This window comes from Pelmatolapia mariae, linkage group LG15, assembly GCF_036321145.2.
Source record: "Pelmatolapia mariae isolate MD_Pm_ZW linkage group LG15, Pm_UMD_F_2, whole genome shotgun sequence".
NCBI classification, from domain to species: domain Eukaryota; kingdom Metazoa; phylum Chordata; class Actinopteri; order Cichliformes; family Cichlidae; genus Pelmatolapia; species Pelmatolapia mariae.
This window is the reverse complement of record NC_086240.1, coordinates 3178223-3462970: the sequence shown is the minus strand read 5'-3', so window position 1 is coordinate 3462970 and position 284748 is coordinate 3178223. Positions and strand designations below refer to the sequence as shown.

The window sequence follows — 284748 nt, the reverse complement described above, 5'->3', positions numbered from 1 at the left end:
TGGCTTAGTTTTGATCGACACGTTCCAATAACTTTAATTAATATTATTTAATATCATGTAAATGATTTCTGCAATTACTGTACCAGTATCAAAGAGGAACCCTGGCACTAAACACAATAGAATAGAATATAATTAGAATTGAATTCAACTTTATTGTCATTGTACACGTCACAGGTACAAGGCAACGAAATGCAGTTTGCATTCATCCAGGAAGTGCTTTAGCAATAATAAAGATATATTGCAGAATATAGATCTATTATAGATATGATACAATGTACACAGTATGAAGGTATGTTATGAATATACTATAAGTATGTACAAGCTATGAACAGGTTATATGTATGGTTATAAATACAAAAAGCTCCAGCAGATTATAGATATAGAATTGTGAGTATTAATAAACAGTTCTAAAACTATAACTATTGTATTGTACAGTATGAATACAGCATTTACAGTAGTGCAGTTGAGATCAGTGAGATATATGGATAAATTATACAGTAGTTATATAAAGTGCCAGTATATAAAGTTTTTAAAGAAAAAAAAAAAAAAGTTATATAAAGTGCCAGTGGTTGTAAGTGGTGGTTCAGTCCATGTTATTATTGTGTGTATGAGGGTACAGTCGGCCATTTGTTTGTTTTTGTCCATTGTGTGTTTGTTCAGTTATGGGTGGTTGTGAGTGTGTGTATGTTCAGTCCATTGGGTGAGTTCAGGAGTCTGACAGCTGTAGGGAAGAAGCTGTTCCGGTACTTAGTGGTCTTATTCCGAAGGCTCCTATAGCGCCTCCCAGAGGGCAGGAGGGTGCATTGTTTGATTCAAGCTTAACTCCAGCATGTGTGCCACAGAAAGCCCACAATGTAAATCTGTGCACTTCACCACATTTTTTTTTAAAGCTGTCCAGTGGGCCAGACTGGAGTCTTTGCAGGGCTGATTCTGGACCCCAGGCCTTATGTTTGACACCCCTGATGTAAACCTTTTGTAAATGAACTGTTCTTATTGACAGAACATCAAACACATTTCAGTAGAAACAGTAGTCTCAAATATAGATATGCAGTTATAGGAGTGCTACTGTATGACTGCTCTTTCTAATGAAGGTTGAAAACGCTAAAAAGAATAAAATAAAATAAAAAAAATGAGTAATGAGGTGGGTCTGTCACTCCCAACTGTCCTTCATTTAAAGGCACTTGTTAAACACCATTTTCTGATGAGTGTGTTTAATCTTGGGAAGCAGCGTGTTTTAACACAAACTACCATCTTTCCCTCAACCTAAACTAGTAGGTTTTGGTAACCTTTTCAAATAGTTCTCAATGGCTAAACCTAACCAGCAAGTGAAAGGGAAAATACCTACCACACTCAAAAAAGGCTCAGGAGTCAAAGGTGCAAACGTGACACGAACCACGGCCTGGTGTTGGTTACACACCAAAGCCAAGAGACACCTTGTACTTTTGTCTCATTGGACGTCCTGGGATGAGAATGTGTTGCCACCTGTTTAAAATTCTGTGTTTACACCTTTTCACAGCACAAGTCTAGAAACACTGGTTGGTGTTTATACCTGTAACTGTAATTGGTTCAAATGACCATGTTTAAGCAAAGCTGAAACAAAATAATTGTACCTTTTCAAAGCAACCATGCTTATAAAGATTTCCAGTAGAATGAAGCTCAAACGTGATGGCGGTCATAAAAAAACAACATAAATAAATGTAAAGCTGTCAGGTACCTCCACCGGAGTTCAGTTGAGTTAATGGCACCTCTTTTGTCTCTGCAATGAGATAACTTTTCCGCCAAATTAAAACAAACCCTATAGCCAAGTTTCCAGCAGGGCAACAAAGTGGTAACTGAAGTCAATGTCAAGCTCTGAAATGTGTAAGGAGAAAAAGTTAAGCTCAGAGCAAGGCGCTGAACCCACTGGGATTCTCTCAATTCAAAAGCAACCTGAAGGATGTAATTGAGGCCTACGGACACCATAAGCACAACATGGAAGAGCACCTGTTCCTGGATGGCACCCTGCCATTGCTCGCTGTCTGCCTGCTGTGGAGGCTAGCTACCCACTGATAAGGAATTAGAAAGTCATTAAGGAACACAAATAGCAGGATGGCACAGTCGCAACCAACTCCAGACTAAATTTGTGTCTTCATTTGCAGACTTATGAGCGTGGGGGGAAAAAAGACTTTTTTCTCAATTCATTATTGATCATATTTACATTTGAACTTCAGATTGTCTCATCAGCTTTGGGCTTTTTATTAAATCTCACTTTCAGATCATTACCAAATTGCTAAAAAAAAAGATTTAAAAAAAGGAAAAAAGTTCCAATTAAATTCAATATTTGTTTTCCTTGTTTTTTTGAAAGGTCACCGTGAAACATGAAACACAGAACTGAAAAATGCTACACTGTTTCTTTTTGGTCATCCATCTGCAAGATTTTTAGTACAAAAAAAATCTTCTTTGAAAGCTATTCCAGCATCCTACTCCAGGGTCTTTTATGAAACCCACCAGGGCGTGAGCACTCTGCAGAGTAGTTTGGTTTTGTAGAAATTTAATGACAAACCAAAATATTGGATAAACTGAAAATTTGAACAGGTGTTACCATGTCTGGACATTTTCACCTGGAGGTTGGGCTGGGGTTATAAAAAAACCTCTGATGCCGCTTTTATGATTTGCCTGGAGATAGATGGGCTGTGCGTGACAGAAAAGTGGTAAAAGTTAGCTCTTGTCAGTTATAGCCTCTGGACCAGCTGTTAAAATGCGACACAGTTACACAAAACTATTTAAATATCCAACAGCTACTATAAAGTTTTCCTCTGACCCTGCATTTCTTGAGTCTTTGAACTTTAGCTGATTTCCATCTGTTAACACAAACGCAGTCTCATGTCACTTTGTCAAAATACATCCAATATAGAATCTATTGTTCTTTCTATGTTTATGGACACAAAGCTTCCCCATTTTTGGATTGTGCATATGTGTGTGAGCACATACACACAAATATTCCCTGAGAGCATTAGGTGAGAAAATCATGATATTGAAAATTCTTATCCAATTCTACAAAACAGTAGTATTGTAAGCTCCTTGCTGTTTCACAGCGCAACAAAAACAGCATGAGCTGGCTCATGTTAACATACACTTAAGAGACTTTATGTTCAAATCCCACAGATAGCTGATGGTATTTGTTTATTTATTTGACTTTTAGCTTTAAATTTCAGTGTTTTCATTCACTGTTTACCAGCTTTATTACCCTGGACTGATAAATGTCATGGGGGCAAACAAGTTAATTGCTGCCCATTTACATGATCAAACAGACTGCCTTACTAGTTCAGGTTTTTCCCACGCCGTGTCCTCTGGGGCCGAGAATGAAGTCAATTCAGAAGGGACAGAAACTGCCCTTTCTGGATCAACCACATGAGTGTTTAGCACAAAAAGCTGGTCCTCATGGGGAGCATCTGTCCAGAAAAACATCGAACAAACCAACAAAAACAGTTAACTAACTCATTTCTAATAACTGACACGTTTGGATTTTGTTAAAGCCTCGAGCTAAGGGTGTGGTCTAATTTTGTGCTTTATTAGCATTAGCTGATGACTCATCATTTTATGTGCTTACCTATGTATGGTCACTTCTGTCTCTAAAAAGCCCAACATGGTGGTGGGAAAATAATAATAATAATAATAATAATAATAATAAAATAAAGAAACCAAGTTGCCAAGTTGAGAGCGTCTTTTTATACAGGCTATGGTTTTCTTGTGCTTCTTTAACTTTCGATTTAATGACACTTCAAAGACTTTGACTGTAGTCTTTTTTAAACTGTTGTCTCTATATATTCAAGCAGAATTACCATTCGATATAATATTAATAAAATATTGTATGTCTACTGTTTCATTTAAAATTTTAAACTCAATTTAAAGGTGAATGCTTTAATGCCAGAAATTAAATGCAGTTATAAAGGTTTCATTGCATGAGGCATGAGAGAGCCTCATACAAATCATTTAACATATTTTGGAGCTCCAGCACACAGCTGTTTAGTTCTCATGAACCTTTTTAAAAAAAAAAGAAAATAAATACTGCAGTTTGCGTGGTTAAAGTTTTTATAAAAAACTCTGTATCCTGACTGGCTATTAGCAAAAAGGTGCTGGAAACATGAACACAAAAGAATACTAATCCTGCTCTAGGTGTGCTGGATGTGGAAACCCTGGAGGCAAAACTTCTGAGGGGCCAATTTTTTGCTTTTACAACTTGACATTTTATTTGTAAGTAACCAAAATAACATTTAAAAAATGAAAGACTTTTGAAATATTCAATGAATGAAGCATAGTTTCTTGAAAAAAAAAAGAACTTTGAGAGTCTCTGTGTGTAAAATTGAGTTGTACATCGGACAAGTCAGAGAGAATTTATGTCTGACCTTTGCATGGAGACAGCTGCATGTGCAGACTTGACTGCAACCATCAGTTAAGTCTGCATGTGTAGCTTTAAAGCTGGGGCTTTAAGCTTCACTGTTTTGGCTACGCGGTAGCTCGAATTGACCACACGTCCAGTAACTTCAGCAGACTGTGTCTGATGACTACGAGATGAATGTCTGTTTCACTGAGGTCCTCAAATGCGTCAAGTGCACTAAAGCCCATTTCAGGCCGCACTGCTTGAGAGGTCAAGGCATATGGGAATCTGACAGATATCATGAACATGGCAATAACTCCTATCTTTTGCACTTAAATTCTGGAGCCATAATGCATTGTACTTTGAGAGTTACCCCAAGGCTCACTAGCCGTGTGAGTCATTGACACACCAGTGACTCTGACTGCACAGTCAATTACCCATCTACCTTTCATGGGACAGGAGTGGAAGACAGGGAATGAGTTCATCCATGCATTCAACCTACACCAGCCATGCCTATACCAGAGGTGAAACCCATATGCAGACTGAAGAGACAAGAGGATATTGGGTTAGTTTTTTTTTCTAAGTGGAGAATAAAGGTTAATAACAGTCCTTTCCTGTGTCATATTTGACATGACCAGTCATCGCAGTAATTACAATCATTACACTCCAAAGGATGTCTAGTTATCCCTCTTAAACACAGGCCGCACAAAGGAAATCAATTATTCAATCAGAGCACTCCCATTCATCCCTGCCTGAGTTCACTTAATTTTGGGCCTGGGTGAATCTGCCGCAAATAAACCCCACGACCAGAGAAGAAAAGACGAACAGGCCCCTAATTTGTACCCTTTCAGACGGTCAATCACTTTTCAAAGGAATGCAAGCTTATTCTGACAATCAGGCCGACGTGAATGGGAATGGGTTTCATCTGCTACTTTACATAAGTTATCTGGTGATAAAGAGGGCAGAAGAAGAGAGGGAGGGGTGAGCTTTCTGTCTACAAGTGCAGCCTGTGGCCCCCTCCGCTTTTGCTCTCAGCCCCCTCTCTCCTTTCTCTCATCCCCCTTTCACCTCATCTCTCACCCATCCTCCGCTCCTCATCTTGCCCGTGCCCACTAGGATTGGCAGCATGTAATTTAAGAGCATGGGCACAAAGACCAAATGCCAAGCCCATAATGGAAGCTGGATGTGTTCTGATTTAAATGGGCTTCTCTGCACAGGGCCCAGGGCCTGTAATTAAGATCACTGGGACAAAGGCGAGGAGACAGTTTCACAATGCAGTCGGGACCTGGTTGAAGACGAGGGAGTGAAAATATCAGCTCCTTGCACCAAAAATGGAAAAGAAGTTTTTTTTTTTTGGTTTTTTTTTAATGGACACTTGAGTAGTTAGAAGAGAAGAAGGAAGTTAAAGTTAAAGTTATAGGCGCTGTCTATTTGTTAGTACTTTGTTGCGATGATCTGATAAAGGTACTCGTGCCGGTGGTGTCCATTCATTAAAATGACAACTTGGACGCGCACTCGGCTAACTTTCAAGGATCCGCCACAGTACATGCATCTCTTTGATTGCTTATGGAGCATGTCACGTTGCAAAGAGCAGCTTAACTTCATAGAGAATTCCTATTACCAAGCACTGGCTCCATCAGCATTCCTGTAGGGGTATTTGATCAATCTGAATGATGAAAAGACTACGAGAGGCCTTCATATCCGGATAGAGGGTTGGAAGTCTCGTCCTCCATAGCCATACACCCTCCATCACTCTCTCCTGAGCGTTTTTTGTTCCCGAGGACACACTCTAGCTCCTGGTGCTCTGGGTGGTTGTGTGTTCAGACCTTTTTCCGTTTAATTAGATTTGTTAAAACAATTTTTGGAGTGCTTTATTCGGTAAAAGCTCTCAGGGGTTAATATCCGCAGAACACTTCTGTTCAGCTTCTTTTCACCAATGGAGCATAAATTATTTAAATTATTCAGAATTGTGCGACCTTTTATCTCACCCCCTTTGAAGGCAGCAAATTAAAAATGCAAATGGGCTAACTAATTAATATGCAAATGCATTCATTCCCAGTTAACAATTAGCAATTAAACCTGCAGTGTCTAGAAAGAGCACTGACAAAATTAGCAACTTATTTTTTCATTTGAAAAATAGTCAGTTTGAAAAAAAATTGATTGACGAAATGACTTTTACTGACAACCACCTGCCTCGATATAAACAAAATTAATAGGATGTCATGTTGGAGACACAGAAATCTGAGTAGAGTCATGTCACAAACAACCAAAATGTGTGTCATTTTTTTTCATAGTTTGGTTCCAAGTCTTGTATATTTCATAACTCGTTCAGCATTAATTGAAACATTAGAGTCTGAAAGGGATTCTGTGCATGTGTGAGGAGTTTCTTTAAGGGCACTGAGACCCATCACATTGCATAACACAAATTACTGCAGGTCCTACTTTTTAATAGCTTTAGTCCAGAGCAAAGAGAGACCAACAGGAAACCATAAAACACCAAAAGCTGTCAAACAGTTTCCCATTTCCTTCAGCATGCTCATACGCTATCTTACACTTCACACTATCTTCTGTGTTACACTTTATGATAGCTAATGTTACAAACTCGACATCAATCATGCATGCCAAGCCCCGACCGTCTCTCCAGTGTCTGAATTTAACCACATCCAGATCCTTTGATGTGATAGCAGGAAGGTGCGGGGGCCGGGAGGCGTGAACTGCACCTCCTGTAAAGGTTATCTGTGATACACAGACCCGGGGGCACCTGCCTCATGCAGAGTATGCGCACATTTCGGCGGCGAACATACAAAGTGATGTATGTGTGCAGATCACTGTCAGCTGTGGAGCTCTGACAATAGAGGTCAGTCAGCCAGTCAATCAGGAACAGAGAAAAATGATTTGTCCTTTTCTCTCTCTCTCTCTCTCTCTCTCTCTCTCTCCACGAGACCTTCTTAAGCTTATATCCTAATAATTACTGTCAGTGTTCAACTTGATCTCTTGTCAGCCGGCAACTTCTGCCAGAGGGCTCAGCAGCACGATCATCACCTTTCGACAAACGCTCAGCGATTGCCGAGCCTTTAAACGCGATTCTTGTGTTTCATTAACTTGCATTAAGTGCCCACGTCCCCTGATACTTGAACGCTATATTGCCAAAGAAGGTTCATATTTTATTTATTGCGGTTTAATATTGTTTTTGAATATTTGCGCTGCCTTTTGGCCTGCCTTGCAGTCACATTATGTTCCTTAATTTCTCTTTGGAATTGACTTTCTGTTGCTCGGAGTGACGTGTGATTAAAAACATTTTCTCGCATAAAAATGTAAAACGAACATGAAGTTAGTCTCCACGCTGCAGCTGTTTGCTACAATATCTTTAGATTACGCCCACGTCTTTATTTAAAGCACTTTTTAATTGGGCTGTTTTTTTTGTTTATGTTGCACAAACTAGACTCAGCCACTTAAGAGCAACTCACCTTGCTGACCATTTATGCCGATGACAACCTCTAATTCGCTTGCTGGTTTTCATATACATGCTGGTAATATACTAGCAACTGCGTAATTACTGCACTCGACACAAGACACTCCACATGCATCTCTTTATCCACTCATTCGTGGAATAAATAGAACTAAAACACAAGAAATGCAGCAAAGAGCCTCTTTCAAGCAAATAGGCTGGGGGTGGGGTAGATAATTAATTCTGAGATTAATGTACTGTAGCAGTGGTGTGTTATTAAAACGCTATTTTTAAATTACAGCTCAGAAAGCACCCCCTTGGGATTAAGAGTGTTAGCCACTGATCTCTGCTTAAGTTATGGATGGAAAAGGAGGGGTGGTCTATTTTACATGCCCAGGTCTCATCTTATGGCTCATGCTGTGGGCTGACACGGAAAATCTTTTTGGTGTTTGTTCGCCTCAGTGACTCACTGAAAAGCCTCTAGTCCCTTTATCAATGGAGTCAGAACTTGTGCTTTTCAATAAGTCTAAGTGTTTGATAGGCGAAGGCCACTGCTGGCTTACAAGTGGCATTTGATTAATGGATCTCGCTTTGCCCATTGTAAAACACTTGTTTGCCGAGCAGGGGAATGTTGGGAGGTTGCTGTAAGATAGAGGACAGATCTTGTAGTAATATGGCGCTTAATAGACACCCAACTCAGTACAGGACCTATACAGATCAAAGGCCAACAGCAGCCAAACATAGACTTTTAAAACATTTTTTTCCTTACAGTTCATTATAAAAGCACTCCTTATGCTGATGTTATTGAGATCTATGGCAACGTCACTCTAAAGAGGTTTAATTAGCCAAAGAGGAAGCTAATTTAAAAATTATATGTTGTAACTGTGGTTTAGATAAGCTTAACTAGTTTATTTTGGAACTGTGCTCTCATGAAATATATATCAAATTGAAATGGAAATCATATGTCAATATTATCAGGAAGGTTTGCGAAGAGTTTCTTTACTGCAGTTTATTTTTCCCCTTATCTTGCTTGGGAGTAAGGGGCTTAACTAAAACTGCTAAATTACACATTTATATCACTGATGTGTTGTGGCTAAAATACCTTTAAACACGAGTAATATTTGCAGTATTCATCTAGTTCTGTTTAGATCATCACAATGGAGGAAAGCAAATGATTATAATTACTATGCTCACCATTTAGGTGCTCACATTGCTGTTGTCTGGTGCTGAGCCGGTAGCATTCAGTTTCTTTATCGGTTTTTAAAAAAGTCCTTGTATTTACTTTATAGTTCAAACCATCAGGGCAATTTAAAAAAGAATGATGGCGAGGCTCCACAAAGTGTACAGCATTTTCACAAAGCGCATACTCATGTAATCCACTGATAATATGAAAATGTTAACGTTGCTTTAAAACCTCTGCATTTTTCTGTGTCCTTGTCTCTGTTTGTTACAGTAATACTGTTTGTAATTTGCTTCTAATGTGCCAGTCACGGCTCTTGTTTTGTGCGCTAGTGCTGTGTTCCTCATTTTTGTTGTTGTCTTTTTTAATAGACACAAGTCCTGAAGATTATACAGCTGTCCTTTTGTACCTCTACACTTTTTTATTAGATTTATTCTTGTGTATTTTCTTGTTTTGGGGGTGTAATGCGTTCCAAAGTAACATGTTACTGTAATCACAATGCATTTTTCAGTAACACAGTAAGATGTTAACGCATTAAATAACAATTTGTAACACATTGCTGTGATACAAATTGTTACAATGTTACTGTTACAACGATTTCAGTTTGTGTGCAGGGAAGAGGACAATGGTGCCGCAGTGTACTACTTAATAAAAGTGGTGATATGGATATTACTGTTTTTAACAGCACGGTGGTAAATTGGAAACTGTATCCAGGTCAGAAAAAACTGCTTGGATCCAAAAACTTGGATGTTACCACAAGACAGGTTGTTGTTTTTTTTTTAAATTTGTGATATACTCTGATAATTTGGGTTACCCTGTATTAAAAGCCAATATTGTAAAGTTTCAGTATGAAAATCAGACTCAAGCTTGTGATTTTTGGTGACTAATAATTCCAACCACACAGTAACATATTCATTACTAACACAGCATTGCTCATTTTTGGTGTATTCTTCCTGCTTTGCAGTGACATTTGTTTCTGCTGATTGTGCACTCACTGAGTGACCCTCAGCATGTGCATTAATTAAAGAAGACGTTAACCCTTACTCAGCTGCGTTTACGAGCCTAACAGTACATCTATACCTAGTGCTGAAATGCAACTAAAAATCCATCTTCCTCTTTCCCAAAGGCACAACTTGCTTGTTTTAAAATTGATATATGCTGTGTTTCCAAATTGCAAGTGTTGAAATTAGTTAACCTTTACAAGAAGTTCCCATTCGTCATAATACAGGAAAACACCTTACAGGAGAAACCCAGTTCAACAAAATAAATGGCAGCTCACCATTGAAAACGGCTTTAGACTGACAATTAAAATAACAGCAACAGGTAGAAAGATGCATGGCAGGTTGACCTGAGTCCTTTACTATGAATTGGGCTTTGAGAAGTCTTACTGGCGTACTTTGCCATGTTAACTTGTGCTTATGCAGATCTAAGCTGCTCTTGAGCAGGTTATGTTAGCGATTAGAGATCGGCAGATATGAAATCACTTCCTACTGACCAGTCGGTTCTTTGGAAAATTGCATCTACATTCCTGGAAGATCCCTGGGACCTCTAAAGGATGGTAAGATAGTAAAAGGGGAGAGCGTGAGAGTCCTTTAAATTGTTTGCCTTTTCATGATGATAATCTGTAGTAATTATAGACTCTTTGATACAAGTTTATTCTTTGATTATTCCTTGAAACTTTTACAGTTTTATTGTTGTATAAGTATTGATACTGTGATGGCCAAACCCAGGGCCACACTCTAAAGTCGGTAACTCTTGTATTTTCATTCCTTTGTTTGAACACAATAACACACTTTAGCTTCCAATAAGTTTATTGATTGGTTTGGATACATTTGCTCTATTTGTAAGCGCGCACAGTTAGTTTACTTATGTATTCATACCACTTCATTACTTTGATTTTTGACTAGCCTTTGTCTTTATTTCTTACCTGCCATCATCCCTGGGAGTTGCTGGACAAAAGATGGTAGCCAGGGTTGGAAACCAGTAAATGCAAAGAGGGATAATTGGACCGCACCACCACTTCCTGCTGAAGGGGAGAATGTGTGTTTTCTTTCATTTAAAAACAAAGCAGTTGTACTTAATTAAATATTTGAATTTAGGGTTTAGTAGTTTTGATTTTCTTCTTTGGTGTTTAGTTTATTAACAAACTAGACTGTACTGCATTGTTTGTTTATGATTGTGTTTTGTTTAGTTACCGCTTGTGTGTCATTTCATGTTTAGGTCAGATATGTTTGTTTGGGCAGTCAGTTGGTTTGTTAAGTTTGCAGCTTTTGCCTGAGTTGAGTTTTGTTTCTTTGACCTCTTTTATGAGCTCAACATTTATTACTTTTGTAAATATGATTTTTGGGGGTTAAATAAATGAAAACCATATTTTTCTAATAATTCCTGGGACTCCTCCCGTTTTTCAACTCGGTCCATCACAGATACATTATCCTAAACCATTTATATTTTTCTCTCAGATCTTTAAACACCACCAGGGCTGCAGCTGAAAGAGTGAAAGCTGAAACTGTATAGTGCACATCTAAATATTAAGTTAATGGAATAACAGTAACACTCTCTTGTTTCCCTGTTACGACAGAGCTGTAATATTCTGTAACTATGTAAACTCACACAGTCGGCATTTTTGCTGGTTTTGCTTCCTGACTTCAAATAGGCTAAACTTTATTAATATAAAAGATCTTGTCCAGTGTGCATACACATTTTAATTCTATACGACTGTACATTTCCTAAAACAAACTCTCACACTGCAGATTTGTCTGGAGAAGCTGTGTTATTTTTATCTTTTAATATGTGCTTAATTGGTCACATTTTAGTAAAACTATATCTTTATCTTCCCTTTTAAAACCAGTCACTCCGCTGGCAGTAAACTCCTTGTTCGTGATTGGCCACTTGCTGCTGACACCATCCTTTTCATGTTAATGTGATTTTAGCTAGACAGTGAAACTCTGGATTAATGTATTGAGGCGATATCTACCTTCTTGTCACTGTTTAGCCTGATTGCCAGTATTAGGGTAAGTGAAGGCAGATAACGGAAATATATCCTGGGTATGTTGACCTTCATACAGAATCTGGAGCTATTGTTGTCTTGGCTCTTAGTGTAGAATGTTTTCCTCAGCCTGGAGCGAATCATCTGAAAGCCACGAAATGCCCCACTAGGGACACAAATAGCCTGGTCAGGTACCTCTACATCTCAGTTAGCAAACACACTCATTTATACCTACGACACGTCATGCAGGTATTTTTAATAACTGGAAAGAAACTGACTAGACAAACACACTTACAAAATCAAGGCAGTCTTAGCAACCAAGGTGGCAAACTAAAAACAGTTAGCCTAACTAGAGTAAGTCTCCAAAAGCTACCTGGTAGTTTTTTCTTTTTCTTTTTTTTGACCGTTATTTGTGTTGAAAGTGAATGCAGTCCACTTTCAACACATGTGAAGTCCGGTTTTGCTTTTTGTAAAATACCTATTTCCTCAAACTAGCTAGCTTGCTAACTATTGACAAAATACAACCTCACTAAGCTGAATATAGTAAATGTATCTTGTGTGTAAGTGTGTAAGTAATAGGTGACTCCTTTCAGTAGGAATACCTCTCTCCTGAGTTACAAAGTGCTTAAATTCACACAAATATGTAAAAACAACAACAACAACAACATCAACCCACAAGCAAACAGAAAAGACAGTGGTGTGGCCATCTCCATGAGATGACCGCTACATGATAGAGTTAATATTAGTGTCTGCATGTGTATGTCCCTGTGTTTGCGTCTGTGTGTGTGCATGTGTAATGTTCTGTTTTTAACATTGGCAGTGAGTGCTTTGCACCTGTGGCTGCTGGCAGACCATCCGGTGTGTTGCAGCTCCGGAGGGACCTTGAAGCCCGTCGCAGTGGGAGAGAGGAGTCTGTCCTGCTAACCGTAATTAGCACAGGCCTGTTGATTCACTGATAATGAGAGGGAGTTCATTAGCGCCACGCTAATTGCTACCTACTTCACCACTGCCGCCACCACCGCAGCCATGCCAGCCCCCCAAACCCCTTGCACTCAAAAAAGTTTGCCCGTCTATCACATTAGTAATGAGAAAAAAAAGGAAAAGACGTAAAAATCTGTAACTTTTTCAGGACATTGAAGTGGAAGCAGATGGAATACGGCCTTTGAATTAGTTTTGACTTATTTTTGTACATATGTGATGAAGTAGAGCAAAACCTAGTTAGAGGTTTTTTGCTTGTGAAATTTCACTGCGATAAGCATTCGCAGTGTTCTCTGGAGGCACAGATGCACGTAGATAGGGCGGTTCTGTCCAAGGACACGATGGCGGTTCAGAAGCTAATTGCCAGAGCAAGCAAACAAGAAAAAGCTCAGGTTGCTGACTCAGCTTAAAGACGACCTCAGCTGTACCTGCATTATATAACAACTGTGTCACAGGCATACTTTAGTCCAGTCAGGCAACGAGTTTTACTTACAAACTGCAATTACCAGGGACAACTGCACATTTTCAAAGAATTATGTTCACTCTGAATAAATACATCAGAAAATCCAAAGCAATGACCGTAACCACAATAGAAGATGAATGTATCCTTACAACCAACACTAATGTAATTCAGGTAAATAAATCAAGCGGAGCGTCTTTGATAATGTTAGCTAAGATTTAAAATGAATCCCTTTGATAGTGGATATATTATATCTCGTGATCATAAAGAAGATTTAAGTCAAACATACATGTGGTACTTTTAAAGCCTGCAAATGAAAAATTAACACAAAGAAAACAAACACACATAATCAGAACTTGCCACCTATAGCTATTGTCCTTTGGTCCATTTTTGCAGGTGTGTGCTAATAGCTCCTCGTTCCCTAAATGATGTCACTAAAATATGTTAGCCTAGTACAGTATAACAGAAAGCTTATTTGCAATGTATAAATCTCTAAATTTGCCTTTAACCACATTAATTTGAATATCTGTAAGTGCCAAAATATATGTAGTACCGTCGTATGATTCCTGTCAACCGTAACACTTGAGCTGTTCACAGTAACTGTTGCTGTTAAGACAATTGTTTTGTTCTGTGATCTTTCATTTGCCTGCCATTTGCATCTGATATTGCCGTAAGCCGTCTATGCATGGCCCCAGCTGAGCTACAAAACATCTGTTTCGTCCCGTAAAGCAGCCTAGTGTATGTAATCAAGCAGTTTTCTGACAAAAGCTGTTGGCACACATTGTAAAACACCAGTCTTAAGGCTGATAAGGTTGTCTGTTTTCCAGATCTGGAGTCACGCTCTGTGATTTTTCAGTCTTATCAGTGGAACCAAACCGAGTCATGAAAAAACACAGGTTAAATTCATTTCATGATCTCATGAACGTACCAGTACTGAACTTATCATTTAATTGTTTTTGGTCTTTTTAGACTCACAGCTTTTGGGTATACAAAGTGAAGTGAGGGGCATTAACCTCATTCTGTGATCTTAGTCAGCGCTTTCCTGAAAACTTTCTGGATTTCTGCTAGTTTAAGTTTACACTCACAAAGTCTTCATTTTTTAAATTATGGTCATTAAAATCATGAAGGCACTTTTCTAGAGTTGTTAGTGAACCAATGCAGTGTCCTCGGTTTCGCAGTCAGATCCACGCTTTGTTTGGCATGTTCAAAACACGAGGGTGCCGATGGCAAAATTAAGGCTTTTCAGCAGGACTTCACCTACCACATAATGATGGATAGGTCCATCTTTTACATGTTGGAAGTTAACATGCTAATGTAGCATTAAAGGGAGCAGCAGGCCTTATCTATCCCAATTGCAAGGGCTTCATGTGACTGCGCTCTGAATATCCAATCATATTCAAAATGGGTTTTTGTAATTGTAAACTTGGGTGTTTTTGTAAAGATGGATACTCTTCCCTCAAAACTTCTCTCCTAATTGTGACGCTTTAATCTCTGAAGCCGTCTGCAGCGTGCGGTCCCCTGAGAACACTTTGCATTCGACCGCGGGTAATGTCAGAATAGATGGATGCAGCTATGGATGGAGGATGGAGGGATGACTAACCAGTCCGAAAGTGCCATGGCAATATCCGTCAGTGTTGTGTATTTCTACATAACAAGTGTCCATCCACGAGGCAATCTCACCTCGAGAGAGTGATCTGTCTCTCCTCTCCTCTCTCTAAGAGGCTGAGGCTTTATCAGTGAGGCCATGATGAATTCTCAGCAGACACCCACTCCGTATGGGCCCTGAGTGAGCATGCATTTAAATGAACCCTCTTTTCCTCTGCCTCGTACTACACAAGAATTTCTAAACTCTATCTTGTCAAGCACTACATCAAACACAATAACAACAACCGTCCTAGCCCACCTTCATCCCCTCCCCTCCATTTTCGACTTCCTTCTTTAAGTCATTTTCTTCTCTGACATTTTTCTTTCTTGGTCCACATCACCAAAGATTCCTTTCATCTGCTTTTCATGATGGACTCATTTACATTTTTTTAAAGCGCTTTTACGTCATATCCGAGTTTGTTGCTTCTCTCAATCAAACCACAAAGAGTCGGAAGCCATCACTCTTAACCACCTCGTTTCTTGTCTTCTTTTTTTCCCCCTCCCCAGGTTTTGAACCGTAAGGTGAGAGAGGTAGCGTACTGGTGATCAGAGCATCAAAGCTGCCAGTCAGCCCCAAGGCTGGCGCATCATTCTCGAGGTGAATTACAGCACTATGAGAGCCCTTTTGTCCACGGCCACTGCTGTTACAGGCACAGCACGTCAATCGGCAGCCTAATTACTATGAAGACGCCCCGCTCTCACCTGGTGCTGCGTTTCAAACACTCAGATTAAAGCAGCGTCGGTTAAGTTTTGGCAGGACTTTCCTTGAAACAGGAATTTCAGTGGATTACAGTGGAATAGAGACATTAGCAAGATTTTAGTTTGGATTATCAGTGTTTGGTAAGTTATGTGAGATATATCATTATTAAAGGTAATTACAGCATTTTAATAATTCCTTAGTTGCACAAATAACTTGTACTTATTGTGCTTCTTAGCTTAGCGCTGTCAAAGGTGTCTTTAAAAAACCAACATAGCAGGTCAAATAAAACCAGATTATTCCTGAATGTCAGCCCGTTACTTGTTAACATAAGAAAGCTCGCTAAGAATAATGGGTTTGGCGTTTGTGTTGGTAGGTTCAAGGTCGAGTGTTACGATAACTAACGGCAACAAGCTTGGTTAGCAAGCTGCATCCACAAACTACGCAGGTCAAATGCAATAAGATATTTTTAAGCATACTATATTATTTATCTGATGATTCCATTAAAATTTTAATAATAATTACATAATAATAATAATATTATTTTAATTCATTCTTCATTTTACATATTTATTTTGTTCAGAGTGCAACATCTAAGAAATTCTGGTACATTTATCAGTATATAGCTTTTGACCCATTGCCAAAGCAAAATGTTTGCTGGTAATACTAAACAAGACTTGACTGACATTGAAACTAATAAAAACTAAACTAAAGATAAAAAAGTTCAAACACTAAAAATAAACTTGAAATGAGCAAGCTGACTCTGATAACTAACTGAAACTAAACTGAAATAACTGTGGAGCGGACGTCAGGAGGGCTGCCTGTTCTCTGTGACCGCGCAGACTTGTCCGTGGAGAATTTATTGCATCTACAATGCGACTACAAAGACGTTAAACATAAATGACCTTTTGGCCAAGTTGTCTCCATTTCCACAACAGACCAAAACCGTTTTTATACCAGGATGTAAAAAAGCTTTTTAATGGTGTTTAGCTGGCATTTTGATATGGAAGTCTACGGGGATTTGCTCTCTTTAGGGACTAGCCTGTGGCCAAGTGGTCATTCCAGGAAGTGCACCTTTCTCACTTCCTTTTTGTCAGCCCCAGAGGCTGGCGCTTGGTTCAAGTGCCCTACTACCAAGCTAATCCACCACACCAGTCTTTCCACCAAACCACAATGATCATCCCACTTCACACTTCGCACTTTGCTTCCACACTGCAGGCCTACTTGTTGTTCCTAGAGTATTTAAAAGTAGAATGGGAGGGAGAGCCTTCAGTTTTCAGGCCCCTCTTCTGTGGAACCAGCTTCCAGTTTGGATTCGGGAGACAGACACTATCTCTACTTTCAAGATTAGGCTTCAAACTTTCCTTTTTGCTAAAGCATATAGTTAGGGCTGGATCAGGTGACCCTGAATCCTCCCTTAGTTATGCTGCAATAGGTGTAGGCTGCTGGGGGACTCCCATGATGCACTGGGTGTTTCTTCTTCACTCACTATGTGTTAATAGACCTCTCTGCTGAATAATACTTGTTATTAATCTCTGTCTCTCTTCCACAGCATGTCTTTATCCTGTCTTCCTTCTCTCACCCCAACTCGTCACAGCAGATGGCCCCGCCCCTCCCTGAGCCTGGTTCTGTCGGAGGTTTCTTCCTGTTAAAAGGGAGTTTTTCCTTCCCACTGTCGCCAAAGTGCTTGCTCATAGGGGGTCATATGATTGTTGGGTTTTTCTCTGTATGTATTATTGTAGGGTCTACCTTACAATATAAAGCACCTTGAGGCGACTGCTGTTGTGATTTGGCGCTATATAAATAAATTGAATTGAATCCCCAGGTAATGAGTATTCCTTACAAGGAAGCGTTACTTGGGATTTATCTATTTGGTTACTTGTCAGTAAAAAAAAAAGGTATTCTCATTTTTTTAGCTGTTTTGCAGCTGTCTGACTTTGCAGTTTTGTAAAACATTATAAGTAAATTGTATTGTTACTTTAGCTAAACAAGATTTAAGATATCAAGGTTTTTCCGAAAAGATGGGAGGGATTAGTTCAATTTGATTTTATTTATATGGCACCAAATCAAATTAAACTTTACTTTATATTGTAAGGTAAAGTCTCTACAATAATACAGAGAAAACCCCAACAAATCAATTGAACCCCCGTTGAGCGAGCGCTTGGTGACAGTGGGAGGGAAAAACTCCCTTTTAGCAGGAAGAACCAGGCTCAGGGAAAGGGCAGTCATCTGCCACAACAAGTTATGGGTAAGGGGAGGGAGACAGGACAAAAGACTCACTGCTGAAGAGAGCCAGAGATTAATAATAACTAAGAGTGGTGTATAAACACGTACAGTGTGAAAAGAAGTGAGAGAAGAAAGATAACAGAATACCCATTAAATATAGGGAATAATTGAGCATGGCTATTACTACTTACTCCTTCCTGCCCACTGATTCAGCATATAAAACTGCTTGTTGGTAGCTCCTACACCGAGCCACGAAAACACAGTAACTTCACACCGCGTTTGGATTTTCCTCAATTAAACCACTGAAGTCATTGTTTCTGACAAAAAAAAAAAAAATGAGGAAAGTTCCAGAAAACGTGCAGTAATTATTCATAATCCCAACAATTTGAGTGCAGCTACCTCATTTGGCTCAGTAATTTTGGCTTTTCTGAAAATTTCTTGCATACATTTGCACATTAATGTGGCCTGTTGTATGTGGAGAGGGCTGCGTTTTCCTGTGTGATGTCTCCCACAGTGGTGCGGCCCAGTCGGGAGGCAGGGCCAGCTGAGACACAAAGATTGGTTTTGTTCTCCTTTCGCTGTGGAGCACTTTAACACATTCAGCGTTATTGCCTCTTGTCAGTGGTGTTGTGATGGTAAACAAACACCTTTGCGGGGCGTGTGTATGCAGGTGTGTGTGTGTTCTCTTCCACGAGACTCTCTGCGTTGTGCCAAAATCCCCCCCAAAAAACGAATGCATAAAACCCCCCTAGCTTTTTGTCATTGCTTCTCTCACTCATTAATTGTTACTTTGCACACACCATTTAATCAAGGCGCCTCGCGCATCTTTGAAATGCAGAGAAAACAGCACGCCAAATCCCTAAACGCCGCACACCTATCTGTATCACTCATGCATTTTATTTACCATAAGCTCCATATATTTCTTAATCTCCTTGACTTTGTCACTCCAATCCTCCTCTTGCCACTCAGTCCACATCTTTCATGTTTTCCGCACTATTTCTTTTTTTTTTTTTTGTGCTGGTGGCGAGATATGGCCACCGGTGTCTGTGGCCGGCTCTGTGTTGTGCTGTGACTGTCTCCCTGAGATTTGCATAAATAAGCTCCTAGTCCCAGCATGCCCACGCTGTTGCCCAGGTGCAAGGACATTTGCATATAGAGCTGTGATAGGGCTCCCCTGGGTCCCCTCGGCAACTGCTGAGCGGGTAGGGGGCCGGCAGCACCACAAATGAGTTCTGAATTGGAACCTCACCGCTGCCCTCCATTTTATGTGTGTGGAGGCACGGAGCACAGCAGAGAATGACCGGAGAGAGGGAGGGAGAGAAAAGGAAGAGATAAAAAAAGGGAGTGAGAAAAAGATAGACGCAGGGAGATGGGCAGCATATGGCAGACGGCAACAACTGCAGCAACACAGGCTGCTGGGTAGAAGCGAATAACCTGTATTTGATCTGTAACTTGGTTTCTTGCTGAATTTTCACACCAGGGTGAATGAATCAGTTGTTTATGCACATCATATAATGAATCCCATAATGACTATCAACAGCTCTCCTGATATATTACCCCATATTATGTCAGACGCCAAGGAAAGCTACATCAGCTGCGATACTTCTCGACTTTCTCTGATTCCCATCATGCTTTCCCATTACCACGGAGTCTCAGTGGCCTTTTGAATCAGCAGAATAGGGTTTGGGAAGCAGGGAGCGGAGCCCAGACCTGATTAGTCACATGCCACTCCTCTGACAGCGCTCTCTCCATCTGAGCACCATCGAGCCGTCTCTCCTTGAAGAGAGGAGTTCTGATGGGACGACAGCCAAAGGAGTCCTACGGGATCTGCAAGGAGATCCTGCAAAGAACATATGCAAAAAATTATAGAAAAGCACAAATATTATACAAAAAAATCAAAGTATTTCATCCTATAGCTCAGTAGTAAGCACCACAAATCTTTCTTTCTTTCTTGTCATTGGGCTGTTTGAGAACAGACACATTGAACTCTGGTTAGATGTGTCTGTTCTCAATGTATAGCAGCTGTTCTGTATACTTTGTAATGAATAGGATACAGTCACAATGGGAATGACCAGGCAGAAGCAGAAAAACAACCTCTTGCAAATTACGTTCACGCTCTAAAAAGGCTATTGCACCTGGTCATCACTTATGAGATGAAAGAAATATCAGTGCAAAAATCAGCACATAGTACAACGTCTACCGTGGCGAAGACATTCTGACCCCAATTACCAGAGGACGTCTGTCTAAACAAGCGAGTGAGAACTCAAGGCCAAACAATGAGGTGGTCTTCTTGTCATAGATGCTCAGGGGTCAGTGCAAACTCTCATTAACAGTTTCTTTATTCTGAGCTGTGAATGTTTTACATTTAAAACACTGGTGCAAAGAAATGAAGGTGACCCGTCCAACCTAATTGTAGCTGGGGTCGCGTACGCAGTGAAATGTTATATCATAAAGAGACGACACACAATAAATCACCCTCACCGGGAAGAAAAAGAAGCAAGCTATGTTTGCTTGAGCCAAAAAAAAAGTTTGCATTTATTTCAGTCCAGCAGCGTGCATAACTAACCTTGGTGCTTTAATTATATAATTAACACCTCTGTGACATCACGAACAAAAGCTGAAGGTTATAGGCATCGTAAATGCAGATTTTATTAGACTGTCCAAAGTTCAGATGTTGAGGAGGCAAGGATGCAATCATAGAGTCTAGAAAGCAACACTACAGAGATTTTACTAAATTATTTAAAATATAACTGAAGTATTCTTGCATGTAACAAGTGCAAGACCACCTGATTCTGTCTTTACAGTAAACTGTACAGTTAGAACTGCAGCACTCTAATGTGGTCCAATGTGAGTTTTTGCAATCGATTCCACAGCAGCAGTAAATTTACACAGCAAATTAAGTGAAACCAACGATAATAATGCAGACATTTGTGTAACGTCATGGCTGACCATGCATGGTTAGCGTGTCTGGTCAGGGGGAGGCTTAAAGACATGCTAATGGCTCTGTGAATCTGGTTTTTTCTAGCCCACTGAAAAGCTTCTCTCAGACACTGAATATGCACAACTGAAGGAAAAAAATGCAGTCGAATTTGAAAACGTAAATAAAAATGCCGCAAAGTTGAATAATCTGTTACATCAGGGCTGTGTGTATTTGTTTAATCATGTTTGATTGAGAGTGGCGGGCAGCATGAGTGCATAAATAAACAACCCTGCATCTCGGGGTAAAATGTTGATGAAAATGACGGTAAAGTGTGATTGGTGCGTGAAACCGATATCTTTGGACTGGAGACAAAAATGACAACGCTGTTTAAACTGTATAACAATGTGGTCATGTAAGACCCCGTTGCTACTTTGATTTTTGAAAGCTTCTCAAAAGTACACACGTACACGCAAATGCATTTGAGCATTTTAATGTATTTCCTGCCTTTCATTGCCTTTTTATAACCACTGCTAGTGATTGAGGCCCCTGTGACAAAGGGAATTTTTCTAATCGCTACCATACGCTATTTAGAAAAGTTAGATGTAGCCTCTGGGTCGGAAAAGTGAATGCAGAAGAGTCTTAAAACGCCTTTCTCGCTAAAGGCCAGCAGTGGGCGACTGCTCTGGTTTCAGAGACAAGTCTGATTGCATAGAACACTATGGGAAAGCCTAAAACATCAGTTTGTTGAATACAACTCGATGTTCATTTTGTAAACAATGGTCCCAGTTAGAGTCGCAAAGGATGATAAAGACGCAGTGTTCTCTTAGTTTCCCAATTAGACTCGTCCAGCTCAGAGTCAGAACATTAAAATGTTCCAAATTGCTCATCAAGGCTTCAAGATAGGATTTCTGAAAGCAGTAGGTGATGTCACAGTGACTACATGCCTCTTTTATATACAGTTTATTATGGCCTAGTACTTATAGAGCACTTTCCTGCTCTAATTGAGCACTTGAAGCTCGACAAGCCCCATTCACCCAGTCGCATTCATACACAATCTGTGTCTAAATGCCTTATTTATCTTATCATTCATGCACATGCACACGCTCGCACAATGCATCGAGGGCAACTCGAGGTTCAGCATCTTGTCCAAGGATGCTCTGACATGTAAACTGGGGGATCAAACCACTGACCTTCTGATTAGTAGATGACCCCCTAACACAGAGGTGTTGATCTCAAATCCCCTACCAGCCAAACCTCTGCAGTACACTTTAACTCAAATTAAGATCACAGAAAAAAACAGTATCGAATGATTTTTTTTTTCTCCACAGCAATCAAATGAATTCATAGACCTTCATTGTTTAGCCACATAAAACACCTTTGTTTGATAGCTGTTTGTATTCAGTATGCACATTTTCTGGGATTAGCTAGAAGGGTTTTACATAAAACGGTCAACTGTGTATGATTAATCAATTTACTGTGCATGATTGATACAGTATGTTTTGTTTTGTTGTTGTTTTCCACTGTGCCAACAGGCTGAAAATCGCTGGTCTAAGGGACACCAGAAGCGCCGCGATTGATGTGTCTGTGTGGCTGGCATGACCTCCACTCCAAATCTATTCAGGGCCTTTTGTTTGCTTCTTTGTCTTGCTCCAGGCTCTAATGGCGATCAAAAGGGACGTGGCGGCCTTTCTCAGTCCTCAGCACTAATGACATTGGCACAGATGCACAGAGACAGCGTTCATCCTATCCGCTGGCCTCCCAACACGGTCTCGTCGCCATATACACCGTGCCTTTGCGGAGTCTCTTCGGAGAGCTCCCATTTAGCCATTCTCTGTGATTTCCCTCTCAGGAAACAACCAAATCATTTTCTCGTAGACACGCTCATTAGCTGACAGCCCGTTCTCTGCCAGTTTCAACATTTGAATATTCCCGTGTGGACCTCGGCAAACATCGGAGGTCTCATCGTTTCCAACCAAAGCCAGAGCCGACTTGCCAGCAATGCACTCCAAGGAAAAAGATCTAGATGCCAAAGCAATAAGATGAGGTAGAAAGAAATAATGGCTCAAATGTTATGATACTCAATTACAAGACGCGAATATGTCAGAATGTAATTAGACATTCGGTTGGTAAACTGATGAAATCACCGGATGCTAGGCTGCCGTGACGGTTCACCTAAACCTGAGGATATTAGGATGTTTAACAACATTCAGGGAAAAGCGGATAGAAACACCGACCCTCACTCGCATGCCGTCAGTATCACCGAGTTTAGTGGCTGATTTTTATTTCCCTAATATGTTCTGCAGTAAATCTGCATTGTCTGCGGCTATTGAAATACAGAGAAAGAGAGATCAATATAATAGGTTTGGCACCTGGCCAAAATCATCCCTGACAATGTGCGAGGCAGGCATTTGAAATCATCGGTGCATATCCACGTGTTTGGGGGATAAAAATAATTCCTCGCCTCTTTGCCAGGGAGCGAGAGGCACAATGCCCAGGTCTGAAGGGAAGGGTGCCACATGGGTCTGCAAATTGGCTCAGGCGATCAGACACGGGCATCTCATTTTGTAGAGGAGAAGAAGAAGAAGGAGGGGTTGCGTGGGGCGGGGGGGGGAGGAAGAAGGAGGAGGAGGAGAGGGAGATGAAGATGGGAGGCGTGTGTGTGTGAGGGTGGGTGAGTAGCTGGGGGGGGGTAAACAATTCCAATGATTTCCCCAACCTGGCACAGTCCAGGATGTGGATGGCTGCACAGGAGAGGAACTGCAACGGGTTTATTTGGCTCTCTGTTTGTTTCTTTATTGGGAGAAGAGAGCGAGAGAGAGGGAGAGAGTAAAAAGAACGAGGCGGGAGGAGGAGGAGGAGGAGGGTGTCTGTTTCTTGTCAGAGCAGTTAGATGAGGGAGGATGTTCAGAACAAATTATTTCATTCAGATGAACTAAAAAATCATTCTTTCACATTTGCAAACATTTGCTGTCGGAGTTGCCAGTCCCGAGCATAAACCGCATTTATGAACACACAAACCTGAACGTCGGGGAAGTCATTTGCTTTGTGGAGGCTGGCTGATAACATTAACCTCCGGTGTGTGATGTCAATTTTAATGTCAACCGTTTTAACTTGAGGCAATTACCGGCGTAGTTATGAAACAAATTCCAGATTTTAAACACCCGATAGGGTTGAACCGACTGCGCGTAAACACGCAGGCGCACGAGTTAAAAAGGCATCCATGATTTTTTTTTTCCTTTTTCTTTCTACGTGTGTTGGCTTTCGCGTGCACGCGCGCACGCACACCCACACCCACGTGCTTCCCATGCAGGTACCTTTGGCACCCTACAGACTAGACTGCTCCCGAAGAAGTCTCAGCGGGAGTGCTAGATTAAAAATGACAATCACTCGGGGTGCACGGCAAACACCACAGGAAACGCAGGTGCCTTTGTTAAGAGACACCCAGCGCTCTAAAGGGCCTAATTATCTGCTGTTATTTTGGCAGTTATCAGGCAGAGAATAACTCCCCTGCTCAGACTCAGACTCACACAGCGAAAAATTACTCACTCGCTCACTGTGAGGTATTATATTTCACCACTGACATGGTATGAATATTATATACTGTGTAGGAATTTCACTAGAATTTTCACAATCGAGTGGGGTTGTTTCCTGTTTTGAAGGAAAAGAAAATGATTAGTATCACCCCTGATGATTAAAAAAAAAGAAACATTTAAATGTATCGACTTTGAATTGCATGCAGCGTACTTTCCAAAACAACTGCCAGGTGTAAGAGATGAAAATTTGGCACAAAAATTTGTCTGAAAACACACACACACCAATAATAGTGACTTCAGCAATTTCCTCATGGATCATAAAAATGAAATGCAGAAACAAGAGGAAGATATTAAAAACCGCTCCCCCTCTGCTCTCAAGGGCTAGGTGGCACTGTTGGGCATGCTTTCAGACGCATGCATACATATCCTGCCCTCAGCTCATGAACAGATAATTGGACAGTTTTATGGAGGATATGAACTCTGAAGGGGAACTTAAGCCATCTAATCATTGGCATTCAGCGTATGCTATTCATATGCATAAATACAAATAAAACACATTCGCCGCGTGCACAAAGAGAAGCCTTGCTGAAAAGGAAGTCGCACTACAAAACAGCCATATTTCTCTGAAATTGAGCCAAAGATTATAGGAAGTAAATGACTTCAGGTAGAAGAACCTCTAAATATCTTTTTCCTCCTTTGGAAAGGATGTCTGAGTTGGAGATTAATCGATACAATGTGTGATCCACGAAGACGTAAAATCTCAATCTATTTTCTTAAAAAAAAATTCTGCACTCGAACAAAAGAAGCGAAACAATGCTTTGCTCGGATTGCAGTGTGTGAGTGTGTGCAAGTTTTTACGCGTGCCCGCGCGCGTGTATGTGTGTGCGTTTTCCACCAGCAGCGCACAATTCATATGAGAGGCACATTTTGCAAAGCATTCACACCTCAAGTGTTTGCGTCCATAAATCAAAGCATTTTGGGATCTCAAATATATTTAAATTCGGCTTCATATATTTCAAGTGCTGCTGCTGGGTACTACTTGAATCCAGAACAAGGTGCATCAATTGCAGTCCCACCATAAATGAAGCATTTCTATAGTAGTGCTCTAGATGCGTTAAACCAATTTGTCTTGTGTGTGTGTGTGTGTTTTTTTATATCTGCTGTTTACATGTTTACATCATCACTTAAGCTTCTTTCACCTTTCAGCTAAGACTTCCTGCCTGTTTCCCCCACATGCTCTAGCCCGCTAATGTAACCGGCTCCATATAATATGCAGATAATGGTGCATCAGCGTGTCTTCTCCGTGTCGCCCTCGCTGCGTTACAGTGGATCACACGACACGGCCTTGCCCTGCAGGAATACAAGCCCCTTGTAATTGAAATGAATCAGAGAGGGAGGAACACGTCTACAGAGAGCCCAAACTTCTTGCTCTCTCGTCAGCGTATTCAGTGGGGATCCAGCTTTTCAGCCGGCACCGTCAGTCTCGGCAGCTCTGTCGTGGGGGCTGAGGCTCGTCACTGTGGCTGATCGGAAGTGGCACGGTCGAGGAGAGGAGGCTCTCAGCGTGGGGTGCAGGAATTGGGGACAGTCCCCTACGGTCTCCTGCTCCCCTCTCCCCCTCTTTCTCTCTCCCTCTCTCGTGTGCAAATGCATATCCATCTCTTATGATCTTTGGGTCTTCTTCTTTTCCCTCGCTGTGATCTCCCTCTTCCTGTTTCCCTCCCACACTTCTCTCTCCCTCTATCTTTCCTTGTATCTTTGTTTCTCTTACTCTCTCCTTCCCCACGGCCCGTCCTCCTTCATCTTAATCCCTCTTCCTCCTTGAGTTTTCAACTTTCTGTTTTTTGGGGGTTTTTTTGTTCTGTGTTTTTTTTGAAAGTTCAGTTTCACAGTCATAAGGAGAGGAAAAAGTAGCCCCAGTGTGGGTATTGCAGCACCTGTTAAACTCGCTGCTGTTTGTAGAAAGAGTAATTCACATCTTTTATCCCTTATGCTTGTTTTGGACACATGCACAAAACTCTTTATCCTATTCTTCTTCTTTCTTTTTTTTTACTTTTCTTTCTCTGCTCGCTGAAGTTTTAATATTTCACTCTGACATTTTCTTTTTCCATTCCACATGAGATGCGCTCTTAAGTCATTTGCTTGAGGTTTACTGCAAAAGCCCAAAAAAAAAACATGCACATACGGTAGTTGGTGCACCCATGGCACACGCACTTGCACACACACTTGCTCCCCGCTTCTTCCACACACCCGCCTCTTGCCTCTTTACACTTCACCCATCTGTGTGGGGGCAATTATGTGCCCCCCTCTCATCCCAGTGAAGCCACACACACTCAGCAAAACCACATTCATCCCTCAGTGCACCTGCATCCCTCATGTTTCTAACAGTCCCACAATGCCCTCCGTCTACCGGCCTACAACGCCCCGTGTTCCTGTGAGAGCGCATCGCTGCCATCTTTCTCTTCTATCTCTTCCATCCGCTCCCCACTTTGGTGACACGCACATTATTTATTTTATGACTGAGAACTCAATTTAAATCCCCCTTTCTCCATCAGTCACATGCCACACAATTGCTTTCCCCTTATCTACTGGAGTGTCCTTTTTACAGCACATCAGGGCACCATAACACACCAATAAATTCTACTGTTTCTGTATTGTTACCTACTGAAACCTGCGGTTTAAACTCATCTTGGAAGGGGGAACGGGTGGGGGGGGTGTAGTGGCTATGAAAAAATATTACAGTTTGCTCCTCTGTATGTCACTGACATAGCTGTAAACAAGTAGCTCCTCCTCAACTTTCATTCTTTTCTTTGCAAGTTTTGTAAGGCTTCCCGCCGGAGCGAATAAACAAGCTGATTATTATTTTTTTTCTTGTTATCCTGGGGCTTACTCGCTAACTTTGCCAAGCGCAGAGGACAAACGCGTACACGAGTCTGGGTGACATTGCTGACCATGTCCAGCGGCCCAATTACCTCTCTCCAAATACGGCGTACAAAAGCGGGGCCGGTGTATCTGTACACATGGTGTCTGTTACTCCCCAATTATTCCTGCATAAGCAGATTGTGTGGAACATCAAACTGGGGATGTGATGGCTCGTGTGCGGGCTGCCTCCAGCAGAGTGCTCTTTCTTTCCTATCATTTGATCTCGTATTGTAATCCCAGGTGCTTTGAATAATTTATAGGATACAGCTTCTCGTTAAACAATAATTTATATGTGTCTATGAGAATTGATTCCACAGGAATGCACATCTAAATAATGAGAGAAACTGCTGCATTTCATCTATTAGAAGAAGCAGAGAGATAATAATAGCAAAACAAAGGCAATTCAACAACAACAGCAGCACCAGCAGGAATAATAATAATAATGCTAATAATAATAGTAATAATAACAATAAGAGTTAAGTACGGGGATTTTATCCGCTGTCACCGGAAACTAAACAAGTTCAGCTAACATCCTCTAATGAGGACGCTGTATTATCGTTAAACTCGTGCAGCTGGGTATAAAACTGAAGATTGTCAAACATCCCTCATGAGATTCGTTATGACGTTAGTGTCCACTTTGGACTTTGCAGCTCACTTGTGTCACTTCATCCCTCCTCCACTTTTCAAGCCAGCACCGCATTATCCTATTCACATCCACTTATGAATTCGCAGGAGAGGACCACACTCATGCATGATAAATTTATTGTTAATGCAAAAGGCTTGTACCGCCCAGTGCCGGAGCCCTAGGAGAAATGATGCAACTGATTCTCCTTCTCAGGCGGAACAATCAAAATGTTCATCAGAGTAGAAGACGTGAAAGGATGGGGATGTGCCGGCTGGATGAACCCATACACTCTACAGTTTTTTTTGGAGTGTAAAACACCTCATGAAAACCCTTAGACCTGAAGTAACTGCTTATTTTATTTATTTATTTATTCTTAAAAAAAAAAAAAAGTAGAACAGTGTTGGACTCATTTACACACACACAGAAAAACAAAGGAAAGATAAGTTTCACATTACAAGCCGTCACCTGACACGTCTGTACTCACACTTTCTCAGAAACTGACTGACTGAAATCTGTCAACAAAAAAAAGAAAAACACTTCCTGTTCAGTTTACATTACGGCTTAAACTACGATGTGGCATGCATAACAATGAGTCAGAAAATGTGGTGTTGGCTAAGGTGCAACGCTGCGAAGAAAGTTTTATCGGGACCTTTGTAAAAAAGAGGAAGTTTGCCTGCTTTTTACAGGAAGTGCCGGAGACCAATTATCCAGAAGTGTGACGCTGTCAGAAGTCTCCAGGTTTTGTCAAGTCTTCTGACACCCTGCCAGTGTTGTTCTCTGGGAAATGGAACTGTTGAGGGTTTTTTTTTCTTCCCCCCCACCCAAAAAAAAAACGGGATGGAAAAAAAAATCACTGCATCCGTGAGTACCCTAAGGGTCTGGATTTAACTTCTCCTGGTCGATACATTTTTAATTATCTTTTTTTTCTCTGAATATGCGATAAGCATTCTGTGTTTGTTTGGAGCCCCTCCCCCCATCGCCCCTCGCTTCCCCCCCCCCCCCCCCCCCCCCCAAATTTTTCTTTTTTTTAATAATTTTTTTTCTTTACAGTGGCTTGAATTGAAATATCTGACATTAAAACGCGTAAACGTCCCTCATTAGTGACAAGATTCGAGATGTCATCGCTATCACATGGAAATCAGAAAAATAAGATGATAAAACGTAGATTAGCATTTTAGAACTGCCTGCATCTAGTGCATCATTCTGCTTCAAAGAAGAAAAAGATAAATGATGATGCCATTAAAAGTGAACTAATTAAGGAATGCTTCTTTTAAAAACTCATTAACTGCACCCTCATTTACATAATGATGCATATTAATTAAGTTTTAATGAATCTGAGCTTCCATCAAGTCTCTTCTCCTTGGCAGTGGAGCCATCTCTACAAATGAATAAACACTTCTCTTAAGTATATTTCTCCCTGCAAATGGGAAATGGGTTTTAAACAATAGCAACAAACAAACAAAAGCCTACAATCTCTGCTCAATAGAAATGCAACATAATTCAAGGTCAAACTTCAACGGGGAAAGATCGACGCAAATTCCTACTGGTTAAAGCGAAAAAATTGCTCACTGACTGCAGTTCCCTCCCCGTGTAACACATTTATTGAGAGGAGCATCTCCGCAGTCGTTTCTTGTGGTTTCTTTTTTTTCTTCTTTCTTTTTGAGGAAATTAATAATTTCGCACTGTGTCTTTATATATAGAGAGAGTACAGTGACAGGCTATGGGTTGCTTCTAATGAGATGCATTTTAAATTAGAGCGCACCTCTCACATTGCCAGCTGGTGCTTGCTCAGGTGCTTCTGTGTGTTGTGAATGACGGAATGCGCGCGCACACACACACACACACACACACACACATCCTCATCATCACCATCATCATCCTTTGGCCCCCCACCGTAAACCCTCCCAAGAAAAAGAGATTTCCTCCCAGTGCTTGCTGTCTGCGGTGTTTGAATGACTTTTGTTAATCCAGGCTTTTTGCCGCACTTTTAATTATTTCATTCCTCTTAGTGAAATAAAAATCATTACAGTAGCGATAGACAAGTTTCCTTAACTAAATGGAAGGGCTGCGGCTTTTTCTGAGAGCAGCAAGGAGAGAAATGGAAAATAGGATTTTAAGATGAGCTAAGTTTTGGGTTGGTTTCTGTGTGCTTCCCCCCCCTTCTCTTTTTTTCCACTCGGTATGTGTTCTAACTGTGCCGATAGAGTCGCAGCTCTCTGAGATAAAAACCTACCCAAGCTAAGCATAAAGGGGAGTCCTCGTTCTGTAAGTCTCAGTCATTTTTGTTTTTGTATGTTATTGTTTGAGAAAATGAGTAAATTCTATCAGATGTTTGGCAGGGACAACAACCGCTGTAAAACACAGAAGTGGGATGTCTGTCTTCCAGATGAACACTGTCTCATTGTTGTGTTTGTTTGCGTGCCCTTGCGTCTCCCCAGCTGGTGTGTGCGGCAGGCGGCAAGCAGGTAAGCAGGAAGGAGGGCTGCCTGTGCCAGCAGCCAGGCGAGCGAACGACGCAGGCACACTCCGAGGCAGACGAGCTCGGCGGGGTTAAAGGTCATAACGATCAGATGATTGGAACTACAGAGGGAAAGGGTGTAGCCATGTAGGGAAAATGGGGGAAGCAGATGCCCGTTAATTAGGGGAAATGTGACGGACAAGATTTGATCAGCGAGGGGTACGGCTGCCTCCTGCAGCACGGCAGCTGTTGCGAGGGGGGATGCTGGTGGGGCTGGTGTGCGTGTGTGTCTGTGTGTGCGTGCGTTCCCGTCCCCACAGGGCACCGCCACACTTCACAGACATGCCAGGAACCGTCCGCAGGCCAACGCAGTGCCCTACGGAGAGAGACTATTTACAGCACAATACAATTCAACTCATTAAACTCTCAGATGAAGTTGCATTAGTCAGTGTTGACTCTTAGCAGGAAACTTCATTTGTTTCGATAAAAATTCGACATCCACTGCTTTGTTTTTTAGTTTGGAGTGGAAATATTTTCGAGGCACTTAGCTCGCACGTCATTACAAGCGTGATTTAAATCTAATTTAAATTGGTATTTCCTCCTATATGGATCACAATGGGATCGGGATTTAGACAGCATCTTATGACTCTGTAGTTACGAACTGAAAATATTGGCTTTTATTTTGCTCCCAAAACCTTCTCGCACCCAATTCTAAGATATTTTCTTCCTCCTGAAATTACACATGCGTCTGTGTGGGCATCATATATCAAACATTTTTCATGTCAGAGCACTGCACACTAGTGAGGAGTATATTATTCAGTATACCACGCAGACCTTTTTTTTTTGAATTTGGAGTTTGTCATACTTGTACCTTGGAAAAACTTTCTAAAAATATTACCCATATCTTTCTTTCAAATTTCTACCTTGAGTTCTGAGTCAGACTTTGATAACAACTGACCTAGACATTTGCCGGCAGCCCTCCTCTGACGGCCTCTTTGTCATTCTATTTCTGAAAACACGACGATCCCACGCTATCTGTCACTTTTGTCCTTTTAGTTGTGAAAACAGTAGAGTTTCACTTAGCTGAGTAACTTCTCCACCAATGACTTTCTGCCTATGTGTCTCCCCTGTCTTTCCGTCTGTCTGCATCCTTGTCAGCGTGCTTCTCCTACTTGCCTGTTTCTCTCAGAGTGTTTCTATCTACGGTTGTGTCAGGTGTCCTTGTTCTAATGCTCTCTTTTATACATGTAATTAACATGCTGCGAGACAGACCGACGCGAAACTTGACAACGCTGACAGACATTACTAATGCACACACTCAACTAGATTATGATTCGTGGAAATGTTCGGTGTAGATGAAGCATAAAGAAGTTTAAAAATAGTCCAGCCAAACAGAGGTGATGCTAGTCTCGGCATGTCGGAAACAAGATTATTTTTTTTATAAACATCAAATTTCTCAAGCTGAAGACGGCAATATTCATGCAAAATAAAAAAATAAGAAAGATACACAACTTTTCCACAGTGCTTCCAAAATGTTTAATTGTCTGGTCATTGTGCTCTCATAAATGCATTGTATTTTATTTTTCTTAATGCATATTTCATATTACACCAGTCAAATTAAAGTCTGCATCAGTTAGAGAAGTCATTGTAGAGGTGGGTGTTTTTTTATTTTTATGTTTATGGAGGACCAAAAATGCCAAAATTACAAATAAATAAATAAATGTGTTAAAGAAAATTAAAAATGTCAACAAATACACAAAAATATACCAAAAAATACAGACTTGCAAAAGTGGCTTAAAATATTTCTGTTCTTTATTGAAGAAGTTTTTTTTTTTTTAAATGAATATCATACCCAGTATTTCCTCTTTGATGTTTAATTTTGCGTTTTATTTATTTTTATTTCCTAAGTTGTTTAGAAATTTAATGGAGGCAGCCCTTTCTGCTGCGAACCTGACGTCGATCAACCAATAGGTCCCTCGAGGTTCTTTGAATGACAGCCTCCCTTATTTGCATAATGAAGCGGAAATGCCTAGAAATTCAAAAATGGAAATTCAAAAGTCTGAAAATTTGGGGAAATAAATGAAAAAAACAAATGGAGACGTAAAAACAAGCTAATAAAAGAATAATAGATGGAGACGTCAGTGCTAAAAACTGAACGGCTTTATTTAATGCTTTGCTGAGTCATTTCTTTCTTTTTTTTTATCTCATTGCATTTCAGTGTATTTACCCTTCAGTGACAGCAAATGTAACATGTTCAACTTTTTAAAGTCAAAAAATGTGTCATGTACCAAAAAGTAAGTTGTCAAAAAAAAGGGTGATTACTATATGCAAAAAAAAGTTTTTAAAACACCTCATTTGCTTCAATACTTTTTTATTTTTTGATACATTTTAGATCTTATATGTTAAATTTATCATTTAATTGTTACCAGCAGGAGAGTACGGTATGCATAGGAAACATTGTTGCTGAGAATAATCCCTCCCTCCCTCCCTCCTTCCCTCTACACCCACATCACCACCACCACCTATTAAAACTTATCTTTCTTTAATCAATTGTTAAATGTCATAGACAATCATCATTTAACACTGTCTTCCTGTGTGATTCTTTTTAATCTGGCTGTAAATAGGGCAGCCCTGTCTATCACTTCAGTTTTCCGCCGTACACAAGAGACTTAAGGTGTTTCAACAATAGCTCATGAAGAAAAAAAAACAGGCAAAGGAAAAAAAACAAAAAAAACAAAGAAGCACTTTTTTTCCTCCCTCCTCATCTCAAATCCCCGCAGAGAACACCAAAGGTATGAAAAGTGAAGAAAGGAGGAAATAAATCCAGGCGATGATGAATAATTTGAATGTAGAAATGAAGCTGTTTCAGGAGTGAGTGAGATACCGCACAAGGAGCAGCCATGGGGAGCGTACAATTAGGTCACCCAAAATAAAACGCTATCCTCCAGAAAGTCTTTCTTGGAGTTGTCAAATTCAATATATTTCACTGCCAACAGAATTCTTGATTTGGCTGTGAAGTGAGAGGGCGAAAGAAAGGAAATGGAGGCCTATTTGAGAGAGACAGCTCAGGACCGCATACATTTCATAATTTATGTAAAAAACGGGGGCTTTTCATTTAGAGTCAGGCTGTCCTCTTAGGAGGGACAACAACAAGAGCCTTATTGTCAAGCATGTGCCGAGAAGCGTGACGTGCCTTTGCAAGGATACCTGGTGCTCCTCTGATTTTTTTATGAAAGCACGCTGACATTGTTTGCTCTCAGAGGCTTTATATTAGATTTAATGACACTCACAGAAGAGCTCGAGCCATTGAGCACACATGTGTCCGCCTCGTGTACCGGAGCATGGCAACAAAACTTTGGGGTGGCGGAAAGTTTACGAAGCATCAATACAGTGACAAAAGTCAACAAACAACCCCAGCCAGCCAGCATCTCTCTCCCTCGCTCTCTCTCTCTCTCCGTCTACCCCCACGACACCCAACAGGAAGGTGAGGCTTCTCCGGAGAGCACGATACGGCACGTCTCCAGGTGACAGATATGTCACACCACCTAAAACCCTGTGGCACAATTATACCTCTGTCGCTCTGAAGACAGAAGGGGAGAGGGGGGGCGGGGGAAGCGTGGTGGAGAACGGGGGTAGCAGGGGGGGAAAGGAGATGGTGGGTACAGAGCAAGAGTGAGTGAGTGAGAGGAGAAGTGGAGGGTGTGCGGGCTCGGTGGTGCTGGTGGATGCTTTACTCCCGGCTTATTCAAAGAGACAGCCCAAGGGATGCCTCTCGTTCTTCTAACAAAGCACTTCTTTTTTTCCTTTTTTTTTTTTCCTTGAGTATTGCTGGGTGTGCTCCAGTCGAATCCTCTGGGCCCCCAGTCTTCCCCCTCAGCCATTTGAGGATGCCTCAGAAAGTTTTTCTCGCAGATATCGGGCCTGTTTCAGTGCTGATGTTTCAAATGAATATTGCAATGCTGCTGCGGCCATGCAGAGGGGTTACTTGGGGAGTAAGGATAGATGCCGGTTTAATGTCAAACTCGCAGCTGAGGGATTGTCACTCTACTCGTTGTGTCGTGCTGCACAGCGGTGACAGCCTGCTTCAGCCGCTTTAAAGTCATTTCATAAAATTGTCTTGATCCTTGATGAGTTTTTTCTTTGGCTCAAACTTAGTTAAAAAAAAAAAGAAGGCGCTTTTTTTTCTCCTTCTTAATGCAAATAAAACCTCGCATTTCCAATCGCACACAGACACATACACAGTTTATATTAGCTCCTTCTGACATGTGATGACTTGGGAGTACCTAATATGGGCCCACGGCTTTAACAATGCATGAGTGAGGGAAAGAGAGAGGGGACGTGCCTGCACTCCAACTAGGTCAAACTGTCTAAGGAACAAAACAGAACAGACCTCAAGTTTGCGGAAATCATTACAGGAAAACAAACTTGTCACTCGCTTGACACCCTTGACTGTTTTGCTTTCCGAAGCAGAGAGAACGATAATAATAATAAAAAAAATGAAAAAAAAATCTCCATTGCAAATTAGCCTCTATGGTTGTGAAGTTTTTTCCCCCGTTTGAAATGCATATCAAAAAGCCAGCCAAAGCCACAACTTACCTTGTCGTTGACATCGGGGGACAGGAGAAGAAAAGGCGCTTTTCTCTGCGAGAGCTGGTTTCGGTTGTATACACAAGCCCCACAAAGGAAGATAAACCAGAGGCATACATTCATAAAATATACATTTGCTTCTTTGTCTTTCGTTAAGATCTTCAACAAATAGTGCTGATGCAAGAAGGACAAAAAGAGAGAAGGTTACGGGGTGTTTGAAAAATAGAATTGCAGCAGGATGACTTAACCCCCGCCTGTTCCTTTATGAATTACTGCTAATCACAGCAACAGGCTCATTTATACTTAAAGAAGCTTTGAGGGGCACTTTCGGCGCCATTTGCCACACTCTGTCGTGGGTTTCCAGAGCAGATGACTTTGGTCTGCAACCCCTGCTAACTCACTTAGGATGCTCCACCGACACAGTGACAGACACCTGTGTCAATGTGCGACACTTAGTTTGTCATTATCTTATAATACGTGTTGATATCGCCCATTTCCTCGTAGTTTATTAACACCTGTCACCTGAATTTCTCCGTCAGTTTGCAGTCGGTTTCCAAACCTGCGCTCCTCACCTTGTCTGTGCATGCATGCGTGGCCATGTTGCCACTGCGTGTGCGTGTGTGAGTTTGTATGTGTGTGTATGATTGCCAGTACAGGAGAGAGCGGCAGGAATGACAGCGCCCCTCCCCAAGGTCACGTCCAAGGAGAGTCGAGCCAATTACTATGCAGATCAGAGCTGATGGCGTTTAAGGGGATTGCTCCGATGCAATCACATTAGCTGGCCAGAGAGGAATCTCCAGGCTGACCCCAATCACAAGGGCTACAGCGCCGGGGTCAGCCGGGATGGAGGACTGCCGCCCATGTTTTCTTTTCACAAAACACTTTTTCCTTATCTCGAGCAGGCACGTGATTATCAAGCCAAACAAGCCTCCTCCTTCTCCACCACAGTCGGCTTCCTACAGGCGTGCACTTGCATATATATAAATATATATATGTATATATATATATATATATATATATATTATTTATTTATTTTTTTAAGAATGCATATGGATTGCAACACGTACGGCACATACTTTAGTGGTGTGAGGCCATTTTGGCTGAAAATAATGCATCTGCGTGGACCAAACACAGCCCAACAATGTGCAGAGTTGACCACAGTTATCCACGGACACATATTCACACTTTTCTTGCCATCTTTTTCTCCCTGCTCCTCTCTTTCTCTCCCACTCGTCTTTCAGGCGAACGCCTGTCTGTGATCCGCCGCGGTCTTGGAGGGCAGATTGCAATTTACTCTCTCCCTGTGGGTGAGGTGTGTGTGTTCAGGTTGTAAATATGCCTCCTGTCTCTCTCTCTCTTTTTTTTCTCTCCTCCGTCAGTAGTTTCCCTGTTGCCCGTATGGCCAGTAATGAGACTGAGTCTGATCAGGTCGCCTCTGTGTTCCTGGAAAGATCTCACTTGAGCCACTGGCCCGTAATGGAATCTGCATCTAATGCATACATAAATCACACCTCTTTCAGGACATTTTCATATGCATAATGTCTTTCAGCCCCCCTTCCCCTCCTTCCCATTCCTCTTTCTCTCTCCCTCCCTCTCTTTTTTCCATCCAGTGAGCTTTGTATGGAGGGATGGGGAGAGAGGTGGCAATGGAGAGAAAAGGCAAGACAGAAAAAAGAGAAAGGTGATGAGTCCCTCTTTATTGTGCCTTTTTTTTTTAAAGAAAGAAAGAGAGAGATCCATCTGTAATTCTGTCCTGTCTATTGTGCTGACAAGACGGGGCTGAGTGGTGAGATGATGCTAAGATTGGGGAGGATCTTCTTTAGGTGGCTGCTCGACATCTGTTCTCACTGTCTGTATCCTGTGTGAATGTATGTGTGTGAAAGAGTAGCACAGAGAAAGAAAGAAAGAAACTAAAAGGAAAAAGAGAATAAATAATAATAGCTAAAAAAAAAAAAAAAAGCATGGTGAATTTGTCAATTCTGCACATCGGGGGTTGGACTCTGGGTTGATTTAAGAAGGACAGTTACTGTGGCCTTTCTCTTTCTGTCTTTCTCTTTCTACCTCTCTCTCTCTCGCCCCCCACACCCCACCCTCGGAGGCTTTGTTATGTTAATGCAGACGGATGTGGCGGATTCACAGTGATTTTTCATCTGCCGGTGACGAGAGATAAAAGGCGAGTGACGAGTTGTCGCGATCGTCCTCACTGTTCGCCTCTCAGTCACTAACAAGCTTCTGCATTGTACCTCCGCCATTTTCCACGTGCTCCATTTGCATCTGCAAGCCTCCACTTCATCCTCCCTCCTAAAAGTTTATGCCTCCTCGTTAGGGCCACGTAGGTGTGAGATTAAAATGTTGGGCACACTTTCATTTTCGTAAGCGTACTGACTGCGCGCAAGTGTGTTGCATTTGTATGTGTGCGTCTACATGTCTAGGGCACGTGTGTATCTTCGCATGCTGTAAAGGAGATATTACCATACAGCATCTATGCTAGTCAATGTTATTTATTTATTTGAGTGCCTCCTTAGTATGTGGCACTTTTCTTCCCCCCCGTAGGTGCTCTGCATCTCTTTAGATGATACAAGCTGCCATATCAGCACAGGCTAACCCATTCTTAATCACATTTGCATTTTTATTTTGAGATATTCCTCAAACGTTTGCATTATTGAGGATTTATGATGAGCTCTTCGCCTGATCCTCCATCAACTTCACTCATAAAGAAGGTTCTCCATAACTCATAGGCAAGTGGAATATGCTGCCCCCCCCCCTGAAGTAATTAGATAGCAGAATTCTGATATGGAAAGTTTGAATAAATCACTTTGTTTATGAGTGCTGAGGCCCTGAGAACAGGGGAGTCAAAAAGGGAGGCCTGTTCACACCAAAGAGGAGGAGAAATTCCCGGTGTGCAGTTTAGCCGCAGTGCTGCGGAAGTGCACCATTTGATTTTGAACCGTAGACATGAAACTATAATTGTGGTGTAACACTACTCATGTCATTGTTTCTATCTCTTTTGATAACATTGTGCCAGGGAGCGCTGCAATGATCCTGCAAGGTGGGGGGGCGGGCATGACATGAGCTATCAGAAGTCTGAACCACCAAGCGAATGTGAGCAAACCCGAGATGTCTCTCAGAAAGAGTGTGTGTGTTTGTGTGCACAACTTACGTCAAGTACAGTAGGTTCGGGTTGAACCAGGAAGTTTGTGTGCAAAACCTGCATGTTGGGAGGTTCTTAAGCGGCTGCTATGACATGCCAGGCAAGAATAATGTGAGAGATGAGGATAGCTGAAGGTGTTAGCGAGCTAGTTTTAGTGTCTTTGCCAGCTGGGCGTCGCGCCTGTGTCATCTGTAGGATAACATTTAGAGGTGTGACATTCGCAAATTCCTGTTTACAGGAACCACGTATTCACATGCACTTTTCTCCCCGCGCTGGTTCATACCTTTCTTTCATCCGATTGTCAGACATGCAACTTGAAACCTGCCTCTGTCGTCAGCCGTGGCCAGTCAGAGCCAGTAAGGTATTGAAAGGGGCGCTGAATGCCAAATGACTGGAAACTAACCGAAACAGAAATTGTACACCTACGGAAAGGTTTTAACGATAGTTTAACTCAAGAGCTAAAGGAGTGGGCTGGATGACAAGAGAGTGGGTGTTCAAGAAATTCAGAGAAACCTCTCGCTGATGACTGAATGAGAGACCCGAGTTTTCCCATCACGAGCAGCATTAGCATAATAGCGTGCAGCGGATAATAGTAAACAGGTAGTACATGCTAGCAAATTAGCCATCTAGCAAGGTAGTCCAAGTAGCAGTAACCTTCTTTCAGGAAATACAAGCACATGTGCTTTTACTTGCCAGCTTCTTTCTGCTTCTGAAGGAACCAGAAAAAAAGGGAGTCTTTTAAAATAACAATATCGTGTTGCGTTATGGGAGAGGTTTTTTCCTACCACTAATCCATATCAAACTACAAAGCGGATCAATGACAACAAGTCTATCGGCAAACAATTGTGCGAGAAACTCTTCTGCACACTTAATCTGTTTCCACGTGTGAAGTCCGGAAAACCACGGTGGGATCGGGTCGTGGCATTTGCTGGCATAGAGCAGTTGCTCTCTCTCTCACACGCCACACTTAATGGGAGATAGTTGGCGTCGGCTGCGTTGTAACGCCTGGAAATAATCCACCTGCGCTGAGCATGCAGGACACATGACGGCCAATCACTCGCTGCAAATTACCCGTGCTACTCTTACATCGGCGCAATCAGAAACCGCACAGATTTTGTGCCGTGGCGTGCCGGCGGGTTAAAGATCATTTAACGTCCGATCCAGCCGCGAGGATAATTGCGTCCTCACATGCACCTCCGCCGGATAATGTCTAGAAAATGTCAGGATGGCCACGAACATGTGAAAGCGGTTTTGAGTTGTTTTTGTGCAGGCAGGAGTGTTGCGTTTATGATTTTGACATCTGCTAAAGTTCATACTTTGGTACAATAACCTTAAACAGGTGCATACCAGTGTCTCCTTCTTTGTCTGTCTTTTTCCCTGCAAGAAATTTAAATGATGTTCTCTCCAATTCCAAATGAGTGTTTTTGGCAAATCTATGGGAAATGAATCAAGTCGAGTTTTATTAAAAAGGATTTGAATATTCAGATGAACGCTTGACTGATCTTTTGTTTAAGCCCTCTTCCTGTCGCCAGTTATTAGCTCAAGAGGGCGAAAAGTTTCCCATATTTTGGCGAATTTCACATTGGATTTACACTGGAGGGGATTTTATTAAACCATTATTTACATTGACTCATTTCCATTTTAGTTCCCTACAGAAAGTTCAAGCTTGACATTTTTGAACAAACTGTGTTTTTTCTTATTAGTTTTTATTATAGATTTGCAATGATGCTTCGGTAAAAATAGGATTTCCAGTGACTGTTTACCGAGATGTAATTGGCTATCTGGAGTAGAGAGGTATTTGGTGTTGGGCTGAACTTTGGGATGAGACAGAAATTACTGCCTCAATGCCTCTGCCTAATTGTAGGTAGTTATTCTACAAATAGAAATCTCTGCCTCGTGATAATTACTGCCACACACTCTTCAAGTGATGCAATATGAATGTGTGAAGCCATTGTATGTGGGGATCAAAATAATGACATGTCGACCCATGAGAGGAAAGGATTAAAAATGAGATGGATTGTTTTTTTGCATGAAAAGCAGTTCAGTGATGTTGAACAAGTGGAATTCGGTGCAGTGATTCAAAAAAAGGACAACTTGCCCTCTGTGTGAGGCGCGTTAAACAAACCAAGTAATAGTGGCAGACTTCCCATTAATTAAGCTTGAAGGATTCAGTTTCAATCCTCCATTTGTTGATGGGGAATTGCATACTTCACAGCCTCTGCCCCTTTGATGGTAGTTTTGGGACCAACAAATTGATTGATGGATAGCTATTTGCATGTATCTTAAAATGCATCTTTTTTTCGCCCCATTTTCATTGAAAATAATGGAATGGAAGTAAGTGCGTGTAGGTGGGGCTGGCAGTGTGCAGGGTAGGGTGGTGTGGGTGGTGTTGGTGGTGGTGGTGGGGGGGCCTTGTTAAGCAGAATTCATTTTCCACCAGATCATAATGCAATCATAGTGGGTCCGCTTTATTGTGCCAGTCAGCACATGTACACACACAGACACACACGCAGAAAATGTTTCTTACTCCGTTTAGGATTTGATTTTATTATTCCATCTCACTGTGTCCTATTCAAGCATGCACAACAGCCCGACATTCCTATTTATTTATTCTCAGACTTTTATAATCAACCATATCAAGCATGTGCAACGCGGTTACACACTTCCTTCGCGTCGCATGCGACTCACATTCGTTTAAAGTAAAGTATCACTTTTGTTGCCCTGCACAAAAGCGGAGCTCGATTACACGTTGGCCTGGTGTAAGAAAATTGAAACCCTCTGTAATCCCACCTTAAAGGAAATTACTCTGATTTCCATGTTCATGGCAATTCCATTATTGATGAGGCAAAGTGAATTGGCAGAGGTGGTGTCCAAAGACCTACATTAAGTGCAATATTCAAATTGTACCCCCTCTCTCAGTATGAGCTGTGACCTTCGGGTGCCATGAAAGCCCAGCCTTATAACCGAGGCAGTTAGTTTGCCTAAGGCATATGAGATATAAGCATATGTATATTGATATATTGAGGTAGTTCGTCCCTCGGCAATGCAACGATGCAGCATATATATTTATATCTCGGTGTCCGGTGGACGCAGTGCCTGTGTCCGCTGATGAGAATGGGTATCTAGCTCCACAGCATGTGGGTGAATTTACTCGAGGTAGCGTATGCAGGGGTTTCAATCTCCCCTGCAAACCATTTGAATATAGGCCGCTGATTTATTACCTTATTTGGTCTGTCTTCTGTATGCAAATGCATTAGTGGGGGGTGGCTGGCAGTAGGGTTGAGGGTGGAGGCGGCAGTGGTTCTGTCGTTGGTGGTGAGGGGGGGGGCACACTTTGGTTGTATGCATAATGAGATTCCCAGGGTCATCCCTCTGGTGTGTCAGGGACCCGTTCTGAAGCAAGCCTCCAGGGGATGTAGAAGAAGATGGGTGGGGGTGGAGGGCGTCGGTGCGGGGTAGGAGAGCTAAGGGGAAGGTTGCAGGGGAATGGGCCCCACTAGGCATAGTCCTCAGGTGCCCCCCACACCACCACCACCGCCGCCGCCAACTCCAACCTTCGCGGCCCCTCCTAAACTCCTGGCAGTTCATCAGCCTATCTGCTGCCAGCTCCAGCTACCCCTGCCACCCAGCCTAGCTTGCACTAAGTGTCTTCTGTGACTCTTGGCTCAGTGGAAGTGCATTAGCCCTCATGACAATATATCCCCCTCCCCCGCCAATTATGGATCTGATCTGTGTGTTTAATAATTGCCCTCTTCAGACGCATTCAATTGTGTCCAAATGGGAGTGGAATTGATTTTTTTTTTTTTTTTTTTTGGTAGGATATTAGCCGATTACTTTGAGTGCTCCCCTAATTTGAATCGATTTGAATAATGGTTATTCATGTGATCTTTGCCTTTGCTACTGTGCCACGCAACGACACGCCCTCAAGGTGCAGCGCCGCCACTGTGATAAGTGCACTGTACGCCCAAGTGCTGGCATGCGCACACACAGTTTGATATTACACGTTGTTTCATAACTCGAGAAATGTAAAACGATTAATACGTTACAAGTTAGGGGATACGAGGGAAATTGCAGGGGCGCGGATTAATGTGTAATCTGAAGAGTCATCTCCTCAGCCGATCACAATCGGGCTTAAATTGAATCAGAATCAGAACGGGGCCTTTGAGTGTGGCAGTTTAAACTCTAAATAAATATATGGTTTTCATTTGCTTGCTTGCACGCGCAATCGCATAAACCTGCTACATCGGAATGAAAATTTATGAAAGAGATGCTCGGCCTTGACTCACTTTTGTCGAGCATATATGCAAAAAACGCAGACCTGGCTGCTCTCATCCGTAACCGCGTAAATGCTACCCCGGCCATCCCATGTGTCTCTCAAAGAGACCTGGGGGACACAGACAGTGATTTACCCTCCCCTCCCCAATAGATAGACAATAGGTCTGTCTGACACTTAAAATATTAAAGAGTGGAATATGCACCGCTACGTTGATCTTCACTATCAATATTTAACATCCTCTTATGCATGTATGCTGAGTTGTCCAATTTCATTAAGGCCATTTGTCATCTTGGAGGGCACTGGTCTTGGGCCCTGAGGAGTACAGGGACAAACTGAGGGGGGGATTGTGTCACCAGCACCCATATCAGGGAGTGGGGGGGCTAATCTGCCGTCCTTACGGTATACACACAACAAACACACAAGTAAAATCTCCAGCAACACTGTTTCAAGTGAGTGCTGAGCAGCTGAAACATCACCTGCAGTGCTGAATATGGACTGCACAAGTAAAAAAATATAAATATATTTGGGCCGTAGATTAACATGTCTGTGCAGCTGCTCTCGATGGAAGTGCACGAGCACGTGTTGTATTTCTCTAATTTGTCAGCTCTCTGAACAACTCAACACGGGGCTTTCATTTATGCTCTGAATGTCATTATGTGCGTACATGTTGCTTTTTTTTGTCATTATAGAGAAAATGCATGAGTTCCTAAGAGAAAGGTGCAAGGAAGTATATAACCACAAATTGTGCATTCATCAGTTTGCTTCTGTTCTGTGGGCGTCGTTCTGAGCACGTTGACTAAGACAACGTGGTATACACGGAGCTCTATTTGCTACCCGTACATTTGGCTCGTGTTTATCACATTTCCTCTAACAATACATCTCGATTCCTAAAGGCACAGAATCTCAAATGTGACATTTTAACAACCCTTATTCCTTTCACGCTGCACCATTTCCTTTTTGCACTTTAGTGTCATTTTCATTCCAAACCTGAATTACCAATTTGTCTTTGTGGCACGGGCAATTTACATGCATCCGTTTCAGTTTTTTTTTTATATGCAAAATGCACTAAAGTGTAGCATTTTTCCCATCACAAGGATATTTTCCCGGGTCTAATTTCATGGTTTTGATGGTGAGTGAGTCTGTCTCGGAGGAACTGTACCTCTTGTTCTCATAGCTCCTGGGTGACGTCTTGATGACAAGTGTCTTTAATATGCATGGAGAATGGCAGGTCCCACATTTTGTCCCACAGTTTTGCATGTTGAGGGGAAATTGCCCAGCGTTGGGGCTGTGGTTACTGTAGAAGACGAATGTCAGTAACCATTCAGAAAGAGACCCTGGCTTTTTATGATTATTGCCTCTGTGTACCACCATTAAAAACGGAGTGGAGGGAATTGTCCGTGCAGCGTTTTTGGCTCTCTGTGCGGTGGCTAGGTTCCAGCAGAAAGGGTTGCGCAGACATTTCCCTCTTACGAAGGAGGTACAGTGATCCCGTGCCAAACCCAGAGGCCTCGTGTCCTACAATGGCACAGCCAGGCTTAAATGGAATCTGAGGGCTCGTTTGCTCGCTTGCGGGAACACGTAACCGTGTTTGTCAGGTTTGTGCAGGCGACAAAGGCCCGAAACTCTGCAAAACGTACAGATTTTCAGCAGAACATCAACATCCGAGCGTATGAAAGAAATGTCTACCAGTATTAGTTGCATGTATCTTGCAGCTGAGATCACGAGTGCCGGTGTAGGTGCAGGTGTTTTGGCTCTGTGGAAAGAGGTGCACTGCAGTTTCAAACCACAGTGGGCTGAATCCAGCACACAGCCTTTTCACCGTCTGCGCTAAACTGGCAGTGCCAAACAGAATGACGATCAAATGTAATCAAAGTAAATGTAAACATGTTTGTACAGCGTGCATGTTTCTGTTATATCTGACAGACTTGTGAAGCTTCTTTTTTTTTAATTGACTATTAAAGGTTTGTCTACAAATGCCAGTCTTTGATGCTGAAATTCAATATTCGTCATGTGTTGCTGGCATATTTGATTTCATGTAGCTGACATGGATTCCAATTTGGCTCCTCTTTTTTTTTCTTGGCAAATTGGAGACGTTGTCCTTCTACATTATTAACTTTAGTTAATAAGTTACTCCACCATTAGTATAACCTCTGTTACTGCTGGGACTCTTTAACTACTGTCAGACCTCTTGATTACTACAAATACCCGAGAGGTAACACTTCAAATAAGAGGTTTTTTTTCTGGTAAATAGAGCGTTTTGCTAGCGTTTCAATTCTTGTCATTATTTCATCATTGTGGTTTGTTCCAACTGACTGTATAAGTGCTAAAACAGAAAAAGAAAGAAAACCACAACCTTTTCTGTCGATGCTAAACGGCACATCCACCACATGAGAAGTCATCTTTATCTCATTTGACCTTTAAGTCGCCAAAAATAATTGTGGAAAACATGTATTTGCACCATAATATGGAATCTTAGAGATATGAAGGCTTTTTTGTAAATAATTAAAAAAGAGCATGCTCGCGATTAGTGCGGCTGCACAAAAACAGGTGTAAACATGCTCGGAGCGATCTCGCTGTGGCTGCATAACGGCTTTCTTTTTAAACAAAGACTAAGTTTGATCTGTCACGGGCAACTTTTAAAAATGACAATCAAAGGAGAGGAAAGAGATTGTTTTTAACAATTTCTGACGCTGAAAAATTGAACTTAATTATTCAACGTACAACAGATGCCCTACTTGCATCGTGTGTTGCCTTTCTGTTTGCGCGAGTTTGGCGAATACGTTGTAAAAACACACTTTCTCATAAAAATCATTTAGTCTCGTATTTAGTGCCAAAACCCTGATCAGTTCTGACAAAGCGAACACGGTCTTGTAATAATTTCTCAAGTTTTCCCTGCACGGGGTTCGCTCTCTTCTTTGAAACACTGCAGAATAAGACGCATCACTCAGGCATTATATAGAACATGACAGGTGATACCCAATTATTGAAAACTTGAAAACTGTAAAGGCATCTCGGGCCACTCAGATATGTTTTATTTAAGAACGAATGCTAAATAAAGTCACTTGTTTGGATTGTTTTGTGTTCGCTGTTTGATTGCCTCCACCTAATGAGTTGAAGCTCGTCTGTTTTTCTCTTTTCCTCAGTTTTTTTTTGATTCCACCATCTCTCATCTCTCACCTAAATGACATTCTTCGCAGCCATTCCAAACACACATGCACAAATGAGCACAGTGACACGTCGCACACACCTTGCACACTAACCATTTTTTTTTCCCCTCATGCACACAAACACACACACGTCACGGTATATTCATGACTTCAAAAGACCTTTCACCCATATACATTAATTTCTTGCAACCTTAGCCGTAACTGCTCACCTACCGCTAACCTCTATCATAACCTCTTTTTTTTGTCCTCCACTGGAAAGAGACATTCCCATAATGTGACTGTGTAAACTGACTCGAGTCCCCACAACATGAGTGATACCCAGACTACACACAACCACGCGCACGCACACCTCTGGTGGCCATATCCGCCACACTTCTTACTGGCGCTAATCAATCTTACAATACATTCATCATCAGCACCCCACCGCAGGCTCCGTCCTGCTGAGTGAAATCTCATTTAGGCCTCTTTGGATGTTTCACTGCGGAAATACGCAATTACATCACGGACATGGAGGGACCAGGCTTGGCGGGGAGCAGCCACTGACAATTAGACACCAAACAGACCAGGTATGAACTGTGTCGCTGCACACCAATGAAGAAGAGCACAGTATTTAAAAACTCTATCTAGCTATCGAGCTGAAGCTCATTTTGACTACTGTAGATTGTGGATAGTTTAACATTTAAACCATCCCCTTTTTTAGTTACATTTACCTGTACCTGATACCCATTTTTCCTTCAGATCTGCCCTAAATCTTCATGGCATTAGAATCAACAAGGTGCTTAAAACATGCCTCAGAGATTTTGGTCCATCTCCAGCTCCACCTCTAAATATAGAGGCCATTTGAGTGCAGTGAACTCATTGTCATGTTCAAAAAAACTGATTTGACTGATACACTGATGATCTGTGGTCATCAAAGGATGAACATGGTAGGCTGTGGAGTTTAAATAATGCTCATTTAGTACTAATGAGCCTAAACTGTACCAAGAAAATACCCCCAGACTATTACCAGCACCCTGAACTGTTGATTAAAATTAGGATGGATCCATGCGTTCACTTTATTTACACCAAATTCTGATCCTAGCATCCAAATGTCACAGCAGAAATTGAGACTGATCAGCCTGCTTTGTGTTGCATATTCAGAGATGCTCTTCTGCACACTGTGTATGTAATGAGTGGTTCTTTGAGTTCCTGTCACCTTCCTATCAGCTTGCAGCAGTCAGGCCATTCACCTTTGACCTCTGGCACCAACAAGGCATTTTCAACTGCCGCTCACTGGGTTTTCTCCTCTTTTTCTGAATATTCTCTGCAAAAACTAGCAGATCAGCCGTTTTGAAATACTCAGACCAGCCTGTCTGGCTCCAGCTACTGTGCCACATTCAAAGCCACTTAAATCACCTTTCTTCAGCAACTTGTCTTGACCATGTCTACATGCCTAAACGCACTGAGTTTCTGCCACATAATCAGCTGATTGGATATTTGGATTAATAAATTGTTGATGAGGTGAGTGTATGATGGTATTAATGATTAATTTGTGTGTAAAATTGCAAAGAAATAATAGCTACAAATATCCATTGTTTGCCTCTGATATATGTTGTCAAGCATGAAATAGCGTACAGCCAAAGCACCTCAACATGATATGCAAACGGACTGCGTGAGTAATTGTACTTAGTTACATTCTACACCAGGTTATTCATTAAAAATGGCTTAAGTTGACATGAGAATTAGCCCGCAAAGCAGCTAAAACTGGAGTCCATTTTCATTTCTGTAAGATTTACACCACAAATGAGACTTAGTTATGGATTCATGGAGCAGCAATGAGATTTTAGAGTATTGGTTTGGCAAATCCTTAAATTAGCCCTGTTTTGTTTTGCACGGTGAGTTTACAGAAAAGGAAAAGGACACGTGGAACCGTTATAAGCACTGACTACAGGTCTGCGGCAACTCTCAGCTATTTTAAATCAGTAGTTGTTTTCTTTGTTTTAGAATGAAATCAAATGATTAGTTTACTCTTTTCCTTTTTTAAAAAATTCCTGCTTAAATGCTTTTACTCTGTCCGTTGCTGCTCATTTTACTTTAACACTTCGACTTTCTTGCCCATATAGGAGCTGCCAATTACAAGCAACACAACAGCCACTGGTGTAAGCTTACATAAAAAATCAAAAATCCACTCTTTCATTAAAATAAGTCTGAAATACAGCTTACCTGTACATATCACATTAGTGTCACTAACCAACCTTACATGGCTTGTTTGTTCCACCAGATTTCCCTTTGCTGCTTTGAGACTGTGATGTGTTGAATGCATCGGTGGCAGCAGAGGGAATTAAAGGTAACTTACTGTAACGTGTACTCTTTGAGTGTACTCTCTTGTAAGCACTCTATTGCTCTGATCTCCCTTGGACACGTGATATTGTGCATCAGTTTTTTAAAAATGCGTTTTAAAGAGGGAACGATCTTAGACGAATAAAGCGTTAAAGGTGGCGCTCGAGATGACAGTCGGCACAGCTGGGAGGCAGTGAAATGAAACACAAAGGCTCATCCATTAATTATCACTCTTTCACTCACTAATTTCAAGAAAATATAATTGGTATCTTCACAATGGTTGTGACACAACTGGACTGTGACTGGAATGTGACAGTGAATAACAAAATCAGAAAACTGCTCTCCTTCAGATATGTTTGTGTGTGTGTGTGTGTGTGTGTGTGTCTGTTCACACAGCCAGCTCTAACTTATGATTGTGAATGAACATGCATGAGTACAGTGCAGGTGTGTGCACGTGTACGTGCCCGTCTGCGTGCAGGGTTCACAGGCCCAGGCTTTGACATTCACGCTACACCACCTACGCACTGGGGTCCCATCTCGAGGTCATTTACATATCTTTGAAAGACAGATTGAAAAGAAAGAGAAAGGAGAGGGGCGAAGGGGAGGGTGGGAAGAAGGGAGATAGATGGAGAGGAAGAGAGAGCGATGGAGAGAGTGTGAAAAGGGAGGAAAAAGAGAGGAAGACCAAGCCCGAAGATTACAATTCCCCCCATCTAGAAAATGAGGGGAAAAAGGCAGGGTGTGTATGGGGCCTACTGGGAGGATCCTTATTCATATTTGTGTGTGAATTGTTTATCACGGTGACAGAAGCGTGCCAGGGCTGAGATAAAGGCAGCGCTCCATCACGGGGCTGTGACAGCGGGAGGACACGCCGCGCACTCACCGCAGCAGCCCCAGAAATATTATTAATAGATGCTGACTTGATTTGCCACGATTGCAGCGTCTTGGCACCGCTTGATTGTGGCCTGTGAAGTTCCGTCCAAAGGGGAAGCTATTTTTCATGAAGTGACAGAAGTCTTCGCGATTTCTATCCCCTCCCCATCTCTCCCTCCTTCCTTTCCCTACCCCCTCTTTTCCTCCTCTCCTGCCTTCTTCCCTTCAGTTGAGCAGTTGCATCTCTTTCCAAGGAGCTGATATGCAAGGCTGCTTATTATGAGAGCAGTGTCAGATTTAGAGAGAAAAAGCCAGGCAGGGACCGGGAGAAATAGTGGCTCCTTTGATGGGATGGCCTGTGAGATGGCCTGTAGATGATATCCGGTGTGAGCGCGAGCGTGCCGCGCACGCGTGCGTGCGAGCGTGCCACGCGAGTCTTCAGTAGTTTCGAGCAATATCACAGCTTTTAGGAATATTGGAAAATTTGTTATCACATGTGCACATACATAAATTCATAAGTTCACACAAAGCTGGTAAACACAGGTTTCCTTTAAATACACACACACACACACACACACGTGCGAACGTCAACGGCGGCGATGATGCACGCATTAGCCGCCCCTTGCTCGCAGCACGGCTTGGATGAAGAGCAGAGCAATTTACAGTACGGAGCGGGAGGCTCGAAATCCTTTCCATACTGACAACATGTGAACCCCCCCACTCCCCGAACACGTCCACCCTCGTTCGACACAATATCTCGCTCACATTGCGGGAGGCTTGCTTTCACTTTTTTTCCCCCTCTCCATTTAAACTGCTCTCTGGGTGTGTGCTCGTGCAGCCATGAGAGGGCATTGCAGTCCCAGATGTGTGAAGAAAGTGTGAACAAACTTGGTTTTTGCCTGTCAAAGTTCAGCTCATGCACACGTTGCCTTTGACAAATGGGTTTGCGACTCTGATTTGAATTTCAATCCCGGGCCACCAACAACTTTCACAGGCGTCCTCCCCCTCCTAAAGTGCCAAGTGGCACGAAAAGATCAGTGACGATATTTGACAATGAAATAGAGACAGAAACCTTTGTATTGAACAGTGTCATCTCAAAACCGCAGACGAGCCTCAAGTGAGGGGAGTTGAAAGAGTACAGTGAGATCACGACATCTGTAGACCGCTGTCATAACGGTAGGGCCGCCTCACCCCTCCTGACCTTGTTTGCTTAGAGACTTATCAAAACGACCATGAGATCAGAACACGGCGGAGTTTCTCAGGTCTGTCTTTGTCGCCGCACATACACACACACACCTGCGCCTGGCAACCGCAGGCTCTGTCCTCATTGGCGTGGAGACGGGAAGGAGCCTGCGGTCACACACACACATACACACTTGTACACACACAAATATACATTGCAGCGGAGTGCTGCGCTGGTGGGGCCCTAACCTCATACAGGATGTGCGCTTGTCTCCGTACAGCCCTTATCTCTGCGCGCTGCACTGCTACTGCAGCCCAGAGGCCACAGTGTGGGTGTGACACCTGCCAGGGAGAGAGAGGGAGGAAGAGGGGGGGTGGGGGGTGCAGAAAGAGAGAGAGGGAGCAGGAGAGCTGACAGAAGAAACCGAGACAACAAGATAACTTTTCAGAGGATAGGCTCGTAATTTGACTATCAAGTGTCTTTTAGCCTTTCTTACACTGTAATGAATGAAGCTGGGAAAAACAAAAAACCGGGTTGGCACCCACATTTGAACCGTGATTTATCCAAGAAACAATTCCCCCTCGCTACATTCCACACATGCGCGTGCACATTTCTTTGAAAACTGCGGGAAATCTCTTCAGTCTCCTGACAAATAGTCAATGTTCGGTATCGTCTGACAAATTAATTCCAATAATATTCAAATGCAGCGGCGGCGGCGTTGGCAGCAGCGGGTCATCTTTATTCAGCATTATACTTTCTGCGCCCAACATTGTTTATTCAATCTGCACCCATGCCGACCAGCCGCCGTCTACTTTGGAGTGTTCTGTTTTTCAAGCAATCTGTTTCTGATATTGCTCTATTTTCCTCAGACGGAGTGATATTTTCACACTGGCCTCGTAATATTACACCACCCTTAATGGAATCACGGCGCTGCCACCCCTCCCCAACCAAGTCCCCCTCGATTTGAAAAAAAAAAAAAAAACTCATTCAATTAAATCAAAACCTGGAATACTGTAGCTTTTAATTGAAAGGGAATTATCCTCTATATGATTTCAGAAACGATCTCTGGGGAGGTAGCGCTTGCTTTTCAGCAACTCACCAATTAGACACTTGTCTCTTAAATGGAAACTACCTCCAAAGGAAATGCCCTGCATTAGGGCTTAATGATTTGGGCACTTACCAATTACGGTAGCAATGAATTTCTTTTCTCGTTAAAACAAGACATCATTTTATGGATTCATAAAAAGCTGCGCTTGTGCATACTGCTGAGGAGCATTTCAGGGTGAGGGGAAGCAGCGCACAGTCGCATCGTGTTCCTTAGAATACCATTTATTTAGTTACGTAATCGTTCCAGCGAGAGGAATATATTAAGAAAACGAAGGAGCAGATTTTAACAGGTTAAATGATCTGAAAGAAGAAAATGTGTCCAACATTTAAACTGTTCTCGGATCGTCAGTTTGACCACCAAGTTTTTTCTCTGCAAGCCTTTGAATACTGTGATCAAAACAACAGTCCAGTGCAGCCATGACACTGACAAAAGAGGGCAGCAGGCTGCTACTGAATGACCACTGAGGAAAAAACAAAAAAAAGGAAAAAGAAGGGAAAAATGAGAGAGAGAGATTTGGCCAGAGAGAATCTGGGTCTGGTTTTGCTCACTGAAGAGGGTCTGCCTGGCTGCTCGCCTGCCTCCCTGGCTGTCTGTCTGTGTGAGTGACTGTGAGATTGGTTTATTTTAGTTCATCATCTCGCTCATCAATCTTTTACATGGGACTGGGTCAGCAAAGATGACAAAAGTGAATCGCTTATGTGGTCTAAAGTTTCTGGCAGCGACTCGGTGTGAGTAAACACAAAAGACTTGCTCTTCCCTTTCTTCTTCACCCCCCCTCACACACACACATCCACCCACCAGCACCACCATCCACCCCTCCTCCCCTGTCACCCGCTCCCAGTTTCTGTCTCTTGCTCTCATTCCCCATCACACGCCCTCCGCTCACCCCGTTTCCAGAGATATATGAAGGCAATGTGTGGATCTGGTTGGCTTTGTGAACTAGGTGCCAGACCACATCTGAGACGCTGTGCTGAGGGAGCAGATTGCATGGTGACGTCTTTCTCCTCTCTCTCTCTCTCTGTTCCTTCTCTTCTTGCACTTCTTCTTTTTCTCCTCAGAAGGTGTTGCGAGTGGCCACTGATTGATAGGTTTCTCAGTTTTTCCATGCATCTAACTGAACTAAAGAAAAAACAAAAAAACTGTGCCGCTCTTCCAAAAGTCCAGTCCGGAGTAATTCTCAATCATGTAATCAGCTGAGTGACTACTGTACTGCAGCCTGCGTGGGTGGGGCAGGACATGTGACGATGGCCCACCGACAGTTCTAATCAGGAGCGAGATGCAGAAAAGATGCGAGAAAAAAAGGGGTGAGAGAAAGCAAATGTAAAGATGAGCATGGAAAAAGTGGAGTCTCCACTTGACCTTTTGAATTCAAACACATGTCAGATGTTGTAAAGACTTCTCAAAAACACAGGGGCAGAGGGAATGCTGGGACATATTGGCGAGCAGCGTCATTAGGGAAGCCTGAGCCTGACAAATCTAAGTGGGCCACATGAAATTACTCACAGCCTCCATAAGTTTATCATGGAAAACTGAAATAGGATGGGAAAGGTAAGATTAACTTTCCTTGACCTTTTTCTGCCGAGCGACTGTTTAATGACACATCAGGCTGTCGTGTAAATTTTATGAAGGCGAGATTTTACATTTGTTCGTCATAATAAGCTGCACGCCCATATAAAGTTTTTTTTAAAATTACGGCTACTGATTGCTGTATTTCTTAAGCTGATTAACTTAAAAGACAAAAGCTTTCCAAATTTAAATATTTTGATTGCATGCTATATGTACTATTTAATTAAGCCTTAAATTAAAGGGCTGATTAAGTCAACTCAGATATTTTCAGTTAATGTGACTTTGTTTTCACAATTTCTCCTTTAATTATTTTATTTGCGTAAAAGCACTGTAGCTCCATTACTTTAGGCAGCTATGAGTAATGTATACCTTCTTAAATTAAATGTGGCAATTACTTATATCTAAACGCAATCATAAATCATTAGTGCTGCCTTACATAAAACTTCTGTTGACTGATTACCCGCTTCTGATCAGCATCAGTAAGAGATCTTGAAGTTAAATTCCAAAATCTTCCCTTTTTTTATTTGTTACAATGAACAAAGTAGCACTCTGCACACTGTGTGCTACTAGATCTACAGTCAATATCCCAGTTATGTACCTCACTCTGTTACAGCTTTGATATTCTAACACGAAGGCACATAAAGACAACCTCGGCTACTGAACCGTGATCATAATGGAACAACTCAGTTTGACCGAGCAGGCAGACTATTTAATGTCCATAACTTGCAAACTACAAACTTCCACTCTGGACACTGCAGTATTAATGGATTAGTGCAAGCTATAATACGAAGACAAAATAGAAAAGAATAAGAAGCGAACGAAGAATCTGTTTCATCAACTCAAAAAAGGGAGAAAATGTCACAGAAACTCAACAGATTGAAGCAGAATCATTGAAAAAAACATTTACAGTGCGCAACAACAACAATTACTTCGAGCACATGTGTTTTCTGTCGATTTCTCTGTACATGAAAAAGACATTTCCGGCTTGTTGGTGTTGGAGAGCACTGTCTAACTGTCAGTCCAAAATCTCCCATATCTGTCCAATTTGGATGAGGTGAGGCAGCTGCAAAGGCCACAGCTTATGAAGTACTTCTTGGTAATACTCATCAACCCATCCTGTGCTCCCCCCCCCCCCCCCCCCCCCCCCTCTTCATTCAGGTAGGCAGGTGCACCGAAACCATGCTACCCACAACATGTAAGAAGCACCAGATTATCCCTAACATAGGACAAAGCACATGGGCTGGACAGGCAAACACCACTGACAAGGGGTCTTTTGGCTCAACTTACTTTGCTGTTTCATTTTTTAATAAAGTATATTTATGCTATCATCTGTGTGCACAGTTGGACTTGGAGTCACACATGCTGTGTGTTGCACCCTCAGAGAGACATGACTCCATTCTCCTTATCATCAGCAACCGATGCTCTCACGTCTCACACAGTGTTTTTCTTTTTTCCTTCTGCGCTTACTGATGACATCACAAGTCTGAACTCTAACCTCCTGGAACTAGTGAACTAAAATGACACTGAAAATGTGTCCAAAAACGAAATACAATTATATCAGTATACTCTTTAGAGATTCAGAAAATGTCAGTTTTATAACCACTCGTAGATCGCAACATGTGCACTGTAAAATAAGCTAAATGTAGATTTAGGACAGTACTGCAAGAGATACACTAGGCTACCTTTACACAGGCTTCAAATGCAACAAACTCCTCTTAACTGCACTGTTATTGCAGTAACTTTAAAAATATTATTTCTCTTGTCTTTTGTGTACTTTTGCAGCAGTTTCCTAGTTGCTGGTGTTTTTTAAAGTTGCAGTGCAAATGTGACCTCTCAGGGCCACCCTATAAATCAGTCAGATAGACAATTAGTTCGTGTCCATTAAATGTCACAGGTTAACACAATTTCTCTAAAGCCCAAGGTGACGGATACAAACGAGTTGAGCACAGTACAAAGCTTAAAGATGTTCAGTTTTCCACAAAAGACAAAAAATAAAAAAAATAAACCTTGCACAACTGAATATAAGCGCAGCATTAAGTGACCTTACACCGTTTTGTTGCAGGTTAGGAGTTAAAAACATCTTTACTTTTCAGCTTTATGTATTAGACACTTATTTAAATGAATCCTTAGTCATCTGTAATCTTTTAAAAGTCCCGGCTGTGCAAAATATGTGAATAGTTCAACATAACAAGATACACTCTGACTGTATTTTATAGATGCAGATGGAAAGCAGCTAGTAGCTAATCTGGCACAAACCAAAGAGATCAATGCTGTTTTTTTACATGATGCATAAAAAATACATATAACAAAAGTTAAACTGACATATAAAGTCATGAAACGTTCCTTAACAGTCGGCTTGCATTACATCCCATCCTGTGTCGGCCAGACTTTGTCTAAGTTACATTAAAAACTAGAAACACCAGATAAATGTCTTTAAGGCTTAAAGGTTAAGAACAAACAACAAACAAAACTTGCGGTCAGCAGCTGGAAAGAAAAACTCTGCCTTAGCCAAACTGTGAAAGCACAACTCTGCAGGAACATGTGACTCACCATACAAACTGCTTAGCCACAAACGTGATCAGCGCCTTTCCAATACGGCCCTTTGCCGCCCTTTCTCTCACTAACCCGCACACATATAGCGCGCAGCGAACGCGGGGCAGGGTCGGCCAGCGCACATGAGAGGGACGCTTTGAAAAATAAGCCCTCATTTGGACAGAGTGGATTCAGATGGTTTGGCTGCAGCTCAAAGGCGAGCAGCTCTCTGGGTCAGCTTATTATTTCAATGGATGCAAGGCGCTGATGTTCTCAAGTGTGGTGCACTTCAATCAAGCAGCCTGGCAGCTCAGCACATGGGTCAAGGCTACAGTCTCATCTTTCGGGTCTGAACCGACTGAAAGGCTGTCCTGTAGCGGTTTGGACCGGGCACTGCTATCCCCTACCCCCCTGCGCCCCAAGTCTTCTGTATGAGACAAACTGGGCACCCCCCCACTCTCCAAAAAAAAAAAAAGTGCAGTAAATTGAATTCAGCTGCAGTAAGGGAATCCCAGACCTGAGCAGGAAAAAAAAGGAAAAAAGGAAGAAAGAAAAATTACTGAAAGATGCCAAGTTTTGCAGGAGTGAGGAAGAGAAAAGACAGATGTTTAATTTCCTTCAGTGTGTGAGCGGTGGGGCTAAGAGGTGTGGATAAATGTGTGTGTGGGTGTGTGTGTGTTGGGGGGGGGTGTTTGTGTTTGCACAGAAAAATATTTTTTGACTCTTATTCTTCTCAAACAGCACAGAGCGTAATTAACATAAGCAGAGACTCTGAGCAAAAACAAACAATTAAACCCGTGAGTCACACAAAAATATGGAAGTAATCTTTGTTGTTTCGTCTTTATCTTACTTTCTGGCCGCTCTCAAGTGATTCCTTGCTCTGTGCGTTTACTTGTGTAAACACACTTTTGTTTGTTCGGCCGAGGACCGATTATTACCATAAAGGATTGCCTTTCCATTTTTAAAGTTGTGGTAGTGGATTTCATAAACACCGGCTGCAATTAAATCACACTACAATTGACCGCACAGAACAAGAGACACCTAGCACACACACACACGTGGAGAAATGTGCCTGTGCAGCCACACGCACACACAAACAAAAAACTAAAACTAATAAACACTTAACACAACAGAGTGAAACACAATCACAGCTGAATGAGAGCCATCATGTGCGCTTGACCGAGCCTGCGCCTCTCTGACTGGTCAAAGGCAGCCTTGCGAGAAGGTTAACCGGACTATATTTGTTGTTATTCCACTGTGGGCATCTGTTCCATTGCTTACATTAGCAGTTATCGACTGCACCAATATTTGTCATGGCCCCGGAGTTGTGTAATTCAGACTTACCAAAGCGTACCATCCACCACCATGGTCTGTTTCCCCCTCTAGCCATGCCCTGATAGGGTAATGTGGGGTGTAATGATGGCCAATTAGAAGGGATCACGAAGCAGGACGTGCAAACAGAACCCAACAGACCAGATCTGAAGGTGCGGCGCCCTGCTGTGGCTGCAGGCAACCTAGCTATCGCCTCGCTTTCCCTGGTGCTGATCCGTTATCGCCATTCCTCCTAATGAATAAGGACTTCATCTAAGGCAAACTGATCTGAAGTCTGCGTCCCTGAGAAACATCACGGGGATTACGGTACGACTGCGCTGGGCAGTGTAAAATAGCCGGACCACCCAGCTTCCAGCCCCACCAAAAGCCCATTGTGCAGCCACACAGGCAGCACCTTGATTCATAACAGAGCTGATGGTCTATGTCTGAATGAGTGCAGTATGTGGCGAGAGAAGATAACCTCCAGCACTTTGTATCAGTAATTGGCCCTGATGAATTGAACAGCCTTAGAGATTTGCTTGGTGCAAATTGAATAACGGTTGTTTTCCTGCTGTAGATGTATTAGATAATGATACTGCACAATGACCTGCACACAGTGTGTTTGTGCGCAGGTCATTGTGTGTCTTTCTGCTCCTCATGTTACAATTCAAAAAACTTGGCCCTATTGTTTGGGTGACTTTGGCTTTTCTTCCTCATTGTCTGAGGTCCTGCAGACTGAAGCTAATTGCTGTTTCCTCTAAATGTGTGTTTTCTGCTGACCTTGTACGTTTGTGATCAAACTGTAGTCACACAAATACAAACAAACTTCACTAATTCTGGGGGGGGGTATTTTCACTAGTGTGTCATATAGTGCCTAGTGTATCATAGTTGATTCATGGGTTTATGACTCTTCTACATCATCAAGTATGATTTCCCTCCCTAAAAACCTCAGTGAATCCTGAAATCTAATCCTAAAAAGACTTAGCAATTATTATGCGTATTAAAACTCATATAAGCAGATGAATATTTAAATATTTGAAAAAAATGTCAACCCTCTATTTTCAAAAAACTTCTGGAGGTTATTTCACACTTTTAGATTTAAATGGTTCGGGGGGTTTTTAATAATTCTATAACAGAGAATGAAAATGTGATATAAACCTCCACAATATTGTGCCCATGTGGTGATAGTTGTGTAGAGCTGTTAATGCCTGATTAAACAGCTTCATTTTCTTTTTAGAAAGACTATAAAGATTGTAGTGTATATATCTGTATATTAGGGATGGAAGGAAAAAACATCAATCCAGTTTAGTATCCCGATGTTTCATGTGTATATCCAATGTCAATATTTTAAATTAAATAGTAAATAATAAATAAAATAGTTTGATAATGCATTCTGGTCCTGAGATGGTTACCGAGAAAACCTGTATTAAAATGGCCAAACTGGAAAACTACCCACACTTAGCTAACACACTTAGCTTAGCAAAGCTACCTACTTAACTCATGGTGAGTAAATGGTTGCCCAAACATTTACATGATATTAAAAACTTTTCTGCTGAGGAATTTTGCATGGACATCGTCAGACATACAGCAGTTATTATCATCTATGTGTTTCTCCGATGTTAAGTTCTCTGTTTGTGTTTCTGTCATGTGCTACGTTTGACGTAGGAGAGCGTTACGTGACTTAATGGTCACAAAGATTTTTAGACATTTCAATAGGAAATACAATTTCCTAAAACACTGCAAATTCTAAAAAAACACAAATACATGCACACAAAAAGTAGTGTGTCACCATGGAAACCAACAAAAGGCAAAGTTATAAAGGACTTGATCATTCCTGTATTTTAACATTGAATCAGGATATTTTTCTAAGCTTACCCGAGTATTTTTTTTAAGTAAACCTAACCAAGCAACATATTTGTAATTAATGATATGTTCTAAAAATGTGTATGACTCAAACTTAGCTCTCTGGTGTGGAAGTCTTGCTGTTCTCACAGTCCTCCACAGTTCCTAAATGCAGACTTTCTTCTTGCCTTTTAAAGAGTACATATGAGAGCAAACTATCCGATTATCAGGCAGAGCCAGACTTTATCCTCGTGATTTACCTGCACATTAATTGTGGCCATTTGATTATATCAAACGTTTAGGAGTTAAAATTTGGAATATGATAAAATGAAAGTGTGGCCCCTTGCAGTTAGTCCGATAAAATCTAATAAAGCTAAGTGAATGTGGCAATTAGCTGCACAGATCAGATGCAGGAAAAGCATTTCAATATGAGTCAAGTACACAACTTCAAATACAACATTAGTTCTGGTGCATCTGATGGTGTTACCAAGTAATAAAGCCCACTGGCAAGCATAGTACTGTTGACAGGTATTGCTGACAGTTTTAATCTCACCTGTTGTTCACCTGAGCTTTGCCTCATCTCTGGGTCTCTTTGACTGATTAACAGGTAAGTCAATCAAAGCGTCCCCTCCCCAAACTCTACTACTGATCTGCAATACTGCAAATTTTAGTATCGAGCCAAAACCAAGTCACTATAGGGCAGTACTGCTAACAGTTTTAACCTGCAGAGGAAGCTACAGGGGAGCAGTGTGTCATGAGCGATGAGAAGAATCAGAATTGCAAATTTTTTTGAAGACCTGGAACGTAAGCAGGCCTGCATCTAAGGCTACATCACATTTTTTCTTTTTAAATCCCGTCCACACGTGCAGTTTTGAAAAAACATCTCAGTCCACATGTGAATGCCAAATCCTAACAGTGCAGAAATGTTGGCCAATCCCAAAATCTAGAAGGCTGGGAGGGAAAGGGTAAACAGGGTTTTGTGCCCTAAGTACTTCTGAAAAGTTTTTGTGTTTTTCTGGGAGGGCAGCTAATTTTGTGTTACTTTTCAAGTGCCTTCATCATTTCAAATGTTAATAACTAACGACAGTATTCTGGCTGGTGTAGACTCACAACTTAAGGAATGGACAAAACGCATACAGCATACGTAAGGTTAATGTTAAAAAATTTAATTGACAGTAACTGTGTGTGTACATGTGAGCGTGTAAAAACTGCACATAGTAAGATTAACTGTAACAGTATTTTGTCTATACCCGCTAATGTTGAAATTAATCTCATGTAAACAATAACGTGGCGCACAGAGTGACGTCAAAAAAGACGCACACCTTTGACGTTGCGTCCACAGGTAAATGCTAAAAGTTTTCAAAACATCTCCACCCTGGAAGGAGTTTTTAAAAATCTCAGTTTTCAGTGATCCAAAACGCTGTTTACGTGTGGACGAAAGGACCAAACGCATTGAAAATTCTGCGTTTTTAAAAATACCCGTGTACGTGTGGACGTAGCCTAAAGCACTTTGGGTCAACTTCTGTTGTTTAAATCTGCTGCAGGCTATAAATAAAAGGTTTCATCGTTTTTCACAGTGCATGTTTAAGGTATATTTTTAATTTCCCCCCAAAATTTATTTAACATAATTTGCTACATACTGAATCTTAGGGATAAAAACAAAGTATCATGCTAGTATAGACCCGATGCCGATACCAGAGTTGGTATCGATACTATATTTTGGATAGAACTAAATCACTTCCTGTAGAGGTGTTGTGATGGGGAAAGCATTCTCTTGCTGTATTTTAACATGTGATTCTGTACTGGGTTGCCTTGTTTTAACCAGCCTCAAGGGGAAATAAGAGGAACTCCAGCTTTATTCTTCAACATTAGCCTCGTTTTTCTAAGTTGGAGGTTGGAAGTAATGTTTTTTCTCCAGTAATAAACTTCTGAAGCATAATTTAAAAGCCATGTTTTTACAACAAATTCTCATACAGTTATGGAACGTCACAAAGAATCAAGATGATAAAACGATGTCAAATATAATTTTGAGTGTCGAACGAAGGTCAAGGTCTTTCAAGATGAAAACTGTGGCCCAAAAGCTGAAATATTACTTACTCTAATGATCTCCTGATGACACTCCAGTCTGTGTATGCAAACATGACCAAGTCTCTCCCAAAACTGCAAACCACACATACCAGAATGCTAATTTGTGATGTTTATGACAGAGATGATCTGGAGCTGCGACAACTGCAGTGAATACACGACTGGCAAAAATATATTTATTTAAATCTCTCATAAATTCTTTTTGAAATCTGTATTGTGTTAACAGTTCTCCAGAAGAAAATACCCACAACACAAGAAAATCGCCCTGAGAACCCAGCCTCGACACTTCATCTATGCAGGATACACAAGCAGCATCGCGAGTGCCTTTTTTGAAGCCACGGGATTAATTCATTCATGTGCACAATTCATATCGTGAACTGATGACAACGCCAATAAAACCATATGAATTAAGTTTCTGTGCAGATTTCCACTGTTAATGCTTCAAGTCTGAAACCCATTTGCTGTAGCAGGAGATGGAGGAGATACAGAAATGCTTCAGATGTTTTACAGCCAGTTTTACCAGCAGTAAAATTGCCTCACTTCATATACAGTAGTACTGCTCAGTGTCTGCTGGGTAACATGTGGGCATCTTGATACAGTATGGAAAACATATAAAGCGCAGCCATGAACTCTGTGTGGGGTGTGACCCATTACATGAAATAACATTTGGATAACATGTGAATTTACCTCTAAATGAGTGAGTCATGCTGGACATGGATTTACTGCGAAGCCTCCAGAACAAGTAGGTCCTAATGTTTAATCTATATTTTACTTTTGTTTTTATTCACTATTAAATATTATTGCTTTGTTTCTGGGCTGCCTTGTGTGTTTCATTTATGCTGTTTGTGTTTAACATCTTGGACTTGTGTTAGCTGTCTGAACTCAATTTAAAATGTTATACATGGTTTTTGTTTTATGCCAGAGATCCATACATAGGCCAAATGATGACCTCAAAACACTAAGCCAATGGCTGTTTTAATGGTAGATTTATAATGCTTAACCTCTTATTGCTTCCCTGTGCAACCTTACAGTAACTACAGTGATTTCAGTGGAAAAAAGGGGAGAGATACCGAATATACTGAGCAAAGGATGTTAAAGATGTAGCTGCCAGGGAGGAAAACGGGGAGGCCACGGAGAAGATTCATGGATGTAGGGCAGGAGGTGGTGCTGAGAACTAGACAATAGTAATATCCAGATGAGCAGAGTGAGAAGTCCACAGAACAGACAAAGACAAACAATTTATTCATCCTCATATTCATGTAGTCTATTATTTTTATACAGTCGTGTGAAGAGAGTGTGAGAAACAGTCGCAGTATATGGAAAAACGACAACTTGGTAAACAAAAAGGTGTCCTCTATCTCATCTCTTTGTGAAGCACAGCACTGCTCCCAGCGCTCCTGATTCACTCCCAGGAAGTCCAGACCAACCGCAGTTGCATTTGATTCCCTGGTAAAGAGCATACAAAGTCAAATCAGTTGGGCTGGTGGTTCTTGATCAATGCAGTAAAAGTGTAAAGTCCTGGAACTTGTGATCACAAAAGTGCAAGGCTAGAGCGGTGGAAATGTCCTGTAGGCTCAACTGCCAAAGAGCGCTGAGAGTTTGCGTCTTTTGTCCTTTGCACTCTCCTGCAACATGTTTCTTCATCACATTCAGTTTTTTAAGAAAATCTTTATTTCATATTAAAGGGTGATACGGGACATATAAAAATGTGTGGATAACGATTAGTAAACTTTATAAATTGCTGGACAGAATAGAAAACTGAGCACAGACAGCCTGTGAATGGATCTTCTTTAGCTAAAGCAGCTGTTTAGCTAAAGAGCCTAGCTAAACTGCTGCTGTTTAGCTAACTTCTCTATGTGCCACTTTGATACTTGCATGTCATATTACTTTGATTTACTTTAACACGAAACAGTTTTGTCAATCTGTATGCTTAGTTCATAGATCGATCTATGTGCTTATAGACATGCAAACTTAATTAGCTAACTAGCTGTATGGCAGCTAAACCATGCTTACAAAGGAGACAGGTGATGCCTTGCAATGAGAGGTCTGTTTTTATCTTTGTCTGTTTGAAAGGAACGAGGAACTGCTTTAAAAAAAGACTTTCGATTACTTCAAATCAGTTGAGTCCAGCATTATTTTCACGTGCTAGTAACTGCTGATTAGCAGCTAAGCACGATTTAGCAGTTGGCGAGTTACACTGTACTACAACAGCACCTAAATCCTTAACAAGTAATTGGTGAGAAAGAGAAAAATAAATGCTTAACTGCATGGTTAAACATGTTCTTGACGCAGTTCTCTCTGAACGATGAGCTCCAGCTTCGTCGGGAGCTGCAGGTCTTGCAGTTTCCACACAGTGTGCGCAGTCTCTCCCTTTCCTCATAGTTTGTTTTATTGGAGCTTCATCACTAGATGCACATGCACACATAAATTATGCTCAGCTATACACACACACATGCAAACAGGCGCATACCGCTCGTACACATGCACACTTCTCTCTGGCTTTGAGATGCCTCCAGTGGGTCACAAAGCGAAACAGGCGATTGACACCCTCTGGTTTCAACTTCTGTGACCCTTCCAGCTGCCTGTGAAGTAGGCACAGAACAGCAGAGCGAGGCCCTTGGAAATATCTGCGGTCAGCTGCATGGGGAGGAGGGAGCGAAGGAAAGAAACTTGCTTTTAATAAACAAGATAATGGGTGCCATACGCCCCTTCTCACACCACCGCTGCTCACAGTCGCTCCCTCGCTCCCATTACTTTGTTTCTGTCTCCGCGCCTCGCCCGCTCTATCTGACTTTCGCTATAAAAATTACATTCATTGTTTAAGGATGGAATGAAAAGACGGAGTAAGTGTGAGAAAAAAGGAAAGCAGAGTTGAGAGGGGAGGTGGGAAAGGGATGGGGTGGGGGGGCTGCTGATCTTCAAACCAACAATTAACTGGCGTCAGGATGTTTATGGGCAGAGTTAGTTTAAGCGACTGGTCCTCAAGTCAGTTCAGCTGTGGCCTTAAACACTCATTCCCTTTAATACTGAAATTACGTAGAAAGAAAGAACGAAAGACAAAAAAAAAAAAAACAAGCATGTTCATTTTCAAGTCTCGGAGGAAGAAAATCTGTTCATACCAAAATCAAAGGACGACTTTCTGTCTGTAAATTGAATTGTTTAACTCTTTCAGCAACAACTTCATTCCTGCAACTCGGGAGCCCAAGCGCTGGCCCCAAAGCGCATTTTCTCGATGTGCGTGTGCCAGAATAGGAGCCGATGGCTTACAGCACCGTCCTATCTGCCTCACCCTGATTTCAATAAGTTTGACAGCAGTCTGAGTGCTTTTCCAAGAATCACAGAGAGGTGTGGATGGGCTGACATGAAAACTCCACAATGAGATTTTAAACTGGAAAAAAAAAAAAAACACTCACCCACAGCAGTTAGCACTTACACAACCAGGGTAAGCTGCGGTGCTGTGTGTGTGTTTGGGGCCCACATCTGGGAGAACCCCGTTTCCCTTAGACAAACACTTGTTTGAATTAAATGCAACCAATCAGACTCTTAATATTTTCCTGATTTACGTGTCAGAAGTGGGAAGAAAGGCATTTAAAATGTGTCTTTTAGATAGCTTTTCTAAAGCACAATCTTGGAATATTAAATAGTGAGATAGTTTTTCAAGAGAAGCAAACAGGATTCATCTAATCTCTCCTTTTTTCACCTATATGTATTTGTCTTTCCTTTCCTGATTAAGTTCGATTACAGTTTTGAGAACAGTCATTCAGACAGATTCATGTCTTCATGTAACCTTGCGGTCTCGGTTGTCAACAAATTGCCCTGCGTCTGCTTGACAAATCAGCTTAAACGTAACTGTTAACAACTTCACTAACAACTACTCTTAAGTGAACCGCAGGACGAGCCGATGAAGTGTCTTTAAGGAGCTGCAGTCCTGGGAAAGTGCACAGCCAGAGTGCAGCCTCATGTCATCGAAGTCGCACACAAAGACAGTAAGTGGCTCAACGATTTTCATGTTCATTGAGCGAGTCCTACCCGGCAACTTGAGCCGTAATAATGCCCAGACTTTCCAAGTTATGAGACATCTGAATACTTTTTTTCTTTAAGGCATTGTAATACATATTCATGTCTGGTGAGTGGAAAACACAGAGGATCAGTATTTTGGATCCTTTCAGTGTCAGAGCCCGTGATTCTGTATGAACACGTAATTTACATCCTAGGCAACAAAGTGGTTTTCACCACAGTCATAGCTGTAAAACCGCTGCTAACTGGTTGATGTGGATCCCAGCGTCTTGTGAAATGTAACGTCCCACAAGACTCCATCCTGGCCATCGCCCCGTTGTACTGGGACTCCTTTTTTTTATTAGCATGTCCTTTCTTTTTTTTCTCACTTTCTCAGCTACCACCCCCCCCCCCCCCCACCCCCACCCCTTCTTCATTTTCATTGTCTTTCTCTCCCACTTTTTGCTCTCCGCTTGTGCTGTTAAGCCCTCTGAGACCGCCGCTGTGGTGTTGCGCCAAGTATTTTTGGCTCGACACTGCTTACATGCAAAATGCAAATTATGGTGAAATCCGTTGCTCCACGATCTAATTTACTGCTAAAACTGCATTTTATAGTGATATCTTTTCTGTCACCCCTGCTTGTTTCAGATAGGTTTTCACTGACACATTAGTTATAGTGCCTCATATTTCTGGCAAAGAGAGCATCTGTTTTATTCAATTATATCACTTGACTTGAAATTGACATTTGGTAATGGATCCAGTGCTGTTATTAAAATGTACTCACCCTACCACATCTGCATCGCAGCGTCTTCATGTGACTTTTCTCCTCAGTTACATATAATCTTAGGATGAGCACATGTCTTTACAGGTAATATCACCTTCCACTTCAACACAGATGTATTGTTTTCAGCCAGTATAGGGGCAGGGGATTCCCCCCTCTATTTATGCTGTATTAGTGCAGCCCCTTGGCCAGACACTTGGCCGGCCCTCTCCTGTCTGGCACGGCGTAAAGCGGGGCTTGCCAGAACACGCCGGTGAGCCAGGCTGTAGCTGCTGCCGCTCGCAGGAATGTGTCAGTCATCCTTGCCAGTCCATTGCTGCTGATAATTCAAAATGACAATATAATGAAAGCGGTGGGGTAGAAAGAGTGTGGCACTGCGATGTGTCGCTCTCACCCACTGCTATCAGCTGAGTGGGCTTGGGGGAGGAGGTGGAGGGGGGGGTGGATGGTGCCAAGTAAAACACACATAAAAGAAGGTTAGTGAATGGGGAGAACTGTGAGTAGCCATGCCAAATTGTTTGTGGATATCAGTGCTTTTGGACCTACAGCATATTTGGCCTCGCTTTGCACAGCGCGTCATAAATTCCAGGCAGAGGAGAAGCCGGCGGTGCTTTTTTGGCCCGTTATTACTTGATGTTTTGTCTCCGTTTTTCCAAGATGAGCGTCCAGGAAATGGCATCAGAGACATACATCAGAAAAAAACCCAAAAAACAATAAAACAAAGGCCTTAGCTACTTCCAGAAAAGTTTCAACTTTTTCCTAATTAATAGATTTTCATCCCATGAAATATTAATCAAGATGGATGGTTTAACATGGGGGAGGGTGCAGGGAGGGATTTGCATACTCGAGGTTCTTTCGGCTCGCCCATAATTTCATCTCTCAGATTCCACCTTGTGGCTTCTGTCAACCGGAGAATACCTCTGATGAAGGTGTCCTAGTCTGTCTCGTTCTGGCTCCGTTGCCAGACAGATGTTGGCATTTGAGTCGAGAACCTTAAGGGACTGGCGTAGTCCTCTGGGGTGAAGGGGAGAACAAATTATATTGACAAACATGCATGAGATTCATCCTCTGTCACACAACCTTTTCAGCAGAGGAAAGTTTGAGTGAGTCAGACAGGATATGAATATTCTGTTTTATGTATTAATGACGCGCGCTCGTGATGCTTTCGATTGACTGACAGATTAGTTATAAAAGCTGATCACTTTCACTTTTTGTCTTTAAACGAGACATTTAGCAAAGCACCATCACTTCACTTAACCAGGTGAGAGGAGAACAGTTGCGGCCCTTAAGCCCAGCATCGCCTTTCAGCATCCCGGCGAGGACGGCGAGTCTAATCGGTGGATAAGTGTGCTGATACTCCTTGCTTTCCCTGATGCCTCCCGAGGGACGTCCTGGCTTGGCCGTCAGCTCAGGATTAATTAGAACCTCCTGTGTCCCTGCAGACGTATTATAGAGCTCAGTGCCGGTCAAACACCAGTTAGCGGTTAGCGGTTAGTGCAGGAGAGGCTAATACCTTGTGCTTGAACACATCGTGGTATAATTAATAACTACCTCTCTGCTCCCTCAAGCATCAGCAGTTATTATTTACTACATGTGGCCTAAAGGCATTTTTATTCCTGATGCAAGGGAGCACAAGCTTTTTCTCCTTTTTTTCTGACTTTAGTAATACTCTGCAATGTAGTGCAATTTTTTAAGACATCTAGCTGCCAGCTAATTATTGGAAAAGGACACTTTGAAGAATCAGTCATGGATGCACAATGCAGTGAGATAATTCCTGCCATTTTATAAAGGTTTGTTTGCATTTTTAAAAAACCATTTCATATAAATGTAATGAATAACCAACGATCAGATCCTTTGAGGAGTCCCAAAATAGAAAGGACGTGTTTTAAAGACAAAAGCAAAAATTTCATAGTTGCAGATCAGCAGATTTCCTTTGTATTTTAACAAACCAACTGAGATTACTGTATATTTATATATAGCTTTCCCCCTGTTTTGCTATGCACACTGATTTTGTCTTCATCTCTACCCTCACACTATTAGCAATTTTACTTGTGTTCCTTTTTCAAGCTGTTCCCGTCGTCACACGCACCCCGACTCAGATGGTCCACCTTGCTCTTGAATAAACATCGGCTAAGGAAGATCAGGGTGGCCTCGATTGCCTGTGGTTTGGCGAAATGTCACCACAGAAAGGAGCTGAGGTAGATGTGGGCTTGATCTGCTTGATCACTCAGTCATACTGCGTCCATTGAAGGTTAGAAGTGAGGCAGATTTGGGCAGAATATGCGCTCATAGCTTATAGACATGCAAACAAACACACACACACAGAGTCTTAGTGGATCACAGCATATCCCTTCTATCCGACTAGCAGGTAAAGGAAAGACGCACAGTCCCATATTTCTCAGGTTAGAGGACTTGACCGTTGCCTTTGAAGGACTCGGTAAGAACGCATAAGGGTATGGAGAGGGGATATAAAGAATCCCTGCAATATTAATGTCCAAAATGTCACAGAAAGGCCACTGTATCATTCAAAGTGTGACAGGCCTGGCTTAGGCTTGCAGAGTGACATCTAGAGCCAGTGAGATACTTGCCTGGTATAATGAATGAACTCAGAGTTCCCGCCTCAGATCCCTCTGGACTTGGGTTTGTCTCCGAGTAAAGCATGGCCTGGACTGTCAAGAGACTTTCTGTCTAGACGTTAAGGGGAAAACAAACTGCACTCCGCGAGGTCCAGTTCAAACAACAAGGCTATCATCTTGATACTCACTCAAGCCTGAAGTGATTATTTTCCTGATTACTCCCGGCTGAGGAATACATGTTTAGTTACCTCAAATAAAACAACAATTTGCCTTCTGTTTTGTGATCACCTCCCTTTATAAATTAAGCCGCGCTCAAATTCAAACAGCCAAACGATGAGCACGAGCGTCAATATTGCAACATCTCTTTTGAGAGGGTGTAAGCTCCTTATATCAAACTGGTTTGTTTGTCCCCCAGTCACAAATCATTTAGTATTTTGCGCTACTTTTTTTCGCTCAGTGGGTTATATGAAAATGAGCGACGAGCCTCCGTTTCTCCTGTGTGCGGATTATGAGCCTGTGTTTGGGAGGGCCTGACTCTAATGGGCTAGTAATTACAGTTTGTTTATGAGTTTATCGATGCATGCCACCACCATGCCTGCATGGGTTATGGGCAATGCAAGATAAGGATCACACATTTATTTTCACCCTCCCCTCGAAAGCGCGCGTTAACTCATATTGTGCACTCCCACTGTGATCATATTACAAGGCCCAATACTTTTGATCTGCGCTGGTATAGGTCCGGGGCATGAATCTTACTTGACTTTGCAACCTTGGGATAAACAAGTCGTACCGTTTCTCACTTTGATGTGGAGCCAGAAGCTGTGAAAAACACAGAAATAGCTCATTATAGAAAAAAAAAATGATTGTCCAATTTACACCTCCACCGTGTCTCTGCAGCATTGCTATTAACAAGGTCAGCAGCTAACCGTACGGTGAATTTCTAACGTCGAACTGTAGTTCCTTCACCTGTGTTTACATCTCTGGACCGAATCTCGAAGCAGGGCCGGATGGTGGGTCATGCTCCTGTGGTGTCTTAAGGGAGGCGGGGGGGGGGGGGTCTGAGGGTACTTTCCATGGTGTGTTGTCAGCAAGGCAACAGCAGCAGGCGGTTTGAGATCCTGCCTACTTTCCCGGGCTCCCGACGACCTGCATGGCATATGCTCTGGGAACCCTTGACGCAGACCCACTCGCCTCCATTTGTGTTTGTGCGGTCAAATTTAATCAAGATGGCATCTGTTGGTGTTTAATGTGAGTAATTGTCCTATACAGTATGCTGGCGAGCATGTGCGTGTAAGTGTGTGTGTGTTCAGACAGCCAACCTTAGCATACACTCAGGGAAAGCATTTAGGCAAATGTGCTTTCTATATGCTCGTATACTATCTCACATTTACTATTGACGCATAATTTTGCTCCGTATGCCGTCAACACCCCGGACTGCTTTTTTTTCTCGCTCTCTACAGCAGTGTCTTCTTGTTATGAGTGCATTCCCTCTATGATGGTGTGTTGGTCTGTGTCAAATCATGTGCCAGAGTAATAACTGTCTTGTATGAATGTACCTGCAACTGGCTGGCTGTGGAAATGAATTTCCTCCTCGACAACAAATAGAGCTCTAATCTAATCTACCCTGCATCTTTCCAGAGTGTGTGAAGATACACGGACATGCAGTATATGTGTGTGGTCGGTCGTAAGTGTATCTCTGCAAGTGTGAGAGCAAAGACGGAGCGCAAGTGTGTGCATGACTTCAGTGTGTGTGTTTGTGTACAGTATGTGTGTTTGCATTAAGGTTCGCCTAAGAGCCCATTGTTGACTTCAAAAGGATTCCTCTGAGGTTTTAATTATGCTACTGCTTAACTTGGCACCAGAAAAAGAGAGTGATCCTGGCTGAAGCCTATAAATCTCTCGGTGCAGACATATCCACGCCCTCCAAAGCCATCGACTCCCCTGGACCTCCCAGACACATTAAGAAGGAGCGCTAAGGTTGGCCCCAACCACAGTCACCTCACTCGCAAACACTAGCACGTACACACATGGACACAAGCAAAGTGCTGAGCACACATGGGCAAACAGCCGCCTGAGCTGATGCCGCCAGACTTGCCCTCACATGTGTATGCGTACACGCACATTTATGTTTGCATCTTTACAGGTATGCAAAGTTTAAATACTGTTCCTCTAAAAGACTATTTTAGAGCTTTGTCCCGTAGGGTTAAAGGAGAATGCTGGCACACAGCAACCTCATGCCGGTGCTATCGTTCCCCGGATAAAATGCATGCAAGAAAAGGAAAAATGTTCCCCTTTTGTTATATGAACACGCTTTCCGAATCAGACACTAGTCCGATACTTGGCAGAACACAAATCAAGGCTTCCGGGATGCATTAAGGGATGGATTTAAATCCATCTGCTTTCAAATGCATTCTAGCCAGATGTTGAAAAGTAGTTAGTGCAACTGTTTCTCCCAGATGCATACATAAGCCGTACTCCCCTCCTCCCCACCCTGAGTGCCCTTGTCATGTGTTATTAGCTACACAGCTAAACTTTTTGCACATGTTATTTTGACATAGTTGCTATTTGGGGATTGTTACCAAACAGCTTCAGGTGTAGCATCATCCTTTGGACTGTGCAGACCCCGACCCCAATTTGTCTCATGTAAAGACAAGATGCAGTCAGACTTGGAAGAGAGACAGAAGGGCAAACCAAAGGGTTTTGAGTGAGGGTTCAGTTACACTGGGCTTTAAAATGCGAAAATAAAAAGGCCCAAAACCTGGTGCCCTTATCGAGGCCTGAGGGCAGGCACGTAAACTCTTCAAAACAGTTCCTCACAGAAATGTTGCTGCAGTTATACAAAAGACAAAACTCAAGCATCTACTAGCAATGTGAAGAAAAATTGTTTATTTGTATCAGCTTTTTTTTTTTCTCTTCACTGTGAAATGACTTTCTTGATGTCTTCCAGAGTGGCTGACATATAGTTAATGTAGTGTATCCCCCCTCCTCTGCCTTACCCATATGCCTCTAAAATCTGAAGTGGAATACCCAGATTTATCTCAAAGGCAAATGATGGTTGTTGGTAGCAGACAATCTTCAAATGACTGTATCTTTTATCTGTGTACCCTTTTCCAGGGTAAAACAGAAGGAGTGAGGGACTTGAAAAGTGATACCTCTGCGTACCTGCTTGAAAGAGGTGTTTTTTTTTTCCTCAGCGAGGGATTAAGAGCAGAATGTTTTTTTCTTTCTTTTTTCTTGTTATTCTTCACCATTGCGCTCCACCCTCCTCATTAAAGACCATGCATATTCTCCCAGGAGAGTCCTCCAACATTACAACTCTTCTCCACAGGTACAGCTCTCTGGGGTCCTTCACTTTTTCTCATCCTTTTTCTCTCTCCTCCCCTTTCCTCTTCTCCGCTCTCCCTCCACCTCGTCTCCTCGTCTGTTTCCCAGTCCGTCGCCCTTCTTTTCATGTACTTCCCACTCCCTGCGCCCTTAGATCCTCTCTACCTCCTTCCCTCGTCCTTTACCTCGCTACCTTTACTTCGGCGGCGCGCGGCGCACTCCTTCCCTCGTTCGCTCCTATCTCCCTCACCTTCCATCTGCATATGCGAGTGCTTATTTTGAAGTCGTGGCCCACAACAGATATTCAATATTAATGAGGACCCTCATGAATTTTTGAGCTCTAATTAGATGGCTCAGAGTTCGTTAACTGAGAGGGTTTTGGTGCTCAGTAGTGGTGATGGAAGGCTTGGGGGGGTGTGAGCTGTGAGAGCGAGGGACTGTCCCACCCTCATCTTCCACCTCTACGCTCCTTTCCCCCACATAATGTCTTGCGGTGGGGACGGCAGCGGGGCGAGGAGGGGGGGTAATCAGCGGGCCTGGATCGCCAAGCTCATTATAAGACAGCTGGCCATTAGTTTGCGGGCCCTGTGCATTGTATCATCTCGGCAAGCCGCCTCCTGCTGGGACATTATTTAGCTATTCTATTTCATCGTCGCTTCAAATGATGCAATGGCCTTTTCAGGAACAGGCAGGCAGAGACAGGGCTGAGCCGAGAAGGTGACACCTCCGCCCTTCAGTGGCAGGAGAGGCATTGCTTTTCACGAGCGAGAACGACTCGGGCCGTTCATCCGTGGCTTGCCCTATCTTTACTGCACCCTATTGACCGCCTGCGGGCTAGAATTGCACCTTTAAAAGTTTGTCTTCTTGGTACCTATCCCCATTTGAAGAAGGATTTTTCAAACGGCTTGCTAGCTGACACCTCTGTGTCATCTTGCACAATGTCAAAGTCGCGTGCCTTGCCCTTGCGACACACCCGCCAACACCCAAATTCCCTCTACTCCCATACCGATTCTCCCACTCCATCTCAAGAAGCATTCCCTCTGTCCTTTGGTTTCTGATTCCCAAAGGTGTGTCATGATCAGCAGATATTACAGGCGTCTTTGCCTCGCCACCTTCCCTCCCCATCCAGTACCCTCCCACCCACCCCTGCCTTGCTTGTGCATATGCAGAGGAAGGAAGCATCTCCGCTGTGGCAGCAGCAAAACACCACACTACAAAAGAGATGCGCACCTCTGACAGTAACCATCAAGAAGGGCGTTGACAGAATAAGGGCGGGAGATGATGATCTGAGAGGCAGAGATGTGCAGAAGGATGCAAGAAGGAAAGAGAAAGGGCTTTCTTTCCTCTGTCTCTCTTTTTTCATATCTTTTTTTTTTTTTTTCCCAGGATTCATCAAGCCCCACTTGACACATGTCTGACTGGGGTGGCGTTAATCTCCCCAGAGGGTAGGGTCCCCCTTTCTCCTCTTCATGCCACTCCTTCACGGAGCCCTTTCCTTTTCCTGTCAATTTACATTTCAAAACAGGCGATGAGCCGATCAAAGACGGTCACTAACGATGAGGCCTTTCATCAGCGGCTGGCATGGTATGCAGAGATAGTATACAGTGAGGTTTCATTGATCATAAGCAGGTGGGTGTGCTGTTTGGCACCGATTTGTGTGCTGTGGGGCTCCTGTCATTGTTTTATCCCAAGTTTGTCTCTAGGGGCAAGACGTCGCTAGCGGGGGATGTGCCAGTGGGTCTCACCGGAGAATGTCTTTGTCATCTAGAAGCCTTACATGCCGGTGAATTAATAACAAGCACCTGAATCCAAATGAATCTAAAAACTGTCTGTCAGAGAAGTTTCAGTAGATCTTGGCCATTTTAACTACTCGCTTACTGAAGTTAAATCTGAAGTCAATTCAGTTCAAGTCAGACGTAAAATGGCAGGACGGGAGAAAGGAAGCAGAAATGTCACTTGTGATACCGAGGTAAGAAAGGAGCACAGCACGGGCCGAACGCCAAGTCGGTGTTCTACAAAAAGTCATTTTTGTAGAATCAGATTTCTGCTAGTATTGTTTGTTTTTTCGGACAGATGCAGAAAAGCATAGTTGAAAATACCACTAATGCTTAGACACAGACACACTGAACACTGTGATTCAGCTCATCAGTTATTCAGCTTTGCAGGAGAAGATAAAGAAAAATACTCTATATGGTGAGTCCGCTTATATTTGTTGCTAAGTGGGGAGTTGGGGAACTTTCCTCTGGTTTGTGGTAAGCACCAGGCTTAAACAAAATTACAACTTTTGAGTGACTCAAAGAGCTGAATACTGCAATGAATACTGAGTCAGACCCTTAATCTTAGGATCAGACCCCCCCCGGGGTGGGAGATTATATTAGCAGAGACATTCATCTCCAATAATTTAGTAATGTAGATAGTAGATTAGCTCTATTCCCCATTGTCTGCCAACACCTGGGGCATAGCTCATATTCAATACCTCCTTGTTCTCTTACTGTATATTGTTGTAGGTGGCCTGGACTCCCTGCTATGCTCATTTGACTCCAAATTGCCAAGTTCTCCGGGGAGATAATTCAATAGCAGCTGACCAAAAGACCCCCACCCACCGCCCCTACCCCCACCCTTTGCACAAGTCTGCACTCTTTCTCTCAATTACTATAAAAGATCACACATTAAGGTGTAAAAAGAGCCGGATTAAGCACATTAATGCCTAATCACATGTCATTTTATTATACTCACTCGGTATGTAACCCATGCCCTTTTTCCTGTAATTACAGCCAAGTGGCAGAAGGAAGGCACGCTGTAATTGTCTTTGAGGGAGGAATGGCAGTGGCAAAGATAGATTTCAGATGGCATATTTGCACTGAGGAATTTGAGTTTTTTTCCTCTCCCCCTTTGCTTTCTTCCCCCCAAAAAAGGACCCTGTCGTTTTCAGAGCTTGCTGCTCCCGGGGTAGTATGCTTTTTATTATTTTTCCAATTAGAGTCAATTGACCTGACAGAATGGAGGGCAATTAGTGATATTTCCCCCTCCTCGCAGGCCTGCGGGGTAATTTGCTGGAGGTTCTCGGCGCTGCTTTATGTGAATATACGCCCCGCCCCGCAAACCCTTTTCGGAGCATAATGGCTTATGATTTTTCAGAATATATCTCCTCTTACTTTTTTTTTCTTTCTCCCAGGAAAGTACAATTACAAACTGTTGAAGGGCATCATCTTTTAAACTGCCTATAATCTCTCTCTCTCCCTATCTATCATATAAAAAGAGGGGCTTCGCTATCAGTGCATTGCCTCAGTATTTATGAACAGAATAGAGATCATGTTCAGGGATTGTTGTCAGAGTAGTAGCGGTAGCTGTGTTGGTTTCATAACACATCCATCCAAAGAGGCATAATTGCAAGAAGAGAATTTTTTTTCGGGGTATGCAGAATTAACTTGTGCGTTGAAAGCCAGACTTATGGAGGATGGAGAGGAGGCGCTGCAGAGGGAGCCTGTTGGCTTAAATCTCCACTTGCTATTGATAAACTTGATGAATGTAATTTGTGCCTGCAACCCCGTGTTTTTTGTCCCCCCTTTGTACCTGCAATGCCAGAACTCTCTGTTCCCGTGTGCAGAGGAGCACAATGGACGGGTCCACGCTGGCTCCCATCTGAATACCTGTATCTGCCTCTGCCTCTGCTGACGAGCCTGACACACAAAGAGGAAATAATCTTCTGAACTAAGCTTGTCTGGCGTATCCACTGCTGAGTCTATAAGTGCGGAGAAAATCTCCTCAAACTGATGCACTGAAATAAATACGCTTAATTTACCGACGCGGAAGCGGCATTGCAGACCGTAGAGGCCGTCAAATAAAAAGAGCCGTCGATTGGAGTTGTATGGAGACGGAGATGCAAGACAGTGTGGGTTAGTGGAGCATGATATGTATATAAGCAACATGCAAATTTACTGAGAGGGGGAGAGGATGCAACAAAAACACGTTTGATACATTGGGTAAAATTTATTCCATGCATGCGAATGTGCCGCCCCAACCCGAGCACATCATTTGCTCGACATTCAGTACATCTGTTGTGTTAAGTGACTGTAATTTAGGTGACATTGGCACAAAGCCTCTTAATGTAGCCCCGGTGGACCCCCTGTAAGAGGGGCACGCGGGACCAAACAGAGGCATCTCGCAGCTGGAGCCGCGTCAAGGATCATTTCCCTCTTCACATGATTAATTACATTTTGATCACTTGAATCTAAATCTGATTAATTTCGGTCACATGTCAGGGAGGCATCAGTGGTCTATAATGTATACTGTGTTAATCTCTGCCAGGCTCTCCTTGAGAGTCATTTTATGAGACTACAACATGTGAAACTAATGTTGTGCATGTGTGAAGAGCCGAAATGATCACTTTGTGTCATTCATGTGTGAATCTTCTGAATTATCGTGTGTGAATCAGTGGATCTGGCAACGGGGAAGTGAAATGTGCTCTCTTTAATGGGCCACCCATACAAAAAGGGGTGGTAGAGACTCTCCATACTTTTTCATCTGCATAGGAGCACTGCAGCCTGTGTGCACAACATTAACCTTTTCTTGGAAATCACTTGATGGGATATATATGAGGAGCTGCAACCTTCAAAAACCCATCGTGGCTGTTTTTTACTGTGATCAACGGGAGAAATACCTCAAGCAAAAGAAGGGGCTTTAAATCATACACACACACACACATGCACCCATTCCCTTAGGACCATAGGCAGGATTCCTGTCTTAAGTGCTTGTTGTGGAACTCCTGAGCTGTCAAAGCCTCACCATTAATCCCTCTCATGGGTCAGGGCACAGTGTCAGAATTCAGCTAACTGTATGGTTTCCACTGTTTACTGGCCTCAGTTGTACCTTGGCTTAAAAAAACCCACAGGACAGATTTATTTATTAAGTTGTATTTTTAGTGTAGGTAGAGTCAACACTTTTGTTATATTAAATCATTAGAATTTCATTAGGTTTGACCAACATGCCTGGTTCAGTTTATCCAGTGATCACAAAGCAGTGACAGCAATATGTTTGCTCTAGCATAAATGCGAGGAAGTAAATATTGTTGGATTGTGTATAAAGTTACAGTATGAACTGTTTTCTAGCTGATAGACTGTATATAAAAAATGGAAGTATCTTCCATACCTGAAAGGTGACATCAATGCAGGACTTTTTTTTTCAATACAGAGTTACTCCTGAAAACATCCATTGTGTACAGCTTTATGGGAAGTTAACCTTCAGCTGCCCCGATCACTGAAAGCTGATCATTTTTATGATCTTCAAATCAAATATTTCAGTCAGATTAGCTCAAAACTTCATCACGGCTATACCCAAAAATGTTCAGATAAAAGCTTCGAGATAGGAGGATCTCACTTACCAATGGGTGATGTCACAGACACTGTGTCCATCTTTTATATACAGTCTGTGAACCTGTGTTTGACAGACATCAGAAAAGGGGTAGAACAGCCTCACAGGGGCCCTGATGCATGGCCTCAGAAGTATGGCAGGAATGACTCGTGAGTGACAGGAGTAGAGTGCAAAGAAAACATAGAGAGGCCAGAGGTTACTTTACAGTACACGAGTACCCTCAGGCCTAGGGCTTGTTTGTATCTCTTTCCCTATTTCCGTGTGTGTGTGTGTGTGCTGTAGATTTTTGTGGTTGCAACTCATCAGTGAGCTACAGGATCACAATTTCTGCCAAAACCAGTAATTAGATAAGAATGATAAACACACTAAAGCTAACAGGGAAATTTGGGGGAGCTGAATGTCCAGTAATTTACGTTGTTTTAATAAAATATCAACAGTGTGTGTGTGTGTTTACACCTTGGCCCCCCTCCCCACCGTGGGCCTATTTTAACTGTCAGATGACAGCTTAGTCAAATTGGTGTAATGTTTCAGTTCTGAGATGTCACGAGACGTCGTGTCCCGACTATCTTGTCAATGTCAAACACTGTTTGGTATAATCGAAATCACCTTGACTGCGCTTTGTGGGCAAACAGAGGAGGAACTGTAATTGTAGATATGCTGTATGAAAGAGGGGCACAACAACTTTCAGGGAGGCTTTGTGAAGAGTGCGAGCTCTGGAACTGTGATCCTCAAGGGCGAATCAGCAGAAAACAAAAGCACACAACAGTCGTGGCCTACATTCATGTTGCAGCGCTTTCAATGCCAACAGAGCTTATTTTCATACGCCATTAATTGCTTGAATAGATTGCCTGTTGAATTCTTAATGTGCTATAAATTCCATGTTTGTTTTCCCCAAGTTGACAGCACACAGGCACATTGTGTCAGGCCTTGCCCTGTAATCAGCACTGGCCTTGGAAGAACCTCAACTAAAGAAAACCCTTCCATGTTCTCCTCTCTGCAACTTTACGCGCTCCTTGCCTATTGTGACAACATTTGTCTCCTCTCGTTTTCATTGCAGTGGAATCTGGCCATTACATTTTGCGCCGTACATCGGTGGCATTGTGCCAGAGGGATTTCTTCTTTCTATCTATTGAAGAAGTAAGTGTGAAAGCTGGAGAGGGTCACCGAGAAGTGCGCAGCGTCGCCAAACCGATTATCCAGCAGCACAGTGAGGAGTTGGACAGGACTGAAGGGACATCTCTGGGTTTTGTCTCCTCAAAGTGCAGAATCAGTCACTCCGAGGCTTTTACCTGTAGGAGTCAAACCCTGCTTCCAATCCATTTTAATGCATAACCAGCAGGGCTTTCCTTTCCAGCTTAATTCGTACGCAGAGACTTTGCATGTTTTAAGCTCTATGCAAATATTATTGGATTTTCCAAGGATTTGGGCGGATTTCCTGCCATGGATTTTCCTTTACAAATGTCTTTAGAAAATAAAGTGAACCTATTTTATTTAAATTCGGTTTAAAGAGGCAAACAAATATTTAGATGCTAAAAATATTGAGTAGGGATCTTCTGAAGTAGGTACCCAACTTTATATGAATTTTTTTGCCCATACTGGCATTTACTTTCCTGCCTAATCTTTTTTCTTTTTTTTTATGGGAAATGAACTTTCGCTTGAGTCAAATCCAAAGTCTATCAACTGGATCATCATCACCGTATAACCCGTGTGGCTCTGTGATGCTCAGTGTGTCTGCTTGCAATAAAAGTAGATCATAGCCAAACAAACAGACGAATTAAAGTTTGAACCCTTGATTCTCACTGTTATGATGATATGATTTGGCTACATGTTTTCCCTGGTCTGATTATCTGGGGTATTAAAATGATATGAATTTCTTTGGCTGTCATAGTCAACAAGTATTAGCCAAATAAACACCTAAGGCTTCAGTGATGCAAACCTAGACTGGTCAGCAACATCTTGGCAACTACTGGTCGCTAGGGAAAAATGTGTATTCCCCAACCAGTTGGCAGGGTTGCTGGGTGAAACTGGGTGAAAAGAGCAAAGGAGATGCTGTACCACAAACTTGCTTACTCACAAACAGATTGGGGCACTCGCCTGTAGTTTGCCTGAAAGATGCCGATTTGTCTGCAAGTCTCCAAGTGGGCTTCTTCTGTGCGAGCCCGTTCTCACTCCCGAGGCGTAACATCCCGACGTTTTGTCACGTCCTGCGGCGTTCCTGAGGAACGCGAAAGGTGACCTTCCACGTTGTTATGGTACGCGGCGGTTTCCAGCCCTGTACTGCAGCCCTAAACTTAACCTTATCACTAAGCCTAACCATAACCTTATGCCTAACCTTAACCATAACCTTATGCCTAACCATAACCTTATTCCTAACCTTAACCATAACCGTATCCCTACGCCTAAACCTAACCTTATCCCTAAACCTAACCATAACCTTATGCCTAAACCTAACCATAACCGTATACCTAAGCCTAAACCTAACCTTATCACTAAACCTAACCATAACCTTATTCCTAACCTTAACCAGCAGTTTAATGAGGTGAAATAGTGTTTTCTAAAGCGATTTTAAGGGAAAAAGCGAAGATGTGTAGATTGAGTCCAAACGGTTCTCATGTGTCCGCAGTTTTCCGATGTCGTGACGTAGGAACGCCTTGGGTGCCCGAAAACGTAATATGTTGACGATTTGTCACCTAGCGTAAAATGTTACGATTTGGGAGTGAGAACGGGTTGTCTGTGCAAGTTACGGGTGACCACGGCAACCTGCTAATGACCAGAACAATCGCATCACATGGTGGTTTTCGGTGGAGCATCATCTACCTCTTCGCAAACAGTTTCTCACCAACAACCACTCACCAACCAGCCCTAGAACACACACACACTTTTCCATAGCAACCAGAGCTCGCCAAATGGTCACTTTCTGGTCATGTGACTGAAGCCTGAGGGAGATGTTTGATCTCCAGCATGTTACTACACTAGCAGTCTGCAGGTGTTACACAAGTTTTGCCTACAGGTTTCAAGGGGTTAGTCTCAAAAATATCTGGAACGGTCAGTCATGTAGTTTAACTCCTGCCAGAGAAGACAAAGATGTTCATATACAAAGAACTTAATGAGTCTTTAAAATAACAAAATAATGGCAGTGTTCATCTCACCTGTGGTTTTTGGTCTTTGGTGGGTTATTTCTTCCTTTTTTTTCTTTTAGTTTTTTTTACTCTCCATGATGAACTCCAATCAAGAGACTTGTTTAAATAAAAGAAGTGTTCCACATGTAGGCAGCCTAGCATTGCAGTCATGCTACACGTTGGTTGCATTTTGGAGGACAGCAAGCGTGTCTCCAAAGCTTTTCTTCAGTTAACATCCTACGTAACATCCTGCATTAGGCCACAATCTCAACTGCAATCTTTTAAACAAAACAAATGGCAGGAGATGGGGGGGGGGGGGTCCAACCCTCTAGTAGACTTCAAGAGACTTGGAGAATGAGTACCAAGAACCACTGAAGATTAACGGCACGCAACACTTTATGATGATTTCTCCCTGTATCTGTGTAATGTTCCACAGCATTGTTTTTCCCCCAGCCTTGAAAGGCAGCACTGACAACATCACATCCTTGAGCAAACCAAGAGGCTGTCCAGAATAATGGGCTGCTGTTGCAGTCATGTCATCTGAGAGGGTGTTGTATTCAGGAGCCACAGCAAGGAATATGATGGGGGTTTGTTTGGACATGACCGCGGCGGGTACACCATCCCCTGCGGCCGTGGAAAATGACACTGCGAAGGAAGAAAGCACACAAAAACAGGTAAAGATTGCCCCCGAGAAAAGCTCTAAGTGCTGCCCTCCTGAGCAAAAAGGCTAGCTCCTCTGAAAGATGTAGACTGTGTACACAATTTTCCCAGTCGCAAATATTAACCCAACAAACAGGGACAAAGGCGAGTATATCCCCCCACACCCCTCACCCGCTGTGCCTCCTTTGCCTCCTTCAAAAACACAAAGTTTCAACAACTACTCTTGTTTTTCCAGCGTCCAGCATTGTAGCTCTCGAGCGTTTTAGCAATCAGCTCCTGCATTTTTCCGTGAGAGTGTAGCTGGTGGCAAACAGAGCTGCATACTGAAAGTGCATCTAAATCTAAATCGAAACAGAGCCGGGGTAAGTAGTGACTCTTATAGTGATAAGTTAAAGCAGGAAATTTGCCCATCCCTGTTTTGACAAAGGCTAATCAGACAGTGCTATGAGTGGAATTTGAGATGCACGTGTTTTTGATTAGCGCTCACTTGTGTACCGTTCCTGCATTGCAGCGTTAACAGTGGCAGACATTTTGCCAGTAATGTTTTTTTGTTTTTGTTTGTGTTTTTCTCCCTCCTTAAAACAATAAACAGCAATTCGTTCATTTACAGCATTACAGTTAGCTGTTCTCTCAGTATACGGGGACCAGTTTTAACGACTTTCTCTCACACCCCGCTCACTTTCTTATGTCTCTACCCTTCATTTCTCTCATAGTTTAGTCTGTTGGTGGCTTTTTGGGCTGAGAGGGGGGTAGGCCCTGGCCACAAGCTGAAGGCTTGATTACAGTCCTGGCAAGAGAACAGAAAGCCGAGGGGCAGAAGGGATGGAACAGGATGGATGAGGAGAGATGGGGAAGGGGAGGGAGGAGGGGGGAGTATGGTGGGACCTCAGGCTTTGACTAAAAGCAGCTGTGGAGTGAGCTGGAGTGAAGGCCCTGTTTACTCTTAAGGGCTCACGAAGACTGACCTCAGCAGAGCTACACGTGGTAGTGCTAAGAAGCCCACGTTAGCAAACTTGGCATAGAGCTCCACTCTTAAACACTTTAGCATTACCTACGGTTAATTGGGTCTTATTTATGTGGCCTTGAATGCTGGTTCTCTGATAACTTGTACTCACCAAAGTAATTACTGAGATGAATGAACGTAACACTGCAACGTTGAATTGCATTTTTGCTATATACATTGATTTTTTTCCTTCCAAATGAGACCACATTTAAAAAAAACACCCTTTTTAAATGGTTTATACCCTGTAATAAATTGCTTTATTAATAATTTATTTCTTTTCTTTTTTTTTTTAGATCAGTCTATAAGGGGAAAAAAACTAATTTACTATTGCTTTTCCTTTTTTACAATTTGGCTCTCATGAATGAACACTTCAAAAGTTTTTATGAATTCTGTGCAGCTATTTACAACCTTTCTCACTGTGCATTTTATTTATTAAGCTCAAAGCCTAAACATGTTTCAGTAAAACTCCTAACTGATATATAAAGGTTTGTAAAGAATTCGTTAAGATTTGCAAAGCCAAGGATTAATTGATATCCCATGTTTATTTCCCTGCTGAGCTTCCCAATACTGAAAACAATATCGGCAATAATGATGGCCAAACATCAAAATCAAATCCAGTTCCTGAGAAACCAGCAGGAGCTTAATCGTGAGCGATGTAACATAAACCTTTATACTTAAGGCCCTAGTGGGATAAAAGAGATCTTACAATCGAAACCAAGTAGTAACATAGTAAACCTCACGAGCAAATGAGTCCGGTCAGTAATTCAAGTGACTTGATGCTGTCTTTTCATGAAGCTTTTATCTATTCAAGACAAAAAAAAGGACGGAGAGAGAGAGAGAGTAATGGCGATGAGCTGGAAGTGATAGTGCTGCCAGAATAATAATATATTCAATATAATGGCAGTGAGAGAGCTCCCTAATGGCAATATTCAGGAGCTGAGTATTGTAAAGAACCGCGACAAGGCTAAACTTGTGCGGTGGATTTACATGAGGAAATAGCCAGCGACTCCCACTCTTTTCCTCAATATCCGGGAGTGGGGGGTGGCGGGAGGGGCGCGTTTCTGCACATAAAAGATTTGCAATAGTCCATGCGGTGTCCTAGTATAGTTTTTTTTTTTCACACTCCCACAAACCTTCTGTCAAATGCAACACTATCATGGGAGAGAGAAAGCACCAAAGAGGATCTAGATTTATGAAGACAGTGGATCTGAAAATGGGGTGCGGCGAAATTATACTCTCACATATGTAAAACTTTAATGCTGCAAGAATTCAGATTTTACTTAAGTGCACTGTCATCTTGGCCAAACGGCCACAGGAAAGGAGCACAGTTTGTTAGTATCTTCTCTTGAGCTTTAATAGGGGGAGGAAATCAGCTTATGTATACAGCTTATGTAATTTGGGGGATATTCCGCCCAAGCGGGGTCTCGGTCCAGCATTTTTCCCCCAATCTTGGGGGAAGCAATCTTGCATGCATTTGGGCTAAAGTGAGAAGGTCATCCTCGGAGGCTAAGGTTAGGCGCAGTGTGTGGATTTCCCGTTGAAGCAGCGCTGGGATCAAATGCCTTTTGTTTTCGGAAAGGGGCTTTAATGTGAAGATAACATGTTGTTGTTTGGAGATGTTGAAAATGCAATCTTAAGTATCCCTCTTGAATGTGAATCATCTCATTACCAGGCATTCTCACACTGAGATAATGCGAAGCATAATGTGTTTTATATCATCATGGTATGAAGCAGGGCCAGCAGTGCACTGTGTAAAAAAAAATCCCCTTCAGTGGCATTATTTTGGTCATCAGAAGCATAAATTTGGATGTGAGAAACATCAAAGCCTCCATATAAATGCCTTTCTCTTCATGTTGTCATCCTATCTTTGAATCACTCCCCCTCCCCCCTAGGGCCATGGTTATTTACATTTTCAAATCTGCATTTTTCATATAGATCTGTCTGCCTCTGATTTTAATATCAGTGATGTTTCCCACGACACCTTTTGTTTTATTATGCATTATGAATTTCTTCCCCTCTCACTCCTCCCTCTCTTTCTCCCTCTCTCTCTCTCTCTCTCTCGCCTCCATCTTTTTCTAATCCCTATCCCCCACACTAGGCTTATGAGTCCCAGTGTTTTATCATGGGGAGAGAGATTTATCATTTCAATCTCATTTCAATAAATAAAATAATCTCTCTTCTCCTGTACGTGACAGCAGCTAATAGTATTTTGTTATCGTGGAGTGAAACTTTGCAGACTTAGTGCACTTGCTGAAATGCTTTGCATTGGCATTCTGCAGCAGCGTACAGTCGCCTGCAGTAGTGAGGAACGCTTATCGTGTTGTAAACCGTGCACCGGTACATTTAAAGAAATGTGACTCCGGCCCACCTGATTAAAGTGAAGCGTGATGTCAAAACATTTCACGCGCCGATTTAATGGATGTAATAATGTAATGTGCCTCGGTTGCAGCACGCACTGATTGGCTGCTACATTGTCATTGAGAGGTTAAAGACAACATCGTGTTAGATGCTTAGTAATTAAAGATAGTGCACCTATCGGGTTTGGTTTGTACCTATTTCAGTTGCAATATAAGGAGCCTCTTGTACCAATTCCGTCCTCTTAAAAGCTACTGGGCTGCACTCATGTATGCTTTTATCTTTCAGCCAGGATATGTTCTTAAAGCACGGTCTGTCAGATCCGCCTGCACTGTGGTGTGCACAAGAACAAGAGCAGCCATCAAGACGACAGTTTTATTTTAATTGCTATCTCCCTTTCCTCCCGGTCCTTCATTTTCCCTTACCCCTGGAGCAAATCAACAGAAAAAATGTAAAAGGACTGACAGGAAAACAATTGCGTTTCAAATTGAACTCCCTGCAGAGTGTGTTCACTTCCTTAACCTGACATCCCTCCCTTCCCCACACATGGCAGAGGAGAAGGCAAGGCGAGCGGCAGCCACACTAAAGCCAGAGAGAGGGGGGAGACCGTCCTTTTGAATATGTGTTTTCTGTTTATCATTAGCTGACTGGGTGCTTCATCATTCGGCGAAAATCCCTATCTGCTGAACATAAGGCCGAGAGACAGCGGGGAATCAATCTTTTGTGCTTGGGCAGATAAACACAGGACGCAATCAGGGGGAGACGGAGCGACGGAGCAGGCCGCGGGACTCACGCCGCCGGTGATGGATGGCGGAAGTGAAAGTGTCAGGATGGCATTATGCAAATGGGGGAGGCATCCGAGCATCGCCCCGGTGATTATGGGAGATGGGAGAGCAGCCTGTGGTCCCCCTGGCACCAAGGCAGCCATTTTGGGGGCTTGTTGTCTCCTACTGGAGCTGGGGGGGTGGGGGGGGGTGGGGGGAGGAGGAGGAGTAGAGCGATGGATAGAGTGGTCGACGGGGTGGGGGAGAGAAAGGAGGAGATGAAGGAGGAGGAAAAAGGGAGGGAAGAACGTGTCATGGTATCATTCCCTCACATGCGCCACCGCCTCACCCCCACCCCCTTTACTCCAAAAAGGGGAGGAATAAGTCTATAAGCAGAGTGAGAGGCATCTGTGTCATTTACTGAAACAAATGATCAGCCTTCACTTTCCGTGGGGTTTGAATGAGGAGGGTGAGGCTGCCGAATGATAGAGATAGAACACTGATGGAACAATCATGAATAATGAACTTGAACTGGACAGAAATAAAAGCTGGTCTGCGTGATTGCGACATCCGGCGTGTTTTTCAACAAGTCGAAACGACTGCATGCAGAGTGGCTCTCAGAGGCCTACGTGACCCCTGGGTACAGTGCTATCTGTTCTGACTGTGCTGCCGTATAGACTATGACACACACACACACACCAATCTCAATGACAGGCAAGCAGGACACACACTCTCACGGTAATGACCAAGGATGCTACTTGTATTCAAATGAGGGTTGAAGTGAGAGCAAGGCAGATACTTCAGGGAGCAGCCGGGCCCAGAGGGGAGATCCAGCCGCAGTCCCTGCTGTACCATTACAGTAAGATTGGATGAAGATGGAAACATGGAAAATATGATGGTGTGTGTGCGAGCGGATGGGGATGGCGCAAGGAGACGCCCCCCCCCCCCCCCCCTCCAATGATCTATGCGCATAAGCCTGTGCAGGTTTTGTATATCCAAGAGGTAGTAAGATAGTGCGGGTTTGAGAGGTGGCAGGAGGGTGAGGTGAAATTAGTACCCTTAGTCACACAAGACTATTTTTCTCTTGTTTACACAAGAAGAGAGGGAGAACATATTTGTTTGTGAAATGAAAGAACAGGTGAGAGTTGTGGGCGTCACAATTGACTCTGTTATGTTTCACTAACGCTGCTACTACTACTGCTGCCGCCCGTCTCGATCTTTGCAATCCTAAATTGTTGTCCTGTTTCTCCTTTTGAGGCTATTTTTAGTCCCTGACCTAGCGAGACAAAGCGGGCTGAAGTGCCCGTCCTCCACCTCTAACTTTACCACTCGCCACAACGCACAGACAATACCCCTCCGTTCCGCCTGATTGGATCCATTTGCATTGGACACCTCCTCTGCATATTGATTGATGGGTTTAATCAGCGAATCAGGGGGAGCGCTCAGACATCAATCTCTGTCAGGCCCCTACCTTTTTTCCGAGCCTGTGATTCCCTGCTAGGACTCATCAAGGAAAGCAAGTTTAGACAGAAAGAAAGGGTGGGGGCCGGAGAGGGGAACAGAGGCAGAAGATAGGAGGGGGGGGGGGGGGGGGGGGGGGGGGGAAGAAAGGCATGCGGGGAGTGGAAGGACAAAGTATTTGCAATAACTTCAGGTGGATTTCTCTGACTGGGCCCTATAAAGTAGATCAGGTGTAGCATAAAGGAAGGTTGGCCAACTGTGACTCCATGTAGGAAATCTATAAATGAAATAGAAGCCAGACCAAAGACATTTATGCAGGTAATACATGTACAGTAATGCAGAAAATGTGTCCATCAAGCATAAAAAGGGGTTTCAGCAGTGCTCATGTGTGCTTTACATATGTGCATTTACAGTTATCAATCATATCATTTGACACATTTTTTAATGTATTTTTTCTTTACTTTTCCTTTTGTGTCACGTTAACTTACACGCACGGACATAACAGAGGATGACAACAAAGGGAAAATGAGTGGCATCAACCGACTCACGTCGTGTCTTCCTGTTGAATTTTTTTTGCAGGTCCTACAACACATGTAGCTGTCAAAGCCCCGGGATCGATAGGAAGGGTTGGAAAACAGCCTCTTCGCCCCCCACCGCCCCCGCTGTTTGTGTGCAAGTGCATGCGAGTGTGTGTTTCCCTGCGCGCACAACTGTATATATAGAAAGTGTTAATTGAGTTGTGATTGCCATTGTGTGCCTCATCAGGGGATGAACAAGACCACCCTCCACCCTTCTCGTGTCAACGTGAGAGTGTACCTGTGACACGTCGAGCTGACAGATACTTCGTTTCCTTCTCACTTGATAATTGCTGCAATGCAAACTCAATTAAAAGTAAGCAGCTCGATGTGGAAGGCGATGGGTTTGATTAAAATGTGAATAAAAATACAGATCTGTGATCCTCGCAAATGTAATGTCGGAGAAGGGTTTGGGGTTTTTTAGTTTTCCTGGATGTTTCACTTCTTTGTGGCAGAGATTTATCATCGAGTCAGTAACCAATAGATGAATGAAACATGAAAACACTCCTTCTTCGCCATGAGCAAACACTCACTATTTTGGAGGTTATTAGGGACCAGATAACTGTCATGAAACGGCCTCAAACACCACTAGTGAAAACAGCAAATGAGCTCTCTTCCTCTGTAGTTCAACATTTGTGTTTGTTTTTTTTATATATCTTCTATTAAACTCAATTACTTCCTGCGTGAACCTGGCCTTGACGAAAAGGGCCCCATAATTCAGTTCGAGAGTACAAAAAAAAAAGCAAAACATTGCAACACGCTCATTTTTTGGAGGAAGAAACTTTTAATACCCACAGCTCTTAATGACGGCACTGCAATTAGAGTGGCTGCATTTTTGCTCTAGCCGCGAGTCAAAGGAAAACAAATAAAGCAGCTCGATTTAGAAACCTTATTAGACTTTGAGTCCCTGAGCAATTAAAGTATTACAGCTGAAGTGCTTCTGTGAACCCACCGATGGAAAGCATTTATAGGTGGTCTCTACTTTACTGGTGGTCTGTTACTGGGCATTTCTTTTTTGTTTGTTTTTTTCTTTTTCTTATTAGTGGCACTCAGAGCTGCAGACGCTCCACTGTTTATGCGCAAGCCGGAAAAGTTACTGGACAATGAACGCTCTTTATGTACCTCAGCGTTCGTCAAGGACAAATTCTACACGTGCAAACTTCAGCCTGCAATCTGCTCACTCGCTTTACTGTGGCAAAATGCCGTGACACGTGACGCGGAGTCAAACAAAATCCAGTGATTTAAGAATTAACAAGAAAAACGATTAAAATTAAACCCAACTCGTCTTTTTATCATCTATTCTTTAATCTTCTTGCTGCAGCATTTGCCCCATGCAGTGTCTAAATTGGCTTGGCTGTGATGATGCCCTTTGCAATGCAATCTCTCCAATTTGATGCCTTATCAAATTACTAACCCAGAGGAAATTAATGGTATCATCTGTGTCAAGGCATTGATGTAGTTTCACTTAGCCTGAAACACTATGGTCCTAATTGAATGATTAGATTCCTTTAGATTTTCTATCCATCTTTATACTAATTACAATTGAAGAGGAGAACCGAGTGCCTTACATATCAATTTAAGGAAATAAAACCAGGTAAAAATTAAACAAAAACTTGTATCAATCACACCAAACTCAATAACAGGTTATGATAATTGGCGATAATTGGAGGAGAAGTGTTCCGAAGACAGGCCGAATTTCATTTTCTTAGATATGTGTTATTTTAATGGGTTGTGATACATTTTGGAAGAAGAAGCACAGCAATAAAAGACTAAAACCTGATGTGCCACTAGGGGGGGTGGTGATGCTTTTTGGGCCAGGCTAGAACGCAGGGTTGGTATGCATTGGAAAGTGAAGCACAAAAATCTTGTCTTTCAGTGACTCACACACACACACACACACTCACACACACACACATACACACACCTACATGTAGAATGTGGCTGTGTTTTAAAGCAGATAATGAAAAGAAAGCGAGAGAAAAAAAAAGAATGTGAGAATGTGATCACACGACTACTTGTGTTACTGCTACAGCTCCGTCTCCACTAACTTTGGCGTGTAGCAGTTTCACCCTCTGCCTGCTAATACCATAATCCCCCTGGAATGACCTCCTCCTCTCGGACCGCTTCTGACACCTCCTGCTTGGCCACCTCTGCCCCCAGTTCCTCCCCTCTGATCACTCAGCGAGAGCCCCAGCCATAATTGACTAATGACCCCATATCAATATTTGGCTGTGGTCACAGGCTTTCAGTACTGTTGTAATTTAAAGTGGATTAGTGTTCGCCTCAGCACGTTTCTTTTGGCAGCCAGCCAGTGGGACGAGCTTTTGATAACAGGTTCCTTCTTGCGTGAGTGTGTTTCCAGTGTAAGTGTGTGCATGTGGGTGTGTGTGTGTGTCTACTTTGTACTTGTGTTTCTGTGAACTGCGCAAGCTGTCCATCGTCCCATGCACCTTAGATGCCAAAGCGGCAGAAAACAAAACAAAACAAAGAAAAAGCCTGCAGCATTTCCTGGTCAGAAGCTGGGAAAACACGCATGTGGCCGCAGGTTGACTGACTTACCGCCTGAGCCTGTTCCTGTGTAATGCTGTGGTCCCAGTCCAAGTATTTTTGCTGGTTATGGTGAATTGCACCTAAAGGTGGTTATTAATTACTACATATAGCTGATCAATATAACACCAAGACAGCTGTTCTAGCTGTGGATCAGGGGTTCCTAATCTTTTATCATTTGTGATGATAGCCACAGATTTCAAAGGGTCGTGACCCCACGGGATGGGCCCAAGTGCACACAAAAGGAAGTCAGCTCTCTATCTTGACTTGATTTACATTCGTAAACATTACTTATAGATTTCTCCCCCCCCCCCACCGTTTTATTTCTATGTCTGCACTGCTGTGGCTGATCAGACACAAACAGATCCAGACTTGTCAGGATACACCGTCTGCCTCTCTGCTGCGCTAAACAAACCATCGAGCTTCGCTACAGCAACGCTGAGACACCGAGACAGAAAGAAGAAAAAAAACAGAAGAAAAGAGACTCTGACCGTGTCTTACCTTGTCCCTGCGCTGCTCTCTGTATGCAGAGCGCGCAGGCAGTGTTTATCTGGCTCGCTTGGTGGAATGTTTGTGTAAGTGAACGCTAGGCTGATCGAGTTCAAATCACGGCGGGATAATTAAAACATGTTGATCCCTTCAGTCATGGGAAAGGGGCAGATTTATTAATGATACACTTACCGCAGCCGTGGACCGCGTGTGCGGCTGAGAAATGGTAATATTACTTGAAATCATTGGTTATCATTGTCATTTACCTGCAGGCCCGTACCAGTGTGAGTGGTCTTTCATGTAAATGAATTTGTCGAGAGAATGAGAGAAATGAGAGACGGAGGGAGGAGTGAGAGATAGAATTAATAGCTTCGGGTCATGGGGATAATGATTTCTTCATGGACCTAGTCAGAGTCAAATGGCCCGGGCACCTCGTTCGGGTTTTTCTTTTTCTTTTTTTTTTTACAGAGGAATGAATGTAAGGGTGAACATTACACCGAACAGGGGCATTTACTGAGTATGTAAATGCATTTGCTTTTATGACGAGGTCCACATGCCAGTAACACTTCCAAATGACCCACTTTGTATTCACGCGACGCAAATTTGCCACCGCGTCGTTAGATCTCGTTGATTGAGTGCTGCTCCCGTATGTTGAACAAGAGAACATATAATTTGCTCATGATATCAAAATATTATGACAGTTAAAGGTTTAAAAATCCCCCCCCCACTTTTTTTTCCCTTTCTTTACAAATATAAATCAGACTGCTTGGTCAAGTTCTTCTCATTCAAAATCGTCCAATCCCAATTGATTTTCACGGATTCACTGTGAATCCCGTGTGCATAAAGGTGCACGTGGGATTTTCCCAGTGGGGGGGATGGATGTGTCAAAAGTTGCTGGTCAATCTTTTTGCACAGCTATTGTGAAGGGGGCATGTCTGACAGAGTCGAGCAGCATGGACACATGTGAGCATAAAGGGCATACCTCACACCCCCACCACGCCATGCTGAAAGAAGCCAGTGAGGGCGTTAGCAGGAGGAGAGAGAGGAGGGGACAGAAAAATAAAATAAAAGGGCCCAGGCCAGGGCCTAATGGTGGGAACAGTGCGGAGGTGAAGCCTTCTTTTTGTTCGTCCCGGATAAAGGAGGCTTTTGAGAGGCAGCGTGCGTTTTTGTTCCGCGGAGGGCCATCGAAGCTGCAGGCCATGCTTGTCCTGGGCTGTGTTGTTTGAGGAGGGGGGGCAGGAGTGTGGACACAGGCAAGAGGCAGAGTTACTTGCTCCAGGGAGAGAAATATGCTACTGCGAGGGTGCTGGAAAGAGGACAGCATATCATCTGTCTATGAAGAAGAAGCAGGGGGAAAAAAATGGGAGAGTGAGAGAGTGAGACGGGGCAATAGAAAGAAACAGATGGAGGGGGGCAGAAAGTGAGACGGCGAAAGAGAGAAAGAGAGAGGAGAGGTGTGAAGGTGCTTTATGGGGTACTTAATGGCTCATGTATCCAAGCTGCCGTCATTTCAGGACATCCATTATGGTGTGTGCACCTGTATACATGTGATTTTCACTCAAAATACTCCAGGAAAAAAACACGCAAGTTCTCAGCTAATAACCGTCTCTGTCGGCCTGTGACAATGACCTGCTGTTCAACTCGATGGCGAGACAGCTTTAGGCAGTCAGCAGTGAACTCTCAGTGCTCCCTGACCCGTCTGACCTATCCAACAGTTCAACTTCCACAGAGCAGCATTGATTGATCTGCCTTCAGGGCCTTTAAATTGCTGCGTGTCTCTTCTGCAGACAGGGAACAAAAAATCGGTGATTCCTTCACTGAAACCTGATCTTGTTATAAAGTCTTAAGAAGAGAATGATGCATTCACACCAACCGAGCCCCTTTATCTGCTGACAAAGTGTTACACCTCCAGCCTTAAAAAGAGTCTCGCCACTTTGCATGTTCAACTGGAAACATGCGTTTTCTCGTTTATTTTACATCTGAAGTTCTTTTTTGTTTTTTACTGTAAACATCAACTCTGATATGCTCAAAAGTGTCACTGCAACTATCAAAAGAAAATTATGTAACTCCAACTATTGTGCTGTTTGTTATGTTTACTGAAGTGAATGCAAGCATGATTATATAACTGATTTAAAAGTTTACATTTTGGAGATTTATTGTATGATTTGATGTATGACTGGATAAACTGTTTAAAGGATAAAACTGACAATATGTTTGCTGTTAAATGTTTCACATTGCAGTGGTTTCATTATAGGACACTCCATACCAGGAGTCAACAGGAATCCAGTTACATATTTTTTTATCCTATTTTTAAATTGTTTTGTTTTGGGTTTTTTGGAAGGAGGATTTCTTTATTTTTTGTTTTGATGTTAAGTCACTTTTTTCTTAATTGATCCGCGGGGATCATTTGAAAGGTCTTTTAACCTTTTGACTGACTGTAAAGCTTCTCCTAAACATTCATTAGGTGTGATGGAGAGCACAATGCAACTGATGCTATCAGATGACATTTCATAAGCACAGGAGGACAGGCTCCTTCATGAGTTGCGCGGACCTAGGATTAAGTGACAGGGTGACTGTTGAACTCGCTGCTGTTTTTGCTGTAGGTTGACTATGTTTGCTACACAGTGTAAAAATGCAATTTACAGTCACGTGAAAGAGAAAACTCTATACAATCCCAGAGTACAGCCCATGATTTAGTAACTCGTAGAACCATCTTTAGCAACAATCAGTGGAAGTAATCATTTTCTATATGAGTTTATCAGTTTCTCACATCAAGCAACCTTGCTCCGATTTATTTAGGTTTGTGGGCATTAACTTATGTGCAGGTTTTAAGGTGCTGCCACAGCATTTCTGTCAGGTTGAGGTCTTTTACTGGGTCATTGCAACACCTCGATTCTTTGCTTTTTCAGCCATTCTGTTGCAGTTTTGCTGCTTTAGCTTTCAGACAGATGGCCTCATATTAGACTAATTTAAGATTTGTTTTGCACAGGACTGAGTCCTCTGAAAACTTTCTTTTTTTTAACTAGATTGTACCTGTAATGTTTGTTTAAAAAAACTTAAATCTGCTTTCCAGCAGTATAAAAAGCACTTTTTGTGAAGCGAGAAATGTCATTCAGTGTGACACAGCTTGTATATGTTTAACTTTTATTTCAAGTATAGTGATACAAAACAGAATTACACAATTATAGAGTAATTACTCACTACAGTGCAGGTAAGAACCAAAAACGTCTGCAAAACACAATCTGTGGACGATCACAATGTATCTCAATGAATGTGACGTTAGAATGCTTAAAGGATACCTTCTGGGTGAAAGGTGAGTTTACCCGAGTAAGAACTGGCAACGGCAATTAGACCACAATGAGGTTTTTTCTTTCACATTTTAAATGGCAGTATATCACAGTCTGATTTATTGTTACATGGCCAATTAGCACCTCAGTCAGCCATTTACCTCAGGGTCAGAGGTCATGTTCCTTTAGTCTGGGAGAGAATGAGAGCTCGACACAGGCAGCCAGGCAAAAGAAGAGAGCAAAGAATATTGACTTTTTCTGGGCTCATGTTATTGTGGGAAATTTAAAACTGGAAGAAACTTCCATTACTATATTACATTAAATATATGCAAATGTGTAACAGAGAGTGGTGGTCGGAAATGTAGCCTCAAAATTATATTGTGATATTTCAAGAAAATTGCAATAATGATAGTTTTGATAAGATTTTACAAAAGAAAATGCTTGCAGGCAACAGCACTTGTAAGTGTACGTAAATGAAGGCATCTTCAATGTGCTGCTGTCATCAGTGACACACTTCCTGATTTTGAAAAGTGAATGTACTGAATCAAGGTGCCAGCAGAAGCTTTGTAGAGCAATAGTAGTGAAACAGCATTATATTCAGTAACACGGCGTAAGTCAAATGTAGGCACAAAAGTACCGTAGGTAGTGCTTTTAAGTAAAAATTAACTGTGCTCATCAATTTTAAGTAAGATTACAGCCGCTAAACAGTAAATAAAGCTACATAACCTTGTGACTTATCAAGAATCTATATAATACTGTCACATAATAAAACAAAAAAAGATGTTTTCTACCTGCTGCTTTTCCACCATATAACTGCATCAGTGATTTCTGTCCTCTGCTGCTAACAAGTGCAGCTAGCGATACATGTTTCGAGGTGTTTGAGGTTACATCCACACGTACACGGGTATTTTTGAAAACGCACATTTTTCTATGCGTTTGGTCCTTTTGTCCACACGTAAATGGCGTTTTGAGTCACTGAAAATGGAGATTTTTAAAAAGTCCTGCCAGACTCCATTTTTGCGTTTAGGTGTGGACGAGGAAAACGGAGATTTACTCACGCAACGTCTTATTCTTCTTCTAAATTTTATTAGCAGACTCATGCAACGTCAAAGGTGTGCCCCATTTTTGACATCACGCTGTGCGCCACATTATTGTTTACATGAGATGAATTTCTACAATGGCGGATAGAGACAAAATACTGTTGCTGTTAATCTTACTATCTGCAGTTTTTACACGCTTACAGATACACACGCAGTTTGAAATGATGAAGCACTTGAAAAGTAACACAAAATTAGCCGCCTCCCAGAAAAACAAAAACTTTTCAGTTTTTGTGAGGGCACAAAACTCTGTTTACTCCTTCCCTCCCAGGCTTCTAGACTTCTGATTGGCCAACATTTCGTTTTTAGCGTTTACATGTGGACGGAGATATTTTTTCAAAAACTGCACGTGTGGACGGGATTTTTTTTATAAACGAAAACGGAAAACCTCCGTTTTCAAAAATGGACGTGTGGACGTAGCCTGACACATTTCGGAACTTGCATGTCAGAAAACACATTTCAGAAAAATCAAGAAAAACAGCATTTGTTTTGGTTCTTAGCGAGGTAAATCCATTCATGTATCCACTAGCGTTACACCTTAATACTTGCTGTTACTACTGTTAATTCTGGGTTGCTGGGACTGCTCCAACTTTCTGAGTGGGAAATTTGAGTTGAGATTCCAGATTCCAGTTCCAGATTGAAATTTTGTCTTTCTAGGAAGCTATTAATGTAGCTCCATTTTTAGGCACTACGTCATCATGGGAAGCTGGCACACAGCTCTTGACCTCAGACATGACTGGGCTTGTCTACGTACGTAAACGCCATAGCAAAGATATCGCGACACTTTTATATCATGCAAAAAATTAAACCGCTATTACTGCAGATGACATGATATGACACAGCCCTAAAAGAAAGGTGAAATCACACCCGTGCAATAACGACAAAGCAACATCTAGATATCTTTGTAGATTAAACAAACTTCCTCGTGTCACTTCTTATCTTGCACTGGATCCTGTATTCATACATATACTTTGTAAATCTTCAAAAAGGCATTAGATTGCACACAGTCGTTTGTAAAAGGCAAATTATCTCTAATAATAGCCTTTATTTGAGCACTAATTGCCATAATCCATAAATCATCCTCAGAGATTACATCACCTAAGGACTGTCAAGTAGCACAGATGCACGATAGACCTCCAGAATGAGCTAATCGTCTCTGAAAGAGTATATAAAATGAATGAATGGATTCTCTTTAAAAGAAGCTTTGTTTGGATAAGCTAGGACATGCAGTGAGTGAGTAAAGCTTTGAGGTGATAGAAAGCTTGCGTGTGTGGCTCTCCTGTCCATTGCTTTGCTCATTTGGCATTCTCCAGCAAATAGACAGTAAAAACAATACAATCCAGAAAACATGGCGCAATGGTCCTGATTTCAAACCATCAGCACTCACTCTCGTACCTACCAGGACCCTCCATTAGCCTGCCCATGTGTTTACATTCCAGGGGTCTGTTCACAAATGATTTGAATGTATTTTTCTGACTATGGTTATTTATCACATGCAAAATGGGCTGGGACACTGTGATGTATGCTATCAGCAGTGACAATGATAACCAGGACAATAATTACACAAAGCTCAGGCCATCAATCACAGTCACTTATCACTTAAATAATCAGGCGTTAAACAGAAGGAGGCGTGGAGAGGAGAGGAAGGATCCTGAAGCAAATCCAGCTTGTACACATGGTATCATTGGTTTCATTGGTGTCAGTGGTGTCACTTGATGCAGTGCTTATTAGGCTACAGGGGTATTAGGTAGCCTTAAACAGAACAGCTTCCACATCTGATATATTGTTGATATCACTACTAAGTCGATGTGTGGAGCTCTAAATCACTTACGCCTTAACTTTTATGCCTTAGAGATTTTTATCCCTTTTCCATCTTGAATAAGAAATTTGCTCAGAAAGAGTAACATGTTATCTGCTAATAAAGATCATGTGGTCTGACTGAAAAAAGCTCTAAAATGCCTCAAATAGTTTCAAATCTTGTTATTCTAACACCTGAAATTAACATGAACCCAAACCTTTTGTTGATTAAACTTTGACTTTTCAAAAGACTAAAACATTTAAATTCATTTTAGCTCACGCCCACTCCCCCAATTTAATCTCTAAAGCATGACAACCTTAATAAAAACACAAAGCACATTATGAACAGCCCAGAATAGTTGCAACAAGATATATCAGGGGTTTTTTCAAATGCTGCTATTATAACTTAAAGAACACACACACAATAGCTGATGTTCATTGTCATTTTAGGATTGCAGAAGAAGAAGAAGAAGAATGACACCCTCTGTTATAAGTACAAAATCTGTGATCATGTTTTATTTGCTTTTGTTTAATTTATGTACTTTGGAGACTAAATTTTCAGCAGGTTAAAAAAATGTATCTTTGTTTGGCTTCACTCAGAGTCCTGCATAGTCTCAACATGTCTGGGCTGCGCTGATGGTGAACTTGAACCCTAAAAGCCACGAAAGAATCTGGAGAGGGAACGGCGCACAGAGAGGGAGTGTCCAAAGCAGCCAGAGGTCACAGGTTATGTAAAGACTAGGAAAGCCCTCTGGGTCGAGTTGATGCACTCAAGGGTAATGATGTTGACACCCTCAGGGGGCTTGTAGCCTTTCAAACATGAACCTACCATGTACTGAGCTGTCGGGAGGAAAAGTGCAAATGCGCACTGGCTAGAAGACTCGATGGAGGAAATGTGGTTAAAAACAAGACAAAAAGAGGACCGAAGAGCAAACATCTGCTGCATGCCAGCACCAAATGAAAAGCACTTTACACCAGCGTTTCATTCCCTTGTTTATTGGAGTAGAATTATGAATATGTTTCCTTTGAACATGATGAATCATTAAAGTAATGGTGTACTGAGGTTTTGTTCTTCTTCTTTTTCTTTTTTTTGCTTCGATGTTTCTTCTTCTTAATACAAATTTCTATCTGTGTCTGTGCCTCTCCTGAGAGCTGCCATTGCTCTACTTACCAGGAAATACTTTCTAGATATGCTAATTTATAGTCATGAGAGAGAACAAGTGTGTGTGTGTGTGTGTGTGTGTGTGTGTGTGTGTGTGTGTGTGTACTGAGAAATGCATAGTTGAGTATTGCAAAATAACAGCAAAGTAGGAGCATTTAAGTAAGTCAGAGTCTCTGAGAACGTTTGCATGTACTGTTTAGACATTTAGGGTGTGTCTATATTTGTCATGTACTCAAATGCATACTGTATATAGCCGCCAACAGTTTGTCAGGACAACAATGCCAGAGGACAGCTTGTGTGTACATCTCCCTTGCTGTCGGCCAAAACAGCAGTATTTGAGGTCCTGCGTGAGAACTGGTTGACTGTTTCTTTGTGGTTCTTTGAAGCAAACAAAGGCACCAGGGCCTTAACATTATCTGCATTCTGCATATCTGCCTATGTCAACCACACTAGACAGACCCACTCCTGCCACTGCAGTAGGCCACATGTGAAAACCTGTATAAATGCATGTAACAGTGCTGTGAAAAAGTGAGATGGAGAAACTGGAATGGTTGTACCTTCCTGCTTCAGTTGCTGTAACTCTTATAGATATTGGCAGTAACCATTTATTTATTACAGACAACAATGTATGCAGTGCTGAGTTTAACTGCCCAGAATTATCATCACTTCATATCAACTGTAGAGCTGGTTGCAAACTAATATCTTTACCTATTCAGTTTGACAGTAGACATATTTGCAAAATACACAGACAGATGGCCGCCACATGTTTTAAAGTGGTACGCTCCCCTGGGAACAAAGGGATAGTGTAAATGAACCCAACTTCCTCTTCCAAAAAGTTTCATCTACATATTTCAGATTGGGGTTCAACCTAATTCTAAAAAAAGAAAGAGTTAAAGAATAAAAATAGGATGAACTCGTGGGTCATGTGACCTGCCTTTGCCAGCTGTTTCTAGTGGCCCAGGCTTAATGACAAAAGAGTCTGTGGCACCGTTGTCAGAAAGTCAATACTGTGATTAACACTGTCCTTCGGTTGAGCCCCAGTCCACCACTTTAGCAGCCAATAGCCTTGACAGTCATTACCTAACTAGTAAATCACCACAAACAGGATGCAAGTAAATAGGAGAGTCAGTGACTGAATAACTCCACTAAACGGCAAGAGGAAACATGTTGCTGAGTATTTTTACACAAACTCATTGTAAGTGGAAAGTGAGCATATGTTACAGAAAATGAGCTTGTAAAACGTTTTCGTATTTCTTCTCTCCGGCCCCCCTCCAATAGCTCTGGAAGTGAGTGTCATTCAAGATGTGGCCTTTCCACACTCATAAAGAACACATAAAACACACATTGTGCTCTCGTTAAGTACTTACAGAGGTGAGATTTATGTGCTGGGGTCTGGATTTCCAAATAGAGACCGATGCTGTCTCTAAAGTGTTTGTGATTTATACAGCGAATGTATTGGCACTGGCAGAATACCAATGCGATTGCTTAACACCGGAGTTTGAATAGAAAGAGGTGAGCGCAGTTAAAATTTTTGCGAGTGCATGCTAAAGGAGGGTCCCTGGTTAACGCCAACACATTTCTTTATAATCTGTAGTACGGAGCACCCCGGGGTCCTTTTCCTCCCCCCGTATCATTTCGAGAGGTGATCCTGCTCCTCCTGTAGGTAGGCTTTGCTTGTGTAACCAAATTCTCTGTAGCTGCAGAAAAAAGACGGTGATATACTTCAGAATTCCTGCTACGATAGTACAGGAGGTGCTCCTGCTTTAGTCAAGGAAAGAATGAAGTCCCTCTTTACCTGGAAGTGTCACCAACTTCACTAATGTGTCTTTAATGTAGCCAGTTTCACCCTTGGACAAGGATATCAAAACACTTAAATCGACCTGCTCACTGGAGGCAGAAGTGAGCCTTGTAAAATGAATTATTGATGCCATGCGAGGCTCCTCGCTGACTGAGAACAATGTAACATTGCGCTGGTGAATTCATCTGAGCTCTTTAAAATCAAGGTCTCTCTGTTCACTTTCATGTTCTGACGAGGGCTCAGCCTCCAAGCCACAAGACATTCCTTGATTGCCGGTGATGTCCAAGTCTTTCTCGGAGGCACCTCAGTCCTGTCGGGACAGAGAACGTTATTGTTGGGATACCTGCATAGTTGCATGATTGGTGTCAAATAAACACGGTGCTGAGCTACAGTGCTAGAGGTCTCTTTACCTGTAATTATGGCATGGCTAGCTTTCTTCTGTGGGCCAGCTGCCAGCTTGCTTTGGCTTTTATGGGGCTTCTGGTCCTTTCTTGTGGTTGTCATGCTGCAATTAAAACTGTCTCCAATCGCTGGGTGGCAAAAGGCGCTGAGACAGACTCTTGTCTCTCTCACACACAGACACACATATGCCTGTGTGCTTGCATATGCACACACACACACACACACAAACACACCGTGGAGCCTCTGGCTGGAGGCAATGGGAAAGTGTATGATATAGGAAAAACATAGTTAATTACATTTGACAGGTATCTATTAAAGTGCATTCTTAGACCTTAGAGGCCTTCACACATCTAATGGAAATACACACTCAACTTCTGCCCATGAATAATAGGGCTTCTCAGCCAAAAGCTTTGGCTTTTTTCCCCCTTATCTCACCAACATCAAGCATCTGTCAGCGAATATACAAATCACCACTAATCAAATCCACAGAAGTATAAACCAAGGTCTTACACTGGTATTCGGATTCTTTTTAATTAGTTATTCAGGGATTCTTTTCACTTTTAAGTGAACAGGCACTTGAATCCCTCCTCCGAAGCAGCGCGAGCTCGCCTGTTTATTACAGACAATAGCGGTGTGATTGTAATGATGGCACCCGATTTTGCCATTAAAGAGGGGACGTATGCATCACAGAGGTATTTGATTGTAACCTGCGATGTTCAAATCCATGGGTATACCTATGTGTACAATAAGGCAGGACAAGGTTGAGATGGCTGTCTGTCTGTTTGGTCTGTGCATTGCCTCGTTCTCTGTTATGGTCTGTCAGTCTGTCTGGTTTGTGGGTTCAGCGTGTCTGGATCCCCGTTCTTTGCCGGCCTTTCATCTAATCTGCCTGAAGACTTTGTCAGATCAGCTGTCTTGGAAAATCCAATTTAGGTTCTTGACAAAATATATATATATATTTGAGGCAACAAGAATAGGAGACTGACTCAGTTTAAAATAACACGTGTTCTCAAGGAGGAAATTACACGCATTTTACAAGATTTTTTATCAATTCCTCACAATGATCAAAGACGGATTAATTAGTGGAAGGGTTACATTTTATATATGTTGAATTTGTAGAGCGCATTAGTAGTCATTTCATGATAATCTCAGTAAAATGCATCATAAGCGTTTCTAGCTCAGTAGTTTTTTAACATATATGCAAATTTATTTTGAAATCTCCTTTTTGTACAACAAACTACAAGAACACCCAGGAGCAGCTGTGGCTCAGGTGGTAGAGTGGATTTTCCACTAATTGCAGGTTTGCATGAATAAATCCAAGGACTTACTGGAGGTCCGTTACAGATAGGTTGCTAGGCAGTCTCTGAACTCAGCCAAGGATCAGTTTGGCCTGTCACCTCAGCATCATATTAGATATTATACCTCTTTGATATTAGACCGTTTTTGCATTTACTAACTTGAAAAGTTAGTAAGCAATTCAGACTAAAAGCAGACCAGTTCCTTCACTTTCTCTGCAGCAGACATAAAGGATAATATTAAATATTGACCCTGTGCATGGTTTATTTGACACCTTAAGTCCCACCCATCAGCTCAGTGGAGTGGATTGATCCAACCTTGCAGCTTCTTCTTCCATTTCTTCTTTATCAGTTAAAATATGATAAGCTTTGGTGGTCCAATTTCCAAAAAGAAAACTTCAGTTTATGCAACAAATCGAGCGTAGTATTTGATCAAGCAGTTCACATCAACTAATAACTTAGCTGTTAGGCTTCTCCACATCCAGTTTGCTATCTCATATGCTTTAGCCTGCCCACAGTTGCTGCACAAGCCACTTTGCAACCCACCTCGACATCATGCTGTTTCTGATTTGATGTCACCTCTGTTGTCACTGATCCCTGGACTGTTCTGTGATATGGGTCTTGCTGCTGCCTCTTAAACTTTCCATATATGTGCATGGAGCGCTTCGCTGCCAAATATGAATTACTGCAGATAGAGATATCAGCCTTCTTTTGACTATAGCAGGCCTGAGTTAAATATGTTTCCTTATGGCAAGTAAAGATTGTGATTACAGGCAATGAAATGAAATGAAACAAACTGTGGTTTCCTACTTAAACCTCAGAAATGCAACGAGCGCTCCAGCCTTCACATTTTTATCCCATCCAAATTTTATCATAGAGGCAATGTTGACACCTTAACCAGTAGTGGCATTTTATCCTTGGCTACAGCAAACACTGAAAAGAATAGAGGAAAAAAAGGAGCAGGGAGATGTTTGATGTAGCCAGGCAGGATGTCATGAAAGCTTGTGGTGAGGTAAAGGCCATTCAAATTTGGAAGTTCTGAAAACTGTGGAAGTCAGTGTCATTTTGAATTTTTGCCCTTCCAAGAATTTCCAATGCACAAAATTTGGCTCTGTGCAAGTTTTGGCTTGCTGTGTTTGGCGTGTTTTGGACAAACTATTGTCTGGTATCAAAAAAGTAATGATCCTACATGAAATGTCAGATATTAATGTCAAAACTAGGTAGCCATCATGTTCATACCCCTTGGTCCCTTGATGGGCTTAACGGGAAATATTTGGTGTAGCACTCGGTGTTATCAGACAAACTGGTGAATGCTTTTGGGTTCAGGCATTTATTGTGAAACCTGGGAAACATCCATGTAATGAATGTTTGCTGGCACAATCCATTCCTCTGACTTTTTTTTTCCTGGCCAGGGAGTTCTTTGTGTGGTCTGCAGCGTTAGTTAGCCCAGTCACCGACTGAACTACTGACTTGTTGATTCATGTGTTTGTTAATTAGCTTTCGATGCCTCTGACAGTTAACCACAAAGTTAACGAGTGAGTGTGCAAGAATTTTCTCCGTGCATTGATTGGCATCTTTGCTACTCACTCTATTCTGCGTTCCCCCACCCCCCCAAAAAAATCACCTCTCCCATTTCCCCCTCCTCCCACACCCCTATGTTTCCCTGTGTCCTATCTTCTGCCTTTAAAAGGGCTCAAGGATCCCACACAAAGCCAGGAAAAGATGATGATGATAGTTTTGTTGCCTGCCCCCCCATCTCTGTCCACATTCCTCTGAAATGAAAGGCGGCAACAATTATCTTCACGTCTGATGCCTCAAGTCTTTTGACATCTACCTGGTAGAGCAGGTCTGGCTCACTGCAGCTATGGGAGCAGGTTTGTCGTTTGCCCCAATTACTGTCCACGTTAAACTGGCTGAAACCTGGGAGTTGCCCATCTCTTCAACAAAGTTGTATGTGTAAAGCCGGCAATTTTCTTTGGCACCGAATGCTGTTCTGCATGTACAGGCCAACCTTTTCTGAAACAACTGACAGCACGAGTGCTTTATGTGCTACTTATGGACAGCTAGTCAGGATTCACTCTAAATATTACCACAGGTCAGGAGAAAGGCAGCGTGTGGGTATTTAAATAGACCATACATCAAAGCGTAGCAATTTGAAAGTGACATGTCTGGAAAGTGCTAATAGCCTCCCTGAGCTGATTCCATCCAACCTCCTGCCAATGTCAGAATCCAGCTGAATTTGCTTTCCAAGATGTTCTTCTGAGGTGAAAGCCAGCAGTCAGTTGTAGCTCCACTGGTAGCCGTTTCCGATGCTTTGGTAGCGTAGCATCAAAGTCACGGGGCACACATATATTCCGCAGGATTAGAGCAGCGTAAAAGGACAGCCCCAGCCCATTCACTGTTGGCACGGCCGCCACAGCCTCGGCACAAGTGAGTTTTTAATGCATTCCATTTAACTTTAATTACTCCAATCTCTGCGAGGGCACACAGGAAGAAAAGGCCCGGGCGTTTGTGCCGAGCAGATTACCCCACTGCCCTGCCAAGTCCGCGGCGCGCTGCATCCTAAGATAGAATTCAAATTCAAATGTGGGCTAAAGAAAGTGCAGCTGTCACCCCTCTGGCCTGCGAAGCCCCAACCGGATCAAAGATGAGCTGTCCTCCTCCCCTGCCCGTGTAAAAATGAGCTGTCCTGGCCGTGCCAGTGTCTCGTCCCCCTGGGGCACCTAATCCTCCTCTCCTGACTCCACACTGACAGTCTGAATAAAGGCATTAAACCCCGCAAAATAATTACCAATTAAAACGGATGGAGAAGTCATCAGGTAGTGACTGGGGGGGAGAGCAGGCAGAGGCGGCAGAGAGGGATGGAAGCTGTGGCGGGTTTCTTTCCTCCCTGCCAAGAACAACCTGTATTTTCTCCTTTATGGGTTATGGTTTTGCAGTTCTGGATGAGTGAGTGACCTTACACAGTGGTATCAGACCGGGAACAGACTTCTCAGAGCTTCTAGGATGTCGAAGAAAGTTTATGTGAGGCATCCCAACTGTACCGAAGCCAGAAATAAGTTTTATAAGCCGCTGAAATTAAGAGTAGTTGTTTTATCTTGGATGATGCTGTGTAAGGCTGAGTTAGAGTGAAGCTTTAGAGATTGCTGGTGTTTTTTCTCCTTTTTTTCATGTGTTAGGTTGTTAGTATGTTTGCACATGTGCAAGGATACGGCGCATAGGTGCGTTTGGAAGTGACCCTAAGTGCAAAATAAGCCATTAACTGTGTGTCAGCTTGCTGTGCTTGTGCTCTAAATTAGCCTGTGTGTGTGTGTGTGTGTGTGTGTGTGTGTGTGTGTGTGTGTGTGTGTGTGTGTGTGTGTGTGTGTGTGTGTGTGTGTGTGTGTGTGTGTGCTTTTTACCTGTCATAGAGTGTTATAGGGTGTTTGCAGACTAGCGTGCCATGAAGCCCCGGGCACTAATCCACCAGCGCCACACTGCCGAATCCAGGTAAAGTGATCCTAAAGCCTTCTTACCCCTCTCCCTCCCCTGTTCTCCCTGCTCCCCTTTGAGCTCTGTCTATTAGCAGTGGCAGAGATCAGACTAGAGAATATCCACTCAACAGACCAGTCTGGACCAGGACATGCATTTTGACAACTTAATCTCCTCTTTGACGGCAGGCAGAAAAGGAGTGAATTGCCATGCGACAAAAGGGTTTCTGACTTGACCATGTTCTTTAGAAATTCCTTCCTCTGGTATGGGAGACAACCTGCGCGGTGCTCGCACAAGACTGCCGATACCATAGTGCAGTGCTCACTTTGCAGCTTTACTAAAACTTTGCTTTTTTTTCCTTCTCCTGGCTGCACGAGGTTCTTAACAGGAGGACGGATAGGGACGGAACATGAAATTCCAGCTTGACACTAACGGCTAATAAAAGGCAGATGGCATAAATCAAAATTACGCTTGAATGCTTGTTTATGACCCTCTGTTTCATAACGATGATTGAGCAGGGTGTCTCGTTCCAGTGAATCCAACTGCTCGTCTGTGCCTCACCGCGGTATTTCACTGATGTTGATCACTTTTGACCTGAGGGACAGTTTGCATTGCTGATATGACTTGCCTTTTGGTTATTGTATCTGTGCCAAAATCTCTCTGGGCTAAGTACAATGGGTGTGTACACTACTGCGGACGTTGTAGCTTGTGAGTGTGTGAGAAGAAGAGAGAAGGGAATTTTTTTTTTTTTTTGTCCATCCTGTGAAACCCATAATTAGGTCATGACTTTGACTCAGACACACGGGAGTATTTGCAGAATGCATATGTACTATACACAGAAAACACTGCAGAGTACACTACATTTATCTTCAGCAGAAATTTAAAGGTGATCCCATGTGGGTGTTTTCATCTGTCTTTTACTGTCTGTGATTAAGCCTGGGATCAGTTTAAATCTGCTCCCGTTTCATCTCACTATCCCACAATTATCATGTTATGGTTATATTATCATCTTGATTTACAAACTGAGCTCTGCTTTTGCGGGGGCAAGTCGGCTCAAAGCGGCAACTTTAATTCCGTGTATTTTTAAGTGCAGCCTCAGGTATTTTATACCTGAACTACCTTGATCTCTGAGTTGACAACGCCACTGTATCCAGACCTCAGTTTCAGTCCCTCTCTAAAGATCAATCAAATACTGTCGGACGATATAAGGGTGAGAAAAAAGTCATAGTCGCATAACTCAGATGATTTTAGGGACTTATTCTAATGGCAACTATAGCCTAACATATGTAACTGTACCTTTTAATATATTTAAATACAAAATCTCTTTTTCGCATCCATGCAGCGTGCCCGTTTTTTGAGCTTTTGATTAATCCGATCAACAGTCTCCTTTGTTCTTGTCAGCTAAATTAAACACCTTCACTGATATCACATTAAAAAACCCCTTTTGACAGGTCTGTGCGTTGTGTCAGGAGAACTGGCAGCTTATGTTTAGTAAGGAAGATCTGTATTCACTCATCTTCCTACATTCCAGGGTGTTCGAGCTGTTAGGCTATCCTTTACATCCCTCCGCTCTTCCTCGCTTAATTCATTCCAATTGGCTCCACCCCCGTCGCCTAACTTATCCTGGCCATGTACGGATCCTCGTCCAAGTCCTGACCTACCTCCCAACATCTGTGTTGTGTTATGTAGCTTCATCAGAGTCTTAACACCAAGTCGTTTATTTCTCAAGGCATAAGAAGTTTTTAATTTAATTATTATCCTTTAAAATATGTTTTTAATGAGATGATGCCAATTGGATACATTTCTGGAACGTGCACAACCTTAAAATTGCAAAAAGGCAGCTTCCTCTCAACCACTATCTGTTTCCACAAGCCCTTCCCCACTGCCACTGTCCCAAAGACCAGCTAGTTTTTAGTTACTGATCTATGGAAATAATGCCAGTAATTCTTTAATCCACTGAGTAAATTCCGGCTTCAAGTTCACTCTAACCTCTGCTACATTCAATAACAAGATTTTCTTTTCTTTTTTTTCGGCAACAAAAGCTGAAAACAAAAGCACTTTCCTCTTTCTGTTTTTGTTGCACAATTGGAGATAAAGCATCTGAATTTCAGGAGCGGGACCACGCCTCCAAACACGCTCCTTCCGGTTCTCATCTATATAGGTTCCCCAGTTCTGCAAGCTGTTCGTTCTCGTTTACGTGCCCCACCCTGTGCCCCCTTTTCTTTAACTTCTTCACTTCTATTTAGTACATGGGGATCAGCGAGGCACGGGAGCCGCCGCCAGTCCCCTTCAAGGCCTTCCCCAAACGGGGAACACTGTCAAAAAAAACGCTGTCAAACCTAAAATGAGGACGTGGGCCCAGTGAGTGAAACAAATCTTTATTTTTTTTTAGATTTTAAACCTATATCGATCCCAATTCTCAGGCAATCAATATGCAGGGTGTATCAAAAAGTGCTTTAATTCTGCAGCCGGGGGTAATAGATTCACGAGTTTCACGGGCTTGCAGGTAGGTAGCATCGCAACAACAGCGGCTGCAGCGACTCCAGACATGCTTGCGAAAGTACGGGATGAGTTTGCGTATCATATGGACACATGCCGTACATCTGGAGATGGACACAATGAGCCTTGTGAACATTGTAAGTTTTGTATATAAAACTTTATTCAGCCATGTATTAAAAATTTACCACAAGCCTCTATGTCCATTAATTTAAAGAAACATGGCCTTTTGAAGTTGGAGGATTCTTTCTGTCTGTATATTTCAGAACAAGTTCAAAAAAAAGAGGCCTATTTGATGTTAAAGAAAACACAATACTTAGAATTGGTGTTGTGGCAGAAGATGAAAACTGTACAGTGGTAATACTCACCGTTGTGACATCAAAAGATGTTGGAGAATGCGTGGAAGTGATTAAAAGACAATATTGTTTAAAAGAAAATTGGCTAATGATGAATTTCTAGTGTGTGAGATGTTCAGAGCTTGCAGTTGCTTTCTCTATGACTTTTTCTCACGTCGAGGTGGCACACGTACAGCAGCGCTAGCACGAGGTAGACATTAGCATATGATTGTTTCCGACCACTTTCCACTTCTGCCATCCATTACGTTTTAAAAGAAAGGACTTTTAAATCAAATGCGGCACTTAAGCAAAGGCAACATTCAGTGTGCTCGAAAGCATCTTTGATAAAAAGATGAGAAACTTCGTGATACGCTAAGGTCGAAGGACAATTTGATAATTTAGGGAGGGCAAGGATTTCTCTTTTCATAAAGAAAGAAAGAGTGCCATATAAAGAGAAAGAGAAGGCCTTCAGACCTTGTCAACCATCTTCATTAGAAACCCCACTTTAGTCTTAATGCATTTCTAGTCATTATCCAGGGCACAATATGTCACAGCCCTCTTTAAAAGAATATATACACATTGTTCAAATAATTGCCCTGTGAAGGACAAACAAGCACCATGTAAAAGGCATCATTATTTAGGTGAAATCACTGGCAGGGACTTTCAGGCCTTTCCTCTTGTTTGCCATTGTTGCAGAAGGCCATTTGATGTCAGAGTGTGTGAGCGATTTGCCAAACAGCAGCACGAGCGCCTGTGTGGATTTAAACAGTCTTCAGTCAGAGCTGCTGCTGCTGCCATGATCAACACGTATCCAAGAACCACGATCCTTAGTCTAATGATATTGTTTCAAACTGGGTGTGTTAATCTAAACTTACAAAAAACACTCTGCTAGTTTGGAAAAAAAAATGACACCCTTTAAAAACACCCCCCCTACCCCACCTCCGGTTGTCAATCACCTGTTATAGATCTCAGGTTTTTTAATTAATATGCATAGTTAATTAGCTTCTTTCTGTCAGACAGCAGTAAAATGGCAGCTTGCTGAACTAACCAGCATCACCATGCATGGCTGGTTGCCATATTGTCTTATGTATTATCATTACTCTCACTTGATGTCAAATCTATAATAACCCATAGAAACTAAATACTGGCGGCCTCTCCTACCAGTCAGACAAGTTTTTACGCCCTCTGATATTCCTGCTGAAATGCCCTACTTAAAAAAAAAACACTTGTTTTATGACACCGGAAGAAACTCTTTTTTAAAATGTTACTTTATTTTATTTTATTGTGTGCAGGTGAGTGTGAAATGTCGTCCTGTGGCAGATTAGAGACCTGATAAATGATAGATAACTGTAAGAAAATAGATTTTGCCTGTTCTTAATCAGGCAAGGTTTGCTTAGGTTCAGGCTTAAAATCCTCACTTTCCCAGCATTAAGAGGCCAAACTTCTCCGCAGCCAGCTTCCCAAATATTCCCTTAGTTACCACAATTATACATCCTGCAACACCATGGGAGCACTTTTCTCAGTAGTCTTATCACAGCTGTAACCCTATTGGATGAACTTGTACATTGACAAATTATCCTAAAGGTGTATAGTGTGAATAGTGTGTCTGAATAAACTGATCAGGATGGGGGTGAATATAAGTGAGTGCAGGATAATCCTGACCACCCCCTGCACCACCTACTGGACAGTCAGCAGAGCACTGTCCCGGACAGACTGATTCAGCTCTGCTGCAGTACTGGACAGATGCAGGAAATCTCCCATACTTCGCCCTCTAGGTCTTTACATTGCAACACATCTGTGTAGCAGAGACTCATCTCTTCTCTCATGTTAAGAGTTTAATTCAACCCTGCAATGTCACAACACTTAACGCTGATATTCTTAAGCCACTTGAACGTCATCTGACATCTGCTGTGCCTGTTTTGTTGTTTTTTTAACAACATTTAGTATGCCTCTTTTATTCTGCTTTGGTGAATTTATTGCGCTATCTGACTTTGTTGTCACTTCATTAGAGCAGCGCAGTGGTTAGCACCATCGCATCACAGCAAGAAGGTCCTCGGCTGAAATCCGCCAGCCTGTCGGGGTCTCTCTTTGTGGCGCTCGTAAGCTCAGACCGTGCTTGCGTGGGCTTTTTCAGGGTACCCTGGCTTCTTCCAACAGTCCAAAGACATGAATTTAGGTGAACACTGGTGAATCGAATTTGGCTGCAGGTTTGAATGGAAGTGTAAATGGTTGTCTGTCTCTCTGTGCGAGCCGTGTGACAGACTGAGAACCTCTCCAGGGTGCATCGTGCCACTTGCCCTGTGGCAACTGGGATAGGCTCCATCCCCCCTGAGACCCTGAATTGGATAAGAGGAAGAAAACGGATCGATGGATCTTTTTGCTATTTTTTATATGAATAACTCTATAAATGTTATGTTTACCTTTATTGTCTTTTTTCTAGATTCGTAATGTTTGACATTTGCTCCATTTTATGATATTTATTTCATTTTATTAAGCTGTACTACTGTATTTAGGCTATTCTGTTATAGGTTTGGATTTAATGTTTTGGCTCTTTTGGTATATTGGTGATCATTAAATACGCTTGGCTAGTAGCCTGTTGCTAAGTTAATTTGCCCGCTTTATATTTATCCTGCACACAAGAGTCAAAATCCTCTACATAAAAGTGCAGTGCATGTTTTACTGAGATGCTATTGATAAAATGGTTACAAAGATCTAATCTGTCATGTGAAAAAACACATTTGCTTGTACATCCCATGTCAGTTTTTCAGGAAAGTCTTAATCTCTTTAAAAAGAAACAAACATGTCTACAGATGAGCTCCTCAAACAAATTACAGGTTGTTGGCATTTGTTGTTATTTTCATAATAATATGAAAGAATAGACAAAACTGAAACATCACATGTCACAAGCACCCCTGCTTTTATCACACATTCAAATTCATAAAATTATCAGGGTTTCCAGCTCCGGAGCCAACGGTACAGCTTTCTTAGGGAGCTAGTTCAACCTCAGACGTCTTGGGTCTGCTGTTCTCTTTGCTATTGAAGTGTGTGGTGTCAACATGCCAAGATCTAAAGAGCTCTCTAAAGCTTTTTTTTGGGGGGGGGGGGGGGGGGGAGAGGTTGTGGATGCCCATGAGTCTGGCAGGGGATTTTAAAAGATCTCCAGGTTTTTTGGGGGAATAAATCAGTCCATGGTAAGGAAAATCATCTCCAAGTGGTGAAGATTTTTTAAATGACTGCCAGTAATTCCAAGACTGGCCTGCACAGTAATTTCAACCTAAAAGCAAACTCAAAACCTCTCCAGGACGTGCGGGTAACTTTTGCAACTACTGGTGTCAAAGTGCATCTATTGACAACCTCTGCTGAATGTCTACACAAAGAGTTTGCCCAAATTTAAATGAAATGGAAAATGTGCCAGGAAAATGTCTTTGCTCTCCAAAAATGTTCTGGTTTGGGGTTGCTTCACTGCCTCGAGGACAGGTCTGCACGCAGGCACTGATTCGGCTACGCTTTCTGCATCATGCGAGAGGGGCTCGAAGTTACTTTGAGGCCATCTGTCCGAAAAGCGAAGCTGAAATGGAAGACGACGTTTCAACGGGATCCCGATCCTAAGCAAACAAGCAAATCCACCACAGAATACCTCAAAAAGAAGGAATGAAAGGTTATGGAATGGCATAGCCTGAGCCCAGATTTAATACCATCATAATGTTGTGGGAGGATTTGAAATAGGTAGTACATCCAAGAAAACTTTCATGAATCTCACAACCGAAGGAATTTTGAATGTAAGAGTGGTCCAAATTTTCAGCAAGCTGATGAGGAATGAGTGATTTCTGCTAAAGAGGCAATTTTAGCTTCTGAGGGAAGGGGTCTAATTCTGTCTGCAGAATAACATTGAAATTTTTCTTCAATAGATGATTGAAAAAGCTCATTTTCCCCGCAGTGTTGTTATGATGTTACTTGTAGTTACTGTTTCACACATGTCAAATATCCAGCAGTTTCCAAGGGATATAATTGCTTTTTTCGTTAGAATTCACAAAAGAATTTATGATCTTTCAATTACACTAACAGAAAACATGCAATACAGATGATAGTGATTAGATGATAATACTGGTAGGGTCAAGATCACGGCATCTCTCTTTCTTGTCTGCTTTTGCTTTTGTGGTGCAATTTTTGACATGGTTTATGTGGCGTGCTTTATATTTTGGTGGCTATTTGTTGGATTTTTGTCCCTTTTCTGCCAAGGATCCAGGTTGGCTTTTGCCTGCGTTCTGTCAGGCTGATGACGTGAAGAAAAACCACGAGTCCGGCACTTTTAAAACGACACGGGACCTATAAGTGATCTCCTGATAAATAGCAAAATAGAAGACGTGACAGCTGAGGTGACTACGCAGATGTAAAGTTTAATACCCACACTTTGTCTGCCAAAACAGGAAAAGCAAGGGTAAAAAAAGGACACATTTTTGGCAGCCCTTCATCAAAAGCATAAAGCAGTGGCCACAAGGGGAGAAGTAAACAGATTAGAAAAGCTATTGACATTTCCCTGTAGCAAGGAAGGGGTGTCGAATGGCAGCGGGGATGATAAGGTGTACAGGCATTTAGTCCCCCCTCTCATGTTTTATGTATCTGTGATCACAACCGATCGTGAGCGAAATTAATCAATAACAATGCCGCCAGGATGTGTGGATGACACATGCCACTGCCCGCCCCCCACCGCCGCCGAGCTGGCCCCCACCCCCCTCGGCACCCTTTCGCCGCACTCCTCCATTCTCCACCCTCCTTCATTTTCCTCACCCCATCCATTTTGATACGGGGGCCTGTTGTTCGCCCACGTCTAGGTGAGGGATTTTTACATCCCCGGCGTGCTTGGAGGAACTCCATATGGCCGGGATCAAAGGTGTTGCTGGGTGCATGGTTCTGCTTGGTTGCCAGCCACCGCCGTTAATTAGAAAACAAGATCAGAGGCGGTATTAAAATCCAATTAAGCCCGTATGAACAGATTGCCAAGTGATGTTCACTAATGCATTACTGAGCACCATGCAAATTTTAGTGGCAGCATTTGGCTTTATGTTATGTGTTCATGTCATTAAGAGTCTGTGTGTATTTGGGAGTGTATCCGAGTGTCTGCGGGAGTGTGTCTATGCGCATCACTTGCCGGCTATCTAAGGCTCTGTGACATTGCCTGATCTTTTCCTTGATACACAGCCCTAATCTCATACAAACAATCAGCTAAAGCTCTGCAGAGCAACAACACCTATCCACACAATAAGATTGGATGATATTGCTTCTTACAATTAAAGCATAATTGAGAATGCTGAATTATTGATCCATCATAATTGAGTTCTCTTCATTTGATTTGTATGAGAAACTAATATGATGCACAGAAAATACAGCAGATTTGACTAAATTGCCTGAGAGTATTTGAGCTTAATCCAAAGATCCATAACGTTTCTACGTGGCCTCCACTGGCCACTCAAAGACATAAATTACAAGTGGGACAGGAGCCTTCTATTTAAATCAGTTTAAAATCCGAGATAGCTGTCAGCAGATAAAATTAAACCGTGTTAAGGAATTGGATGAGGCACATTAAAATGCGTACATAAAATGATTCTGCACAATAAGTGCCAATTTAGTCCATGAGTTTCATTCGCACAGCAGACAGACAGGGCATCTGTACCAAAGACTGACAAGTGGATGCAGCTGGTGGCCTATGGCCCGAAGCATCCACATTATCTCAGACGAGGGTTGTTAATGTTGGGCTGAATGGAGCCCCTTTTGAGATACAAAATAACATTCTGATTAGAAAGCCAGGAAATACACATCTGAAGAGCCGGAAATTGTCACAATGCAGAACCGCGGCACATTTGGCACAGTCTCAAGCTGGGTATGGAGGAATAAGATCTTAATGAAGGGATGTGCTCTATCAAATGCATTGAGCTTTCTCATATAGTTGCGCTGTTTATCAATTTCCACAGGATATGTTCTTCGAGTTAAAGTTTTGTGGCAAGAAAACAAATTGCTGCACCCCAGTTTTCGGTTGGCGCCGATGATTTGTTTGCTGTAAAAATCTTTCGGAAATCTAATATTTTACGAGGGAGCCGTGTGATGGGCCTTTTGGCACTTTAGCTCCACCAGCATAGGACGTCTTTCTTGTGTTTTAAAATGTTATTTATCTTTAACAACGCAAGACTCTGAGGAATCCAGTTAGATAGGTGTCCATCTCATTACAGTATGGACATGCTGCTGAATTACTGGTGCACGTTAACCATGATAAAACAAGTGACCAATCAAAATCATTGGGCCAACACATTCACGCAGTGAGGCACAAAACTGTATGTAAAGAAAACGTTTTGCAGGTACTGTAGCACTGAACAAAATAATTGCAACTGGACAAGCTTAAATTTCAGGTTGAGGGCTCCACCTTTATCTGTGCAGCTGTGCGTTGTTAACTCGTTATGCCCTGATTGGTCAGGGCAGGTCATTGTAGCATTTATAAAGCTTTGACAGGGCAGCAGTGGCTATTAAGAAGCTCATTCAACATGATGGGTGTCTGGCTTCCCTTAGGGTAAGTGAGTGGTTATATTTTCTGGGTGGTGTTAGTTTCTGCCAAGTTGCTGTAGTTAATACTTTTTCTATGTCAACAGGGCTTTGCTGCTTGTCATGCTGAGTGGAGATAGTTACAGCTACTCTGTAAAGAGAGGTAAAATTCAACAAGTCTCAGCATTTCTAATTCCAAATGTTAAAAATCTGCTTTAAAGTTGTACTAATGACTTCTCTTGCTGTGCAGGTAGGGATCCTGACATCACCTCCAGCAGTGGCTACTTTAAATCTCCTGCTGATTCTTATCGGGAAGTACCTTCTGCTGCCGTGTCATCTGATTCTTGGGTTGCCCCAAATTCAGATCACCCTGAAAGTAGTGCTGAGAGTGGATCAGCAGGCAGATCTTACACCTCTGATGCTTATCCTGCGTCTGCATACTCGGGACACAGTAGTGACTCCCACGCAGACTTGACACAACCAAGTTTTCAGCTGGGCTTAAATCAAGGTAACTAGTACAGACGTGTAGAAATAAACTCTTAATATAAGCTTGCCATAATACTCAACATCCCTCTTTAACTTTTGTGCTCAGACTTCAGTTGGGCAGTTATGCCTCCCAGCCCTCAGTCTGACAAATTTCCACCTCCTAGTACACCCACGTTTGCCTCGGTAGAACCCGAGCTGTTGAGTTACAGCTATGTGGGAGCACCAGACCTTCTTCCACCTGTATTCCAGAAAGGTGAACTGTCTCGTGTGGAGAGAGCCTTTGAGCATGGCAACTCAGAATCTGAAACTGAAATGCAGGGCTTTGAGTCTTATCCTGATGCTGAAGGTTTCAATGAGGACTTCAGTGACCCTCTGCCATCAGACCTTGATGGGTTTTGGTCTGAATACCCTTTTTTGGACTACATGTTTTTTACTGGCCAGTATCCCCCGGGCACAGTCACTCACTACAGCACCAGTTTTGAGCAGGGGCGTGAGCAAACGCATGACACGCACTACATAAAGGACCATCCTGCCAGCTTTGATCCTGATGACCTTACGCAGCCAAGCCAGTCTGCGCAGCAGTATCACAGTAGCTGGCCACACTAGCTTGTGAAGTGACTGGGCGACACCAGGCCTCACGGTGGCGCGGGTCTGCAAGGGTTCTGCTCACAGCCAGGTTGATTTGAGCAGCCGTGCCTGCGCATCTTAGCAGGTGGATGCAGCCCTGAGGACACTCTGAAGGCCAACTTTAATGTTGCCCAATAAAGATCTGATTCCCTAATACTGTGGGCTCTATGGGGTTGGTTTTGGGTTTGTTTGTTTTTTTCCATCCTCTTTCAGTACAAGCATTATCTAAATGACTTGACATGGCAAAAGACATTACTTAAAATGACACTTAAGATTTCTAAATTTATGGTTTGTAGTCCACTCTCAAATTTCAGCAGAAACATGTAAAGGCCATTGGGGGATTCACATATCCAATAATGACGGAAGCTGTTTAATGGGGCAAATGCTAAAAGCATCTCGTCTAACCATTTTCTACAACACCCCTAGAATTAGATGCTCATAACACTTGAACCGATGGTTCAAAGCTTTTGAGCTTGAACAAGCAGATTTATTAGAATCGTGCGTTATGTGCACTTAATGGTGCACTTCAGCCCACACCAGATTAGCTTATAAACTTCAATGCGACTGCATACAAACCTCAAACCCAGCAGAAAGATGTATGCTGCTTATCAGTCTTCTGATGACTTGTATCCCATGCATTTGTAAACTCATCTAGGAGGCTGCTCGCAGTTTGCCGTGCTACGAATAAAGGACATTAATGAGCAAATCCTAATGTCATGAACTACAGTTTAGACTGTGCTATTTCTCAAGCAAGGGCACATCAATACCCAGTCTTACAGTGATATTGCCTGACAACATTAATGGACACCATTCTAATTCACATAACAAATCGGCTCGGAAAGACTCTCCATTGATCTTTAATTAGAGGCGGCTGTTAATCACCTTTATGACTCCTCGGTGGCACCATAATAGTTTCTGCAGTGAAGCCACAGCAGTCTGTTCTAGCTAAAGAACCGCATCAGTGGGGAGTGTTTACTGTGTTTATGTACAGCACAGCACATTGCTAATGGATCTGCTTGGAAGATTTTGACTTTTTTATCTTTGTGGTTCTTATTCACGAGAGAACGACAGAATTGCAGAGCCTTGATCCGAAGCTCTGCTGCTGTAACAATCTAAAATCCTCTTTCTGTAATGGTCTTGTTGGGCGTAGGGACAAACAATGACCCACAGGAGAGAAATGGCAATTACCTCTAGTAAGATGTCCACTTCACATACCTGTCACAACGCTGATGAACCCATCTTAAAAGGCCGGCAGAGAGGGACAAAAACAAGGGAATTTTCCCTTTGTGACCCTTCAGCTTTCAGTCTTTCTTTTTCATCTATTAAGACATAAAAGGGTGAGTCCCCAGACAGATCCATCCTTTATCCCTCCCTCACTCACTCATCGCTAACATGAACCCTGGCGTATCCATATTCTATGGATTATCAGTACCCACTGACATCATGAATGTAACTGTAGCATGTATTTGCTGGATTGGTGTTTGTGATTTTTCTGAGTGATGGTTTCATGAGTTAAATTGGGACCAGAGCCAGTTTGTCAGTGGGTCCAAACCAGCCCACTGAGTGGCTTTGCAGAGACGGTGGGTACAATGTTTCAACTTCATTGTATTTTACACCAGGAAATGCTGTGTTGTAAATCTTGAAGAATGGATCATGAACCCTACGTTATCAGTTTCACAGCCTTCATATTGACAAGTCATATTGCCTGCCACACTATGAACAATAAACTTCTTGTTAAAATACTTATTTTTAAGACATCTGAGACTATTCATCATCTGATTAGTAAATCCATTAAATGTGTACATTTATACGATCCACTGTAGGATACCTCTTTTAACTGATTGATCTATCCATCCCTTCTCTTCCAATTATCCAATCCAGGATCGGACTGAAACCCATCCCAACTACCACGGGGCAAGAGGTGGGGTACACACTGGACAGGTGGCCAGTCTGTCACAGGGCTAACACAGACTGACAACCATTCACACCTAGGATCTCCAGGTAACGTAAACCCACTAAACGCCTGCATTAGACTGTGGAAGGGAGCCAGAGAACCCAAAGAGAATCCACACTGACACAGCAAGAACATGGAAACTCTACACAGGAAGTCTGCGCCCAGATGGTGGATTCAAAGCCAGGACCTTCTTGCTGTGAGGCAACAGTCCTAACAACTGTGCCACCGTGCTGCCCTAAACGAAAACATAAGGAAGAACTTTAAGGTGCTTTATTTACAGGTTTTCATACACACATGACTGAGATCAAATTTGAGCGTATGTATGGTGACCCGAAAGGCACTGAAACTATATGAAAACAAGAGCAAACAGAAAAATCCTGCAAAAGCACACAAAATGTAACACAAGTGTTTTTTGGAGACAATAATGTAACAGACCAGCTGTGATCATTTGCATGTTTTCCCAACATTTTTCTATTTCCTCTTGTTTTCTTAACTTGCAGTAAGTTTTGTTTTTTCTCTCTCGGGGCTGCCGTACATTTGTGAATTTTACACCCTGGTTTCACTCTTTAGTTGTAACACTCGTGTCTAGACAACTATCTGCAAAGCTGTGTGTGCATCTGTGTAGAACCAAACACAGCCATGCCAGTCCCTTACACTGGACTTGTTGCATTTTACGTCTCTTACGCTGCTCAAACTCTTCCCCTGTAAATCAACAAATGTGCACGTTGTGTGTGGAGGCGGTTTGTTGTAACCTATAGTTACATTTTAAGGTTAACTGACCTCAGGGGTCAAAGAGTTTTGGTGCCTAAATTTGAGCAAACTGTGAGTGAAAACCAAACAAATGGTCTCACAAGAGACTCAAACCACATTTCTCCTGGTTGAAAGTGGTGCGCGGAGGTTTCACAGGCTCTGATGTCCACTTTGTCCTCTTAACTGGAAACACTCCTGTTGTTTCTGACAGACAGCCGCAAGCAGCCAGTGTATTTATTTGGCTGAAATATTTGTTGTATCAGAGCATGAGCATTGCTTCAAAATATACTCCATGAATTACAACCCCCCAAAAATTCACACTTTGTTACCATATGCTGTGATTGGGCATCTGGCATCCTGCTGTGTGCATTGATGTGAAGGTGAAATCTGGTTCGACTTAACCATTTGGCAAATGTGGGCCTAAACAAACATGTATTTCAGTTGTGTGGCTGTAAAGACCAGATAAAGAGCTGAAGCCCTATGTGGAAATAATTTGCCCATAAAATTCATAGATAATACACGTGTGTTATTTTGTGTGTGTTTTATGGCTCCGTCCTAAGATGATGCACGAGATAAAAGAGCCACGGTTTATTTAAAGGCGTTCACACATCAGTGTGATTTCTTTTGATGAGATTTGGTCATTTATTGTTAAGTTTACTTATCTGTCTGACTTCACACAGTCAATTTGAAGTGTACAAAGACCAGGAAAAAAAGCCCCTTTATTCTCACCAGAGAATTTGAATACCTTTGTGGGATGAAAACCATATCATTAAGTGCACCGCAGAAATAGAAGAGGCATCGTATTCCATTACCATGTACATCTGCTTAACTCTTGACTTTTTTTCCCCCAGAATCCACAGGATGTGTACAGACCAGTGTTAAAATCTACCCTCAGCCATTGCAAACGGCCAAATTGCCTTGTGATTAACGCACAATAAAAGAATGTGATGGCTTAAAGAAGCTGCAGGAAAAGCTGCCCAGTGAAAGATGGGTGTATGGCGCACTCTGTAATTAAGCCAGTCTGCACTTGATGAAAGTAGATCACACTGGCGGGCCATGGCTTCACAGCCAGTTTGTTTTTACGACATAATTACAGTCCAAATCAAATGAGAAGATTTAATATTGCACCACAACGAGCATGTGTCCAATGTCAACAATGACACTGACCCCCCTGAGGCAAGGTGTGCATGTGTATGAGTGTGAGGGGGTGTGTGTGTGTTTGAGGGAGGGGGGGCAGGTCAGGCGTCAGGAAGCCGACAGCACAGAAGCTTCCCCACCACAGCAGCTATCTACCTGTGTAGGAGCCTACCTGGGAGGTCTGACACCAGTGGAATTACACTGACAGTGGGACAGAGGGGAGTAGAGAGGAGGAAGAGTTTATCTGAGAAATAGAAGGAAGAAGGAGAGGGGGAACTCGACGTATGAGGAAAAAAATGATCTAGAAGGCGTTAATCTAGCTGAAGGACAGGAGGGAGAGGAAACAGAAAACAAAGAGCCGAGAACGAAAGAAGCGATGTTATGAGCAAGTGATGAAGTGACTGAATGAAAAGAGAAAGAGAAGCAGCAGACTTTAATATGTAGACAGCGAGGGTGTGGCTGGAGCGTAAAGATAAATAAACGTTTTGCTTGACTGTGTCTCCATGGTGAGGTGTCGGCCAGTGGTTAGGAGGACTTGTGCAGTCATGACCCACTAAGTTTGTATAAGCGCTAAAAAAACCCGAATCACTCGAGGACAAAAAGGGGGGAAAAAATCACTGTTCAAGTGAAAAGAGAGCTTATGAAAATAACGGAAACTCTAATGACTAATTGTCAAACAATAGATTTCAGGCTTACTGTAGCTGAGGAATCCTTTGAATATAGGTTGGAGCAATTATAGCATCTGAAAGTTGTCATTTCTGTTTTGAGATGGGTGCTGTTATGATGCTTGACGACATGGTTATGCTGTAAACGACCAAAACCTCCCACTGAGTGGCTTTTGAGTTTTCTTCCCACTGTAAAAAAAAAAAAAAGTCTGCATTTCCTGTCCTCTAGTTAAACACTCAACACAACCACAAAGCCTTTGTTCCTCTGGGTCAGATTCTCCCAGAAGAGAGAATCATCCACCGCCACAGCTGTTGAATGACCACCATCGACCACACTGCTTTCTGTCTTCTGACCACCCTTCTAAATTGCTCTTCTCTCTATCCAGACCTCCCTCCACCCTTCCCCTACTTCCATGCCTCTTTCCACCCCTTTTTCCTTCTTTTCCCAAGAGCAGCCAGCTGGGCTGGATTTACTCTGGTCGGCATGTCGCAGGGCGAAGCGCCGTCTGCTCTTTGGGCGGGCAGCGTCATTTGACTGGGTCCTGGTCAGGGCTGGCAGATTACTAACTGGATATCTACAGAGAGGCCAGTGGGGCCTGAGCCCTGTCATCCACTGGAAAGTGGGGTCTCTGCGGTGACCCCGTGGTTCTGTGCGGCCCAGGACACGAACCACAATCCCTGCTGACACCCTGTTCTCCGAGGACGCGGTTTTACTCCAAATCGTGATTTCCCATCAACTGCTCCGCGACAGACTGTCTGTGACTGCAGGCCTCTGCCCAGGGCTTTCTAGCGAAGAGGATACAACGCCACCTCACTAGCGGTGCTTGTGGCCACATTTCCCCCACGAAGCTGGGCACGCAGGAGGGGGCCTTCTTCTGCACGAGCTTAAAAGAGAGCTTTTAAAAATCGTGTGACATGTGTGCAATGAGCCGGTGTCAGAGAAGTGGCTGGAATGTCTCTGATTACATGGAGAGCTTTTGAAAAAAGAGACAGTTCAACATGGGCACAAGGTTGCACCAAAATAAGCTGTATAATAAGATGTTTAGGGTTGTAATGTGATTTACAGTTTTGCAAGTGGAAACTCACAGCTTTGTATTCAAACTTGTCCATCTGAAAAGAAAATATTTAGAAAAACCATAGAAAACGCGTCCGCCGTGTAGTTGGTGAGAAATAGACTGAGCAAATATTAACTTTGATCAATCTATTTGTATTTTATTTCTCTCATTAAAAACATCTGCAGCCACAAACAATCCGCACAGTCACACTGTTCCAATTGTTATGTCAATAGTTATGCCATTGCTAGGATAAGAGCTGTGGGAATGTGACATCTTCTCAACATGCACATTTCTGCTGACCAGAATCATCAACATGGCACCCAGATGTCAGCCTTCAGGCACAAACACACACACAGAGTCAGCAAAATCACAGTCAGATTTCTTCAAGCACCAAATCCATCATCTGAGTATTTGTAGCTTCTTATCTGGCAATCCAGAGAATATTTTACAGTAATAATCATATTTTACACACTGAATCACTCGCAACTTTGGGACATTTTGTTTCGGCCTTTGCGTGTGGCGAGAGCGCCGAGAGCTCCTCCTGATTCGACTTTCTCACACAAACCCACCCAGCGCGAGCCTCTTTTCCTTACTTTACTCCTCCACCTCCGCCCTATTGTGGCGTTTCTCCTCTCCCTTCTCGAACTTTCTCTTTGAGCACGCGCGTCCTGCACACGCACTATTTCTGTTATGCTATCCAATGGCCTGGAGGCTCAAGTGAGGACAGACTTGACTGCTGTTGGCCTCATATCAAGAAATACCTGATGGGTCCCTGCACTCATGCCAAGACTCATTTATGAAGCGTGAGACCGTCAACAGCCATCTTCAGAAATAAAAACCTATGAGTCACATTCATAGCATTACTCTCAATAAGAACAAAGGAGTTCTACTAGCAGTTATCGCTGAGGTTCCACGTAAGAAGGTGTTTTGTTTATCCGTGAGCTGGTGTGCTAGCGCCCTGTGAAATATGGTTTATCAGATTCTAATCAAGATTCTGTACTTACCATCCATCTGTGTCTTGTCTTGCCCCAGCATTCGGCCAAATGTCTGCAAGGCAGCGAGATTTCTCACTGACAGCATGATGGGTATTTCTTGAATTTCAACCATAAAGATATCAACTTAGAGAGATCCAGCTGAGACTGCAGTTCAGCACCGCTCTGTTCTAGGATATTCAATTTCAGTTCAATTCAATTTTATTGGTCGTGGCAGATGTAGCCCCTCCCTGTTAATGGTTTCTTCCTGTCAAAAGGGAGTTTTTCTTTACCACTGTTGCCAAGTGCTTGCTCATAGGGGGTCATCTGATAGTTGGGGTTTTCTCCCTATTATTGTTGGGTTTTCACATTACAATCTACCCCACCTTGAGGTGACTGTTGTTGTGATTTGGTGCTATATAAATATCTAGATTGAACATGACTGATTTAGTGGGAGATTTCTTTCTTCCACTGTAAGTAGAGGTAATTGTCTCATAACTTAAAACTGGACAGCATCAGAGAAATGCTTAATTATGCACTTATAGTATCTCACAAAGAATTTGACAAATCCAGCAGTGCAGTAGTCTAGCTCGCCATGCACAGTGTCATAACCCTTTTGAATATGCTTCTTCTGTTGTTGTCAGTCAGAATGGATTATCTGATCTGGCTTTCTTTTCTTGTCTTCTGTTCCAGCAGTTTCACGTCATACTTAAATATGATCATAAGACATGAGTCCTTGCTTTAACAGTTTACCACATCAGTAATATCCGTAATCGGTGGCCAGAGTTTTGGGGTTTTTTTTTGACAAAATGCAATAAAGCATATAAGGATAAGCAAAGATTCACTGAGGAGTAGGAATAATGTTTTGGCTCATCAGTCCAAGCAGGGCCATAATGGTGGCTGGAGCCTATCACAGCTGCACACTCTGGACTTGATTGGACCTGTGCAATCATTCATATACAAACAGCAACTTTAAAGACACAGATTAACCCATCATGCATGTTTTTGGACCATGGAATCAAACCTTTCTTTCTATAAATTCCACAACATACAAAATTTAGATTAAAGGTAAGAGTAATTGGGTTTCTGTTTGGTTGGCGTGTGCTTTGTATAGTTTTTATTCATGTTGCAATCTGCAGATCAGCAGCACACTTAGAACCAACATCAGATTATGAGGTTATACTAAATTATGAGCAGCTGTTTCTGTTGGTTTGTACGTAAGTGTATGCAGAAGTCAGTTTCTCGTGTGTGTCGGCCCAGTGAAATGATTTAAAAAATAACTTTTTCTTAATGCATTACAGAGATGCCTGCCGCAGTTCCGAAAACGGATGACTATTCACATTTTAGACGTGCACTAAAATTAAAAGTCGCGCACAGTAGCTGTTCCACGACCACGTCCGAGTCAAAGGAAGAAGAAATAATCAGAGAGGAAAATTGTTTCAATCATAGAGCAATTGCAACATTTATTGAAGTGTTGGCTTTCTTGTATTGATTTTTCAACACATTACAAAAATACATATATGTTCAAAACAGCAGATGTGTACTGTTCTGAAATCACTTATTTTTTTCACAATGATGCACCCCCCTCCCCCCACCCTCACCCCAAAAAAAGAGAACAAGGAAACTATTTTGTACAAAGAGTGTAAGTGAAAGTTGTGAAAAGTGAAATATGAAAATGTATTTAAAATTACATTTTAATGTGCTAGCACAAGACCTTCAACCAACCATGAGGATAAACACCAAAAAAACAGAAGAAGAAGAAGAAGGAGTCCATGAATGTCTGATAAAATGATTCGATAAAAGTATTCCTGCACAAAACCACTGTATTCGTTTTTCTCATTTTTGAAAATCATTTTATTTTACACCCGTGGAGCATAGCTTCACCAAAAAACAGCAAATTCATTTAAAAAAAAGAAAAGTGGAAAAAAATACTTAAAAAGATGAAGATACCAAAAGTCAATAATGGCACCACTGTTAGAAAAAAATGATAACCTGGCATGATTCTGCAATATTACATTAAAAAATAAACCAAAAAATCTGTTCATAGAGTGAACAAGCAATCATACAGAAATATATTCATGTAGATAAAATCCCTCCACCAGGACAATCATACAAAAACTGCTATGGCATTCAAATCATTTGAGAAAACATTGGAGGAAAACAATAGTTTATTATCATTTTTAAACACGTACACAGAGTATTTCATTAATGGCATACTTCAACACTGTAAACATATTGTAAGACTGAATGTCCATGTGTGTGTGTGTGTGTTTGGGACACTGTGAGGGCTCCACTCTTCCAGTTGCACGACTCACTTTGGCCTAAGTCTGAAACTGGGCTTTCGGGGGAACGTGTGCGTTCTCGACAGAACCTTGATTCTTTTGCAGTCGCGCGTCAACACGTGTAAGCAAACTGAAAGTAGCTCTTCAGGCAGTCTCGCTTTTCAAGTCGATTTGATAAAATATGTCGAACTAGCAGGTAAGTGGATAGCTTATGAAGAGCGCGACAGCTTTTTCCTTTTCGAAAATCATTAAAAGAAAAAAAGAGCACTTTGAATTCAAGGTACCGCGTAGTTCAGTTTCTTTAAAAAACAAAATGGCACAGATAAAACCTGAAAATAGGCCAAAATGGGAGGTCAAATCTTCAAGTGACAATGCTTTTGATGATTGAGATTTGCAGTAGTAAAATGAAAGATGTATTCTCAATCTCCTTTCATGTGGCTTTGCTGTCTCCCTCCCCTCTCACGCTCACTCTGTCTCACTCTGATGGTCTGTTATAAGATGTGGCGAGTAGATGTGCATTTGGTTACAGAAAAAAAAATACACTTTTCATATGCTCCCAATTTCATTTGAATGACTATTCTCCCTGGTCAAGGTCTTGCTCTCTCTCCCTCCATTTCTTTCTCTCACATCTCCATTTCTCAGTTCCAATCTTTCATTTTATGCTCTGAGAATAGCCCCCTACTCAAGGTCGTCCGGCCATCCCTTAGTGCAGCTGTGCTCAAAATTATCATAACTCATTCAGCCTCTCTTTATATATATATATATTACAGATTCATTTCAGAATGAACGATGCAGAAAATAAAAACTCCAATCCCCAGAAGACACGAACTCGCACACTGTCTCAAAATCTGTTACTGAGAGTTAAACCCGCATCACTTTGTGAAGCGAATGAACAGGCTTCCCTTTAAAAGCAGCGCTAATACACGAATCTGAGCTAGTGAACTGTGAAAAGACGCCGTCACAGAGAAGGGCTTAGAGCGCGCCGCCGAGAGGAGAACGCACGCTTTACACGGACTGATATGAATTTCATCTGAAACCATTTTGTGCGCCGTGAGGGGAACACAGGAAGTCGACCTGGGTCAGAGAGAGTCGCCGTGCCAGACATGAGCGAGAGATGGAGAACGATTTAGAGAGTGTTGAAGCAGGTTTGGATTAACAAATTACCTTTAAGTAAAGCACACATCAGGTGGGGTCGTGGGTACTCGGACAGTCTGATAAAGCAATAATGTATGGTAGTTACATTTAGCATATACTGTGGATGACGCAAGCAGCTGGTCTTCTGATTGTTTAGTCTCGGCCATATTTCATGGTCAGTCAGGGCTACTTTTACATATATAAAAAAAATAATATATTTACAAACCATAAACAGGACTGTTCTCCTTCTCACATTAATCACAAGTAGTCTCAATTTATTCAACATATTAAATATGGTGGTTTTAACCTACACTGGGAATGTACTGAGCATCAGTTAAGGGTTTCTCCATCAAGTGCAACCTTTATTTATGTCCTTTGTGAAGCAAGGACAGCAATACAGTAACTGCATTTTCAAATTATTCACATGCCAATGTTGAAAAGGACAAAAAAATAATAATAATTCCCTGAATAAATTAATAGGAACTCACCAGATCTCTAAGGTAATGCTGGATTTTTTTAAAAATCCACCATATTGTTTTATTGTCAGGCTGACATTCAGTGCTTTGAGCCTGTACGAAGGGAATGGATTGTAGTCCGCTGCTGCAGTTAATATAGAAAACAATTATTTATTTATTTATTTATTTATTTATCTTACTTTTAAAAGCTATCTGCTTCACACAAATTTATTCTCACTTGATAATAAGCTTCCTTAAAGGAAAAAAGAATGAAAATTTGTATTAAGGGTGACTTCTTTTATCACATTTTTGTAAAGAAAATTCTATTTTTTTTAAGCACATTTCAAAACTAACTCCATATGAAATCCCACAAAGATGTACCTGCACATGCCAAATATCATTACAAAAATCCAATAAATACAGAAATTATTGCACAGTAGAAAGGCTCCATGGATTCCTAACTGATAAAATCCTCAGACGGTTTGCCAAGAAACACCTAGTTAGGCATTCTAGGCAAGTTCTCATTAAAGTTTCCCTTTGTTTATATTCTCAGGTGGCAGTTTCTGTGACGAGGAAAAAAAGAAGAAAGAAAAAAGGATGAACATCAATCATTCTCAAAAGATTTTCTAGAGACATTATCCAGCCAAGCCCCATTGCAGAAGAAAAATTGGTTATAAGGATTCTTTTTGTGTGTATGTGTGTGTGTGTGTGTGTGTGTGTGTGTGTGTGTGTGTGTGTGTGAGAGAGAGAGTGTTTGGGTACACTGTATGCTGTGTAACTAATGGTTGCTGGCTTAACTTCTGTCCGCTTGCTCCAATTTGACCTCACTGGCCATCAAGTGTTCACCATGCCATTTCTTCATGTGTTTCTCCAGTGTGCTGTAGACACTGAAGGGCATGTGGCAGATGTCGCAACGGTATACCTCTTTTCCATATTGCCCGTGGGTCTTCATATGGCGCGTCAGCTTGGAGCTCTGGGCGCAGGCGTAGCTGCACAGGTCACACTTGTAGGGCCGTTCCCCCGTGTGGCTGCGTCGGTGCACCGTGAGGTTGCTGCAGTTCTTGAACACCTTGCCGCAGAACTCACAGGTGTCGTTCCTCCTCTCTTTGGAGCTTGGAGGCCTGCCAGGTCCGGGTCCCCGCAGGAGGTGTGGGGTGCTGCTGCCACTGCGCCCTGAGGCACTCCCGCCTTCCATTAGCTCCCCAGGTGGGGTGGAGAAGCGGAGGCTTCCCGTTTCTGAAGAGGAGTGCTCCGAGGAGGTGGCAAACGGCGACTGACGGGAGTCAGTGAATCCCAAGAAAGGTTCTCTGATGAAGTGGCGCGAAGCAGCGTAGCCAGCCAGCAGCTGAGAGTAGACGTTTTCTGGGGAAATGAGAGGTATGGTCGGGGGAATCTCCAGCTGTTCTTTCTCTATCTTGATCCTCTTGTTGTTGGAGGGGCTCGGGCTGGTGATGGGGGTGGGCCGCCTCTGGAACAGCCCGGGAAAGCACTCTGCTTCAGATACGCTGATTCTGCCATTCATCACAGGCCTCTGGTCCTCCTGCTCCTCTCGCTGTCTGTCAGGTTCCCTCTCATTTTCTCTTTCGCGTTCTCCTTCAACCCCCTCTCCGCCGTCGCCGTTAGGTTGTCTCTCCAAGCTTCTCTTGTTAGGGTTAAGTCTAAGGTGATTGTCCAGATGGTTGTAGGGGTGCATGATGCCCACCCCGCCACTGTCATTTACTCTATCCCCACTCGGGGGCTTCTCACTGGGAGACTGTCTCGAGCCATTTTCTCTGTTCTGGGTGAACTCTTGGGAGTCCTCGCTTAAGTTGGAATCTGGCCGACTGCCATTTTGCAGTTCTTCCTCCTCTTCCTCTTCCTCCTCCTCTTCTTCTTCCTCTTCTTCCTCCTCCTCCTCATTGTCCATCCCCATTCCTCTTGCATCTCCCTCCCTATTCTTCTCTTCACCCTCTCCCCCCTCGCCTCTATTTCCCTGTTCTGGTGAGCCGGTTATGGCCCCAGACTTGTTGTGCATATGTGTCTTCATGTGCCTTTTAAGCTTGCTGGCCTGGGAGCAGGCGTGATCACATAAATGGCACTTGTACGGCCTCTCACCTGTGTGACTGCGTCTGTGGACGATCAGGTTGCTCTGGAACTTGAAAATCTTGCCGCAGAACTCGCAGGATTTCGATTTCCCCGGGGCCTGGTTCTGACCCTGTGTGTCTGGAGGGCTCGAAGAGCCGTGTCCCCCCTGAGAGGTGGGTGGCTGAGGGGGATAGGTAAGAAACGCCGGGAGCTGGGATCCAGGCTGGAAAAGCGTGGGACTCAGGAGGCGATGCATGGGTGGCACACGGTTGGGTGAGAGAGGAGGCGTGGGTCCACCGTTGTTGGTTGTGTTGCCTGCCAGTTCCCTCAGCCGACGGGAGAAGTCCATGGGCGGGGGCTCCATGGGGGTCATTCGCATCACCCTCTCGAAGGCACTGGGGTGCTGTGACAGCAACCCCATTTCCTCTGGGCCCAGCCGCTCACGAGGTGGTCTTGGGGGAGGCGGTGGGCTGACAAAGGGTGGTGTCGCGGGCAGCCGCGTCTCCATGTAACCCGGAGGATGGGGGTGATCCCTGAGCTGGGGTGCAGCCATGCGGAGGAGGTGGAATGGGTTGTTGGCATCACCGAGGAAAGTGGGGAGAGGGGAACGGGGCAAGGCGTCAGCTCCTGGGGGTGGAGGAAGAGCCATGCGGGGAGTGAGGGAGCAGTTGACTGGGTGGTTGTCCAGGTAGATGCGGATGCCATGAGTGTGCTGGGCGTGCTGAAGCAGAAACCAGGCACTGGTGAAGGTCTGCTTACACGTAGTACAGATGTAGCTGGATGGCTCATCTTTTTCTGTGGACCAAGAGAGGAAAAAAAAATCACCATCAGTGATGAAAAAAGAAACTCAAAAATCATTTTTTTCCTTCGACAACTAAACCAACCCATAATATTTTAATAAACACAAGCAAATGAACTGCGCATTCTTTTTCTGTCTGTGAGTGAGCGTCTTCTGTGGGCTTTTGTGTCGTCTCTGTGTGTGTAGTGTATGAAATACATGTGCAGTCAGGGCGTGTGTCTACAGGCTAGTGTAGGTGGCAGGTATTGCCCTTAGGCCATAGCATATTATGCTAATTCTAATGTCAGCTTGGCTTTAATATACAGATCCATCTCGTCTACTTTGTCATTTCCATATGAAGAAAGGGTAGGCAGCAGTGGAAAAGGGGAAAGAAGGGAGGTGGGGGCAGCAGCTGGGGAAGGGAGGTGAGATGTGGAACTAGAGAAAGAAAGCCACTCAAAAGGAAGGAAGGAAGGGCGAGACGACGCGTAAACAGCAAGAGCCGACACTGTATCCACATTAAATAAAGCTCTACGTCACGGATGTAATAACAGCAGTAAAGTGATCTGTTGTGACTCCACATGCAAACACACGCACAGAGCTATATGCCACACACTGACAAATTGGCCCTTTAAATGTTGAGACTTAATAATGCCAAATGAATCTATCAGTCACTGTGGCGTGGCCCTGTCAGCCTGCTTGTGACTCATAAAAAGGGCCTTCGTAGAGATTCATCTAATTCAACACAGGCTCGTGCTGGAGAGGCATTTCCACATTTCTCGTGTTTGCTCACAAACCATCTGCATCTACTTTATCATCAGTGGCTACCGCGAGCGGAGTCGAGTTGGTACGGTGGTCCCAAAGTTTGAAGCCCGCCAGGGACAAAACAAAGACGGGAAAGTTAGTAATGCTCAAAGTTTTGTGTGATCAAGAAAGCAGTCCTGAACCATTGGCTGACGAATATAAAACACACATTTTCCCTTTTTCCCATTTCCTTTTTCACTCGTCTCCCTTCTCTCTACACCTCTGTACACACTCGCACAGATTCACACATACACTCGCGCTGTGGAGAACAGATGAGCGAAAGCTGATGTTGGATCAGTGTCTAGTACAGGAAGCTGATTTGGCGGTGTGATTGGTTTGGCTTTCCCCGGGGGAGAGAGGGTCAGAAAGAGTTAATGAGGGGCTCATTTACTGATTCTGTCTGTTTTTCTCTGCTATTAGTGGTGCTCTGGTGTAGCCATCGCTCTCGCTATTTGTGTGGGGTGGGACACGACCTGACTCCCGCTACTTAATGCGTATGCGCGAGCGTGTGTTTGTGAACGTGTGTGCGGACATGTATGTGGATGTATTTTTTTGCGTACGTCTGTGTGTATGTGTGGGGCGAGTGGCGGGCTGCCTGCCCGTGTTTAGTTTGGCTAAGCTTCACACGGCCGCTTGGCAGCAGAGAGCTGGACAGCTTAACAGCTTGGACGGGGAGAAGAGAGCGAGAGAGGGAAGGGGAAAGGAGGAGGAGGAGGAGGAGGAGAGGGGGTAAGAAGAGAGGTGGAGGGACTTTAAGGGCCAGACGTGCTTGGCTAAACACGCGTGCACGTACGCATACACACAGACAGCACACATACGCACACACAGGGGCTGCTTACATGTCCCCAGGGAGCAAGTTAGGTCTATAGACTGAATAATCTCATCAGTGCACAAGGATCAATATTAGATGAAAATGTGAGTTTAAGAGAAGGACTGGTGATCTCTTTTTTTTTCCAGTTTTGTCTACATTTTTGTCAGCGCACAAGGCCTCATCAGTACAAGTTATCCAATCAAATAACACCAGTCCCTCAACCTTCCAGCCCCCCACCGCTACAACAACACATTTGCATCTTGTCATATCTTACACAGCCGTGCCATATGCTGTTAAAGGAAGCGTGGCAGCTAATAGAGTGGCAGCTGATGGCTGCTGCCTAATGACGGCCAAAGACAAATTTCATCAACTTCCCAAACAAGCAAGCAAGGAAGGAAGCAAGCCGGGTGGGGGAGGGGGGGAAACAGAGACAGGGGAAAAGAATAGAAAGCAAGTGCTGTGCTGCAAATTTTGGTATCAAGTAAATACGGCGCCAGTGTTGTCGATATCGATACCAATACTGTTACTTTTAACCCATAAAGCCAGCTTATGTAATGGAGATCAGTGTGTCATGACTTATGAGATGAGTCGTCAATGATTTGCGAGTTCTGAACTCATTTTAACGACCACTAAATCAATGTGATTTTTACTTTAATAATAATTAATTAACACAACAAAACACATCTTTCAGCTTTTCATATATTTTGAAACTGCATTTTTTTGGGAGCCCTGGCTTGTAAATGTGCCTGTCTCTAAAGGACTGTGGCTAAACATGCTATAAGCTATAAATAAAATAAACTTGAAAGACAGCAAAAAAAATCTGACATCTTTTGTAGTGTTTGAGGTATATAACACATTCTAACACAATTCAGTGAACTCACAGCATAGAAACAAAGTATCGATCCTATCATTCTAGTATCGATCTGATACCAATACCAGTGTTGGTACATCTAGGAATCACCAAAGGGACGTGAGCGGTAAAACAAAGCCTGCAGCCTCCCTTACTAGTAACATCACAGGGCACTACCTTCATGTTGCTCGCCGACTACGAGCCATGACACACACAGCTGCACAAATAAGTTATGTTGCAGACATCCTCTCTCCATTCTTTCCTCTTATATAAAGACTTCCACACATGCTGAGAGAGCGTCGCTCGACAGTGCTCCGGCCAATAAAAGCCTTCATTAAAGAATCACGGTGGGCCGTGTCATGCTTCAGTTTGTGGTAATTACAGTCGTCTGCCTGACACACAGGCAGGGACCCCTCCACCGCTGACCGCCAAGGTCAACTACCAGTTAGAATAGTTACATTCTGCTCTCTACGCGATCGCTGATGCTGGACCTAATCGCCCAATTTACTCCAGCACACCATGCGCACACAGACACACGCAGCCTTTACACACACACACATTCAGCGTGTGTGTGAATGAGACTGAGAAGAGAGGTTAAATGAAATGGAGTCACAGCAGGATTCTGTAATGTGGTACAGTGCATTTTGCTGTTTTTTTTTTCTTTTCATTTTGCTAGCAATAGTGTTGTTTGTAAATGTTCTAGTGTAATGGGATTCACCTCAAAAAGACTCCCAGCCCAGGTGTTCACTCCAGCAAACTTTTCCCATGAAAGAGAGGAAAACAATACAGAACTGAGACCAGCTTAGGAGGGCAACTCTTTGTCCTGTGCAACAAAACAAGGGCTAAGGGCCAGGAGGCCTGGAGGAAGTTATTAAAACATTGGCACATGCGTGGAGCTGAGGTGGGCCAGTAATAATGCTCTCCTTCTCTCCTGGGTTGTTTTTTTTTTTTTTACTAAACCACCAGGCCAATTAACCCAGACTTCGGGGACTAAGATCTGAGCTTTACATCAGATTTTATTCTTTCCAGATTGCCTTTTATAGCCATTATTTTGCCTTAAAAAGTACAAACAAAATGCCAGTGAAGGAAGGGGAGCCATGACATTGACTGCTTGCATATGGCCAGTGTAGTTGGTGCGGCTGGTAAGGATTGACGTAGACACCAGGTGTATGGCGGAGACATATGGAGTTGTGTTTAATTCACATATTCCATCTCTCCAGCTAGTCTGATTTATATTTCAAAGCATGGGCTTCCTCCATTTACATTACACTTACATTATGAGGCCTTTATCAGGTGTGCTAATCCAGACGGACTTATAATAAGACCACAGAAGGATAACAGAATTCCACAGGCTCAGCCTTCAACGAGAGGGGCAAACAGGAGCCTCTCTGCTGAGTGAGAACAGTGAGTGGATGATAATGAATCCTCGCTGATGCCAAATTAACTCTCAGAAAGCTCAGGGAAATACAATCATAACTGAAAATAAGTAGCGCTGAATTCCAGCCCGCCAACTTCTGGACAGCACCAAACCAAACAGCATGAATGAAAAGTGTAGAACAATGTTGCTTTAATGTAAAACAACACAAAAAAGAATAAGCCAGTGCAGGTTTTTGGTTGTTAACAAGAAAACAACTGGGGTAGAGAGGATGTGCTATACTCGGCGTCTCACACACACACACACACACACACACACACACACACACACACATGTCTGGTTTGCTATCCTCGTGGGGACATCCCATTGACATAATGCTTTCCCTAGCCCCTTACCCTAACCCTAACCATTAAAAATGAATGCCTAACCCTAACCCTTACCCTAAACCTAACCATAACCTAATTGTAACCCTGACAGTAAAACCGCATTTTGAGTGTGAAAATTGCTTTCAACCCCGAGGGGACCTGGATTTTGGTCCCCACGGTGCAGAAAGTCCCCACCAGGATAGTAAAAGTCAGATTTTGGTCCCCACCAGGATAGTACGAACCCGTACACACACACACACACACACACACACACACACACACACACACACACACACACTCTGCAGCATTCCTGGGGTTCACGTTCGCTGTACTGCTCCAACATTCCATCAAGGGCGACAGAACGCCACAGCGACAGATTTGCATACAGAACAAAGCCGCCCGCCGGCTAGGCCACTGGGACACAAACCTGCGCCCCTGCAGCCCCTCCTCTCCTCTCCGCCTCTGTGCACGCACTCACACTGCCTCTGACGCGCGTGCACACGCCTGCACAAGCCCTGGGAGTACGCATGTGTGCACCTGTCAGGGGTTAGCTGACACCTCTGCTTCTGGCAAAGCAGCTTCTCATTAGCATGGCTGTGATCTAGGGGTCCCCAGGGGTCCCAGCCTCCTCACCTCACCCCTTGCCCCCCCACAAACCTCTGCTCCTCTCCTCCTCCTCTTCCTCCTCCTCCTCACTTCTCCCAACTATCCCTCTCGCTCGTCCTCCTCCTCCTTCTTCTTCTGTGCTGCACTCCCTTTCTGCTCTTGATGGCTTGTTTGTCATGAAGCAGACTAATCAGGAGACACAGGGCCACGCAGATCAACTGTGGAAGCCTGTGTGTGTGTGTCTGCTTCACAGGGGATAGGGAGTTTGGACGGTAAACTACAGTACAGCCCCCGCTGACAGTCACACATAGGTGGGTAAAGAAAGAGGGAGATGGAAAGAAAGAAATAAGTGGAGAGACTGTGGAGGGTGGCAGTAGTAGGCAGGGGGTAAGGCTCTCACACAGTGTGGCTGGCTCCATGCTAACTCAAACCAGCTTTAGCCTGCTAACCATATACATCTGTGTGTGTGTGTATGTGTCTGCAGCCAATATGACCAGCTGAAATGCCTGACAGCCTCAGATGGGATTTTAAAGAAACAGCACTCTTTTTAAATTGTGGCAGACTCAGAGCCACACACAAAATATATATAAATATTTATTATGATGTGTTTTATTATGGCCTCCTTTCTTTTTTTTTAATCTCTTCACTTATCTGTGTGTTTTCTCTCTTTTCCCTGTCTTTCTTTTTCTCTCACGCACACACTAAGCACCTGTACATGCTATCTGGGTACTCCACCCTGACCCTCATGCCTTTTGCTATGTGGGTCAAATGAACAATATAAGGGATCGGGTGTCTCCAACAACTTGATCACAGACACACGCACACACACACTGACTAGGTCCAGCTGCACAGCAATGCATGAGTGGAGGAGGCTCTCATGTAGCACGACTGAGGGAGCATGTTACCGCCATGAGGCAAGCTATCCCAGCCAGGGCACGGAGGACACGCTGTGAAAAATAACTGGCAAGACCTCTCCGTCAGTAAAGAGCTATGACTTTGGCTCAGGTTCTAGGACAAAGAGGGAGAAAGAGGGAGCGATATAAAGAAAAAAGGGAGAATAAAAAGAAAAAGGGAGCTCCATAAAGTGCATTAGCTAAGCCCTCTGTGCCATTTCTCTAAGCCTGACTCATCGCTATCAGCTCCTAACTGGTCCCAGCGCCTGTGTGTGTGTGTGTGTTTTGGGGGTCTTTGAACACACTTGTGGGGTCTGCTGTCTATCACGTGATGATGACAAATGGATGACACTCAGTCGTGCTTGTGGTTGAAAGAAGATGCAAGAAAGTCGGAGTGAGATGGAAAAGGGGATTGAAGGAGGGAGGAGAGGAAAAGTGGAACTGCACGCAGCGTGGAAAGAAAAAAGAATTGCACTATGTTTTTGTTGTTTTGTTTTTGTCTTTATCACATGCATTTCAATTTTCAGGCAAAAATTACATCCACTTTAATCTCTTGTTCCATCTCCTACCCATTTTACCATGACACAGAAGCATGAAAAACAGACAAAACATAAACTTTAAAAAAAGGACCCAGTAGCGGCGGCGTTACCGGGTGGGGGTGATGAAGGGAAAATTCCAACAGAAATAATACGAGAACTCAAAAACCACTTTCACAAACAAATTGAGAAATTGAGTTAGTGGATTCGCACAAGGTTTGTTGAAAATGTCCTACCCTCTAAGATGGGCAAATACGTCATTCGCGAAGGCGGTTTTTACAACCTCAAGTTCTGTTTTTAAAGTTTAGCCACCTGTAGCCGCCGTGTGAATGAGTAAAACGCTCGCGCGTGTCAACATTTTCAGACGGAGCAGGTTTCTAAACACTCTTAACCTAGAAAAAGGAGCTTTCTAACAAACCCAAGCAATTTATTTTTTTCCTAAAATTACCCAATCAGTTTTACAGTAATCTACTGAAACAGCAAGCGAAACTACAAAGAATTGAGACGAGACTTGAATTGCATCACACAGTCACAATTTATGGGTGTAAATGTCCCCAATGCTTTTTTACTCGTACTTTTAAAATGTCTTAAAATAGAAACATCCTGAATATTTTCACGTATTGTCTCAGACATGAGGAGCAAACAGCAGATATCACTGGTTCGTTGGAGGTTTTACATCCAAATGAGTTTCACTTATACCCACAGGGACACTTTGTCCACAGAGCCAATTTGCTATTCAGCGGCGCTAAATAGCAAATTGACTTGTGACATGTGAGCGAAATGTGCGTAATTAAAACAATGTAGGCATTATAAAATGATGTGAAAATGTGAGCTTTAATATGGCGAACACGCTGAAATGTAGTGTTTGTCCTGACTTGTATTAAAGAGCACATCCTTTTGCAAATGTCTCCCAAGGATGAGCTGTCTGCATTGACATGTTGCACATTATATCTTTTGCAATGTTGCTTCTGTGCCTCGGTTTTGTGATGTATGTGTATCTATGTGGCATTCCATGTGCCCTATATGTGTTTGCATGCATGCGCCCCTTCTTATTGTGTGTATATCTCGGTCTACCATTCTGTGACGGGGTGAAATATTCTTTCAGCAGTAGTAATGATTCCCAGCTGGCTTCTGCCCACTGGAGCCAAGAAGCCAGTCCCGCTTAACTAACAGCCCACAGGAAGACACCAGCATGGCCTTGAATGGAACACAAGTCCTTCCAATCTAATTACCTTACTATAAAACTCGCCTCTTGCATGCCACAAAGGAGAAGACCTTCGTGATCTGAGTTACTATTAATGAACACTTTTTTCTATATAAACGATCAATTCTGTTCCCCTATTTCAGGAACAAAGCAGAGGCAACAAGAGAGACTACAACAACGATTGTATGTAATTAGTGCTAGTTCACTAAAGTTGTGTTACGGGGGGGTAAAGTTGGACCACAGATTTACATTTTTCTTATCTAACTCCTGTGATCGACACAGAGGACGGGGTCGAAAGGTGATGTACATATTTGTTCATCAAATATGAGGCTAAAGCCAGGAAATTGTGCACTTGGTTAACAGAAAAACTCAGCACAGCGGAAAAACGGGGAGCTTGGGCAGTCATTTTCACACTTCAGCTCATATGGATTAAATAAACGAGATATAACTTAGAAAGCTTTAAAGCTGACGGGCTTCTCTTAGATTTGTGGTATAGTTGGGTTTTCCAACACGCTCTCATATCACAGTCACATGCGGCCATTTTATCAAACAGGAAACAGCGGTTCGTGTCTCATTTCGGAGGCGTTTGCTTTGCCCTTATTTGCCCTTTGTTTCCATTTGGCTGTTTACTTTTTCTTCTGCTGTTATCTTATATCCATTTTTCAGTTGGGTGATGTTCGTTTTGAGGGCTTCGTGCTTTGCAATTTTTTTAGTGAACTTCTTGGATACATTTGGGAAAATTCAGAAATTTAAACCTGGGGTTTGAAAAATCACGCTTAGCGCTACCCAAAATGCAATTAAACGTGACCGTAAAGGGCCCCGAAGCATCACATGCATGCATGCAGGTGTCTACAGGGGATGATTTGAGATCTGTTACGCTATTCCCTTAACCAGCATGTTGAGCCACAGATGCCACTGTGTATACCTTGTGTGTATCACTGTGATTTATCACGAAAAAACGCACTGATGCCAGCATTACAGCACAGGAGTGAACATGTACGGAAAATAAAAAATTTTTTGTCTAAAGATCTTCTTTTTAAAGGAAAAATGTTCCAAAACTCTCTACATGTTGATATTTTTTGCCTTCAAAGATAAAAGGGTCATGGAATGTGGAAAAACTGCGACATAGTTTTAAAATTGCTTTTTTTTTCTTAAAACATTTCAGTTTATCAGCTATTGTGTAAATGGATGGTTGGTAAATGTAAAAGTTTATTGAAGGTTTTGTACTTTTTTCACCAAAGAAAGGGAAAATATTTGGAGTTTGGTACTTGAGATCAAATTAATTACACTCCACTGCACATAAAAAACAAGATATCAGTAAAGGTTATTTTCATTATTACTGTCTCTATATGCAAATAAATAAATTAAAACCAATCAGCCTCTGTCTGCCTCCCCCCCCATGTATTTATGCATCTCTCCCAGCTATATAATGTCTTGTGATCCAGTAAAGGCCAGCGGCAAAATGCTAAACGTTATTTGTAGTTGTAGCTGTCATGTCTCCAGGGGGAATTCTGTTTTTTATCTCCTATCAGTTCTGAAGAATGCCTCTGTATGTCAAACCATCTCCTGTCCCACATTGTGTCTAAAAACAAAGCCTCTCAAATTACCTCATGTAAAAAATGTAAGCACGAAGATCTGAAAAAAATAAAAATAACTACAGTTCATCGAAACCAAATAATCTACCGAAGACTTCTTCTGACACAAGGACAAGTCAAAACAGGATATGATTTTTTTTTTCAAACATTTTCAAAGTATTTTGTTGAAATTCAGTGTGTTAAAACATTGCCAACCCATTTTATTAATGTTGAATACATTGTACTATCATTTCTACGAGCATGACTAGAGTTAATTCATGCCTTTTGTGATTTAACTTATATTTTTGCCAATATCAAAATCACTGTAGCATTTTTATAACACGAATATAATGCTGTCTTTTTTATATTTTAGGTAATATTAGATATTTTCCTCTCTATTATTTTACAAGTAATTTATTTCAAATGTAATATTAATTTCTGAAGATTGCAGCTGATATAATGTTTAGTAGTGCTAAAGTAGCCCAAACTAGACAATCTTGGTAAGGCCTCCTGGAAGTTACTACATAAATGAGAAATCTTGGTGTTGCTGCTTCACAACAATAAGGAGTGTCTGAGTAGATTTTTTTTCTTTTCAATATAATTCTATCCTTTTTGTGCTCCAAACACAGGCACTGGCTCTTATAAGCAGCAGCCTTTGCAGGTAGGGAGTGAGCAGACATAGATGTGCTGTAGATTAGCTGACCTTGGGTACCTTGCTAAGCTAAGAAATTTCAGGTGCATACATCATTTTTTCCAGAGTAAAAAATTCTCAATGTTTTCTTGCCAGAAATGATATTTTACAAAGCCTGCAGTTGTGGGTAAAAAAGACTGCACGCCAGCTGTTTCAAAATCCTGACAGAAGAGAGTTATGGATACATTTCAGGTGATGTCTAAGTAGCAAAGGCTTTGTAAATAATGCTAAGTGCTAATGCTATTCAGCAAGCTAATAGAGGCTAAACCGCTAATTGTATTCTTTGTAATTAGATGGCAGAAAAGTAGCAAGAGGTGTCAGTCTAGCTTTTATTAGGCAGATAACATGGAGAACAGGGGTCTGGACAATCCTCTGGTCAGTTTTTAGGGTTTTGAGAGGATTTTAATGTGTACCAAATTAACAGCTTACAATTCTCAAACAGAAGGAACAAATGACAGGTGTGGGCGTATTAGCATATGTTGCTAAGCACAGGTGAGAAACAAAGAGAGCAGAGCATTAGAGGCTGAATAAGGTTAATCTGTTCAAATAATTATCTAGCCCATGTAATCACTAATAGTGGGCGTAAGTGGACAGATACTAATACACAATTCTGAAAATGGTCTTGGCCATTTTTACATGGTTAAGAGGTTAAAGGCAGCCAGAGACTACCCGGAAAATGTTATCCTATATTATTAGTAAGTATTATCTAACTAATCTAATGTTTGCACAGATTTAGTTGATATATCTATATATAGATATATATATATAATTTTTTGTATAGTAAAATCCAAAAAGTAAAATGTATGTACATACATTTCTTTCTGCAGGATTTAAGCAGTTATGTGCAGCATTTACATATCTTACTGCAAAGTGGGACATAAGCTCAGTTAAAAAGAAAATGGTATTGCCAACAGCAACAGTCTCCTTTCCTTAGCTTTGACAAAATATTAACATAGAATAATGATTTGTTTTACCCCACATTAATTGAGGCTTTGATGCCGACATCTGTTCTGTGGCAGGATGTTTTTATCATTCTGCTTCTCTTTCTCTTTGTAAGATTGAAGATGGAGAATAAAAAGCATTTCCCCACAAATTTTCAAAATCACCTGACAAACTATGTTAAAGTTATCTATTTATTCAAGTTTACTTTACCTGTTTATAAACTGTAACAGTAAAATCTAATTGCGTTATTCCATGTCTAGATGAATACTTGACCGTTAGTTGGTCATCAGCAGCATGGTGGAGGTATGGTTAGCCCTGTCACCTCACAACATCACGGGCATGATTCAGACCTGCTAACTGGGTTCTGTGCAGGTTTTCTGCCAATGAGAGGATGAGTTTTAGTGGTGTAGAGTTCTCCAGCTTCCTCCCACAGTCCAAAGACATGCATGGAAGGTTCTAAATTGGCTGTAGGTGTGAAGGTGAGCACAAATGATTGCCTTTCTGTGTCAGCCCTGTGATTGACAGGCAATTTTTCCAGGTGAGAAGAAGATAAGAGATTGAGAAGAAGAATAGGTAGATGGATGGTCATTTTTAAATGGAGAATATTTTATCTGCACTGCATAAATATGGTGTTTTTATTCTTTTCTGTGTAGGTCTGTGGTGCCAGACTGGGACACAATAGGGACTGATTCTCCTTCACAAACCACCTTGTTAATGCCACAGTTTGAAAGATTTGAACGGTACAAGATGGCGTTTTCTGAGAAACACCCTGAAGGCCTCAGTGGAGGTAAGCTGAAGGCAAGGCTAAGCTCACCACCTGCTTGCTGATGACCCATGAAGGCTGTCTCTGTAGAAGAACCTTGAAGTAGAGTTTTCAGGGACGGTCAATCTACGCGGATCTTGTCACCGCACTAGGGCTGGATAAGGTGTCAAATTAAAATTAGGGTTAAAATTAAATTTGGGTGAGATGATCTGTTTATCCCATAAAACTATGCCAGTGTTTGCATCTCTCCAACATCTATCCCTTCCTTTGCATCTCTCATAAATCTTTTCCTGCAGCATGGTGGGAAAGCAAAAGTCAGTGCAATAAGTAGCAATTCAGAGTTTAAAGGCATACAACATGTTAGAGTTGGATTATTTGACAGAGGTTCTTCCCACTACACACACCATGAAGAATTAGACTTTTTCTCACTAGGACTCGACAATGGTTCATGTCACCACAGCAAAACCATTAAATCCTTTTTTTTAAATATAGTTTTTTGACTTCTTGATCTCGTGCCAGCTGCCATATTGCCTGTTTAGACTCACTGATGTCGTACCACATGTGACTATTGACTTCTTTGCCCAGTGTGAACAATATCACTGGCTGGAGGTTTTTAATTTGCACATGCCTTTACATACCAAATGGGTCTCAAGAAAGCAGTGGCTCTCTTCAAAGATTTAGTCGATAAATCCGAACAAAAATCTCACAACCCAACGACCCAGCACCTCTATGTTCTGCAAGCTTTTGTTAGTGGAATCTAGAGGCTTTGACAAGAGCAATATAATAGCTTTAGCTGCTTGTTAAATGGGCTGTTTGTGGTAAAAATGTCCTTAAATATAGTGCACACTAAATTGATGTAAGTTTTAAGAAGCAGCTCTTCTGTGTGCCGATCATCCGCTGTAGGGAATAAACTGACTATAGATAAGTACCTCATACTACCCCACTTCAAAGAAACCAAACTATGCCTAAAGGAGTGAAAACAAAGTAAAGTGGTTGTTATTTTAAAAAATGATGGTGACGTATGTAAAATGAAAATTGAAAAAGCTTGTGGCAAAAAAACAAAAACTAAATATGTCGTGTAATATTGATTTTTGCTTGTGAACACTCACATTAACTTTGGCAGTAAATGCTGAGATTCACATATCCTGTATCACCATTCAGACTGACAATGCAGAGGACTGATTTTTGATCCGTATTTCCCAGGCCTACACCATATCCGTGACGACAGCAGAAGCTCTGAGGTATTTTCAACCTCCACAAGAATTCAGACTTTTCTGAGAAGTCCTGTAACCCAGGAGAGGCTGAATGCATTGGCCGTGCTGTCAGCGGAAAAGAGATGACTTACTTTAACCAGAATGTAATTGAGAAATGTGCTGGCCAGTGTTTGGGCAGCATGACAGGGTGGTGTTTTGTTTTAAGTCTTTTTTGACTTGAGTTTTGGTTTATGTTAGGCAGTAAAATGTCTGAACAAATATTAAATGGATTTAGCAATTTGGCATCAGGAGCGTGTATTTGACACACTTCACTGGCATTTCTTTGAGTTTTCAAAATACACATTTTAACTGGTAATGTGATCGATTCACAAACGACAGCATGATAAATACTGAAACTGAGGAATTTGATTGTAAAATATATAAACTCATAAGCTTTAAAATTTTATGGCATCTTTCAAAAGATTTTGGCATGTGGCAGCAAAAGGTTAGAAATGTAACACCTAGTGGATTATCTCACAATTAATAGGGTAAATAAATAATATGATTAGGTATTAAAAGTAAATCCCAGAGAGAGCATGCCTACGAAAGACTATCTGGGCAAATAGTCCACAAATGTCAGAATGACATGAAATTGAAAACATTATCTATGATTGCTAAATGTGCGTACATATGTTTGCACACATTACTAAATGGGGGTAATTTTCAGCTCCTGCATTAAAAATCTAATGATTTTGTTGTGGAAATCACTGCAAAAGTGAAAGAAACATAACAGGATTTATGACTGCATTATTGGACATGGACTGGATAACCTGCACAAACATGAAGGCCCCATTAATACTGAATCGTACGTCCCTCTGGGGTTGCATCACGAAGGGCAGAAATCTGCCAAAACATCCATGCAGAGCTACCCGCTGTGGAGCAGCCAAAAGTAGCTTCTTCTTAAATAGAGGGTTTGGAGTATCTTATATCCTGATAGCATCTCTTAAAAAGAAGATCTTGCTTATTTCAGCAAGAAAATGTCAAGTCACATGTGCATGTATTCCAACAGCGTAACTCTACAGTAGTGTCCGTCCATTCCTGCCACCCACAGAAAACACTCGGCACATTATGAGAGAAAAAAAAACATGCAATCTGTTAAGCAGCTGAAATCTCAACACAATCAGGAATCATTAAACAGGTTTCTTTCAAAACTGCAGCAGTCCAAAGGAATTCCAGAGGGTTGTCCAGAGCAGTCCTCTGCTAATGTCAAATGTGTATCTGGTATCAAATTCAAAATGAGAACATATATTTCTCAAAAAGTTTAAAAAGAAAATTCATTTTCAATTTTTTTTAATTCAAGGATTTTTTAAAATTTACAGATAAATAACTGGTTTCAAAAAGTTTGATAATTACATTGTAGTTTTACCGTAAAATTTTTCAAAGCATAACGTGATTATTTTCTAATGTCTCACGTATTATTGGTGCTCTTAAATAGGTTCAGTTTTGCTTTGTGAGTGTTTGGTGGTGTTCACACTTGAAGTCCCCAATCAGTGGTACCTTACTACAGGATCTAACAGTGACTTTCCTTCTTTCTTTCTTTTTTTATTCCTAGCCAATAAGCAGTGTTAATACATGGATATATCCTGTGTCAAGTGGCTTTTATCTAGTCACACATTACTGATTGTGTGATTTTCAGTGTGTCTGCACTCACAAATTTTTTTAGCATTAGCCGCCAGTGCACCTAACACATTTTTATGAAGGGCTGAGTTTGGCTCCAGACCTCTTTCCCTCTCTCCTTCCTTTCTTTCTCTTTTTCGTTTTTCTCTCTGTCTCTTATCACGCTGATACATTTCCTGCTCCTGGCACGGCTCCTGCATAGCTTATGGTTAAAGAAAGCTTTCATCTATCCAGTGCCTCTAGGACACACACACACTCGTTCACACACACACACACGCACGCACACATAAACACACTCACACCTATACTCACACACACACACATATACAATCACTGGTACAGGCCAGCGCTGCCCTGCCAGACCACAGGCCCAGACAAGCTCCGCTGGCACCAATCACCCTGATAACATCTTAGGCTTTATTTCATTTTGGCTTGCTCTGTTTTGCTCTGGGAAAGACCGGCACATGCAAGAGGGCTTTCTGGAAAAGAATGAATTAAGCCAGTATACGGGGAGAGTGTAGCCCCTTAGCCTTGAGCAGTTAACTCCCCTGTCTTCAATGCCATCTATGGACATGACAGTGCAAGCCCTCTTTCATCCCAAGAAAAAAAGGGGGGAAGAAAAAAAAGAACAGGCCAGAGCTGATGTTTCTTCTCCATTCTTATAGATGGAAACACAGTTTTTATAAGGTAACATAATAATAAAAGATAATGAATAAGGCCAGAAGGACAACTATGAACCTTTCATCTAGAGGGTGTGTTTGCTCAAAGCGCTGAAGAAATAAATTAAATATCAGTCCGTTAAATGTCCCCTGTAGTCTGGGTAATTCCAGACTTCACCAAAAAAAAGTCTCTAATATGGAGATAATTTTTACAATGTAAAAAAGAAAAAAAATATTTTATTTTATTATTTTTTTAAGTTTTGTTTTTAGTAGGCTTGTCATTTCTCATGCAGTGGGGTGGAGCCATTCAACCCAGAAATCTGTATCTCAAATCTGAGTGAGTGAATGAAATCAGATGACTGATTTGGTAAGTGAAAAAAAACAGACACTGAAAGAAATGAAAGTGTAAAAAACAGAGGCGACGGTGACCTTTGCACCCGTGCTTTTTCCTTCCCTCCTTTTTCTGCTTACAGTAAATCGTTGCTGATTGCGTAGCGTGTAGGAAGAAGGCAGTATTAGTAGCATGTATATCACAGCATTGCTCTAGGAGCACTCCTGATTTCTGCTTAAGTGGTAGACCAGCATAAAGGCAGCTCGCGTTCAGCACGTGTTTGTCTGTGTCTAGTGTTCTCTCCCGGCGTAATTGCTCAAGACAAATAAGTAGATGAAATAAAAGGAATTGCACCATGAAAGGCTTCCAATATCTCTTGCGGTGAAGCAGCCTGCAAAAAAGGGGTGGAAAAAAAAATACGACATAAACGCTGTCTCCTTATTTTCTTCTCGCGACCATCCCACCCAATCAGAGGCAGGACGCTAATAAGATAAGAGGAAAGGAACAACAGCGGTGTGGCAAGTAGGATTACCCCTGTCTGACTGGCTAACAAGCACCATCTCTTTTTCTTTTCACAAACACCTAATGCTAGCCCCACTTTTCCTCCCCCAAAGGCAAACACACACAACTTTTCAATAGGAAAATGGGAGCGAAAATTTCCCCATTTATGTCTGAAAGAGGCATATGATATGTTTATGCACTAATGTCTCCACGATAGCTGAGCACACATGTGAGGATTTTATCCGCATGTTTACTTGAAGGTTTCTCCGAGAAGTGTTTCCAGAGTGGGAGAAGGTTTATGTGCAAGTTCCCATTTAAGGTCCATGCACGTGTATACTTTAATTATAAGCACGTACTGTAGGTTCTTTAAAAGATTTGCAACATTGCCCATCACTGATAAAAGCACACCTGTTATCAATTGTCACCACCAGCGAGGGGAAGCGAGGGGTAGCTCAAGTTCAGCGGTGGAAACACCTTGATTATAGCTATTTACACTAAGAGCATAAACACATTCAGATTCCCACTGACACAACGTAAGGTCTTCACTTCCCTCAAACTCTTGCGCCTGTGTCGGAATCCCAAAGCGCCATCATCACTCGCCGTGCGTATGTACACATATATATAGAGCAGGGACCAGGGGTGTGAGGTTCCTAATGCCTCTTCAGTAAGGCCGTTAAGGAGCAAAGAGTCCACACATCTGGAAGACACAGTCAGTCAGCACATGCTGAAAGTTAGCGGTGGCGCTCGCAGTCCAAATTAGTGGCGAGTTTTATTCCCCCGCTGTGGTAGGAAAATATCAAATCTGTTGCCATATGAGTGCCATAAAGCCGGCTCTGGAGTGTTTGATGCCTTCATGTGGGAGCCTTTAAGCCGTGTGTGTATGTCCGCGTGCGTGTTTGGTGGGAGATGCAGGCCTTAATGGAAGATGAGAGTCCCTGTATGAATTCTTGCATGCACATATGTTTTCTATGTGTGTGTGGCTCTTATCAGTTTATGTTTCTACTTTCCTGTGCACACATGCGATTGGATTTCTTGAAATTTCTGCGTGTGTGTGTGCGTTGGATGCTGTGGCAGTGTGCATGTGCAGCTGTGCCGTTTAGCAGCTTGCTTATAGACCTAGTTGACCCTGCTGCATAGAGCAGACAGACAGACACAAGCAGAGTCAGACGGCCCCTGGGGTGGTCCTGTCTGAGGCGCGGTGTTATGGGCCAACAACACTAGGGGCCCATACACAGGCAGAAACATATACGGTAATTGTGCGCACACACACACACACACAGGCAAAAAATTGAGATTTTAACCACCACAAAGGATTTAATTATTTTAACCTAAATTTAAAGCTGAGGCAGGAACTACATTTGCTGTGTTTTCACAGGTTCAGTATTATTATGCATGTGCAGCTCCTAGAAAACACACAGTCCAGCGTGCTTCTCGCTCTTTCATTAACATGTTAGAAGCTGAAAATTGCAAATAAATAAGTGGCCAATTATTTTTGCTTTCAGCCTGCAACCGCCTGTAGCTGTGCAGCAGGGATGACTTGAGAAGATTTACGTGCAGCTTTGTGCAAAAGCACCAAACAAAAGCGTGCGCGCCAACTCTCCAGACCAAACTGCATAAAATAGAAATACTTTTCTATGCATGTGCTGGACGTATTTTACAATTGACTTCAGTGTTTCAAATGTAAAACTGAGCCAAACGTGTATTGCGAGTCTTAAAAAAAAAGCGTGTTTTATTTATTAATGCAACTGATACTGTGAATTTGTGTTACTCAGTGTTGTGTGTTTAAATAGAGGAGGGAGTGTTCGCCGTTTTTTTTTTCCCCCTGCAGAGGAATAAGGAAATATTTGCCACTCGTAGAAACTAGGAAACACACACACACACACACAAATTAAAATAGACGCACATGCCTAACAGCAGACACAAGATAAATTCCTTGGCAAGCATTCAAAACACTCATGTAAGGACAGAGAAACACACTCAGACCGCAGCAAAAGACACACACACACACACACAAGCTACCTCCACAACTCCCACCATGTGACCCCTAATCACAACCCCAGAGCTTGGACATCAAATGAAGCAAGTTAAAAAAAAATCATCAGGAGTAATTAACGCATTTTCATATGCAAATGTGATTAATGCAAAACTACAAAGTCATTATGCAAATCGACTTTTCCTTGAGCCTCTGTACAAATATTCGCAGCTCAAATCAGGGATCAGTCTCGCCATCTTTCTTTTTTTATCTCTTACCCCTCTCTCTCTCTCTCTCTCCTGCTTTCCCTCTCTCTCTCTTTTGGAGTAGAGATAATACATAAGTAGCATGTGAAGTTATTTCTAACTCACGCAGTGTGTGTGTTTTCATGCGATGGGCCGGGGCTATGGCATTACGCCGCCTGCCTACTGATTACTGGCTGCTTGGCACTGGAGCGAGACAGGGAAGCCGGCGAACAGGGGAAGGTATGAATATGCAAAAGCCTGATTGCTTTTCATGATTAAAGCCTATTTAATATGGAAATGAGAGCAAGCCAGGTGATTAAAGGAACATTGGGTGGTGGGGCAAAAAAAAGAGAAAAAAAATCAGGGTGGGGAGGGAGAAACAGAGAGAGGAAAGAGAAGGAGAGAGGAGAGGGACACCTTCAAATCTAATGTAGAGGTGTGGAAACAGGAATGTCACTGTTATTTTGTGGCAGTTTTGACCTCTTTGATAGCAAAGGTCAGTGTTGTTTTTTTAGGTTACTCCACAGGCCTTTATCTAGAAACCATAATGACTCATTTCAGGTAAAAAAATAGAAAATGTAAAAAAAAATCCCTGTTTCATTAGGACTAAAAAAGACATGTTTTACGTTAAAATGCCTCTGCGTGTTTTTGCACCTGCAGAAAATGTAGGTGTGACAGTTCTAGAGTGGCGGGTGCCTCATTTGAATTCTTTGATCATGAATCCGGTGCTACTTTGGCTCAGTTAAGAAAAGAAGTATCGGTATCGTATTGAGTTTGTGAAGAAGAAGAAAAAAGAAGGAGAAAAAAAAGCAGCGCGAAATCTTTATCTCAGTGTAGTGACATGCCCACTAAAGCGAAAGCAGGGGGATCAGAGGTGGGCCGAAGAGAGAAACACAGAAAGACGTTTGAGGATGTCACTGTCGTTCACATCACCTCATGAAATATTTACTTTGAGCTCCTCGCAACGTGTTTGCGCGCGCGGGAGAGAATGAGATAGAAAAAGAAAGAGGCTGTCATGATGCGACTTCACCCGTCTGTGCTGGATGTCTTAAAGTGCTCCAAGGGGGCCCAACAGCAGTCCTAGGAGGAGTTCAAAGCGGGGCCAGGGTCGTCTTAGTACACTAACACTCCCCTTGCGACAACCTCTCGCTTTCTGGATGACACGCATCATTCTTCACCCACACATACACATATACAGATTCATCCCAGGCACACACGCACGCATATTAACATAGTCTGACAAAGCTCTGACACACACGTGCACACATAGTGCATGCATCAGCAAGAGAAACTCCGGAAAAAATACAAACAGGGCACAGAAGGGCCATTTTTCATCTACGCCGTCGAGTATGCATTTGCTTGCGTGCATGTGTGTGCGCGCGCGTGTTTGTGTGTGTCTGCGTGCAGCTTTTGGGGTTGAATCTGCTAGCCTTGCAGCATGATTGCAGTTTAAGCAAGGAAGCTGACAGACAAAGAGGCCAGACAGGATGTTATAAAACACAGCCAGGTGAGGAGTAAAAAAAAAAATCCAGGACTGGGGGGAGGAAAGCAGAGGGTTAATAATGTTAGATATGCAGGGACGGCCCAGGCATTTCATGCATTATCAGCATGCTTAGATTAAAACTTGTTTCATCTTCCCGCAAGTCAGATACACACTCTAATTTACCTGTGTGTTTTGTGTTGACTCCTGTGCTGCAAATATTTGCGTGCATCTGGTTGCGTACCCCAAACTTCCTCGATACCACGTGTAAGGCAATGCGATGTTTCCTTACAGTGTGTGCGTGTACAAATGTGAGAGCTGCTAACACACTGGACGTAATTAGACCTAATAATGTAATCTAATTTGGTTGAAACTTGAGACTGCCTTGAGTGGCAGTATAATGTGTTGAACAAAGCCATCCTCCTTTCTTTCATTTGGGGCTTCGAGTGCTTTCATGTTCTGTTCTCTTAGTGATAAGACTGTCTGTGAATGACTAACTGACTGCTGCTGTAACAGGTTGACTCACCCCCTCCTTTAAACATTCCCTCACCACCTCTGTAAAATGTATAGCATCTTTGTTTTTTTTGCTTTCAAAAGACTATTTTTGCTCTCGTGTTGCCACTCAATGTTTCACGCTCAGTTGATTTTGGAAGTCTAACAGGAAAAAACTAGACAGTTAAAAAAGCTTTTACTATTATCAGTACTGGTTGGTTATTTTTTTGTAATTGATTTTTTTTCCACTACTGGGTAAAGTCTTAGTAAAGGGAAACAACATCGTTGTATGCTAAAATTAGCAGGTACATCAAAAACAAGCTGTCGCAGGTTTGTGGTCAGTAGATATTAACCAATCTGTGTGATAGTGGTACATGCAGCTGCAACCTGTAACAGTCTTTAACTCCATAAAGCCTGACACATTGAATGATGGGTATTTTGAAAGTATATTTTAAAAATATGAAAAGTATCATTGCTATTTTTTTTTCTTCTAATATATTTGATATATAAATTCACAGTGCAACGCTGGTCACGACTGTTTATTTTCAAATCAAGAACAAATGTTTTTGAAAGTTTATAGCAAAATATTGCACATATAAAAAGACATCAAAATATAAATTTTAATAATTTACTCAAAGTGTAAGTTTATTCAGCTACATGCAACTTTATGCCACATTGTTTCACTAAACAGGAAGGAGTATGTTTAACTGATAAGGACAAATGCTGTTTTGAAATTTGTATCTGTTACTCCACACATTATTAACAAAAAAAATCTTTACATTAAGAACCTTTAACTAGTAAAGTTTATCTATTTTTTATTCACTTATTTTATTTATTTCAGTATGTAACAAATTCTTTGTTTCCCTTTACTGTCTGAAGTTCCTTTACGATCCATAAGTGGGCGGTACACATTCATCAGATCGTATATAAGGTAAGGCTTAGAATATATGAAAGGTTTAGAAATTTTAGACTGTATTTAAATATCACATTAATCAGATTTCAAGTCTTCACAAACAAAGGCGAAGGAGGTTTAGGGGCCGCCTACTAGCAGTTCTCTTTTTGAATGAAAGGAAAAGGTAACGTTTGCCAACGACGTAGCATTACGTCAAACTTTACATTTCAATCCTTTGATGTTGTTCTGAAGAATTTGAATTTGTTTTTCCTTTATCAAAAGATATTTTTTAATGCACACTAGTAAAAGAGATAGCATGGCATGCTTAGTAGAAGGACAAAGATAGGAGGGTGGGACACTTGCAGAAAAGGGTAGTACTGAAAAATGGGCACATATCAGTGGGTCTAACAAGTAAATGTGGAAGTTAATGGAACTGCTGAGAGATGCTTAGCCATGGTGAGACTGAGAGAAGGTAAACCATGCAGGCAGAAAAGAGGAAAAATACCGATATGTTCATGTTTCTGGACAAAAGGAAGCTCTAATTTAAGCGACGTGGTAAACATTAAGAGCCTGAACACTGGTGCAAGCCTGTTTTGTCTCCATTTAGCCCTGGACCTCACAGCTTCTTCAACTCCACTGGCATATGACGAACGATATCTGAAAGCTATCTTCATGTCTTTGCACAAAAACACATCATACTATAGCTGTTGTGCTTTTCAGCAAAGATTTACACATTACACTTATCCAGCACACACAGAGGCCTAAACAGGTGGCAGCCTACTTTAGACAACATGGATCACGTATGTTTGACCAGAAAAATAAGATGGCATTGACTTCATGTCTCCTCCACTGAGAATCATCTCAGACGCCTTTGTAAAGTTCGACTGCTTTTTTTCGTATAAGAAATTGTATTTTAGGTGCAAGCAAGGCGGGTTGTGCTTAAATGTCCCCGCGCTGTCCACAGTGCTGAAATAAAGAAGCACACAGCAGCCTGTTACTGGCTGTGCTTGAGTTATTGTCATTGCTTACATTAGATCGGTGCTGCTGGCGTGTATGATGTTCAGATCAAGTGGCCTGTCTGTGCCTTTGACTCTGCGTGTGTGTGTGTGCCTGTGTGGGTGTGCCTGTGTGTGTGTGTGTGTGTGTGCGCAGTTAGGCAGTGCAGCTGCTACGGCTGAGTGTGCTATTCTGTCCCTGGCGTCTTTGCCTGTTTGCTGCGTCTGTAAAAGTTACTGATTGTTGTGAGCCCTGTACTCGTTGCTCTCATAATGACATTGATTTGGCCGTTGTGGTGTCTGTATGTGATGCAGCATCCTGTTTTACTGTGATAGTGGTGCATCATTGATGGTTTCACTAACCGTGCATGCATGTCTTTGCAGTTCTTCTCTCTCATAGGAGTTGTGTTTTGTCTTTCACCCAATTTAGGTTAGAGTCGCTGTAAATATGGTGTGGTTGTCAAATGACAGCAGCCGGTGGAGCTCTAAAGTGTCATAGTGAGGTTATTGGGTAAGATACCATTTCATATATCAGCTCGGTTGCTACAATCTTTAAAAAAAATAAAAAATAATATTACAAACTTAGTGAGGTTTACTCAGGGTCATAATAGTGCCTCTCTGTATTTTGACCACCTGCCTGGTTTGTAACTGTGGTGACTGAATCTCATCAAGTTTGGGATCAGATACTTGAAATCAACTTTCAGCGTGAATTCGAACCACTTAAATGCAGTGGTTGAAAAATGCTGTGCTGTGAAGCCAGAGAGAGCCACAGCCTGCTGTCATAAGTTCACCGTCGCTTCTACTGTACATGTGTGTAAATATATTATAAATTAGTGTGTCACAGCACATGTTAAAGCCTCACTTTTACACGAGGACGTAACAATATAACATTGTGCTGACCAGCTCCTGCATTAACTGCATAATCTCACATGTAATTCTACTTGGTAACTTTCACAATGAAGCCATCTTCCCTCTTCTAACCAGCCCTTTCTGACTCTACTGGAGTCTGTGTAATCCTGGATACCCTTCCCAGCTCTCGGGTGTGATGGTGACTGTCTCTCTCCTGATAACTTTGAATTGGTTTCCCTCCAGCGCTGGCACTCTCCAGGCCTTGCCCCCCACCCCTCCGCCTTTCCCTTCCCCTCATAGCCAGATGAACGGCCTTGCTGCTTTATTAATCCCCTTCTCCTCACCACGCACACAGATGAATTTTAATCAGCTTTCTTAACCTCTTCATATGCTGCAGGATTTCTATACAAACGTTCAGACACGTGAGGTGCACTCAAAAAAAAAAGAAGAAGAAGAAGGAAAAAATACAGGCACACACAAATAGACACACACATTCTGGGGGCGGCTCCTCTATCACCTTCTTTCACAATTGGTTTCAGCTGAAGAAGTCCTTGAGGCCTGCAAGTGTGTGTGTGTGTGCGTGTGCCCGTGTATGTTTGTGTGTGTTTTGGTGTGTGTGTGATGTTTTACTTAAAATGGAGCAGAATAGACACACAGTGCAGCTCTCACTCACTCTAATAAAATCATCTCAGGCTACATTAATCCCTGCTGAAGGCCACTGTCAAAATAACAAACAGCTGGGATTCTTTAAAGAGAGCTATCTGTCTCGGACAGGTGAGAGACGTGTGTGTGCCCGTGTGCCCGATCCAGGTATTACTCATGTTGTGGGGACCTAAATCCGTTTGCTCTGCCATGATAGGCCAAGTGTCTTACTGACGGGGACAAAAAAACATGATATTTTCAACACAGCAGGTTACGGTTTGGGTAAGTGTAGTAAAATGAAAGCAAGTCGACAGCAAGTCCTCTGAAGTCACAGATATAAAACTGTATGTGTGGATGTGTATGCTCATTTATGTAAGTGCGCCTCTTGTGTGACAAGAGAGCTCTTTCCTGACCTCTGTGTTTATGGTCTCGATGTGTACTGGTGCGCTACAATCTCTTTACCTCCTCTCTCTTGTTTCGGGCAGATCCCTTTGGCTGGGGTCAGCCTCCTCTCCTGATCCTCCTCCCCTCCTGGGGTCACCTGGACGCCCACTTCCACCGGAACAGCCCCTCTTCCCAGCTCCAGTGACCTGACCCTCGGAGAGATAGGAAGGCCCATAACCCCACCAGCTTCCCCAGGTTTGGAGAAGGACCTCAGTCCGCCAATGGGCCCCCGGCACAGACGGCGCTTGTGCTCGATGAAAACCAGGATATCACCCAGAGGGAAGTTAGTCTGGCACTGGCCGCAGGTCAAGAGGTCATGCTCTCCAGATGCTCTCCTCCGAGGGCTCGGGGTGGACAGCTCAGGAGATGGAGATCCTGCCCCTGAGTCATGATTGGCCTCTGCTGATGAAATAAGAAGGGGAAGGTAAAAGATGTCAGTCAGTGATGTTATTTTAAGAAAGATAGGAGTAAGATAGTTAGAGCCAAATATAGAGAGGTAAAGGAAAAAAAAAAAACCTAGCGAGGTTAGTTATCCCTGAAACCATTACCTGATGAAAGCCATCTCTTCCTACCACACAAGATGATCATTACAGTCACAACTGTGTGTCACTTTCATGGCATGAAACAACGCCGCTGTTAAGTTGCTTCGCCTAGGCAAACACCTGCACTGCTTATCCGTGAGAGATCTGCGTGGGCTGCACCCAACACATAAACTCCACGTGTATGTGTGTCTGTGTGCATATCAGCCTGTGTGATTGTGTGTGTGGCCAGGAAGCTATTCATCTCACAGTGCAGGCTTGGTTTCCGGTGAGGGCCTTTTGCTGCACTAAGCTGTCATAGCTAGACGGCTCCCTACACCACGGGAGCCCCAGCTTGTGCAGAACAAAGTGTAGAGTAACGTAGGCCACATCCACCACCCTGTGTGTGCGCGTGTGAGTGTGTGTGTTCGTGTTTGTGTGCATCCTAGAATAAGACAGCGAGAAGAAAAATTAAAAGGAGAGAGAAGAGAAAAAAAGTGCCATGTCTAAGTGCGTGTGTGTACATGAATGGATCAGGTGAGTTTGAACAGTGTATTCTCCACAGACAGAAAATCTATAAAGCCAAACCCGGGGTCCTGTTAAGAGAGTAAATCTCATTCTTTACAGATCTGACACGGTCATTAATAACCATTACACATTCTTCCCTCTGTTCCTCCCCGATGGCGCAGACTCTGTCCCTCAGCTTAACGTAAATCCCTCATGGACAACCTCCATTTTTTTTTACATTTTAAAACACTACCCTGATGTACCAGTATGGAAATGTGTCCTCTTCTAAAGAGCCCCGAGGAAACCTGAAGCTCCAGAGACTGAAGGCGTGTCTGAGTGAGCGGGTACCCAGGGAGAGGTGTTGATGCCTGGGAGAGAAGCATAGCAGCACTTGCCTGTCTGCTGCGTCTCCACTTCTAGCGCCCGCATCTCCCCCCACCCCACGCCCCCACACCCCTCCCCCTACACCCCTTCTTCTTTGCCTCCTTTTCTCTTTTCCTCCAAACATGACACCCTAATAATTGCAAAGATTAGACAAAGAGGGTGTGTGCTCTCGCTCTCTTCTTCTTTTTTCTTTTTTTTTGTTCTGCTGTATTTATCAGAGCAAAGATCCTAAACCTTCTTATCAGCCATCTCAAACTGTCAGGGAGGCATTGCATCGTTGTCATAACGCTTAAACTCGGGCAGGATTGGGGATGAATACTAACGCATCCCTTTTTTCACCAAATTATCATTATTATTATTATTATTTATCATTTTCAAATATTTCTTTGTAACTATGATCCCCCCCCCCACACACACACACACACACACACACACACCACCACCCCCTTTACCAAATCACCCATCCGCCCACGTATACACTCATACACACTTTCCAGTCCTCTCATTCCACCCTGGAGTGATGATCCGATGCCAAATATCTTTTCTCTAAATGGCGATGGCTTCCTGGATGCCCGCCAAATAATTTCCATCTCATAATCTTTTGGCGGCAAAGAAGGAACACAGCCGCATATTTACCTACAGTTCACAGCTTGTGACCATGATTCGCTCGCACAGGCAATGTAACTCTGCATGTATGTGCAATGCATACAAGTAGGACGGTGCAGGAGATCTTTCTGCTAACGTTATGGGGTGTCCTCATTTTTTTTTCTTTTTTTTTTACTTTGGGAAAGAAAACAAAAGAGAAAAGAAAGAAGACAGGTGGCATGAGGCACGGCTCCTCGTGTGAGAAATGCGAAAATGAAAAGAAAAAAAAGACAACTACAAGTCAGCGAGCTGACAGACACCTGGGCATTTGAACTCGACTCTCTCTCCCTGTGAGAGACAGAGACGAATAGTGAAAAGGCCTGTTTGTTAACCTATGGTTGAGTAACACGGCCTGAGGCTGAAAGCAGTAAATTAGCAGGAGTTGGCACCGTGACTGTGCCACTGGAATATCAGTCGGACATCTTCTGAAAACCGCACCCCTCTCTGAAACCCGCGCACTCATCTGTCCCGAGGCTCACCTGTGTGAGAAAAACATGTGTGCAAGAAGGAACCGAACGTGGAATGCTTGCGGGGCGGGAGGGTGGTACAAAAAAAAACAACAAAAAAAATCTTGGACACAAGCACGGCAAAATGGGAACGTGAAAGAATAACAGACTAATGTAGCCGATCACGGTGACAGACAGTGTCTAATTCCTCAGTATAAACTCCTATGTGAGAGGAACAAGCTTGATAGGTAAAGGAGCATAGCTGACACGCTGTCAAACATGCCATCGTTGGGGAAGGCGTGATGATGGCAATGAAACCGGGCTGTCTGACATGATAGCACACATACTTTATTTCTGTCTCTTCTTCTTCTTCTGTGTTTCTCTCTCACATACACACACATATAAACTTGGAGTTATATTCACCCTATGACAGTCCTGCTACTCTGCCTTATCAAGTGTGAGTTAACTGAGGCAGCCTTAGAGCACCCCCTATCAGTTTGATGAGGAGAGAGTCAGTCATTCACTCCACTATTACTACTACTGCTGCTGCTGCTGCTGCTGCACACAGCCACTGCACAATATGTACCAGATGGGAGCTCAAGACAATGGGCCTCTTTCACCAAAATTTCCATCTTTGTAGAAGGTCAAAAAAAGCTGTTCAAAGGCCTGGCCAGAAAACACTTAATAAAAAAATATTTTTGGGATTTTTCAGATACTTTTAAGTGCAAATGCTGAAATTGATCCCGTGTAGTTTGGCTATGCTCGAGCGGTGATTAAACTGGTAAAAAGTTAGCGGCTAGGTGGAACCAGCTAGGTGGGTGAAACCTGCCAGAGTGCATATAGGAGGACTCTGGCCTCCAGTCATGTCCTCAGACATTAATTGCACCTATAAGTCCTTCTAATCCTCAACTATTGTGTTTGTTCTTATATGTTCTTATACATGACGACTCTCTCCCAGTTTCACTGTGCCCGAGGTGAGGGCAAAAGCAAGGAAATTTGACAGCACGGTAAAACAAGTTCTACTCTTCCCAACGGAATAAAGGGAGGAGGGGAGGGGGGGAGTCAAATTTTTTTGGATAAGACACAATTTTCTTTTTTCTTTTTTTTATTTGAATTTGACGAAATGCCCCGAAGAAGCAGTGTCAGAACAGAAAACCATGAAACTATTTTCCGCTGGCCTTACACAACACTTTAATACCAGCTGCGCGCTCTGTTCGGCAGTTAAAAGGCAGAGGAAGGCCATGGGCACTCGTATGACAGTCGGCCATAGCGTATGGGTTCAGACCTGTCTCCCTCTCTTTGTTTTCCCCCTTTCCATTTTGCTGAGCTGAGAACACATGCACACACACAGAAACCCCCAAAGGGGAAAGTCGGGAAAGATTCACGCTGTCGTTGAAAATAAATGACACCAGCAACGACGCAGATGGTTGCAATCAAAAATTCAAACGACAAGCGGCCTCGCTTAGCCTCTCCCCTTTTTTCTCAGCAGCGATTGCCAAGGAGAGCTGCAACAGTGTGCGTTGTGAAAGGCCAGGCCTGTGTGTTTCATTATCATATCACCATTTAATCTGTAGCAGCCCTATTTCTTATCATAAATCTTATATTATCAGGCCTGAAAGTGAGCAAAATACGACTGCAGCTGACTGTGACTTGTCACTAAATCGCTATAAATGACTTGCAACCTCTGAGGCATGACATTTGGCGATATAAATCAAATTTGCCAAACAATTTTAGAGATATCATAATAATAATAATAAAAAAAAGCCGCTTTATAAGCATTGCAAAACGGATTAAACGTGTTCGATAATATTGAAATATAGAAGGAAAATCGGCGAACAAACTGCAGCACTGCCTCGCAGTGAATCATAAATCGCTCAACAGTCATCTCCCCTGTGAGATTATCATCCGGTTACCACAATGTGTGTGCATATTTACTGTGGCGTAAGACTGCGTACGGTGGGTTTCTCCCCATCATTTGACAGCCATATGGTGTGCATAAAGAAGAAAACATTAACTGTTTCACAAGTAGCATGCCAATTCGGAGGGTAAACAGTTATCACGAGGCGTTTCCACGGCTGAATCCAGAGAAGAATTCTCAGTAATAAATCTGATTCAAGATTGCAAATGCAACACTCTCTGAATAAGGAGGCGGGGGGGGGGGCAAACCTGGGATGCTAAACGCCAGTCGTTCCACATTAATTTGACTAATTCATAAGGATATTTGTGTGACAGGTCTGTCTTTGTCACGGATGTGACTCCGAAGCTGAATCACCGAGCCTGAAAAAGCCTATAGGGATGATTTCCCTGTAAGGAAACCGAGAATGAACTATAAACTGCGCCGACTGAATCGGCCTGCTGCATTTGTCACAGTGAGAGCATAAACAGATACGTGCTGATGTATTCTGAGCGTGGTTCTTTCTGCAGTTGCACAGTATAGGCAGAGTCTACATAGAGTCAGCGTGTTCCTTCCTTGCTGCATACTTGCGCACTGAGTGCCTCGACTGCAGTTACAGTCGCTTGTTCACCCCTTTAGATGTCTGGCCTGGCAAGTACACAGGCTTCTGCTTAGCCTGTCCAGAAATATGCAGATATTCAGGTTCTGTTCATAAGTAGTGCATGACCTGTAGGCCTGCAGCTGGCACAAGGCTGTGTTCTGTTACAGTGAGCCATGACATGTGTTTTGATGAATGCTGGTGCCCTGCAGAAACTTCATATCATTACTTTTATAAAGAGATACGCCGTGACTGGTCTCGACAGTTGATACAGAAAATGTGAAACCGTCGAGCTGCAAAGTGATATTAAAATCAAACTTTCTTTTTTTAGAAATGTACTTCTTTCTTCTCGTCTTTCTTTCTTTTTCTTTGGCAGTATCTCTGTACATATGTTGACTTAATCAAATAACAAGCTGGCTTTCCCCCCACTGCCCCTCTTTGTCCTCCAGCCTGAGTTGTGGACACAGGTCCAGGTCCTCCCTCTTAAACCTGAGCCTCTCAGGTCTTTGCCACTGCTGGAGTATTTTTTTTTTTTTAGTAGGCGACACTGAAAGAAGATGTAGGATGAGAGCCAGGCCCTCTCTCCACACATTTCCCCTCCTTTCCTCCACCCCGTACTCGACCACTCCTGTGTTATTAGGCTAAGCACCAAAACATTTGTCAGCATTTACAGATATTAAGTTGTTTTGTGACACTTGCAAGTTTTGTTTTTTGTTTTTAAAGACCAAGCCAGAGATGATTAAAAAGATTTCTAAATCCAGTCATTTAAAGCTTCAGGCAAGAGCAAATGAATCCTGGGGACATTTCGGCGCAGCTTGAGAGCTTGGACAGAGAAATTAAGAAAATGAAAGCTGATCTGTGACAGCTAATTATCAGCCTAATGACATTCAGCAGGTGCAGAAGCAGAAGCAAATATTATTTTAGCCTTAATTTGTATGAGTTGACTAATAACAGAGGAATGTTATGTAAAAAAGGAAAAAAAAAGCTGCAATTATTAGACACACTTTATCCAGATTAAGTGTTAAACACACAAAAGCAGTGCCTGAGGTGCAAATAAAGTTTTGCTAATTTTTGTTTGTTTGTTTTTCAGTTCAGTCGAAAAAATGTACGACTGGGGCTGAAATCATCTCCACCTTAATTAATTATCAGACAGCCAGAGCGACAACAGAGAGAATCAGCCTTCAAATCAATAGCTGCACCATAGCCAAGCATCAGCTTAACGGTGCTGCACGTTATCACAAATAAAAATAATTCCATTAATTTAACAAAAAATCCACCGGTTATATCTGGATGCATCTCTCAGATTGCTCTCTGTGTCTGAAATTGGCGAAACAATTTCAGCAACAACAAAAACAAAAAGAAAAAAAAACTTCAGAGGGGAAAGTCAATGAGAGAGTGCCAAAGTGAATAGTGATGAGTCTAAATGTTAAATGTGTCGGGTGGGACGGAATGCACCTAACCGTTTTCAACGCAAAACAGATTGGCCAAAGATTACATCATGAACTTCTGCAATGAATTACCCAGATTAGGCCTCTATGAAATTGGATTTAGGCACAGCAGAGCGCTGGGAGATGAAGGTTAGATTGATATAATTGATTTGAAATTGGATTATAAGACTTTTTAATCATATGCTCGCCTCCCTAAAAAAAGAAAAAGAAAAGAAAGAAACAAACAAAGAAAGAAAAGGAGAAAGAAAAAGGGAAAATCCTGCGCAGGTTGTTGTTTTTTTTGCCGCACTCGTGAAAAGAAGTTGTGACCCTACTGATCCTAAAATGTGGCCCACGTAATAATAAGACTAGCAAATATAGTACAAATTAAAAAAATAGTGATCTTCCCCGTGTGTGTGTGTGTGTGTGTGTGTGTTTATTTTCGTGCCCAGCTCCATTCTTAAATATTCTTCTTGTGGGCCGGTGTGTCGCGAAAAAAGACAAATCATTTTCAGTTTGATGCTTTGTGCCAAAATGTTAGAGTGTGTGACAAAACGTGAGAGGGAAAGAGAAAGAGGCTATTTTTTAAGAAAAAAAAAAAGAAAGGAAAAAAAACTTTAATCGTGCAAACTCACCCTCTGTGGAAATGTTTAACAAAGTATCCACGCGCAAATGTGACACATCCCGGGAGAAGAGAAAACGTAAAATTGAATATGAATTGTTAGAGTACAACCTCAGTGCACATGTGTGTGTGTCTCTCTCTATGTGTGTGTGTGTGAGTCTCACACACTCACACACACAATCAAGCAGACACCCCAGTTGTAGCTGTCATAGGATCGTCTCTTGTAGTAAAGTCCACTGAAGCCGAAAAAGGCGCATGTAAAAACGGTCTCACTTACACTGATACAAATGATAAAATAGTTTAGAAGCCATGCAGTCACTCGCATCGAGTCTAAAAGTTTAGTTTTAAAAAAGCAGCTGCACGGTATACTATTTTTTATTGTTTGTGCATTAGTGATATCACATGATCTATTTATTTTTTCACAAATCAGTTTCTTGTTCGGCGCATTTTTTGCAATCATTGAAAACAACGTGCTGTCTTGGTGTTTTACTAAAAACAAAAGTGCGTTATTAATCATTTTTAGTTGTTTATTTATTTATATTGGCCCGAAAGTCCGAATCGGGCTCAATAATAATATAGACAAAATTGCAAAGCAGTAAATGTTACGATAAAGGAAGTGATGAGCGTGTAAAGATTTTAACCTCACCTTGTATTGTCTCCCTGTGCGTCAACGATAAGTGCTGCGGGTTCACCTGCTTGCGGCGGGACATTGCCCCGGCATCTACTCTGGCATCGCCCGGTGAACGGCACTTGGAGTCGGCTTGGACCGTGGTGTCGGTCCTCTCTGGATCACAGGTCCCCGACTTCCCGCTCCCTTTTGTATTCCCCTGCTGCTTTTCACAGTCTTTAGCTGGAACTCGTCTTTCTTTTACTTTTTCTGTTTTTTTGGAAAGATCACCAGTCGGACAGCAGCGCGATAAGGATGGAGGACCGCTCAGTCCACGGTGTCCTGCTGCGCCTCAGAGGAAGCAACACTTGGATTAAGGACGCCAAAAAAGTGTAGTTTTAGCAAGGAAGCGTCTGTAGACGACCGATGAGCTAATGAGTGCGCCGGTAAAGTGAGCTTTTGCAGATTAACCAAAAAGGAAAAGGAAAGGGAAAAAATCCTGGACTGTCCGCTTCTGCAGCGACCGCGGTGACAGATTAAGTAGCCTACGGAGCACTCCACCAGTGATGGATGTTGTCACCTATTTAACTCCTCTCCTTTTCTTTAATTTTAATGATATAATTATATCATCTGGGTTCAAATGGTGGCTCTTTAGTTTAGGATTCCCTACAGTCCTTCCATCTCAGCAGTGGCGCGCTACAATGACCCTTTGGCACTGACTCCCCTCGCGCGTTTTGGCATCGGTGCGCAGAAACGGTAACTCTTGGCTCTCGTGGCAGTAGCCGCGTTGATTGAGAGAGCGAGAGAAAGCGACAGAGAGAGAGAGAGAGAGAGAGAGAGCGCAGGCGGGCAGACGGACAAGAGACACCTCCCTCCCCTCCTTCCAACAAGCCCCAGTGTCTCCTATTGAGCCGTCTTTGCAGCTCACACGACGAAACATGCCCTGTTTGGGGCGACCCCGCATGTGTGTGTGGTTGGTGTTGCCTCATTCAAGTTTAAGTGCGTCCAAGACATCAGCCACTACAGAGGTGTGAACGGCGACAACACAGAGACAATTTGCGGGGGGCAACCAGCATTGGCTCCCCAGAGCTCCACCATGAGCTTCAGACGCAAACATCACTCAGCAGTGGCTACTTCACAGGCACGCTCATGTCTGGCTATTGGAAGCAGTGTCAAGTTAGCAGCCAAAATTCACCTTGACTTTCTTTTTTCTGTTTGGTAATTCTATCACAAATACTATGAAGTAAAACAATCTGATCATTTCACCTTTTACCTATTTAGAACCACCACCACCTCATCATTGCTTACAGAAGTCTCCCAGGCACGCCAGATGGAAATGATCTTAAAACAAGAACAGCAAACACCTAGATCGGGTCCAAGTCAAACTTGGATGAAGGGTCACCTTTAATTTAGACAATTAATCCTTTGTGTTGCTGTGCGTTTGTCAGCTGTGTAAACGGTGAAGCAATGCACAGGACACATGGCACCATACATGCAGTACATTTGAGTCAGAGGGTGGAAAACCCATGCTGTAGCTTTGTTGTTGGGGATCATTTAAATATGTTGTGAGGCAACAGTACCCTCTGTTGGCACAGTCTGGAGAACCTGTTTAGGCGGTGATACCTTAATGCAGCATTACTAAACTCCATCCCTATTTTTAGAATGAAGCCTCCTTAATTTGCCATTTATACAGTTCAGCGTCTGAGAGAGAGTCCTTGGAAAAGCAGATCGGGTTCACTGAGAGGCAATTAATAGCACTAAGGGAAGGTAATTGCACATGTACGGGTCTGCATTGAGATACAGGTTAGTACAGCTCTAACACCACTGCACCATACCGTCCAAACTGGTGCCGTGCCGTAATTTGCTTGAAATACATTGTTGAATAAAAATAATAGCCTCACACGGCCATTTAAAGTTGACACTGTTTCCTCGTAGATCAGCAGAGAAGTGTGCAGCCATAGCAATACATTTTACAGCCCGCCATTAATAAAACATGGTGGGCAATTTTAAGAGCATTAGAAGTTTGATTGCTTCGGGGCAGGCCTAGGGGACTTTCAGGACAGTAATTATTTATATAAATGAAATGTCATCTCAGCTCTGGCTCAAGTAGACGTAACCTCAGCAGACGCCACATGGAAACACTACGGCACAACAGCTATCTTTCACAGATAGGCCAAGCATGTTGTCGAGCATATTGCTTTGACTGGAGCGCATAAATTCGATATGTGATATTACACGGAGTGTCTTCGACTCCGCGTCGGGCCAAGAGAGCAACAGCAGTCGCGGACATATTGAATGCTGAAGGAAAACACTATCCTGAGTTCACACACGCTCTCTCTCTCTCGCTCTCTCTCTTGCCATCCCTGCCGGCTGCGAGCAGCTCCTTGATCCTTACCCATGGGTTTCTCAATAATACATCAATGTCTCCATTATAGCTTGTAACTGCAGGCTCTGGGCAAAGGCAGTTTAAAGCTGGGTTGCATGGGGCCAACATACCACAAATACCCCACTTGTGGACACAGGAAAGGTTTTAAGTCCAAATGTTGCCTCTAAGGAGACATGCATCTCTCATGCTAAGTGCGGTCGCTCAAGACGAGGTACCTGAACACACCACGGGGCAACATCCAAGCAAGATGTGAAAGTTTTGTCCAACTTACAAGGGGCCACGGTGCTGACATGCAATCGCTTTTTCCAGAATCTACTGAATTTAGAAAGATCTGCCTCGTTTGTAACTTACAGTTAAGCATTAAAATAATGAGCCTGATAACAAAGTTTAAAAAAAAAAAAATTAGGAGCTTTTGCATTTGAGTGGACACGCGACTTTGATTCTGGGTCACCTCCATCATTGCATCCCTTACGTCTTCCATTTTTCATGTCCCTCCCATTTATTTATTCTCCAAAGAATACAACAAAGACATTAATATAGTATCCTAAAATAGACTAATGTACACGACGGAAACTGCACTTTATACAGTTTTTAGGGTTAAGTGTGCAGACCTTTGGAGACAGTCGCTTCAATGCGTTTAACCACAGCGTGACAGAGCTGACATAAACAATGAAAGGTCCACTCCAGGAGAGCTGGGGTAATATGAATATTGCTCTGGGATTTGCTTATAGTCGGCGCTTCATTATGCAATGTTTAATATTAATAAAGAAAGTATAAGTATATATTATTCATAAGCTGATTTACGGTGGCTGGTGTGTGTGTGTGTGTGTGTGGATTTGAGTGACAGATTGAGATGCTCCCTTGCTACAGGCAATACAACTAGACAAGGCTCTTACTTTTCTACAGGACACATCCTGACAATTTCTCCCACAGTTAAGAGGATTTGTCCGAGCAGGGGTGAATATATAATGCATGCAGATTCCGAATTTTAATTTGGACGGAGTAAATGATTCAATGCTGGCTTTTCTCAGAAGTGAGACTGGGCGGGAGGGGGATGCAGAGGGCACAAGATGTTACTTGCAAGCCCCGCTCTTAAGCGGTGACATTTAAACAAGCACAGATGATGCTGCACCTTTCACATGTCAACAACAGGAGCCTAAAGGAAAATTACTTTTCATTTTCCCACTTAAAATTCCTTTTTGGTTAATATAATAGCAAGTTTCCATTCCCAATAAACATCACAAAAAAACCTTCTTTTTTTGTCCTAATCAGTCCCTTTTCTCACCTTCTCCTTTGCAGCAGGGTGAGGTGGTAAGCTTTCATAATCTGTCCTGTCTCACAACCTTCATGTTTGAACTCAGATGCCATCGGTACAGATAATACATGATAATTATTTGCAGTTTGAATCTCACGTGCATATATTGTTTTGCTTATTAATTAATATCATCGCCATTCTGTGCATACAGGCAAAGCCAATATTTAAGGTAAATTTTAAACGTGGACGTGTTGTTTGATTAGATATAAATAACTCACGAGTAATATAGAAGATAACGCCGGCACTGAGTTAAAAAATGAGGGATTTTCTTGTGTTTAATCAGTAAAATAAACCAGCGATGTTTATTTTAGGGAGTCAGACAGAGTAGATTTGGACTCAGTGTTCTTTAGTATGTGCACTCTCAGGCAAACACCAGCAAAACTCATCTACTCTTACATCCAGTTGTGCATCAGAAGTCTGTTTGTAACACATACAGATGTATAAAAATCTATAGGTATCAAACGACAAAGGAAAATCTGCTTCAGTTTATGTATTATACGTGTTTAACCTTGACATTTTTTCTTTTTAATTTAATTTTTAACTTACCTGCAGATTCACATTTATACTGGTCACAACTCATACTTGTTTGGTTGGGTTCCTTTTACATCCTGCTACTGCTACATCGAGTGATATTTCTTGTAAGGAGCATATTTCTATGTTTGGGTGTTACCTGCTGCAGGACTCACCAGGTGTGAAAATAACCGGTGACTATTCAGCACAATGTAAATAATATTTGCTTGCTTGTAATTTGCACATGTAAACTATTTGGTCAATGCTAAGTCAATGCTGACCGCCAAAGTCCAAGAGTGATTCTGTGTCTCCCTCTAGTGGATATTATTGGGAATATCATCCTTTAGATTATTATCAAGAGTATAAGAATTTAAAATGTTTTCAGGAAAGGTGAGCTGTTTCCAGCAGCGCTAGATAGACTCAAAACACGAATGAAATTAATTTAGCAGTGGAAATGGAAAGAAAAATGTGACCCGAGAGCACGTGTACCTGAGTGCCTGCGTGATGACGTCATCCAATGGTCTGACGTACCGCAAAATGGTGGTGCCCTTGTTACAATGGGGTCTGTTGTTCGCTTGTTAGCCAACTTATTGTGATCAACTGTGGATTATTGCTACAACTGTCTGTTTTAGGCGATTTATTCGGACGTCTACATGTTAAAGGTAAGAGTTGTGTCTCGTTGGAAGCGGCAGGGAGATGAAGAGGCTGAATTCTGAACTACTTGTGACATGTCGGAAGCTTCGGCGTTAAGACCGAGTGGAGCAAGTTTGCTAGCCGAGGTTTAGCTAGCCGAGGCTGGTGCAGAGTGGCCCTGTTGATGTGACAGCGTTGGTTGCCTTCAGTTTGAGAGTTTGATAAATGTTTGCCTGTCGGCGCGTTTAAGCCACTTCGAGTGTGTGGCTCATGTTACCCTAATCTCCGCCCCTAGCTGCGTTTTTAGTTTTACGAAGCTAAGTTAAGTTACCATCACAGCTAACAGTGCCAGCAGTAGCGGGTTCGTTGCAAAGCATTTTTCGCTGTGTCTACATTAGACTGTTGATTCTGCTGTGCTGCTGTATGCACACTGGGAGACGATATTTACAGATCCATGAAAATTATAGAAATATTATGTTGCTATCTGAATCCATTTTAATCATCTGTTTGTTTACAACGAGCCTGGACTTGGAGCACAATGTAGCTCAGAAATGTTTACTGCTCTTTAGCGTTTCACACTGTGGACTACAAGCTAATTACACTTTTTATAAGCCTGATTGTGTGTATAAAACTATGCTATGGCCTACACAGAATACACTGGTGGCCAGGTTATAGACAGATTCTTTTTAAGAGAGAGACAGGATTTGTGGTACTCTTTGCCTAAACATAAATATTTACTTGTGTAAGCTATGCTATTTAATGCTTTGCTGCCCTTAATGATGATCCTTTTTATTTTTATCTCAGCAGTCCGGCACAGCAGGTCCATCCACTGCCTCTCCTCAATCAATGAAGGAATCCAAGGAAAACTCGTCAATGACGGGCCAGGCAATCTTGGACCATATAAAACCATGCTGGTACTGGGACAAGAAGGATTTAGCCCACACGCCCTCTCAGTCTGAGGGTCTGGACCCTGGCACAGAGGCCCGGTATCGCAGAGAAGGGGCTCGCTTCATATTCGACGTGGGGACCCGACTTGGCTTGTATCCTTGATTTAGATGATAGATTAATTGCTACAGCTACAAGAGAAAGGGTCACGAGATTAATCAGTGCCACATGCTTCAGTTTTACAGTTAAAGATAAACAGACTTTTAAAAAGCAATACATCTGAAAACGCCTTTTATGCCTGTCTTGTCCTTTCTCACAGAACCTACTTTGATGTGAATGTGAACATTTTTACAGGGTCTGTCTGATATACTTATATATAATGATGTTTATGGAAGCATTATTAAAAGTTTTTTTTTTTTATTTTAGTTTAAAGAGTCACACGTTAAAGCTGATATTTTGCAAATGACCATTAATAGTCTTTGTGAGTCCTTGACCTGCATTCAGACACTATGACACCCTGGCAACAGGCATCATATATTTCCACCGCTTCTACATGTTTCACTCCTTCAAGCAGTTTCCCAGATATGTAAGTAAATCTGATAATGGTCCCTGTTTGTTTCACTCCTGGAAGCAGACCTGATGTTTGTAATGGTGAAGTAATGGTGTGATATGTGTCTCGACAGGTGACAGGAGCTTGTTGTCTTTTCTTGGCTGGTAAAGTAGAGGAAACCCCAAAGAAGTGCAAAGATATCATTAAAACTGCCCGCAGCCTCCTGAATGATGTGCAGTTTGCCCAGTTTGGAGATGATCCCAAGGTGCAGTTCCTTGTATCCACCTTTGTTTTGAGATGTTTTTCCCTTGTGATAGCAAAAGCAGAATGGGTGTGAATACCTGTTTAAAACCAGGTAGTGTGTAGTGGTCACAGCCCTCACTGATATAGGCAGATTACAATAATAACAGCGTCACTAATGTTTGAATAAATGAGGTCCTGGTAAAACTGAAGACTGAGTTTTCAATAATCTAAAAAGTTGGTTCCTTACTTATTTTTTTTTTTTGTGATCAGGGCTTTTATTTACCTTAGCTGCCTGTAAGTGTAGCAGGCTTGCATTACAAACAAACTTTTATTCCTCGCTTTTATTAGAATAACTGTCTGTGTTCACTTGCATACAAAGCTTTGCTCAAACACGCTTACATTTCTTTAGTTTTAAGCTGGTACATTAGGTGCAATACCACAGTAAGCCATGACTCATTCTTTAAACAGATCAGCGAGGTCATCAGAGCGTCACTCAACACAGCTTTATGTGCCCTGACTCACAGAGACAGTAACAAACCAGCAGCCCTCTGCTCTCAGGGGGTCAAAACCAAACAAGAACAAGCTGTAAATGCAGTGGAATATGATTATGTCATGTTTTGGTCCCTTTACATCTTTGCTATTAAAAACAAAGAACTCCCTCTCAGCATTCAAGATTATTATTTTTTTTTTCCTCTTACCAGTTGGCGAGCTAAAATATGTATTAGCATGAAGTATCCTCTATTTCACTTAACCTTGACCTTGAGTACTTTTGATAGAGCATTTGTGACATCTGGACCTGGCTTATAACTTGTCACTTTATTAGACACATTTACAGCACTCATATGAAGCGGCACAAGCATCTTACAGACGGCTTGTTTGCTTTCCAAGTCGCTCTTTAGCTTATTTAGCATCATGCTAGAATTAGCCAGTTTCTCCCAAAACATGATGCCCTGAGCCTGAGTGCTTTTCCCAGTTGAGCTGAAGCCTTTAGTCCAATAGCTTTACCTTATAGAGGGCTTTTACTGTCAAGCATTTGCAGTCATACCAAATACATCAGTGGTATTTGGATATCAGCCTTTTAGTTATAAGCCACTATTAGTGCTCTGGTTTTCTCACCAGTTTTTAGTAGCTTAACTACTGTCGTTAAGTCAGGGTTGTACATTAGTTTATTTCTTACTCAAGTGTTTTTAAATGAAAAGTTCAGCTATTCGACTCTCATCTGGCTTATCATTACCAAATGGAAGTAAAGGTAATGGAAACTTGTCTTGTTAAGCCACTAAAATTAGGATTTTTCCAAAAGACAATATTATTGTTCCTTTTTTTAAAAGAAAGAATTTTTGCCATTTCATTGCCAAAACAAATGGCAACATCCAGAGAAAACGGCCACACATGCAATCTAGTTGTGAGCTTTCATGTTTTTAACATGTGCAGTATTTCCAGCACCTACAGCGTTTTTAGAGACTGCCTCCACATTTATGAGCAGAGCATTTTTTGGAAGAACGATACTCTGACAAATATTTTGATTTTGGACACAGCGAGTAAGTCTTTAATTAGCCTGCTTGTTTTAACAGGAAGAGGTGATGGTGTTGGAGAGAATTTTGCTCCAGACGATCAAGTTTGACCTGCAGGTGGAGCACCCCTACATGTTCCTGCTGCGCTATGTCAAGCAGCTCAAAGGTGAGATAGGATAAGTATGACATCAGCTCCACAGAGCGTGAGAAATGATGGTCCTGTGGGCAAACTCTGATCTGTTTCATGTTACAGGGGAGAAGAATAAAGTGTGCAAGGTGCTGCAAATGGCTTGGACCTTTGTCAACGACAGGTGAGGATTTTGTGCATCAGGTTTTCCAGCCTGGTTAGTTATCATTTGTAAGGAATGCAAAGTTATATGGTGATGTCACAATAACCTGGTGCTTCAATGATCTACCATGTCCCGATGTCATGATCTCGCGAACCAAAACGGGCAAAAACTCAAACCACCTCTCGTGTTGTTTGCAGCCTGTGCACCATGCTGTCTCTGCAGTGGGAGCCAGAGATCATCGCGGTCGCTGTCATGTACCTGGCTGGCCGCCTGTGCAAATTTGACATCCAGGAATGGACCAACAAGCAGTCTACACGCCGCTGGTGGGAGCAGTTTGTGCAGGACGTTCCAGTGGAGCTACTTGAAGGTACTCAGCATAAAGACGTTACACTTAAAGCCTCTTCCTTTGTATTTTTTTTTTTTTTTTTTTTTGTCTTCACCAAAAAACATGTCTTTGCCTTCCAGACATTTGCCACCAGATCCTGGACCTGTACTCTCAGGGAAACAAACCCATCCCTCAGCAGATGCAGGAGAAGGAGAGGGCACCTGCTACTCCGACCTCTGCTCCTCCAGCTCCACAGGGACAACCGCCAGCCGCTAACCCTCCTCCCCCACCACCAAAAAAGACTTCCCCTCAGGGTGGTAGCCCATCACGCCAGCTTAAACGCTCACATGTAAGTATACGTCCAAACTGCGCTGTATAACTGCTGTCAAACAACTGATGATATATGGCTCGTATTTAACATGATTCATGCACGGGGCTCATATTTTACTTCCTCTTTATTACAGACATCCCCCAAAGATGAACCAAAGGCTCCAGGTAACATGTTTATTAATGATTAGGCAGATTTTAAAGCTGTTAAAATCTGATGAAATTAAACTGAAATGTCTCCAAGAAAGCAACAAATTACTGTCAACGAAGAGCAGTTTAGAGAAAGATGAAAGACGGCAATTAGATGTTCCTGGCAGGGTTGAGGTTTTTATGATTATCCAGGGGTACAGAAGCATTTGCTTAAGCAGTTACAGTTTTGTTTTGTTTTAAAAAGCTTCTATTTAATTCACAGAACAAGTTGGATCAAAGATTCCTAGACTGGAGAGCCCCATGCCTCCACTACCCACAACGCAGCCTCCCCCAGGTAAGCGTGACTCTGTAGCTTACGTCATCTGCATTCTTTACACTGTCCAAGAAGTTCAGATGATTTAGAGCTGGATCAAAATATCGTTACGTGCTGGCGTCCTCTTAATACTCTGTTTGCGTGCGCCACCGCAGCAACCAATAATGAGCAGCCAGGACCCCCTGCCTGCAACTCGAGCTTAGAAGCAGCCCACAGTCGTTAGTCCTTTCAGTCTGCTTACATAACCACATCTCGTCTGGACATTATTTCCCAAGACACGCATACCCCTAACCTATCCCAGACCAATCTGATTAGTGCTTGAGCCTCATAATGAGACCTCCTATGTGGCTAAGCCTGGTAGTTTTGGTCTGCCCATGTGCTCACTGTCTGAGAATGGAGAGCTTCATTTTAGATCTTTGCAGTAGGGAAGCTGGTTTTTATTAACAAGTCGTTTCTCTTTACTTTGTCCTTTCACTCCAGCTCCTCCCGCAGAAGCAGAGCCAGGAAATGAAACAGCTCCTCCTCCCCCACAGGCTCCACCTCCACACCAGCCTCCTCCGCTGCCCCACCGCCCTCCTCCACCACCACCTTCCAACTACTTGATGTCCACAACGAGCTCTTATATGTCTGGTGAAGGCTACCAGAGCTTACAGTCCATGATGAAGACTGAGGGTCCCTCCTACTCCATGCCGCCCAGCTACGCACCCCCAATGTATCACGTCTATCCACCACCTTCAGCACCTCCTCCTGGCCCACCACCTCCTCCCTCCACATACCCACCACCCAGCTTGCCACCATCCTATCCACCACCGGTCTACAACAACTACCCCCCGCCACCGCCTCCACGCATGCCACCAGGCCACGTGCCTCCACCAGTGATGGCCCTTCCACCCACTGGGTACCCTCCTCCACCTCCAGTGCCTCCAGGACAGTCACAGGTGCCCTTGCCCCCTCCGCCTGGTATGCCTATGAACCGTGGCGCATGGATGAGATGAGAATGTGATAAGTCTGTGAACTGAGGTTGTGCAGCGCCACAACTGGGGCAATAAAAACAACCAGGATCTTGTCATCTTGGAGCAAAACATGAAAAGCGGAGCCGCTTCATGACTTAGAACTTCTGATAGAGAGGTGCAGGGTTGTGAAAGAAAGCGTGTAGGTAAATGGACTTTAAAGATAAAGTGAGGTCTGGACAGTATTGTTATGGGAGGTGATAGGAAGGTTAACGAATTAGCAAATATGTACAGGATAGGTACTCAAAGTGCCCAGTTTCAGGAGCTTATAAGAAACACTGTCCAGTCATTGTTTTTATTAGTTTTTTTCTGTTGTCATACATGCACTCTCACTAATTGTGGGGTGGTGAAATGTTCCAGTTTCATTCAGCCTTTGAGTGGATCTAAGGTTGGGTCTTGTGTTCCTTCCTTTATTCTATCACCTTTATTGGTTTTCCTGAATACACCTCCTTTCACTTTGTGTTCTCTTCTCCACATTCCCATTGTTTTGCTGAGAGCAGTGTAATAAAATCTTAAGGTGGTTGAATATGCTGTGGGACTGTCGTATTGAAAGACTTGAACAGACACATGCTGTATATTTTTTGTGGTTTAAACAGCGTTTTTGTTTGTTTTTTACATTTTACTCTGATAATGCTGAGGTAGTGTTGCAAGACATTTCTGCTGCTTTTTTCCCCCTCATGTCACCACCCATCTTCTCAACAGCTTCTGCACCCAGAGCAGTAAACATTAAAACAATTTTAAAAACTAAAAGGGTTTAATTTCCTCATTCACTGTCACTGGTCTAATAAGCCCAATAAAGAAGAAAAGGAAAAACTGACTTCAGCTGTTCTTCATCTGGCTTTTGCTTTGTTTCAATTTTTTTTAAATGGTACTTTTTATGGCCGTAAGTTTAAAAGAGTCAAAAGTTCACCCAAGAGGGCAGAGCGAGGTACTTCCTCTGGGTTAGGTACCTCTGAGTGGCTGTTCCTGCAGTGGGAACACAAACATGAAGACCACTAATAGTTAAAAGGATGAAAAACTGCTTTTTGGAAGAGAGGAAGGTTACAGCCTGGGCAGGTCATCTGTAAACACAGTAACAAACAAGCCTCCTTTCCTACATTCACACTTAAAAACAACCTAAAAACAACTGTTATAAAAACAAAAAATAGCACAGGAAGAACAAGCAAAACCTGGGTGTGAGGCCACAGTGCTAACCACTGCACCACCAGCTTGTTTTTAAGCACCCTTTATTTCCTTGCACTGCAGGAAACACACACAGATCAACCACAACTAACACTGGACCGTTTGTAAGTGTAGATTTCAGTTTTTTGAGCACTTCTGTCTACAACTGCCTTAGACTACTCTACTGTGCTTTGGTTTAGGTGTAAGAAAAGTTCTCATCACCTGCTCTTCATAGTTGAAAATGGGGTCTGTGTGAAGCAAGAGGGTGTTGCTTCTTAGATTTCTCCCACATGAGCTCATGTTCCTCTTTATCTCCACCAGTCAAATGTTTATGAACAGAGGCCAGGATACAGGCAGATGAGCAGATACCTTTTCCACTAATCGGTTTAAGCAGTGAAAATGATACTCACCCACTTCTTCAGTCCACCCATTCAACTGTTTATTGACGCAAATATCTAATCAATCGCATAGCAGCAACCCAGCGCATCTAGGCAGATAGACGTAGTCATGATGGCCTGGTGAAGTTAAACGGGGAAGAAAGATGATTTAAGTAATTTTGACTCTTGTATGGTTGTCAGTGCCAGCTGACCTTGTCTGAGTGTTTACTAAACTGCTGATCTGCTGGGATTTTCCTCCCCAACCATCTTTAGGTTTACAGAAAATGGTCTGAAAGAGAGAAATGTCCAGCGAGCGGCAGATCTCTTGGCAAAAATACCTAGTTGATGCCAGAGGTCAGACCAGAATGTTTTGAGTTGATAGGAAGGCTACAGTGACTCAAAAAACGGTCATTGCAACCAAGGTATGCAGAAGAGCATCTCTGAACATACAATTTATTTATACAGCGCCAAATCACAACAACAGTCACCTCAAGGCGCTTTATATTGTAAGGTAGACCCTACAATAATACATACAGAGAAAAACCCAACAATCATATGACCCCCTATGAGCAAGCACTTTGGCGACAGTGGGAAGGAAAAACTCCCTTTAAACAGGAAGAAACCTCCGGCAGAACCAGGCTCAGGGAGGGGCGGGGCCATCTGCGACCGGTTGGGGTGAGAGAAGGAAAACAGGATAAAGACATGCTGTGGAAGAGAGACAGAGATTAATAACAATCATGATTCAATGCAGAGAGGTCTGTTAACACATAGTGAGTGAGAAAGGTGACTGAAGAAGAAACACTCAGTGCATCATGGGAATCCCCCAGCAGCCTACACCTATTGCAGCATAACTAAGGGAGGATTCAGGGTCACCTGATCCAGCACCAACTATATGCTATGAGCATCATTTAAATGCCACATTTAAAAGCCTGTCTGAGTATTGTTGCTGACCATGTCCATTTTCACCACAAAGGTGCAGAAACTGTGTGATCCTATCCTGCCAACGTGGACGAAAATCACTGTTTTGCTTTCAACATCTTTTTTAAAACTACGCCAAGAATTAAGGCAGATTTGAAGGCAACAGGGGTACCTAATAAAATGGCCAGTGGTTCTACATTTTCATTTCCACTGTTCCACCACCAGAGGGCAGCCTACCTCATCTAGTGAAAAAAAAGTGTAGTGCACGCTTAAATAAAGACAGCCGTTCACATCATTATTAAGCAACTTGTTTATTTTCTTCCAAATGTTTCTAAAAGTGGACTATTTCATGTTTTCGGTCTCACCAGCGAAATATTCACCTTTATCGGTGAAACCACGAAAAGAGGTTCCAGTCATGCTAGTTACTACAGGAATAGACATTTACACTGTAGATTCTAGGTTTCTGTATTGTGGTTTTAGCATATAGGCAGGAAAAAAACCACTACAGATGCTTTTTTTTTTTTTTCTTCAAATATACAGCTGGGTCCAAATTAAAACACAATGAAGAAAACAGTGTGGCACGTCTCAAATCATATGCCATATATAAAGTATTCAAAATTGTATAATGGCTTCAAATCGGTTCCTAGAAAAAAGGACACTTTAAAAAAAAATCAGACTTTGATTATTAATATTATTATTATATATATATTTTAACCCTTTAATTGAGAGTACCAAGGTGGACAAACGGGTAGCCTCAGAAATGTTCTAATTTGGAACAAATAACACTAGAGATGGGAGAGCCTGAGCTGTCGAGTCACTCGGCAAACTCATCAGACAACTTTAACAACATGAAATCCGTCTGATGAGTTTAAAACGTGACCGTTCAGTTACCAACTGCGCTCGCATCTCTATCTTACTATGTTACACCTGGCAATAAATACACCGACAAACAGTATTTGTTCATTCTGACATCAAGAAACATTTTTTTGTTTTAAATGTTAGTGTTTTATGGTACGGAGACATCAAAGGGAAGACTTATATCATATTCTAAGAAAGAAAAAATAACTTCAATAAAACATGCACTGCATAAACACACCTGCTGAATCCATGATGTGAGAAACGGTCTAATATCCATCTATGTGACTTTTTTCTTTCCCTACCCTTATCGTCAGAGATACAGTGGTGTGAAAAAGTCTTTGCCCCCTTCCTGATTTCCTAGTGTTTTGCATATTTGTTACACTTACATGTTTTGGATCATCAAACACATTTTAATATTAGGCAAAAACAGCCCGAGTAAGTATAAAACACTGTTTTTAAATGGTGATTTCACTGATTAAGGGAGAAAAGCTATCCAAACCTACCAGTTCCTGTGTGAAAAAGTAATTGCCCCTGTTGTTAAATCAGGAATGAACTGTAATTAACCACATTAAAAAAAAAGAAAAAAAAGCTGACTTCAGTTTCACTAAACTCACTCGGGCCTGATTATTGGCAGACCTGTTGAATTGAGAAATCACTTAAATAGAACCTGTCTGACAAAGTGGAGCAGGCTAAAAGATCTCAAAAAGCAACACATCATGCTACGACTCGAAGAAACACCTGAGAAACAAAGACACTGACAGCTATCAGTCTGGAAAGGGTCACAGCGGTAGTGTGATGGGCTGGGGCTGTTAAGCTGCCTCAGGAGGAAGACTGGCTGTTGTAAATGGAGCCATGAATTCTGTCGTCTACCAAAACATCCTACAGATGTCCGGCCATCTGTTTGTGACCTCAAGCTGAAGCGCACTTGGGTTCTGCAGTAGGACAGTGACCCAAAACACGCCAGCAATACCACCTCTGAATGGCTTAAGCAAAGTAAAATGAACACTTTGGAGAGGCCTAATCAAAGTCCTCACCTGAATCTGATTGAGATGCTGTGGCAGGACCCTAAAAAGGCGGCTCATGCTCGAAAACCCTCCAATGTGACTGAATTACAACAATTCTGCAAAGATGAGAGGGCCAACATTCCTCCACAGCGCTGTCAAAGACTCATTGCCAGTTATTGTGAATGCTTGATTGCAGTTGTTGCTGCTTTATTGCTGTTTTTGCTGGCCCAACCAGTTATTAGGTTACCAGTTATCACTTTTTGCACACAGGGCCATGCAGGTTTGGATTTTTTCCCCATTAATAATAAACACCTTAATTTAGAAACTGCATTTTGTGTTTACTTGTGTTATCTTTATCTAATATTTAAATTTGTTTGATGATCTGAAATCTGCAACTGTGACAAACATGCACTTTTCAAACCGCTGTATAAAAAAAAGTTTCAGAGCAGATTAAACTGATCGGGGAGGTTCAGTATATTTTAGTTATAGCAGTTACATTTTATTTTGGATGGATTCAGAAAATGTCTTCAGCAGCCTTCAATCGGGCTGTAACCAGGGTTCAATGGCCCAAAAAAAGAGGATTCACAGGCAGACGCTACAGCTCCAACCATTCAGTCTCCTCCCACACAGACTCACACTCTTAAACACACTCACACACATGCGCGCACAGTCACAGATGGGCAAAGGTAAAGCTGTAGCCCTCCCAACCTGAGAGAATGATTGTCAAGCATGCACACAGCATACAATTTTTAGCTCGTTTCACAAAAGTAAGAAAATTTGTCTGTTCCTTAATAAACAGAGCGAGACGGCAGATTCAGAATGGCCCGGATACATTTGAACAAACATTACAGAGAGAAGGAGTAAGAGCAATTCATCTGGAAAAGAATAATAATAATGATAATGACAATAATAAAAAAAATAGTGTATTACCAAAAACAAACCCTGTTTGAGTTCTGTGTGTGTGTATGTAGGTGTGTATGTGTGTGCTTTTTAAAACTCAATTCTTGATCACATGGCCACGCTAGAATACAAAATAAAGTCAAATCAACAGAAACAATGAAGTAATGCTATGGTTTTATACATAATATACACGAGTTAACAGTGATCTCTAGACTTTATTATCCATAGACTTGTCTTACGAGCAAAAAGGCGCTAGGTCACAGTGGGTTTCACTTGGCTAACATTATAGAATGCTAATGCTAGTTATACTCATTGACCGCTGGAGGAAGTGGGGAGGCGGGGTCATACATGTGACAGGAGCTTGGGAGGGGATGGGGGTGTCTCTCTCTATAGAAGCTAGTATTAATCGCCTCACTGTTGCCAACTTCTACTCCCCCACCCCCCTCACCTGTGCTCGAAACCACGTCTCATCCCTAGCTTATTACAGCTCAGCTAAGCTCTAAAGGAGCAAAAGCAGGGTGTTTGTTTACAGAGAGAAAAGAGAAAGCCTCCAAACCGATGCAGAAAAGTGGCGGATTGGTGACACTAGCTGCCGGCTGTCAACATGTCAGCGCAGAGATCCAAAAACGTATACAGGCAACGTTGTCCACGTGAACAACGAGACTAACAGGTCCATTCTGTAGCCAGTCTCAAGAGAGCGTTTGTCGGAGGAATGCCGGGTGCTGTCGGCAGGAGGGAGCACGGTGGCGTGACGGGTTCGTGTAGGTGCAGGTGGGAAGGTGGCGTTTCAGGTGAGTGTGGATCCTGATATCTCTCCGTCTCTCTCTAGGGTTGATATGCTACAGCGGGCCTTTGAACTGGTTACCAGAGAGGTGCTGTCTGATGGACAGCTTTGATCCTGCTGCATCACCCAGTTTTCTCCACACCACCTGCGAACAGAAGAGGAGAGAAGAGGAGCTGAGCGAGGAAGAGGAACAGCGAGAGAAAGACAGGCAGACACAGAGGCTGGAAAGAAAAGACTTTCTTCTTCAAGAGGGAAAACTTCAAATGCCCACAGTTTGGCTTTGAGCTGGGAAGACTACACACACTCACTACAGTAGAGCTTCAGTACAGTGCAGAAGTCTCGAGCTTCTTTATATTTTGCTTTCAAGGAGCCAGATTTTCTCATAATTATTTTAAGTGGTCTTGAGCAATAGTCCTCCAGCCTTTCTGAAGGTCTTACAAAGTTTTTCTTTGGACTCATTCTTCAGTTGATACGTCTACTGTTCACTGAAACCTGATCAGAAATGGCTTCAGTAGAAGGGATGGCCCGTTCTTAAGAAAGGCAGGGTGTGAAAAATCAGTTGCAACAGGTCTGATCGATGTGATGAACCAAATTTTGAAAGCTTGGGTTCACACCATCATCGGTATGTATGGGCGAGGTCAGGAGAGAGGGACAACAGCCATCTGTAAAACACGGTGGAGGCTCTGTCATGGTTTTGGGCAGCGTTTCAGCCAGTGGTGTTGGAGATTTATGGAATTTTAAAGGGAGAAAAGCACAGTGAGGTTTTAACCCACCGTGTAGTACCATCTGGAAAATGTCTGACTGGCAACAGCTTCATTTTTCAGCATGACAACAATCCCAAACACACTCCCAGTGCAGTAAAAGCATACACGGATGGAAAAAGCACACAATGGAGCCGTATCAGTCATGGACAGGCCTTCCTCCTCAACATTACTGAAGCAGTGTGGGATCAAAAAGCAGCCATGAATGGCCTTCAGGAAGCCTGGAGAACTATTCCCGAACACCACTTTAAGAAATGCTGCTTAAGAGAGTTATTAAGGAATAAAGGTGGACACATCGAATATTGACTTTTAAGCTCTTTGGAGTTATCCCAACTGTTATCTTATACACTGTATATGTTTGAACATTTGAATGAAGCACTGCACCTATTTTCCATTTCCATCAAAGTATAAAGACAAAGACGGGACTCTATCTCAGTCCGTGTCCTCTCTCCGGTGCTGAAATCTCTCTATGAGAGTGAGAGGGGCCCCCGCGGGACCCCGGTGATGTTACAGAGGTACTATTGTAGTGCTTCCCCATTCCTGGCCTGTCACATACCTCTGCAGGGCCCAGATAACCCGACTCTCGTACTCGCTCTAATCAGCAGACCTTTTTATCCTGGGAAAGGCCTTTTCAGCACAGACAGAGAAAGATGAGGGGAAAATGAGAGGTGGAAGAATAGAAGGGTGAGGTGGAGGAGTGCTATTGGGAGGGAGGAGGGGGTGGTGCTCTTTTTCCTGCCGCACCAGTTTAATTGCTCCGACAGCTCAACTATGAGCCTCTATACTTTGGGCTTTCAGCTTTGGAGTGGAAAAGCGGGGCACAAAAAGAGAGACAGAGGGATGGATAGAAAGAAAGAGGGAGTGCTGCTGTGTCATTCCAAACCAAATTAGCCCAAACGAGTTCCTCATTAGCCAAAAAGGCTCAAAACTGACCTGATTTGAATCTAGTAGAATGAATTTAAAAAGCTAATGAACAGACTGACTGAATTTACAACTATAAAATTCCTCATTTTTCCATTGTTACACTAATGGTCTGCATATAGTGCATTTTATATTATTGGCACTACATCAGTGACAAACCTGTGGTGTGATTAGCTAAGTGGTTCTGCAGTGATGGCAACAGACCTGTGTGAGAGCTCAGACACCCACCTAGCCCCCCACTTTCAGGCTCTCCAATAATCATGACAACACACAGACAATTAGAATAAAGACCGGGATACGAGTACATCTGTGGGAGCAAGAGGTGTACTTACATTGCACATCTCTCGCACAATGGCCTTCTCTTTCTCGCTGAGATCATCCTCATAGTCCTCAGGAACCTGCTTATCCAAGTTCTCGTGGACCTCCAGCACCTGATGGCAGACACAGGGTTGGACATGTCTCATTTTCCTTCTGTATTTACATAACTACACTAGGCAACGCTGTTATCTTCCAGCCTAACTGCCAATGTGTTCTTGTTTTTTTCCATAGCGCTACCAGCCTGACCCACTTGAACATGGTTAAGTACTTTTAGGCATGGTCTGGTACTACTTTATCTGCTAATATAATGCTACCCCCTTTTAACCATTTAAAAGAAAGTAACATTATATTAGTAACAAATGTGTTTTTCCCACATTTGAACTGTCACGCTGGTCTAGGCCTCGCAGCTATGGCACAATAGCCTTCAGGCATCATCCTGCAAATTCTCCAGGAACAGCACTATGATAGCATCACAGCTGCATCAATGATACAAAAGCTGTAACACTGTTTACCAACAATTACACCCTGTGATTGATTTCCCTGACTAATATTACCTTCATGGCATGGACCACAGCCTCAGGCTTTTGGACGCAGGACAAATAGCCTGTAGCTGGAGAGGACTCGCTAGTTGGTAGACGTCCAGTCCCCTAAGGGGAGAGAAAAAAAAAGAGAGTGAGAGAAAGAAACAATAACATAACAATGGCAACTGAGAAGATGTTAGGGAGCGGGAGAACTGTGACAGAGGTTAAGAGCCAGGTGTTAACCTGCACCAGCTAGGACATCTGCAAAGAGCTCTTCATTTGAGTCAAGATACCAAAAAAAGAGGCCCCACTCGTCCCATCAGGGGGCATCTGTTCGGATTTAAAAAGAGAGTATTCCTGTACTGTCGCACTGAAAATGTCACCCCCTTCATACCAGCTCAAATCACCAATCCTCCACTGGTGTTTTTCTTCCCTGTTTCTTTTGTATTCCACTCCCTCCTCTGGTCTGCTACCTGCACAGTGTGATTTAACCTGGTGTGATGGGAGCAGCCAGCCAGGAAAGAGACTGGGGGGGACTTTGCTTGACTCATCACCACCCCCCTCCTGGTTAGTTCCAGACAGTGGGTCTCTGTCTGAGGGACACAGAGATCGCTGGGATACACAATGGGTTCCATTCACTGTAACCTGGCATCGGGGTCCTGCATTAGACACAGATCCCTGGCTCTGTTAGCCTGGGTTAAATTCCCTGCTCACTAGTGATGCGCCTGTCAGCTCCCTCCATGCCCGCTGGCCCCATTTGGGTGCCAGAATGATCCCACGTAACCTGATAGCACGGAGATAAAATAATAATCCCACTGCACCCAAGAGGACCGATTTGTGGAAACTGCCCAGCAGTTTATTCACATCACATAAACCGCACGAAGCACTGATTTACGTCTAGAGGCTTTTGGCCATACAAACCAATAAGAAAAGTATTCTTTTAACCATTGGACAAGAAAAGGTCAACGTGGCAGATTTATAGGAAAAAAAAAAGAAAAAAGAGCTTAACAGCATGTTTTTCCATGTTTTTAAGCATAAGTTGATGTTATCCTCAGACAGGTTGAGCATTATCTTTACAAGCTCTGACATGAGAAAAATAGAATGAAAGTGAATGTGAGTGTACATTTGCACATTTTGCCAGCACTTGAACTGATGCAGTGTCTTAGTTTAGTAACTACATCAAAACAACCATTTATGACATCCACTTAATTACATACAGTACCAGAAAAGCTTGGACTGGTTTGATACTTGATGTAATCCAGTGCAGATGCCAGTCCAAGCCCCCTTTTTTTGCACATATTTAGTATATTAAATTTACCCACCCTTTTTGTTTTTGCCTGTGTGGATTCCAAGGTTTCTCTTTAAATCTGCAACTGTCTGATCAAAGAGCAGCTAAACAACACAGCAAATTCAGCCAGACATCCGAGGGAAACATTTTGTTTAGTATTCCACAGACACAGTTGAGTTTGCTTGTTGCAACAGCTGCTCGCTCATGTTTGACCTAAAAATTACGTTTGCAGAACTTTCTGTGTGTAAAACCACATAATACAAAAGACAAATGGAGTTGTTTTTAAAATGTATGCCATTTATGATATCCAATTATCTGTATGTGCATCACAAAGACCTATCCATACTTTACAAGCGCTTCAATTTTCCAGTGAGCTAAGACTGTGTCTTTATACCAACAAAAGGTAACAGCTTCCATACGGTGAAGTGGACTTTGGTCTGACTGAAAGTATGAATGTATAAATCATCGTTAAGCCTTTTGTGATATTCTAATATTTGAAATATGTAAACATTTACTGCAAGCATTTGCCAAGAGCAGTGCAGTCAAGAAAAGGATTTGGACACAGATAGCTCGGGGCAGTGTTTACTGCTCGTAAGACTGTAAGCATCTCCTGCATTAACAGGGCTGATTTGGGTCATTGCAGCAGGAGGCGGGCAGGGGGACAAACACTGTCAGGAGCAATGGTTTGAAGTTTAAACATACGAAAATGAGCACAGACTGTTGAGCGTCTTCTATTTGACAATCTCATGCACGCTCACTGACCTGAAACTTTGAGTAAGACAAAGAAGTGAATATAGAGGATGAGCTGATCGTTTGGGAGGGACACACACAACTAAGAGTCCACTTCACTGAAGTCATTCTGAAGTCCCACATCTCATCTTCGCTTTTATGCCTTCTTTCCCTGCTCCCCAACATGAACTGGGCAAACTACAGAGCTCAACGTTAGTGCTGTTCTGTGGGCTTGTCACAAACAAAGCCATTAGCAGACAAAGCTAAAAATAAATAAATAAAATTAAAAAAAATCTGCCTTTATTGTACAATTTAAAAACCCACAAGAACATATTACAGTCATGGTGGTGGATTATTTTACTGTCAAATAGCTCCAGACTAGCCATTTCTCACCGCTTTATCACTGCACTAAGCTAAGCTAAGCTAGGCTAACTGACAACTAGCAGCTATTAGCTTGCCACTCTCTTTACTTCCTCTCTTCTCTCTCTGAAGAAGAGTTTCACAGCTTTTTATATTTATATAAGCATATAGAGAAATATGTGTATTTTAGAGTTATTTTTACAGAGCAGTATGAGAGAAATACAGCACTTCATGTATTGTATTTATTATAAAATTTTACAGCTTGCATTGTATTGTTACTTATGGAAGCCCATTTCCGCCACTGAAAAAAAAAAAAAAAAGTATCCATAACTCTAAATTTCGACTTATTTTCTCAAAATTTCAAGATATTTTCTCGGATTTTCGAGTTATTAACTCTAAATTTTGAGAAAAGTAAGTCAGAATTTCGAGTTAGCGCTGCCAATCAGTAATCTATGTGAATTATGTCATTTTCTTGTTACCCGGAAGCTGAAGCCCTCAGCTACAAATGCTACAGCTAAGCTACTAGTATTACAGCCAGTCATGAATGCACAAATTACTGATAATTTTCAGCATGGCTTCACAAATGATGAAATCCTTGTGTTATTAGCTGAATCACACGGCGTTACTATCACCAAACGTACTCTCGAAAGCGCCAATTTGTTGCGATCCGGTTTTGAGTGCGAATTCCACGTAGATTACTGATTGGCAGAGCTAACTCTAAATTTCGAGTTATTAACTCGAAATTTTGAGAAAAGTAACTCGAAAATTCGAGTTAAGTCGTTCAATCTAAAGAGCAACATATATAATCTTAGAAATATTTAAATATAAATATAAAGCATAAAATAATAATCTAAATCTAAACATTAGCAAAGCGTAGCAGCTAGTTTGCAGGAAAATGTTACTATAACGATCATAGGATATGTACATACATAAACTATCTCCTCCTTAACAGAACGACAGTTAAGAACGAACTTTGAACAAATATTGTCACACATACTTATTAATATCTATACATTTTTTCGATTTATATTACATCCCAATTCTTTGGGATGTAATATAAATTGGGATGTAACATAAATATAAATATGTTCTTTTCTGATATATTATGTACATTTAATCATCTCAATGTTATGTTCATCGCTTGCGTTTGTTCGGCGTACGTCACCCATACATAATTTAACAGTCACCAAAATTGGTATGGACTGAATTTTTAAGACGCACCACTAAATACACAATGAAATGATGAATAAATGAAACAATGAATAAAAAGCGCTGCTGCTAATAATTCTAATTTAACAATACATAAAACTCTATTTTAATACCAAATTCATGATGCTAAAGCAAAAATATAGTTACATGATGATTTAATCAAATATATCCAACATTTTTATATCCAGCATATTTTTTCACTACACAACACATGCCTGTTAAATGTCTTATTCATAGCACGTCAAAAGTTTGACCTTATTTCATATAAAACTACATTGTAAATATGGGGAAACTACAATTCACAATTTACCCCTGTGCTACAAAATGACCCTGTGATTTAAACAAAAATTATATATATTTTTTAACACAAGGAAGATTTAGTCTTATGAGTAGCGGCATAGCCCGGCTCTGACCTTCCTTAATTGCCAATCCTCTCCTCCTGAAGACATTGGCAGGGTTAAGGGTGGAGGTGGAGTGGAGAGGATTATTATTTTCATAGTGGAATTTGGTTCAAACAAGCTCCAGGGAGGAAGAAAAAGCAGGGACAGGATATGAGGAAGAGTGCTGACTATGTTAAATTTCTATCCTGGTCTCTGCCTTAGTTTCTCTTCTGTCTAAGACTCTGTCTGGATCATCCCCCTTATGCCCCATTTCCTTTCATTCCTTTTCTTCTTCCTCTCTCTTTTTTCTTCTTCCAGTCACGTGTAAGTGAGAGCGAGGTTGCCCGTGGAGGTTTAATTGGAGTGTGAGAAGTAAAGTGAATTAGAGCTGACTTGACTTGATTTTGCCGTGGAGGCACTGGCATAGCGCTCCCTACAATTAAGCATGTGCATGTCTGTGTGCAATTAAGCCCTGTCTCTTTATGTAACCACATCTGTATAAGCAGTCATAGCGCTGACTGATTGCTGTGACTACTGTCTTAGCGGTTAGTGTGAGCGGGTATTCATCTAAGCGTGTCAGTGTGAATCTTAGTATAGGTGGTTAGCCTTCTCCAAATTTGTGTGTTTGCGTATGTGTGCGTGTGTGTCAGTCTTCTCATTACTGACCATGTGCATGGCTTCCTGGCGCTGGGGCAGTGAGGACAGCTGGGACTCTGAGTGGTACAGAGTCATTCCCTTCCTCAGGGCACGAAGGTCACCTGGGTTACACTGCTGGGCACAAACGGTCACAAAACAAACACCAAAGGAAAAAAAAAAGAAAAATAAGACTTCAATGTGAGTTTTACCTAAAATTACCCAAAGAGTGGCTTCACTGCATGCTAATAAATCAAAGTTAATAATCCAAGATAGAGTGCAAAAACACAGGGAATCCTGTCAGTTTGTTCACTTTGGCACTAATTTGACTTTAATATTCATTCTGACAATGTTGACAAAATCAATGTATTTGCCTCTATGAGAGATATATTAACATAAAAACAGCCACTTTTACTCAAATACTCAAAATCCTGAGGTACTCGCAAGTACCATCACCAACATTTGATAGAGATTAGCCCAGTTTTGTGCACATAAACGGAGAAAACACTGCCTGTGAAGCAATTTTACATCAATTTGCTCTTCTTGCATCTGTGTCACTAGACGCACAACTACCAGCATCTTTGTTACTACCCAGGTTTTGCCCGTTGGTATTTCCATCCAAGGGGGTTTATTAAAGTCTTTGGCTGTGTCTCCCTCACCATACAAGGCACTTTTCCTCATCATCACTCTCACGCCATTGCTCGTGTGCGGAAGTATCCCGTTTTGCCTTCAGTGAGGTTCACTACATAGGGGCAACATGCCTAATTTTTGTCCTCATTAGCAGCCAAAGACCACTGGTTCCTGGGGGGCAGTTACCAGCCCAGCTTCGCTCTGCAGGCAGGGACACGGCAAACACCACTGTTCCTTGTGACATTTCTCGTGTCGCGCACTAGTGTTCCCTCTGTGCGTGGCGCGGTGCATGAACACACGTGATGCCTGGGAGCGCTCGGCTATAAATAACCCGTTGAGCTGTGGGTGTGTGTCTATGAATGCCCGGACATTGTGCTGTGTTGTCTGCCTTTGTATTATCTTTGTGTGTGTGTGTGTGTGTAACGCACTCAGGTGCACACTCGCACACACAAAGCCACAATCAGCATTCCCCTCATCTTCCCCGTCCTTTGATATCCCTGCTCCTCTTCTCTCCTCCAACTCAGTATCCTTGTAATGTTCCTCTAACCTTTTCCAGTCCTCCCCCTGGCGCTTCTTGATCTATCCTTTCGGTTTCCATATTCATGCCCTCAATAGTGCACCTTTTTTGACATCTCTATAAGCTTTGTGTCTGGTAACCTTAAATGTCAAAATCAGGAGGGGTGACATAAACGCATAGTTGATCACCTGAATAAGAAGGCTTGCTAAAGAGTTTTATGTTACCGATGCAGACCTCTCCCTGAGTCTAGCTTTTCATTTAACCATCACACATCTCCAACTTTACTTCCCACCCCGACATGACCTTGACCGCTGAGACCAGCAAAGCCATTTGTTTGCCAGACAGCTGAGGACAGTTGGCTCGCTGCAGTCTTCCTGGCTAAAATTCAGGGGCCCTGCATCTTATCCATCCATCACAATGTTCTTGGTGTTGACGGGAAGATGCTGTGGGTGTCTTGCATCGTTTCCTGTTTGAGTTATGAGGGGCAGGGGTGATGCCACTTTGACAAAAGGGTAGGAAGGACAGCGAGATGCTCCTCCAGAGCCGTGATTTAATCAAATACAGCATGGAAACTGTTAAATCAGAGAAACTCGTGCTAGACTGAAATAAGAGGCGTTTCCTTATCACAGTTACACCGTTAGGCAGTTGCGCTGTACATCATATGCAGGTGCGTTATGGATGCTAATCTGGGACACGCAGCTTTAGTCTCAGTATTTTTGCATCTGAAATCAATGACCTGGTCTTTAAACTTAAATATGTCGCTCTTCCATCATTATTGTTAACCTAATTATGCCATGAATGCAAAGCCTGACAGCCATAACATTAAGTGTTTGAGAGTTTGGGGCTTATTACAGTGACTCAGGGGACGGAGCATCATCTGACATACAGATCATTACGTGCTTACACTTGTCAATTTCATGACGAAGTGTCAGTGTGGACTGAGGAAGAGCGCATGAGTGCTTCACACACTGTAGTGAGTGAAGCTCAGACCTGCGGAGATATTTTCTCCGCAGGTCTGAGCCTCTCTCAACGACGGCGCAAATTTCTGACATTGGTTGATAAAAGTGCTTTGGGTTGCAAGCTCCCAAATGCAAAGTTTACAAGATGCCTGACTCACCCTGACCTAAACCAAACAGTATTTACCAAGAGTGAACTTCCGACAACGTCCGGACCAGATTATCTCAACATCGTCCGGAGTTCGTGTGCGAGCTCGACTAGAGACAAGTAACAGCTGGAAGAAATGGGAGAGCTGAGTGGGAGAAAGCCTGAGGAGGATGCGCGTGTCTGAGCATGTCTGAGTGTGTGCATCTGAGTGCACACACCTGTTTTTCTAATTGTGTTTACACCTGGGCTGCGTAGGCCCTTGTTAATGTTAATATCCACTGTGGGATCCTGCTGTTAACTCCCTCCACGCTCCCTTTAGTATGGTTAAAATACCTCAGCCAAGCTGGTCTGGAGGGTCAGCATTCCTGCACTAAGAGGCCATTGTTTCCTCTAGCTGAACACAAGTTTCGCTGGGCCGGTTTCATAACACAGGAAGTTAGGCAATACAATCCACTGGGGCAGCTAATCCATTGTAACAATTGAACCTGCTATTATGCACACACGTCATCAGGTAGGATATTATGAAATCTAACTGAAGGGTAAATTTCAGTAATTCTTATTTTCACCCAATATTTTACTGTTATCACCCCTGTGGGAAAGTCATGTTTAGTAACAACAACCAGAGATTACAGATTCATATTCTTCAGCTTCAGACTGACAGTCCTTCATTGTTCAGTTGCACTCCCACAACAGTTTCGGCCATGCATAACAGATGCCTGAATCTACCTGGCTTGCCCCCCGGATCTTTAATTATTCAGCCCTCCAGACGTCAACACAAGCTAGGACAGGCGTGTGTCATTTATGCACCAAAGCACAACATAGCATTCATTCACTTAAGTTACCTTGTGCCAAACACTGTGCGGAGCAGTTCCAAGGACAGATAAAAGTTTTCTTGCCAAGAAAGGCCACGTACAAGCAAGGGCCACCTGTGTTCATTCATTAGCACGGCATGCTAGCAGCACAGAAAGGAAACCCCTGGACACAGAAGCCACAACCCTGCAAGGCGGTGCATTTAACTTCCCGTGTTCTCGGAAAACCGGCACAATTACAAGGTGAATCATTTCTGTGGTAATGTTTGTCAATGCACTTTACTGTATTACGAAAAGTTGGAGATTAATATCAATATTAGGTGTGTATCGATGATATGAAGTCACAACCAGAAACCGGTTAGTTTAGCACTACAGGATGAGAGGGAGTGATGCGGACAAAGCTCGTTTGAGTCTGCTCTGATAACACTCTCTCTCATGATTTGACCACTGACAAGCAACAGAAGTTATGTGTTGTTTAACTTTTTTTTAATGGTATAAAAACATGAGATATATTATGTTAATTAGAAGTTCTAAGTGTTAATAATACTGGTAGGTTGTGTTAGCACTTTGAACCACAGACAGTGGGTGCAGCTTTCAGGTCCGAAAAGTAAATCCAAAGTGTTTTTTTACGGTGGCCCTGAGAGGCCAAACGGACTGCAACTTAAGAAATAAGAAAAGTGTTTCTGGGGAGACAATAGCCCGACGGACCAGTTGCAGGAACCAAAACATGCTAAGTAAGTGTGTTTTAATCTCATGATTCATAAAATACTGATGACAGATTTTTAGGCTAATAGTTAGGCTAACACACTTACTTCTCATCTTTTCTTTCCTCACAAAACTAATAGATCCTCCACTTCTTTTAAGTGTCTCTCGGCACAATTATTGGCATATTGTGCTTTTGGAAATCAGTTTTTTCCTATTTCTGTTTTCTTTTTTCCTATTTCCGTTGTGTTTTGTGTGCTTTTGCAGCGTTTTTCTTATTGCTGGTGTTTTCTTAAGTTGCAGTCCGTTTGACCTCTCAGTTCCACTGTAGTTTTTGCTTAAAAACAAAATGATTTCAGGTCCTGTAATTTATGTGAAAATGGCTTTCTGAGTTGACTTGTGTAAATACTTTCCAGCTGAGTTTATGGGCTCAGTCGCTCATTTTGGGTCATGAAAATTATGTGTATTTTGTAAATCCTGGTCCTAATAGGTTTCAAACTGGAGGATTATCTGCGGTATGCTCATTAGCTAACGATTTGATATTGACAAATTCATAGCCGATGAGCAAGTGGTTTGACGGTCAGACCCACCCCTCCTCGTCATATTAGATTTGTTTTTTTAACCAAAGTGGAAAGGGTTTCTTCAGAAGCCAGTGGATGATGTCACAGTCCCGATCTTTGCCGCAGTCTTGCTAGCATCTAGCCTTTATGCTAAGCTAAAAAACACTACAGGCTGTTGCATCATAATAACTTAATCCCATCAAGGGGACAAATCATCATATTCCTACCCTTTAAACATTACCACAGAGGTTATTCCTTGTCTGAAAGGCACAACATAAAACATTACTGCAATGAGTCGCCTTGCCTTGTACAGCTGCTGCTTTGACAGTGTCAGCCCTCTACAGAAGAGAAAGCAAGAAGCTCAAAGATGTGAAAAGTCCCACCACCAAACGAGTAAAAAGAGTGAAAGGGCAAAACAGACTGAACCAACCGGCCAGCAGAAGAGCCAACAAACACAGACATCACAGAAGATTACCTTTCTCGTCTGTATTTGCGATAAGCTATAGCGGCTATAAGCCTAGGGAGAGAAAAACATAATGGTGGAATGGTTTATTATGTTGTTTCGCTCTGTGAGGAGCCATGAATAACAGCAATGGAAGCAACTGTTTTGCTGATGGATTTAAACACATAAAATTAAGGCAATGTATTTGTTAAAAAAATAAAATAAATCAGTCTCAACAGTTTCACATTTTGCACTGCATTTGAACACATTCATATCCCAACCTCACATCTACAGAAAACAACGTGAACAAAAACTATAAGACGCGAGTTCATATTCTATGCTTGGACTGCTGCGAGATAATGTGTAACACCTAACTGTAGCACGTAAGAGATAATTATGAGGATCGTTTAGGTTTCATGTCAGTCATAACAGCCTACACTCTGCCTACACATGAATCTGCTGGGATATAAGTGGGGAAAAAAGACTTCAAATTACAGTGTGAAATTCACCCTTGTCTCTGTGCAACCTGATTTGCATTCAAACGAACCGACTCGCATCATAAAATGATGCGATAAAATTAAAGAGGCCAAATTATAAACTTAAAGCTTGAGCTGGTTTGTTTTTTTTACTTTTTTGCCAATAATTAGTCGAACACTTCATGAATCCGATTTCCCCTCACATGACCAGATTAGTGTGCTTCGGTTTCATCATCTGCTGTTTGTGCTCGACTGGGTAAACACACCTCCGCAGACTGACATGTGACCTTCTGGTGAACCACACCAGCATTCCACACACACACCCCACCCCGTTTTTGCACACACCCCCTCCCTCACCGAGCCCTCCATCCTCCAAATTTAGGAGAAGTCAGAGCAAGGTCAACTTTGGGGATAAATCCTTTACTCTGTCACTGTCACTTAATGCCTCTTTCCCCTTCTTTTTCCTCCTCTCATCTCTGCTCCGCTCCCACAGTTCGCCTCGGGGGCTAACATCAGTGCACGCTACTGAAGCTTACTGACTCCCTATGAATTAAACATGGATAAACATATTCTCCAACTAACAGGGAGCCTGTTGCAAGGGGTAGCTTCACAGAAGCATTAGGCAACGATTTTATGTCATCGCAGCTTCCTGTCATGCGTTGAGGATGAGTTAAAAAGTCGCACAAGAGGAGTTTAGCGAGGGTATAAGTTTAGACGGAAACTCAAGTGGGCTAATTGCGGCATGGCACATGTGCCTGTGTGTGTGTGTGTGTGTGTGTGTGTGTGTGTGTGTGTATGTCTATGTCCTTGTGCAAGCCTCACCTGTGAGAGGAGCTTATTGTTATCGTCTTCCAGTATCCGCACTTTCGTCTCCAGCTGCCTGATGTAGTTGGAGGAAGAATCTGGAGGAGAGATGAAGAGGAAAAAAAAGAGAAGAGGAGAAGTGATTAGCATTTCAAAGACCTCAAGCGGAAAACGGGCAGGCAGGGCCACTGAGGCAGAAGGACCACAGAGAGCTCCAAAGGTTGCCGTGCAGTTTGAGATGCACATCATATCCTTGTGAAAGAGCATTATAATATTAGCTAATATGCTAGCTCTGACACTCAAAAATCTAAAAATATTGATTAGGCACCCAAACAAAAGACAAAAGGTACAAATTCTCCCAACTTTTACATTTTTGCACTATGGATGCAAATGTTGGTATGGGCTTATATCAGGTATTTATCTGGTGACTTGTATTGGCAAAAAAAGAAAGATGGCATCAGCTTTAAGATGGCTAAAACTTTTTTTATAATAGTAGTAAACATTTCATCCCTAATTTAAATTTTTTAGTAATTTTAGTTGATCCAAGTATTGGTTCCATCCCCAAATTCAAGCCTATTGGTCGCTTTGCAAAATAAGTTCTTGCAGCTGATGTCAAAGGTCAAGCACAGTGTTCGCGCTGACCCATCTTTTGACCCCATACTCGACCGCTTTTTCCTTTCCCAACTTGGTACACATTTCTCTTGTTCTCTGTATGAAAGAGAGTCAACTGTCATATTTGAGATTCGTCACAGAACTGTCTGTACTCTGCACATCTGACAGTCTAACTGCAGCCTAATTATCCCACAGAGGTTTACACAACCATAGCTGATCCCGATAAAGCGGCACTCTGTGCTGACTTGAATCAACTTTACCGAGTTCAAATCAGGGACGGGAGCTGATGTGAAGCGCGGAGGTGCAGTTTGACTCTGCAGGTGCCAGGGAGCCTGTTATCTAAAAAGGCATGTTTAATTTACAGAGAGAGATCAAAGCCGAGTTACGCACAGGAGCCGCGCTCTGGTAGCTACTCGGGAGCACAACACCGCACGCACGGCTTTATTTTGTTTTGTTTTCTAAGTGGAATTACAGAGAGGCTGAGAGCGGCGATGGCGGGGAAGCTGCTGATGATAATGATGGGTTGAGGTTTAACAAGATGCACATGAGGACTCACAGCTGCAGGGTGCCGCACACGCAAATGAAACAAAGCTTCTCGCATCTGTTTGGCAACTCTCGTCTTAGTTTGCCTCGACTTAAATGACCCTCACAAGTCCAACACGTATTTAAGCAAGTCGACAAGCACTTTGCAAGCAGGGGGCACCACTGTTCACAAATCAGCCCACTCGAACGCCAACCTGGATTCAGCAGGTTTGCAGTTACATGCACACAGCCACAGATGCTATCAGTTTCAGACATACTTTATGCAAACAGCAGGATGTTCCTAAACACGTCAGACAGCATACATACTCAGCTGATAGGGATGGGTATCGTTTAGGTTTTATCCGATACCGGTGCCAAACCGGTACTTTTGAAACGGTGCCGGTGCTTAAACGGTGCTGGAACCGGTGCTTAAAGAATGGAGAACACAAACTTTGTCCAAAAACCTCTCATGTTTAACTGCTTTCCACTTTTTCTTTTGGTCATTTTAGCCTTTTTGGCCAGGGTGAAGGGAGTATCTGCCATCAAACAAGAAGACAGCCGCATGTAACTACGACGGTGTTTGCTAGTTCACCTTACATGCATTCATTTAATAACGTGGTTAGCCTACTCAACGTAAATTACACACGAACAACATTAAGCTCCTCATGCAGAGAAGAACGGCTGCTGCTGCCATCATCATTTCTGCTACACTGGCAGGGCTAGGGGCCAGGACTCTACTCTTCGGGTTCTTGGGGGATGTTGCAAACTCAGTGCATTTCTTGGCTTTTAAAAAAATGTATAATAATGTAAAACAAGTATGAAGAAAGGGAATTTAAAAAATATATCCTATTTTAAAACTCACGGGATCATCGATCTTTTTCCCACAACTTGAAAGCAGACAGAGCCAAGTCCAATCGGTCTAACCCCATGACTTTTTTTTTTTTTTTTTAAGAAGGGCCAGTGCAGACAACACTTGTTAGCCAGTGACTGGACACCTACAGGAGGCCACAGTGGGACGCTGGCCAGATCTGGTAATCCTCTCTTACTGCCTTGTGACACTCTAATCTGTATTCATCTGCTTGCCTGACCTGCAGCCAGATCTCAAGCTGATTAGGATGAAGGTTCCTCAGCGTTCAGTCAGCAAACAACAAACGAAGAAGATGGATGTTAACTGCTGCTTTTCTCCCCCAGTGTTGTGTATATTGAGATTATTCACAGGGATTAAGATTAAACCATCAGTGTTCGAACAAACTCGTATTTTTTATCTTCTTAAGACCAAATAAATAACAATAAGATGTAAAGATGTACAGTCGAAGGTAAATATTGATGCAGTTTTCCATTTTAACTAGAAAAACAAAACAAAAACAGAATTGGCCCTAAGTGATGGGTTCCACAGACGCGAGCATGAACAGCTTCTTCACATACCACAGCACCATCCCTCCCCTTCTACTCCCCACAAGCCTTTGATGTGTTATAGGAGGCTAAATCTCAAAGTGCATCCCTTCAGCATCACGCACGGCATGATTAAGTTGTCTTTCTCAAATATGTGCAGATCTGCTGTGAGAACATTCACAAGAACACACAACACACACACACAGAGTGCATGTGCTCAGAGCTGCAGGGATCTGCTCGTGGAATCCAGCCGTCACCCTCTCTCTTTAACACCCGGCTCCAGAGAGTCATCCTGGTGGGAGAAGGGTCAGGCAATTAAACTGTTCCCTGGCTCCCCTGCCACTCCTTCATCCTTTTATCCCCGCAGCCCCTCCAGCAACACATCCTCTCCCCTGCATCACTCGTCCACAAGGAAACGCTACAGATCATACAGAGATCACAGAGCCGAGCCAAAATCACCGCCTTTCAAAACTCAGCTCGGTGCATCTGCTCTTTCATGCACACACACAGCCCCACAAAAACAGGATCATGGGAGAGGCCGTTATTATTTATGCACAGTCTGAATGCAATCTTAAACAGGTGAATAAGCGAGTAGAAGATGCTGTGAAGCAGTGAAATATTTCCAACTAGGCTGTAAACAATGCAGCATGAGAACGCTGGAGGCCCTGAGAGAGAGAGGAAAACCCGGCCTTTACGTGAGCTATTTTTATATCTGTGCTACTGTTGTTTACCCACTGAACTGAGCTGATGTGAGACTGTATACATCTGTGTGCGCGCCGGACAAAAGGTGACGCAGACGGCGGCACGAGTCCATCCCCCCTCTCAGCGCGTCACTTTTTATCACGTCAGTGCCACTGTGACCCACTTCCAGCAGCCACTCCCCTCCTTACCTCCACTCCACTCCCACTTTTCCCTCCATTTCTCCATTTTACTACATCCCATTACTTTAACGACTCTCTCCATTACAGCTCTTTTGCTGCTCAGACAGAAAAAAAAAAGGCAGTTTTTTTTTTGAAGAGACTGACCTGATATTATGTCACAACAGTAAAAACACATATGAGGCAGTTAATCTGACTGAAAATAGAGTTACAAAAAGTTGTTGTGACCCCGTTATAAAAGGGTCTGGCCTCCACTAGCTCCCGTTTGTTTGCTACAAGGCTCCAAGCAGCCTATGCCCATCTGTCTATAACAGCCCATCTTGCTGTCTTCGCTGCACGCCTCTAGCAGACAAAAATATCTGCGAGCCAAATCACAAGTGAAACAAGTGTGGAATTTAATACTGCACAAGACAGTGTATGTGTTATAGTATGAACTGTAACACACTGTAACATTTCGTAGTATGAAATTTAATGCATAATGTCTATTCAGTGTTAAATGGACTTCTGTCGCCATAAAAAAATAAAGACCTTTAAAATAATTGAAATCCATGTTGGAACCTCTGAGGCTGAAACCTGCAGCCAGTGCACTCATGCCAAAAACCGCAGTTCTTCAAATAGCCACTTGAAGGCGTCTCCAAATACAAGTCACTCGAGCATAGACTCCTTATGTTTAAAAGACCAACTTTACAGCACAAATAAACAAGTTTATAAACTTTTTATACAACTTTGTAAAACTTTTAAACTCTAAGAAAAAAAGGTGTTGCATTTTTCTCCTTTTGCAACAACAGTATGGTGGTCAATTTTAGCCATTTAAATGATATATTAAGGCTTAAATTGTTAGTTGTTTGGCCACTTTGAGCAACAGTTAAACAGGTCGCTACCAGAAGACATCTAAGAAGCTGGCTGTCCACTTTAGTCAGTAAGTGATTTTAACTTAAGCTAAGTAGCTAAGTAATAAAGCTAATGCTAGCTAACAATTACTCCAAACCTTTTGTCCAATTGTGGCACATCTGGTTTAGAAACAAATAAATAAAAACAAACAAAAACAAGTTAGCAACAGCCAACTTTAGGCTTCATAGCAAAAGTCCACAAACCAATGGGTGATGTTAGTGTCTGTGTGCATCTTTTATATACAGTCTGAATTTTAAGACTTTTCAGTAAGTGTGAGATTTTGTATGTTACACTGCTGATTAGCAGGACAAGGTGGGAACATTGCAGCATTTCACAATACAAACAAACGTGAACCCTCTCATAAAACCGTGCTCCGCCGCGCTACAACTGGTCAAACCTCCAGAGAGTTCCTTTACTTTCTGTTTGAGTACTGTTATCTTCCAGGATGATTTATATAGCCTGCACTGAATCACCTCATAATGATAATGTATCATCCACGAGAAATGGCAGAAATAGTGTCACTGTGATGGATAGCGTATGTATAATATCATTCTCCTCCTTAAATTTGTAGCCTGCTTTTCCATCTCTTTATTAGTTCTTTTTCTCTGTTACACCCTCGGTGCATATGTTTCAAACCCCCGAGTGGAACAAAAGGTACGCCTGATGTTATCGGAGGTCATGGCAGAAGAGGGGGTTGCAACAATTATATTGACGAGTCTTAAAATTAGACCACACATATACATTTACAATCGACATTGGGCAGATAGTGGCGGGAATATTACAAAAACCAGCCTCCGAGGTCTTTGTTACATCAAAGTAGCTTTGGTAAAACAGTATGGTTAAAAAGGACCAGGCTTTGGAATCCCCTTATGTTTTCAAGTCAGATCCCAGGGCTGTTTAGAAAGCCTGCAGTGCATTGAAATCACTCTGCTTTTATTATTCCTGGCTCGGCTCTGGCTTTCATCTCCTATTCACAGCTGTATCTCAGTGTTTTAGTGCAGAGACATGTATATTCTCTCAGCGACGTGCGTGTCTGTGTGTGTGCAGCATGTATGAGTGCTTATGCACAACATTTTGAAGACAGGGAATGCATGTGGGCTGCATGGGTGTCTAAGCTGACAGTGTGAGCTCGTGTGGGAGGGTGGAAGAATGAGTGAGAGGGTTCGTGCGAGAAAGGGGATTTTTTTTTTTTTTTAAACCCATCTGTGATACATATATGTGTATGTGTGTGTGTGTGTGTGTGTGTGTGTGTGTGTGTGTGTGTGTGTGTGTGTGTGTGTGTGTGTGTGTGTGTGTGTGTTCAAGGCGGGAATAGGTTGGGTCAATTACCTCAAGATGTTGAAGAAAGTGAAACAGTATGGACTGTTTTTGCTTTTTTTCCTCTACACTTACACCCGAGTCAGTGGTCACATCAGTTCCACTGGTTACATAAAGCTTAAATCGTTATACTAAAAATAGCTCTATTAACCAGCAACTTTAAAATCTCAGTTTGGAACGGGCCATATTCATGCTGGGAAGCGGAATCTGAAAGAGGTCCACCTTAAAAGCTGAAAAAGGGGGTGGAAATGAGGAAAGGCAGAGAGGGAAGAGAATCAAAGAAATGGAGAGACGCCACTCCCTCCAGCCAGGCAGTCAGAGCAGCAGTAAACATTTAAATGTAATGTTTGTCTAAGTAGCTGCAAAAGTAATTCCTTGAATTATTGTTCCATCACTTTATTGCTTTTGTAAAAACCCATTAATTGCTGAACTTACCCTTAAACCCAGTCAAGATGGAGCTTACATGAGTGCGTCACCATAAGGTGTGTGAAGTACAGTCACCACCTCGAGTTACGGTGTTGTATAATGGTTGGAAGGCACCATTAATGCTAGCCCATACCAAGCTACACACCAGTTCACCACAGTCTCTTCTCTTAATGCAGGTTCTGCCTTAATAAATGGTGTATCTGTCGTGACTGATGCTCTCACTTTTCTGTGATGGGGTCTCGCTGCCTCCAACTTTCCATGTAGCGCTTGAACGGTGAGGAGTGTAGCATGACTGATATAGCATTTTTAAGAGCGATACCAGTGGCTATATTTGTTGATTAAGAAGAAAATGTAAAAAATTGTGAAATGTGAAATTAACTTTTTTCCAGTTTTGGCTTCCAAACATTAAGATAGCAAAGATGACAAACAGACAGTACATTCATTTTCACAGCGTTGCTTTCTTTTTGTCTTGACGTTGCAAGTCTAACAAACCTCCGCCCTTGCGTAAAAATGAAACTTTCATGAAACATTCATTGCCCAGTTCATCAAGATGATGGAAAGGGAAACTGTGTTCAACAAACAAAGAAACAAAAGGAAAAGTATTCAATGACATTTGCCTGCAGAGCCTTTCTGTGCTCCATAATGTAGACATGGCTGTGTACTGTCAGCTCAACGAGATGTTAAATTCAGGCAGATTAGTTGGGAAAATCCTTCCCTAAGGAAACTGGTTAGAATGGTCAGGATTGAAGATGGAAACATTCAGATATAAGAGTTATGTCCATGAAAGAATTTGCAATCACTGATGTGCATTTGTGTCAAATGTGAAGAAATCTTCTTTAAGTGTTTGAGATTTATTTATTTTTTCCTGTGACATTTAAACCCGGAGTGGCTGAGGAACCCGAAGAAACAGGGTTTCAGGCTTTCCTTTCTAGATGAACAGTTTTAATTTATCAATTATGTTTATAAAAACTGCAATAAAAACAAGCTAATATTTCATGTGCTGCATTCTGCAATCCACAAATACATGCATGCAGTTAGCTCCTTTGCTTGGATGCACAGTAATCGGTCATAGCCAGGGTGAACTGGCCAGGGGAACAGAGAAGAACAAGTTAAGTGGGCAACCATGCTGCATTAATGAGGGGGATGGCAAAACCTGGCAACCCAACCACGTAAACCACGGGCTCCTGGAAGGTCTTCAAAGCCTCGACTGGCTCATCAGCCGGCGGGGAGCTAACCCCATCTGACAAGACATGGCACCCACTCCAAGGGAGCGAGAGCGCCTCACCTCCCCACGCACTCTCCCGTGCGCGAGTCCGTGCACGTGTACGTGGGAGAATGTGCTGTGGAGAGAAGCGAGCCATGTTTTGTTTTTTGTCATGTGTGTGAAAATGTGAAAGTGTGTCTTTGCGTGTGACAACAGTGCAGCGTTACTTTACGCTCGAAGGGAGACGACCCCTGCCGAGTGACTAGCGTGAAAGTTAAAATTGTCAAACGAACTCCAGAGGGAAGGCTCGTGCGCGTCGACAGCGCTTAAACACTGACCAGGTGAGATCGGCTCTTTAATCATTTGCTGCTTGTCAGTTGGAAACAAAGCCAAACACCAACAGCTCAGCGCAGCTTGAACGCAGAGAAACTACTAGAGGAGGTTTTTGCCTCGGGGAGTTTTGGGTGGCATAAATATTTCACGCACTTTGGTGTATCACATGAATAACATGGCCTTACGAAGCATTGTGCGGGCATGCAGTGGAAAGTAGACAGCTGAGTGGATGTAAAGTGCACCTTGGACCTTGACCACAATAAAAATACTAAATAAACAAGCTTTGTGTTCTCTGTTGAAGAGTAACAGCAGGTCTTCCTCTCTGCTAAGCATTAACTTTCAGGTCTCGTGAAGAGAGAAATGAATTACATCTGACCATCAGTAAATTAATTTGGCAATTACAAGGGTTTGGTTTACACGCCGTTTTCTGGACAGTTTTATTTATTTTATTTTTTTTCCAATGGAAGTTGGGTTTTTGGTTCAGTGTCCCATCCAGACCAAAAAAAATCTTCCAGTCACATGCCTAATAGTGAAAGCACCGAATACAGCGTCCCTTTGGATGATCCGAAAGCTTTTTTCTCTTTCCTCTGATTTCAAAATAAAGACCAAAACTTTCAAAATCAAGGTTTTCAAAGTAAAACATAAAAATATATGTGTGTTAAAAGAAGGACAAAACTCACAAATAACTAAAAACATATGGAAAGGCCGGCCCTCTGAACCTTGTTAAAAACAAGTTTGGAGAGGATTGAAGGAAAGTGGAGAGAAAAGCAGTGGGACACCCAAACTGCTCTTCAATTACACTAATAGGCTTCTGTCAGTTGGAAATGTTCTCTCAGTCCAGAAGTCTAAACACATTACAAAATAGGCTTTCCACTTGTTTCCTGCTTCTTGCATCCTCATTTGGCCTCATATTTTCCAACGCAGATCAATCTGTCTGGATAAACAAATGGATGCTGGCAGCGAATCCCTATCGACTTTGTCCAATTCCCCACGGTAATCATATCCTGTTATGCATCTAATCATGACAATTTCAGACATTCACAGTTACGCGCAGGTCAGCTGGGGGTCTTCATAATGTCAGAGGTTATTCGCTTCCATTGAGTGGAAATTGAAAACTAATTCTCTGACGTCCAACGATCGATCGCTCTGTCTGCTTCGACGGTGGCAGAGAAAGAGGGAGAGAAGCCAGATTTATTTATAGGTACTCCGGCAGACAGCGACGCTGATGCGCGCCTTGTTCCCATCACACATCCTGCCCGACAAAGTGATGCCTCCCTCCGCTGTCTCCTCAGCTCGTCATCACCACCCTTGCAGGGTCAGCGGATGCCTTTGCACGTCTGCACCTACGGGAGTCGGGCTGAAAATACGGCTGCAATACAGTACGTGTGATATCTGTGTGCGTCACTGATTACGTACACAGTGTGAGGCCACGCATTAATGCACAGATATTTTTGTATGTTTTTTTTATGTGAGATCTCCAGGGTGACTGCTAGCAAAAGCTGTCAAAAATCAATACATATGGTTTAGCGCTTGCATTGCTTAAGTGCTACACAGTACTAGGCCACTTCTCAGACTACTGCCCCATGCCCTTAATCTTTTGATTAGGCTAAAAGAAAGGCAATCAGGCAGCTAGTTGAGTTTAATCCTGTGAAATCAAAGCTGTGGGCTTAATTTGGTCCGCACCCTTACTGTCCGTGTGTGTGTGTGATGGCTATTTACTGCGAGACAAAACAGAAAAAGATTAGTGACATTTTGTAGATGGATTAGCTGGTAGCTATTGTTTGCCTTCAGATTGCCGTCCGAAACCCTTCAGCCTACTCCTGCACAGCGTGTAAGTTCTGTTATTTAGCAGATAACCCTTTTTAAAATCATCCTTTACCCCTTGGTTTACTGGCCGATCAAGGTCAGGAACCAAACTACAAGATAAATGGACATTAAAAGCGCTCCAGTACTAATTTAAGAAGCTGTCACGGGCTCGCTAAAGCTTTCAGGGGCGAGCCATATATTCTGTTCAGTCTATGCTGATTCCAAGAGGACCAAAAAAGGCTTTACCGATATCTCACGCTCGGCATCACTCAAGGCCCTCGACAATGAAGGTCAAGGGTCATAACTCTTGACTGACTCGGGGACAGGACGCGTCATTCCTCTAGATCAGCAACCATTTTCTGCTGGCGCAGAAGAAGACGATGGTGGAATTAGTGCGTTTCTGTGTATTTATTTTAAATAACAGCACACAAAACTGCACAATCCCCTTTGTCTGAATACATTCCAGTATAATGCAGCCATTTAGATGGGATGATTTGTTCGGGGGATTAGGAGTGCTTTGCTAGGAGGAATTATGAATATTTACTTGTTGAGTTAAGTCATGTTTTAGCCAACAAAATAAAATGGAAAAAAAAAAAGAAGAACATTTTGGAAATGTCAGTGAAAACAACAATTTAACACGTGAGTCTGGACGACAGATTCAAAGATATGTTGCCTGTAAACGTGTGGATGTCATCAACGTGAAACCCCACAGTGCCCACGGAAGGCTTTGCAGAAGAGGCTTAAGAGATGGCTGGCTTTACCTCGCACAACCCACAACCCACCGCAGTGTGTAAACAAACACCAGAGGGCATTGTGGGTAGAGAACGTCCCTCCAGAGCCCACGGCCCTATTTAACCTCATTCCTCTCCCGTTACCACGGTTTCGCCACCGCAAACCCAATAGCAGCCTCATTTGCATAAATCTGCATTCTTTTAAAAGCCTGTCTGACTGACTGCTGAGCTGGCAAAGGTTGTGCTTATGTAAGCAGAGTCTAAGAGCGAGCAGTTAGATGGTAAATACAGGGGACGTTCAACACTGAAACCCCTTTATTATCGGCCTCTGAAAATCCCATCTCCCGTGTGGGTTCTGATGCAATCTGCAAAGCGGGGCTTTTTCTTCCAATCCTGTGAAAATAACATTTCCAGTGACATCATACTGAGGTTTCATTACTGTTGACGCCAATATCAACCGCCAGTGATTTCATTCTAATGTAAATCGGAGAAAACAAACGGAAAAAAAATGAGGGCAGGCAAGATTCAGCTTGTGACTGCGCTATTTAATCTAAGAGCTGACAACATCTGTCTTGCTATGTGTCGACATGGACGGTATTTATGTTGACTACATCTCAAAACCAAGAATTACATGTGACAACATGTAGGAAATCCTGAAAATGACTTTGCATAAGAATAAAAGTAAGAAGGGGTAAGTTAACACCAACCTTAATGCAGAGTCGTATAGGTGCAGCTCTCACTGCTGCCGGTGCAAGGATAGAAAGAGAAGCAAGAAAGTTTGTTCAACACTTACGGTTAGGGTCTGGTCAGAAAAAGTTTTCAACCAATATATGGGTCCTATCAGTCGATATTAGAGACGGGGGAAACACCACTCAAACTTTCGATGAGTGTTAACGTTGCATCGTTTGTTCACCAGAGGACACTCTGCAAAGTGAGCTCGGAACACCGCAAACATCAACCAGCTGATTCGAGTAGTCACTGAGAGCATCAAAGTCATCCATGACTTCCTGCGATCAAAAAACAAAATTATTTTTAAACGTATACTTTTTTAAGCATGTATCGATATCGGTACTGGTATCGGTCTTAAACCTCCTACATCAGTCGGGCTCCATTTCTAATTGCACAACTAGTCGAGAGTTTTGTAACAGCACAAGGACAATTCTCACAAACGAACATAAAACCCTGTCCATGCGCTGGAGTCATTGGAGGTGTACCAAAAGGGGCTATTGGCACAGTAACTGCCACAAAGAGAAAAAAGGTCTTATGTAAGAGCTGTTCAGATAGACAGTATCTCATCCAAACCACAGCTTAACATTGGATTGATGCTGGATCCGAGTTCCGCAGCTTTTCGCTCGCTCCCATAACAGTTATTTGAGAAACGGTGAAGCTAAGCGAAGGCGACAGCACTTATACTCTGCAGTCGTCAGGAAAGAGGGCCATTAGAAAGGAAACAGGAGAATGACAGCAAGGCGTACAGTAGGGAGACAGGAGACACTGTGCAGACAGGACAGAAACAGGCATAATAACAAAGGGAATTCTATTATAGCCTACTTTATGAATGGTTAGAGCTGGCTGGACTGAAGTCTCCACTACAGAGGAAAACAAGGCTAGCCAGGAATCATTATAAAAGCTACTGATATTATCCCCTGATTTTTTTGTTTTTAGCTCCAAGTAAAACTGACCAGTCTGTCTAGCTTTGAAACGTCTGCATCATAACAAGTCCAAACAGGGGCACGCTGCTAATAAACACATTCATAGACACAGGATGTGTTTAACCTCTCCCCGACGTGAGGTTCCTGCAGCAAAGTAACAATTTAATCGAAGCGAACAAGTACTCCTTTTCCCTTTGATGGCAAGATGACACCTAGCTGTTCCAGATGGATACAAACAAAAGACTTCTTCATCTAATATTTAAGTGCATGAAAGATAAAGTCAAAGGTGTGAAACCTGAGGGAGAAGAGGAGTCAAGTGAGCGTAAATGCCGGCGACCTTTGAGGAAGAAATTATTACGAGTTGTGACAAGCACACATTAGGCTCCACTCCTGGTTATTTTTGTCACGTGGCAGGCCTGAGAGAGAAGGGCAGCACTGAGAACTTGTTTTCCTCACCCAGGCCTGCTAAGCTTTCCTAAGGTGCCTGATCAGTCCAAATGTGTACAGCTAAAACTGATCTAGAGCCAGTGTCCTTCAAGATGGACTAGTCTCTTCATAGCTCTGCTTCAGTGGCATTTTTAGTAAAATCCCTGTGCCGAATTTAGCGAACACTGAAATTTGCTCCTTTTCTCTCTCATAAATTGAGTGTGGACCCCCCTGGTTGAGAACAACTGCTTTCATATTATTCCAATATGCCAATAACGATTTGTTTCAACGCTAAATTGAAAAAGTTAAAGAGAAATGGAGCCTGTGGTGACAAATACCCGAGCGGCGCTCTGTACTGGCAGAGGTTTAAATACTTTGTAAAGAAGCCCAATCAATAAAGTAAGCAGCTCCAATCATGTGAGGGTGATTAATTATACGAGTAAACACTTAACTAATGAAGCTAATGAATGGCTTCGTGGAAGCGGTGCCATTGCAAACATTAACTCTACTTCCAGCCGACCGCCGGTGCCGCCGCCTGTGTCGGCCGACCCTAAAATTTAGAGCTTTAGATTCAATCGGATAATGGAGTGGATTAAAGCATTATAGATATTCTGTAACCCAGCATATAGGGAGAGTTTAAAATCCCATCGCACACACCATGCGGTGGTACATCACAAGGGTCCCAATTCCATAAGTGCCAGTGTAGCAGTGAAGCGCTCCATGCTTTTAATAGGCCTAAACCCTGCCTCTGACTTTACAGTCATTAGGTTTATTAGTGTAGCTCGTACACGCGCACACATACACGCAGGAGTTCAGAATCCCAGGAACAAATTCCATTAGCGAGTAAGACTAGAGGTTTATGGCCAGATGGTTAACCTGCCTTGAATCAGCCTACAGTAAAAGACACACATACAGACACACACACATAAATGCCTCATAAAGCTTAATGGAAACTCATCAGTTGGTAATTTTATTATACAAGACCTCCCCGGCACCCCATCGTCTGGTCGTCAAGTCACACTTTCTCTCTGCGTGATGCATGGCTATCGTTCGCACAGCGGGGTGGTTACACAGGCTGTTTGGTTTGAAGCCTCTGATGGGGGCAGGATCAGAAGCCCGTTTTATGTCAATCTGACAGATGCAATCTTTGAAGATGGTTTTTGGGGTCTGGCTGTCATAAATAAAATGTAGAAGAAAAAAAATGTGAGGGGACAATTTTTCACTGGGAAGTTCTAACTGTGGCAGAAGCTGCCGCTGGCTGCTGAAGCCGCTGAACTTTAGAAGGTGGTTGAGTGAAATATGCACTCGACTGGGATAATAATTTTAACGACCAGGATTGGATTTTTATTTCACGAATGCCTCAAAACTTCTCCAGAAACTTCATGCAAAAACTATTTCAGCTTGTCCAAAAGTAACAACTTTACTACAGGCTTAAACAGAAGCGTCACCTCCACACCGAACAGTCGACCTACTTCAGCTGACAAAATCGAGCTACGTTGATCAGCGAGTTCATCAGCTATCTGGAACAAACTCTCCCATTAAGCCCATTCGCCCTTCTTCTCCTGATTGGCCGCGCCTCTTAAGCAGAAGGTTTGAACTATTGGGGAGGCAAAAGGCACCAGACACCAGTCAAGAACAAAAGCGGGGCTAACTTTATCTCGGCGAGCACGGTTGGGTCACACGCTGCTTGGCCTCCATTGTCGTTTGCGGAGCCAGCTGTCCTCTGGGAGTTGCCGTGTCAGCTCAGATTAGCAGTGAGTGACACAGATCAGAACAAGACAGCGGTCACCAGGTGGTCTCTGACTCCACTGATTGTACTAACAGGCCTACAGTAAAAACAGAGGGTGGTGAGCAGTAAATCTCCAACAGAATCCAGTTGGGAAAAACGTTAGTGTGTCAAAAGGGAAACGGAGGATCAGGCTGGTGGCAAACACATTTGTACACACTTACAGATGAACAGAGTATATAGGAGTTCCAAAACATAAGAGGGAGGTAAATCTTTCTAACTGGATTCAAACAGCCCTCGGCTTTTTTTTGTTTCATTTTTAAATGGAGGCTTTTCAAACCTCTAATCATCTTACTGTAAAAGCTCCAGATTAGCAAACAGGAACATATGTTAGCCTTTTTTTGTCCTTGACAATATTCTCATGTCTGTCTCCGTTTAAAAATTCCACTTAATCCAACATGTTCAGCGAGAGGAAGCTTCTCCTGTTGGGAGATTTTTCCCCCCCTCTTCTTCTTCCTTTGTTCTCATGCTCTGCGTGTTCAGATTTCCTCTCAGTTTAAAAACACGCAGGCTAGGCCAAACGGTGTGAGCGTCTTGGTCTTCTTGTCTGTGTGTCAGCCCTGTGACAGCCTGGCCTTTCACTTCAGAGTGTGCGTCGGGAAAGCTTCAAGCAATCATGCACAGGACGGGATGGATGGGATGGTGTTCAGTCCATGAGGTGTCCGCACAGAGACCAAAAAGACGGGCGTCAAACCGCACAAAAATTAAAACTTAAACCGAAACAGGCTGACAAACTGATGTCAGCGGCTGTGTCTCCTTCACCAGTTTAAAAGTTAGTTTCACGTACATTTCTAATGTTTCCTTGCCAACCTAGTGGGAAAAAAACGAATCCGTGCATAAAATTCTCAACGCTCTCACACAGCACGGAAATTAAAATGACGACATTAAGGCAAAGCGCCTGATTTCCCTTTCCACCTGGTGGAATATGACCTCTTCTGTCACATTTTTCTTTCCGCATGTGGAATCCCACGAGGCAGCTCAGCAAAAAGGCATCTTCACAGGCACAGAGTTACGTAACTCATCTGTTTTTTTTTTTAAAACAGCGTAACAACAATAGACTGCACTCACTGCACCTTTCATCCAAGTTCCTGTCAGCACGCCATTCTTATTGACTTCCCACAGAAATGTAAAGAGTCAAAGAGGCCCCACCCGAGAGCCATTAACATCTGCGGCCTTGCAGCAATCACAAGTTCACATTCCATATTTTACAGTGAAAGCCATAACTCATATTATAAAAAACATGTAAATAAGCGAACTTCAGACCACCACTGAGACGTCTGATGGTAACAGAGCAGTTAAGAAGTTGGATCCGCTCCAAGCTGGATCAGTTGTGAAACACACTGATGGCGATATGCAAGTTTATGAAAGCCCGGCTACAAAAGAGATTTGCAGAGCGTTGCATTTGGTGGATTAAGCTAAAGGCTGGAATGTGAAAAGGGGAGTGTACAAGCCAGCCCTTTAAAAAGTATCAATTATTCAAATCGGCGCCGTGGGAGCACTTTTGATAAGCCAATCATCGCCGAGGCCGAGGGTAACGCCACTCACAAACTGCTGTCAAACCCTGACAAGCTGTGCGGTGGGACACTGGCCTCCAATGACTGGTTAGTGAGCATTAGGGAGCTAATCTTGCTAATGCCTCCGGGCAGCTATTTGGGCAGTTACTTTGAAGGTGCTAGATGAATTGTGAGAGAAAGCTACAACTACAGTTTCAGTGGTCACCAGGACCCAAAACTGCATGTATGAAATCTCAAGGCAAATTTTATATAGAAACAAAAAAAACCACCTTAAAGCAGCTGCCCAAAAATAAGGTTTCTAAAGCTATTTTATCCCTCTTGGGTTATATTAACTTTACAGCTTTGTTTTGAATACACAGAGCCAAATGTCTCAGAATCATCCATGCAAAGCACAGATATGAGAAGAACTCATCTGCATTTTTACTACGATAACACGTAAATATGTCTGCCTCTGCCTCTGCGCGCATCAATGCAATCACCTGATTGTCGACTCATGTTACAAGTTTTCGTTTCACAATTCTTGAAGTGCCAAGTCTCCGACAGTGAGGCTGATATCGGGAAAGAAGTGAACAGTGTGGAATCCCAATCATCAGCACCCAGCAGGGCCGGCCTAAATTACTAATATTGTGGAAAAAAACAAAACAAAACAAAAAAAATACATTAAAATTGAGCGGATTCCTCAGATTCCTTACAAAAAAAAACAAACTACTGTGTTCGGTGCTTGGTAGAAGAGAGCGTTAGGAATCACTTATGTGACTCAAAAGGTATACAGGGCAGAATGTAACTTGCACTTTGTACCTCCAATGTAAAACACAGTGATAAAGTGGGAGCTGTGCGAGCAGAGATAAAAGGCTTTCATCTGGTGAAATATTTACTCCTCTGAAAATGAAAGTATGTTAAGTCAGTGCCAAGTCCTTTTTTCAGCGCTTAGTAATGTGCATTGTTCAGTGCTCTGCAGGTGTAGTGATGTTTCTAGCTCCTTAGTCTTTTTCTGTGCGTCTTCTTCAGACGTTTTTTGAGCAGAAGCACTTGAGGTTACTGTGGATAGCCTGTTTTGTTTCTTTTAAAGCCGTGAGATATTTCTCCTCTTTCTTTTATACTTTGCCCTCGTCCTTTTCATCAGCTCCACCAATAATTTGGTCTCTTCTTTATTTAGGCCCCTTTAATGCTTTTGGTTTTCTCTCCTGTTCATGTTTCCACATATGTGCTCAGATCTTCTCTCCCTCTTGCACATTTTTCTTAAGCTTTACAATTTCTCAGATTTCCCCTCATCAGCTGATGGTCACTGACGTGAGCTCCCTGAAAACCTCCTCTGTCAGCCTTTCCACTCGCTTGCTGTACCGCGAGCTGCGTTTCTGTGCTTTTATTTTACTTTGTGGCTTTCTATGAAAGTGTTATCTCATCCAGCATTTCTCCCAAACAGTGAATGAAACGTCTGCATGGAAAGTGCTTACACTGGATCTTTCATCTTGTTACACGTTGCATAAATGCTCCACCTTACGTAGCTTAACTGAGCTCAAACCGCTACCACATGGCACAGCCTCCCTTCTCGTCTCTTTCCGCTGAATGCCCACTGTTATTGTTTAGTGTACATGTGTTGACTACGAGGAGGCCCCCGCAGGTACGGAGCGCACATTCCTGCTCGAGAGAGGCCTGATTTAAAGTCACCAGCCTCCATCGAGACACATTCCTCTGCAGCAAGATTCAACTTGTTTCCCCCAAAAACAAAAATAACTAAAGCTGGCAGGAGAAATTTGTCAAAATGTACAGCGAGATGTATGGCAGAAATGAGCACAGCTAAAAGAGGTGCCTCTCTGTGGAGAAAGCGCTGTAAAGCACACCCCATAACGCTGAATAACAAGGGTATAGTATCCTAGCAACTGGCAAAAAGGGAACACTGCTTGCTCTGCAGTGTCCTCCGTTGCTCCTGGATCTTCACCCTTGCATCCTTCTTACAGAGGTTCCCTCTCAGCAGCCCTGTCAGAAACACTCATCTCCCTTGTCTCATACTCTATCCTTCCGCTTCCTGTTAGGACACTCTATTGCACCCCAGTGAGGAGCACTTTCATCAAGCACACATGTCATTTAAAGGGTTTAAGAGAGTGCATCGGTTTATTCAGCGCCTATCATACGCAGGGCTACGTGCCACGTATTCAAAAGAGTGGTGGGCAGAGATATAGCACTGGAGCCTGCTCTTCAAATCCTTTTTAAACAGAAGCCCTCCCCTCCAAACCCTCTGCCACGTTTGAGATCCGTGGCACAGCTACAACATCAAGCGGTTTAATCCACTTCCATGTTTTGCAGACTGAGAGGAGATTTAGCAAGGAGGAGTGGATATATAGGAGATAACGTAGGGCAAAATGTCTCTGGAAATTCCCCATGGCTGCTTTTGTTACTCTGTCTACAAATATAGTGACGGGTGTCTGCGAAGACAGACACGGGTCAGAGTGGCTTCCTTAAGAAAAAGGACAGTTTTAGAATATGAGATGTTTGTTTGTTTGTGTGCAAAAATTAATCGGCTAAGTGTGACTGGACTTGATGGTGAGGTAGTGAAGGTGGAAGAACACATCAGTTCTGGTGAGTCACTTTGCTTGAAAATCACAAACTAAAGCGTTGGCCTTGGTGAAGGACACACTCTGCAAGCGCCCTTTAAGTCCTTCTGTGCGGTGGCATCTGCATATGAGGATGTGTGGGGTCAATCGGTCCACTCAGACAGACGGCATAGAAAATATCCCAGCTGCAACGTTTCCGTAAATTTCAAGAAGATTATATCAGATCTAGTTTTAGTACATCTTTGATTGGGGATTTTTTTTTTTTTGGACTACTCGGAGATTATGCACGTTTCAATTTTTAGTTAAACCTTTAAGCCTTCTTTACATTTATGTGAGACTTCTAAACAGTTACTGAAATTTATGAGTTACGTGTGACAAACATGTTGTCTTTGATGCCAAATTCCTGACTGGCTTTTAATAAACAGAAAATAATTAATAATAGAAGTACCGGTCAGGAAAATTTACAGAATTTTTTTCCAAACCAAGCTCGAATAAACAGATCCGACTGATCGGAGAACTGTATTACTAAATGTGCATTCACAGCTCAAAACGCCGACCTGTACTGAATATATAAATTGTAAAATAACACTATGGATGAACCCAGAATCTCAGTTTCTTCCTTTTCTTGTTTAGACACACAAGGACCCACCTTCAGATCTGCAAAGCGCTCGGCCTTAACGCGTTAAAATCAAATAAATTCTGAAAATTTTTCCAGTGAAATTACACGGTCGGCATTTACGCGTCTGGTGTGTAAAAGCCTCAACTCACTTTAACTGAATTTGGATAACGTTCAGCTTATCATTCCCTTAGTTAGCCATCAATCACCATTAGCCTATTATTGCAACCACTGATTTAGCCTGCTAGTTTTGGCTACAGCAGCTAATTGCTTCTTTAAGAAGTCTACCCATGTTTCACTAACATTCATTTCTAGTGTTTGCTTTTAGCTAGCTTTTTAACATTTATTTGAAGTTGCAGGCATATTTTTAGCAAAAATGTTTTACTCATAATTTTAGCTACTCCATTTCAATGGTTTATTCATTATTTTTAGCTAATGTTTACATTTTTCTTTTTAAATGAGTGAATAATTTAAATAGCTGCACTTTTAGAACACTTTTGCAAACACTTATTTATTTACTTTGTGACAATTACTTTTCCATTTCAACCAGTATAACTAGTTTTTGCTCTCTTGGGGGGGGTTACATGTGTTTAGCTCAGTCATTCGGTGCAATAGCTAAGTTAATCTTTCCACATACCCCCTTCCTATTGCAGCAGGACCTCACACTTAAGCCACTGGTTAGAAATCGCCGTTTCAGTCGTACCAAGAGACTGGTGAGGATGTTCTTGTGGTGCCTTGTGAGAAACACTCGAGATGAAGTGCTAGCCAACTTCTTTTGCCCTGCAAGCAAATGTCTGACTCAAAATGTGCCGATGCTGAACTTTCCCAAAAAGAAAAAGAAAAAAAATAAAAACCAGCAGCCGAGGAGTACAGATCAGAACCAACTAGGCCACAGAGCTGGGGAGGAGAAATAGGCTGGCTATAATTGGCTGTCATAAGTGTCATCTCCTCTCAGTGTGTGAGTTAGAAGAGTTTTGAAATATGATGTGTGATGCCCCTCTGAAGATGAGTAACTGCTTCAATTTGCCTCATATGACACCTACCAACTTTACACCAAGCTCGAAACCCATCTCTATACAGGGCGGCTTGAAAAGACGGAAAAGAGAGGGCGATTTCTTTTCCCTCCGTTTCCCACTGCAACACTTTTAAACTAAACTGTCTCACATCCTTTTAAGAACCATTATTGCGGCCAACCAGAGCCAGGCAGCCTGTGCTTAATCAGACATTATCTGCGCATCTGCTGAACCCACAGCTAGCTCTGATGGAGTCAAAGAGGATCGGAGGGAGACCCAGGAACATCTCCAGATTTTTAGATAATCGCGCAGACTTTCCCTGGCGGTTAGTCCATAACCGTTAATACCAGCACAAACGGCAAAAGCACGCCAGATAAAAAGCATCTGCATCACTCTCCCTCTGTTGCCAGTCATCGATTTAGTCAGGTAAACGCCTTTTCTTCCCGTGAGCTTGCATTTTCGCCCGATTATCAGCTTTCACGTAAGCGCTTTACGATTGTCACGGTGGAATCAAATGCCCTACATTTGGCTCGGTTTGAATAAATAATGACTTTGATCAGGCTGTATAATCTGAGGCCGAGCTCAGTTAAGTGGGGTGGTCTTAATACCTTTTTTGATGGACTGTCGACAGCTGTCAGATCGTTGCTGAGCATTTGTCGTGAGAAGTGGGATGTGGTAAAAGACAGATGAATACATATTTAATGTGTTGGGAATACGTTTGATGCATATTGCAGCTTCAAAGCCAACCTCTGACCTTCTACGTTCTGACTTAGCTTCTTTTTATCTGTTGAACTTTCTCTTTACAATCTTTTTCCCTTTATATATCCAAGTTCAAAACACACATGCATTTCCCAGCACACCTAGATTTATGTATAAGCCTGATGGTTCAGTTCTTTGCGTCATTGTCCAACTTGACCACTTCACTATTAAAGCTCTACTTTAAAGCATAACCAAATGGTTTCAATTGCACTTTCTTTCCAGCGCCCAACAAGAAATAGCCGAGAGAAATGTGTTTCTCAAGTGCCGTGCCAAACCACAACAGAGATGTTTAAGTTACGCAGCCCAGCCTGCAAGAGGAAATTAGCCTCCAGAGCAAACCAAAGCAATGTTACCTGAAACCATCTTAAAAAAAAATAAAAAATTCCTTGGGATGGAGCAATAGTGCTGTAGACTGTACGATTGATTCCAGATGTTTTAGCCGAGAGTCAGACTTCCACATTATCTCATCCATCTCGATGGCCAATGGCCAGTTTCACTATTTTACAAGTGCTCCAGTGAACATCCAACTAGGAATGTGACGCTATTCTCATCCAAGCAACAAAGCAAGCGTTTCAATAATTCTTTAATTTTCTTTTTCCTTCTTCACAAAGAAGTGAAGAAAGTTCATTCTCCTGGCTCCAAAACGAAAAAGCCCCATTTAAAGAGCCCAAGCATTCACAAAAACACAATCTATAACTGTTAAGACTGGAGGCTGGAGTAAGGTGACAGCGCTGCGTAAACTGAAGCAAGGCGAAGACATCTGCTGACTCTAGTCTCCAATGTCACAGCGACCAAAACAGAAGAGCTGACAGGCAGAAAATCCAGATAAACGCCTCGTTCCTCCCGGGCCCTCGAAAGGAGCTGATGAAGAGGTGTTCTATCTACGAGCTGCTGACTTTTGGCAACCTGTTCTATTCTCGAAGGTCACTGGCGGTGTTGCGTAGACAAAATCAAATTGCTGATGGTGACTTTACAGCGCGGCCCAGACGAGTTTTTGCCACCAATTGAACTCTGTCCAGCTGCTCTCATTTGCATCCTAATCAGCTTGTTATCAGATCTCGTGCCATCTGATGTGAAACGTGAATCGATAAGGGTCTCGCCAGGAGTACAGCGTCTTTCGCTTACCTCGACTTTAATCGAGAGGAGGTCGCCAACCAGGGATGATGAGGGTGTGAGTTAAACTGCACTGCATTCGAGACAAGTTAGCCACATTATTTTAGAAGAGAAGCAGGAAAAAGATTTTGGACATGATCTCAGAAGGGTTTATGTTAGGAAATTTAAAGTGCATTCTACATTTAATTGTTACATTGTGAGATGTTTCACCTGTATAAAACTGTCACAAAATATCATTCAGCTTCACACAACAGTGCCCACATAAAACGTGGTCTAGTGATGAGTAAGCGCACAAACCACGCCCTGCTTGTCTATTATGAGCGAGTAACTCACACACAGACAGAGCTGACCTCACTGGGCTGGCATCATTGTGCACGGGTCAACCACCATGGAGGCCAACCATGCCCAAACCAAGCCCCATCCCCCCACCCCTTACCTCTCTCTGCTTCAGTGACTCTGAGGCTAGGCGTGGGAGCCATCGACTCGCCCCACTGATCACTGCTTGTTGCCTTGGCAACTGAGCAACCAAGCCCCTCCAGCAGCCCGCTGTCCAATGATCAGAAGAAAAGGACAGCCTCTTAGATAGGCACGGTCGCAAAAAGGAGGCACAGCGTGAGGACGACAGAGCCAAGTGCTTTTATTAATTGTATTAAAACACAACATCAGCGGCACTTTTATAGATTCCAGTGTGTCACTGATGACCACAGGAACATTAAGCAATCACAACGTCTTGTAAAACTTTTTGTTCTCTTAAAAGGCCTCGCATTGGATCTCTGAGCCAGCCCGTGTGTATGCGCGAGCCTCACGCTGGCTCTGTAACCTCATTCTGTCGGCCGGGTGCTGCGCTGACGGGAATGAAAGGACAGTGAATAAGACAGCAGGTTCACAGAAATCGGCAGAGAGACGGATGCGGATAGAGGCAACGACTGGAATAGTCTGTCAGGTAAGAATAGACGGGGAGGCAAAAGTTCAAAAAGCGGCCTAGAGACACGCACTTTTCTCGATTTTTTCCATCCTGCTGCTCCTCTCTCTGTGCAGTCTCATTCCTGCTGTGTCACAAAGAGGAACGGGACCCACTTCCTCTTTTGTTTGTTCAGGAATGTGGGACGTCCTGACAGGCAGGCTTTTCATTGACAGTGAACAGCTGAGAGTTTCCCCACTGAGGCTCTCTCTCTTAACCTGTCCTGCGTACATCAATGAGTTTGTGTTTCTTCTCCATTATCTGTGTTATCAGCCCAGCGGGCCTCACACAGATAGTTTGCTGGAGGAATACAAGCCACAGATGCTGGCTATACTCCAGGGACACTACATGTGACACAACCCAAGTCACCGCTGGGTCTAATTATGTTTTGTGGGGTATTTTGCAAACTACAAAACGGCAATTTTACGTAGATTTATAGTTTTGTTTTAATTTGATGTGGTGAACCTTTATTCACTTTGGCAGTTATGATGATCTCAAAACTGCCGTTTCAGTTTAGCAGCAGAGAGCAGCTGCTCTCTCTAAGTTTTGACTAGGCAACATGGAGGTGTTTATCTTTACCAGAAAAAGCGCCACTAAGCAGAGGAGAGGTTACAAGAAACCACCTCAGCGTCTTGGAACACAGAAACATGAATCTCAGCATGGACAAACAGGATATCGGTGACAGAAACATCCTATTCCTGCTTAGACGCCCTTTTTCTGCCACACAGACTTCCACACAATGACTTGAAACGACAGCAGAGAGGAAAAACACCATTGTGTTGCTGGTCCTACGGTTTCCTTTGAAACAAGAAAGGAGCTCACACAGTGAAACAGAGTCGCTGGCTGAGATATACTGAAGAAAAACATGGGAACCATTCAAAAACCCAACTTTCCTTAGAAGTAACAAACTCTTCTGTATGAAGACTTTGAACTAATGCAGACAAAATAGACAGAGACTGATTTTTTTTCCCCATAAAAACTGACCATAATGGGTGATTTAGTTCAAGACTACTGTGAGGAGATGAAAATAATCCTTGATCCTTTGCTTTTAAAGTAACTGATCAATCATAACGCAGAGAAAACTGCTTCTGTCACACATGAATGTGGACATGACTAATTTTCTTTAGTATGATGAAGTATACAAACACACGCTGGTGGCCAACAAAGACGGCTGGCTCTACACTTTCATTGTGAGCTTTTAGGTCATGTCACTCCCTAAGGGTAACGAAAAAGGAAATGAAAACAGAGTGAGAGAGAAAGATCGCTAAATGAGAGAGGGGAATAGTTCACGCTGACTGTGGCACCTCATACATTAAAGCACACATACATGTAGCAACGGCAGGTGCTAAAGACCCCAGTTTAAACATGCATTTTTATGACTTCTCAGTCAGTTAATTAGGAGTAATTTGAACCTAATTTCAGCCTGAGTGGGTTGGTTTAGTGGATGACTCAGCTGAGTGACTAAACATATTGTACTAAGGCACAGCTTCTTAGGAACAAAACGTTTTACTCAGGAAAGTAGATGCAGGAATCGGGGCGCGCTTCAATATATAGAATACTGGGAAAAACTTTTGAGCCACTCCTTAGTATTTTCCATTTTGATATGTTTTGAATAGAGTGCAAACATACATAGATATACATGCACATACAGTATATAAAGGCAAAAAGAGCATTTGTGCAGTTTTGACAAGCTTTAACAGTATCTGCTATGACCATCTTTATTCTTCAACACAGTAAGAACCATCTTAGACCAGATTTCTCGTCATTTCTTTTAGTCTTCGGGAATAGTTCTCCAGGTTTCTTGAGGCTGACAAATGAAGCTGTTCCACATAGACGGATTCATCTGCATTCATAACTCCAACACCACTGGCTGAAAGGCACCCCGAACCATGAGATAGCCTCCACCGTGTTTTACAGATGGTTGTAGACAGTCACTGTTATCCCGCTCTCCTGACTTCCTCTGTATACGCTCAGTTTAGATTCATCACTTCACAAGTCCTGTCGCCACTGATTTTCAGTCCAGTTCTCCCAGTTCTCGTGTAATTTGGTGTAATTACCCAACAGCTTTGGCAACACATCAGCGTTTTTTTCCCCCTGCTTCCCTTAAGAATGGCGTCTTGACAGCCACCCTTCCAATGAATCCATTTCTGATGACGCTTCAGTGAACAGTAGAGGGCCATTTTCTATTTCCTAAGAACATGATGTTCATATACGGGTCGCCTGCTACAGATAGTTTTAAATCCTGACATTTATTTGTTTATCTCTAAGGACTGAGTTACAAATGAAGCGAAAAGCAGCCAATGTCAAAGACAAAAAAAAAAAAAAGAAAGGTTATCTCAAAGCTGGGAGAACTATCGCTCAAGATCACGTTAAACAAATAAATAAACATATAAAAAGAAATCTGGTTTCCTGGAACCAAAAGGTAAAGAAAAGATGGGCGGCACACGTTTTTTGCATGACGGTCTAAACCAAAATTCAAAAGTAGTATCTTGACACATCTTAATCTCTGGTGAATCACCAACCTATCTGACTGGTTTCTGCGAGCAGCACACACAGCTGAGTGGGCTGACAGACTGGGCGGTAACAAGCTCTAAATAAATAAATGAAAGAAAACTCATCACAGAGCTGACGAACTACGTCAGCTAGTGAGCCAGTCGCTAACATGTCAGCCACTCACTACTGTGGCTTCTCTGCAATGTGCACTTTATCCCCCCCTTTGTTCTCAAGCTTGCCCACTATTCCACTCAAGCATTTTTACTGAATAAGGAAAATAATCTAGCCAAGCTTGCTAATTGCTCGCCAGCCAGCTCATTAACTAAGCTACTAGCAAGACAATGTCCCCATTGTTTATTCAGAAGCCATACTTGCAGGTTTCTGCCTTCCTAAAACGCTCTGCAAACTTTTATGTTTATAGTGAAACAGCAAACTAACATCCTGAATTTTGGACTGTAGGGCTCAAAGGTCAGCTCTGTATGGATGGCTTGGTGCTCACCCAATCTGAATTTTCTTCTCTTTTTTTTTATAGCAAATGAGCCCACCCACTGCAGCAGTGTGACTAGAATAATACAAATTGGTAAAAACAAGCCTTTGGGAAAAGGGAGGGAAAACGTTTTAATAATCAAGTATACCAGCATTTTGGTATACTTCTGCGGATGTCACCAATGATTGGGCTTTATTCCAAATTTCACTGGCCCCAAGCACGCACACATTTACAAAGAAAACACTCGCACTAGGCTGTGTGAAAGTAATGGATTAACCAGCTGCACCTACATAGCCCAATTAAAAGTATTTACTGAATCAGAGTCTTATTTACTGCACGTTTTATTCATCTGTGTTGGTACACAAGTGTCAGCCAATAAAAGGGAATAAAGGGGGCAGATTTTTTGTAGAATGGGAATAATTTATGAGAAGTGAAATCCACAGCACAGCGGGGGCTGCGATACTGCGGATAGATCTTAAAATGTTACAAGCGGCCAAAAATATGCTGACGACAGCGTAAATTTCTCTCTTTCTTCAACTGAGTCTGAGAAACCTGATCCTCTGGGTTAGCTGGGCCGTAGCCACAGTAACAACTTTCACTAAAACCATCTCCATCTCTAATAACACGTCCTATCATAGTGATCATTCGTGTGCATCATGCACCTGCATGGTGGTTTGACATCTGCCTTACACCCAGCCCCAAGCCTGGAAAAATGGGAAGAGCGTCCAGTTTAAAGTCTGTACTAAATCAAATATGTGGCTCTAGCCTTAAACATGGCAAAGCTCGGACAGTTTGAGTTATCAAATCAAAACTGGCTCATTAGTAGTGTAGCTACTAAAAGCTAAAGGCAAAAACATGCAAGTAGCATGTTTACACCTTCAGATTATCTGGGGCTGTTTTAAAACAGAAAACATTTCCTGTCCAGGTGAGAGTTTCAGCAGATTATTAGATTGGAAGTCTTGATAAGTGCTGCAAAGAATGCAGCAAATGCAGGTCAAGTTAATTCATCATCAAGGCGTTTGTTTCCCAGAAAAGGAAGGACACGTAAACTGATGGTTCCTATCAGCGTGTCATGTCTAAAGTTTATAGACTGAAACGGGCTCAGCAGCACTTGCAAAAGTCAGGAAACTGTGGACATCAGGCGTAAACGTCGTTGTGTGCGACAGACTGCTCCTTACAATCCCTGGCAGCTAAAAGGCCAGTGGAATGTGTAAGAGTGTCTAAAGGTCAAAGAAGCACTATTGCAGAGAGGATCCTAATCAGTTCATCTGGACAGCGTTTCCCCCTGACTCGTTTGGAGACTGAGTGTGGCTGTATGAGTTTCAGGCAATCTGTGCGGCACTGTAGGGGAGCCTAAAGCGAGCCCTCTGTGACAGCATCATGTTTCAGGCGGTCTTTGACTGGAACTAAGTTCCAGACCACCAGAAGCGAATGCAAACGTTAAAAGTCTGGAAATATAAGTCACTGTTTTAGATTAGAAAACTGAGCTGTACTCAAAGCAACCCCCAATGCTTTTTCTTCTAGGACTTCTAAACAGAAGCCTCACAGTTAACAGCGCACACCCCGTCTCACACACACATTGTCCTTATATCCACAAAAGAAGAAGAGTTGGTAGGGGGAGTAGGGTGGGGTGAATCGGGGTGGGGGTGAGCCATGTGAGTGCACAAGAAATTCAATTAAGCAGACAGCGGGATAGCTCCACAACCCAACCTCCTTTGAGCACAATGTGCCCTCCAACAGTCCCGGCTCCACTCCCAAGCTTCCCAGCCAACCCCTTACCGCCATTCAGCCACTCCCCCAACACCACCAAGACCCACTGAGGACCCTTTGCTGGGCTCCCTTTCATGCACCCCCTACCTCCCCCCACCCTCTTCCCAGTTGTCTCTTTTGCCTCAAAGGAGATGGAAATCTTTAAGATGTACAACAGCCAAGATGGAAAAATTAATTTAATAGTTGACATTAAAAAGTTTAAGGCAACTTAGCTAAAAAAGAAAGTTGTTAGTTTTAGACACACAAAAAAAATCTCCTCTTCTTTTCTGTGTGTGTGTGTGTGTGTGTGTGTGTGTGTGTGTCTGGCAAGCTGACAGATGCTGTTCATTTAGCACTTGTGCAGCAATCCTCGAGCTTGTCTCCTAAATGCCCAGGGGAGCCACTGGCATTTGGACAGCATTAAATAAAAAGCCACTCTGCAGACCTCACACCACGTCCAGATCTGACCTCGCAAAGATGGCCACTCCACTCAGATTTCAACCAGCCAATTGACTAAATCTGTGCCGGTGAAGAAGCCCGTTCTACTCACCCTCCCCTCAGCCTCGCTCTGGCAAGTAACAGGTAGCCAGGCTGCTATTCGAGCAAGGTTTTAAGAATTATTTACTCGGGGTGGAAGCGATGAAACACCTGCTCGACCGGCATGCTTCTAGGTAAAGCAATCTAACGTGTGTAAATAACAGCTTCCTATGAGAGTAGCCTTGCCTTTTCCTGACATCTTAGGAAATGTCAATAGCTGTTCTGTTACTTACCAGACTCGCGCTGTTTACAGCACAAGGATAATTTGCGATTCTCGGGGTTGTTTGGGACTACATAGCGTCAGTCTCATTACAAATGCATAGGTTTTAACAATGAGATAATAAACCTCTCAAATGAGGCGGCCCTTTCCCATGCCAGCGTATTGTTAGAAATGTGTACATCATTGTCAGTGATGAACACACAGAGCCCGAGACTCAGGGGCGCACAATGTCACACACACACTCGCACATAAAGGCTGAGAGAGGCGCTAGGCTGCCGCAGACACAATGTGGATGTTACATAATAACAGCCGAGCACAGACCAAAATGTTGCGTGTTGTGCGAGTATACATGCGTGTGTATTTACGGATTAAGAGCTCCCTCGTGCATGCAACCATTCTTTTATATTATGTTACCTTCACGGTTTTCTCAGCGCACAATTCCAGGAATGTCCAATGGATAACATGTGACCGGTGTGATCTGATTTGAAGCTGCTTGCTTTGAGCCTAAATTCTGCTGCGGTTGCCCTGTCCTTGTAAATCAGGGTAAAATAAAGTCCAACCCCCCCAAACACACACACACGTGAAACAGACTTTATTCCTCTCGCAAAACAGATCACAGTGGGTTATGAGCCCGTGTGCTTGCTAAACGAGGCTTAGTGTCCTCCTGTTCCATCATGGCTTTTTCATCCCCACTTGCAGCTTTCAGTCATGTATTTAGGTCTTAAAAACAGGGACATTGACTTCTGGTCCCAAGCCATGCATTTCAAACTGGGGCCCTAAGCAGATATGAGTGCTCTTCCACAGCCAGAGACAACAAAGATAATCAGTGAACAACCCCAAGGAGAAAAAAATCAATCTGCTTGATCCCCTTTTGAAAGCTATTAAGATAAGTCTCCTTCACTGAGAAGCACAAGTGCAGTGACCTAAATCAGTGCAGACATAAATGACAGGTTGGCGTGGGGGCTGAAAAGGCCACTTAAGAGATGCTGTGTGTTTCATAATCACCCCAATCAAGACTTTACAGTGAGGTTAAGCCAAGACCCCATGGGTGTTAATCCATCCCAACAGTTCTGATCAGCATATGCAGCCACAGCAAGCGCATACGCGCAGTAACTACACAGTGTGCCTCTATTAGCAGCAGAGCCCAGGAATACAGGTGTAAGGGTCAATTCCCCATTGTTTAAAGAAAGAATGGGACCAAAGTTTTTATTTAGGAACTTTTAGATTCCGATTAGTCGACGACTGCTCTACTTCCCTACAGAAACCCCATAATGTGGGGCGTGCACGATGACTGTGGCAACCAGGTGTGTTTACAAGTGCATGTACTCACCATTCAGTCCATTGGGGATGCTTCTGTGATGATGTGGCGCTGACAGGTCATCCATGGATCTTCTCATCGTGGGCCCCATCTTACCGTTCTCTGAGGGCTTGTGCATGTGGTTGTGATTGTGGTGATCGGGGCTACCGGCACTTCCTGTGCTGGACGTGCTACTCCCATCTCCAACATCCCTGACCGTGCTGGTGCCCCCGTTCAGGTTGGTCAAGCTGGACTGACTATCTATGGAGCTCCGGGACCCTGCCCCATTCCTCTCTTCATCCAGCATGAGGATGATCTCCTTCAGTTCAGAGTTCTCCCTCAGCACAGTCTCCTGGTTGGCCTCCAGCTCCTTGAGCTTCATCATGTAGGTGCCCACCTCCTTCCACATGGCGCTGGCTGTGTAGCGGCCGAAGCGCTGCCACTCCCGGGACAGCTTCTTGCCCTTCTGCCGGTCGTCGTCCAGGAAGCAGCAGAGCTCCCGGAGCTCGTGGTTGTCATCTTGGAGCTTCTGGTTGATCTCCTTCAGGTTCCGGATTTCATGAAGGTGCACCTGCAGCCGCCGGTTAATGTCCTTCATCATGTTGCCATGCTCGATCATCAAGTTCATTTTCTCGCCGTCAACCCTCCTTAATTTCCTAACCAGCTCCTCTTTGCTGCACCGCAGCAGCTCATCGTCCGTCAGCTGGCTCAGGTCATCCTTCGGCCCCTCGGACGGATTTTTAGCCATGACTGTCGCGGCTACAAGTCTCAGTTCGTTTATGCAGCTGCTTAAAATTAACTCTCAGAAACTCACTAACCTAACCTCAGTTGCGGAATCGTGTTAAAACACGAATACATTGTCCAAAAAGGGGGGAAAAATCTGAAAAGTATCGATAATGCCCTGATCTTCAAGCGGATAATAAAACTGAAAAAAACAAACAAACAACACAAATATGACTGTGATGCTTCCACAATCCGAGCTTTTAAAGAAATGCCACCACTGATCTGGTAAAATAAATGAAAAATACTCACAGGAACAACAGTTGGTGGTCACAGTCGGTCAGAAACAAACAAGCGATATAAAATCGATTATCATAGATTTTCGATCACCGAGTCCTGTCGGCAAAAACACAGCGACCCGTAACAGTGTGCACCGTCTCTGCTGGACATCACAACATTCACATGATGGAAAACGTGAAATCCGCCTGCCTGCTTCCTTTTTTCTTGTTTAGGTGAATTCAACCTAATTTCGCGCAAAACAGCGAATGTTCGAGTAAAACGCGCAACCTATAAGAAAAGCCCTCTTGGACGTTTTTCACCGTCTCCCCGGATAAAAGCGTCTTCAGTGAGGCGGTGTGATAGTGGACGGACGACTCAATCCTTTCCACCCAGCAGGCTCGGAATTATCAGTGGACCCCCCCGCCCCTCTCCTCCCTCTTGTCCAAACACTCGGGTTTGAAATCATTCAAGAGGATTCAGCTCTAGACGACCAATCAAGACGTGCGAGAGAAGTGGGCAGCAGGTAGATGAAAAAGTGCGGCGCAGCCTCACAGGGCTCAGGCTCGGCCTTCTTAAAGGTACAGGAGGACATGCTCGCCGTAAAAACACACTGGATTCATTAAAGAAGAAAAAAAATCAGACTACGCCTCACGACTTTTATTCTTTATTATTAAATGAAGCACAGATGTATTGTGTACTTTTAATGGCCGTGATTTCGTTGACAATACTTGAGCATTGAAAAGCTGGGCTGTTTTATTGAAATGAAGCCCCAAAATATTGATTTAGTTAAAAATCAAAAATACTTTAACCTATGACAGTGGGCTTTATAAACATGCGTATTTGATTAAAGATTAAAAAAATATTAGCATCTGTGTTTAAACCAGAGACAACTTCTGAGAGAGTTCTTTTTCTGAACATTGCATTTAAGCTTTTTAAAAGCCAGAGATCTCTGCAAGATCTCAGCGCCCCCATGTGGACACTGTCCGTAAAGACATTAACACAGCAAATCGGGTACACAATCGCTCCATAGCACAGAAATATAAAACACACTTGTTTCCAAATGATTTCTATTTACACAAAACATTAATATTTAGCACTTACATATTAGTGTTGTAGGCACAAAGAGGTCTGTGGTTATAAAAAAAAGTCACTACACACAGCTATATGATGAGTTTGTGCATGATTAAGCGAACAAGTGCAAATGGTATTTAGCCCAGCTGTCCCCCTCAAAAAAATTTTCCCATATGCTCTATATTGTAATGAAAAAATAATAATTATCACCATCATTTCATATGGCTTTACATATCTGATACTGTTTTCATTATAACGATTTATTTTTTTTTAATCACAGCTTTTAGGCAGGAGTAGAGATCAACACAGTTTTACCCTATAGACCACTATGATTTTCTTTTATGTAAAGTACTTTAAGATCATTTATTTTTGTAGTCCCTGTGACTCAAAGTGCACAACACTCCACTCTTTGGTCTGAGTGTGCCAGCATCCAGGATGTCAAAGGTCTGTCCCGGGACAAGAGTGAAGTCAAACCTCTGGAGCAGTTTGGCCATCACCACTTTAGCCTCCATCTAAAAAACACAACAGCGCCCACAGAAACGAGTCAGTGTGTTTATAGGTGAGTGGGTCTTCATGTTGACTCACACTGTCATCCTCACCTGAGCAAAGTTCTGTCCCAGACACGAGCGAGGACCGAGGGCAAAGGGGTAGTAGCAGTAGTAAGGCCTTGTTGAACAGATAAGAGACAGCCTCAGTTACTGTGAACCATTTCACTCACTTAGTCTGAGATAATAAAGTGTGTGCAAACATGAAACGTAATAAAGTCAGCATGGTGACACAGTGTGTTCCTTACTTGGGAGCATCTGGGTGAAATCTGTCTGGATCAAATTTCAGGGGATCCTTGAAGAATCTCTCCAGTCTCCCACTCACATAGGTGCTGAACTAAATAGGAAAATATTTAATTTCACATTTTAACCATAAATGTATTTGTACTTGTTTGAATAAGACCTCCTTTGTTATGTTTTTCTGGCAACTTTGTGACAATTTTGTTTATACATACACTACCAGCCAAAGGTTTGGACATATCTTCTTATTTTCTTTATTATGGTTTTTCTTTTTTTCATGAGTATTTACATTGCAGATTCTCACTGAACACATCAAAACTGTGAATCAACACATATGGCATTATGTAGTAAACAAAAAAAATGTGAAATAACTAAAAACATGTTTTATATTTTAGACTCTTCCAAATAGCCACCCTTTGCACTCTTGGCATTCTCTCGATGAGCTTCATGAGGTCATCGCCTGAAATGTTTTTCCAACAGTCTTGAAGGAGTTCCCAGAGATGCTGAGCACTTGTTGACCCTCTTGCCTTCACTCTGCAGTCCATCTCATCCCAAACCATCTCGATTGGTCATGTGACTGTGGAGGCCAGGCCATCTGGTGCAGCCCTCCATCACTCTCCTTCTTGGTCAAACAGCCCTTACACAGCCTGGAGGTGTGTTTGGGGTTCAGTGTGCCTTCAGTTCTGAATAAATCCCCCACACCATCACACCTCCTCCTCCATGCTTCATGGTGGGAACCATGCATGTAGAGACCATCCGGTTACGTTTTGTGCATCACACAAAGACACAGCAGGTGGAACCAAAGATCTCAAATTTCTCAAACTCAAAGATCTCAAAAATTCTCAAACTCATCAGACCAAAGCACAGATTTCCACTGGTCTAATGTCCATTCGTTGTGTTTCTTGGCCCAAACAAATCTCTTCTGCTTGTTGCTTTTCCTTAGTCGTGGTTTCTTAGCAGCTGTTTGACCATAAAGGCCTGATTCACACAGTCTCCTCTGAACAGTTGATGTAGAGATGTGTCTGCTACTGGAACTCTGTGTGGCATTTATCTGGCTCTAATCTGAGGTGCTGTTAACTTGCTAACTCTGAGGCTGGTGACATGGATGAGTTTATCCTCAGCAGCAGAGGCGACTCTTGGTCTTCCTTTCCTGGTGCGGTTCTCATGTGAGTCAGTCTTGTCGTAGCACTTGCTGATCTTTGAATGTGTCCCCAAGTGTAGTCACAAAGTTTTAGCAATTTTCCAGACTGACCTTCAGTTCTTAAAATATCATATTATGGCGAGAACCAATGAGATCAGGGCTGTCAGCTGTGTACCAACCTGACTTCTGCACAACACAACTGATTATCCCAACTCTATTAAGGCGGCAAGAAATACCACAAATGAACCCTGACAAGGCACACCTGTGAAGTGAAAACCACTTCATGTGACTACATCATGAGCTTATTGAGAGAAGGCCAAGAGTTTACAGCGCTGTCAACAAGGTTAATGGTGGCTACTTTCAGGAATCTATAAAACATATTTAGAGTTATTTATCTTTTTTTCTTTGCTACATAACTCCATATATCTTGTTTCATATATTTGATGTCTTCAGTATGTATTTATCATTTAGACCTACAAACATATTAAAAAGAAAATGACTCACAACAACGCTAAATCCCCCGGGTATGTGGATACCATCAATCACCATGTCTTCAGCAACATCACGAGACGTGCCCGGAGCTGGGGGGTAAATTCTCAGAGTCTCTTTCAGCACCTGAAGGAAGATTACAATGAGAAGTGCACACTTTGGGTGAGTTATTAAAATAAATAAATGAATAACTAAATTTACCGCATGTACCTGTGACAGGTAGACCAGCTCTCCTAAGTCATCATAGCTTATGTCACGTTTCATCCCAATGACATCATCGACCTCTTTCTTTGCTCTAAGAAATAAAAATATAACTTAGAAAACCAAAATTCACTCTATATATTACACAGTTATAAGAACTGCAGAAATATTACCTAAATCATCTTTAGAGGTTAACACAGGTCATAGGAGTAAATACGTAGAAACAGATGTAAAACTACATTTTATTATAGAGAAAAATGTACATCTATATAAATGTCTGTGGGCTTCAGATTTATATAATCTCAGGATTGGGAATATTTTTGATGTTTAATATTTGGATGGATCAAATTTGAAGAAGTTGTTTTCACACAAAGGGTTGACAATCAGATCTGAGGGACACACTGATTGTAAGAACTGGGATCAGACTGACTGTACAACAAGTGTGTCACGGCAAGAAGATTTCTGAAGATCTCACAGACTTTTGTTTAAGTCCTCTTTACTGGTAGGACCTTGTAGGTTCAATCAGCTGATATTATAGCAGCTGAGGTTATATTCATGCAAAAATATAGAAAGTTGTAAATGAAAAGTGTAAATTGTCGAGTTCTGTTTGACTTCTTACTTCTCCAGTATTTCAGGATGTCTTCCAAGCGCCATGACGCAAAAAGCCAGTTGATTGGCTGTTGTTTCTTGGCCTAAAATGTTACCAGTTTGTCAATAATGCGTCAGAATATTACCTCAAAAGGAAACAGCCATGCAACTCTCAATCAAGAAGTTGTAATCCTAATTTCTACATCACAACTCTTTGAGTCTTAAAAGCCTAGTTAACTTAAAATCAATAATATCATTATGTAACAAAAACAGATCATATGTTTCTTTTTCTTGATTGCTATTTTACTCATTTGCAAATGTAATCGTCCCGGTCACACAAAGTTTGAAAAGAGTAATAACTATATTTTTTTTTTTTACATTTGAGACAAACAGTCAGTAACACAGGAACTAGAGTTGTGTGACACAGTGTGTGTGGAGATATTATGCAGCCCCTCTGGATAAGCATATATCAGGATGCTCTACCATTAACATTAAACTGCAGCACACAGCAGCAGGATACAAATTCACAGACACCAGTGACCATACTGTGTAAAACTCTTCAGTGCAGTGAGCTTCGTCTGACGCTACAAAGAAGCTTCCAGCTGCATTTCACACATCAAAGCTGAAACAACAGAGACTCACCTGCAATGAAAAATGTCACAAAATTGTCCAGCATAAATTCTTCATCTTCTTCAGTCATGTTTTCCTCTGAAATGAGAAGAGAATGGACAGATACACTGATATTTAACTTCTCCTGGTTTCCACCATTACTTACAAACCACATGCACCATACTGAGAAGGCATCAAAAACTGTGGGTCACATTTTTGTTTTATTCACTTTGTCTCATCACAAAGAGAATAAAATATTGCTCTAGTCTAGTCTATTGTGAAATTTGGGGACTCCAACCTTGGCTTGCAGTTTTGATGATTTGTGTCAGGATGTCTTTGGGGACCTCGTCACCGTTTTGCATGGCGGTCTTTCTCTCACTGATCCACTTGGCTCCAGTTGTACGGAGCAGGCGGCACGCTTCCCTCACCTCATTGACGTATCGTCTGTTCTTTGGATTGTACTGGAATGGCAGACTGAAGGGTTTAGCATGTCATTCTGACAACAATGTTCCTGGCAGACGTACTGCATAACAACAAACACTGAAGTAATACCTCAAAAAATATGTCACTAAGATAGGTAACCATTCCTTTCAGACATGTCTCAATGGCTTTAGGGAAAGGTGAACTATTCTTCAAGAGGTCCAAGTCCACCCCAAAGGCAACCTGGAATTTATCAACATAAGACATGCACAGTTATTCACTCACACGTAGAAGATGATTGTAGCCTTTATAACTGTAATATAATACCTTAGCAATAACATCCAGGGTGACACAGTTGACAAGCTGAAGCATATTAGCTTCTGTTTTACTGTCAGCAAGCTCTGCAAGTTTATCCATCAGTTTCTCTGCCCTCTCATTGAAGGTTCCCATTAGACCTCTCAGATACCTGGAAAAAACAAATGTTTGATACAGAGGAACAGCAATTAAAGGACTATCAACAATACTGATTTATATCCAGTATGACTGTAAATACTGGATATTAACAGGTAGCTCAGCAGACACTCCTTTCTGGCACGTTGCTATAATTCCATAACTCACAGGCTGCTGAACGCAGGGTCCATGATGCGTCGCTGTTTGTACCACTGCTCATGATCCCGTGCTGTTACCAGGCCATCACCAAAAAATCTTGAAAAAAAGGAAAATGATTTACAAATAGCAAAATCTAGGTAGTGACAAACTAAAACTTGCTGAGGTGTAAAAGAATCCAAAAGGAAGCCAACTTATTGAAAACTGCACAAAAAAATCCTAAACTAAGTGATAGTAATATAGCAGAATAATGAAATAATAAAAACAATAAACAAATTATAGCAACCTATTCACCCTCTCCAGGTGAGGAGGTGCCTGATACTGGCAATCAACACTGTCCCAACCAACCACAAAAATATTATCCCTCTACAGCATAGCGTTGCCCTGAGGCAACAAACCACATTTTCATGCCTTACACTGGCCCTTCAAAATAATAATAATAATAATAATTTTTTTTTCAAATAATGCTACCAGGCACATCTCTTTCCAATAAAATGGTGAGTTGAAGGTAGTGTGACTTTCATTTTGGGGGGGGGGGGGGGGGGGGACCCCTTTCTGCAAGCTGCACTACATGAGAGACATCTCCATTAGGAGGGAAGATAAAGATCACTATTTTACATGTTTATAGTGAAATAAATGTATATTAAAAATACTTGTATGTGCATGAATATGTTAAGAAGCATATTTGATTGTTTGTTCTACTTTTTAAAATTTATTTATACAGTAAAACTGTTAATTTTCATTCGTTGCCTCAAGGCAACACTGTGCAGTTAGCCCATTTTTTTCAGGCAATATAATGTATTTGCATATGTGTGTAGAGATGTGTTTGTGTGCATTTGTGTGCATTTATATGATCATAGTCAATGTTTTTTACAATCTACTCATAATTACAAGACATGGATGTAAATACCTTTTATGGAAGGAAACCAAGGGAATGTGCACTTTCTGTCCTCAGAAAGTGAGGACAGTGAGCTTTCAGGGAGTGACATTGAAGTAGAGGAGTGGATCCCTGAATGAGGTTTGCGGGACACTTAGGAGCTCAGGGGTCAGTTGGTAAAGTAACTGTGTCTGTGTGTGTGTGTTAGTGCCCACATAGCAAGCAGGTCTGGCCCGGATCTGGCATCAAGCTGGCACTTCTGACTGACTGGTGTTTTGGCAGAGTGTATGTCAACCAGATGTGTGCCAGGTCTGGCAATGACGCCACTGTTTATGCGATGGCATGCCATATCTCAGGTGGTAGAGCAGGTTACGAACTGATCTGAAGGTTAGTGGTTTGATCCCTGGCTCCTCCAGTCTGCATGTCAAGAGTGTGAATGTGTTTGAATGTAGTTAGGAAGCACTCAGTTAAGTGAAAGTGGGTGAATGTGGCATGTTGTATAGAACACTTTGAGTAATCTGGGAGAGTAGAAAAGCGCTATATAAAAATCAGTCCATTCACTTTCTGAACAGAGTTTCGGCATGTTACTAGGACAAGTTTTGCATGTTCTGGCACGTTGTTATTACATGGCTTGATTAACGTACACATTAGGCTGACATCTGTGGCCAGAGCTGAAACTGTTCTGGGCCAGCACAGGGCCAGCAGTGTGTCTACAACTGGCCCCTGGCTGCACACCACCTACAGATGGCCCACATACCGCAGTGAATGACGGCCCTTTGGTGGCCCAGATCAGGTTTGCCAGAGGTAATCCACACATGGGCCAGCACAGGACCACCAGTGTGTCTGAAACTGGCCTTGTGCTGGCCCATGTGTGGGCCACCAAAGGGCCGTCATTCTTTGCGGTATGTGGGCCATGTGTAAGCACATTGTGTGGGCCAGATCCGGGCCATACCAATTTTGCTGTGTGGGTGTGTGTGTGTGGTCATGTATTACTTATTGTTGTGGGGACACAAATTTGTTTACACACTCACATTGTGAGGTCTCGCCTACTTTATGGGGACAAATTGCAAGGTAAATCATTCAATTTTAGGGTGAAGGCTTGAGTCAGGGTTAGGATAAGGTTCAGGCAGGGATTTGTGATGGGTAGGGTCAGGATAAGTCTCCAGGAAATGAATGTAAGTTAATGTAATGTCCCCAAAAGTGATGGAAACACAAAGTGTGTGTGTGTGTGTGTGTGTGCGCGTGTGCATGGGGTTAGGGTCAAATGTTGGATGTATTTTGGTGTTTTACTGTTATGTGAAATGTTTACATTGTTTATTTGCTGTTTATTTATTTGTTCATCCTTGTTGTACTAATACAACTTATTATAGAATAACTTGCCATTTTACTACCCTTATCGCACAGTGTTGCCTTGAAGCAACAAACCAATATCTTTTTCTTTGGGGGGGGCAGGGTGTCAAATTTTATGATTGATATATTATTAGGGACCCTAAAGCTCCTCCAAAATAGGGAGAAATATTTTTTTCCCCAAAAATTAAAAAGTTATGCAGTAGAGGGTTTTGGAATAAGTTTCATCACAAGCACCAACCCCTTAAACATGACTGTTAGAAAATGTCATCATCATAAATTCATACACGGCCCCTATAATACGATCACTGAGGTCCGGAGTTAAACAACCTGCACTAAGATGTGAAGCAAAGAGAGTTTCACAGCATGGTAATACTGTTGAGTTTTATTCATTATGACTAATAAAGTATCACCTTTGACCAAACAGGTAAAAGAGTCTTTTGTAGACAGATTTATCTTTGGGGTATTTTGGGGACATCAGGATTTCCTGAAACCAGAAACAAAATGACACAAAAGTTTGACAAAGAAGAAGAAGAAGAGGGCTTTAAATGTGAACAAGTCCCAAAAAGGCCAGTAGCTGGCACTGTTTATTAGCAGGGACCTCTGCCAACAGGATTCATGGGTGCACTTTCACACACAACGGGTTTATTGCACTGTACTCATTAGTGATGTGCGATACCACTGATTTCCTTTCCGATCCGATACCAAGTAAAATTCAGGGTGGTATCGACGATACTGATCCGATACCGATACCCTGTACAAAAACATATTTGATTTATTGTATCTCAAATTACAGCATCATAATGATTACAGGACATCAGATTACTTGTTCTTATCACTTAATAATGCAGAGTTCATCATATAGAAATAAAAAACTGAAGTTGTGCACTATTTGAACTAGAGATGGCACGATACCACTTTTTTATGTCCGATACCGATACCGATATCATAAATTTGGATATCTGCCGATACCGATATGAATCCGATATAGTGTGTTTTTTAATCAATAAAACTGTTTTTTTAATATCTTGCTGCATTTTGTATAAGTTCATACTCAAGTTTAAATAAACAACAACACTAAAGCTATTCTGTTATACCTGTATGTAAAAAATACACTGCACCCCAAATATTTCATAGTTCAGCAAAACTGATCAATCTAATAAACTTAAACCTACTCCATCCTCCCTATTCTGGTATTTTAAAGAGTACTTAGCAGAAATATTAAGCAACTTAACTAATAGGGTTGCAAACTCCCAGCAAAAAAAAAATATAGGGAACCACCCCCCACCCTCCACCTCATGATGCTTAATCGATGTAATCAACTTTAATTTGATGCAGGGTGAAAATGCACAGAAATAAATTATTTTTCAAGAATAATTAAATAGATTCAACATCTTTCTTCAACAGAATTGCAGACTGCACAGATGGTATCTTCCCAAAGGAAAAAGTACTATAGCTTACTAGGGTATATTAGACTTAACAGTTACTATATACAGTAATGGACTTCTATACATTTTACATCAGATTAAAACTTTGGGTGTAAGATTCAGATAATTATTTATTAAAAGCTAGACATTTTAAATGAGAATAAGAAAGAAAAGTATGTCTTTGTGCCCCCTTTTCCCTGTTAATGCCCTATCGGCCCCCCTGGCTAAACTTTGCTAGATCCGCCCCTGCACAGTTACCAGCCGTCAGCTACGTAGAAAAGGATCCTGGTGTAGAAAGTAATATTAAATAAATTCTAACAACAGCTTATCAAGCTTAAACGTGCTGCTGTTGTTCAGCTGCTGGTTTCCTCTTTCTGGTGCAAAGTGTGCCAAAAACAAAGAAGAGAGACGGACTCGCGACAGAAAAGCCGATCAGCTGATCATTAAGCAGTTTCATGATTGAAGTAGCAGCAAGAGAGGGAGAGAGAGAGAGAGAGGCAGTCGCTCCATATATCGGTTGTTAAGCTTAACGCTGGAATGCTTTACAAACACTCAGAGATGAACTTACACACTTGCTTTACTTCTCTCTGGGATCACTTCCTCGGAGATGAAATGCTGGTTTGCTAGCGAGGCTACATATACACACAGCCGCTCTATCACGTGACGCATACTGCTCCAACGTGCTACGGTTATGAGCTGAGTTACGCCATGTCGCAAGTTTTGTGAGGCGCTTTTTTGATATTTAATGGATCGGATTACATTTTTTATTTCTCGCCGATATCTGATCCAGTAATTTAGGTCAGTATCGGACTGATACCGATACGTAATATCGGATCGGTCCATCTCTAATTTGAACATGTTGCCTGCCTGCAGGACTAAAGGACTCCGTGAGAGATGTTTGTCTCGCCCTAGCAGCACCTGTCCCTCTCCTCCTCTTCAGTTCGCCTCAACATACGCTCGTCATATTCTGTGATATGATTTACTCTGAGGTGTTTGACGAGGTCAGTGGTGTTGCCACAACACCTCACTTTTTTTGCCACATGTATCGCAAACCACGTCTCAGCTGTTTGTGGATGTAAAATACGTCCACACATGACTCCAATCATGCTCAGTCATTGTGAGTGCGCACGACAGGGGCTGCGAGACATTTATACACCCGTATTTCGCACATGACTATGAAAGGCGGAAGAGGAAGTAGTTCCTTCCAATGTAGACAATCCGAATGTTATAGTTTCTTTCCACTGTGTTCCTGTTAGTGATAAACTACAAATTTACCCTAAATTACTAAAATATCGATGTTTTAATGTGAGAATCGATTCTAGAACATAAATGATTGGTATCGGAGGAATCGATATTTCAGGATCGATCCGCACATCACTAGTAGTCATTTTAAACTGAAACAGCAGAGATACACAGGTACTGTTAATCACAGTAATTCACAGATTTACAGTAATAGACCCTTTATTAATGACACCAGTGTACTGATGTGAAAACAGTCAAGTAACAAGTGTTTACCTTGGTGGCCTCTGGACAGTACGTACACAGTGAAACGTAGTGAAGCACATTTATCCTGTAAACAGGTCCATACTTCTCGGCCCTGCAGGTGACATCTTAATTAAACCTTTTAAAGGGGTATGATATTAATAACGAGATTCTGTAAGTACTGTAATACAATGAATACAGGAAGTACTGTAATGTATTTGTTATATAGGCAAAAATTAACAAGCAATTAGCGGCAAAATATGCTGTGAAAAAGGAAACTGCATTCAGTTCAATACGGCCAGGCTAGCTAGCATTAGCTGGCAGCAGTCCCAAACACTGACCTACATATTGTGCTAGCTTAATGGTTTGGCGTGTTATTTTTCATAAACATAAAAACATCGTTTGCGCTAAACTCACCACTCCAGAAATTTGTCGTGCATAATTCCGTCATTTTTCATCGTCTTCAACATCGTTGGTAAGTGTCCAAAGAAAAAACTGAGGAGGAAACAGCGAGTTACTCTCAAGTAATGTCCGCATAACTGCTTCAGCCGACGACTTTTCCTACCTGTCCCTCGGCGGCCCGGGGATGTGGTCATACTTCATATGAATGTATTTAATGTACAAGCAGTAGCCAAGAAACGCAATGACGAGCAGAAAGAAGAGAAACGTAAGCGCCCGAGCAGCCAGGCTCAGAAGCAGGCTGGAAAGTGCCATCCTGGAAAATGTCCCGGAGACGTCCGTGTTAAAGGTGGTTGTCCTTTCAGTTAGAAAGTCCACGGTCAGATAAAAACAGCGAGCCTGTTATCAGTGACTCTTAAGACGGAAGTAGCGTACGCAGTTCCGAACATTAGGACGACACTCCATCACAATATCCCAGTCAAACTTCAGGAATATCGATATGTTAGGAAGCAGAAACCACAGTGAATCCATTTCAGCTGCTTTGGTGCAAATGAAAGTAAAAAAAGGTTCACTGGAGAGGCAACAACAAGAAAACCTCCTGAAAGGGAAATGGCAGCTGGAGCTCTGCAATGCACTTCTCTTCGCTCCTAGCCCCTTTAAAGCTAAGCCTATCGTATTTGATACATGTGGTTTTGTCTACATCATCAGCGTGACCTTTATTTACCCTCAAAAAATGATACAAATTGCATGACAAATTTTTAATGACAAAGTTGCAAAAATATGGCTAATGTAGCAAATGTGATACAATTTAAACTCATATGCAGATTAAAATTTGATATATTTTTTATACATGTTGTCTAAAGGTTCAACAAACACTCCATTATCAAAAATAAATAAATAAATAAATGAATAAAGATTTCTGGCAGTTATTTCATGGTTCAGGTTTTAAAGGGCTAGTTTTGCTTTCTGCTGGTGCCTTTGTCACTGCTGGCAGCATTATATTATGAGCTCCTGATGAGATAATTGACAGATGTTGTCCTGATTCATCCAGTGAGACCATCAGTGAGCTCTGTGGTGCTGTTGATTTAGAGTCATATTCATTCACTCTCTCTCTCTCTCTCTCAGATATTCACCATGTAAAAGGACATTAAATCTTGTGAACTGTTTGCAACTTATTTACAGAACAGATTTTGAAAAGTAATCAGTAAATTCACTTTTTGCAAATTTTTTATTATTACTGCAAAAAACACTTTTTAATGAAACATTTTGTTTTCATATTTTCACTCTATACTGTTTCACTTGTAATTCACAAGTGATTTATTGTTCACAAATCTGAACACAAATACGATTCTATTTTAAATAACGTTGTTTGATGTACTTTTCACCATGAAGGTTTGTTTTTTGTTGTTGTCAGTAATGGCATTAACACAAATAAAATCTGACTTAAAATGAATTAAAAATGTCTCTAACTTTACTTAAAACTTTGACGTCCAGAATTATTAAGTTAATGTTATAGGCATTAAAAGTCCTGTTGTAGTCATGAGAAAGCAATGACAGAGCTACATTAAAGTAAAGAGAATATTAAAGTCAGTGATCATCAAAAAAATTAAATAAAATTCAATATTCATTATTGTTTTTTTATTTAATATTATAATAAAAATAGATTTATTATATCAAATTACAATCACATTAATGCTTTTAGATTTTTTTTGTTTACATTAGTAAAGAGTAACCTATTTTTCTTCTATGGTCTACTATGACCATAAGTTGTCTTATTTTTGTAATCCCTGTGACTCAAAGTGCACAACACTCCACTCTTTGGTCTGAGTGTGCCAGCATCCAGGATGTCAAAGGTCTGTCCCGGGACAAGAGTGAAGTCAAACCTCTGGAGCAGTTTGGCCATCACCACTTTAGCCTCCATCTAAAAAACACAACAGCGCCCACAGAGATGAGTCAGTGTGTTTATAGGTGAGTGGGTCTTTACGTTATTTAATCATACTCACCTGAGCAAAGTTCTGTCCCAGGCACGAGCGAGGACCGAGGGCAAAGGGGTAGTAGCAGTAATAAGGCCTTGTTGAAAAGATAAGAGACAGCCTCAGTTACTGTGAACCATTTCACTCATCTTTTCTGAGATAAAGTGTGTGCAAACATTAAACGTAATAAAGTCAGCATAGTGAAACAGTGTGTTCTTTACTTGGGAGCATCTGGGTGAAATCTGTCTGGATCAAATCTCAGTGGATCCTTGAAGAATTTCTCCAGTCTCCCACTCACATAGAAGCTGAACTAAATATGAGAACAGTTTATTATTTATCTCAATTCCACGTAACTTGTTTTTTAAAGGACTTTTAAGCTGGTGGGGGGGCTGTTTGGGTTCTGTTTGAGTAAATGATTAGAAGCATAAGCCTCTATTTTAATATATATATAGAGAGAGAGATCCATCTTCAAAGCAGAAGGTATTAAAACATATTTAAAATCTACACAACTCACAAGAGCAATAAATCCTCCAGGTATGTGGATACCATCAATGACTATGTCTATTATACCCAGCACTCCCCATAATCTTACCATATATATTATTGTAATGAAGACATAAGAATAATTACATTCATTTCATATGAATTTACACTATAGTTCATACATGATACAATTTTTTCTTTAAATTCAATTTTTTTAAATGACAAGTTTTAGACAGGAATAGAAATCAAATCAATCAGTTTTACCCTTTAAAACCAGAGGTGTCAAACATGAGGCCCGGGGGCCAAATTGGCCCATGGCCATTAATATTACGGCAATGAAATTCAGTAGTAAGTAAACAATTTAATGACAGAAAAGTTCCTATTTTTCAACATCTACTATAGAAATTTCAGGGGTTTTGTTATTGTAAAAACAAAAACAGCAACAAAAATAACAACAAACAAGTCCTCAGTAAAACAAAATTTAAAAAAAGAAGAGAAAATCCATTCTGTTCTTGACAATGATCTTTTTACACATTTATTTCTACAATTTAGACTCAAAGAGTTGTGCTGATTTCAGTTACTAAAGAAGAATTTCTTAATCATGTAGAAAAACTGAGACATACTGTTGAAGCTGTACTTTCTTTTTCCCTATATTAATATATCTCAGGGACCAAAAATAGACCACTTTTTATGTAAAGTACTTTAAGATCATTTATTTTTTGTAATCCCTGTGCCTCAAAGTGCACAACACTCCACTCTTTGGTCTGAGTGTGCCAGCATCCAGGATGTCAAAGGTCTGTCCCGGGACAAGAGTGAAGTCAAACCTCTGGAGCAGTTTGGCCATCACCACTTTAGCCTCCATCTAAAAAACACACAGCACCCACAGAGATGAGTCAGTGTGTGTAAAGGTGAGTGGGTCAATGTTGACTCACACTGTCATCATCACCTGAGCAAAGTTCTGTCCCAGACACGAGCGAGGACCGAGGGCAAAGGGGTAGTAGCAGTAATAAGGCCTTGTTGAACAGACAAGAGACAGCCTCAGTTACTGTGAACCATTTCACTCATCTTCTCTGAGATAATAAAGTGTGTGCAAACATTAAACATAATAAAGTCAGCATGGTGACACAGTGTGTTCCTTACTTGGGAGCATCTGGGTGAAATCTGTCTGGATCAAATCTCAGTGGATCCTTGAAGAATCTCTCCAGTCTCCCGCATGTATAGGAGTTGAACTAAATATGAAAAGATTTAATTTCACATTTTAATCATAAGTGTTTTTGTTAGCAACTGTTTGAAATAGTTGAATAACAGTTGACCTGTTTTGTTAATATATTTGGTGCCAATTTCTTTTAAACATATAAACCTGAAACTCAGTTTCTCTTTTAGAGTTAGAAACATGTTAAAAAGAAAAGTAACTCACAAAAACACTGAATCCTCCAGGTATGTGGATACCATCAATCACCATGTCTTCAGCAACATCACGAGATGTGCCCGGAGCTGTGGGGTAAATTCTCAGAGTCTCTTTCAGCACCTGAAGGAAGGTTACAATGAGAGGGTAACCCCGCCCCCGACACACACACACACACACACACATTAAGGATTGTACATTAATATACGTTATTGTGAAAACTGTTGTCGGAACCATACTGAAATTAACCAGATAAATATTTTATATTGAGAGAGTGAGCGTGTGCAAATGGCTAACAAACAGCCATTATAATTCATCATACATTGAGAATAGCAGACAAATCAACAATGCACCTGTTCCAATTAATGGATAATTAATATTATACTGAACACAGTCCAAAAGATTCAATAAGCCACATCAGTGTCTACTGTTTACTATCATAGCCAAGTAGCTAACAAAGGTAAACAGAAGTTTTCCCAATCCCTGCTAATGAATGTTATCTTGTTTCAGGATACAGCCCTAGTTTGTTGGTTTGTTTTTATTTTGTTTTATTTTGCGAGCTGGTTATTAGCTCTAGCCAGCCAGAGAATCCCCCGCGACGCCACCCCTCTCCTCCCTGTGTGGCAAGCAGCAAATGGGCAATAGAAAACTGATCGGTGCCCATGCAATCCCCAAAATGTGCTGGCATGATGTCGGCTCAGCGTGGGTCCGAGCAACTTTTTTGCCGATGCCATGATGCCACCACCACCACGATGCTGCAACTGCCCATGTCGCCCATATCAAAAACCACCACCGCATGCAGGAACATAAAAATTAGGGGTGCAACAATACTCATATCGATATTGAACCGTTCGATACAGTGCTTTCGGTTCGGTACGCATATGTATCGAACAATACAAAATTTAATTTATTTTATCAACTTTTCTTCTGACGATGCTGTCTGTGTTGAGAGCTCAGTGGATCTGCGTTCGACTACTCCGCCTAGGCTGCACTGTCGAGTGCAGATCCACTGAGCGCAGCGCAAGCTAGCGAGACAGAAGTTGCTCGTTGCAACATAGCAAATTGAACCTCCCCCACCCTCATTCAGATCTGGCCTTTGGAACTATTTTGGTCTTCATGTGAAGTATGACCCTGAAGGTAAGCGCCTCATGGACAAAAGTAAAACAGTATGTCGGATGTGCCACGCAATGCTCAATTACATGGGTGGGAACTACTGCGTTAGCGCAGTTTGCTCGTTAACGTGTTGACGCCGTCCAGCCCTACGCACGGGGCGATCCGCGGTAGCTCGTTAACGGAGATTTGCCGTGTTGTGGCGTTAACGTCATTTCAACGAGATTAACGCTGAGAGCACTAGTGGGAACACAATGAATATGACTGCACATTTACTCCGACATCATCCTAGTGCAAAGACAAGTGGAAGCAGACAAAAACAACAAGCAGGCATGCTACAAACTTTACCCGAGTCATTTAGACAGCCGTTAGCACATGATTCTCCTTATGGGGACCTGATATGTTTAATATGCTGCTGAGAATATACCCCAGAAGAAGCGTATAGTATAGCTTTTATTTTGGAAAGAGCCATTTCTCTGTAATAAACTCTCTTTTCCAAAGATGAGGGATTTCTCGATCAGATAGATTTATTTTTTTTATTACTTTGTTGTTTCAGCAACATTAAATTTAAAAACTGTACTTTTGAGTTAAAATATATATTTGTAATTTTAATAAATAACAAATTAAAAAGGCATGAACATTTTTTTGTATCGAAAAAATATCGAACCGTGACACCAAAGTATCGAACCGAACCGAACCGTGAATTTTGTGTATCGTTGCACCCCTAATAAAAATGTGTCCTTTAACCCCCATAAGGAAAAGATTTTGACATGACACTGATGCATGAGTTTCAGCGCACCGGTAATAATTTTTTATTGACAAAACTAAGCAACCTTAATAATCACTTAGACTCTGGCAGACACAAATGCACAAAAAAGTTATTAAAATAAATAAAGAAATAAATGTACCGCATGTACCTGTGACAGGTAGACCAGCTCTCCTAAGTTGTCATAACTTATGTCACGTTTCATCCCAATGACATCATCGACCTCTTTCTTCGCTCTAAGAAATAAAAATACAATTTAGAAAACCAAAAATTTTTGATGTTTGATATTTGGATGGCTCAAATTAGAAGGAGTTGTTTTCACACAACGGGTTGACAATCAGATCTGAGGGACACACTGAACTAGAACTAGGATCTATCAGACTGACTGTACAACAAGTGTGTCACGGCAAGAAGATTTCTGAAGATCTCACAGACTTTTGTTTAAGTCCTCTTTACTGGTTGAACCTACAAGGTCCTATCAGCTGATGTTTCAGGTTATATTCATGCAAAAATATAGAAAATTTTCTGTTTGACTTCTTACTTCTCCAGTATTTCAGGATGTCTTCCAAGCTCCATGATGCAAAAAGCCAGTTGATTGGCTGTTGTTTCTTGGCCTAAAATGTTACCAGTTTGTCAATAATGCGTCAGAATATTACCTCAAAAGGAAACAGCCATGCAACTCTCACTCAAGAGGTTGTAATCCTAATTTCCACATCACAAATGTGAGTCTTAAAAGCCTAGTTAACTTAAAACCAATAATGTCATTATGTAACAAAAACAGATCATATGTTTCTTTTTCTTGGTTGCTATTTTACTCATTTGCAAATGTTATCGTCCCGGTCACACAAAGTTTGAAAAGAGTAATAAATATGTATTTTTTGCATTTGAGGCAAACAGTCAGTAACACAGGAACTAGAGTTGTGTGACACAGTGTGTGTGGAGATATTATGCAGCCCCTCTGGATAAGCATATATCAGGATGCTCTACCATTAACATTAAACTGCAGCACACAGCAGCAGGATACAAATTCACAGACACCAGTGGCCATACTGTGTAAAACTCTTCAGTGCAGTGAGCTTCGTCTGACGCTACAAAGAAGCTTCCAGCTGCATTTCACACATCAAAGCTGAAACAACAGAGACTCACCTGCAATGAAAAATGTCACAAAATTGTCCAGCATAAATTCTTCATCTTCTTCAGTCATGTTTTCCTCTGAAATGAGAAGAGAATGGACAGATACACTGATATTTAACTTCTCCTGGTTTCCACCATTACTTACAAACCACATGCACCATACTGAGAAGGCATCAAAAACTGTGGGTCACATTTTTGTTTTATTCACTTTGTCTCATCACAAAGAGAATAAAATATTGCTCTAGTCTAGTCTAATGTGAAATTTGGGGACTCCAACCTTGGCTTGCAGTTTTGATGATTTGTGTCAGGATGTCTTTGGGGACCTCGTCACCGTTTTGCATGGCGGTCTTTCTCTCACTGATCCACTTGGCTCCAGTTGTACGGAGCAGGCGGCACGCTTCCCTCACCTCATTAACGTATCCTCTGTTCTTTGGATTGTACTGGAATGGCAGACTGAAGGGTTTAGCATTCTGACAACAATGTTCCTGGCAGACATACTGCATAACAACAAACACTGAAGTAATACCTCAAAAAATCTGTCTCTAAGATAGGTAACCATTCCTTTCAGACATGTCTCAATGGCTTTAGGGAAAGGTGAACTATTCTTCAAGAGGTCCATGTCCACCCCAAAGGCAACCTGAAATATCAAGACATGGATGGACCTGCACTCACACTTACAACACGCTCAGAAACTGGATAAAAATAAATTAAAAAATAAAAGCGTGTGCCTTCATCAGAATTAAGAAAAAAAACAAACAAACATGTTGCATCTGTAAAACTGACTATGATACCTTACTAATAACATCCAGGGTGACACAGTTGACAAGATGGAGCATATTAGCTTCTGTTTTACTGTCAGCAAGCTCTGCAAGTTTATCCATCAGTTTCTCTGCCCTCTCATTGAAGGTTCCCATTAGACCTCTCAGATACCTGGAAGTAATGATAGCTTTAGACGGAGAAGCAGCAATTAAAGGATTATCAACAACACTGATTTATATCCAGTATGACTGTAAATACTGGATATTAACAGGTAGCTCAACAGACACTTTATTCTGGCATGTTGCTATAATTCCATAACTCACAGGCTGCTGAACGCAGGGTCCATGATGCGTCGCTGTTTGTACCACTGCTCATGATCCCGTGCTGTTACCAGCCCATTTCCAAAGAACCTGAAAAAATATTGAGAGAATGAATAAAAAAATAGCAAAATATGATTGCAACACAAATAACTCTGTAAAGTCAGATGTTGAACACATTACATTGTCACAAAGCAGGTTTTATTATTATGCTTTGTATTATTTTCATAGTAAATTACTGCTAGCATAGCTACACAGCATGTTAAGTTACTGCTGAGTTGCATTTAGTTTGAACAATAATGTATGGATACATAAATACAAACTACTTGTGGTCAGAAGTTTACATATATTCATCAGGGGCATGAATGTTAAGATCATGTTTTAATGATTTCTTTGAACTTTTCTTTCTCTGGGGTGGAAGATTGTACAGGATACAACTGGCTTCACAAGTGTGAATAAATTTCACAGAGGGTCAAAATTATACAAACATCTTCAAATATCTACATACGCTACACTCCAGCTGAAAACAGTATGTCCAGATGAACAGAATCAACTTTCTCATACACTGTAGATACTTCACCACCAATTACTATAGCATTTATGAGTGGATGTATATTTTTGCCCCCTTTACAGATTCAAGAAAATCCTATATAAATACTAACTGTACAATCAATTCCTATTTTCTAAAGTCAGCAGAGAAGTATGCTGTACAATCATTCCACCCTGGAAAAAGAACAGTTTAAAGAAATAATTAAAAGCCCAAAATTACCATGACATTCATGCCCATGATGACTGAATACACGTCTGAGCACAACTAAATGAATCAGATAATGTGATACATCACCTTTGACCAAACAGGTTGAAGAGTCTTTTATAGGCAAACTTATCTTTGGGGTATTTTGGGGACATCAGGATTTCCTGAAACAGAAACAAAATGACACAAAAGTTTGACAAAGAAGAAGAAGAAGAAGAAGAGGGCTTTAAATGTGAACAAGTCCCAAAAAGGCCAGTAGCTGCACTGTTTATTAGCAGGGACCTCTGCCAACAGGATTCATGGGTGCACTTTCACACACAACAGGTTTGTTGCACTGTAGTCATTTTAAACTGAAACAGCAGAGATACACAGGTACTGCTAATCACAATAATTCACAGATTTACAGAAATAGACCCTTTATTAATGACACCAGTGTACTGATGTGAAAACAGTCAAGTAACAAGTGTTTACCTTGGTGGCCTCTGGACAGTACGTACACAGTGAAACGGAGTGAAGCACATTTATCCTGTAAACAGGTCCATACTTCTCGGCCCTGCAGGTGACATCTTAATTAAACCTTTAAAGGCGCATGATATTAATAACGAGATTCTGTAAGTACTGTAATACAAAGAGTACAGTAAGTACTGTATTTGTTGTATAGGCAGAAATTAACTCCCTAACCCCCTTTTCCGCATAAAAACATTGTTTTAAACTTACCACTCCAGAAATTTGTCGTGTATAATTCCGTCATTTTTCATCGCCTTCAACATCGTTGATGAGTGTCCAAAGAAAAAACTGAGGAGGAAACAGCGAGTTACTCTCAAGTAATGTCCGCATAACTGCTTCAGCCGACGACTTTTCCTACCTGTCCCTCGGCGGCCCGGGGATGTGGTCATACTTCATATGAATGTATTTAATGTACAAGCAGTAGCCAAGAAACGCAATGACGAGCAGAAAGAAGAGAAACGTAAGTGCCCGAGCAGCCAGGCTCAGAAGCAGGCTGGAAAGTGCCATCCTGGAAAATGTCCCGGAGACGTCCGTGTTAAAGGTGGTTGTCCTTTCAGTTAGAAAGTCCACGATCAGATAAAAACAGCGAGCCTGTTATCAGTGACTCTTAAGACGGAAGTAGCGTACGCAGTTCAGAACATTAAGACGACGAGATTTAAGAGAAGCGTCTTAAAAGTGTCATAACTCTATATTACTTGATCTAAAAGTATAAACGACGATTTACAAGTGCATACAAGATTGTGAATATTCACATGTGTGCTTCAATCCACACACACATAGAAAGTCACTTAAACACATTGTAACAAGTGTCACCTGGCAGTTTGTTGCTCTCTGCCAGGTGATTGGCTGAAGAGCTATGAAAAGGTAGTGAGTGGGTGTGTGGGGTGAAGTCAGCGCTCTTCTGTGGAAAAAACCAGAGGCGATTAATTCACTCGGGTGCGAGTGGGTATACTGTCGGTAAGAGACTTTTGCCATTTTGTTTGGATCATTTGTTATTGTAGGTGCCCATTTTTAATGTGTGTCGTTGGACTTTTTTAGTGTGACCACGAGTTTTAATAGAAGAATTGATCAAGCCCTAGATCGACTGCGCGCAGGGAGACTGATCAATATTGTAGGTATATTGAGTGTGTGTTTTAGCTTTGTGATTTTGAATGGTTTCATAAAATTGATATTTTATTGTGTAATATTTTAATCCATAATGTTGTTTGTGTTTTTCAGCTGTGCTGTCTCTGCTGTCCTTTTTTTTTTTTTTTTTTCGTTCTTTTGATTGATTTGGAATTTTGTTTTGGTTAGTCCGTCCAGCCGTAAAGACTGTTATTGATTGTGAGTGAGTTGTGTAAGGGCGGACTAACCACCTCCTTTGTTTTTTGTTTATTTGTTTGTGCCACTTCCCTTTATATTCCAGATTACAGGTCATGCATAGCGCTGCTTCCCAGCTGTGCTGAGACCCGAATTGTTTGCAGTGCGTGCCACAGGTAAATCGATTGCAGTGTCGCTAAACGGGGTGTAACGGTTTGCAGTGTTATTTTTCACACCATTTATGTGGTAAGTCTCATGTGCAGCTGGGATATCAGCAGGATGTTGTAAGTCCTGTCTAGAAGTAACTGGGAATTTGTAGGTTTAATTAATGTAATAAATAATCAATTTATTTCTTTGCCCCGTTTACTCATCCCTTGTCCTCTGTTACAACATGTAAGTGCTTTACAAATGCCTGTAATCAAAACCTGAATATATACAGTCCATAGATGTTTAAGTTTAATTGATCAAATGTGAAAATAGAAACATGAGTGATGTTCTTTTCTCTCCCATAAAGAACATTAAATGCAGGGATGTGAACACGTCACATGTGAGGTTTGGAGACATTTCTCAGCTTTTATGCTTTGCACAGATTCCTAAATGTGTGATGCATTCAAGTGGCAACATTATGGTTCCAGCAGCACGTACAGTATCTGTAGGTGTTTTCTCTTCTGAGAAGTCTAATAAAAATAGTCACGTAAAGACCACTAATCCTGAACGACTGAATTGGGTGATAAATTACAATATTGATTTATATTCAGTAATATTATCTTATTTGCATGTAAACTGGTATGTTATTCATGTTTTTATTGTGCATGTAGTTTCACCCCCACTTTCTGTTCTTTATATAGTTTATTGAATGAAGTCATTGAGGGTCACACACACACACACACACACACACACACACCTGGATATTTGCTGTGTTGAGTTTGTATATAGTAAGAAAAATGGTTTTCACTGAAGCTCCATCATCTTCAAGTCTCACAGGATGGTGTTGACGTTTTTTGCAAGTATGGCCCGAGACAGTCTCTCCAATCATGTTTTAACAGGTCGAGTGTTTCTTACAATAAACAAACAGGCTGACATTCAGATATTCACCATATAAAAGGACATATTAGCAAATCTTGTGAACTGTTTGCAACCGATTTACAGAATAGATTTTGGAAAGTGCTCAGTAAATTCATTTTAGCAATTTAACCCCCCCCCCCCCAAAAAAAAACCAAACAAAAAAAACTTTAATGAAACAGTTTTCATTCTATATCAGGGGTGGCCAACTCCAGGCCTGGAGAGCCGGTGTCCTGCAGGTTTTAGATCTCACCCTGGGTCAACACACCCGAATCAAATGATTATTCATTATCAGGCCTCTGGAGAACTTCAAGACATGTTGAGGAGGTAATTTAGCTATTTATTTTGCAGGTTTTGGATCAAGGACACATCCTAAAATCTACAGGACACCGGCTCTCGAGGCCTGGAGTTGGACACCCCTTCTCTATTCTGTTTCACTTGAAATTCACAAGTGATTTATTGTTCAAAAATCTGAACACAAATACGATTCTATTTTAAATATAGTTGTGTGTGATGTACTTTTTTTGGCCACGTGTCAGTAATGCCATTACCACAAGATCTAAATTAAAGACATTTTCAATTTATTTTAATTTTACATAAAATTTTGACATCCAGAATTAAGTTAATGCTATAGGCACTAAAAATCCTGTAGTAGTGATGGGGAAAAAAAAATAAACCCCAAAACCTATGTTTTCATTATTGCAATAAACACAAATTACATTGCATATTATAACAAATTCAGTTTAATGCTTTTAATGTGTTTTTTTTGTTTTGTTTTTTCGTTTACATTAGTAAAGAGTAACCTATTTTTTCTTCTATGGTCTACTACCACTTATGCGATGCTGCCTTATTTTCTGTAATCCCTGTGACTCAAAGTGCACAACACTCCACTCTTTGGTCTGAGTGTGCCAGCATCCAGGATGTCAAAGGTCTGTCCCGGGACAAGAGTGAAGTCAAACCTCTGGAGCAGTTTGGCCATCACCACTTTAGCCTCCATCTAAAAAACACAACAGCGCCCACAGAGATGAGTCAGTGTGTTTATAGGTTAGCGGGTCTTCACATTATTTAGCCATACGCACCTGAGCAAAGTTCTTTCCCAGGCACGAACGAGGACCGAGGGAAAAAGGGTAGTGGTAGTAACAAGGCCTTGTTGAACAGATAAGAGACAGCCTCAGTTACTGTGAACTATTTCCTCATTAGATAATAATGACCAAAAGACAAGAATAAAACATGTCAGCATGGTGAAAGTGTGTTCTTTACTTGGGAGCATCTGGGTGAAATCTGTCTGGATCAAATCTCAGTGGATCCTTGAAGAATCTCTCCAGTCTCCCACTCACATAGAAGCTGAACTAAACATTAGAACAGTTTATTTATTCATCTCAATTCCAGGTAACTGTTTTTTTTTTCTTTTTTTTTTTTTTTTAAAAGGACTTTTAAGCTGGTGGGGGGTATGTATATCAAACGGAGGCTTACCTTCTACTTTAAAGACAGAAGCATATTAAAAAATGTAAAATCTACACAACTCACAAGAGCAATAAATCCTCCAGGTATGTGGATACCATCAATGACCATGTCTTCAGCAATATGACGAGAGGTGCCCGGAGCTGTGGGGTACATTCTCAGAGTCTCTTTTAACACCTGGGGCGAGATCACAAGGAATACAGCTTGTGTCATAAAAAACAACAAGTATAAGTGAGTATGTTAACTGTCGATGCAGCCTTTCATTGTTAGTTGATGAACTTTGAATCCATGACATTTAAATTTAAAAAAAAAAAAAAACAAAAAAAAAAACGCATTACCACCATTATCAAATTTCCATATGTACCTGTGGCAGGTAGACCAACTTGCTCAGGTCATCGTAGCTTATTTCATGTTTCATCCCAATAACATCGTCCACTTCTTTCTTCACTCTGAGAAATGAGAAAACTCCATAAGAAACCAAAGTTCACTTGTTCTATTGGAAACTGATGTCTGCTATATCTTGAGTTCTTACCTTTCCAGTATATCAGGATGTCTTCCAAGTTCCATGATGCAAAAAGCCAGCTGATTGGCTGTTGTTTCTTGGCCTGAAATAGCACAAATGTTTTAAAATTGAATCACAATACCACCTTAAAATGAACCAACTCACTTAAGCAGTTGTATTCTTATTATCTACACAAATCTGCTGACTGAAAAATTAAGTGAAAGCAGTTCCAACATAAACTATATATAAAAGACGCTTCTGTTTTTCCATTGCTTAGCTTTTTCGAAACTAGAGATCACAATTAGTATGTAGATCTGACGGCGTAAACAACACTGGACATTCATGAGGAAAGGACCAAAGACACCATAAATAAATGTATATACAAAGACAACATTAGAAAGAATGCAGGTTTAAGGCACTGCCATATAGGTGTCACTTTTCAGACCTAGAAACTATTTCCATTTTTTATATACAGTCTGTTGTAATGCACAGCTCATCTGGTCAATAATTTATGCTCGTGTGCATTATATGCACGCTGCGAATAACTAGATCATTACTCGCCAGTAAATACAATTATATAAAAATTCACACTAAAGATAGTTACATCATGGCCACAATGTGAGGTGCAGGAGCCTGTCACTGGAGGAGGGACGGGTCTGTCACACAGCATTTTAAACATTAAAGCTGAAAAACAGCAGAAACTCACCAGCAATGAAGAATGTCACAAAATTGTCCAACATAAACTGCTCATCTTCCTCAGTCATGCTTTTCTCTGAAATAAGATCACTGACACGTTAATTCATGTTTGATTTCTTTCTCTGTCCTTTACAAGCCCCGCATTTAAAAATTGTTAGTCATCTATTTATATTCTGCCTGTGTTCATGAAGAGATACAAACACAAACCTCGGCTAATACGATGGTAGGATGATAAATAATTAATTTACTGCATATTTGAGAGATTCTTTTGTCACAGCAGCTGAAATGACAATGAAATAATGTGGGCTGTGTAGCCATCCTCTTGTGTTCATTTGACCAGATTAAGAAACAATTACATTGTAAGTAAATTAGTAGTACAGGAATGGAGACAAATTATACTGCAAATGATTTTAAGTACAGCCTAAAATGGTAAATGGCCTGTATTTGTATAGCACTTTACTAGCCTTTAGCCTAAGTACCATAAAGTAGTGCACAATTACATTTTAATTTCACTTTAAAACAATATTTCCCCATCTTACATTTTAAGTGCACAGGCTGCATTTAAAATGACTTTTTACTTCTTACATGTTGATGTGCACGGCTGATGTTATATTATTCAATTATCCTCTTATTTTACCACGCGCAAGAAAAAAAAAGCTGTATAAAATGGCAAAGTAGTAAACTTACTAAGAATAACTGAGTAAGCGATTAAGCAAACAAACCACAAAACACACAAGAGCTACTGCAGCAGGCTGCCACGCAGCATGGCGCCGTCCCACACGCTGAGAATGTGATGTCTTTTCATTTATCTTCATTGTATTTCTTTACTCTTTGTGTAATATTGATAGCAGTTTAAAATCTCTGCTCTGTCCCGTGAAAAAGATTCTTTATTATTGCTCTTATCCAGTCTAGTCAAATGTCAGATTTAGGGATTACAACCTTGGTTGGCAGTTTTGATGATTTGGGTCAGGATGTCCCTGGGAACCTCGTCACCGTTTTCAATGGCGATCTTCCTCTCGTTGATCCACTGAGCTCCAGTTTTACGCAGCAGGCGGCACGCTTCCCTCACCTCATGAATATACGCTCTGTTCTTTGGATTGAACTGGAATTGCAGATCGAAGAATTTAACATGTGTCACTGTTAACAAGGCTTTTGTCGAACATACTTCATATTAAACAAAAAAAGAATCTATATCTCAAATACCTCAAAAAATATGTCTCTAACATAGGTAACCATTCCTTTCAGACATGTCTCAATGGCTTTTGGGAGAGGTGAAGTGTTCCTCAGCAGGTCCAAGTCCACCCCAAAGGCAACCTGAAATTTATCAAGAAAAAGGTTTACACATACACACACTCAGCCTTTGGAAGCTGTAAAACTGACTGTAATATAAAACCTTAGCAATAACATCCAGGGTGACACAGTTGACAAGATGGAGCATATTAGCTTCTGTTTTACTGTCAGCAAGCTCTGCAAGTTTATCCATCAGTTTCTCTGCCCTCTCATTGAAGGTTCCCATCAGACCTCTCAGATACCTGGAAGTAATGATAGCTTTAACCGGAGGAGCAGCACATTCAGGACATCCCAACAAACTATCACAGAAATTCATTAAAGGATAATGTTGCACAGAAAAAAAGGGAAATGTTTCCAACCCTGGACAAGTGGTTAATCACAGACTGTGATAAATGTGAAACTCACAGGCTGCTGAATGCAGGGTCCATGATCCGGCGCTGTTTGTACCACTGCTCATGATCCCGTGCTGTTACCAGCCCATTGCCTAAGAGCCTTCAAAGAAGACAGTTGGGAAAATACTTTTTCACAAATTTGAAAAAAATTTTTTTTTAAACAGTTTGGCATTGTCAGCTGATTTTTACTTTGTTGAACTGACATTACAGGATAGTTTTATACCGGTCTTAATCTTAGTAAAAGGAATTGAACAAACCACAGTATCACAAAGCTCACGTCTTCCACTAGATATTGGTAAATGAACGCAAGTCACACACTGGTATCTGCTGATATCAGCCTTATTTGACTGATACCAACTAAACTCAAAAAAGTGGGGGGGTTAGCGTGTTATTTACCCTGGACAGGTCACCATCCTGTTAATCTAACCTGTGCTCAGAGAGAACCCAAGCACACACATGGAGAACATGCAAACCCCACGCAGAAAGGCCGGGCTAGGTGTTGGATTTAAACCCAGGTCTTTCTTGCCAACTCTCCTCTTGAATTAGTGTATCCTTATAAAAAATTAAAAGCGACTGAAGCAGACTGATAAGTCAGTGTTACCTTTGACCAAACAGGCTGGCAAGTCTCTTGTAAGAAAACGTATCCTTGGAGTACTTTGAGGACATCAATACTACCTGAAGCCAGAAGCAAAACGACAGAAAAACATTGAACAGAAAGAGGACTTAATGCCAATTTTATCAAGAGTTATGCTTATTGATACAAAACAAACTTCACTATTTCACAGTCTGAGGTTAACTGCAGGATTTGTACCAAGCACGTCCACGAGTGCACTTTCATACTATTTTTGGGGAATGCTGTTGTAGCCGTTTACCTTTGTTGCCTCTGGACACGACACAGACACTAGAACATAATGAAGAGCATTTATCCTGCACACAGGCCCATACTCCTCTGCCCTGTAAACGATACGTTTAAACATCATTACTGACACTCACGTGCTATTTTCAACTGCACAAAAACATAGTTTGTACTTAACTTACCACTCCAGGAATTTTTCATGTACATTTCCGCCATTTTTTAATATCCTTGAAAACGTCGGCGAATGTCCGAGGAGAAAACTGGGAATAAGGGCTTTAAATTAACAAGATCAGTCCCACATAATGTCAGCACAAGTGTTTCACCCAACAACTTTACCTACCTGTCCCTCGGTGGACCGGGTATGTGATCATATTTCATATGAATGTGTTTAACGTACAAGCAGTATGCAAGAAACGCAACGATAAGCAGAAAGAAGAGAAATGTAAGAGCCTGAAGTGCCAAAGTCAGAAGTGTGCTGAAAACTGCCATCCTGATGGTTGTCCTTTCTGTTAGGAAGTCCGCTGCGGATAACGCCGCAAAAGGTCCCTCTTTTAAGACTGAGAGGCGACACAAAAGGGCCTCAGGGGGTCACAAGCTGATGTACTCTTAGTGGGAAGGTTGTGTCAAGAAGGGCATCCAGCGTAAAATCTGTGCCAAATCAAACATGCAGATCCACCCACTGCTGTGTTAACAAACGAGCTGTTCATCAAGCACTCCAAGAATAACAGTTAATGCAACACTTGATCATTACACTGTGACACAAGGTCAAGTAGATTTCAAGGATATAAATCAGTCTGTTCAGACCGTGCAGAAAATAGAAACCTCTTTTTTTCCTCCAAGTGAGGAAGTAGGATATTTAAATATGTACTCTAATTAATTCCTTGCTCAAGCACACTTCAAGCAGGACAGTGTACAGAGACACACCAAATGATCGAAGCTGTCAAATGACTTCTTCTTCTTCTGAGCTCCAACAATAGCTGTGCTCTGGTTCTCAAACAAATAGTACTACACCTCTGATTGTGTCTCCATGTCACCTGCTATGGAATAAACAGAAGTGGGAACAGGTGCACTGAAGAGGCAACAAAAAGACAACCCCCACAATGGGTGAAGGATACAGTCCATTGCTCTCTCCTTATCTTTCCTGACTGACTTTTCTCTAGTTTTAGGGTCCTCGTCACTACACTAGGGCATGCTCCTGCAACACAGCAGTAAATGCTTTTGAAATGAGCCATTCTCACAATGTGTGCTTCCCACTGGGCCGACAACTGTAGATGTTAGTGTTTTTCCATGGCCTGATGGAGCATGTTCTTAACCTGTCTGACGTCATCTAGCTCATCCTGTTAAAAGGAATATATCAGTTTAAGAAAAGTGCATACATACCTGCCTAAACAAGAAGAAAATTATAGCATCTACACAGTTTTCCTTTTATTTACACCCCTGGTCCTCTCCATTTCTCTCATTCCTTCGCTCCATTCCCTCAGCCTTTGCCCAGAAACCCACCATCAAAGTACTTGTTTATAGTTTATAGTTCAGTTCAGTTCAGGCCAAGCTTAAGAAAAAAAAGTAGCAGTTCTCCATCACGCTGGTTATTTCAGACGTCTCAAGACTGACTCAGAGGGATTCAGGGTTCAAAACTCATTTTACTGTCATTCAGCACTACCTCAGGAAACCAATGCAGAACAAAAATATGTTGCATGAGCTCACATAAAAACACAAAAAACCTCATTACAAAGTTTAAAAAGAGGCAAGCTTGATACATAAATAAATGTAAAATATCAAACCAGTGCTGCATATTTGAAAACTCAAATAAAAATGATTCAATTATTGCACAAGAGAGCTGACTGCACTGAACATTCTTGACAGATTTGTAGAGTATAATAATCTACAAAATAGCAGCTGTTTCTGTGTTGTGCAACAGTCTGATGGTGGTTGGAAAGAAGCTTCCACAGAACTGCAATGACCTGCACCTCTACGTTACTGTCTGCCTGAAAGCAGGAGCGAGAACAGACCGTGGTCGGGGTGTGAGGTGTCCCTGATAAGGGTTTTTTGCAGCGTTGTTTGTTCAGGCCCTAAATAGATGGCAGGGTGACTCCACTTGTCCTCGTTCTCATGCTAGAGATATGTCAGCACACTCTCAGCGGTGCCTCTTTAGGAGGTGGTGAGAACATCTGGACTCAGATGTGACCTTTTCAGCCTTTCTTGATCAGTGAGGTAGTGTGCAGGGACAGACCGTACATCACATCAACTCCCAGGAAGTTCATGTGCTCCCTGCTCTCTGCTGCGGTGTTGTTGATGTAGAGCAGTCTGAACGAGGGCCGTTTCTTCCTGTAGTCAGTCACCAGTTCCTTGGTTTTATCCACATTCAGGAGAAAGTTGTTGTTGCTGATCCACACTGTGAAAAGCTCCACCAGCTGCCTGCACTAGCTGTCATCGCTGTCCTGGATCAGACCCACGGCTGTTGTATTCACCATGTACTTAATGTGATTTATACCAAACTTCGTGCAACAATCGTGTCATCATGTCAAGGATATAGTCACTTAACCCTGGAGAACCCATGGGGTCAAATTTGACCCCATGGGTTCTCCAGGGTTAAGCAGGTGACGGAGGGTTTCTTTGGCACTGGGATGATGTGATTTGTAGCAGGATGGCACAGCATCTTGGAAGTACACAGACTTAAACTCACAAATTCTGTGGGATCTCAAAATTTATTTTCATTTTCATAACATGCAGCACTTTTAAGAAAATCTTAAATGCTATGCAGGCACAAAAGGTTCCTTGGCTCACTGCTTATTTAAAAAAAGTCACTACATCAAACTATGTGATGATTTTGTGCAAGATTAAATGCTAAGTGCAAATGTTATTATACCCAGCACTCCCCATAATCTTACCATATATATTATTGTAATGAAGACATAAGAATAATTACATTCATTTCATATGAATTTACACTATAGTTCATACATGATACAATTTTTTCTTTAAATTCTATTTTTTTTAAATGACAAGTTTTAGACAGGAATAGAAATCAAATCAATCAGTTTTACCCTTTAAAACCAGAGGTGTCAAACATGAGGCCCGGGGGCCAAATTGGCCCATGGCCATTAATATTACGGCAATGAAATTCAGTAGTAAGTAAACAATTTAATGACAGAAAAGTTCCTATTTTTCAACATCTACTATAGAAATTTCAGGGGTTTTGTTATTGTAAAAACAAAAACAGCAACAAAAATAACAACAAACAAGTCCTCAGTAAAACAAAATTTAAAAAAAGAAGAGAAAATCCATTCTGTTCTTGACAATGATCTTTTTACACATTTATTTCTACAATTTAGACTCAAAGAGTTGTGCTGATTTCAGTTACTAAAGAAGAATTTCTTAATCATGTAGAAAAACTGAGACATACTGTTGAAGCTGTACTTTCTTTTTCCCTATATTAATATATCTCAGGGACCAAAAATAGACCACTTTTTATGTAAAGTACTTTAAGATCATTTATTTTTTGTAATCCCTGTGCCTCAAAGTGCACAACACTCCACTCTTTGGTCTGAGTGTGCCAGCATCCAGGATGTCAAAGGTCTGTCCCGGGACAAGAGTGAAGTCAAACCTCTGGAGCAGTTTGGCCATCACCACTTTAGCCTCCATCTAAAAAACACAACAGCGCCCACAGAGATGAGTCAGTGTGTTTATAGGTGAGTGGGTCAATGTTGACTTATACTGTCATCATCACCTGAGCAAAGTTCTGTCCCAGACACGAGCGAGGACCGAGGGCAAAGGGGTAGTAGCAGTAATAAGGCCTTGTTGAACAGACAAGAGACAGCCTCAGTTACTGTGAACCATTTCACTCATCTTCTCTGAGATAATAAAGTGTGTGCAAACATTAAACATAATAAAGTCAGCATGGTGACACAGTGTGTTCCTTACTTGGGAGCATCTGGGTGAAATCTGTCTGGATCAAATCTCAGTGGATCCTTGAAGAATCTCTCCATTCTCCCACTCACATAGGAGCTGAACTAAATATGAAAAGATTTAATTTCACATTTTATTCATAAGTGTTTTTGTTAGCAACTGTTTGAAATAGTTGAATAACAGTTGACCTGTTTTGTTAATATATTTGGTGCCAATTTCTTTTAAACATATAAACCTGAAACTCAGTTTCTCTTTTAGAGTTAGAAACATGTTAAAAAGAAAAGTAACTCACAAAAACACTGACTCCTCCAGGTATGTGGATACCATCAATCACCATGTCTTCAGCAACATCGCGAGATGTGCCCACAGCTGTGGGGTAAATTCTCAGAGTCTCTTTCAGCACCTGAAGGAAGGTTACAATGAGAGGTGCACACTTTTGTAACCCAGAGTAAAATCTGTTTTACTAGCATTTAGTAATTTCCTGCACTTATTTCCTGCCATTGAACGCATGACTCCAACCACATGACTTTGCTCAGCCATTGGGATGGCATGTAGGTCATAGTAAGCCTGTCCCGGCTTCCTCCCGTCAGATGCGTGGAGGCAAGCCAGGTGACAGAGCTGTTGCAGGTTTGTCTTGGCAAACACTTGCTTTTCCCGTGTTAATGCATTTTTTCTAACACCAACTAACTTATACAACTTAGACGCTGATTACTGTGAGCCAGAGCCATAGTGTTGTTGTGCACTGAACAGAACGGAATTGGTGAGTTTGAACTTTTAATTGACTGTTTGTATTGTTACCAGCTGACGCTAATTGGCTGCTGCCGGTCCAAACAATTTGATTTTGATTTGACCGATATTTGTTGAATAAAAAATGTTGTGAAGCTATATAGTATGTATATAGCAGTTGAAATGTTTCAGTTAAATCTGTAGTGGTTAAATATACTGTTTGTTTATTTATTTATAAATTGTGTACACAGGAATAAGAATAACTTAATGTATTTAGCTTAACTGGCTGACATTTTTTTTGTATTATTCTTGTGATTTCTTATTGGCCTTGTTTATTTAATGCAGGCCAGGTGAACCTTTTTGGGTATGAAAAAGGATGGCGAGCCAATGAACGGCTAGGAGCAGGACTCATTCTGCATTGAAGCTTCCACTGGTTGGGTAGGAAGCTATCAAAGACGACGCTCTGTCCCTATTTTCCAAATACACTGATTTCCACAATCATACACACCATTCCCCCCGTTTATGGACAATAGCGCTTGGACATCTCTCATGGACATTCAGATAAAACTCATGGACTTCAGTGTGGATCAGTAGTTTTGATGTTAACATGTGTTATTTATGGGGAACTGTTTTTTGAGAATCTATATTGTTTGGTATAAGCCATAAGCCAGAAGAATTTGCTTAGTTGTCTTTGTGCACCCCCACTGGGTTTTTGATTAATTGAATAGCTGCAGCAGGAGTGATTATTTAAGTTTTCCTTTTCTTTTCTTGTTATTTTTCTTTGGGTTTTGGTTAAATACATGGTACTTGCAAAAGCATTTTGTGTTGTGTGTATTTATTAATTACTGCCCATCAGCTCCAGTAGCATTCCTAAATCTTCTGATTACCCTAATATTTCACTCAATACCTGGCCTGTATTGATTCATTAGCGCTTCATCAGTGTTACACTTTGGTTGAGTTATTTTAAAAGAAACACTGGTAGAGGTCAGTGTTACTGCTCAGCCTCCTGCCAGTAGACTTTTTAGCTCGCACGAATCCCCTGGAAGTTCGACAACACATCATTTTCGGTCACTAAACCCTACTACCTCATACCCTTCTGTTACTGTTTCTTTCATATATTTATGCCAAGTTTTCAAGATTTGTAGCCTTACTGTTCACTGTAACTGACATGTTTATTAGTGCATGCAGGAACATAAAGATATGTCCTTTCACTCCCATAAGGAAATGATTTTGACATGACACTGATGAGTTTAGAGAAACAATAATCATTTTTAATTCAAAAACTAAGTAACCTTCATAGTCACTTAAAACTGGCAGACACAAATGCTTATGTCTTACAATAAAAAAAAATAAAAAAAATAAACCACTTCCCTGCCAGACGGGTCACCCCTGAAACGCTTGTGTCACCAAAATCAAAAATGATATTTTAGGCCTTACTGTATGAATGCTCTCTTAATCACAGTGTATTCTTACCTACATTTTCATGACAATACAGACGACCTAACAGAGTTTATACTTGTTATTTGGTCAAAGATCTATTAATAAACATCAACTCTCCATATTTGTAACTGGTAACAGATAATCGATAATATTAACATCTATGCACCATTTGAGTCAGTGCTGACCGCCTCCTCGAGCTTTTGTGTTTACGAGATTCTTAGTAAACTTGACCTCTGACCTTTACCTCGAGGTCAAAGTCACTAAATTTTGAACTCCTGATAGATCTATGGCATCAATTTGCAAATCCTCAGAGACTTCTTTCTCAAGTTATTGTACTCACAAAGTTGTTTGTCTATGTTGCCCAATGACAATACGCCATCAGCGTTCAGGCTGAGTGGTATAATAATTAATTAAAAAACAAACAAGCAAACAAACAGGTACCTGTGACAGGTAGACCAGCTCTCCTAAGTCATCATAGCTTATGTCACGTTTCATCCCAATGACATCATCGACCTCTTTCTTCGCTCTAAGAAATAAAAATATAATTTAGAAAACCAAAATTCACTCAATATATTACACAGTTATAAGAACTGCAGAAATATTACCTAAATCATCTTTAGAGGTTAACACAGGTCATAGGAGTAAATACGTAGACACCAATTAATTAGATGACAAAAATAATTTTATTATAGAGAAAAATGCACATCTACTGCATGTCTGTGGGCTTCAGATTTATATAATCTCAGGATTGGAAATATTTTTGATGTTTGATATTTGGATGGATCAAATTAGAAGAAGTTGTTTTCACACAACGCGTTGACAATCAGATCTGAGGGACACACTGATTGTAAGAACTGGGATCAGACTGACTGTACAACAAGTGTGTCACGGCAAGAAGATTTCTGAAGATCTCACAGACTTTTAAGTCCTCTTTCCTGGTAGGACCTTGTAGGTTCAGTCAGCTGATATTTCAGGTTATATTCATGCAGAAATACAGAAAATGAAATAAAATAATTACAAATCAAAATTAAAATAAAAAATTAAATAAAAAGTGTAAATTGTGAAGTTCTGTTTGACTTCTTACTTCTCCAGTATTTCAGGATTTCTTCCAAGCTCCATGACGCAAAAAGACAGTTGATTGGCTGTTGTTTCTTGGCCTAAAATGTTACCAGTTTGTCAATAATGCGTCAGAATATTACCTCAATCAAGAAGTTGTAATCCTAATTTCTACATCACAACTCCTTGAGTCTTAAAAAGCCTAGTTAACTTAAAATCAATATCATTATGTAACAAAAACAGATCATATGTTTCTTTTTCTTGATTGCTATTTTATTTATTTGCAAATGTTATCGTCCCGGTCAAGATTGAAAAGAGTAATAAATGTTTTTTTTTTAAAATTTGAGACAAACAGTCAGTAACACAGGAACAAGAGTTGTGTGACACAGTTTGTGTGGAGATATTATGCAGCTCCTCTGGATAAGAAAGGACAGTTTTGTCCATGCTAAGTGAACACGTGTTTGAACAGTGATATCAGGATGCTTTACAATTAACATTAAACTGCAGCACACAGCAGCAGGATACAAATTCACACAGACACCAGTGACCATACTGTGTAAAACTCTTCAGTGCAGTGAGCTTCGTCTGACGCTACAAAGAAGCTTCCAGCTGCATTTCACACATCAAAGCTGAAACAACAGAGACTCACCTGCAATGAAAAATGTCACAAAATTGTCCAGCATAAATTCTTCATCTTCTTCAGTCATGTTTTCCTCTGAAATGAGAAGAGAATGGACAGATACACTGATATTTAACTTCTCCTGGTTTCCAACATTACTTACAAACCACATGCACCATACTGAGAAGGCATCAAAAACTGTGGGTCACATTTTTGTTTCATTCACTTTGTCTCATCACAAAGAGAATAAAATATTGCTCTAGTCTATTGTGAAATTTGGGGACTCCAACCTTGGCTTGCAGTTTTGATGATTTGTGTCAGGATGTCTTTGGGGACCTCGTCACCGTTTTGCATGGCGGTCTTTCTCTCACTGATCCACTTGGCTCCAGTTGTACGGAGCAGGCGGCACGCTTCCCTCACCTCATTGACGTATCGTCTGTTCTTTGGATTGTACTGGAATGGCAGACTGAAGGGTTTAGCATTCTGACAACAATGTTGTTGGCAGACATACTGCATAACAACAAACGCTGAAGTAATACCTCAAAAAATATGTCTCTAACATAGGTAACCATTCCTTTCAGACATGTCTCAATGGCTTTAGGGAAAGGTGAACTATTGTTCAAGAGGTCCATGTCCACCCCAAAGGCAACCTGAAATATCAAGACGTGGATGGACCTGCACTCACACTTAAAACACGCTTAGAAACTTTTTAACAGTAAATAAAAACAAACATAAAAGCTTGTGCCTTCATCGGAATTATGAAAAAAAACAAATAAACAAACAAACAAACAAAAAAAACACGTTGCATCTGTAAAACTGACTATGATACCTTACTAATAACATCCAGGGTGACACAGTTGAGAAGATGGAGCATATTAGCTTCTGTTTTACTGTCAGCAAGCTCTGCAAGTTTATCCATCAGTTTCTCTGCCCTCTCATTGAAGGTTCCCATCAGACCTCTCAGATACCTGGGAAAAAAAAAGTTTGAGACAGAGGAACAGCAACTAAAGGACTATCAACAACACTGATTTATATCCAGTATGACTGTAAATACTGGATAAACATAACATAAACAGGTAGCTCAGCAGGCACTTCTTTCTGGCACGTTGCTATAATTCCATAACTCACAGGCTGCTGAATGCAGGGTCCATGATGCGTCGCTGTTTGTACCACTGCTCATGATCTCGTGCTGTTATCAGGCCATTTCCAAAGAACCTGAAACCCACCCAAAAAAACAACAACAGAGAATTAAAAATAGCAAAATATGATTTTCACTCATTACACTGTCACAAAGCATACTTTCTATTATTTTCATAGTTATATTACTGCTAGCACAGGTACACAACATGGTAAGATACTTCAAGATTCAAAGTGTTTATTGTCATGTGTCACAAGAGAAAGGCATTTCTTTGTGCAATGAAATTCTTTCTTTGCTGTCCACCCACAGATGCCGATTAATAAATACAATAAAAATAGAACATATAAATACAAATAGTACAAATAAATAGCTGAAGACAGAAAAGGAGACAAAATATGGAGATTTGAAACAGATGTGTGCAAAAGAGCTACAGCTTATACTGCTGAGTTTCATTTAGTTTGAACAATAACGGATGGATACATAAATACAAAAGGCCAAAATTACCATGACATTAACAGATAATGTGATACATCACCTTTGACCAAACAGGTAGAAGAGTCTTTTATAGGTAAACTTCTCTTTAAGGTACTTTGGGGACATCAGGATTTCCTGAAACAGAAACAAAATGACACTAAAGTTTGACAAAGAAGAAGAAGAAGAAGAAGAGGGCTTTAAATGTGAACAAGTCCCAAAAAGGCCAGTAGCTGCACTGTTTATTAGCAGGGACCTCTGCCAACAGGATTCATGGGTGCACTTTCACACACAACAGGTTTGTTGCACTGTAGTCATTTTAAACTGAAACAGCAGAGATACACAGGTACTGCTAATCACAATAATTCACAGATTTACAGAAATAGACCCTTTATTAATGACACCAGTGTACTGATGTGAAAAGAGTCAAGTAACAAGTGTTTACCTTGGTGGCCTCTGGACAGTACGTACACAGTGAAACGTAGTGAAGCACATTTATCCTGTAAACAGGTCCATACTTCTCGGCCCTGCAGGTGACATCTTAATTAAAACTTTTAAAGGGGTATGATATTAATAACGAGATTCTGTAAGTAGTGTAATACAATGAATACAGGAAGTACTGTAATGTATTTGTTATATCGGCAGAAATTAACAGGCAATTATCGGCAAAATATGCTGTGAAAAAGGAAACTGCATTCAGTTCAATACGGCCAGGCTAGCTAGCATTAGCTGGCAGCAGTCCCAAACACTGACCTACATATTGTGCTAGCTTAACTATTTGACGTGGTTTCTTTCTGCATAAAAACATTGTTTTAAACTCACCACTCTAGAAATTTGTCGTGTATAATTCCGTCATTTTTCATCGCCTTCAACATCGTTGATGAGTGTCCAAAGAAAAAACTGAGGAGGAAACAGCGAGTTACTCTCAAGTAATGTCCGCATAACTGCTTCAGCCGACGACTTTTCCTACCTGTCCCTCGGCGGCCCGGGGATGTGGTCATACTTCATATGAATGTATTTAATGTACAAGCAGTAGCCAAGAAACGCAATGACGAGCAGAAAGAAGAGAAACGTAAGTGCCCGAGCAGCCAGGCTCAGAAGCAGGCTGGAAAGTGCCATCCTGGAAAATGTCCCGGAGACGTCCGTGTTAAAGGTGGTTGTCCTTTCAGTTAGAAAGTCCACGGTCAGATAAAAACAGCGAGCCTGTTATCAGTGACTCTTAAGACTGAAGTAGCGTACGCAGTTCAGAACATTAACCCTTTATTTACCAAGCATCATACAGGCCGCCTGGACTTATTTGGTATTGTTTGGCATTTTGACTGTAAAAGGGACAGAAGTCATACTATAAGTGAATGTTTTTGCCCCTTGTTTTTGTAAAACCTCAGCTTTCAATATCTGGCAGTCATTTTACATTATTGTATTGTTATGACAGTGAGTAACAATAAAAATAAACGGACTCTGTTTTTTCAGATTTATTGTTAAGTAGAAACGGATATTCAACATTAACATAATGTAACACAACATCAACTTTATGTATGTATTTAGTATAGTTCGTATTTAAAGTTCTTCAGCCTAGCCCACAGTTTTCTTAGATTTCCAGGACTTTTCGTTGCCGCTTCTCCACACCCGCCTCTCTGCTCCGTGCGTCATCAATTCTTATCTGTGATTGAACCGTTGCGATACACTTTAAAGTTTTGTAAAGCTCGTCGTCAGGTCTTACAGTAACTGTCTGAAATGTCTATCTAGGCCAGGGGTAGGCAACCTTTCTGATGCTAACTGTATTAGCAATAAATTTAATAACGCTCTATATGAACAGTTACACAATATATAGAACCACTTTATAGAATTATATTTGTTCGCAGATGTTGGCAGCTATCAATGAATAGTTATCAGCTATTTTGAAACAAAAAAAATACACTTTTTATCCATAACAGCAAATGAACTGTACAACAGAAAATACAAATGCTATTTATGGTCTCCTCACAACAATGATAAGAAAAATAAACTGGGCCAATATGGCATGTTTGTTAATACAGAGACACACGTGTTAATGTGATCTCTGGTCTCCCACTCAGAGACACAGGTCTCAGAGTGTCCAGCATTCAGAGGCTACCTGAGGACACTCATGTGAGAGAAAATCTGCTCACACAGATATGTAGAGCCAAATACTGTCAATAAGGCCTCTGCAATGTTCTGAAGACAGTTAAACTTGTCAGGTAGTGATGTCCAGCAGGTGAAAATGCAGCTCCATGAACACGCACAGCTGTGGATTCCAGCTGCTTCGATGTTGCATTAACTGGCATTAACTCAGCCAGTTAATGTGAGACAAATCTATCTGCTCATTAAAGATTTCTGGTTTGATCAGAAAATAAAACATTGGTCCATACACCTGAAAGTCCCAAAAACGCATTGTGTCTCGAGCCTACGGATGTATCCGTGTATTTCCGTGGTGCTGATGCTGTGCTGAGCGGACAGCTCTTGAAGCTTTTGAAGTGTCGGAATGTGGAAAGCTAACAACGTCCCTCTCACCAGTAGTTATTTTTAGCCAATTACAAGTAGAATCTGGTAGTTGGGGTTGTTAGCTAAGACAACGTCATTAAGAAGCGGCACAACTAATGTGTCTATGCGAGCTGATTTGCGATATGCACCGCTGGCGCGGCCATTTATTTTTTGATGCACCTTCTCAGATTAATTCACTGCGTGTCGTGCCCAGGGCTGGACTGGGACAAAAAATCGGCCCCAGGCATTTTGACTAGAGACCGGCCCACCAGGTATTAAAGCCATAAAGCCTTTGAATGAAAACAAACGCTGTTGTGACAGTGATGTACACTGTCTTGTTGGTATATGTATGATTTCTATACATTTTACGTCAGATAAAAACTTTGGTTGTAAGCTTCAGATAATTATTTAATAACAGCCAGACATTTTAAACGAGAATAAGAAAGCATTTCTTTGTGCCCCCCTTTCCCTGTTAATGCCCTACCTGCCCCCCTGGCAAAATTTTGTTAGATCCGCCCCTGCACAGTTACCAGCTGTCAGCTACATAAAAAAAGGATCCTGGTGTTATTTGTCTCTCAGAAACAGTTCATAACTTCCCTTCAACTCATTCATGTCACCTAAAAGGTAAACCTGTTTCTCCATCACCTAACGACAGAATAACTCCACCTTTGTGTCTTTTTTCATCCTAGCTGAAGTCCGGGACTAACTGCGTCCCTTTTCAGCTCAATACGAAACGCGTAATATTTTCTCTGAATACGGGAGGATTCCGTTTTTTACGGGACGGTTGGCAACTCTACTAACTAACCTTATGAATAAAATAAAGTTCACTTTCAGTAACATCATAGCACCCACCCAGCTGTATAGAGATTGAAAATGTGACGTCATTCAGGGGTAAAACCGCAAAGGATTCTGGGAAGTAGTGGCAAGAGGTACTAGCGGGCACAGGCTTTCAATTGAAATCAGTTACACAGCGATAAAAAGAAACAAAAAATGTCAAGAAGCTGTTGTATTATTAACTGCACAAGCCGGGCGAACGACAGCCGCGTGAAGTCGACGGGAAATGCGATTGGTTTTTATCGGATTCCAGCGTGGAAGAGAAATTGTCCAAGCCATGTCTCCGAAGTCACGAACAGGCGACGGATGGCCTGGATTGCCGCTATCAGAAGACCTAATATAACGTTCGAAAACACTCCACCTCACATGTTAGTCTGCTCCAAGCATTTCCACAAAGGTAAGTGTTTTGTGGTAGTTAATACGTCTTAATTGGCGCTGAACAGAAATCATCGCGCTATGCTCCTTTGTTTATTGTGGCTGTGTGTAATGTTTGCTGTCTTTTGTAGGCAAACCAGCCTACGAAATGCTGGAATGCGATCCAGACTGGGCATATAATATATTATATATAATAATTGCCATGTACGATTACAGCATACAATATTATTGTCACTGCTACAGTTCTGTAATGCGTACCAGAAATTATTTCCACTACTAACCGTTGAGCTCAAAGGTCCTATTAATAAACGGTTAACGAATGTGTATTTATGAAGACGATTTGTGAGACTGGTAAACTTACCTTTGTTTGTACGATGGTCTTTCGTTCTACACGGTGCATTTCAGAGTCCTGTACCCATCCGTCGGTAAACTGTACCTGGGCTTGTTGCAGTGACCTGAAGTTACTAAAAACTTCATGAGTGTATGCACTCACTCCAAGAACCGTATAATTATAAATCTGAGCGTGGTGAAAGTTGGGCAGCACGCTGACGTCTTTTGTCCACTCTGTGTGCTCGTAAGGGTCTGACCCTTTCACTCCTTTGATTTTTTCCTTGTACCTTTTCTTTGCCTTTTCGTCGAGTCTGTCTTTGTACGGTCCGGCATTGTTCTCCTTCGTTTTGTACATTCCTTTTTTGGTGAGGAAAGAAAAAGCAAGACGGTATTGGAACCGGAGAATAAACGTTTTGCGGTGCTGCAAATGCTTGCATTTAATGCGGTACTTTGAATGTTTTGCCACTACCTCCCGGCATGCAATGCGCGAAAGTCACGTGGTCTGTCAATCTCTATAGAAACTCCATCATGCTAGCTAGTACGCAGTACGAGTTATTGTAACTGACTGTAAAAAGTCAGCACAACGAAAATAAACTCCACCTAAACTTGGTTTATATCTGACCCAGATAGACTGCAGGTCATAACTTCTTACCTGAAGTTCAGTTCACCTGACACTCGGACTGGCGGCTGCCTCGGGGCTCTCCTCCTGCCTCCCCTTTCTTTCATCCACCTGCTGGCCTCCACCACTTGCTAATGTTACTGAATCTGTGGAAGCTCCGCCATAGCCACCACCAAACAACTGAGTTATTTTTACACACCGACCAGCATCTGGCCAATCCACCACCTTTCATTGTTTATACCGTTACAAAAATAAATAAATAAATAAAAAATCATCGGGCCACCGAGCAAATGCCCGGTATGCCCGATGGCCAGTCCAGCTATGGTCGTGCCATCAGTTAACCCTTCTAGGGTTGCCGACCCCTGATCTAGGCCAACTGGCCGAGCAGTTACGGTAGTGCAAATCACCCAGCAGTAGCGTGTGAACGCTTTTTGCTACCGTAATACACCAAATATCCCCGTAAAGCGCGGGTTCTCTTCTTTTTGAAACCGTTCGCATTTTCTCTCTAGCATAAACGATGACAAAGTTACAGTCATTTAAAGAGCGCTTGTAAAATGATAAATAAAGGGTTAAGACGACACTCCATCATCACAGTATCCCACTTAGACTTCAGGAATATCGATATGTTAGGAAGCAGAAACCATAATGAATCCATTTCAGCTGCTTTGGTGCAAATGAAAGTAACAAGAGGTTCACTGGAGAGGCAACAACAATAACACCTAAAATGGGAATGGCTTTAAAGTTGGAGCCCACTGCAAGGCGTTTTCTCTCCGCTTTGGCCTCCCGTCCACACTGAGAAGGCGTTTTCCCCGAAGGAAAACGCTCTCGAAAACGAATACACTTGGAGACGGTGAGTTTGCGTCACAGTGTAGACAGCGAACCCGGAGACTTTCGAAAACGATGCCGCATTTTAGTCATGTGATGCAGTCATGTGACCAATTAAACAAAGATAGCGGAGGGCATTATACAGCAGTTGTTTTGTTTGCTCTCAATTTTGACAGCCCTATCAAAGATTAATATCAGTTTGTACATGCTCCAGAGAGCTTTTCTTCAAATTCTTTAATTCTCAATTGCTTTTGCAACTTTGTACTATTGTGTTACTCGCAGCAACAACTCCACCTCATTGTTAGTCCATTTAAAAAACTCGGTGCTTTTCCTTGACATTTTGCCGCAACGTTTCAAAGAGCAGGAAAGTAAATAAACGGCAGACAGAAATGAGGCAGGCCGAATCTTCTTGCGTTTCACGTATGCGCAGTACTGGAACGTAAGTGTTTTCGGCCGTTTCAATGTGGACGCACAACTCTGTGAAAACGACTGAAAATGCTAGTGTGGACGCAGAGCGTTTTCAGACGAAAACGCCGTTTTCAGACGAAAACGCCGTTTTCAAATCTATCCGGGCTAGTGTGGACATAGCCTAAGAGAGGGGTCGGCAACCCTGGGAACACGTGCCACAGCTGGCACGCGAAGGGTTAACCGATGGCACGACACGCAGTGAATTACGGTAATCTGAGAAGGTGCATCAGAATATAAATGGCCGGGCCAGTGGTGCACATCGCAAATTAGCTCGCATAGACACGTTAGTTGTGCCGCTTCTTAACGATAGTATCTTAGCTAACAACCCCAACTACCAGGTTTAACTTGTAATTGGGTAAATATACCTTAGCCTACCGGTGAGAGAGACGTTGCTAGCTGGCAGTTTTTTCAAGTGATGTTGAAATTTCCACATTCCGACACTTCAAATGCTTCAGGTGCTGCCCGCTCAGCGCAGAATCAGCACAACAGAAATACACGGATACATCGGTAGACTCGACACAGAATTCACACTGCGTTTTCGGGACTTTCATGTGTATGGACCAGGGGTGATTCTAGGATCAGAGCTTTGGGGGTGCTGAGTACCCAGAGAGCTGCCCAGCCAGGCAAGGTAATTTTTACTTGTCATGATGAGACTTCTTCCCTGTCTCTGTCAGTCCCTGCATCCTTAAATGTCTCAAGTTGTCCCGAGTTCTTTCTGACTGTCTCCTTGGTCTGTCCTGTCCTCGTCATCTGTTAGCTTCATCTCCGTTATCAGTCATTATAATTTTACCATCTTTGTGCAAGTCTGCAAACGTTGTTATTAAATCATAAGATTCTTAAATTCATCAAGTCTCTGTGTCTGAGTCCTCGTCACAAAACATGGCATCACTGTTTTGTACATTTTAACACAATTTAATCCCCACATTTGTGAAAGAAAAGTAAAACACTTTTTTGAAAAGTCTGTAACAAAACCATCAAATCTGATAAAGGTTATTTAAATGCTGCAAAAGACTACTACAGCAAAAGAAGAATGGATTGGAATTAAAAAAAAAAAAATACATATCCTAACCTTAATTACTAGGGGAGAATAATGAATGATGCTCATAGTGAGTAAAAAGTAAAGTTTATTTTTTTGGACAGAGATTCAGTGTTAATGTGTATGTACATAATATAATACAGATACATAAATAATACACTCCAAAAACAGAAGAGTCCTTGAAATTTACAAAATATTAATAAAAAAATAATTATTAAAATGGAGGCAACTTTGCCTATGGTACAGTGTATACAATGTATGAAAAGATCTTTACTGCAGATACTGCTTATGGCCCATTTTGGGGGTGCTTCAGCAAAAATGGGCTAAACCCCCCCTGGTATGGACCAATGTTTTCTTTTCTGATCAAATATGTCTGTGAAGGTTCTCAGTCATCCAGGTCATCGTAGTCTAAGGAGTTTGGAAAGAAAAGCATCTGTGCTTCTTTAAGTTGCTTGAAGATGTTGCTATAAACGACGATTTACAAATTTATACATCATTGTGAATAGGGATGGGTATCGTTTTCGGTTTTATCCGATACCGGTGCCAAACCGGTACTTTTGAAACGGTGCCGGTGCTTAAACGGTGCTCGAACCGGTGCTTAAAGAATGGAGAACACAAAATTGGTCCAAAAACCTCTCATGTTCAGCTGTATTTTTTGTAAAAAGATAACAATGTTAGCCTTTTCTGCAGCTATAGGGCATATATGGTATCACTCTTGGCTGGAAGCAGTGCTTAAACAATGGAAAAAACAAATAAAAAAAAAAAACACAAAATTGGTCCAAAAACCTCTCATGTTTAACTGTTTTCCACTTTTTCTTTGTGGTCATTTTAGCCTTTTTGGCCAGGGTGAAGGGAGTATCTGCCGTCAAACAAGAAGACAGCCGCATGTAACTACGACGGTGTTTGCTAGTTCACCTTACATGCATTAATGTAATAACGTGGTTAGCCTACTCAACGTAAATTACACACAAACAACATTAAGCTACTCACGCAGAGAAGAACGGCTGCTGCTGCCATCATCATCCGTCATCATTTCTGCTACGCTGGCAGGGCTAGGGGCCAGGACTCTACTCTTCGAGTTTTTGGGGGATGTTGCTAACTCCGGGTCCGATAACAGGCACCACACCCCCAGTAGATGTGCTCGGTGTGAGGTCTCGCAGCAAGCTATCAAATACGGCGCATTTCTCGGCTTTAAAAAAACGCTATGCGTCGCCAGGTGTTTCATCAGATTCGAGGTGTTACCTCCTTTGACAGTATCACAGTATCAGCTTAAAGCACTTGTTGCAGGCAGCCGAGTTTGCATCTTTTGCTAAGAAGTACAGCCAGACTTTTGACCGCTTCGTCTTGGGTATTTTTAATCTGTAGCTCTGCTCTAAAAGAACGTACGTACCTGGGCCCGCCTACTTTCCTCGGAAACGTAAAACGATTGGCTAGAATTGGCTCAGGAAAAAAAAGCACCGAAATAAAGCACCGAAATGTGCGCTGCTTTTCGGTCTGGTTACTACCGTTTATGTCAGAACCGGTGCCATCATGGCACCGGACACCGGTACCCATCCCTAATTGTGAATATTCACAAATGTGTGCTTCAGTCCACATACACATAGAAAGTCACTTAAATGTAAAAGTGCTTTACAAATGCCTGTAATCAAAACCTGAGTATATACAGATCATTGATGTTTAGGTTTAATTGATCAAATATGAAAACAGAAACATGAGTGACGTTCTTTTCTCTAACATAAAGAAGATTAAATGCAGGGATGTGAACACATCACATGTGCATGTGAGGTTTGGAGACATTTCTCAGCTTTTATGCTTTGCACAGATTCCTAAATGTGTTTCACCCCCACTTTCTTTCCTTTATATAGTTTATTGAATCAAGTCATTGAGGGACTGGATGTGTTTCTCTCTCTCACACACACACACACACACACACACCTGCATGTTTGCTGTGTTGAGTTTGTATATAGTAAGAAAAATGGTTTTCACTGAAGCTCCATCTTCCAGTCTCACAGGATGGTGTATGGAGGTGGTGTTGACATTTTTTGCAAGTATGGCCTGAGACAGTCTCTCCAATCATGTTTAAACAGGTCGAGTGTTTCAATTTCTTACAATAAATAAACAGGCTGACATTCAGATATTCACTATATAAAAGGACATATTAGCAAATCTTGTGAACTGTTTGCAACTGATTTACAGAATAGATTTCAGAAAGTGCTCAGTAAATTCATTTTAGCAATAAAAAAACCCAACTTTTTAATGAAAGACTTTGTTCTCGTGTTCACTCTATTCTGTTTCACTTGAAATTCACAAGTGATTTATTGTTCAAAAATCTGAACACAAATACGATTCTATTTTAAAAAAAGTTGTGTGTGATGTACTTTTTTTGTTGTTGGCCACGTGTCAGTAATGCCATTAACACAAATAATATCTGATTTAGAGACATTTTCAATTTATTTTAATTTTACACAAAACTTTGACATCCAGAATTATTAAGTTAATGTTATAGGCACTAAAAGTCCTGTGGTAGTGATGAAAAAGTAATGACAGAGCTACATTAAAGTAAACATAGCATTAAAGTCATCCATCCATTCGCTTCCACTTATCCTTTCCAGGGTCACGGGGGTTGCTGGAGCCTATCCCAGCTGTCATAGGGCGAGAGGCGGGGTACACCCTGGACACGTCGCCAGTCTGTCGCAGGGCTAACACACATGGACAGACAACCATTCGCACTCACATTCACTCCTATGGGCAATTTAGATTTTTCAATTAACCTATCCCCATAAAGTGCATGTCTCTGGACTGTGGGAGGAAGCCGGAGTACCGGGGAGAACCTACGCAAACACGGGGAGAACATGCAAACTCCACACAGAAACACCCTGGCCTGATGGTGGCATTGAACTCAGGACCTTCTTGCTGTGAGGCAACAGTGCTAACTACCGTCCACCGTGCTGCCTAACATGCTGACTTTAAGCATTAAAGTCAGCGCTCATTATAAACAAAAAACAAACACCACCTATTATTTTCATTATTGTAATAAAAAATACATTTATTATATCAAATTCACATTAATGCTTTTAGTATGTTTTTCGTTTGCATTAGTAAAGAGTAACCTATTTTTCTTCTATGGTTTACTACGACTTATGCGATGCTGCCTTATTTTTTGTAATCTCTGTGACTCAAAGTGCACAACACTCCACTCTTTGGTCTGAGTGTGCCAGCATCCAGGATGTCAAAGGTCTGTCCCGGGACAAGAGTGAAGTCAAACCTCTGGAGCAGTTTGGCCATCACCACTTTAGCCTCCATCTAAAAACACAACAGCACCCACAGAGATGAGTCAGTGTGTTTATAGGTGAGTGGGTCTTCATGTTGACTTACACTGTCATCCTCACCTGAGCAAAGTTCTGTCCCAGACACGAGCGAGGACCGAGGGCAAAGGGGTAGTAGCAGTAATAAGGCCTTGTTGAACAGATAAGAGACAGCCTCAGTTACTGTGAACCATTTATCTCATCTTTTCTGAGATAATAAAGTGTGTGCAAACATTAAACATAATAAAGTCATAATAAAGTCAGCATGATGAAACAGTGTGTTTCTTACTTGGGAGCATCTGGGTGAAATCTGTCTGGATCAAATCTCAGTGGATCCTTGAAGAATCTCTCCAGTCTCCCACTCACATAGGTGCTGAACTGAATATGAGAAGATTTAATTTCACATTTTAATCATAAATGTATTTGTAATTGCTTGAATAAGACCTTTTATGCATTTCTGACAACTTTGTGACAGTTTTGTTTATACATACACTACCAGTCAAAAGTTTGGACATATCTTCTCATTTAATGTTTTTTCTTTATTTTCACAACTATTTAAATTGTAGATTCTCACCAAATGCATCAAAACTGAATGAACACATGTGGCATTATGCATTAAACAAAAAAGTGAAATAGTCACGGTCCTGGGTCCCCAGTCGGTCCCCCAACGACCCAGTGTTTTGTGTTTTTGGTTTAAGTTTTATTGTGGGAATTGTGGTTTCCTGTCTTGTATTTCCTGTTTTACTTTGTAGAGTCCCACGTCCGGTGTTCAGTGTTTTGCTTCCCTGTTGTCTTGTCTATTTAGGTTCAGCTGTGTCTCCCTCCTGCGTGCCCCATTTCCTTGTTAAATTGTGTGTATATTTAGTGCGTGGTTACCTTTGTTCTTCGTCGGAGCGTCTGTGTATCATTCTGTGTGTGATGCCTGTTGGTCATCCTGTTTATCTTCCCCAGTGTCTCTCCAGCTATGTTTCCATGTTTCAGGTTGTTTAGCTTTATGTTTCTAGTTTCATGTTTAGCTGTCCCCAGTTTAGGTTTTTGTTAGTGGTTTTGTGGTCGCAATAAAGGCTCATTCTCAGGTTGAAACACTCTCCTGCATCATTGTCTGCGCCTAAGTCCACACCCTCTCATCTCCACCGTGAGAGACATAACTCAAAACATGTTTTATATTTTAGATTCTTCCAAATCGCCACCCTTTGCTTAACACACTCTTGGCATTCTCTCGATGGAATTCATGAGGTAATTGCCTGAAATGGTCTTGAAGGAGTTCCCAGAGATGCTGAGCAGTTCTTTTGCCTTTACTCTGCGGTCCATCTCATTCCAAACCATCTCGATTGGGTTTAGGTCAGGTGACTGTGGAGGCCAGGCCATCTGGTGCAGCCCTCCATCACTCTCCTTCTTGGTCAAACAGCCCTTACACAGCCTGGAGGTGTGTTTGGGGTCATTGTCCTGTTGAAAAATAAATGATGGTCCAACTAAACACAAACTGGATTGGATGGCATGTTGCTACAGGATGCTGTGGTAGCCATGTTGGTTCTGTGTCCCTTTACTTTTAAATAAATCCCCAACAGCTTCACCAGCAAAACACCGCCACACCATCACACCTCCTCCTCCATGCTTCATGGTGGGAACCATGCATGTAGAGACCATCCGGTTACCTTTTCTGCATCACACAAAGACATGGCGGGTAGAACCAAAGATTCCCCCCCCCCCCCCCCCCCCCCCAAAAAAAAAAAAATCTCTTCTGCTTGTTGCTTTTCCTTAGTCGTGGTTTCTTAGCAGCTGTTTGACCATAAAGGCCTGATTCACACAGTCTCCTCTGAACAGTTGATGTAGAGATGTGTCTGTTACTGGAACTCTGTGTGGCATTTATCTACCTCTAATCTAAGGTGCTGTTAACTTGCTAACTCTGAGGCTGGTGACATGAATGAGTTTATCCTCAGCAGCAGAGGCGACTCTTGGTCTTCCTTTCCTGGAGCGCTCCTCATGTGAGACTGTTTCATTGTAGCACTTGCTGATTTTTGTGATTGCACTTGGGGACACATTCAAAGCTTTATTAATATTTTGGACTGACTGACCTTCAGTTCTTAAAATAATTAAGGACTGTCGTTTCTCTTTACTTAGAATTCCTATTATGGGGAGAACCAATCAGCTAACAGTTGTCAAATAGGGCTGTCAAATAGGGCTGTCAGCTGTGTACCAACCTGACTTCTGCACAACACAACTGATTGTCCTGACTCCATTAAGAAGAAGAAATACCACAAATGAACCCTGACAAGGCACACCTGTGAAGTGAAAACCACTTCAGGTGACTACATCAGGAAGCTCATTGAGAGCAGTGTTGGGAAGGTTACTTTTAAAATGTATTCCACTACAGATTACAAAATACATTTTAGGGCATGTAATGTATTCTGTTACGTTACTCAATGAGAGTAACGTATTCTGAATACTTTGGATTACTTAATATATTATCATGATTTTTACAACTACATGAATGTACTATTGCTGTGTGATTTATTACTATTACTGAAGGTTACTCTCCATACCGATACCGACTAGATTTTTAAATCTTAATATAAATGAGTAACAGTAGGTGGACATTAGGTAAGGCTGCACTTTTTGCAGCGATCTCGTATAGAAAACTATTCCGTGCGTATATAAAACAGGTCCGCGGCTCCGAACCGTAGTAAAGGGACCTCTGGCTAATACGTCGGGTTCCATGTCGGCTCGTAGCCGAAAAATAGCTTTACTTTGTTGTCTGAGTCAACTTTGCTAGCGAGAGACAGAGAGAGGCGTTGAAAGGCTCCAACGGAACTAATTGTTTCGGAGGAAAACACGAACACAGTGTACAGTCGAGTCTTAATAGCTTACTTACAACTGGGCCCGTCAGGCAATATTATTATATTTACATGCTTCCAGCTCCCGTTTCTGCTCGGTGACAGCTCGTACTTTTCCACTCTCCTTTTTCTCCCTCCCTCGCTCACAGACACATAACGGGTATGGCAGTCCATTCTCCCTGCAGCACGGACTACACTGCCCATGAGACTACATTCTTTAGGGCTATGCCTGTAACACTCTGCTATTGCCTTCATATTAAATCATTTTTTGAATAATAATTTTAAAAAAAATGTTTCTTCATGTCATTATGCGGGCAGCAAGTAGGTGTGACAATGGCCGCGAGATTGAGACACATGCATCAGAGCCTCTTAATGCGTGTTTTGTTTGGGTTTCCACCAGCATGGAATTACCAAAAATAGAGAGAGCATAGCCTAACATATGAAACAGGAAAATACCGCCGTGAAATCCCTTTATTTCAACAAAGTAACTGTATTCTGAATATCACCTTTTTAAATGGTAACTGTAACGGAATACAGTTACTCATATTTTGTATTTTAAATACGTAACGGCGATACATGTATTCTGTTAACTGACTGCGAGAAGGCCAAGAGTTTACAGCAATGTCAACAAAGTTAAGAGTGGCTACTTTCAGGAATCATATTTAGAGTTATTTATCTTTTTTTCTTCGTTACATAACTCCATATATCTTGCTTCATATATTTGTTGTCTTCAGTATGTATTTATCATTTAGACCTACAAACATATTAAAAAGAAAATGACTCACAAAAACGCTGAATCCTCCAGGTATGTGGATACCATCAATCACCATGTCTTCAGCAACATCACGAGATGTGCCCACAGCTGTGGGGTAAATTCTCAGAGTCTCTTTTAGCACCTGAAGGAAGGTTACAATGAGAAGTGCACACTTTGGGTGAGTTATTAAAATAAATAAACGAATAACTAAATTTACCGCATGTACCTGTGACAGGTAGACCAGCTCTCCTAAGTCATCATAGCTTATGTCACGTTTCATCCCAATGACATCATCGACCTCTTTCTTCGCTCTAAGAAATAAAAATACAATTTAGAAAAACAAAATTCACTCAATATATTACACAGTTATAAGAACTGCAGAAATATTACCTAAATCATCTTTAGAGGTTAACACAGGTCGTATGAGTAAATAAGTAGAAACCAATTAAATAGATGACAAAAATACAAGTTTTTATTGATGCACATCTATCTACATGTCTGTGGGCTTCATATGTATAATAATCTCAGGATTGGGAATATTTTTGATGTTTGATATTTGGATGGATCAAATTAGAAGAAGTTGTTTTCACAAAACTGGGATCTATCAGACTGACTGTACAACAAGTGTGTCACGGCAAGAAGATTTCTGAAGATCTCACAGACTTTTGTTTAAGTCATCTTTTCTTTACTTGTAGGACCTAGTAGGTTCAATCAGCTGATGTTTCAGGTTATATTCATGCAAAAATATAGAAAATTGTAAATGAAAAGTGTAAATTGTCGAGTTCAGTTTGACTTCTTACTTCTCCAGTATTTCAGGATGTCTTCCAAGCCCCATGATGCAAAACGCCAGTTGATTGGCTGTTGTTTCTTGGCCTAAAATGTTACCAGTTTGTCAATAATGCGTCAGAATATTACCTCAAAAGGAAACAGCCATGCAAATGTCACTCAAGAAGTTGTATTCCTAATTTCAACATCACAAGTCTTTGAGCCTTAAAAAGTCTAGGTAACTTAAAATCAGTAATATCAATGTAACAAAAATAGATCATACGTCTTGCTTGATTGCTATTTCATTCATTTGCAAATGTTATCATCCTGGTCACAAACAAAATTTGAAAAGAGTATGTGGTGGAGCGTGGTCTGTAGCGCGGCTGCGGGGAAGGCGGACACACCTGAGTGCCATCTGCTCATAGCACCTCCACTGTATTTAAGTCTGGACTGGGTCCTGGGTGAGTTGTTGTTGGTGTGTGCCTGACAGCTAAAAAACCTGCAGCCGAGTTGTAAACGACAACCAAAATAAAGAAGAAATGCTGAAAAGTGCTGATATGTGGTCATTTCCATCATGCATCTTTTACAGTGGTGCCAAAACCCAGGATTGGGGCATAGCGGAACCACGACCGGGCCAGCCAGGGGAGGGCGCTGGCCCAAATGGTGGCCGAGCTTGTGGCCACGCGGAGGGAGCAGGCTGCGGAGTTTTGCCGCCAGTGGGACCAACTGCAGGAGCGGACTGAGCGCTGGATGAAGTTAGTGGAGCGTCTGGCAGCTTGGATTGGGTCCTGGCCAACACAGTCTCCACCCCTACTGACATCCCTCGAATACATGGGAGTGGCTGATGTCTGGACTGCTTTGACACCCATGCCAGCCCCCAGGGTGAGGCCAGCCAGGGCACAGCCTACCTCCGCATCTGTACCCACTCCGCGGGTGGGAGCTGCTGGTTCCCGGCAGGTGCTTTAACCGGTTCCTGTTCCCTGAAGGAGGACAGCCGAGCAACCTCCATTTCCACCACCTACTAACCCACATGCTCAGCCCGACCCTGTGGACAGAGGACCAGAGGGACCTGCTCTACCGGAGCCGGGGGTCTGGGTGCTGGAGGTATGCACTAAATCGTGTCCAGGTAGCCTTCATTCTCACCAATAAGCCACTGCGTTTCCCATGGCGTCTACGGTGCCCTCTCAGTTGAGGCAGCGTGGGAACACAACGGAGACAAGCTGGAACTCCTGTCAGGAACGGTGGGGAGAAGTATCCCTGATATCCACGATTGCAATAAAAAGTAAAAACTGAGAAGATCTCATAGCCAGCAGCATTTGGCGATCATATACAAGCAGAGAGTTAGCATCTTTTAAGACAAAGTAAAAATAAAACACTAGTGCAAACAGAGTCAGACGGCAGGCCGTACACACTGGCGCCATCTTGGTGTGTGATGTGATGGTGTTTTTTTGTACTGAATGGCTGGTCGACCTAGTGCGATATACTTTACGATTAACATTAAACAGCAGCACACAGCAGCAGGATACAAATTCACAGACACCAGTGGCCATACTGTGTAAAACTCTTCAGTGCAGTGAGCTTCGTCTGATGCTACAAAGAAGCTTCCAGCTGCATTTCACACATCAAAGCTGAAACAACAGAGACTCACCTGCAATGAAAAATGTCACAAAATTGTCCAGCATAAATTCTTCATCTTCTTCAGTCATGTTTTCCTCTGAAATGAGAAGAGAATGGACAGATACATTGATATTTAACTTCTCCTGGTTTCCACCATTACTTACAAACCACATGCACCATACTGAGAAGGCATCAAAAACTGTGGGTCACATTTTTGTTTCATTCACTTTGTCTCATCACAAAGAGAATAAAATATTGCTCTAGTCTAGTCTAATGTGAAATTTGGGGACTCCAACCTTGGCTTGCAGTTTTGATGATTTGTGTCAGGATGTCTTTGGGGACCTCGTCACCGTTTTGCATGGCGGTCTTTCTCTCACTGATCCACTTGGCTCCAGTTGTACGGAGCAGGCGGCACGCTTCCCTCACCTCATTAACGTATCCTCTGTTCTTTGGATTGTACTGGAATGGCAGACTGAAGGGTTTAGCATTCTGACAACAATGTTCCTGGCAGACATACTGCATAACAACAAACGCTGAAGTAATACCTCAAAAAATATGTCTCTAGCATAGTAAACCATTCCTTTCAGACATGTCTCAATGGCTTTAGGGAAAGGTGAACTATTGTTCAAGAGGTCCATGTCCACCCCAAAGGCAACCTGAAATATCAAGACATGGATGGACCTGCACTCACACTTACAACACGCTTAGAAACTTTTTAACAGTAAATAAAAACATGAAAGCTTGCTCCTTCATCAGAATGATGAAAAACAAAAACAAAAAAATTATGCATCTGTAAAACTGACTATGATACCTTACTAATAACATCCAGGGTGACACAGTTGAGAAGATGAAGCATATTAGCTTCTGTTTTACTGTCAGCAAGCTCTGCAAGTTTATCCATCAGTTTCTCTGCCCTCTCATTGAAGGTTCCCATCAGACCTCTCAGATACCTGGAAAAAACGGATTGATACAGAGGAACAGCAATTAAAGGATTATCAACAACACTGATTTATATCCAGTATGACTGTAAATACTGGACATTAACAGGTAGCTCAGCAGGCACTTCTTTCTGGCATGTTGCTATAATTCCATAACTCACAGGCTGCTGAATGCAGGGTCCATGATACGTCGCTGTTTGTACCACTGCTCATGATCCCGTGCTGTTACCAGCCCATTTCCAAAGAACCTGAAAAAAATTGAGAGAATTAATTAAAATAGCAAAATATGATTGCAACAAAAATAATTTTCACTCAGTAAAGTCACATGTTGAAAACATTACATTGTCACAAAGCATGCTTTGTATTAGTCTCATAGTTAAATTGCTGCTAGCATAGCTACACAGCATGTTAAGTTACTGCCGAGTTGCATTTAGTTTGAACAATAATGTGTGGATACATAAATACAAACAACTTGTGGTCAGAGGTTTACATATATTCATCAGGCGCATGAATGTCAAGGTCATGTTTTAATGATTTCTTTGAACGTTTATTTCTCTGGGATGGAAGATTGTACAGGATACAACTGGCTTCATAAGTCTGAATTAATTTCACACAGTCAAAATTATACAAGCAGGTTCAAATATCTACATACACTACACTCCAGCTGAAAAATCTGTCCACATGAATAGAATCAAATTTTCTACATTGTAGAAACTTCACCACCAATTATTAAAACATTTATGAGTAGGGATGGGTACCGGTGTCCGGTGCCATAATGGCACCGGTTCTGACATAAACGGTAGTAACCAGACCGAAAAGCAGCGCACATTTCGGTGCTTTATTTCAGTGCTTTTTTTTCCTGAGCCAATTCTAGCCAATCGTTTTACGTTTCCGAGGATAGTAGGCGGGCCCAGGTACGTACGTTCTTTTAGAGCAGAGCTACAGATTAAAAATGCCCAAGACGAAGCGGTCAAAAGTCTGGCTGTACTTCGCAGCAAAAGATGCAAACTCAGCAGCCTGCAACAAGTGCTTTAAGCTGATACTGTGATACTGTGCAAAGGAGGTAACACCTCGAATCTGATGAAACACCTGGCGACGCATAGCGGTTTTTTTTAAAGCCGAGAAATGCACCGTATTTGATAGCTTGCTGTGAGACCTCACACCGAGCACATCTACTGCGGGTGTGGTGCCTGTTATTGGACCCGGAGTTAGCAACATCCCCCAAAAACTCGAAGAGTAGAGTCCTGGTCCCTAGCCCTGCCAGTGTAGCAGAAATGATGAGGATGATGATGGCAGCAGCAGCCGTTCTTCTCTGCGTGAGTAGCTTAATGTTGTTCATGTGTAATTTACGCTGAGTAGGCTAACCACGTTATTACATTAATGCACGTAAGGTGAACTAGCAAACACCGTCGTAGTTACATGCGGCTGTCTTCTTGTTTGATGGCAGATACTCCCTTCACCCTGGCCAAAAAGGCTAAAATGACCAAAGAAAAAGTGGAAAACAGTTAAACATGAGAGGTTTTTGGATCAATTTTGTGTTTTTTTTTTTGTTTGTTTTTTCCATTGTTTAAGCACTGCTTCCAGCCAAGAGTGATACCATATATGCCCTATAGCTGCAGAAAAGGCTAACATTGTTATCTTTTTACAAAAAACAGCTGAACATGAGAGGTTTTTGGACCAATTTTGTGTTCTCCATTCTTTAAGCACCGGTTCGAGCACCGTTTAAGCACCGGCACCGTTTCAAAAGTACCGGTTTGGCACCGGTATCGGATAAAACCTAAACGATACCCATCCCTATTTATGAGTGTATGTATATTTTTAACCCTGGATGTATATTTTTGCCCCTGTGAAGATTCAAGAAAATCCTAAATAAATTCTAACTTGTGCATTCGATTCGTATTTTTTAAAGTCAGCAGAGAGGTATGCTGTACAATCATTCCACCCTGGAAAAAGAAAAGTTCAAAGAAATAATTAAAAGGCCAAAATTACCATGACATTCATGCCCATGATGACTGAATGTAAGTCTGAGCACAATTATACAACTAAACGAATCAGATAATCAGATAAACATCACCTTTTACCAAACAGGTAGAAGAGTCTTTTATAGGCAAGCTTCTGTTTGGGGTACTTTGGGGACATCAGGATTTCCTGAAACAGAAACAAAATGACACAAAAATTTGACAAAGAAGAAGAAGAGGGCTTTAAATGTGAACAAGTCCCAAAAAGGCCAGTAGCTGGCACTGTTTATTAGCAGGGACCTCTGCCAACAGGATTCATGGGTGCACTTTCACACACAACAGGTTTGTTGCACTGTAGTCATTTTAAACTGAAACAGCAGAGATACACAGGTACTGCTAATCACAATAATTCACAGATTAATTCACGAATCAGACAAATTATAAAGCCTATGCTATATCTTTAGATGCCGAAAAGGCATTTGATAGAATCGAGTGGACATATTTATTTATTTGTATTAGAAAGATTTGGCTTAGGTGAGGGTTTTATTGCATGGATTAAAACTATCTACAAACTTCCAGAAGCTTGTGTCATAACTAATGGTGTACAATCATCAGCGTTTCCACTCCAAAGAGGTACGAGGCAAGGCTGTCCCCTCTCCTCTTTGCATTAGGACTTGAACCTCTAGCTGAGGCCATTCGCCAGCACCAAGATGTACATGGTATAACAGTGGGTGGAACAAATCATAAGATAGCATTGTATGCTGACGATATTTTGCTGTTCTTATCAAAACCAGAACAATCAATACCAACGATTATGTCTATTATACATGAGTTCAGCACATTCTCTGGCTACAGAATTAATTTTGGGAAATCAGAAGTCATGCCACTGGGTGATCAGATTAACTCTTTGCCAGATATTTCTAATCCCTTTCAATGGTCCCCCAGCAGCTTTACAAACCTTGGGCTAAACATTCCACCAGTTCTTAAAGATTTATGGAAATTGAACTTATCACCAGTTATAATAAAAATCAAAAAAGATTTAGATAGATGGCAAAAATTGCCGCTTTCTCTTATGGGGCGTGTGAACTTAATCAAAATGAGTATTCTCCCGCGTTTATTATATCTCCTACAAATGCTAGCTTTACTGATCACCCAGAAAGTTTCTTGTGATATAGAAAAAGCCTTTTCAAAATTTATCTGGCGTGGCAAGAAACCTAGATTAAGGATTGGAACTTTACAACTGCCTACAGATAGGGGAGGCTTAGGCTTACCAAATTTAATTTTTTATAATTGGGCATGTCATAGCCGTATCTTATGGGAGTGGCTACATGCATATCTAAATTCTCACTCCCACCTAGACTCTTGGTCCACTTTACCTTATTCCCTTTGGAGCTTAGCTGTTTGTGACAAAAAAAAACAATATTACAAATGGGGATTAAGAATAACCCAATCATCTATAAAACAATAAGGGTCTGGGGGGAAATGCGTAAAAGGTTGGGCAGAGAAGATTGCACTTCATTCTTGACTCCTTTACTGAGAAACAAAGCTTTTGTTCCAGGAATGTCTCGCAGTATGTTTGATAAGTGGCACAAAAAGGGATTAAGGGTAATTGGCGATTTGTATCAAAGCAACACACTGATGAACTTTGAGCAATTGCAGTCAAATTTTAATATTCCTAGAGACCACTTTTTTGGCTTTCTCCAGGTTCGTAACTTTGTTCATTCTAAAATTCCACAGTCTTCAGAAATAGTTATATATGATGATATTGAGACATTTCTTATTAAACGAAAAGACAGAACTCATTTTATCTCAGCCTTTTATTCTCTCCTTTATACTCTCAGTAGCAACACATTGAGCGCTATTCATAAATGGGAGAAAGATCTTAATAATCAATATACCGAAGAGGAGTGGAAAGGAGCCATTAACATGGGTAATTCCACTTTTACTTGCAACCCCCTGCGAGAAACCCAATACAAAATCATACATCGCCTTTATATAGCTCCTAATGTCTTGCATAAGATTGCACCTCATATTTCCCATTTTTGTAGTAAATGTCAAAAAGAAACTGGTACTTTTTTTCATTACTTTTGGGAATGTAAATTAATCAAAAGATTTTGGAGCTTCATATCTCAAGAACTAAGTAATATTTTCAACAATCTGATTCAAAGGGTATTTTCTTCTTGGCCTACCCTCAAAAGAAGTAAAATTGAATCACTTGCAGGGCAAATTATGTGACAAACTATTGCTGGTAGCTAGGAAATGTATTCTCATTAATTGGGTTAAGGATAAACCTCCCTCTGTGACTTTGTGGTACAGAGAATTATTTAAAGTTATTCCTCATGAAAGAACTGCTGCTATTTTAGGAGGAAATGAGGGTCTCTTTCTCAATGTTTGGTCCCCTTTGCTTTTTTATTTGCCAAATGATCTGTCCCAACTGTTGAGGGCGGGTGGCTGCGATTAAGATGCTCTCAGTTAAATAGGAAGTAAGTGTATAGGACAACAATTCACTCTTGGAGTTTATCTTTTTCTCTTTCTAAATCTGTGGGTAATTGAGCGAAAATATGTTTGTTTGTTTGTTTGTTTTTCTTTCTCCTCCTTACCCCATATGTGTATTTGTACAGGTATATAATGACTTTAATATATTCCTTTTGGGTTTTTTTTTCTTTTCTTTTCTTTCTTTTTTTCTTTTTTTGTCTGCTTTGTTATGTTTTATGCTTTTCTTGATAATGAATAAAAACTGTTTAAAAGAAAATAATTCACAGATTTACAGAAATAGACCCTTTATTAATGACACCAGTGTACTGATGTGAAAAGAGTCAAGTAACAAGTGTTTACCTTGGTGGCCTCTGGACAGTACGTACACAGTGAAACGTAGTGAAGCACATTTAACCTGTAAACAGGTCCATACTTCTCGGCCCTGCAGGTGACATCTTAATTAAACCTTTTAATGTTATTAATAACGAGATTCTGCAAGCACTGTAATACAATGAATACAGTAAGTACTGTAATGTATTTGTTATATAGGCAAAAATTAACATGCAATTAGCGGCAAAATATGCTGTGAAAAAGGAAACTGCATTCAGTTCAATACGGCCAGGCTAGCTAGCATTGGCTGGCAGCAGTCCCAAACACTGACCTACATATTGTGCTAGCTTAACTATTTGACGTGGTTTCTTTCCGCATAAAAACATTGTTTTAAACTTACCACTCCAGAAATTTGTCGTGTATAATTCCGTCATTTTTCATCGCCTTCAACATCGTTGGTAAGTGTCCAAAGAAAAAACTGAGGAGGAAACAGCGAGTTACTCTCAAGTAATGTCCGCATAACTGCTTCAGCCGACGACTTTTCCTACCTGTCCCTCGGCGGCCCGGGGATGTGGTCATACTTCATATGAATGTATTTAATGTACAAGCAGTAGCCAAGAAACGCAATGACGAGCAGAAAGAAGAGAAACGTAAGTGCCCGAGCAGCCAGGCTCAGAAGCAGGCTGGAAAGTGCCATCCTGGAAAATGTCCCGGAGACGTCCGTGTTAAAGCTGGTTGTCCTTTCAGTTAGAAAGTCCACGGTCAGATAAAAACAGCGAGTCAGTGTTGCGCTAAAAAGTGGTTGCAAATCGTTCTGTGTGGGGTTTTATCTCTTATATCCTTGCTTGCCAAGGCAAATAGGCTGCATTCAGCCGGATTTACGAATAAAATAATTAAGTTACCTGTTTTGCAAGTAAAACTGATGATTCTACCTCTGTGTGCTATATTATAGTCAGTCCAATGCTCTTTGGCCACTTAAAATAACGTTATATATAACTATTATGTTAGATTTGTTGCAGTTTCCCCTGCCGTCTTGTCTAATCTCACCTGAAACAAACATTTCACATAAACTCAATAATGAGATTTTGGTTTTTTAACCTGGAAAAAAAAAGGATATATAAAAGTCACTCAGCCAAAAATCTTTTTGGAGCTTCTGCATTATGACAGAAATGTTCTCTGTCTCAGAATGACTTGATATGAGATGTGATATTGATATGAGCTCATGAGAGATGACCAACCATTTTTGGCACAACACATTCAAGGAGATGTGGATTGCACAGCAGCCCTTCCTTCTGTTTTACGACGCCTGGCAGTATGCTCCCACATTTGCCTGGTTCATCACAGACCTGCTGGGAAGGAAGAGAGTTCAGAATTTTAAACGGAAGACCTTCTGAAAGCTGCATCCTCAAGAAGAAACACTTCATTGCATTCCTAAAGTTGGACTTTGGATTTAGATTTTTTTTTCAGACTCCACAGCATAACACAAAGTTGGTTAATCTTCAGTGATATTAGGAAGCCATTGTGAATCCATTTCACCTGCTTTTGTGCAAATTTAAGTAACAAAAGCTTTACTGGAGAGGCAACAACAAGAGAACCTCCCAAAAGGGGAATGGCTTTTCAGCTGGTGCCCACTGCAATGCACTTTCCTTATCCCCCCTAACTGATTTTTCTCTATTTTTGTTTTCTGCTAGTGTCCTTGTCCCTCCTGGCAGCATTAGACTACGTGTGAGCATGCTCCTGATGAGATGATGGATAAATGATGGGCTGGAGGACCTCGATCAGAACATTAGCGAGCTCATCGATAGTCTGTGCAGCTGTGCAGGGATTGTCTCAGATGTTTGGAGATACATTAGTATTAAAAGTGTCAGAACTTTATATGATTTGATCTACAAGCATAAAAAAAGACTTACAAATGTATGCAACATTTTGAATACACACAAATGTAAAAGTGCTTTACAAATACCTGTATCAAAACCTGAATACATCTGGAGCAGTAATGCATACATGTTCATGCGTCAGTTATTAAATCTGCTAAAAAGTTTCCTGCAAATACAAATGTGTAAAATATGTGGGACATTCTTTTCCCTCCTTACAGATCATTAAATTATCCTGCATGGATACGGACAGATCACATCACGTGCACCTTAGGGTTTGTGACACACCTCAGGTTTTATATAGTAACACATACTGCATCTGTGGGTGCTTTCTCTTAAGGCAATTTAGTTGCAGTAATGAGTGTAGTAATAAGGCAATTTAGTTTATTCCCCTGCACAGCACTGATAATACAAATGTGCCAGAGTTCCTTTCACTTTATTTTTGTGGGGTTGTTTATGAGGATCTACCCAAAGAAAACAGTCTGCTGTGTCAGCTGTAATTTACTTATATTTACTAAATTTTCTTTTATGAAAGCACCTTGAGTTCCTGAGCCTTTGCTGAGTTTTAAATGAGTCTTTATGTAGGGTTTCATTTTATCATTTGGGTCTTTGATATTTTTTTGAATGTACACTCTCGTACCAAAATTTGTGTCTGAGACAAAAAATGTAGATAGTTCAGGAACAGAATACGCACTCCTAATACACAGCCTTAAAAGTGTATCGCTTGTATTAGTTTTCCTTTTACATGTCTCAGACTGCTTATTGTGTTGTTTTTTGTTTTATTTTTGTTGTTTTTGTTGTTGTGGTTGTTGGGTTTTTTTGTATCAAAAAATCCAAATAAAGAGAAATTTAAAAAAAAAAAAAGTGTATCGCTGACAATGTCATTAAGATAATATCAATGTGTTACATGTGGTTTTTATCTCAGTATTCAAAATGCTGCTTACAAGAGATCAGTTAGCTTAAAATCACTTAAGAGAATGATCCACAATGTTATCTGAGCATGGTGTTTTGTTGCCTGCCTCTGCACACTGACTGGCTTTTGCCCCAACAAAAGAGTGCCCACAATTTAGCAACAACTTATTTAAACTTGATGTATTTACCTTGATGGTAAAAGAATTGGTATTTCATATACAGGACAAGATGCACTAAATGGGTGGAAAATGGAGTGTTAGTGCAATCTCCAGGCAGTGCTTACAGGTGTGGTTAGTTTTATGGGTCATTTACAAAGGCTGCACTGTTTTCTAACCGTGGGTGAAGACAGTCCATGTCAATATCAAGTACAAAGTAATGAGAAATTGTTGTTGTTGTTGGTTTTTTAATGTCACCATAATTAGCAGCAGCTGTCAGCAAACTTTGGACACTTGATTTAAATATTCTATATTTTAAACCTTGAGAATTGAACTCCCAGAAATACATCTCCAAGAGTGTCAGTCGCAAAAGAGAGGTTTTAGCAGATGTACTTTCTAATTATGATTTTTGTTTTGTTTTGTCTTTTGTCAAAGCTAGTTTAAATGTTCCTTGACAATATTTAAGCATAGAAAAGCTGCTGTTTTATTTAACACACCCAAATATTCATTGACCCCATGTGTAAGTATTGCCATTAAAACAGCAAGCGGGCTACATACAAAGTCACTGCACAGCAAGCAAAGTAGAATTAGGTTTACAGACATTATATTTTCATTTAATTTTATTCTTTGCATTCCTTATTTACACTAAGGTGGACCATAATTTACAAAATGAACATAATTTTGTATTAAATACTTCAAATTGAGACAACTGAGAAAATGTTCACAGGGATCAATAAAGGTAAGAAGTCGGGGGACATTTTCATATACATGTTGATACAACCAGATCATCAGAAAGATGGATGATTTAAGGTTCACTTTTCAGACCGAGAAGCTATTTCTATCTTTTATATGCAGTCTATATTAATAGATTATATGATGATCAATGAAAATCAAATGCATTTAATGAATTGCTATGCAATTACACTTGAGATTAAATATAAAAGTACATAAATTTATGCTGAAAATGGTGAATATAATAATAATAACTTTATTTATAAAGCGCTTTCTCAAAGATATTTTTATTAAATTTAAGCAACAAAGAAAAACAGATACACCCAGAATTGTTAAACAACAAACAAGTAAGTTTAACAATGATTGTTTGAATTGAAATAATAGAATACAGATTAATGACACACTCACATATCTTGTAATTGCTTTTATCAGTTTACCCCCTACCCATACCACTTAGTAGCCCTATCCCTCAGGCCAGGTAGAAAAAAAAAACAGAAACAAAAAAACAAACAAAAAAGACCCCATCACAAATACAACAGGAAAAAGCAGAACAAAATAAACCAAACACACAAATAACTTTTTTTTAAAAAAAATATGGGAAAAAAGGGGGAAGATTTACTGAGTAATGCTGGAAGTCAGGTTCGCAACCCGAAGGCTGGAAAAGTATTTCAGGAATTGCCCCCACACCTTGTAAAACTTACCGCTGTTATTACTAATCGCATAACGGATCTTTTCAAGGCTCAGATAGTACATAAGGTCCCTCAGCCATTGAGCATGGGTGGGCAAAGGGGCAGCCCTCCATCTTAGTAGGATCGCACGTCTAGCTACAAGGGAGGTGAACGAGAGTGTGCAACGTCTTGATGCATGCTCAATCATCCAGGTAAGTAAATCTCCAAAAGTTGATTCTGTTCATCTGGACGTAGCGTTTTGTGGGAGAAACGTTTCGTCACTCATCCAAGTGACTTCTTCAGTCTCAGCTGATTGCAGGTTTCCCCAATCTTATAAACAGTACCCACCCACAAGTTCTTAATTATGCAAATTCTCATGACCATTGATCAGTGGTCTTTGATCAGTGGGTTTTGGTCAGTGGTTGTTGATCAATGGTCATGAGAATTTGCATAATTATGATTAAGGAACTGACCTCCCAGCCCATTGTTCCTTCAGTGGGCTGGTTTCAGTCATTATGCAAATGTACTGTTTATAAGATTTGGGGAAACCTGCAGTCAGCTACGTCCAGATGAACAGAATCAACTTTTGGAGAGTGTGCAACGCTGTGACGAGATCAACCGTGCATCAGCCTCCCCAGTGGTGCCAAAAAGCGCAACTAATGGATTAGGATCCATATGGTATCCAAGAATTAGGGAAAAGGTTTTAAATATATCTCTCCAGAACACTTCAAGGCTAGGGCACATCCAGAACATATGGATAAGGGAAGCCTCCGCACTCCCACACTTATCACAAGAGGGGTCCACATTCGGATACATACGAGATAGTTTGACTTTGGAGATGTGGAACCTATGCACAACCTTAAATTGTAAAAGACAGTGGCGGGCAGATAGGGATGTGGAATTAACTAACTTGAGTATTAAGTCCCATGTATCCATAGACAATGACTGATTTAAATCTTGTTCCCAGGCAGTTTTAATCCGATCCATCGAAGAACCATTCATGCTCGCCAGCCTGTCATAAATAAGAGAGATAAACCCTGGGCTTGCAGCTGGTGCTACCGGGAAGTTTGGTATCTGAGATTGGAGAAAATGTCTGATCTGCAGATATCTGAAAAAAATGTGGGAGATTAAACTTTTCAGAAAACTGAGCAAAAGATGCAAAGGTATTGTCAAAAAACATCATTGAAACATGTAATGCCCCTTTCATGCCAATCTCGAAATATGGGATGGTATCGTGATGGCTAAAAACAAAAGGTTCGAGAAAATTGGACTCAGAAGGGAGAAGCATGTTAAGCCAAAATGCTTCCTCATCTGAGCCCACACTCTCACCGTGTGCCAGACAACTGGATTATCAATTTTCTTGTTTGGGGGAAGGGGGAGTACACATACATACATACATACATACACAGTCATAAACATGCCCCTCCATCCACAGGAAAAAAATCACTTTTATATAGGTCGAGCTTGTATCCTGAAAACTGACCAAATTGGCAAAGTATAGATAGCATTGCAGGTATAGATATTTTGGGGTTTGAGATAAAGATTAAGAGATACTCAGCATACAAGGATACTTTGTGTTTGACTCCTTTCCTCCAGATCCCATCGAACTCTCCACAGCTGCGGACTGCAATGGCAAGTGGCTCTATAGCCAGATCGAAAAGAAGAGGACTTAAGGGGCATACCTGACGGGTTCCTCGTTGGAGGTTGAAAGGTTGCGACTGTATGGAATTAGTAAAAACTGAAGCGTTAGGACACATATATAATAGCCTTATCCATGAAATAACTTTCAATCCAAAATTGAATTTATCTAGAATTGTGAATAAGTATTTCCACTGGACCCGATCGAATGCCTTCTCCGCAACTAGGGTGAGAATGCATTCAGGACTCTGGCCGGAAGGGGTATATAATATATCCAGTTTGATCTTCGGATATAAATTGACGGCAAAATATTTTCCAGTCTGTGTGCCAAAACTTTGGCCAAAATTTTAGCATCAACATTTAATAGAGAGATTGGCCTGTAGGATGAGCATTCCACTGGATCCTTACCTTTCTTTGGGGCAA

General features: G+C 41.9%; 8 protein-coding genes and 1 long non-coding RNA gene across 15 annotated transcripts; 2 read left to right on the top strand and 7 right to left on the bottom strand.

The window, feature by feature from the left end:
* Positions 1 to 124986: 124986 nt before the first annotated feature.
* Positions 124987 to 159652, bottom strand: bcl11bb (BCL11 transcription factor B b). Of its 2 annotated transcripts, none has more exons than XM_063495270.1 (3): positions 158960 to 159652; positions 151291 to 151674; positions 124987 to 127503 (listed from the first exon to the last, which is right to left on the bottom strand). In XM_063495270.1, the coding sequence occupies exons 1-3, from the start codon at positions 159021 to 159023 to the stop codon at positions 125438 to 125440; spliced, it is 2514 nt and encodes an 837-aa protein (XP_063351340.1). In that variant the 5' UTR covers positions 159024 to 159652; the 3' UTR covers positions 124987 to 125437. The 2 variants fall into 2 exon arrangements, with proteins under 2 accessions (XP_063351340.1, XP_063351341.1); XM_063495271.1 differs by having other exon boundaries at positions 151291 to 151671.
* A 4013-nt stretch (positions 159653 to 163665) lies between these two features.
* Positions 163666 to 169894, top strand: ccnk (cyclin K). 2 transcript variants are annotated; one of them, XM_063496210.1, is made up of 11 exons: positions 163666 to 163793; positions 164572 to 164804; positions 165154 to 165235; positions 165333 to 165464; positions 167014 to 167119; positions 167207 to 167264; positions 167441 to 167610; positions 167709 to 167917; positions 168033 to 168063; positions 168308 to 168379; positions 168839 to 169894. In XM_063496210.1, the coding sequence occupies exons 1-11, from the start codon at positions 163785 to 163787 to the stop codon at positions 169351 to 169353; spliced, it is 1617 nt and encodes a 538-aa protein (XP_063352280.1). In that variant the 5' UTR covers positions 163666 to 163784; the 3' UTR covers positions 169354 to 169894. The 2 variants fall into 2 exon arrangements, with proteins under 2 accessions (XP_063352280.1, XP_063352279.1); XM_063496209.1 differs by having other exon boundaries at positions 164569 to 164804.
* A 2211-nt stretch (positions 169895 to 172105) lies between these two features.
* Positions 172106 to 219366, bottom strand: ccdc85cb (coiled-coil domain containing 85C, b). Of its 3 annotated transcripts, none has more exons than XM_063495912.1 (6): positions 217855 to 219366; positions 188553 to 188632; positions 182524 to 182628; positions 177925 to 178017; positions 177385 to 177483; positions 172106 to 175515 (listed from the first exon to the last, which is right to left on the bottom strand). In XM_063495912.1, the coding sequence occupies exons 1-6, from the start codon at positions 218567 to 218569 to the stop codon at positions 175426 to 175428; spliced, it is 1182 nt and encodes a 393-aa protein (XP_063351982.1). In that variant the 5' UTR covers positions 218570 to 219366; the 3' UTR covers positions 172106 to 175425. The 3 variants fall into 3 exon arrangements, with proteins under 3 accessions (XP_063351982.1, XP_063351983.1, XP_063351984.1); XM_063495913.1 differs by having other exon boundaries at positions 182524 to 182625; positions 217855 to 219365; XM_063495914.1 differs by lacking the exon at positions 182524 to 182628.
* Positions 219367 to 219455: 89 nt separating this feature from the next.
* Positions 219456 to 230940, bottom strand: LOC134643508 (cholesterol 24-hydroxylase-like). The gene is made up of 15 exons (XM_063495911.1): positions 230429 to 230940; positions 230281 to 230358; positions 229897 to 229978; positions 227368 to 227441; positions 224743 to 224829; positions 224452 to 224590; positions 224257 to 224367; positions 224003 to 224165; positions 223738 to 223803; positions 223127 to 223199; positions 222517 to 222601; positions 222322 to 222432; positions 220685 to 220773; positions 220491 to 220557; positions 219456 to 220403 (listed from the first exon to the last, which is right to left on the bottom strand). Exons 1-15 carry the CDS (start codon positions 230575 to 230577, stop codon positions 220251 to 220253), a joined length of 1527 nt encoding a protein of 508 aa, XP_063351981.1. The 5' UTR covers positions 230578 to 230940; the 3' UTR covers positions 219456 to 220250.
* A 1066-nt stretch (positions 230941 to 232006) lies between these two features.
* LOC134643095 (cholesterol 24-hydroxylase-like) lies at positions 232007 to 240032 on the bottom strand. Its single transcript, XM_065472011.1, has 15 exons — positions 239829 to 240032; positions 239681 to 239758; positions 239435 to 239516; positions 239054 to 239127; positions 238216 to 238302; positions 237925 to 238063; positions 237660 to 237770; positions 237411 to 237573; positions 237146 to 237211; positions 236541 to 236613; positions 236151 to 236235; positions 234136 to 234246; positions 232457 to 232545; positions 232266 to 232332; positions 232007 to 232183 (listed from the first exon to the last, which is right to left on the bottom strand). Exons 1-15 carry the CDS (start codon positions 239975 to 239977, stop codon positions 232007 to 232009), a joined length of 1551 nt encoding a protein of 516 aa, XP_065328083.1. The 5' UTR covers positions 239978 to 240032.
* Positions 240033 to 242678: 2646 nt separating this feature from the next.
* Positions 242679 to 247517, bottom strand: LOC134643285 (cholesterol 24-hydroxylase-like). The gene is made up of 15 exons (XM_063495574.1): positions 247369 to 247517; positions 247211 to 247288; positions 247045 to 247126; positions 246774 to 246847; positions 246186 to 246272; positions 245884 to 246022; positions 245694 to 245804; positions 245430 to 245592; positions 244501 to 244566; positions 243825 to 243897; positions 243657 to 243741; positions 243359 to 243469; positions 243092 to 243180; positions 242911 to 242977; positions 242679 to 242828 (listed from the first exon to the last, which is right to left on the bottom strand). The coding sequence occupies exons 1-15, from the start codon at positions 247515 to 247517 to the stop codon at positions 242679 to 242681; spliced, it is 1524 nt and encodes a 507-aa protein (XP_063351644.1).
* Positions 247518 to 249721: 2204 nt separating this feature from the next.
* On the bottom strand, positions 249722 to 257675 carry LOC134643658 (cholesterol 24-hydroxylase-like). 2 transcript variants are annotated; one of them, XM_063496138.1, is made up of 15 exons: positions 257355 to 257675; positions 257207 to 257284; positions 256830 to 256911; positions 256449 to 256522; positions 255904 to 255990; positions 255605 to 255743; positions 255315 to 255425; positions 255066 to 255228; positions 254806 to 254871; positions 254185 to 254257; positions 253542 to 253626; positions 251227 to 251337; positions 250950 to 251038; positions 250756 to 250822; positions 249722 to 250670 (listed from the first exon to the last, which is right to left on the bottom strand). In XM_063496138.1, the coding sequence occupies exons 1-15, from the start codon at positions 257501 to 257503 to the stop codon at positions 250521 to 250523; spliced, it is 1524 nt and encodes a 507-aa protein (XP_063352208.1). In that variant the 5' UTR covers positions 257504 to 257675; the 3' UTR covers positions 249722 to 250520. The 2 variants fall into 2 exon arrangements, with proteins under 2 accessions (XP_063352208.1, XP_063352209.1); XM_063496139.2 differs by lacking the exon at positions 255315 to 255425.
* On the top strand, positions 251345 to 252767 carry LOC134643659 (uncharacterized). The gene is made up of 3 exons (XR_010096387.1): positions 251345 to 251561; positions 251636 to 251694; positions 252006 to 252767. It is a non-coding gene; the product is annotated as an uncharacterized LOC134643659 (long non-coding RNA).
* An 8108-nt stretch (positions 257676 to 265783) lies between the features above and the next one.
* LOC134643421 (cholesterol 24-hydroxylase-like) lies at positions 265784 to 279153 on the bottom strand. 2 transcript variants are annotated; one of them, XR_010096370.1, is made up of 16 exons: positions 278895 to 279153; positions 278747 to 278824; positions 278377 to 278458; positions 275658 to 275731; positions 273745 to 273831; positions 273457 to 273595; positions 273191 to 273301; positions 272942 to 273104; positions 272677 to 272742; positions 271064 to 271136; positions 270490 to 270574; positions 270295 to 270405; positions 267920 to 268121; positions 266965 to 267053; positions 266760 to 266826; positions 266631 to 266673 (listed from the first exon to the last, which is right to left on the bottom strand). XR_010096370.1 is itself a non-coding variant. In XM_063495772.1 (15 exons), the coding sequence occupies exons 1-15, from the start codon at positions 279041 to 279043 to the stop codon at positions 266524 to 266526; spliced, it is 1524 nt and encodes a 507-aa protein (XP_063351842.1). In that variant the 5' UTR covers positions 279044 to 279148; the 3' UTR covers positions 265784 to 266523. The 2 variants fall into 2 exon arrangements, 1 of the variants encoding a protein (XP_063351842.1); XM_063495772.1 differs by lacking the exon at positions 267920 to 268121 and having other exon boundaries at positions 265784 to 266673; positions 278895 to 279148.
* Positions 279154 to 284748: the final 5595 nt, after the last annotated feature.

Excerpts from the sequence above, each read along its gene's own strand:
- LOC134643421 (XM_063495772.1), bottom strand. The coding sequence starts at position 279,043 with ATGGCACTTTCCAGCCTGCTTCTGAGCCTGGCTGCTCGGGCACTTACG. Across the intron at positions 273,105-273,190 it reads CTAGAGACATATTTTTTGAG|TACAATCCAAAGAACAGAGG; the intron begins GTATTACTTCAG and ends CTGCCATTCCAG. Across the intron at positions 266,827-266,964 it reads TTTCACCCAGATGCTCCCAA|GCCTTATTACTGCTACTACC; the intron begins GTAAGAAACACA and ends CTGTTCAACAAG.
- LOC134643285 (XM_063495574.1), bottom strand. The coding sequence starts at position 247,517 with ATGGCAGTTTTCAGCACACTTCTGACTTTGGCACTTCAGGCTCTTACA. Across the intron at positions 246,848-247,044 it reads CGTGTCCAGAGGCAACAAAG|GTAGTATTGATGTCCTCAAA; the intron begins GTAAACGGCTAC and ends TTCTGGCTTCAG. Across the intron at positions 246,023-246,185 it reads GACCCTGCATTCAGCAGCCT|GTATCTGAGAGGTCTGATGG; the intron begins GTGAGTTTCACA and ends CATTACTTCCAG.
- LOC134643658 (XM_063496138.1), bottom strand. The coding sequence starts at position 257,503 with ATGGCACTTTCCAGCCTGCTTCTGAGCCTGGCTGCTCGGGCACTTACG. Across the intron at positions 251,338-253,541 it reads AGCTGGTCTACCTGTCACAG|GTGCTGAAAGAGACTCTGAG; the intron begins GTACCTGTTTGT and ends ACCTTCCTTCAG. Across the intron at positions 250,671-250,755 it reads TGGGACAGAACTTTGCTCAG|ATGGAGGCTAAAGTGGTGAT; the intron begins GTGATGATGACA and ends TGTGTTTTTTAG.
- LOC134643095 (XM_065472011.1), bottom strand. The coding sequence starts at position 239,977 with ATGGCACTTTCCAGCCTGCTTCTGAGCCTGGCTGCTCGGGCACTTACG. Across the intron at positions 239,517-239,680 it reads CACGACAAATTTCTGGAGTG|GGCCGAGAAGTATGGACCTG; the intron begins GTAAGTTTAAAA and ends TGTCACCTGCAG. Across the intron at positions 232,333-232,456 it reads TTTCACCCAGATGCTCCCAA|GCCTTATTACTGCTACTACC; the intron begins GTAAAGAACACA and ends CTTTTCAACAAG.
- ccnk (XM_063496209.1), top strand. Across the intron at positions 167,611-167,708 it reads TCCAGTGGAGCTACTTGAAG|ACATTTGCCACCAGATCCTG; the intron begins GTACTCAGCATA and ends TTTGCCTTCCAG. Across the intron at positions 168,064-168,307 it reads AGATGAACCAAAGGCTCCAG|AACAAGTTGGATCAAAGATT; the intron begins GTAACATGTTTA and ends TTTAATTCACAG.
- LOC134643508 (XM_063495911.1), bottom strand. The coding sequence starts at position 230,577 with ATGGCACTTTCCAGCCTGCTTCTGAGCCTGGCTGCTCGGGCGCTTACG. Across the intron at positions 222,433-222,516 it reads AGCTGGTCTACCTGTCACAG|GTGCTGAAAGAGACTCTGAG; the intron begins GTACATGCGGTA and ends ATCTTCCTTCAG. Across the intron at positions 220,404-220,490 it reads TGGGACAGAACTTTGCTCAG|ATGGAGGCTAAAGTGGTGAT; the intron begins GTGAGGATGACA and ends TGTGTTTTTTAG.
- ccdc85cb (XM_063495912.1), bottom strand. The coding sequence starts at position 218,569 with ATGGCTAAAAATCCGTCCGAGGGGCCGAAGGATGACCTGAGCCAGCTG. Across the intron at positions 188,633-217,854 it reads CATCCCCAATGGACTGAATG|ATTCTTCCTCCAACTACATC; the intron begins GTGAGTACATGC and ends TCTCTCCTCCAG. Across the intron at positions 177,484-177,924 it reads CTGTGGTCCATGCCATGAAG|GTGCTGGAGGTCCACGAGAA; the intron begins GTAATATTAGTC and ends GTCTGCCATCAG.
- bcl11bb (XM_063495270.1), bottom strand. The coding sequence starts at position 159,023 with ATGTCCCGCCGCAAGCAGGTGAACCCGCAGCACTTATCGTTGACGCAC. Across the intron at positions 151,675-158,959 it reads GCACAGGGAGACAATACAAG|CAGAGGCCAATCATGACTCA; the intron begins GTGAGGTTAAAA and ends TTATTTCATCAG. Across the intron at positions 127,504-151,290 it reads CCCGAAACAAGAGAGAGGAG|AAAAAGATGAGCCATCCAGC; the intron begins GTAAAGAGATTG and ends CTTGGTCCACAG.